Source organism: Oikopleura dioica, chromosome 1 (assembly GCF_907165135.1).
Source record: "Oikopleura dioica chromosome 1, OKI2018_I68_1.0, whole genome shotgun sequence".
Classification (NCBI taxonomy): Eukaryota; Metazoa; Chordata; class Appendicularia; order Copelata; family Oikopleuridae; genus Oikopleura; species Oikopleura dioica.
This window is the reverse complement of record NC_137291.1, coordinates 13,691,177-13,926,248: the sequence shown is the minus strand read 5'-3', so window position 1 is coordinate 13,926,248 and position 235,072 is coordinate 13,691,177. Positions and strand designations below refer to the sequence as shown.

The window sequence follows — 235,072 nt, the reverse complement described above, 5'->3', positions numbered from 1 at the left end:
AAATTCTTATTCAACCAGAATGAAAATGAATCCATTGTATAAATAATTTTCTCCTTCCGGGGCTCTTGAGATTCCACCACGATTTTACAGTAATACTGTAATACAATCATTTCTTCGTCAATATAAAATATCTTCCTGAACGAATGATTAACCCTTTCCAGGCCTGAGCGCCCCTTTTTTGATGAAAATCAGAATGTTGCATCAAAGAAAGATTTAGGCAACCTCTTCAATGAACCCTGAAATGCATTTTTCTAACCCCTTCCCGTCCTGATTAATCTCCACGGCGGCATAATCAAACTCCCCGGCGCTTTGCTTTCCCGTTTTAACCTCTTTCCGCATCTGTGGCTCCTTTTTTGTAGAACACTTACGAAAACTGCGAACAGTTCACTCTTCTTGTTGTTTGTGCGAGAAGTGAGCATTATCGCACGCGAGAAGGATCGGACGACGATGGGTTAAAATTTTAAGTCCCCCTCGTCGAGTAGCACCTGTGAGGTTTACTTACGCAACCACGGAAATTGGTGGGTGCCGATTCGCGTGAACCCCTTTAGAATCATAGAATTTCTGCAGCTCAGACTTTGCTCAGAGCCAGCTCAGGAGAAAACCGCCCGATTCTGGAGAACCAAGCGGTTTTTAACCCAAAGAGAAGTGTTGTTTTATTCAACGATGCGTATTTCCTTCATCATCATTTAGTCGATTTTTCGGAGCCATTGATGCAAATCCTCCTTTTTTTAGAACATCCGGACATCATTAAAATAGTGGGGTTTTTACGAAGTGTCAGACTTACGAACCGGAAGTCAAGTTTTCATTTAGCGCATCTCGGACTGACAAGGGTTTACTGTTATCCGCCCTTTGAAATTGATTACGACGATAAATCTTGATTCCCATCGTAAAAGTGTACTAAGGGCAAATTGACATTCACATTTGTTTTTCGCTCGGGGATCAAAAGGGATCATAATTTAGGGCCACAATAAAAAAGCGAAAATAGGAAGCTTTTCGACTCGAAAATTAAAAAAAAATAGTTGCGCAAAGTTCCTTTTTAACCGCATGGGACAGAAGGTGTATTCCACTGCACTTAAGGACTTTTCAGCTAAATAACTTCCGAACGGATTGTCAAAATTAGATAAAAATTAAAATGGTTGTTCCTTCATATAATTGGAGCAGGTCTGATAAGTTTCAAGGAATTATCGGTTACCAACCGCCCTCTGCACCGGATTATATGCGGCCTAATTGCCCTCCCGCTGAGTGTTTGCACATTGAAACCGAACCAATATCAAGAATTTTGTCTACTAAAAGGGGTTTTATATGTTTTCCATATCGCTGATTTCAAATATTGAATTTACTTTTTCGAGAAATCTAAATAAGAGATAATTTTTGAAACCCCCCTGAGATAAATGGCATTTTTATTGCAATAAGGAAAAGCGCTATGCAAATTTTGATAGCGGATTTGAAATCTACACCCCAAAATTAGTATTGGGTATAATTTTCAAGTTTATCCGACCAGTAGTTTTCTTAAGTGCAGTGGAATACACCTTCTGTCCGAGCGCCTCTATCCCCCGATCTGTCCCATGCGGTTAAACTTGGCGCCAAAAACTAAAATTGATCAGAAAAGGATGAAAATAAAAGGAACCTACTGGAACAAATATGGTAGGACTCGGTATTGCTGATCAGATTGTCTCTTTTTTTTTTCGCCAGTGCGCCTAACACTCGCTCCAAATATTATGCATGCAAGGGTTAAACAGTTTGCGATTAAAATTTTCTCTCGCCGCGTTGCTTGGGCGTTATCGCCCTGTTTGTATCTTCATCCCATTTTCTACGAGCCTGGCCGTCTCTCAGCAGAATCGCCGCTTCTCGAAAAAACGATTCGAGATAACTTTTTGCTGAGCGTTTGTGGACAAAAGTTAACATGGTGATAAAATACTGAAGAAAAAGGTTGAAGCCGACTTTTGTATTTTTTCCATTTTCTGCTGATTCTAGCGCTGAAAAAACAAGCTGGCGAAATTTTTCTAAAAGAAACATTTAAACAGAAAAGCTCAAAATTAACCAATTATATTTCTTTATTTTGGGCGCCAAGTTCAAAAATGAAATTTGCGCAACTCAATTTTAAAATGATTTTCGACTCGAAAACAAGCTCCAACATCAAAAATTCTGGCAAAAGATTTGAAAGCATTTTTGGCATTCGATTTAGCCAGCGTCTAAAGTGGCCAGGTGACCCTTAAGTTGGCATCTGTTCCGTTCAGCTTCTAACACTATCTCTCAATTTTTGTCTAAACTGTGTAAGTATCCCCGTGTCCGTTCTCTGCTCGCTTTGTTTTGCTTTCCCCTTCCTTATCGAAAGGAGTTTTAGAGCTGCAAGCTGTGGCGAGTAAGGGGCCGAACCAGCACACCACTCATTAGCCACTTTCTAAGCCAAGCTCACATTTAATTTTCGCTCACTTGGACGAATTTCAATAAGAGTTTTTCGGCCAAAAAAATGGCCCCCCTTTTTATGTGCTCATATGAAAGAGCGTAAAAAGTTATGCTAGAAAAAAATATTTTTTTTTGCCCGAGGGCATAAATTATGACTCATAGGTCAGTTTGAAAAATTTTCAGTAGATTCAAGCATTTTGATAAACATTTTCAGCATTTTGTGGATACTAAGAGCGTGAATAACTCTGAACCGCTTTGAACCGGGCGGTTACCTTAGTGGTTCGGTTCAAATATCTGTTTTAAAGACTCCTATTGAGTAGAAAAGCATTCTGATATACATATGTCCACATTTTGTGATTATTCAGAGCGTGAATCGCTTTGAACCGCTGTTAACCGGGCGGTTAGCCAAGTGGTTCATTTTCAGTTTTGAAATATTTTTAGTTCATAAGATTACTCAGTTTTCAAAGTTTTGCAGGTTTGAAAATTATTCAGCTTTGAAAAATTTTCAGTTTTGAAAGCAATTTTTGAAAAAATATTCATCAGCAATCCCGAACCGGGCGGTTGACCATGCGGTCATGTGTTTTCATGCTCAAAAATGAATCCAGCATCAAAAAAGAAGTCGATTGATATGTATATTGGTATGAGTACTATGCCTAAGGAAATGAACCGCGGTGAACCACGCGGTTAACCGGGCGGTTGACCATGCGGTCATGTGTTTTCATGCTCAAAAATTAATCCAGCATCAAAAAGAAGTCGATTGATATGTATATTGGTATGTGTACTATGACTAAGGAAATGAACCGCGGTGAACCACGCGGTTAACCGGGCGGTTTACCGCGGTTGAGGGGTCTACCAAAAGCTTATGTCCTGAGGATTCTAGTGACGTCAAAAATCCCGAAAAATAAGTGCCCGGAGGCTATTTAGGGGAGTTTGAAAATTTTTCAAACTGACCTATGAGTCATAATTTATGCCCTCGGGCAAAAAAATATTTTTTCTAGCATAACTTTTACGCTCTTTCATATGAGCACATAAAAAGGGGGCCATTTTTGGCCGAAAAATTCTTATTGAAATTCGTCTTGAGCACAACTGTCATAAGACAGCTAATCGTAAGGGTAGAGAGTTCAAGATAACCAACCGCCAATTCGAAATAAGCGGAAACTATATGTTTCTTGGCAACACTAAGTTTAAGGGCCTCCTTCTCGATAACTTTAAGTCTAGATTTTTGAGCCAGAAATCGTCATTTGAGGCCATTTTTGGGTCAAAATTGATTCTCAAATTTATCGAGAGGTAGATCCTTAAATTTTTGAGCTATTTTCTTAAGGGGGTCAATCATGAAACTTTGTTTTCGAGATTTCGTCGTTGACACCCTTAATAGAATGGGTCAAAAATTTAAGGGTCTCCCTAACGATAAGTTTGATGATCAATTTTGAGCCGAAAAAGCGCTAGAATCGAAGACTTTTGGCTCAAAAATCAAAGCAAAATTATCAACAGGGAGGTCCTTAAATTCAAATATACCGAAAGATCTAACGGAATTGAGGACGTTTCTATCCCAAAATTGGCTACTCCCTTAATCCTCTCCTACTTGCGTGGGTATAAGCATATGCTCCCAAAAGCCTTTCCTTCGTAAAAAGAAGCAGCTTCTTAAATCGTCAGTCATCTTTTTCGATTTCCGGGTCTGCGGCACTCTGCGGAAGCAAAAAATACCACCGCCTTTCAATTTTTTTTATTTTCCGCTTTATTTTCATTTCCATTTCTTGGCCCGTTAATTTGCGCCTTTCTTGCTCCTTTTTCGGGAAACAGCGCTTGGAATATACAAAAACGAGTCTGTAAAACTGTCAAGTTTCTAATTTTGGATCCAACATGTTATAAAATCATAATTCTAGCGCGCTCTCGACGCGTTTATTTGCGGTTCAAAGGGTTGTTCGAGATTTTTCAGTGTATTGAGAATAACCAATTTCTTTCTCTTATCGCTCCCTTAACGTTTTCGATTACTCGCCTTATCGAAAAATGTTCCACCGCCGTTATCTGGCACGCTAGAACTCGGATTTTAGGCGCTTCCTTAATTTTAATCGAGTCTTTTTCAATTTAACCCACTCGCGCGGGGAGTAGGTAAATTAACCTGTTTAGCCGTTTTACCAATTTTTTGGTCAAGTCTTTCGCCCAAGATTGATGCCAAAAAATTGGTCTAAAGAGTAAACAGGTTAATTTTCGTGCACGATTATTGCCCGCCCCGCGCGAATGGGTTAAAAATGGAGACTTCTTTTTTCTGTTGGAAATCTTTTATGTCATCATTTTTTTTGTTTTGTCTTACATGATCTAACGATAAACTTTAGGCTCAACATTGAGCTTCGGCGCGGAACCAGAAGCAGTACAAGCGATCATCGGCGAAAAAGTAACACTCCAATGCCGCGTCGATGGGAACGAGAAAGAAGATCGCTACATGGTTCAATGGCTCAAAGGTAACGATTAAGGATCCACAGCCGCAACAATGGCGAACATAAAACCCTCATTCAAACCGCAGCCCCAACCGGAACCGTCTTTTGTATTCACGAAACAAAATAACTAGCAAGTTCAAAAACGAATAAAAAACGATAGTTTTTTGAAGGGCGAATTAAAACGATTAGTTTTTTGGCGCCAAGCTCAAAAACACAATTTTCGCACTATTAAAAATTTCGAGTCAAAAAAGACTTTTTCGGCTCGAAAATGAACTGACTAGAAATGACTCAATTCTTTGTATTTTCGACTCAAAACCTCAAAAAATGCGTAAATTTATCTACAACAAGTTAACAAGTCTAACCCATTTCCGCACCAAAAGCCATTCTATTCATGTTTGATTGGGAAACCGTCAACTTGAAAATGAAAAATGAATTGAAAAATGATCAAGTTCCGGGCCAGATGACCTTGTAAATTCATCGGGAAAAAGAGAATGATTTGGAATTCATAACTTTCGACGCTCGCCGGATTCCACAGATCCCGAAAAATGTATCAATGCCAAGAAAGGCATCTATTGCGCCAAATTGGGCTTCTTCCGGTTTAGGGTTAAGACTCAACTTCTCCCACTCTTCTGGCAGGGCGACAAGATTTTTTTAACAGCACTAGTCAAAAAGATAGTGGACGGAATTAAGGAAGGACGCAAAGCCGGATGAACGTAAAATTATGTTTTTGGACTTGGCGCCATAAAAGCGTTAAAAAATCTTAAGGGTATCAACAGCAATACGATTTTGTTGAATTATGCGTCGGGATTGCTGTTGATACCCTTATGATCTTGATGAAGGGAATGATCTTGGTCTTAAGGGTATCAACAGCACTGCGATCTTGCTCAAAAAGCCTGTTGATACCCTTAAAAATCCTTTTGAAAAGGAATCATCTTCATATTAAGGGTATCAACAGGACAAATTAAGCTTTAGCGCTGAAAATTTAATTGCTGTTGATACCCTTAAAAATAATAATCTAGGATGGATTACCCGGATTTTCATTGTTTTCCTTCAAAATTTTTTTCTTTCCCTTTTCTAATTATTATTTCTAGCTGGATTGGGACTTGGATTTCCTCCCCTTCTGAAATCCCGCTACTCCGCAGCAATCGGCGCTTCTGACTACTCGTTGACCATCGATAACGTCCAGTTGTCCGACGAAGACCAGTTCGAGTGTCAGATTACTCCTGCCGGGCTACGCTCAAAGGTAAATTTCAAAATCGAACAGCGCTAGAATTCGGCTGCAGCTGCGCAATTAAATAAAACTCGATCATGAATTAATATACAGAAAAAAACGATAAGCGACAGAACTCAAAAACTTATCGTGAGCAGGGGCAGATAACTTTTTTAGAAGTTCAACTCGGGTCACCTTAATTTCCTCTCCCTTACCGCTCCATACACCCTTAAGTAAATCGCCCAAATTTTAACCCAAAAACGGTCAAAAACCAATTCTTTGGTCATATAAAATTTTTCATTCAAAAAGTGCAAAGTAGTCGCTATTAGAAGAGATACCCTTAATCCAGCAACATGAACAATCAGCAGATGGACCCTTAACGCTAACCCCTATCACGTGAAAGGTTTAATCTGAGCGCGGCAAAAAGCGATTAGCGAAAGAATCGAAAAATAAGCAAAATTATTGATCAGCAAAATTCACGTTCTGCAAAATTTCAAATTTACAGTCTCCGGTTTTTCGTAATGAATTCGTTTACTAAGTTTACGGGCATTGAATTTACAGCGACGTGAAATTTTGATGATCTCCGGGTTGAACGGAAAACTTTCTAATGAAGCTTTCCGGAATTTCAGGAAAATAAGGGCTCCATCAATAATAAGGCCTATTTTCGAGCAGCAATATCTTATGCATCCTCCTTAAAATTTTCTCTTTTTCCGATCAAAATGAAGCTGAAATATTGAACTAAAGAGCTATCAGACCAATTTTTGTCCGCCCCGCGCGAATGGGTTAAAAATTGCTTGTAAAAATAACGAAATTTCAGGTTGCAAAACTCTCCGTCCTCGTCCCACCAAAGACCGTCGACATCTCCCCGTCTCTGGCGAATTCGAAAGCATCAAAACCGGCAACGTCGAAATGATCAAAGTCGTCGAAGGTCGACCAACGAAAGTCCGCTGCATCGCCACTGATTCAAAGCCGCAAACGAACCTCCAATGGACTCTTGGAGGTAAGACCAGATTTTCTCCACTTTTAAATAAGTTTTAACTTTTGCTTTCGACCGCGGCAAAAAACCTCGGCCCCCCCAATTTGATTCCGGAAATCCAATTTTCTTAAAAATGACAATTTGCTAAATGGAACTCGATACCCTTAAATAATCAACTCAAATCAGGAATAAGATTTTCGCGAATTGTTTTATTTCAAACAATTTCTGTTGTTTCTCAAATTTAAGGGTGTACACCTGGGCCCGCGCCAAATCTAGCTGTCAAATCGTATTAAAAAAATGCGATTGTTTGAGCACTGTTTATTTTATTTTTTAATTAGGAGCTCTTAATCGACCATATTTTTCTTTTGATCTTAATTTTTTTGGCAAAAAACACAAGATTCTTCATTTCAGTTGAACGGTGAAAAAAGGCCTTTTGCGGTGCCTAATTGGCCACAAAAGTATTCGACAGGTGATCGAGCTCCCTGGCTCACCCCTCGGGGCCTCTCGGCCTCTCTATAAATATAAATTAATTAAAAGGGGTCGGGTGTCTAATTGAACTCTTGACTGATTGATGCATTATTCAAGCTAGATATACTCAGCTTCAATACAGTAAGAAATCATAATAGAAAAGCTGTTTGCTTTCCCCACTGGCCCTTGCTGGATGAAATCAGATTAAGGCCTTCTCTTCTCTAAAAACCCAATTTTCAGATGACGAAGTAGAATCAACAGCTTCCGTTTCCGGCGATTTGCTGCTCACCACCTTTTCCGAAGTGACCATCGTCCCGAGCAAGAGCGATAATGGCAAGCAATTGAGCTGTCTTGCTGAGAATCCGGCACTTGGCGCCACGCCTACTCGTGTTCTTGTTCAGCTTGATGTACAAAGTAAGTAGCAGCCCTCTCTCCAACCAAGTTGGAGCTCATTCTTTTAGAATATTCTTACGTGGTAGTACTAGAATATGTTAAATAAGGGTGTCACCGTCTTACTCGCTTTTAAATAGAACTTCTGAAAACCCCCTGTACCCCCTTAAAATGGAAGGTGTCTGGAACCGACAAAAAAATTTCGACAAATTTTACGTGGAAATTTTCAACCAATCAGAAGCCTGAATTCGGCAAACCAGCCGAGTAGCCGCCCATGCAAAATTTTTTGTCGAAATTTTTTTGTAGGTATCCCCTTAAAATTCCCCTTTTGGCGCATTCTTCATTTTGCTCCCAAGTCGTTTCTAAAGCACTAGAAATGCCCCTGTCTCCGGTCGTTTTTCGCACAGAGCTCCGAAAAGAGATTTGAAGCTCAATAAGCTGCTTCCCCCTAAGTCGAGGGCTCGCGAGTTATTTACGATATTCACGAGCGTGGCCCGTTAGTGGAACTGCTTTTGTGAGATAGTGTCTGCGATCTGTCAGTCCTCTGATTATCAAAAAGGTCGCACCTTGGAAATCATCAACAGATTTTTTTTTCGAAACTTCCAAACAGACATTTTCTCGCACGTTTTTTCCTAATCGCCGTGAATTGAATTTTTAGACGCGCGAAAAAGTCTAAAGTTTAACCTTTTCGACGCGAAATACAGTATTTTGGCTTTCTTTTGAGGATGAATTGGGGTACAAAATTGCGCAAGCTAAAAACCGCCGGTAGAAAGGTAAAAAGGCGGAAGTATATTAAAAAGGCGGAAGTATCGGATAACGCCGGTTTGGCCGAGAAATAAATTTTTATTCATAAGAAGAGAGTTAGAGGACCAGTTCTAACGATTATTGCTAAGACGGCGGTAGAATTAATGTATCAAATGATTGAGCAGAGTATTACCGTATCCCCTCACTTTTGAAACTAGGACATCATATGACTCACTTGAGTCATCATATGACTCATCAATATGACTCATCAAAATTTGACTCATTTATTTTTGACTCATCATATGACTCATTTTGAAAATATGACTTCATCAGTGATGAATCATCACTCCTAAAATGAGCCAAAAAACTAACCCTCTTTCTTTCCTAGCTCTGCCAGAGGTCACGGTCGTTCTTCCAGATGAGCCTGTACCTGAAGGATCTTCCCTCACCGTCCAATGCCTTAGCGAAAGCAACCCACCCGCCACATCATTTTCCTGGTCTCTAGATGGAGTCGTATTGGATTCCGACGACTCCGTGGCCAGTTTGACAATTCCAAATGTGGACTGGTCGTTTCACACGCGAAGAATTGAGTGCACAGCCAGAAATGCCATTGGATCTGGATCTACTGCTGCAAGCATCAGCGTTTTATGTAAGTACAGAAGCTAAAACAGCCACTTTTCGGGACAAACCAAGAAAAGGAAGTAATTTTTGAATAGCCAATAAGATTGCTGTATTTGGCCTACCGGCCAATCAAAACTCAGGTCCGGAAAATCACTTCCTTTTCTTGGTTCTGCCCCATTTTTCTTTCTATTTTGGGTTCTTTTTCTTTTAAACTTTTTTCTAAAAATGGTCATCTTAAAATATAAAAATAGAACTGCACCGTATTTTTCGTAATTTTTCTTTGAAAAAGGCGGCTTCTTTCTTTTAACCGTGGATTATTATGTATTCACTTTTTCCCAAAATTTGAGCTGATGTACTTATTGCCCCACGCACAGGTGTGTTTCCTGTCACGTTTCCGCCGACTTTCCACAGCTGGAAACATCTCAGGGAAACTCCCTTAACCCGTTCGACCGCAGAATTGGAAAATGTACATTTTCGAAACCGCGCGTGTGAAATTTGCCTTTTCGCACTCCAGAACACAAGTTTTCGGGTTAACTTTCTTCTTTGATCACATGGCTTAAGGGTGGCTCTCTCTAAACTAATAACAGTTACAGTAATTAAAATTGAGAGAAAGTCGTTCGTTTGGTTGAAAATTTGACATCGCATGTGCCATGGGAAGATGTTTTCCAATGTAATTTGTTGACGAATCAACGTTAATTTTAATCTGGCGCGGCGGAACTCTTTCAAGTGGCGCTAGAATTTTCCCTACGTCGAGGGAGGATGCGATTTGTAAATTATTGTAGAACATGAAGTTATTTTTCCTCGAAAAATAACTCGGTTTTTCGACCCCCACTCCCTTATTTCTTACAACAGAAAAGGTGTGACATTCTTTCCCAGAGATTAAGGTGCTACCCCACCCTCTTTTATGACCATAATTACATAAAAAGAGCCCTTTGTCGAGCTCTGCCCTTTGAAAACCTGGGCCGACAATAAAAGGGATGATCAGGTGATACAACAACAAAATATAGAATTCGTTGTTTGTAGTAAACAGCGCTTAGCTACGCTTGGCGCATTTTGTCAATCGTAGCGTTGTGTATTGAGGAGCTTAGACGAACAAGGGAGGATTACTCGGTCGCCGATTTGGGCGAATAATAGCACTTTTTGCTGTGAAAAGAGGGCTTTGATTTGCGATCACGGATTTAGCCTGAAATAACAAGATATTCCACTACTATCACCTGTTGTTTGAAAAAGACCCTTTCTTATGGATTTCTTAAGGGTATCCCCTCTCTTATATTGCATTTTCAGTCGCTCCCGTGATCGTCGGAGAACCCCTCCGGCGAACAATCGCTGATCAGCCCGGCCGTTCTGTCGAAATCGAATGTCCGATTTCCGCCAATCCGGAGCCCGAATACACCTGGATCAAGGATGACGTCACCGTGCACACAACCAGCTCTAGAATTCTCAGCATCGAGCGTGTCAACTCCAAGCACGCCGGCAACTACCGCTGCATCGCTGAAAGCCCCCTTGGAAACGCCGAAGCAACAGTTCAAGTTGCGATTAAGGGGCCACCGAGCATTCTTTCTGGAAAAGAGCAATTTGGCATGGAGCTTGAATGCGCGTTCGTTTCAGAGCCGAAGCCGAACCACGTCAGAATCGTTGACCTTGGCAAAGCGGAGGATGAAGGGATCATCCACGAACTCTTCGGAGACGCTGTTCAAAACGTGAAGATTAATGTCGGCATCGGCCAATTTGAGTGCTTGGTCGAGAACGAGCTTGGAACTTCCACCAGCATCATCAGACTCCAGCCTGAAGGTAACCCCGGTCCCCCATTTTAGATTGAGCTTTTAAAATAACTTTCTGACCCTAACTCTTCCTCTAATAACTTTTGGCTCGAAAAAAATGGTCTGGCCGTCACGTGGCTGTAGGATTTTTGCGGAAGCTCTGCGGTTTCCCGCAGTGCCCATTTAAGCACATTTCAGAATACTCAAAATGGTTAAATTCAACCGCTCTATCGACCCCTAATTTAACAGATTCTTATCCAGGTTTTTACAGATAGAGCTCAATTTAAGACCACCCCAATAAAGATCAGCGAGTTTCGACTCAAAAGTAGATTGATCATTTTTGTGTCGAATAGTCGCCTGGTTCAAGAGGTGAATTTTCGACTCAAAACTTCCTTCTTTATTTTTAATTTTTGAGTCGAAAATTCGTTTTGCTCATTTTTGGGGTGGTCTTAAAATGAGCCCTTTCTGTAACACGTGGATAAGTAACACAAAAAAAGTTCGTAAACTATGAGACAAGAGCTCTTTTGTCGGAGATTCCAGCCCATCGGCAGTGGAATGGCCAATTCAGAGCCGCATTTTTGACCAAGTGCTTGTCCAAATAAAGCTTCTTTCTTGGAAACTTTTTAGAGGGAGGACTACCCTTATCGTTCTTTAGAGCGTTTTCGGGTTTCAGAAAAAGTTCATCGTTTTTGTAATTGTAATGTAGGGTGTTTAGAGTTTTGTGAATTGCCACGAGGGAGATGGAAAATAGTGATAAGGGCACAGCGGGGGCTCGTTTGAGTACACGCGCTCTTGATTATGAAGAGCAGGGAGCTCTAACACAAAACCACGAGGATACCCTTAAAAAGGCATAATAGAAAGATACTCTTTTATTGCCCCTAGTTCATCAAAATTGAATTGTACAAGGTATACCCTTAAGATTTTCAATGAAATAGAGCGAAAGTTATTTTAACGAAGGGATACCCTTAAGATTTTTTGATGAATAAGGCGCTCTAAGAAGCGCTAGAATGATTTTTCTTCGATCAAAAGCTGTAAAAACAAGTTGAGCGCCAGTAAATCTCGTTAAAATTTACAGGGGATTACGTAAGCCCGATTATGACACTAGAAAAAATGATCCGACGGGATGAGGATAATTGCGAAAAATGGACGAATATTTTGACGCTGGGGGAAAAAGTTCTAAACCTTCCACGACGATCCAATTAGCGCTTGGCTCCTTTTTTCCTCGCTGGAGCGCCACATGAAAGGGAGAGCCTTAAGGTCACAGCGCTAGAAAAAACACGCAGAAAGAGTTAATTAAGACCAACGGAGTAGTTCCTTATCGCTCTAACTGTAATTCGATTAGGCGTTTTAGTTACTTTTACTTTAGTTTCGAGTCTAAAACCGTTCGAGTCAAAATACTGATTACAACTAAAATTTTTCGACGATAAAATTGAACTTTTTTGTTAATTATGATATTTAAGGTATTACCGCGCAGGCGAAATTTGGCATCGTCTTTGGCATTTTGGGATTCGGGCTGATTTTCTGCCTCGCTCTCTGCGTCAAACTCAGATGGTTCCCACGTGAGCAGCAGCTCAAGATCAACCTCAACGTAAGTTTCACTTTTTGATGATTCATTTGGCTTATGACTCATTAGCTCATAACTGATGAGTCATAACTTATGACTCATAAGTAATGTTTCTATGAGTCATATGAGTCATACAAGATGACTCATATGATGTGACTCATACTATCCGATTTTTAAAATGAGTCATATTTTATGACTCATAATTATTCATTGATCCAATTAAATAAGTCATATAAATTATATGATATAATATGACTCTTCTTTCTTTCCAAACCCTAACCCAAACTCCCAGGACAACGATTTCGACTCCCGCTCCGAGCGCCAGTTCAACTACGACCCCGTCCGCGGCTACAACCCATCATTGAGTTCCGCTCAAGTCCGCTCCGCTCAGAACCCGCTCAAAATCCACTCGAGCTCGGACGAAGTTTTCTTGGCCGACGAAACTCAATCCTCCCGCCACGGTAAGATTTCAGAAAAATCAGAAAAACAGGAAAACCATTTTTTGGCTTTTTCTGACTTTACATAACTAAAAGTCGGATGAGCGAATTAGCCGCACCTGTTGCCGCGAGTCGCTCTCGCCTCAGCCCATTTAGACCATCTGCGCCACACGTTTTTGAACAGATTCACAAATCCAAAATTATAATATTTGGATTTGCACGTAACGCGCTTTTCTAAAAACGCCTTCAAGCCAACATCCAATAAGCAAATAATTCTAGTGCGACTTGGAAACAGCCTCGGAATAAACGCAGACACAGCTTCGACCGAAAGATCTCATCATGATGATGGCTATGGAACGGAATCTGGATCTAATCAAAAAGTTAATACTGTAAGTAAAAAAAAACTGATTTTCAAGGTCATGTGACCTCAAATGATCTTATTTTGAAAGGTCATTTGAGGTCACATTTCCAACACAAATGGAAGTTTGAGGTCAGGTGACCTCAAATGACCTGAATTCTTTGAATTTTTTGTTTCAAAAAGGTCATTTGGGGTCAAAATGCCCCGGAATTTAATATTCGAGGTCACGTGAGCTCAAATGACCCTGTTTGTCTTAACTCATTGTAGAGGTCATTTGAGGTCACGTGATTGCTTAAATTGTTTTTGAACTTCGAGGTCATATCCTCTAAAAATCGACCTCTCCGGTCATGTGACCTCAATTAACCAACATTTTTCTTCCCCTTGTAACCTCACTATTTCAGATGTCCGACGCGTCCGAGTCGAACTCCGACTACGAAGTCCACGTCGCCTCCCTCTCCAGCGCCGCCGGAGCAGTTCCCAACTCCGACAAGAGCTCGAAAATCTGCGTGATCTGGGACGACTCGACCGGTTCTTACAACCCGAGCCAAATCCGTGCTCATACGGCGGCTCTGCAAAGCAAAATGAACCGCGCCAGATCTGTTTCTCATGTCTAAATTGTTTCTTTCTTTTTTCAGCCACTGTAAAAAAAATTTCACTGTAAAAAAAAAGAATTATTTAAAACGAAATTTGAAAACAAAGAAGTCTTACGAAGAAGAAGATACCTCAATAAAGAGCTTCTGTAACTTACTGTACATTCAATTTTATTTTTAAAAAGTCGAGTTTGTTTAATTTTAAAAACTGCCGAAAGAAAAAATGAATAAATTTCGACTCAAAATTACAAAAAATAATCTTTGTCTTTCTCTTTTTCTTGTTTCCAGGAGTGCTAGAATTACAGTTAGGTTAATTAAGATGAGCAAAATCGTCCTAAGTCATGTTTTTCGGGCTTATTCGGTTGGCCAGTTTTCGTATTCTGGGTGAGACAGTACACATGTAGGTCAGGCTCGTTTCTCACCTTAGTTCGTGTTTTTCGGAATCACAAATTTTCAACTAGTGTTTCACATAATCAGATTTATTACTTCTTTCGTAACATTCGCAGAAAAGTATTCAACAAGGCGGAGTCATCTTTATCGATAGTAAAGGAAGAAGACGAATTGTCAATTTTATTCAAGAAAGTTAATAGACTAACCAGGGAAATGTTGAAGAAATGGTTAAACATACATGTTATTTAAAATTTCGCGTCATTTTATAAAATCAAAAAGTAAAATTTCTAATTTTCGTTTGTGTAGCAGTGCTTTTTAAGCTCTCGTTCCACCATACTATTATGATTCATTTTAGTTTCATAAAAGATGAAAAAGTTTCATTTCGAATGAACTGGAATTCTGGCTGTCAGCTCTCTTTATGTCCCCTCAAGCTGCTGTTTTTTATCGATAAGGCCGCCCTGGGAGGCGCCTTAGGTACCTTAGATTTGCCGTAAACCGAGATTTTACAGTTACGTTTTTCGCACAGTGCCTATCGGAAGAGCGCCCGGCTCTCGGCCCTAGTGTAATCAGTCTCGTTCAAATAATCATTACAGGTGAATTCGCTCAACGCGCAAAAATACCCTCCTTGAAAATTTCAACGTGAGTAGAAAGGATTTTTAAAAAATCGCGACTGAGCGATTTTCTTATCAAAGGAATTAGGGATTATTTGAAGTGGAATTGCTGAGATTCACGTTTCAAAAAATAATATCATAAAATAATAGATTCAAGACAAGAAGAAAATAATCGTTTGTTTTGAAAAGAATGGATTAATCTCAGAGCGAAGGTTCCATCTTTTGAAATTATCGACCGTCACGCTCTATTTTTTCGAGATGTTGATCGATAGATGGCGCTTTATGAATCCTTATAAAACGGAAAACGGCGATTTTTAAGTACCAAACTGAATCAAGATTATCTCGAATTTCTATGATTTCTTCTAGCAAAATAGAATCGATAGATTTTTGTTCAGTTTCTCAAATTATTCAGATGATTTGTAAAAATTTAGTGAGAATAAAATGAAACTTTCTGCTTTATATTTCTTGACTGTCTAAGACAATTTACACCTGAATAAATGCGAAATAAAAATATTGAAAAACTTCAATTGTTCCAATTTTTTAGATTTTTACGAAAAAAATATCGTTAATTAATCTCTCGTAAAATGTTCCGATTTCAGCCCAAATAAAAAAACGAACAAGTGTGTCAATCAACCGACTCAATCAATCTTAGGCAGGCTCTTATCTTTAAAAATTATCAACTTCCATATTTTCCAGCAAGGCGTTCCCCAGATGTGCTCGTCTAGATGGCGCATTTTTTCTTGATAAAAAGTCGAAATCCAGATTTCAAGCACACCAATAAAATGAACACAAGAGAACTGACATTGACTCCGGCAATAAGTGCGCTAAAATGAATCATTAGGTTTATTACTCCATTTTTCCATGCGCTGAAAAATACGAAGAAAAGTTACAAAATGAACGCATTTTCTGATGAGCTATATCGATATTGCATCAATCGCTGTTGTTTTTTATTTGAAATTTTAAAATGAATCAACCTGATTACTATGCCATAAGTACCTGAGCTTCTAATGCTCTTATAATAGAAAATATTTTAGAAATTTTTATGTTTTCCTGAAAAATAAACTGATTTTAATTTGTCTAGCTGGTGAAGAAAACCTGGGTCAGGACCTAGAAGATCTTTTCTGAACAGCGGATGGATCAATCTCTGAAAATTTTCAGAGATGGTAGTATGACCTCAAAATTCGGCCAAGTATAATTTGATTTTTATATTTTTCCTAACCCTACTCCAAACCTGGGGGCTTCGCCCCCGGGACCCCCCGTGGGTAAAAGTACGCAGTTCCTAACCCTAAGACCTAACCTAGGGGGCTCCCCCCCTTGGAACCCCCCTAACACTAACCTCAAATTAGGGTGGCCGAATTTTGAGACCATTCTACGTGAAAATTTAATCTTCTCAAGTCATCTACCGTCATGCTCCAGTTCTAGATCTAATCAGCAGATGGCGCCCATTTTCGGTTGTAAATACGGACTCTTCAAAATTTCAGCAAGTAAATAAAATGAAAACTGATTCATCTGAAAGAAGTGATGCAGCGCAAGCATTAATTTTTTCCAATTTTTAAAGTGAAGCAAAATGCCTGTTATGCAATGTCTCCAGCTTTTGATAGAAAAAAACGATAAGAAGATTCATCTGGCTATATTTTTGTATAAATTATTTTTTCTTTTATTTCATTTCTGAAATGCAGCAAAATTTTTAGGTTCTCAATGCATTTTCCCTTCAAGAATCCCTTGCAAAATAGAAAAATAAAAGAAATAAGAACTTTTAGCGAAAACTTCTGTCTTATTAAAAATCGTAAAAATGCAAAAACGATGGACACGTGGGTGACCAAGACGGCGGTCAGACGGTCCTCCTCGCGATCTGTGATTTCGTGATTTTGCATTCTTCACGTTTGTAACTCGAACTCCTCCCTTTCTCTTTTTCTGTCTTCGAAAATCGACAAAGCACCGCTACCTCGATTACAACTCGCCCGGCATTTGGAGAGATCTTGCGGTGGAATTTCTTTTTGTAAAAAATACCGAGCTTTTTCGACTCAAAAATTAGAACTTTGGGAAAAAAGAAAAGTTCTCAAAGTTCATTTTTGAGTCGAAAAATTGAAAATTTTGAGTCGAAAATGTATTTTTTGCAGAATCAAATTTTCGTTGAAAAAAGTTGAAGACGAATAAATTTGAATTTATTAGTCATTTTTACGTTTTCGAAAATTTTACGAAAAGGGTTGAATAAAGATGGGCGAAAACGTAAGCGGCCTTGCGGTTTAATAATGGACACTTGGGACGATAATGAAGGTACTCGGCCGCACGGGAATGGCTATTCATGGAACAGCTTCAGAAAAATTTCGATTCTAGGGATCGCCGAAATTCTGGCGCTTTTCGAGGTCTATCCCCTTAAATTTTGAATCGAAAAATTGAGTTTTATCAGGCTTTCAACTTCATTAGAAATCTGGGCAGTCTGCGAGACACTCGAAAAAGTAGCTCTCAGCGCTGAAGTCATTTTTTCCTGAAATCATTTTTTCGAGCCGAAGGGAGAGTATAAAAACTCGCTGCGTCGCCACGTGAAGCTCATTTTTCAAAAAATCACCAACCAGTGACGAGAAGACGAAGAAGGAAAAAATGGCTTCGAAGAAACAAAAGTCGGAGAAAGCTCAAGAATTTCGGGACAAAAGCGAAAGTCGGAGGAAGAGAAGGAGCGAGAGTTCGTCGCCGAAATGCGAAAAGAGGACGAGAAATTGCAGAAGAAGCTGGCTAAATTGAACGAATCCATGGTAAAACATCAATGTAAGTTTTAAACTTTAATTCAAAAAGGGATGTTTCGCGTTTTTTAGTGGAAAACAGCGAAACTGTCCAAGAATTGCTGGAAAGACAAGTCAAAGTTCTCCGAGAAGAAAATAAGGCTCGGCTCGAAAACCTGTGCCAAAACCTGAGTCAGGTGCCGGCCCTCCCCTGACTCAGGTTTTTAACGCAGCTTTTCGAGCCGAAAAACAAGGGGCTTCGACAAAGCAACAAGTCTCTTCGAAAAAATGTCGATTTCTTGGAGGAAAAGTTGAAGAAAGCCAAGCCCGGTAAGCGTTTTATAGTTTAGCGACCCAATTTTGAACCTCTTTTTCTAGTGCCAACAGCGCATTTCACGATCGACCCGGACTACTTCTCCGACGAAAACGTGGATACTCACCGACCCGAGAACCCGAAGCGCATCTTTCCCGAAAAGTGCTTCAATTGCTACCAAGACTTGCCCGATCTGGTAAGAAAGGGTTGACGAAAATGCTCAAAAGCTAAAAAAATACTTTCAGATCACCGATCGATCGTACGCGATCATCGCCGACCCGCACGGCTGGGACTTGAACACTCGACTTCGCAAGAACCAGATGGCACATTTGGCGAACACAGAATTTTAGGGAAAACTGTTTTTCTCGTACTGTAGTGACGGAAATAAAACTTATCGCTACACTGATCTTTTCCGACATATTTTAGCAGAAATTCGCATTTGGATGAAAAAAGCTTTCTTTTTGACAAAATAAGGTCGTTTTGCCTATTTAGTGGTCTTAGGGTGGTCTTAAAATGTATGAGATCTGTTAAACTCACGAAAAAATGGGAAAAAGCTTGCAACGTCCGGGAATCGAACCCGGGCCTCCCGCGTGGCAGGCGAGAATTCTACCACTGAACCAACGTTGCTTGATGAACGGCTCTAATTAGCCACTACAGATTAAATAAACCCTCATCCCCTGTCAGAAGGAATCAGTACTGCTTATTTGAGCACGCCCCTCAGGCAACGTTGGTTCAGTGGTAGAATTCTCGCCTGCCACGCGGGAGGCCCGGGTTCGATTCCCGGACGTTGCAATCTTTTACCGATTTTTGATGAGAATTCGGTATTTTAAGACCACCCTCTGGGACCTAAGTTTTCTAGCTATGACTCTGATACACTAATCCGCAGCGGCCATCAAAGCGTTCGTAAAAGAGCTTCTTTATTTTGGCAACTGATCCTTACAAGTCTTTCAACACCCACTGATCCATGTTTCTTGGGGTCAGCAGTTGGCTACTTCCCAACAAGCGCCTCCTCCACGCGGTTAATCGGCTAAACATGCGCCTAATTGGTGACACCCGCTACACCGCCAAAGTCAGCCCTTTTGAATCGCGCGCCAAAAATGACCGAAGCGCTAATTGACGCGCACGCCCCGGCGCGAATTGCATTTCCGCGATTTTTCTTTTAGATTTTCAGAAAAAAAATGTCCGGTAAATTAATAAAAATACCTAAAATTATTCAAAAACTGCGGGAAATTCAAAAATATTTTTTTGGCGCGAAATTCAAAAAAAAAAATAATTTAATTGATTTTAACAAAAAAATATCAAAAGTAAATTTCGTTTCATAAAAAAAAACGATTGTGTCATGCTCTTCACCCCGAGTCTGACCCACCTGTTATCAAAAAACATAAGCTGGGTGTACCATAAACGAAAAATATGAGAGATTTTGCCCGGCAATTTGATTTCTAAACAGCCTTTTTCTCAGCGCTCTGAAGATATATTTCTCAATTCATAAATACTGGACAAAGATTACATCACTAAAACTAAAACAGGGAGTGATAAGAAAGCCAAAAACAGGAGGTGATAAGATCTCGCTCCGAAAAGTCGGATGATCCTGAATCTTTTTGCACAAAAAGATGCTGAATTTGACCGAAAAGTGACGGTTTCTAGGGCTTTCAGAATAATGCAAATGCCGATCAAAGTATTCGTAACAAAAAACACGATGTTACAAGTCCAATTGTGCGCGTTTCTAGTTTATGCAAAGTCGAGAGTTTTTTCGTTCTTTTTTTGGATTTGTGAAACAACGCTTGTTCGCGTCAATAATGTTTCAGGTGCTTGATCCTGCCGAAATGAAAGTTATTTTCACAACACGAGGATGACGCGTGAAAACTTATCAAAAATTCACCCCTGTGAGTTGCGTTACTGTCCAAAGGATGCTTACGAGGGACTTTATTTATCGAAAATTTGAGCAGAAATTTGAAATTCATATGAGAAAATTTTTAAGGAGAGAAATGATTTTTTTCAGATGTTGAATTTCTTCATCTTCGCATAAGATCCTGTTCAGAGTTATCTTATAACGTAAAGAATGGTTCAAGAAAAGGTCTGACTCTGTGCCTGTTGATCCTTGGTGAGCGTAGCAGCGAACTCCTTGTTCTTTTCCTTGAGTTCCTGGAGCTTTGCTTTTTGTTCAGCACTGAGGGAGTCAATGAAGTCGCGAGGTAACTCATCGTATCCGTAAGCATATCCATCATTTTCGTCTTTCCAATGAAACGGATTGGTGATGCAGTCGTCTTGGTCGTTTTGTCCCATTTTAAAAATCAATTCTTTTTTTTCTCAGTCTGATGAAGAGATCTCTTGACGGCTGCTTTTAAGCGAACTAAAGTGGGAGTTAATTTCCGGTCTAAGCGCTTCTACCTTCAAAGCGAGATGAAAAAATAGACAGTAAGCGGACCACTCAAATTGTTGGGATAGAAATTTAGACCGGAAAGAAACTCCGCTTCTAGCTAGCAACCCTAACCCTAACCGTAATAGAGATTCGCTCAGCAAACTGAGAAAAAATATTCAATTTTAAAATGTGACAAAACGACCAAAACGATTGGTATGGCCACTGGCTTTCTTGGGATGAAAACGGGATGAACGAAAGCGCGACTTCATCGATTAAGAATGATGACATTCGAGGAACATCAACACGAATAAGCATCACAAAAAATCTTTTCTCTTTGAAATTTTTGCTCAAATTTACAAGAAATAAAGTCTGCCGTAATCATTTCTATTTTCAAAAAAAATGATCAGCCCGGAAAGAATGCAAAACCAAAAATCCTCTTTTCAAAATCGCCGATTTTTTCTTGGAAGATCTGTGTTTTCGATCAGATTCGTTGTCTCAGAAGTCCAGGACCGCAACAGTAACGCAACTCACCGGTAGACAAACAGAAGCTCCAGCCGCCAAAGGGAAATATTGACTCGGAAGTTGAAGACCTCAGCCGGACAACAGTTCAAAAAGATAGACTCGTCAGAAAGACAAAAAATGATCAAAACAGACTGCTTCAAAATAAGATACTTTTTATTGTTAATTTTGATTTGACGCGGGCGATTTCGAATTTTTCGCAAAGAAAATCTTTCGCGAGCGAAAATCACGTGGTCATGGAGCATCACACGTTTGTTAATGGTGGCATTTAGTCGCTGTTGAAACTCGCGAGAAAAATCTCCCAACTGCTCGTTAGAAACTGGCCTCCTTCCGCTAATGAGAGCGTCAGGCGATTCTCAGCTCTTTAAATTTAGAAAGTGATTCTCCCTCGCTTTTTTAAAAAGCCGGTAAGATTCTCATCGTTTTGTAATTTTTCGGCTTTGATGATGAAAAAAAGGGCTTCAAGAGATGATGTGAGCGTTTTTTTTAGATTGACCTTTTGGCTCATTAGAAAGCGGAATTGAAGCAGAATGAATGGAATATTTTGAAAAATACTTTCGTCGCTACTGGCACTCGATGCTCTCGGAAGATGCTCATCCCCTGAAAAACGCTCCAGGAATTTTTATCTTCCCGGATTTTTTCTTCCGAAATACCTTCTTTTTTTCTTTCCTTTTGACCTTTGATCTTTCAGTTGAGATTCTAGCGGGTTTTCCTGTTTTTAGATACAGTATTTTTGTTTGTAGATAACGTGAGAAAGTGGCTGATCAAAAGAGAGATTCGACCGGGCGTTTCATTTTACTAAATCAAGTAAACGACCGCGGCTTATTGGATTCTGACGCGTTTTTTGTATTAAACCCAAACTCTATATTTTCTCTTCTCACGTGTCTAATTTCCTCTTTTTTCAACTACAGTATCTAATAATTTTTTATAAAGAAAAGTTCGATTTTCCGCTGAGCGGCGCTGTTTTCGATTTTTCTTGCTTCTGATTGGCTAAAACGAAAGATCTCTATATTTTCCGCTAAGTGGCGCTGTTTCCGGATTTTCTGGCTTCTGATTGGCCAGAAAAGAGCTATCAGAGGAAGCTTTTTAAAACCACATGTTTGTTTTATTTGTCTCTTTACAGTTGTGTTTACAGTAGGAGGACACTTTTCTGAATCGGAAAAAAGGAAGGAATCAGCTGGGCGCACTTATCCTCCATTTACGTCAGGGGCACTTGGCGGGGCACGTGCCAATCCGGCTCATGTTGACCGATAATGTCTCAACTTCGATCAAACAAAGCTGATATCGGCTCCATTTGCGAATATTCATATCGCGAATGGAACGTGCGGCGCATCAAAGTAACCAGTTTCAATCAATTTGACAATTTTTTACTTAAAATTTTTTTTTCTGAAATAAAAATTTTCTACAGCGGCTTCTTTCGATAACGAATAATTTCATCCGACGGCGTAAAATCTTAAAATTTTTTTTTAATAAAAAAGGTCTAAAAATAATGATCAAAAGCGGAATTCAACGGAACTGGCGAAAAACACAAAAAAAGCGTGTCAACACATTTTCGAAAATAAACCAATTTCTGCTTTCAATTTTACAAGCAATCTAACAGAACCCCCGTTCAATTGAAACGCGCTTGAAGTGGCCATTTGTCTTGTCAATTCTAGCGAATCTCTTCTTTTGATCGACTTGCGAGCTCTCGCTGAACAGAAATAAGCCGCCGAGATAAGGGCTCATTTCGAAGATTAGTACTTTTGATTTCTAAAGCGCGAAAATCACTTGAATTGGCGCCGGAAAAGTAAGTGATTTTGTAACATTTTCAATACGAAATCTTCTCTTTGAAATTGTTCCGGCCAATCAGAACCGAGTTAATACAAACAGCGCCACTCAGCGGAAAAAAATCATTCACAGTTTAGCTATTATTAGTAATCATTTATCACTGAAAATGAAACTAGGGATATAAGCTTCTCAGCCAATCAGAATTGAGAAAATTCAAACAGCGCCTTCTAGCGAGTAAATTTTATTGAATTCATTATATATGATTCGCAATAAAAAAAATTTGATAAATCATTGGAAAATCAAGTGTATCAGCCAATCAGATTACCGAAAATAAAAACAGCCCCACTTAGCGACAGAAATATTTTTTTTTTCTTTCGAAAGCCAGATCATAAAGAAAAAAAATTACAAAAACGTGTTCTTCCCCGAATCAACTAAAAAAGAACGGAAGGGAGCCATCTCGCCCGGACAAAGTGAAACTGTTATTAGAGGATCCACTCTCAAGTGTGCCCTCAACTGGACGTAACTATAAATACTCGCGGCTTGTTTCTTCCCAGAACGCTTTTTATCAAAAGCTAAGGAATAGAAACTAGAGGATTTGATAAGAGTGACAGTTTTTGCGTCAGCGCTGGCTAGCATTTCATGGAAATTGGGCGGCCGGTTTCAAACAATCTTGAATTATCGGACGTGTGCGGTTCTCCATCTCTTCAATTGAGGTCGCCGCGATTTTGACGAACCGGAAACTGGACTGAATGACTTTCGGCGGAAATTAAAACTTGCTCATGCAGATTTTCGAGTTCTTTCCTTCAAGTTACGGCAATTAACAGTAAAGGCTTTTATTGTAAAGAAAGAGATGTTTTTCAATAATTTATGTTACTCTTTTCAGAAGAAGCTTTTGTCGTTCGATCTCCTTCCTACAGCTTGCGATCTCTTGTTCATAGTCTTTGACTTTGATTTTTAATCCACCAATTTGTTCATCGTTTTCTTTTATTTTTGCATTTAGTTGGACTTGAATCTGAGCGAGATCAACCACAATATCGTCTGTTTGTCTTTTCATTTCAAGCATCGTCACCATTTGAGTTTTCTTCCAATTTTCAAGGTACGATATTTTTTCTTCCATTCGCTTTCTACTACTCTGCGATTCTCTCAATTCTGTTTTCATTCTGTATAGATCGGTTCGATTTTCGAAAATTATATCATGTAATGGCCTTGTATGCTCCTCTATCATTGCTTTGACATCAGCAGGCGATAATGACTCTTGAATTAACTTTTATACTCATTCAATCGTTCGATATCTTACGTCCCGGTATTCGAGGAGTATTTTCGCGAGTATAATCAACGGGACTCTCAGACGCTTCAGTCAATGAAAGACTTCTGTAATCTCCTATATAGGACTCGCTATAACAATGCGAGTCGCTACTTGATCTACGCGATATTTCTCTTTTCAAATTAGAGCGAGAAAAAGGCAGCAAGCGGAATCTTTATAGAAAATTACTATTTGCCTATTTCGTATCGTTATTTGCATTTTGCAAAAGGAAAGATTTACTGCTTCTTATATTCAAAAATGGAACGTGTGTTCATTTACCGCATTGTTGCTCTTCCGAAATATCTGCCAGATGTTTGCCATGTTAGTTTTTGCAAACCCTTACTTGCGGATATCGATAAAATAAACGCAACGGGGGAAATCAACTGACAGTACTTAGAACAAGCTCTTTCTCTTCAAAACCGAAAAATACATTTTCAAAAATACACGTTTTCGGAAAAAGAAAAATACGCGAGGCTAAACACGGTCTTGTCAAAATGATCGAAGCTGCATAAAATCTGCAATTCAAAAACAAGAAACTTAGAAAACTGTTTTTACCTCATCTTCTCCGAAAAAGACTTGTCAAGCAGAAAAGAAAGAAAAAAAAGCACTTGATTAGGAACATAAAAGCACCGGAAGAAAAGGGTCGTTTCTTTTTGGAATAATTGAGAATCATTCTAGTTAATTGAATACTAGAATCTGCGCTAGAATTATTCAACCAAGAAATTGTCAAGAAAAACGCGAAAATTTCAACGAATCAGAAGCCTGGATTCGGCAAACCGGCCAATTAGCAGCCGATTAGCTGCCCACGCGAGATTTGTCGCTTTTGACCAATCAAAACAGGGAAATCTTGACTAAGCAATCTTGGGCCACACTTTCGAAGTATTCTTCACAATCTTGGACAAAAAAAATGCCGGTTTTTAGTCAGAGATGTCGGAGTAAATCACAATTTTGGAGAAGTAAGCTTTTTGATTGAAGCAGATTTGTATCTGGAAGGAAAACACACATTCTATTCTTTTCTGCGTTTTGCATAAAGCACTTTCCCTGGCAGGAGATGGATTGCGATAAGATGACAATTGCACTTTATATTCAAAGTAGCTGCGGCTTCGAGCTTTCTTGGGCGCTAGAAAAGCCGCCTTCTGAATATTCATCGGCGGAAAAATTCCAATTAACGACTTTAAAATCTTTTTAGAGAAAGCTATAAAAGGTGTAAAATGATAAGCTCATTAAAAACGACCTTCTCAAAAGGCGCGATAAAAGTACAGTAACACTCAAAAAGTGCCATTTCACGCCGTTGATATATTGGCTTGACTGGCACGGTTCATTAATTTTTAGACATAAGTAGAAATTTCTGACTCAGCCGGAGAGCTACTTTGGGTTTGTTTGGAAAAATCTCTTCCTTGATTTCAAATTCTAAACGATAAGAGTTAGGCTTACACTATAGAGTCAGTTATTTTGTTGATTTGTCGTGACTTCAGCTTATTTATTTTTTTGTGCAAGAGTTTAGGTACAGTAAAATTCATCGACAGGGAATATGATCGGGCGATAAAATTTGCTTGAGTGGTTGTTGACGACTTTCGCCGAGGATATTTTTTCTCCGTCCCATTCAAGTTTCTCCACAGCGAAACTAAGTTCAATATTTTTGATTGATTCTTTCGAATAACTTACGGTTCTTTTTTGCCGCTCACAAGATAAATCGTATTTCCAATTCGTGTTGCAGAAGAGTACCAATGCTAAAATTCAAGCTCATTTCGCCTTGTTCAATAAAGACCTTACATATTCATTGAGCCGGCCAACCACGGTCCATCTTGAGTTGCGAAGTAAATAAACATCTTTTATACTGTAATATTTATTATTTTCTTGGTATGAACCTCCCAGAAGAAGATATCCGTCGAAGACTCCAATGCAGGAGTGAACCAAAATTGCCCTTCAAATCATCAAATAATAAATATAAAATCGATTTACTTTGGAAAATCTTCCATTTCCGTCCAAGAAGCGCCATCGAATTTCTCCACTTTTTTGTAGCCGTCAGAAAGTTCGGAGCTGACTGCAACTGGTTGGTTTTTGTAGAGCGCCAAGCATGAATCTCTATGCGAGTATTTCGTCGCCGGTTTTATTGAAACAGCACTTCCATCAAATTCTTCGCATTTTTTGAAATTTTCATCATCCGGAAAGCAAATCAACGCTAAAATAAATAAACAACTGAAGCCTTTTCAATCGCAACAAAGTCTTTACCTGATTGTTGATCAGCCGCCGTAACTACAGAAGAGCCGAAGTAATAATTATTGTTTAATTTGACATCTAACTCCTTGATTCCACACCAACTTATCATTCTTATCTAAGTTAATAAGCTATGATTTAGTTTTAGTTGCGTTCTTACCCTCAGTCCATAGTCTATGTTACTTCCTTCACCAAAAATGTAGATTTTTCCACGAATCAAAGCAGAAATTGATGCGAAAAGGTAATGATCTCCATTTTTAGACGAAGGAATCTTGATTGTCCGAGGACTCTCGCTTCCGTCAGGTTTGAGAACGTAGCTGAGAAACTCTGTTTGAGACTTATAGCCAGAAAGAACCATCAACGAATTCTTCTCCCGTCCGAAGCACTTTTCGTTTTCGAACTTGAGTTTCTCCAAATCTCTTTCATTATTTGACATTCGCGTCTCTATTGCTTCTTTTTCATCTTCAGTTCGCTCGAGATCAATCGTCAAAGCCTTGTCATTTTAATAAAATAAGCATCAATTAAAAAACCATTAAAATACCTGAGTAGTCTGTAAGCATTGCTCTTTTTCTTCCTGAATTTCATTTCTACAATTTTCGATTTCGCTTTGAAGGTCAGAATTTCTAAGTATCGCAGTCTTTAAAAAAGCAAACAAGGATTTTTCGTTACTTGACTCTTTCAATGTCCAAATATTCTTGAATCTCGCTTTTTTCCATTTTTGTTTCATCCAAATCTTCCTTGATTTCAGCCAAGGCAGTCTGCACCTCCTCTGTATCTGTTTTTGATGTTTTTAGTTCTTCATTGGCAGCGATCAAATTTGCATTCTCAGTTTGAAGCCTGTTCATTTCCGCATCTAGATTTTATTACACCAGATGAAAGATTCTCTCCAAAATTACCTTTTTCTTGAAGTTTTCTCCACAAATTGTTATTTCTCGTTTTTAGTCTGAGTCAGAAATTCATCGTCAAAATTTTCACGAGTAAAATTACCGTTTTTCCTCGCTTGAAAGTCTCTCATTCTCAATTTCCATGCTTGATAGGTTTTCAGAGAGACTTTTTGACTTTTGATTGAGAATTTCAATTTCGTCTTTCAACTTCTGGTTTTCGCTTTCAAGGCCATTCGCATGCTCCTGTAGATCGTCGACCATGATACTTTTTTAAGTCAAGAAAAGCAATATTTAGCCATAACAAAACCATTTTTTCTGAACCTTTCCGATATTGCTCGAGATCAAGGACCGTTCTCTCCGTACAACGATTTCGAGACTCGTCGTTTTGCCAGCAGGGACATGTTTCCAGCTCACGCCGAAATTGATTCTGGCATTCATCGACGCAATCAACGAAGATGCATTCTCCTAGGCAGCGCTTGAATTCTTCCTCGGCCGCTTTTTTGCATTTCGCGGCCCTGTTTCTGGCAACTTTTGCCGGCCCTTTGCTGCTTTTGCAAAAAGCTGGGCATGAAAATTCGAGGCTGCATATCTTTTTTTAGGGTTTACGAATAAAAATGAGCGATCTAATATTGAAAAAAAGAAAAAAAGAAGAAACCCGCGCATTTGCCGCTGAAATCAGCTTCGTAAAGAGTAAAAGAAAATAGATCATTTCTCTTTTGTTAATACTCTGGCTCTCGCTGGTGACTCTATAAAAATAGTGAGTCACCTTCTGAGTAAATTTAATTGGAGTCTCAACTAGCGGGATTTCCCTGATAATGCACTATTTTTTTTAAAGTCCGCTTGAAAATTATCAAAAGGAGTTAAAGCGTTTATTATGATTTACAATTTCTCGGAGTACAGTAACAAATCGACGTCTTTCGCAAATCGATGTTTGAATTGGCGCAAATGCTGCGGGCGGGCTTAGGAGGAGATCAAATTCTCGCGCTTTTTGTTCTGATAGAACTTGAAGAGTTTGATTGATTTATTTTTGTTAAAACTTATGCACAGTAGAATTTATCGACAGGAAAAATAATCGGCCGATAAAATTCGCTCGAGTGATCGCTGATGACTTTTGCCGATGATATTTTTTCTCCATCCCATTCAAGTTTTTCAACAGCAAAACTAAGTTCAATAATTAATGAATGACTTATAGTTATTGGGTTTACATACGGTTTGCTGCTGCCGCTTACAAGATAAATCGTATTTCCAATCTTCGTTGCAGAGGAGTAAGTGTGCTAAAAATGAAGGCGAAAAGCATAGCTTTATACAAAAGAGGCCTACCCCTTTTTTTAGTTGGCCAACCACTGTCCATTCGGATTTGCGAAGTAAATAAACATCTTTTGGGTGGTAATATTCACCTTGGTCTTCATATTGACCCCCGAAGAGAAGATATCCATGGTGGACTCCGATACAGGAGTGGAGATAAATTGCCCTTCAAAAAGTCAAAAATATGAATAAATGGATTTACTTTGGAAAATCTCCTCTCTGTGCCCAAGAAACGCCATTGAAATTTTCCACCTTTTTGGGGCCGTCATATTCCCAGGAGCTGACAACAATGACTTCGTCGTTCAAGAAAGCCAAACAGGAAGCTTTGTGCGAGTATTTCGTGGCCGGTTTCATTGAAATAGAGGTTCCGTCGAATTCTTCGCATTTTTTCCATTCTTCGTCGTTTGGAAAGCAGAGCAAAGCTAGAAATCATACTTAGCATTTATAAATTCTTTACCATGAATAGATCCCACCAAAGCTTCAAATTAACCTGATTGTTGATTCGCTGCCGTTAATGCTGCAGAGTTCCAGTCATAATTAAAATTGAGTTTATTTTCTAGCTCTTGGATCTCACAGCCAGATATAACCGCAATCTAAATGAATAAGCAATTATTGATTTTCTTAGCGCAACTTACCCGGAACTTATATTCTGACCATCCACCAAAGATATAGACATTTCCGTAAATCAGAGCAGAAATCGATGCGTAAAGGTAGTGATGTGCATTACTAGAAGAAGGCATGTTTATTGCCCGAGGAATCTGATATCCGTTTGGTTTGAGAAAATAGCTGAGATACTCAGTTTTTGATTCATAGCCAGAAAGCACCATCAGTGAGCGATGTATTTTGAGTTCTGCATTTTCCGTCAAGACAACTGATAATTGTTTTTGAAGTTTTTCTTTTTCTTCTTTGTCTTTTTCAAGACGATTTTCCAATCGCTAGTGAAATATTATAATTATTAGTTGCACTGATTTTATCAACCTGAATTTTCTTTTCAAACTCTTCAATGACACCCTGTTGATGCTCGTTTTTCATTTGCATAGTCTCATTTTTTTCTTCAATTTGAAAAAAAACTTGAAAAGTTAAAACTTCGAATGAGAAATAAATCCTTACCATCATTAGTTGTGGCTTTAGTTGGCGAAGCCCTTTGAGTCGTTTCTGATGAAATCGTTGTTGATTGCACTTTGACTGGAACGACCGTAGAACTGACCAAGGCAGCCGAATGAGTACTCGTTTTTGAAAGGACTATCGGGGTCACAATTCCTCCGATTGTAAAGATAGCAACCAAAATCTTCAAAATAATCGAAACGCCTTTTAGTTTCTCAATCCAAGTTTTTTCCGGCAATTTTTCTTCTGGACTGCTGGCATTAACTGTATTTGGCATGTTGTTGACGTTGATTGAAAAATATACAGGGGTCGATGGAGAAGCTTGATTTGGTCCAGAAGATACTGTAGATTCTTCATTTTTCTCAGTTTTATCATCGCTTTAAAAAAAAACTCACAAAAAAATCAATAAGACTTTCAGAATCTCACTTGTTAATTTGCGAATACTCGTCTAGATTAAGCTCTTCCGGGCGGTCCCGTTTTCTTATACTTAGAATTCTCTTCATTAAAAAAGCTGTTTTATACAAGCGAGAGGCTTAGTCTGCGACCGACCGGCGGATTCTCCTGATAACGCGCTTTTGTGTGTAAGGCTCTCAGGCTCCCTGACTCATTTGATACTTTTTACTATAAATTTTTAATTTTGTCATGGACATGTAAAGTGATTTTCGGGCTTTATTTACTCAAATGCTTTTATAAAAATTTATGTACAGTAAAACTCATCAACTGGAAATACTATCGGCCGAATAAATTCTTTTGAGTGATTTTTGATGACTTTTGCCGAGGATATTTTCTCTCCGTCCCATTCTAGTTTTTCCACAGCGTAACTTAGTTTAATTATAATTGTTTTGTTTTTAAAATAACATACATATGAGACCGTTGATTTCTGCCGCTCACAAGATAAATCGTATTTCCGATTCGCGTTGCAGTAGAGTAAGAATGCTAAAATTTTATGGATCTATCAAACAAAGAAAGCCTTACAAATTCATTGAGTTTGCCAACCACGGTCCATTTTGAGTCACGGAGTAGATAAACATCCTTTGAATTGCCATATTTACCATTGTTTTTGTATTTCGCTCCGAAGAGAAGATATCCGTCGAAGACTCCAATGCAGGAGTGAAAGTAGATTGCACTTCAAATAATCAAAAAATAAATCATAAAATCGATTTACCTCGGAAAATCTTCGAGTTCTATCCAAGAAACTCCATCGAATTTCTCCACTTTTTTGTAGCCGTCGCTTAGACTGGAGCTGACTGTAACTGGTTTGTTATTGTAAAGCGCCAAGCATGAACCCTTGTGCGAGTATTTTGTCGCCGGCTTTATTGAAACATCGGTTCCGTCGAACTCTTCGCAACTTCTCCATTCGTCATCACGGGGAAAGCAAATCATGGCTAAAAATATAATTTCTAAATAATTCAAGGTAACACCAAGCTCATTACGAAAGGAAATTTACCTGATTGTTGATCCGCTGCCGTCACTGCAGCAGAGTTATATGTAAAATGGGAATTTAGTTTGCTTTCTAGCTCTTTGATTTCACAGCCACTTATCATCGCAATCTGAATTTCAATGTAAATAAACGATTGATTATTTTCTTTTTTTTTACCGCGACTTACTCTGAGCTCATATCCTTTATAATATCCTCCAAAAATGTAGACTTTTCCACGAATCAAAGCATAAATCGAACTGTTAAGGTAGTGGTATTTATGACCGGAAAAAGGCATTTTGATTTCCACAGAATTCTGGCTGCCGTCTGGTTTGAGAACGTAGCTGAGAAGCTCAGTCTTGTTTTCAAAACCAGAAAGAATCATCAGTGAATTCTTCTCCCGTCCGAAGCAATTTTCGCTTTCTGCTTTGAGTTCGTCGATCTCTGTTAGTCTATATGATAATTGTTTATTGAGGTTTTCTTTTTCTTTATGCTCTTCTTTAAGGCTTTCTTTCATCAATGAATTATTTTTTCGAAGCTCGTCGTTTTCTTGTTGAAGCCGGAGAATGTCTACGTTTTCAGAAGCAGTTCCTGGCCAACAAATTGTATTCAGTTTTTCTGATTTTTAGCAACGTTACCTGAAGCTGCAGCTGTGGAATTGTCTTGCGAATCCGAATGAGGACTCATTTTCGAAATAATTAAAGGCGTAACGATTCCATGGATTGTCAAAAGAGCCACTACGATCTTCAAAACCAGCGACAGACCTTTTAGTTTATTCATGCGCGACTTTTTATCCTTCTTCTCCTTCTTTTCTGCTTGGCTGCTCATTTGCTGATTGACGTTGACGACGACATTCAACGGAAAAGATGAAGGATCTTCTGAACTCTCTTGCTTTTTAAAACTTTTTTCTTTCATTTCAAGAATTTTTACGAGTATATTTTCTTCTGACCGGAGATTACGGTGACTCGGCGATGAGATTCTCAATTTGCGATTACAGTGAATATCATATTTACAGAATGAGCAGTTTCTTTGTATTTGCATTTGGAATTTCGCGGAACGGGCTTATTCGACTGCTCTCCGATGAGCTTACCGCAGAGAAATAATCTAATCTTTTGCTACTTGTAGAATTTTTGAAAAATGTCTTCCTTGATTTCACTTTGAGAAGAAGCTTGAAACTTTTCACTAGTAAGTAAGAGGCTTATCCTGCGACCAACCGATGGATTCCCCTGAGTTCGCGCTTTTCTGAGTCTCACTCTCAGGCTGCCTGAGTCTGGCATCATTTTAAAGTCCGCTCGAAGCGTTTATTATGATTTACAATTTCTCGGAGTACAGTAACAAATCGACGTCTTTACTGCTTAACATGTTTGAACTGGCGGAGGAGCTGCGGGCGGGCTTAGGAGGAGATCAGATTCTCGCGCTTTTTGTTTTGATAGAACTTGAAGAGCATGGCGATGCCGGCGGATAACGCGCCACACGATGATAACATAATCGTCCACATGGCAGTTGATCCCGCAATCGTACCATCTTCCACTTCCACAACCACTTTTCTAAAAACAAAGCTCAAAATCAAGCTCTCGAAAAAATCCGCGAAATCATCAAATTAAGGCTCTCCCAGGCCATTATTTCGACCCAAAAACGGATCATCTTTCGCAGGAGAAGTCCTTAAGAAAACATACTTGATATCTTCGACGATAACTTCCACCGTTTCCTTCACTTTTTCCTCGATGATTTCGAGCTCTTCCGTCTCTAGAATTTCCTCGATTGGCATTTCTGTCGTCGCAATTTCATCCTCTTCTGGCATTTCTGTCACAAAATCGGCCTCAGGAACAGCTGTTGTTTGTACCTCCCTTGGCCATTCTAGCGGTCCAAAGACCAGTTTTGTTTCGACAAGATCTACGTAGATCATCGACAAAAGAAAAACGCTAGAAAAAATACCTTCGAAAGTCTCTTTCTTTTCTTCCCAGTTCTCTTCAATCTCCATGGCAGCTGTCGTTTCCAATGGAATGTAGGGCGCCTGCGTCGTGAGGTCATCCCCCTCAGGTGTGCGGCGAATTCTTGACTTGCCCTTGCCACACTTGACTTCGCATTCGTCGCCTAAACAATACAGTCAAAGGCTCTTTCGTTGAGTTTACCTTTGTCGCAGAGGATTACGCTGCATCTGACGTCAACTGTCCATTCTGGAACAGCGAGAGAAAAACGCGCGGCGGGAGAATCCCCATTCGTGTAAACGTAAGAAGTCTCCTCTTCCGAATTACATCCGAAATCTGACAGTAAAGACACGCCTTTGGCAGTTTCGCATGATTTCACCAGCACGCGGATTGAACGGTCTTTTTCAAGGATTCAAGAAAAAAAAGGACCTAGATTAAAGTTTTCTAGAGAATTCGTTCTATTATCATTTTCTGTCCTAGACTGTCGATAAACTTGAGATTTTGAGCCGTTAATTGTCGACTTTCGAATCAAAATTTCACAATCGACAATCTAGGGCTTATTTTTGCGGAGGCGTCAGGAACCGACAAAAATTTTCGACAAATTTTGCGTGAAAATTTTCAACCAATCAGAAGCCTGGATTCGGAAAACCGGCCAATTAGTAGCCGAGTTGCCGCCAACACAAAATTTGTCGAAATTTTTGTCGGTTCCTTAAGCCACTTCCTAATTTTTCATCGTTTTATGGGCAATCTTTCGACTAAAAAAATTGGTCGAAATTTTCGAAATTTTAATTTTTGTGCTTCATAAATCCTTTCCTATCTCATCAGGCGCCAATGCTGCGAGATGGAGTATTTCGCCGCGGGAGAGCTCCAAGGCCTAAGCACACGTTTAAAAACCTGCGATAAGAGAATAAAATAAGCACTCACGTTACGCGACTGCTCCTGGAAGCTGTTGCTATCGTATCGCACGAGGCCGACGGGGACGATCTTTTGCTGGAAAATCACGTCTTGTTCTTTCACCGGCTCGACGTATTCTACAGCCGTGACGTCGATTGGATACTGGCATTGGAAATCCGCGGTGAAGACTGTTTTCGACGATCGAGAATTTGAAAGAAAAACGATAAATGAAAACCATAAAATAGGAAAAACGCTTTCTCGTGAGAAATTTTTTCTCTATTATATAAAAATTAATATGCGTAAATCTTCCTGATTATTTTATAAGTATCAAATTTTTATCAACCCCAAAAAGGGGTCCATAAAGGCAATTTTTCGTTTATTTTTGATTTTTACAAGGTGACACCCTTATTTTTTTCTGACCAAAAGAACGAAGAACTTCTCTATAAAAATATATATTTCAAAGATATTAAAAAAAAACCATAATATTTTAAGAGAAGTTGATGGATAAAGATTTTTTTTGCCCCAAGAAATTAATGTGATAAATAATAACGAGAAAGAATTTTTCCCGCCCTCTTTTGTGGGCAATTTCCATTCAAAATTTGACGATCGTTTCCTGTACCGTCGTTTGCATAGTTCAAGACAGTGTTGCTGACAGTCCTGTCTGTTTCGCTGATGGTGACTTTGCTTCCGCACGCGTCGAGGGGGGCGATGGTGAACGTGGTGAAGTCGCTGCTGGTGAAATTGGCGCAATGCTCTAATACGGAAAGGCGGGATACCTCAAAACCGAGTTTGGAATTTTTATTCAAATTGGCTTTGAAACTTTCGAAGAGAAATTCTTCAGATTTTTTGGGAAAAGGTTTTGGGCACTGATTGGTCATGACGTTTAATGTTAGGGTTTTGATTGGGTGAAAGGTTTAATTCAGGCTTCTTATTGGTCGATTCATTAAATTTGCGCGTCTGTAGGGTTATTGGTTTGAAAATTGCTTCTGATTGGTCGAAAAATTGCGTATGGATGTCTGATTGGTCCATTTGCAAAATCAAACGTTTTGATTGGCTAAGAATTAAATTTCATCTTTTAGCTTTTTGAAAGCGAAAATGTTCGATTGATCTTGGAAAAAAGTAAAAAAAAAACTCGTTCCTTGAATTTCTCGTGTAATCCAATCGTCTCTAAGTGCAAGTGGGAAACTGAGACGGTGATTGAGTCCAAGCCGCAATCAACGGAAAGCAAATCGTTGCAGACCGACTCGTAGTCGCGCGTGTGCACTGGCCGAGTGATAAGAAGCTCGGCGGGGGACCACTAAAATGCGTTATCAATTTCTTTTTCTTTCTTAACTTTTGTATTTACCGATTGAGCGTTTGATAATTGTTTGACTGGGGCGCCGCAAGCAGTCGCGCTTTCGACCGGATTTTCGGAGTTTGAAATTCGGAACTTTTGAATTTTGCCTTGAAATCCAGAAGCAAAGCCGAAATTTACATTGACGGAAGAAAACTGCGAAGTTGGGAAAGAAAAGGGCTGGACCTCGCTGTCTTTCCCGTCGAGGTAGACTGTGCAGGTGCTGGTGGTACAATCGGTGCAGATTTGGTGCCAGCGGAAATCGCGAAGGTCGATTTGAGAGAAGGAGAAATCGACGCTGGAGAGTTTGTTGGATAGAAGAACGCTGTTGTCTTTTTTTTGAGGATTACGTAATGCTTTTAACCCGTTTCGATGTGTCGACCAATTTTTTGGTACGACAATTTTAATGCAGCGTTTTCGAATCAAAAATAAACTCATTTGTTTTGGACCAAAATAATGAGTGAAAAAAATTTAACCCTTTTTAGTTCAATTGCCAATTTGTTGATAAATGGCTTCGACAATAAGAAACTCAAGCGAGTCGAAATCGGGTTAACTAAAGATAAGCCGCAGGCGGCTTTATCGAAGCGAAATTGATGAAGGTCAAAATGATGAACACCAAAATAATGGTCAATTTGCGCAAGGTGGTTAATTGAACAAATTTAATTACTTGGCAATTTTCTTTCTAAGAGGAAAAGAAAAGCTAAGCCCGAAATTTCTTTCTTTCCAAAAATTCGCTAATCCGTTGTCACGGGAATCGTAATCCTTTCCTCTCACGGAAACGGAAAGGTTGAGTTCGCCACTCTCCGTGTCGCTCAGTCTCAGCACTTCTCCTCCATCCGGAAACGTCGACTTCACCCACAAACAAGTAGCGAGATTCTGGCTTGGCTGGGGAAAGGAAAATGAGGTTTCGGCTCCATCAAAGGCTCCGGCTCGATCCGGCGGAAGATATAATTGGAAATCTATAAATATATTTATTTAACAGAAACGCGGAAATTGTTTTCTTGGGCCACTACAAATGTTAGCTGTTCTCGATGGCTAATCCTGGAACTACGGTGAAGTACGGAATCTTGACTCAGAAACCTAGGTAGAAAACCTGAGCCATGCCCTTGAAGAGCTGAAATGAAAAGCCGCGTAGCGGCTTTTTTAAAAACAAAGCCGCGAAGCGGCTTCGCAAATAAACCAAATTTATTTTCTTTCAACTCCTAGCGAAGACGCTTCGCGGCTTCGTTTTTAAAAAAGCCGCTGCGCGGCTTTTCATTTTAGCTCTTCCAGGAGCTGAGGTTTTCTATTCATGTTGCCGAGCCCAGTACGGAATATTCTTAATTTTACGGATAAAGGTTATTTTCTTCGGAGAAGACTAGCTGACTCAAGGATTAAAGATTTCTAGCTACTGTACTTGGAGATATTGGGGGATTGGATTTTACGTTACGGGCATTTTGGTAAACAGTTTCGCGGTTTTGGGGGTTTAACTTTTCGAGGGAGGGATTATTTTTAATTACTAAATTGAAGAGATGGGGCGAAGAAGGCAAGAATTTATTCTCTTTTATAAAATAAATGTCGTCAATACATGAGATCAAAACTAGGCTGCGAAACTTGCGTAAAAACCTGAGTCTGGGTCGTGGAAAAGATTTTGTCATCTTATAAGAGCGAAAATTAGCACTAAAATCAATTAATTAACCTGAATTTTGCGCAGCTGCGAGTCCAGCAAGCATAAAAGTCTTCATTTTTCTTCTTAAAATTATCTCTTTTTATCGTTTTTTTTCTTTTAATTTTTCTTTGTGTGTTATTTTTTGTAATAAACTTTCTGAGCCTTCTTTTTTTCTTGTATTTTTGTCTCGATGTTGAATTTAAAAATTTTTCGTTTACTCCCGCCTCGTCATTTCGATAACAAAGCAACAATCATCGGTTTTGGAGAAGTAATGCTGCGGTACTTAGCGCACTAGTAGCACTAGCGAAAGTAAAAAGCGCGTGGGTTACAGCTCTGGAACTCCAATGCCACAGGGTAACGTACACGGAGCAGCACCACCAACGAGCACCGCGCGCGCGCCACCATCCATTTTTTACGTTTCTTTGTTTCTTTCTCGGGAATTAGCGATTGTCCCAAAACCCAGACCACGTAATGCAATCTCGTTCTTTCGCAACTGTTGTTTGCATTCCAAGCGGTTGCTAATTAATAACCACGTAATAATTACCGATGTTTTTATCGATAAATATGCTTTTCAAGAAAAAAGTCGCGATAAAAAAATGAAGAGTTATGAAGCAAAAAATGTCTGTTTGAAATTCTGATAGCATGCTATTAAAATTCCTTTTACCGCAGCTGCGTTATTCAGTAATTACTGTGTCAAAAGAAGAAAAAGACAGAAAGGCGCCGCGAATCCGAGGTCACTGTATATTTATGTTTTTAGTTAAAGTTTTAGTTCTCCTCCCTGTTCGCTTTTTCGGCCTGTTTTTACTTCATCAATCCTTTTTTTTTTCTAAAACTTTTTCTCTGCAAATTTTACAGGGAAATGCGTAAGTGTCTGCTCCTGGAGGATTTATTCATGAGTGGCGAGCAGACTCTTTTCGTAAAACTCTATAATTGCACCTCGAAAGTGCAGCTCTTGAATAAGCTCTTCTTATCAGATAAGTCTAAGCGGGATATGTGTGCGCAAATGATGCATATCTTAGATTTTAAATTCTGTACAGTTGTTTTTATTCTGATAATAAATAAGTTAGATAGCGAGAGATGTACAAATAAGGCTCTTTCTTCGATATTTCATCTCAAGCGAATTCGACCAGCAGCTTGTTGAGCTTGGCAGATCGACTGGAAGGAGCGGGTTTATTGAACTTCGGCGATTCCTGTGGGGTATCAGCGGTGACGCTACAACTTTACAGTCAGCAGTACTGTCACGTGATTTTTTTGACTATTGAAAGACGCGATATGTGGCGAATGAAAATTCCAAGATTTCCAAGATTGTCTTTGAAACCCCCAGAATCGGGCCCAAGATTGTCGATTTTCGGGTATTTGACGGATTTTCGACCAATCAGAGCGCGGCGCGCCACTTTTGAATGACAATCTTGAGCGCAAAATTCGATTTCTAGTCGAAAATCTTGGATAGGGCCCCTTTTTTTAGTCAAAAAGTCGCAACATATCATTTATGATTTCTTATCATTTTCAAAATGATAACAAAAAATGGGGATCAGCTAAAGATGGTTCAAATTCAAGACCTCGGGCTGGTCTTATATTCATTCCATTCTGTAGCCCTGAACAACAACAAGTGGATATAAGGATTTGCGAATCTGGAATATTCGCAATTAAATATTCACCAAATTTCCGTGAGTGGAGGAGTAGTTTAGTTTGACATTTAAAAAAAATATTCCAGACGCGAGCGACGATTTCACCTTATATCGGGAGCGCCATGCGAGTCTTGCGAGTCCGAACTGGCTTTCATTAATTTCGAAACCATCATTATACCCTTTGCTTTCTTTTTAAACTTTTGCCTAGAAAAGGGCGGGTTAGTAGGGAGACTGCTTTCTCCGAGAGTCGAAATCAAGGAGGAAAATCAGCTCAAATCTAATAATTCATACGGAGAAGAGCTTAATGAAGCTGGACGAGGAGTTTTTTCGGACATCTTGCTCAACTGCGTAAACTGGGCTTTTGAGGGATGAAATTTTTTGTTCAAAAAATGGGAGATCCTGTCGGTTTTTCGTCGATTTTTGCGATTTTATGGCGAGAAAAAAAGAGGAATTTAAAAATATAAATTGTGATTTTTATCCGATTTTTGGTCAAAAATGGCTTTGATTGGTCTTTTTCTTAGATTTTAGACCAACAAACTTACCAATTTTGACCAAAAATGTTGAAAAATCGCTATTTCTGGCCAAAATGGAGCAATATTTGGTCAAGAATAACGAAAAATTGATGATTTCTGCTTCGAAATCCGCGAAAAACCAGTCAATTTTGACCAAATGCTGTTGAATACTCGTAGAAAAGCTACATGTCTCCTTTTATTTCTAACCCTATTGATGTAAATTTCATCCCTTGCTGAACATGTAGGCATATTAACTTCGTAGGTTTTGTTGAACATCGAATAGTCTAAATGGCAATCAACTACCATCTCCATCAAATAAAGTCCTGTTTGGAGAAAAAAGATCCGGTTAAATAATTGCCGATCCTGTTGAATACTCATTAGTCGCGCCGCCGAGACTTAAAATCGGGTTGAACCTAAAAAACAAAGGCTCAGAAGATAAATGGCCGTGAATAATGCAGATGCAGAGCGCCGGATCAATTTCCAAGCGATGAAATTAAATTTCAAGCAAAGTCGCTGCTTTACCGGTGTCCCCAGAGGATTTCGTTGTTCAAGTAGCTCGTGCGCGCTTGAGAGCTTTGTCCCGTAGATTCGACCACGCCTTCAAGTAGCACGATGATTTCAAACTGCTCGGCCATCATGTCGGTGCAGCTTTTCGTGGGTAAAAAAATTCAAGTGCAAATTGATCTTTTACAAGCCAATTTTGTTCAGCTAGTCAGTTTCTTATCAAAAATTCTTGTGGACGAATCAAAATGCTCAAAAAAGGTCGTCGACCAATCAGAACACCGGATTTTTCAACTATAAAAAATCCTCAAAAGTTATGGAAAATTCGGTGTTTTGATTGGTCGGCGACCTTTTTTGAGCAATTTGATTCGTCGACAAGAATTTTTGTTGTGAGTCATAAGTGTTGAGCTTTCTCCGAATTTCCGGAAAAATATCGCTCATTTGGGCACTCTTCCTTGATTTCAAAACCCATTCCTCATCTCCCAAAACGGGCTCTTCTCGTTAATTTCATGTTTGATAATCATCGGCGTCACTAGAAACAGCTTATCAGCCCCTGTAGCTGTTCCTACATCCATATCCCGCTGGTCCAACGGCAAAAACTCCCCCTTAAAAGGATTGAAAACGTTTTTTTTTCTTAAAAAATTGAGTACCTCGATGGTTTGTTTGGACTTGATAAACTTGACCTTGCAGATGCATTTGACAAAAGGGAATTTCGGAGGTTTCCGATTCGAAACATGAAGTTGTATTTTCCATCACGAATGGCGATGACCGCATTGTCGGAGAAAATAAGGGTGTCGTTTTTGTTCTTTTCGAGCCTTTCTTTTCAACTCAAATCGATTGCATTTGGCTATAACGATATTTTTCGATTTATTTTTTTGTATTCAGTAAAAAATATCAATAAAATTATAAATTCATGCTAAAAATATGATAAAAATGGTTTCCGCGGAATTTTTTCTTAAGATCTTTCCAAAGATGCGTATCAATTTTTCGCCATAAAAGGTGCCTTTTTCGCCGCTTGCCCGGGCGCGTCTGTAGCTCCGGCTGCAGCGCGTTCCACCCCCCTCGGCCCGCGCTGATCACGCAGGTTCGAATCCCGAAGCGTCCAAATCCATTATCGTGGTTAGACGAAATTCCAGATTCAGATTACGAACGAACTCAAACGCACTCAGATTCAATCAGCAGCACGATCAGGCAAACATGCAGATTGCTCCGAATTGGGAACGCTCCTGAACTCACAGAACTTGACGAACTATATCAGAGTAATGGATGTCTTCGAAAAAAGGTCTCCGGACCTTTCCTGGTTGGGCCCGCCAGGTTTTTGTCAAAAAAAATGATTTCAAAATAGAAAACAAGTAAAGTAATAAATTTTGATGAATCACGCTTCCAATCTTGTAAAAATAATTCGATAAAAATCAGTTTTTAAAATATAAATATTCATGAGTTTTAGGTCACTTATGGGTTGCATTTGATTCTAGAGCTTTTGAAAAACTTTCCTGAGGCTTGGAAATTTTGATAAAGATACATCCGACCATGAAAGCATCCACCATCGTTCCGGCCAAACACTAAAGAATCATCGATCTTATTCAAATGAGTCCAAAATCACCTGTATAATGAGCAGCAGAATCGCTTCAGGACAATTTGCTTTTCAAATTGATCGGAAAAGCATCCCCCTTACCCGGAGCCAACAAAAACAGCCACGTGTTTTCGCGGTGTAAAGTGTCTTTTCCTCTGTTCCGGACACGCGATTTTAAAAATTCACAAAGGGAATAATGCCCAAGGACGAGGAGTCCAACGATCAAAACCACTTCTGCCAGAAATTGGTTGTCCTCGCTTTCAAACTTGTTCGTTTTTAAAATTGATGGCCGAAACCAGACTCGGCGGAATATAGAATAACAGCAGTTAGAACTTCTAAATACTGTCACTCCAGAAACATACTAGAACAAGTCTTTTACTCGAAGAAAACAAGCTTGAATCAACTAAAGACGAGTGTCTCTTTTGTAAACTTGATTTTACAACGATTGTATATTCGAAAAGTTGAAAATATGTGCCTCTTTTAGAGCGATTTTCTGTTGAAATACAGTCAGAATCGTATTCTGGCAATTCATTGGTTGGCATCTTGGAAACTGGCAATTCTGTGCCGGCAAAAAATCTTCAAAATTGCCGTTTTTTGACTCAAAAACCTACGAAATTGGGACTAAACCAAAGATTGGAAGTGAATTTTTGAACTACCAATAAGATTGCTGCATTTGGCCTAGCGGCCAATCAAAACCATGATCCAGAAAATCACTGCCATATTTTTGGTTCTTTCCCTTTTTCGCCATTTTTCATAGAAAAATCACTCAAATTTTCAATCCTAACTGTAATTGATTTGACATTAGAATAATTTCTTGATCAACCTTCCTGTAATAGTCCTCTTCCCATAGCCAACCGTCGTTTCCGTCTCAACAAAAAACAAAAACGCGGTTTGAAAAGAGTTGACATTCTCAAAACAGACCGGTCGCTCATAAGTGTCGTTGACGAGCCAGTAATACTGTCGATCGTAGCTCTGGTCCAGGTTTCTAAATTTCAAGAGTTTGTTTTTGATTTCTGCTGATTGAACTATTCAGCACTCACCTTAAATAAAACACGTCGTTTTCGTCCAAGTGGCGGCTGCTGTCTGATGTTGCGTTGATCGAAAAATTAATGAGTTCTTCTTTTAATAGGTTCTAAAACTTGATAATCCTTAACTTTGATGCTTGAAATCTTTTTATGATAGCAGCAATCAGTAATTCTTATAATTATAAATCTAGGAAATGTCCCTAAAAAAATTGTAAAAAGAAACTTTTCAAAAGAGATTTATGGTCTTTTGAGAACCTGTTTCTTGAGAAAAATGCCGGATTTGATTGACCATGGTCTTGTTTTCCCAATACGACTTTGTCAATACATCCAGTTTCTCTCTTGCTTGATAGTAGTCAATGTCTCCACGAGCTTTGGCATCGACATAATATACAGATGAAAATATTATCCAGCTTTTTTTGTTTCAAAAACGGCCTTTTCTGGCTCAAAATTTCCACAGAAAGGACTCTATTATTCAACTCTTTTTCTGATTTTTGATTGGCTCACATGAAAAATGCCCAATTCTTATTGGCTAAAGATTTTTTATCGTCCAAAATATCGAAATCAGGCTGTAACTACCTGTACTTTTGAAACTCGCCTGAAGACATAAAAAGAAACATAAGAAAGCATAAAAATGCTGAAAGGAAGATCAATCATCGTCGTAAAGAAATCCGAAATGAATCGTTCAAATTTCTCTTTCGAATCCTAAAATGTTCCTTTTCCCCAAATTCTCCTCCATTTTAACATACTTGCCGGATATTACACTCGCCGGTTTTCTTCATAAATCTCGGAACCTGTGGCTTCTTTCCGGCGCCTTTTGCATTCGGGCTTTTTCCAAACTGATCCGGCTCGTCAAACAGCTTCAAGCCCATTTTTCGTTTCTCTGCTAAGGGAGATTTCTTCATCTCTTCGCCCCAAGTTAACAACGGTTATTACTAACTCAATTTGGATTGTGTTCAATAAGCCCCCCTATCTCTGCGCATGTTTTAATCATCCCTTCCCTTCCCTTCTTTTTCTAATCTGCAGTAGTCTCTCAATCAAAAAAGCAGCAACAAAACTGATTAAAAATCAAGTCTCTCTTCGGAAGCCGCGAAGATCAAGGAGGATTTAGTAGTTGAAAAAAGTCAGAAACAAGCACCTAATTTCGACCGTTGTTCAGTCTAGCGGGCCACCTAGCCACTTGCTGTCCGCTTGCATATTCAATCACCCGCCAATTAAAAAGTCAGTGCACAAGTTACCGCGCTTTATATAGATCTCTTTCAATTGCTCTTTCCAATGCATAAATGATGAGCATTTTTTATTGTCAGTAATTGCCGCCAGCTCGGTTCACTGATTTCTACTGTAATAAAAGATTTACTCTCCGCACTTGGGCTCGTAATGAATTTAACAACAACGGTACTTTTTGCTTGAGATGGCCATTGATCAAGGTTGCCGACGAGTAAAGATATTTTTCAGAAATCATATTTCGTAGTTTTTACAGAATATCAATATTATATCTTACAGTACCACATTCATCATTTTCGTTGAACCTTACAAAATGCCTCTGACCATCGCTTTTGCTATAAAGCTCGTACCGTGTGCACCCCCTTGTGTGCTGGATTTCTTCAGCTACAGCTTTGAACCGAACGCCTCCGTCTAAAATTACCCTTTGAATCTATATTTAGGGCTTTATTTACTTTCATTGCTTAGCCAAAGATAAATTGGTTCACCAATTTTAGTTTCTTTGTACTGCAGCCTCCATCCAGCCGATTCGACATCCCACTGATCGGAGTACCCAAACTTCTCGGAGTTTTATTTTCAAAATCCTGAGCTTCATCAGAAAAAAAACCCTTTCCTTGAAATTTACTTTTTTCGCACCGATTGAGAGCAATTTGAGCACTTTTTGGATTTCTTCTTCATTCATCCTGCCTCTCACAGACGAGTCGTCTTTTCCAAAATAATGCCCATATCCTCCAAGTGGCCCATTGTCCACTACATTCTGAAGCTTCTTCGCAATAGCACTAATATTCTTATAATGCGATTCTTGTTGAGTTGTAAGATTTGTAGCAATTTCTTGTATTTGTTTTTTTATCGCCTCAACTTCAACTCCAAAGGTTTCATTTTTGACCATTTCTTCGTTGATTTGATTGGTGATTTTTGAGAGTTCAGACGCAAATATTTCATTTTCACTTATAAGAGCCTCTACTTTACTTTCAAGGCTCTTTATTTTCTCTTCGTTGATATCATTTTCAATTCTTCTATTCTCATCTGTGTTTTGCAATTCTAGTTTTTTAATCTTGAGGTTCATCTCTTTCATAAGGTTTTCCAAGATGATGATTTTTTGACTTTGACAAGTTCATAAAGAAAAATAGAACCATATTTAGGTGGTTTTGTTAAACTTAAACTTGATTCTTTCAGTTCAAAAAATGTCTCCGAAGTCCAGTTAAAATTATTTTGAAGCCAATTTTTAGAGCAGGGGCATTTTTCTAGTTCATTGTTCAGATCTTTTCTGCAGAGCTCAACACAATCGGCATCCAAACAAGACTCTGTGCAAGTGCTAAAAGTAGCCTGAGCGGCTTCTTTGCATCTTGTGGCAGCTCTTTGGATCGAAGTAGATTTCTCGTTGGTGCAAAAGGAATCACAGGAGAAATCGACGCTGCAGACCTTTTTGAGCATTAAAAAATTGAAGGCGGTGTTTCTTGATTTTTATTATTTCTGCTCTTTCCTTGGTTGCATAAGATAAAGACGGGCGACCCGGACTATGTCGTCGAATGTCGTCGAATGTCGTCAATGAAAAAAATCGAGAAAAAAAATAAAAATATCTCATTCTAGAAACTGGACGAGATTCCCCGTAATTAATTATTTCTACTTTAAAATAGTGTAATTATGCTTCAAAATCGATATTTTTACATTCTTTTGATAAGTTAATGATAAGGAATGGAAGGTGCCCGCTCCGCGGGTTTGGTGGTAGGAAACTCATTGATGGGGCAGGTTACACTTCTATTTACCCGCCTTCATTGTTCCGCCAAATTTAGCATATTTTCATTCCCTAGAACAGATTTGTTTTCAAAATTTAGATTTTTTTTCCATTTTTGAAGAAAAATCTGACGACATTCGACGACATTGACGACATTCGACGACATTGACGACATTCGACGACATAGTCCGGGCCCCCCGATAAAGACAAATGAAAAATGAAAATTATCATCGTCTCTTTTCAAATCTTGTGGTTCTTCTCAATTCTAAATCAACTCTATTTGCTCTTACAAATGTGACTGAGGCATTGAACTTGTTTATCAAGAAGAATGAAAGAGATTTATTCAAACAAGAGCATCAAGATCAACAAAGAAATTATCACCAATCTCGGCCGCAGAATTGATCGTCGCGCTGGCGGTTTCGCCATTTGTATTTTCAATCTCGATCGTGAATGGGAAGGACGAAACAATTCCGTCAGCGATGTAGTAGTAGTTCTCTCCAACAGCGCCGGTGACACCACCATTTGGAAGGTCAACGCCGTTGATGCTCATTTTCACGATGCCGAATTTGTGATTCGAGGGTTGAATAGCCATCCAGAATTGAGAGCTGCCAGTTTTGAAGCGAATCTGAAGGAGTTCTAGTGGCTCATAGAAGGGGGACCGGTACCTGAGAAACGGGGTGAGGAACGAATCCGGCTGGGCACTCGACAAACTCCCAGCTTCCATCATAAATCGAAGGCGCTTCATTTCCGCTTACCGAGTTCCAGACCCAGGTAGAACTATCCACATGACCCTGATGGCATCCTAAAACACTCTCCTTATTTCTTATCCCCAATTTCCATAATCAAACCTGCATCGGGGCAGTTATCCGCGACAATAGCAATGGTCTCCTGTCCAGCAGCGCAGGCTCCTGGAAACTGGCTCTGAGTGCATTCGCACTTCATTTTGATGCATCGGCCGCAGTTTCTGTTCGAGTCGTAGTCGGTATCTTGATCCAAAGCGACGAACATGGTTGTTCCAAGATTGCTACCGCTCCACATCAAGCCGCAAGCGCCGTTTTCAATGTCGTTGTCGCGGAGATCGTAGTGGGTGAAGCTGCCGAGGGTGTTGAAAGGAGTGCAGGGAGCTACGGTTGTGGTCGGCGCCGGAGATTGGGTCGTTGTTGGGCCTGGAGCTTGAGTAGTGGTCGGTCCGGGCGACTGAGTCGTTGTTGTTGGACCAGGAGCCTGGGTTGTTGTAGTTGGACCTGGAGCTTGGGTCGTAGTTGCTCCACCGCCAGGAGAAGCAGTTGTTGTTCCTACAGATGTATTAGTACAGGGACAAGATTTGATCTCCTCGAAAACAGCCGAATTCGACATCGTCACTGTCTGCAGCGCCATCAAATTCGCATCAAACATCATTCCCGATTCAAAATTTGCTCCAGCAGCAAAATTAATTCGCCAAGTCAAGCCAGAATCAAGAGCTTGGACATTGTCAATTGGATGCGAGAAGGTGCTCCAAGTGACGGGGATTTTGAACTTGATCGTGACGAAATCAGTGTCTTGCCAAGTAGCGGGAAGTTGATAGTGCGCGTTGATTCTGAAGCAGTTTCGGCAGGACCACTCGTTTTCCAGGCCAATTTCTGCGGTGGTAAGGGAAGTGCAGGTGGAAGGCTTGGAAGCGTCGCAGCCAGAAGTAGGAGGATTGGTTGGGTTTTGAGTGGCTCCTTGAGTCGATGTTGTTGTAGCTAGAATTGTGAAATTTTTTAAGAACAGAACAATTGATGATAACCTGGAGCCTGAGTCGTTGTTGTCGGCACAGTGGGATTTGGACAGGTCCAGCCAGCGATGCTCGCTGAATCAACGACGCCAACCTTTCTCGACTTCCAGCGACAAATGCGATCTGGTCTGGGGCAACCGCAAACCGCAGAAAACTGCAGAAAATCACCAGCAGCAGTTGAAATTTCGCTTCCATTGTCGCATTTGTAAAGGCATTTCTTTTTGCGAATAGCGTTGATTCCTAAATGAAGAGTTTCTAGATTTTAGTAACCATAAACGGCAAAGAAATTGTACTTTTTGGTATTTTTCTTGGACAGAAGAGCTATCAATTCTTAGTGATTGATTTCCTTGGTGAAGGAGATGTGAGTTAAAGAATTTATTCTCGGAAGGTCAATACTTCAATAATTTTTCTGCTAGCCCCGAAGGGGGCCGTATTCTCAAAATTCCTCAAATCTAGCGCGCGATACTTCCATGTTTCCGCTTTTCTAGAACTATAAGTACATAAAAAACAGTACTTTTCTATACTTTCAATGACCATATGCTGGTCAGTAAACCTCGATGGAGGGAAACTGAATGCTTAATCTGCACCAGCCAATTATTTTTGTACGCCCAGATACGGGCCCGTTTCTGAAACCATCCTACTGAGCTTAGACAGTTTGAAAAGTTAGGTTTTCTAGATTTGAGAGACCATAACTGTACAAAAAACTGTACTTGTTTGACCTTTTTATTCGACGTAATTAATCAGTACCTTGGTGAAGGTTTGTTGATCATAGCATACTTGACCATAATTATGACAAATAGAAGAATATTTTTTTCGCCCTAGCAGCAGGGCCGTTTCCCAAAAACTTACCACAGTCAGCAGTTATGCCAGCTGGAGGACTTGGCAAATCTGTGCAAGTGTCGCAATCCGAGAGCGTCCTTTTCCAGAAAAATTGCTTGGTACTGTTCCATCTGCACTTTGTCCTTCGCCTGCCCATTGGAATGAATCCATCGTCGCAGACAAGGGCGCAAGTCGACTGGTCGCAGACGATTTGGCCGTTTTGAGGAGGAGTCATTGCAGGGCACAAGCTCCAAAGAGCCGCGACTTTGTCAACAGGGTGGCCCCAGCCGGCAGATTTCTCTCCAGAAACGACTCTCTGCAAAAACGCATCGTATTTTGGCTGCTCGTAGCTCGCCGCGACAGTCGAAAAAACCGCGGGAAAAATCTTCATCTCGGTGTTCTATTTAGACCTGATTCAGATTTTTGAAATGGATGAATTGAATTCTTGAATTTTTTGAGTCTCAAATTGGGGCGCCGCAATTCAAGATTTAAAAGGTTAATGCATCGAAAAATCCAGGTTCCGTTTAATTCTAACCTTTAATGTCACTTGCATTACCGTTCATTTTATTTTGAAAAGGGTTGAATTTATTTACAGATGATGGAAAAACGAGGATTTTTCATTGTTTCAGAACAGAGAAGAGTTGTTTTTGGTGATTTGGCTTCTTACAGTGAGGCTTTGTCCTTCTGAAATACAAAATTAAGGGTGTCACCATCTTAAATCTGGTTGAACTTCGAGAGATCAAAATATTGATGACTACTTTTTTAATTGAATTAATACGGACGTGCCCGTAAATACCGGAAATGAGCATCAGGTTCTTAGCAATTTAGTATTTTCCTATTTCTACAGTAACATTTAGTCTCTGGCCACGAGCGTGGCTGAAAGACCTTTCCCCGAGTTTCACAAAAACGGCGGTTTTTGCAATTTTGCGGCGGTGGTCGACCGCTACAAAACGGGAGCGCCGCTAATTTGGACACTAATTCTCTCAACAAAACAATAATCACTTGCTCGGAATTTTAGACTCCCCCTTTAATTTGCTCCTGTATCTTACCAAGACTGTAACTGCGTTGGTAGAAAAACTGGTCTGGGAGGCTGAGGCTAAGTGCTCGCGAGTGATGACTCTGTTGATTTTGATGACTCGGATGGGAGCTGGTTTTTCGGACTTAAAGGCGGATTTGTCCGATTTTTTATCGTCGGACTTCTTTTTGCTCTTTTTCTTGCGCTTTTCGCCGTTTTCGGAGTCGGATTTGGTCTTTGTCTTCTTTTTCTAATACAAAAAATTACTCCATCCTGATCTTAAGGGTCTCACCTTCTTAATTTTAGTATCCTCGCCGCTGGAAGTTCCTTGACCAGAATCTTCTTTTTCATCCGATTTCAAGGAAATCTTCTTCTTCTTTTTCTTCTTTTCTCCCGATGAGCTGGAAGAGCTCTTTTTTGATGATAAACTGGAAGATTTGATGATAGAAGAACCGCCATTGCGAGCTTTTTCGATGACTTCTTTTGCTCGAATGCGACGCTCTTCTTTTTCGATCTTTTCTTGGTCTTGGATTTTGAGATATTTGAGGCCGATGTTCTGTAGATTGTGGAGAAGAAAGCGGAGAACGGCGCATGTGTTTGTGAATGAAGCTCCAACACCTAGGTGGCTCATCCACCAGCGAAGCGAGATGATCTGAAAGACGTTTATAGCTGCGAAAATTAAACACGTCTGCAAATTTTTATTCTGAAAGAGATTCAGACCAGAAATCCCGTTTAAAAATGAGTTCGCAGCTTTCTGTAGATGCTAAAAAGATCATGGATCTTGAGAAACGATTGTATCAGTTAGAAAAATCGAATGAAGCACTATCACAGAGGTTCATATAAAATAATTTGATCGGTTATTAAACATAATCTCAGACAATGCTTACTTACTCACGAAGAACGAAAGAAAATGATACTCGATAGAATGCTATCAGAAGAAAAATGCTGGAATATCGCAGGCCGTTTTTATACAGAAGAAAGGGGTTATTTATTTCTTCAAGCTTTGCGAGCTGGAGAGAGGGTCGTGAATATAAGCCGTAATTGGCAATATGAGGAATTTAAAGATGAAGATGGTATCTTTAAGCAAAGGCGAGTTGAAGATTTGGAGGAGCGAATCGGTGGACAAGGATGGAGCATATATACGGAATTAAGCCAAATCCATGCGGATATAGAAATAATTTTCCCAAAAGATGTTAACTTTGATTATCGAGTCTCAGCATGCGTTAGTGCTGATGGCACCGCCGAAAATGCAGGGAAAATACTCTGGACAAATTCAGGAGCATTACAAACACTGAATAACTCCAATGGACCAGGAGACGTTAGTTTGAGATTCACCAAAAATATTGAATTGGAGAACACAGCTCAAGAAAATAGAAAAATGCTGAATATAAGATTTGGTGATCACATCAAGTTCAAAAACGATGAATACACCTATGTAGAGTTCCACTTTATTCAAGTTGTTTGGAATTTTATAAAAATTGATCAATAAAATTGCTTACCTTCAAACTCGTAACAAACATATCAGCATCCGTCTCCACCTCTGCCTTTCTAACCAAATCCTCTAATCCCTCTTTTGTGTAGTTGATCTTTCCCATGGCCCCGAGAAAGTCACGTTCACGGTCCTTAATTTTTCGCAGCGCATCTTCCTGCGCTCCCAGTTGTTTTCTGTAAAATCGCACTTCATCTAACATCATTTCCAATTCCGCCTTAAATCCATTATTCATCAATAAACCAAGAAAAAAGTACCTTTGACTCTGATTTTGGCACTTTCTGACCATTCGCAGCGGAGGAACAGGCAATGACCCAAATTCTAGAGCTCAGAATTTCGTATTTTTTGTGAATCACAGCCGGATTGACAGGAATCATGCTGAGCGTAAACGCTTCTCGTTTTTCTGGCTTGAGTCGATCGACCAAAGCAGTGATGAAGTCGCCGAAATCGTACAAAAGCGGCTTTTTGCTGCCGATCATATAGAAACTCTCGGTTTTGATGGATTTTTCCGAGAGGGAAGTCATCGCCGTTTTGCGGATTCTGGCGAGGCAGCGCTCGAGACTGTGGGTGTGTGGGTAGGTTTTACGGTCTTTTTGAGGTTCTTTCATTTTCTTTTGGTACTCTTCCTTGATTTCAGAAAGCAATTCGTAAATAAAACGAATTCGAGTCGATTTTCAGACATTTCATCGACTATTTTGAATTTTGAAAACCTTACTAAGGACTTTTTTGTGATTGCATAATAAGCCGCGCCGCGGCTAATTTAAATTGAAGCCGCAAAATTTCGAAAAATAGAGCGACCTTGTAATTTGGCGCGGCTTTTCTTTAAATCACTTTCAGGCCCTGACTCAGGTTTTGCACACAGGTTTTCGAAGTCTGCTTTTTGTATCTTTTATTGAAAGAACCTTTCCTTGATCGACGCTTTCATCGACTTTAGTCCTAGCGAAAATAACTGGCGTTTTTAATTCCTCGAATTGCTTGGCTAGCCAGCAATCCGAAGTCATAGCGAAGCGATTGCAGGATAAAATGATGACGAGATCGAAGCGGGAAGCGTTTATTTCTTTTAAGTACTTATCCTTTTTGTAGCGGCCCTCGCGCGCGATCGGCGGGAGCTCCCAAAATTGGATATTCGAATTAAAGGGATACACGTAGGGCATTGGAGACGTGCAGGAGCTCGACACTGTATAAGCCGAATTCGTGCCTCTAAAAATTTCGTAAGAGGTTGAACTTTTTCTAGAGCCTTAATTTTAACCCAAAAAACTTGATTTTTGAACAGAATTTTTTTGAATATGGGCAAAAATGATACTTTTTTGAGCCAAAATCGCCCGTTTTTTGTTTCTCTTATCCGATTTTGGGTCAAAAAATCTACGTTTTTGACTCAAAAATACCAAAAATTGATCACAAACCGGCAAAAAATCTTGGCTTCGAGCTTAACTCAGGCAATAAAGCCTATTTTCTTGATTCTAGCGCCCAAAACAGCTCCATTTTTTACCTCAAAGTGTTGATCAATTGGCTTTTTCCATTATCCTTATCTCCGTAGACCGCAATCGAGACTTTTTGGCTCCTCCAATCGTCCAAAAACTTCTTGATGTAGCGACTAACCGCTGCTGTTTCGTGTTTTTCAAGCATCTTCGTCACTTCTTTTGCCGCATGTTTTTCGATGATGATGTCTCCAGGTTGGCAAGAGACTTTGGAAATGATCTGTTCTTTCAGGGAGATCTCATCGATCGATTCATCTGAAAATTGAAGTTTGTGAAAATGATTGAAAAATGAAGATTTGAATAAAAAAATCTTGATAAAAAGCTCTAGAATTTTTAGAATTTCGGTATTAAAGGTTCAAGAAAAAGCTTAAGGGGGTAGAACTAGATTTTTGGAAAAACCGTGATTTTCGGAGGGCACTTTAAATAAGAAAAACCTGTTTTTACTTGTGATTACGCAATTTCCTCAAAAATGTTGCTAGATAAATGGTTAAACTATCTTAATATGAGATTTAAAAAATTTGGCTGGTCACGTGACTCGATAAATTTGAGGACGCGAATACGCTAAAATTGCGATTTTCGAAGAGGTGGGTTGACGTTTCGCTCTCTAGCGCCAAAATGTGTTGACGAAAAAAAATTTTAAGAAAAATGTTGTTAGATCTAAGTTTGTTCTTTCTTCAACCGAAGAGAGAATTTGAAAATCTAAGCTCTCCTCGCTTTGAGCGCCGGTCTAGAATCGGCTATTTTCGAAAAACCTAGTTCTACCCCCTTAAGGCTGTCTTTTTGCGAAATAAAATAAGGGTATCACTATGTTAAATCTCAGACAAAAGTCCGTTCGAAAATCAGGTTTTTCTATTGCTACATCCTTACTTTTTGACAAATTGTTATGATTCTTTTTCGAGTCAAAAAGCTCCTATCCAAGTTCATCTCGACTTAAGGGTGTCAACATGGATTTCAACACGTCTTTTTGACTCGTTTTTCCAACGTGATTTCCGCCACTCCTTATCGCCAATTCCCCCTTTTCAGATGCCCCATTAGGTCATTAAATTCTGCGATAAACGGATCTAACTCGAAGCTATTTGGCGACTTATACACGATAATAAACCAGCTGAGCTAGAATTGACAAGCGCCACGTTTGCGAGCTGGCTCGTTGGGTGTGATTGTTGAAACATGTCACACGCTCGCTGACATTTTCTGAAAATTTCTTTAAAAAGGACGCGAAATTTTTAATTTAAAAAATCACACTGCTTCATTTTCAAAATATTAGACCGGCGCTATTAAGATTAGACATATTTCCGGACACTTACAGCAATCAATTTAAATTCTGATCAACAGAATTAGGAATAGAATTAAGGGTGGGGGCGCGAAACGTTTAACTCAAAAATGATGCCAGAAAAACCGTTATTCATGCCGTGGATCCTTATTTTTATAGGGTAAGGGTTTGAATAAAGGCCCGTCTAAGGAGCAAAGAAAAAAATTAAAAATAAGGGGGTCACTCAGTTAACTCCTGCCTTAAATTTTCTATGATAAATTTTTTAAACATTGCCTTGATTTTTAGAACTTTCAGACTATCTTCATAAAATAAGAAAAAGGAAGAAAATAGAGAAAAATTTTGGCAGCTCAAAATTTTAACCTGTCGATATAACTGGGGCACTGCATTACTCCCTTATCAGAAATTAACTTTTTCGCGCCTCCAGGAGTCCTGTACTTATCTTTCTCGCCAAAAGACCCTAATCCCTAAAATCCCAATCTAAAGAAGCGGCGCAATCCAGTCGCTCCATTACAAGCGAGTTACGGGCGCCGGAAGTATTCTAGAGGGAATTAGGGGTCTCGCCAGAAAAATTCTTCAAACATGGGAGCGCCCTTCTAAATCGAGCCTGCGACCTTCGCGACTGTCTTCTTCTCCGAACGCTCAAAAACGCTAATTAGCGCTAAACACCACAATCGCAGCGCTTGGAGAAGAAAAGAAGTAAAAGTTCGTGTCAGCCAAATCCGATGTCAAAAACCAAAAAAGCTTTCATCAAGAAAAGGGTTCGAAAACCTGTTTAAAAAACCTGAGTCAGGTTTTGAAGCGCTCAAACAAAAAGCCGCATAGCGGCTTCGCCAAAATTACAAAAAGTCTTTTTTGTAAATATTGGCGAAGCCGCTTTGCGACTTCGTTTTTGAGAAAGCCGCTGCGCGGCTTAATATTTCAACGGTTCAAAGCCTGACTCAGGAATTTCATCACTTGTGTGCTCATTATTTTGCAGTGCAAGAAAAATAAGCAAAAACAAACGCCAATTAGGAAAAAATAAAATTTCCCCTTTCTCATGTTTCCTAATTGCTTGATGAACAGCCGATTAAATATTTAAAATTGGGATCGAGTGATGCAGTAAGAAATTAAATTAACAAACGTCGCGTGTGTGGCGCATAATTCTAGCGCGGGAACTATTCGCACCTGAAGCATACACTCTGACAGAGCAGCGTCGGGGAAAACAGAAATCTGATTAGTTGGGAGAACAAAAAAGAAGGTCACAGAAAGTTGGAAAAATAAATCTCCGATTTGATTTGAAGAAAAAAAAAGTTCATTTTTTACAAGGATTGGCTTTTTAGTGTTCAAAGAAGAATTTATGAAAAAAAAGCTAGATTTTTCTAAGAGAGCCAATCAAAAAGCGTGAGATGTTTTTTCAGCCAATCAAAATTTCGAGCCTCCGAATCTTTAAAAAAATGAAATTTTGTTCATTAAAGAAATTCTAAAACCATAAATCGACTAATTATAAGCTCTACATATATTTTGAAAATTAAATTTAGTTGATTTTATTGAATAAAATATCTTAAACGCCAAATGAACGATTAAACATCAGGTTTTTCAACAATTTTTAAAAATACTTAATGATAATTTTACCTGAACTGGAAGTAGCAGTCATGATTCAATTGCAAGTTGATTTCTCTTTTTATTCGAAAGAATTAATGAAGATCGCCTTTTGCAAATATGTATTATATTTAGGCTTTTGGCGAGCGCGAAACTTTAGTTTACTGTCCGATGAAAAATTGCGAGTCGTTTCCGAGTTGGCGGTGGAGCGCGCGCTCCGTGGCGCACCATTCCCATTTTTCAGCGGCGACGCTGATGTGATGCTCCGAAACAATCACACCACGTGATGCAAGTTCTATAAACCGACCGCGCTATTTATCCTTCGTGGCTGACAAAAAGAAAAAAAAACTAAGACCGGGTAAATTCAAAAACAATCTTTTTTATTTTTTCATTTTCGAAATCAGAAATCTCTTTCGCTCTTCCACTGACAATTCATTCCATCGTCCATTATACTTCTTCTGTTTATCCTCATTATAAGTATCAAAGGATTCTTGCTCCAGAAGCTCGTCTTTTCCGCTTGGTTCGGAAACCTGTGTGGAAAACCTGAGTCAGGATTTGAAAGACCCGCTTTTCCAAAATAAGCCGCTATTCAAACCCTGACTCAGGTTTTCCACAAAGGTTTTCGAGCCGAGCTTTTGGTTGGTCGATAAAATACATTCCCGCAGTAACGATTTCTTTATTGTCAAATCGCTGGACTTTTTCGTCCAATCTTGTATACAACTCTGGCTAAAAATAAGGTTCACCCCTCGAGAAAGAAAAATAGAACCCACATGAGCTTCAAATTCATCAACAGCTGCCATCATCTTCTCTGGAATCTCCCACAGTTCTCCATTTACCTGGCCTCGGCAACCTGTGTAGAAAGCCTGAGTCAAGGTTTGGAAGAACTGAAATGAAAAGCCGCGCAGGCAATATTACCAATACAATCTAACAGAAATTTTGGCGAAGCCGCTTCGCGGCTTCGTTTTTAAAAAAGCCGCTGCGCGGCTTTTCATTTCAGTTCTTCCAAACCTTGACTCAGGCTTTCTACGCAGGTTGCCGAGGCCAGCCAGTAACTCTACTCCCCTTGAAATGACCAGGGAGATTCAGGAGCGCTGGAATTCCGCATTCAGTGGCAACAACTGAAGCCATCAATTTTGAAGTGAAAAGTTCAAAAGTTACCGAGCGGAAATTCGCGGACCGTTTGAGCTTCGCTTATGAAAGTTCCCTCTAATTTCTCCATCTCGTGGTAGTTTGAAAATCCTCTCTTCAGCGTTCCATATACAAAAAGAAGCATTTTCGGTGCAGATTTTGGGTAAAAATGAATTTTTTTAGAAATGAATTTTGCGAAATTTTGACTCTTTGAAAAGTAAATATGGAACGTGCCAAAGGAACGCCCCATTTTCAAAACAAGAGTCATTCATTTCAATAAATATATTTTTTTTTCAAAAAAAAAATTTTTTTCTCGTTAAATTTTTTAACAGCGAAACTTTGTGACCGTAAAAATCAGCCAACCGCGTGTTCGTCTTTTTTCACGTTTTTCCGTCAACAGCTAAATCTCGGCTAAAATCGCACAGGTTAGACAGGAGCCAGCTACCAGCTTTGCTTAGCGTTACTTAGGGTTTCGTAATCCGCTTGTCTAAGCCGCTTTTTCATGAACTAACGAAATCGCTCTTCAGAATACTCTCACGTAACTTCCTTCTTTTCCAAAGAATCGCTGAGTGGACAGAAACATGAAAAATGAAACATGGCAATCCAACACCAGATCCAATAATACTGTATTATCCAGGCTGCTGGCCTTGAGTTTCAATAAAAAGCACGAGCCCCGAAAAGAAGTAAAAGAGCGTAATAAAATAAAATAAAAAAACGAAAAAAAAACGATGAGTTTTATAAGCTGCCTGGCCTGGAGACTGCTGATTTATCTCAGGTTAATTTTCTCCAATTTCTGATTTAAAGACGATTCTGAAGGAATTTTAGCAAGTGACACCCTAATTTTTACTTTTCGATTCTGAAAGAATTTTGAGCTAAAATAAGGGTGTCACTTTATTAACAAAAAATAAGCTTGACATCGACTTCCATGGCCACATTTTTTATGGGTTGTATACCCTTAAATTACCATTTTTTCAGCACTCTATTTTTGCTCTACATTCTCGTCCGGCTTCTTTTTATCAAGTGACACCCTTATTTTTATCTTACGATTCTAAAAGAATCGATTTGTTATTACTGAATCAAAATAAGGGTGTCACTTTATTAACAAAAAACCAAGCTTTTGATCGACTTTTATGACCCAAATTTTTATGGGCCGTATACCCTTAAATTATTTTCAGCACTCCGTTTTTGCTCTACATTCTTGTCCGACTTCACGTGACTAAAAAAGCCTTCTGGAACTCCAATTGTTATGAATTTCTTGCCTGCTTTTTCTGTATCAAACCCAATCAGAGCACTTCTGTATGAATAAATGTACAAAAACGTCCTGATTTTCTAGAGCCTAGAACTCCGCCGCCATGATTCTTCACCTCCTCAAAGAGAGAGACCCAAAAAAGCGTTGGTAAGATAATTAAGTCAGTGACTTTGTCGTAAAAATCGAGAAAAACGAGCAAATTAATATATTGTCATAAAGAGGGGCGAGGTACACACTCCTCGAAGTACTACCACTCGCTCTCCCGCTCTTCCTATCTTTTCCGAGAAATCTTCAGCAGAAAAACAACCTCTCTTGATAAAAAAAGATGAGCAGCAGTGACAACAATAGCAATACTAATAACTTGCAGCAGAGTAACATTCAACAAGTACAGATGAATCTACTGAGACAACTAGCCATTATTAATGCTGCTGTTGCTTCCAACAATCCCTCAGTTACAGAGAATACAGTAAGTTCAACCCTTTTTCCCTTCCTTTCACCCCGTTTTCAGCCCCCAGCTCCTCAAAATCCTCCACAACAATCAGTAATCCAGCGACTTCTAGTAATGGAATGGTAAGTAATTTCCTTTTCCCGACCTTACTGAGCCACTCTTACTGTAGCCTCCAGCGACAAGCACAAGCTCAACATCTACTGGAAGCGCTGGCATCCCTCAACGCTCAGAATTCTAGAGCTGGAGAAGGAAGAGGAGCCTCTGAAGCGTCCGAGTCTGAGAGCCAATCGATCGCTTCTAGTGACATTTCCGCGCTACCATCTCCTTCAATTCTGTCACTAGAAGATTCAGCCCACAGTTCTGCAAGTATAGAAAGCTCTATTCAAGGTACAGTAGTGAAGATATAAGCTTTGAAATCAAGGAGGAGGGCGGTTGATTTTCTGACCAACAATCCGTTATCCCCAAGAATTCACCAAGCTAGTCCTTGGCAATAGCTCTTGGGTGTATTATTACGATCGTTAATGAAATGAAGGGACTCCTTATTACCCCGTTCATAACCCCCTCCGCGGCGTAATTTATCTCTCCGGACTGCCATAATTGACCGCCTTGTCCTTGGTCAATAAAAATTCTTGTTTTTATGTTCCTCCTCGAGTACTCCTGATGTCTCTTTTTAGGGCACAACTACAGACTTGCTCTGACGGATAGAACATTGCTCAGGGCTCAATTGCCGCTGAGAGATGACCAAAGAAGACTTGAAAATTTGATTCAACGAGCGATTGGGCCGGAATGCCTCAGATTTACATTTGAACAGGCGAAGCTTCTCGTCGATGCGGGACTAGTCAGGCCTCATGGAAGCAAAGATACAGCAGGTAACCCGCTCTTGAATCCCTTTGCCCCATTTTCAGACAATTTGCGATACAAGTGCGTCTTTTGCAATGTCCTCCAAGTGCCGATCCGGTCGTTTAGGCGGACAGAACAGCTGCAGCGCCACTACCACAACCACCTAGACATACGTCTCTACAAATGCTCCGTCTGCGACAAACGATTCAAGCGCACAGACCACCTCAGAAGACATTTCAAAACGCAACATCCTAATCAGTACAAAATTATTTATGAATAAAAGACGTTATTTATTACAATTTAAAGATGTTATCATCCATGATATTATGATACATAACAGAAATATGGTTTTTGATTTGATCCTGGAGCGTAGTAGTAGCATTTATTTGAAAAATTTAGGAGTGATAAGAAACATCTTCTTATGGCTCTTTTTTACGGAATATTTTTTATGCAAAAGCTACATTTTTAGATGTCATATGAAAAATGGGAAAATTTGTTGGTTTAAATGTGAAGAAACAGCTGTTCGCAAATTTCACAGCGAGGAAGGGGATGAGCGAATTCGCCCAGCGAATCAAGACCCCTGAGTAAATTTGAATCTGTGCGATCTTGCGGAGAGATTTTCCACTTATTTTCTTGAAAGCGCGATTGTTTTTCAATTTTCAAGTTTAAAATTGTCCAAGATTTTCGGCATTTTGGCTACTCCTAACAAAAAAATTCTCTTAAAAAAAGCTCTTGTCAACAAGAATAAAATCAAATACAATTGAACATAAAATTGCCCTGTTTTGATAACAAGAGGATTCCTTACAAGAAGAAAATCGCATAACTGGTCATTTAATCAAAAAGAGCAGAACAATAAAAATAAAAAGCATGCAAAGTCGAATCTTGAGCGGCAGCTGCCAGATGACGTCCAATCCTCGCATCACTTCAAAATACGGCTGGTAGTTCAAATTGTCCGATTCCGTCTCCTCTGAACAATTTTTTGTCACAACCAGTTTTTCCCTCTTACCATCGCAGTTTTCCTCGACAATGTGGCTCAATTTGTTCTTCCTCTTCATTCGTTCAATCTCGTCGTTTTTGATGTATTCCATAATTCCAGACCAGCCGCCGCGCGCTTGAATCCAACTTATCGCATTTGCTTTCATTCCTTCTTTCACCACAGTTTTTGGGATAGTATTGATCAATTCCGAATGACCATTTTTCGCCAAGTCAGATGCTACCGAGGCAGCAAAGCAAATAAGACTTTATGGGCTCAAAAATAAGGATTTGAACGGCCTTGAACCTTTGGCCCGCATTTTTTTTTGATTTGTTAGCTAAGTGATACCCTTATTTTTTAACAGGAATTAAGGGGATGGCCTCCTAAAGAACAGAAAAGGTCGATTCATATTTTCAAAAAGGAAAATTTTCGAGCGAAAAAAAAAATAAAATCGCGAATGTTTTTGAAGAAAGTGAATTAGAAGCCGTTACCCCCTTAATTTTCCTATGAAACTCTGAAGAAAAGGCTCTCCTCGTTGATTTCAGAGCCGGTCCTTATAATCACAAACCAGTTAATTTTCTTTGCTGCAAAGAGGTTTTCGCTAAAATCCTGAATCACCAGCGTAATTGTCTTGTGATCAGCCAAATCAACGCTAGAATCATCCATTGAAATCATAAACGAGTCGTCCAACAAACCGTAATTGCTTGGAAATATCCGCGAAAAGGGAGGGGTAGCAGTTTTCGAATTCAATGCCCATTTTGACAATTTCGCTGGTATATTCTTGGCAAACAGAAAGTCGCCTGTAATCGAAGCCGCCAGTTTTTGAGTGATAGAGTCTTTTTCTTTCAACAAATTTTCAAAGCGAAAAATCACGGTTTTCGAAAGAAAAAATTCCTGTGATGAATGTACTGATGAATAATTTCCGCCATGTCGCTCATGATCGTTTCCACAGATTCCTTCGCCCGATCGATGGATTCTTGCTTCGCCAGCGCTTCTTCTTGCTTCTTTTCAACTCGAGTTTGGAGCGCCTTTTTGCCGATCACGATAATTTCGTGACAATAATGGAATAACGAAAAGATGGTTTTTAAAAGTTAAAATGCCTTCAAAATGTCACGAAAGTCAGAAACGTCACGATGTCACGAAAATAATTTATTTTTTATACTTTAAGTATATTTAGTGAAAAAAATGTCGAAAAATCAACGATTTTCGTGACTTTCGTAACAATCGTGACTTTTCTAATATTTTTTACGCGTCTGTTTGTCACATGAGCACAAATTGTCGGAATTGTCAATAAGTTTTCTTGACTGGAATATCTCGAAATTATCTTGTTTTCGTCATTTTCGTGACAGTCGTGACATTTTCAGTAACGACCAAATTATGTTTTCTTTTTGAATCGGTCCTTTAACTGGGTTTGGAAGTCATCTGTGTCTGCTTTAAAATAATCACTTGTTTACCAAAAAAAATTCCAGCAACTAACTCTAACTAAACATTGAACAAACATGCTCTCATAAACAAAGAACAGTAAACAACAGAAACATGAATTATTTCTACCATTGACCAAAGTCGTCGTTCTTCTTGCAAATCTGTTTCTTCTCTCCCTCATGCCTCTCTCCATTTTTCGAGTTTTTTTCCCTCTCTGCCAAAAAATCCAAAAATCACAAAAATTAATCAGCCGAAGATTAAAAAGAAAAAACGCGCCAAATTCATGAAAAACTGGAATCTTCCGTTTTGCTCTGTTTCTAGTAAGGGCTCGAACAGTTGCTTCCGATGAAAGGCCATTTGTGCGTTTTAATGGCAGATTTTCTAAAGGGCCCCTTTTCAGCAAAAGCTGCTGCGCTATTTACAACAGATTTTGCCTCGCCAAAAGAATTCGTCCAAAACTGGAGAAAATTTCAATTTCCTGATAAAAATTATTTTAAAATTAATCTTTGCTTCAAAAAGAATATCTTCGAATGAATCAGTTAGCTTATGAAATTATTTAAATTTATTATTTTCAATTTTTTCACTCGAATTCCTGTTTTTGTCGCGTCTCTCGAAAACTCAATCAACCGCAAAATAAACTCGGCTGATCAATTTTATACCGATCGATTTGATTTTCATAATTTTATTCTCCCCTCCTTTTATGGACCCGTTTATGGGATTTCTTACATCATCGAAGCTGATTCTTATTTATGTACTGAATACGGGAAATAGTTGTTTTAATTTAATGATGAATGAGAGGGTGTATTTATAATTGACTGATTTATTGAAGAAAATTGATGATGATTTCTTCAAAACGTCAAAATAACCAGCTTCGTTCGCGGATTTCCCCGCGAAAAAGAGACCACCATAGAAAACTGCAATGGAAAGCACAGCGAATGTTTCTCCAAGCAGAAGTTTGAACTTCATCTCTGAAAAAAATCTCAAACTTATACCGAGAGCGACAAACTTCACGACGGAGTCTGTGAGGCCGGCCGGGGATTTTGACTGTTTTGCGCGCATTCTAGTATTTTCCCATGCCTGATGGAGGACCCTTATCTGGTGGAAGACCCAATTGATGGAAGATAGGTCTAACAAAGACTATTTTAGATTACTTGATCTATAAATTATAAACAGATAATCATTTCGAAAAATCTTAATCATGTGACTCTTGGAGGACCCTTGGAGGACTTTTTCAGGTGGAAGACCGGCCTTCCTGGAAAACCAGAGATTGGAAGATGTTGTTCGGGCCGTCTCAGCCCCGTTCCATGATTTTTAAATTTAAGGGGCTTGACGGCCCTTCGGGCCGTCTCAGCCCCGTTCCATGATTTTTAAATTTAAGGGCTTGACGGCCCTTCGGGCCGTCTCAGCCCCGTTCCATGATTTTTAAATTTAAGGGCTTGACGGCCCTTCGGGCCGTCTCAGCCCCGTTCCATGATTTTTAAATTTAAGGGCTTGACGGCCCTTCGGGCCGTCTCAGCCCCGTTCCATGATTTTTAAATTTAAGGGGCTTGACGGCCCTTCGGGCCGTCTCAGCCCCGTTCCATGATTTTTAAATTTAAGGGCTTGACGGCCCTTCGGGCCGTCTCAGCCCCGTTCCATGATTTTTAAATTTAAGGGGCTTGACGGCCCTTCGGGCCGTCTCAGCCCCGTTCCATGATTTTTAAATTTAAGGGGCTTGACGGCCCTTCGGGCCGTCTCAGCCCCGTTCCATGATTTTTAAATTTAAGGGCTTGACGGCCCTTCGGGCCGTCTCAGCCCCGTTCCATGATTTTTAAATTTAAGGGCTTGACGGCCCTTCGGGCCGTCTCAGCCCCGTTCCATGATTTTTAAATTTAAGGGGCTTGACGGCCCTTCGGGCCGTCTCAGCCCCGTTCCATGATTTTTAAATTTAAGGGCTTGACGGCCCTTCGGGCCGTCTCAGCCCCGTTCCATGATTTTTAAATTTAAGGGGCTTGACGGCCCTTCGGGCCGTCTCAGCCCCGTTCCATGATTTTTAAATTTAAGGGGCTTGACGGCCCTTCGGGCCGTCTCAGCCCCGTTCCATGATTTTTAAATTTAAGGGGCTTGACGGCCCTTCGGGCCGTCTCAGCCCCGTTCCATGATTTTTAAATTTAAGGGCTTGACGGCCCTTCGGGCCGTCTCAGCCCCGTTCCATGATTTTTAAATTTAAGGGCTTGACGGCCCTTCGGGCCGTCTCAGCCCCGTTCCATGATTTTTAAATTTAAGGGGCTTGACGGCCCTTCGGGCCGTCTCAGCCCCGTTCCATGATTTTTAAATTTAAGGGCTTGACGGCCCTTCGGGCCGTCTCAGCCCCGTTCCATGATTTTTAAATTTAAGGGGCTTGACGGCCCTTCGGGCCGTCTCAGCCCCGTTCCATGATTTTTAAATTTAAGGGGCTTGACGGCCCTTCGGGCCGTCTCAGCCCCGTTCCATGATTTTTAAATTTAAGGGGCTTGACGGCCCTTCGGGCCGTCTCAGCCCCGTTCCATGATTTTTAAATTTAAGGGGCTTGATAATGGCTGGGAACTCCGAGGTGATCAATCTCAGTTACGTCCCCAACCCCACCCACACCCATTGTTTATTAAATTGAAATTGACAATTTTTACAACCATATTATGGTTTTGATTACAAGTTTTGAATATATATTTTTTTAATTTTAAGATTTCCTATTATTATTATTAGCATATTATTATTATTTACTTTATTAATTTTATTAAAATAAATCAAAAGTGAGAAGAATTAAATAAAGAAAAAGTTTCCTCGGTGAATTCTTGAGAGAGGTGAATTGTGGAAAATGTTTCTAGACGGGGGGTTGTTGTTGTTCTTCGCGGAGGACCCATTCCCACGCGGCGCAATTCGCGCGCCAAAAGAGCAAAAGATCGGGGCAAGAAAAGCACGCGCAAATGCCCCAATGTATTACGCGCTCCGTCGTGAAATTTGTCGCTCTCGGTAATTTCTTCTTTGTCAATTACCAGCAGAATCATTGACTCTTGGATAAGGACAATCAGGGACTGGCTTGCCAAGAAAATCGCAAATCGGTTTCCAGCCTTCTTTTGCATTGTGAATCAGCAGTTTTTCTTTTGGTACTGTAGCGATGACATGTTCGATCCAGTCATTGTAGCACTTTTCCAGCCCAGCTCTTGAATAATCGACTGGAGCGCCGCGGAACATTCGCTCGATCGCATTTTGCATTCGATCAAAGTCCGAAAACGGGAGCCAGAAAACCGGTCGTAGAACAATTTTATGGAGATCAAAAGGGAAGAGCATTTTCAAAAGGCTTTTCGACCGCCCGTGTATTCTGAAAAAATCGTCTCGTCGACTGATTTTGACCAAGCTGCGGCGGAATCGCGCACTTTTCAAAGCTCAACTTTTTCCTGCGAAATTGGTCTTTTCACTATTTTTGAGCTTGTTTCTGAAAGGATAATTTTCGCGTCTGGGCTCATTCGCATCAAGTCCTCGAAAAAACAGCGCCGGGGAAATCGACAATGGCCTTGTAGCCCTTATCAGTGAGAACTTCTTTGAGAGCTTGTTCTCGCTCTTCAATCGTTGAAGCTTCATTCGCCCGGAACCAAAATCGCTTGTGGTTGAATTTCAGATTTTCAAACATGTGATAACACGGACTGCGGAAAAATTGATTTGATGAAATCAAGGAAGAGAACTTACGAAGTCCCGTCTAGCATGTTCAAAGCGGTATAAAGACTTAACATCCCGGTTCTCCCAAAACCAGCTCCGATCACTTCTAGTCCCGACATTTTTCTTTTTCTCTAGAATTTTTGTCAAAGACTTCGTGTTTTTTCAAAAGTAAATCTACGAAATGTAAATATTTTTCGCGAACACTGAGTCAGAGTTTAGATTTGCTCGCCGGTTAAATTAAAAATTTTTTAGTTTGAAAAATTTTTTGGAAATCAAAGTTCAAGTTGATTTTATTCGAATTTTTCTTCGCCGCAAATTACAATTTTAGCAAGCCAATTTTCTCTGCGCTAAAAGTCCACGGGAACGCGCAAGATACTAAATCTCGGATAAGAAAATCAACGAGCAAATAAAGTTTTACGTAACCTTGCAATTTGAAATTTTGCGATTTTTGTCAGACAATTTGAGCTTGAATCTGTCTATCAAAGATTCAGAATCCTAGAAATGCAGTCTTTGATATTTTCGCTTTTCGGGATGGTTAGAAGGTTCTTCCTTTTGTTTCGTAACCAAGCGGTTTTTTCATTGCAAACCGCTTTGTTGGGAGAAACAATATGTTTTGAGCATAATGAGCATTTTTCCCTGTTTTGAGGAAAATACAATTATTGATGATGAAATATCAAAAGAAAGTATAGAATAACTGTATTTTCGGCTTGAAAATGGGCTTTTATTATCAAATATTAAGGGTGTCACTACTTTATCTTCCGAAAAATTTCTTTTGACACCTGAATTCGAATAATTAAGGAGGTAGACATCCGTATTTCTTAATTTTTCAGAGATTTTTTTTAGCATTGTGGCACCCTTATTTTTATTCAAAGCTGAAAATATTAAGGGTGTCCATACATTATTTTCAAAATAATAGGATTAAAAGCTAGTTTTGATCTTTCCCCTTTTTGCGAAATTTCGCAAAAAAATGGTATTTCTTACATTGTTTGATTATCTGATGCAATACTGAATTTCCAACACAAATTCAGCTACCTAAAATTACGCGACGAGCGGGAGCTCAATCATGTTCAAAATCCGGTTTGCGGAAACTCCCTTACTGTAGCTTTTTCGATTGTCAAAACCCAGCTCTTCCGGAATTTATAAACAGCCAAATTTCGCTTGAAAAATTCGCAAGGTCGCTTTTTCCGGCTTGATTCGTCTTTTTCAATAATTTTTGATTTCTTGGGAATCAAATGAAACGAAAAGTATCAATAAATTAAAAAAGTCTCCATTTTCGACTATTTTGGCAACACATTTTCTTTGTCTTACAACGAGTGTTCTTTGTCTTCTATATTTTGATAGAGTGGGAATAATATTTTTGCTGGGGCCGAGGCGAGTTCCACCGAGTTACCGCACTTCTTTGCGCGAAGCGACAAGTTCTAAAAGGTCACGTGACCTAACTTCCGTGCCGATCTCTTTTCAAGGTCAAAATCTGAGTCCAAGCGACCTTCAAGCTCTTTTTAGACACCTGCACTCGAATAATTAAGGCGGTAGACATCCCTTTTTCAAGATTCCCAAGAAAAGTCTATTTTGGGTCTAAGCATCGTCACACCCTTAATTTTATTCAAAAATTATTAAAGTTTGAATGAAAAAGCGACTTTTCGTGAAATAAGGGTGTCTCTTTCTTAATTATAATAATTATAGAGGAATTTCTTCATTATTAGGCCTTTATAAATTATAATTTTTTGTGAAATAAAATAAGGGTATACTTCTAATTTATTTACAATTTTTCATAAAAAATTATTCTTCTGAGTCTTCTTTTTCAGTGTTGAGAATCTCTCTTCGGCTTCCTACAGACAAGCAACAGTACAAGAGACATCAGCAAAAGCGCCACCACTGGAAATCCTATTGCAATCAAAAGAACAAATTTCTCAGTTGCGATTTTCTCCATCTTAAATTTTCCTACTTAGCTTCTTAAGCCTCCCTTGGCGCAATCCTACTAATTGGCATCACTTTTTATTTTGATAAATGAGCAGTGGTTGTTATTCGAGCGTTTTTATTGTGACCTCTTCCTTATAAACATCCTTATTTTTCGTCCATTTAGCAAAATTTTCTTTTGTAAAAATGGCTTCGGAACAAATCTACCGTTTATTTTCCAACCGTTGTCTTTTCAAACCGCAAAAATTGTTTCCACCTTTCCTAGCCCTGTTTCTTTCCCAAATATTTTCATCTCCATTTTTTTCTTTTCGCCGATTATTCAAAAGCTGGAGCGATTAGTAGTAGCATTTATTGTAATCAAAAACGGGAGGAAGAAATTTTTCGTGAACGTCATGTTTATTTCGTAGCATTTTTGAAACAATTTCAATATGCGGGTTTGGCTTCAGAAGATCGTCAGTGGAATTTGACAGAAATTCCGACTGTCGTTATTACGTTCCACTTCAAAATGCCTTTTTCTGTATAATTTTCGGCTAAAATCAATCTTGCGCTCATTTTTTTCTTGAGTTTTCATTGTGACACCCTTATTTTATCATTTTAGCCGAAAAATAAGGGCGTCACTTTGCTATCTTTCGAAAAAATGAGAGTTGAAATCTGTCTAGTGTTGTCTAGTAGGTCGTAACGACCTTAATTTCAGAAAAATGCTCTTTGATGCAGAAATCAGGAAAGAGAACTGTCTAAAAAGGAAGTCTATCTGTCCGTGAATTTGATATTTTCGCTCGGCTTCTTTTGCTATTTTGAAACACGTGATCCGTCGTTGCCATTTTCACGACAAGAAGTAAACGCTTCATCTTGCCTTTCTGCCCGCTCGGTTGGAGATTAGAGCTAAAATGAAATGTGGTCTAGTAATTACGCAAATTCGCGACACTTGATAAAGAAAATGAGCTGTTCAATTAGAGAATAGAACTTTTGAATCTGAACTTTTGCGGGATCGATAAGATGCTCAACGAGAGTCCTTACTTATTCTAGTGTTCTTAGCAAATTATGACGCTTGTTTGCTTTTTAGATCATCGGAGAGGGCGATCAAATAAATTTGGGGTAATTTGAGGTTGTTCCTTAATTTACACTAAGATTTTTTTCACGAACCAATAAGAAATGAGTCCTTTCATGAATCAGCCAATCAAAAGAGAGAAAATTGTATGAAATCATTTAAAACCAATAAAATCGCGGCATTCGACATTTGAACCAATCAAAAAGAGTAGAAAAAACAAAAACCAATTTTTTGGCAAAAGAGCTTCGATGGGTTAATCGCCATTTTTTGAATGAGGGGAAGAAGAAGACAGTTGTTGTTGATTTTGATTTTTTGAAAGTTTATTGAATAAGTTGTATGAAACAGTAAAAATGAACATTGGAAGCAGTAAGAACTTAGGGCGTTTGTGTCAGAGTCTTCACAAATGACCAAGGAACAGCTGGCATCTGCTGTGATTGGCTGAGCCCTTACCAGAACCTACTTCTTGAATTCAGACCTTTCATTGCTTCCTTAGAGAGCTCAGCGAGGCAAGTTCACAGCAGATGGCAGCATTTCTATACATCTATGAATAATTACAGTAACGGGATCAAAGACCACCTAAGGTGCGTCCTTTTGTGTACTCAAAAGCTTATTTTTTGAATTTTGAACAGAAAATTTTCAACAGCGCCACCAGCGATTTTTGATTCTTGGCTTCTTCGGAGGCCAATTTTTTCGGAAAACTACTGTATCAGGAGCCAATCACGTGAAGGGCAGTTGAAATGCTGTTGTTTTTGTAACGATTTTGTTGTTTTTTAGCGGGAAGTATAAAAGAGAGTCAGCCTGTACAAATTCACACGTCGCAGGGTCTAAAAGTGAGGGTTAGTTGAGTCCGCTTTCATTGAAAAAGTGATTGGGCCGGCTTTAGAGTCTAAATTGAATGGAAATTCTAGCGCTCGTTTAATTCTGGCACTTTGGACAGCTTCGTGAGCCAATTTGAAGCTTGAGCGCAGAGTACGAAAAAATTGGATGAGCCTTTCCACCAGATTTCTAGAGACCGTGTTTTTCAGGTGCTTTTAAGGGTATCCACAGCGATATTTCAATTGAAGAAATCACTGTGGATACCCTTAAAAAGGCCTGAAAATTTGGAAGAATAAATTGTTGAAAAATTAAGGGTATCAACAGACTATTTTTTGAAAGAAAAAAATTTGATGTTGATACCCTTAATTTTAAGATTTTCAAAGATTGCTTACCGAAAAATGGCCCCTTGATAATATTTTTAAGAAAAAAGAAGCATAAAATTTTCGCAATGCTTCTTCTTTCTTTCTTCTTAGACCAGGGCCAATTTGTTGGTAATCATGTCGACCGGCTTGTCCTCCGGAATCTTGCAGCAAGAAGAGCCAGATTCGGAAATGGGGGAGCCGGCGCGCGCGTCGGAATAGTCGGATTCGGAGCTGGACACGGCGGAGACATCGGACGAGGAAATTTGACTGGAGCTTTGGGACCAGTAGGCTTGATCGATTCGCGCTGGATTGGCGGTCACCAATCGCTAGAATTTGGGTTAGAAAAAGGGCAAGAAAGAAATGAAAAGAATGGTCGCTCGGTGGCGCCTTTTGTTTAAAAGAAGAGATCTGATTGGCTGTTACCTTTATGACTCTCTTGTAAGGCTTGTTTGTCTCGACTTCTGAAGAATCGGAAGAAGTGTCGGAAATGACCGTCTTTGTAACGATGTACTGTTGGGTAAGATTCGAGCTGGGCTGATGAACAATTTCGCCATATGTTTTCTTTTGGAAGTTAAGTTCTTCTCCAAGCCCAGGTTTGATCAATCCAACGCTAGAACAAATGTTAGAGGGGCTGTTTTGAGGGATGAAAGAAGATTCTAGAGCTCGGGCATTTGGTTCGATAAAATACTTGAAAGTAAGCTGTCCAAGACGCTTGCGAAGGACGCCAACGACGAATTTGGCGGTGCGGGCTGTCAGGAATTCCACGATGGCGGAGTGAGTCTTGGGCACCAACTGCTTGACATCACACCACTTGCGCACATTCTCGGGGATTTCGTCGTTTACGCCGATCACTTGGATCTGCGCTACTTCTCCGTAAGGATGGAAAAACGCTGAAAAAAGATGTTATTCAACGCTTCTTTATTTGCAGTTGTATTTTTGCAAAAATAAAAACACCCGCCACGTTCTTGCAAAAACACGCAAGAATGTCAAAAGTGGTGATTTCGTAAAAAGGCTCAATTTTCGTGACGATGTGGGTGATTGTCACCTTGAGCAGAAAGATGATCAGAAACGTCTTGAAATCCGTAATTAGAGCATTTTTTGCGGAGACGACTAGAGCGGATATTAACAGTTCTGGGGAAGCGACTAATGGCGCCGAAAATGGACCTTTTGACGACAACGGGTTAATTTTTTCTTACCAGCAAGACCGCCAATATTTCGCATGTGAGGAGGAAGATTTGTAAGGAAGAGCTCGCAGTGTGGTTTGATGATTTCTTTAGGCTCTTTCTTTTCACGTTTGTGTTGCTCTTTCTTGGTCCAGTTTCGGAAGTTCGAGTTGGATCTGTCCTCTGCTCGGTCGTCGTGCTGTCGCCACTTGTTACGATAGTTCGAGTTGGAGTTGGATTTCTGAAGCGGATTTTAGGATTTGATATGGATATACTATCTAATTGTGGGATAAGGAAATGTAATTACTGATAAGAGGACTCTTATCAGTAGTTCTAGGATGTCATTAAGGCTTTAAAGGTAGCCCAAGAAAAAATGACTGTATCTCCTTAATTTTCTTAAGGGTATCACTTGATAATTAGATCATAGAAAGCGAAAGGAACAAAAAGTGCCACTGTTGCTCTAAGGGGTTAAATTTTACCTTGTTGAATGGTTTTCTGTTGTTGTTATCCTTCTGATTCGTCTTTTCAACTTTTTTGTTATTATTATTGTTGTTGTTGTTATTTTTTGATGCATTTCTCATGTGCGGTGGGACGTAGGCTCCTTTGATACCGTTTTTAGCAGCGTCTCGGGTCGAGTACGTAGCTCGGTGTCCAGGGAGCTTTTGCTTGTTCCCCCCAGCGCTGGACTGAGGGTTAAACGTAGCAGTCTTTTTTGGAAGGTTCTGTTGGTTCTGTGCATTATTGACAATGATCGGTGACGACATGATTTGAAGAAGTTATCCCTTTGTGAGTCTGAAAAGAATGGAGATTTAGAGTTTTTTATGATTTTTGTAGATTTTCAGGAATTTTGAAGGGCAAAAGGGTTGAAAAAATGATAAAAACAAACAGGAAAAGGAAGAGAGGTTAGGCATTTTACAGAAAGATAAGTTTAGCACGACTTATTTGCGACAAAACATTGCGAGATTTGTTTTTTAATCACTCATGTTATAGAAACACACGAGCATATTGCTTTAAATATGCAGAAAAACACGGATATGGTGATAATTTTTGGTCCTCGAAATGATGTGAAATAGTATAGTCGACACTGACGTAAAATAAGTTTGTTTCCCTACAACTTTCATTACGGCCTCAGGCGATGCGCCCAAGTTTTTGGAGTAATTACGTTGCAGCTTCAATTCCCGCTGGGGGCGCTCACGCGTGAGTAGCGCCACCAAGCGTGGGGGAAATGCCGCTTTTGGATTGGGCGCCCATGCCGAAATGCCAAAAACTCTGGTTGGGCACAACCCTGGGTCGTAATATCTACGTTACAGAAATCCAGAAGTGGATACAGTTGTTTGTTGTTTCATGGTTGTTGTTGTTGTTTGTTTTGTTTTGTTTTGTTTATGTAAACCAATTAGGAAGAAGATGGTTATTGTCTCGATAAAATATTATTAACCTTTCGGTCTTACTTTATACAATTTCAAAGGCACTTTTTATATGTTGAAAAAATATTGAAGAGGGGCACCTTAACGGCTTAAAAATACGATATTAGGTACGGTTGTTGTAAGCAAAGAGAAAAGAGGGGGCATCTATTATGCGCCCCTGGACGGCGGGGGGTTAACCTGTCGGCGCACACCCGGCCAGCGAGTAGAATAAGCGGTTAAAAATGGTCAGTCAATAGGACGGGCATATCATCCCCGCCTACTTTACTGGAAGCCGGGTGGGCTTCGGGTCACTTTGATGCCGTTTTTCAAGGCAAGGGTCAGGAGGTCATAATCTTCATCGTCGTCGGTCGATGAAATGAGCCGATGAAGGCGATCGGAGTCGGAGTCAAGGCCAGAGGCGGAGGAAGAGGCGCCAGTGTCGATACCGGAGGAGGTGTTGGACCAGGTGTTGGAGAAGATCGCGCGCTAGAATAATTGAGTTGAGAAAAGATGATGCAATTTCAGGCTTATAGGATGTTACACCCTTAAAATAAACAAGTGTTTTAAGGATGTAAGGGGGCTTAAAAGAGCTTTGTGTTCAAAATTGACCTCTGCGCGCACTTGGGTTAAAGAGAGCTTACGCCAGAGGGTTAAGACTTCAGAATTGTCAATGTAAAACATTGATATTGTTAATGTTTCGAAAAAGTCGGCGCGCCCGCTTTTTGATTGTAAAAATGTTATGTTTACGGCCCGCTAACATTGCAGGCAGGAAAATGTAAAGCATTTTAGAAAAACTACGCTCGCTCGAGGAGGTGTATTTTGGGCGAAAATAAGCGGATGGTTGATAGGGTCAACATGACGGTCCAAATCGTTTTTTTGATTTGACCCAAAACGCAACGGGCACTATCTAACCCGCAACGAGCTGCCGGTGAGCGCCCTTAGTGATGACATAACCTGATAATGAGTTTAAATCGAGCTGATAAGGACGTGTAGAAAAAGTACGTGGAGGAGGAATCTACAAATCTGAAGATTAGGACCAGAATCCAGCTCGACTTTGAAAAAACACTGGGCGGTAAAGAATACGAAGTAATCAGCCTTGAATACGAGAACTGGCGAAATTCAAGCGTACACGAAAATTTTTCACGCGCGAGAGGATTTTCGCTGCTCCCATTTAGCATAAGTACTGTGATTTCATTACAGAATTACGTCATTTTTCGCTTCTAAGGCTTCTTGAATTCTTGGTTAAATTTAAGGGTATCAGCAAGATAATAATACCCATAAAATGCTTTTTATTAAGAAAAGTAAATATTTTAATCTTTATCTAATTTTCGAAAATATAAATTAAAAAATAGAACTATCTGTACATAACCCGCTTTATGGTGATTTTTAAGGGTATCGACAACGATATGATAAAATATTCAATAAGAGTCATTTCTATCCGGAAAGGTCTATTCTTTACGAATTATTATTGATTGAGAATAAGTTCGAAATATTTGACTCGTAAAAATTCGACGGTAAAGCTTGTCTCCTAAAATTAAGGGTATCCTCACCTTGTGTCGAATATTGCTGTCCTGATCGGACAGCTCTTCCGACGAGCAGGCAAGAATCGGCGCATTGAGGAATCCATCCTGCGTCTTGTTGATCTGGAAGCTCGGTCGATGGAGCGAGTCCTTCAATCGCATGCTCTGGTGAGCCATCTCCTCGGCCAAACCTGGCTTGAGAAGACCAACTCGGAAGTTGAGCGCTTCAATTCGCTTTCGAAGGACTCCAACGACGAACTTGGCGACGCGCGCGGTCAGGAACTCGACAATGGCGCAGAAGCTGCCTTTGTACTCGGCGGTATCGATGAACTTGTGGCACTCTTCGGGGAAGCTCTGGCCGACGGGGATGATCTGGATGTTGGAGATTTCGCCATAGGGGTGGAAAAAGCCTGAAAAGAGTAAATTAGTTGCTGAAATCTCCAGTAGTTGTTCTTGTCAAAGGAGCTTATTGTTCCCGTTATCAGCGGTAGTTTATTAGATTACGAGCGTGCGGAGCGGATTTTTGACGAATCAGTGATTCAGGCAACCGCGAAAGGTTATCGCGAAAAATGAAAACAACGCCACTTAGCGGTGATTTGCGGTTAATTTCAAGAAGTTCAAAATCTTTGAAAATTTAACTTACCAGCTAAGGTGGTAACAGATCGCATTGGCGCAGGAAGATCGGCCAGGAAAAGCTCGCAATGGGGCTTGACCTTTGGCTCCTCGACCTTGGGCGCTTCGACGACGACTGGCTTCGGCTTGGTGACCTTCTTGGTGAAGTTGCGTCGCTTGGGCTCGCAGCCGGGGGCCCGGGCGGGCACGGCTTCGAGGCCAGCTGGTCGTTGGCGCATGTGGGGTGGGACGTACTTTCCGGCGACGAATTGCATCTTGAGTTGGGAGTTTTTGGTTGCTTGAGTCTGGAAAGAAGGGTTAAAAAGGAACAATTGAGAAAGAAAGAGATAAAGAACTTGACATCGACGATTTTTTCAATTCCAAATTTCAAATTTGCGGCTTGGAAGAGACATGCTTTCATGACAACTCTCAGAAAGCTGTCATCCTTGCGGAGGTGCTAAATTCTAGCCTAATCATATTTTAAGGGTTGGGCGCAGATTTATGAGGAGCAAAAAAGCTGATTTAGCGGTTAATTTCTTAGCTGCTTTCAGAAGAAATTTCTTATTTTGAAGGCGTTTTTTGATCTGGCTTTGGCGGGTTTAATTTAACACGGGTTCTTGCTTAGTCGGTACTTTTCTTGAGATCTTCTAGAAGCTGAGTTTTTAACCCGCTTCCGCGCGTTTGGGAAGAACAAATCCGCGCGTGACGTGGATTGAACTGAGCGCGCGCGGGAGGGTTAAGCTTTTTTGATGGATTGAACATGTGTCAATATATTCAATAGATTCAAAAAGAAGGAGGGAAAATATTAACTCGGAAAGGACTGATCCCGGAGCTCGACTGCCGCGATAAAAACATCAATAGATGAGTGGCATTTCGAGTTAAACCCTAGCAAGCACACACACGGGCCTGTTTTTTGCCATTCTAAATAATTTGTGGTGGTTGCTAGAATGTCACAACTCGCCACAATAGATTGAGGATAGCAAACGATTGTGAGATGTTTCCCTTTGGATTAGCCACAAGAATTTATAGGAAAATGTAGAGAAGATAAAGAGGAATGTCTTTGGTTGTTTTGGGCCACGTTTTTCGAAGTTTATGTCGAAAGAGGCATTTTTTGGGCATTTAGAAGGAAATGGGTTAAAATTAAAAAAAAAAATTTGATAAAAAATGGTCCTTTTTTGATCAAATAAGGGCCATTTCAGGCCCGTTGTCCATCATAGGGCCATTTTTGACAGTCTTTGCGCCAAGGGGTTAAGACGAAAAGCATTATTCTTTTTTCAGAGAAAGCAAACTTCGTTAGAACTCATTTATCTTCTTTTCTTCGTTGGAAGAAGAGAAGCAATAAATACCGGAACGGTTAGGTTTATCCGCCCGGACACTTTAGTGAGCCTTTCGCCTTCCGTTACTCCTGCTGCCGAGGGTTAAATTACCCCGGAACGTATCCGTCCCGGATTACTCGGGAGCGGCTCAGAACAAACATGAATGGCACCGTTTTTTATTTCCAAGCGTTTCAGAAGGTAGTAAGCCTCAAATCCACGAGCATTAGCGAAGAAAAATTTCGACAACGGTTTTCTCCAAGAAATCGACGTGTTAATTCTCGGCTTAACCCTCCGCCGCGGTGGAGGGGCTTTTTCTTATCGGGACTCATGCTGCTTTCCTGCGTTTCTAGTGCTCGTGGGTGTGATAAGAGCTCTCGATCTCCCGCTGTGCAATTTTACGAAATTCTGATTTCATAAAAAATAATCTGTTCCAAAAAAATTCTCGCAATTTTACAAAAACGTGATGGTGTTTCAACCACTGTAGCTGCTCAATTTTCTAGAGCAGCAGCTGCACCGCGTGCCCAGAAAATTGACATTCGGATCAGCGCGGGTTAAAACGTACGGGCGAGAATGTCAAGAATTAAGGTGACCAACGGCTCTTTAGATGGTTCAAAATCAAGGAGCGTTTTTAACCCGTTTTAGCCGATTGCCAATTTATTGGTATGAATTCTTGAATTCATTAGTTGACGCCCTTATTTTGAGTCCAAAAAATCTCAAAATTATAACCCGTTTAGGTCTCTTACCAAATTTTTGGATAAAAAATTTTTGGCTCAAAAAAGAGCGCCTTATTTTAGAAATAATTTTATTCACGTTTTTCTCCATGTTTTCCGAAATGTCAAAAACCGCTTGTTCGCTCTTTTTTTCTGTTAGAAGGAACATTTTTCAATGTTCCGAGCAGTGGATAACACCAGCTACCGATAAAAGAAGCGCTGTTGCTTGAGGTTTTTTTCGCTGGTGATAAGGAGGTTAGCGATTATCATTGTTGAGCAATTCAGTCAACGATTTCTAATGAAAATTTTACGGTGGCTGGGTTATTTTGATAGTAAGCGGGGATTTTTTGAGAAGATGATTAAGGTGCTCCAGCTTGATAAACAAATATATTCAGAGGATATAAATGGACGGTATACCCTTAAATTGGGCTTGATCTTTCTTTTAGGAACTAAAAATAAGGGTGTCACTATGCTAAATCTATAGGAAAAGCCAGCAGAAAAACCATGGTTTTCGATCCTTACACCCTTAATTCGACCAGTTTTTAAAAGATCAAAATGTGGGTTGATCCGTAAAAAGAAGCTCCAAAAGGACAGATTGTTTGGTTCGCAATGTAAACATTCTGCCTAAACATTATGACACAAGACGCCTGCTTCTCCTTTCAGGAAAAGGGAGGGTACATCCTTAGGAGCTTGTCTTATCAGCGTTTTTATCTGTGAAATCTGGCGAGATCGGCTTAAGAAGGCTGAGACGTGAGAGGCTTTTAAGCCTGCTCTACCCCATCCGATCTTGAATTTGATCCGCTTCTTTTTTTGCTACCTTGATACCCTTAGTTCAAAATCAAGCTGGATCTCAAGCTCTATCAAGCCCTTAATTGCATTTTGTTTCTAGAGCCCTCCACTCCAGATTGAAAAGAAGCAATTAAGTGGATCGCCACTTGTTGAACAAAGGAGGTTTTGCGATAAACAAGTTTCATTAAAAGAAAATTGATATCAGCTTTCAGCTCCTTATCATGGTCTCCCGCTGCGCCAGGTTTTTCCATGCTCTAACGAGTGAATTTTCAAACCGCGAACGAGTTATCTTTACTGAACAAACGTGTAAGAAGAAAACTGATAAGGAACTCTCTTTTCTACTTTAGAAAAAAGGCAAAATCCTTTCAAGTGTTGAAAATACTTGAGTTACACCCTTAAGTTTTCGCTTTTTTCTAAAAAGCTGGACAGCAGCCTTTTGGATAGCATATTCCTTCAAAGAAAAACATGTAAAACGATCCAAAAGCTCTTGAGAAAGAATCTGGCTAGAACGGTCTTAAGGGTGTAACCTCGAGAAAGAGGAAGATTTTGCGGCACGGTTTGCACGTGTGAAGTGCGCGGGGACGTAAGTTGAACCGCACTTATTTGAGATTTTGAGTACTGTGGAACTCAAGAAATAAATTGAGGCGAATCAGAAGAGCGGCTCTTAAGGGTATCCCCTCCATTTTCAAGTTTCGGATCGTCTCAGATTTCAAAATTGATGATTCATCGTTTTTCTGGTTTTTATCGAGCGCTATCACCTTAATCTGCCGATTCCCTTATCACATCAAAGAATCCCAAGAACGAATATAATTAATCCGCCCTGTCCCCTTATCCTTCCGAGTGTCAGGTTCTTTTTTATGCAACGAGAAAAATACGGGAAAAATAAGCAGCTGAAAGGAAATCGCGCCTGGCAAGTGTTGAGTTCCAGACGGCTTAGATTTCTGTTTTTAGCGCTCCTTGTTCTGCGGATTTGGATTTACACGAAACGATGACCACACCCAGAAATCGGAGAAAGCTGTTCAGCCGCGTGAAAGTAACTGATTATCGCAATCGCGGGATTTAGCGGGTTAGCCCTTAACATGTTAGAACAGCTTCCGAATTTCCGATGAAAATATTGAAGAAACACCCTTAAACTGCCTGAAAGATGACGAAAATGCACAAAAAGGCCATGTTTTCCGACCAGGTTAAAATTGGTTTCAACCCTAACGATGAGAAACGGGAGGTTACCCCCTTAAAATCATTGAAAACGAATAGAAATGCACAAAATGAGCAGATTTGTCCCAATAGGTTAAAAGATGTTTTCAAAGTTTTGAAGCCATTATGGAATGAGCCCCCTTAAGCCGCAGCTGGAATGAATTCAAGTGGTTAAATCCACTTTTCTGCTCCCCACTTGTATTATCACAAGCATGAGGTTAACCAAAGCAACCTGCGACCTTGACCGCAGCCCCGAAAAATATACAGTCATGCTTATCCGAGAAGAGAATAATCAAAAACGCGCAACGTTTGGAAAGAGATTTCCACTAATTTCCGTGATTCGTGGAGAAAAAACCGCTAGAGCAGAAACGATCGAAATTCGTGGTAAACCATGTGGTGAAGTAAACTCTCCGACGGACAAATTTACCCGCGGCTATAATTGGCGATGCGCCAACCGGGAGCCAGAGGCCCGTTTTTCCAAGAGAATTGCATAAGTTTCCAGGGAAGAAATACGCTTTTCTCTGGGAAAAGAAAGAAAATGGCCTTTTTGCGCCGATGGGTTAAATATTCAAAAACAGGTTAACTAAAATTTTAGCTACGAAAATGGAAAATACACTGAAAATTAGGAAAAAAGCTCCAAAAAAGCACGAAAAAGGCCATTTTGTTCAAACAGGTTAAAAAACAAAATCGGCTCAAAATGTGCCAAAATCATTTGGAATTGAAAAAGTCGAGTTGAAACCCTTATTTTTGATGTTTTTCTTACCTCGAAATTCAAAAAACCGTTATCGGTTTTGCTTGATTTTGTACTTTCTCTATCGAAGTTTTTCGGCTTGGAAGAAGGCTTGCTTCAAATTTTCTCGGGACGATATTTTCTTAGGACTTGGATTGGATAATTACCACGTGGATTTGATTAAAAGGAGGATTGGAGGAAATTGAGCTTGGAGATGACAGAATCGACTGACTTGTGGCCTCTGGTACAGGCTGTCGCGACGAACTGTATCGTACGTGGGACGGGTTAAAAAAGGGACTAAAAAGTGAACCCTGAAATCGGGATCTTCGAGATACTTGGTTTGGTTTGGAGGAGCAAAATTCGCGATGCATTTCGCCGTCCGGGGTGGCGCAGCGCCCGGCAGGAGGCGATAAAGAGCCGCTCCACCGCCACCAGCAGCTAGCACTCATCGGGTTTTTGATCAGCGCCGCAGGAGATTTGCGCGAATCGGATCAAGCATCTAATGTTGTGATAAGCAAAGTAGTTGGTTATGCAATTTCGAAAAAAGTAAACCCAGCGCCCAGCTTTATTAACATCTCCAGACTCAAAGCTTTAATTAGATTTAGACCGGAATAAAAACATTAGAAGTAATTCAATAAATTTTGGTAGTGACTCATTTCGAGGACTTACTCAAAATCAGCACAGTAATCATGAATGAGCAAGACATTCAGAGACATCCAAAGACATTTCGGAATATTTTGATAGCAAATGTCGTCATTTAATGACATCTGAGGAGGATATTTGCTCAAAGTAAGGACATTTTGATGCTTTTTTGAATGTCTGAATGTCTCTGAATATGTCAAATATCTTTAAATGACATAAGATGTCCACATTTGATGTTCAAAGTAATTCAGAATGTCCCTTGAGGTTCCTGAATGTCTCAAATATCATTGATGACTACATTTTGTGTTAAAAATATTCCAAAATGTCCCTGAATGTCATGAAGATAAGAGACATTTCGAAACATTTATAGACATTTGAAGATTTCATGACATTTGAACGATGATGTCACAAATTGGAACGAACAAACTATGCGTCTTGCTAAAGAAAAGATTTAAAATAAATGATTATATGAAAAGTGAGGATAAGGGCTCGAATTCATTGACTTTTCGCGGTCTAAAAATCCAAATTGTTTACCCTTGTTTGCTCACTTGCATACAATTGCTGTTTGAAGAAGGGTAAACACCCGGCGCAATCAACATCGATAATTTCGCAGGAAATGTTATAACCAGCCTAAATATTTTGATCCAGCATTCAAAAATTTAATTTCAAAATAATCATCAAAATGATTATCAAAATCTTATTTTTACTTTATCAAAAAATTTAACCCATTGAAGACAATTGACCAAAAAACAGCTGTTAGGCTTTTAGAGTCAAAAAAAAACTCGCTCTTACGACTAAAAACCGTATTTTTACCTAAGCAGAAAAAGATATTTTGATAAAAACGCGATCTTTCCCATTAGAACCGTTTGCAATAAAAAACAATGTTCTTTGATTGAAGTGAATACAAACTCAAATGCAATAAAATTAACCACCATTTAGCAAAATTGTTCAAATCTGGTCGAAAAGGTTAAAACTATTTCTTTCAGAAATCAGTTTTGGGAACCCTTCCTGTCGAATTGAAACCCAAAATATATTCTTTTTGGACTTTTTTCGTCAAAATTTTGGTCAAATTTTCTTGACTAAAAGACTGGACTCGGAAACCTGTGTAGAAAACCTGAGTCAGGGTCCTGAAAGAGCTTTATTTTAGCGGCTTTCGCGAATTCAAGCTCTTTCAGAACCCTGACTCAGGTTTTCTAGACAGGGTGACGAGCCTTGTCTTTTAGTTGAAAAAATTTGACCAAAAAATTCCAAAAAGAATCTCTTCTGGGTTAAAAGTTGACCGGAATGATTCCCGGTTTTTCGAGCCGAGTTCCGACCCAGTCCGTTAAAGGCTGACCTCATCCTTGGAATCTGAAATTCGAGCTATTTTTACTCAACATAAGAAAACCCAATATCTGTTTCGTGTTTCGTGGCTCCTCGCTTTTGCTGTCAATTTATCATAATAACAATGATCAGCAAAAAAGCGCAAGAGACACCCTTCAGCTGCGCAAGTAAGAAAAAGTGTCTAATAGATTGTTCAACAAACAGCGTTCGTCAAAACACACTTTCAAGTGGTGGTCCTTACAGAGCTTCGAAACAACAAAGCAGAATTACGGATTATTTCATCGAATATTTTCAACATTCAAATTTTCAAAACCGCGGAAAAGCAACTGTTATGACTGCAGCTTCCGTTTTCTTTGCTCTTTGTAAAAAGCGCCCCAATCCGCTCGGTAAAAATATAACGCTCATTCGAAAAAGCGAAATTGCTACTTGAAAGCTTCAATTTTCATGAACAACATTTTAAACATGGAACTAGCGGATGTTCATTTTTTAGAAGCCAGTGCTTTTTTAGAGCTTTTCTAGCTTTTTAAGGGGGTAGATATTAAGAATGGGATTTTCCGTCAGTGTTTTCTCAAATTTTTAACATAGTGACCCCCCTTATTTTTTCTGCTCAAAATATATATTTTATGCAATTAATTTTGAGCAGAAAAATAAGGGGAGGTGTCTGGAACCGACAAAAAATTTTGTATGGAAATTTTCAACCAATCAGAAGCCTGGATTCGGCAAACTGGCCAATTAGCAGCCGAGTAGCCGCCTACGCAAAATTTGTCGAAATTTTTGTCGGTTCCAGCCCAAAAATAAGGGGGTCACTATGTTAAAAATCTAAGAAAACACTGACAGGAAACCCATTCTTGATATCTACCCCTTAACTGTTCTATTACATTTTCGATGATTTGGCAAATTTCGCTTGTCATAAATCCGGGCTCATCGTTTATATTCAGCTGCCAGTTTATGATTTCACGAGTCTGGGACGAGCATCAACTTCGCCGAAATGCGACTGTTTCTGTCGATTTTCGTGAACTCACAATTGGCGCTCGATCCAATTTTGCTCATGTTGACCCAAAGCGATAAGAAAAAAACGACATGGTTTTAATTTTAATGTTCTCCACGCATCTGCGAGATTTTTCCATTTATCAGACGTGTCTCCCGATCCATCTAAACAAGAGAGAATTTACCTTACCGCCAAGCATAAATGTTTTTATCAGCGCAAAAGGGGATTGAACCGCTTTCCCCCCATTCGAGTAAATCTCGTAATCTTGTCTTTTTCAATATTACGAGGGAAAAATTCAACAGCGAGGATGCTACAAAGAGGTTCATTCTAGGGCACTTGTATTGGAACTGTCATTGTTTCGGGGGTTCTTAGAAGCAATTTTGATTGAATTAAGGGTGTCAACATCAATTATTTTTAGACTTTATTTTTGTTTAAGAGGATAACTTAAGAGGATAAATCTTTAATAAAGAGGATATTTAAGGATCCCCCTGTCGACCTAGGCGATTTTTCAAAAATTTTTTTCAGCCTGTAAACTTAAGGGTATCACCAAGTTAAGTATTTCTTGCCCTAAAGCTTTTTCTAAGCTTCATTTTGATACCAAAATATGAAAGAATTCTAAGGGTATACGGAGAGAAAACTACGTTTGAAAATTCCAGCAATATCGACGGGGGTGTCCTTAAGAAAAATGAATAAAGATTGAAAAAAATAAAAAATATTAAATTATTGCTGAAATTAAATATCAATAACTATTTCGCAATTATTTTCGACTCAAAAATATTGAGACGAAAAAACCGGTAGTTATTAATAATAATAACTTATTATTTACCATGGGCTTATTACAGAACTCAAAGTAGCTCAATTATGAAAACAAATATTTATCCTCTTATTGGAATAAATGAATTCTAAACCAATAAATTAATTATTGACAATAATAAATTCAAAATTGATGATAAAAACAAAGATTTTGGCAACGGTAATCTTCCGGAGAAATGACAAATTCGCTCACAATGCAGAATTGATAAAGAAAAATTGGACTTGGAGGTTGAAATTCTGTCGTTATTTTATCTTCAACTACGTCCGGAGATTAGGCGCAGCGTATCCATTACGGTCCTTGAACAAAAATTTTCCGCGAAGATATCACTACTTACTAGAACTGTCTCTCCTCCAATTCTGGTTGGAGCAATTAAAAACGGGCAAAAATCAAGTTTATTTCGACGAACAATGAAAATCAATGCCGGATGAGCGGGGAGCAAGGAAAATTAGACCGCAATGAAAAAGAAAAACAAACGAAATTTCGAGCCACGAAATTTCCTGCTTTTCAAAATGATTTTTAAAAGCAGAAATGATTGTGTGGCAAATTCTGAGTGGCAGCATTTTGAGCTAAAATGTCACCACCAAGTTAACACTCTCTCTTTTGGCAAAACTGAACTTGTCATTTGCTATTTTCACTCTCCACGGATCTTAGTTTTCAGTAACACCGTTTCTCCTTGATTGTAAATTGGCCACTCTACCGATTGATGTTTTCGTAATCTTTCGAAAGGCGATTTTTTCAAAACTCTGATTTTTTGTGCGAAGAAGAAAAAGTGCTTCTGTCAGGGTTTTATGGTGCGTCGAAAGCGGTTCTTAACTGACCTCAGAAAATGTGCGGCGGATTCTGTAGCTCCCACGTTACTTGCTCTAGCGGAACTTGAGAAAGCAGGGATACACTGCGTAGAATTAGAGGATGCTTGAGTCAGGATTAATTGAACCAGCAGTTTTTCGCCGAAAAGAAATATTGAAATCGGAACTTTTTTAATCCGATCTTTGGCTCGAAACCTGCGTAGAAACCTGAGTCAGGGTCCTGAGAGCATATGAAGGCTTTTGGACCCTGAGTCAGGTTTCTACACAGTTTTTCCGGGAGGTGTCTAGAGTCGACAAGAAAATTTTGACAAATTTTGCGTGGAAATTTTCGACCAATTAGAAGCCTGGATTCGGCAAACCGTTCAATCAGCAGCCGAGTAGCCGCCCACCCAAAATTTGTCGAAATTTTTGTCGGTTCCAGACACCACCCCGTTTTTCGTCTCGAAAATTTCGAGTGAAATATTAGATTCAATTGTAAATAAAATTGAGAGAAATTCTGAGTCTCAATAATTTAATATCATAACATGTTTCTTCCTAATTTTTGAGTGCAACTAAAAGCCCATATTCTGATCAATCTATGGTCTGTGGTCTAAAAATAAACTTTATTGTTGCTGCAAACACGCAATTGAATAACCCCATCCAAGAACTGCAGAGCGGAAAGAGCCGGTTTTTTCCACGTCTCCGGATCAGCGTTTTGACTCGCCGGATGCAGCGTGAGTGGCCAAGTTCGTCGAAAAAATTCAGTAACGTTACTGAAATCTTATTCGCGCTTGGAAATCCGGCTGATCCGGGGGTGAGCTCGAGTGTTCAAGGTATTCACTAAACTGTTGTAAATGCTACTTGAGCTAGCCGCCGTGACCCTACCTTGGAAATGGCCGTGTCGATTACAAACTCCAAGTCTATTCCACTTTTTGCACTTGGTAAAAAATGAAAAATAAATTTATCGTATTTTTAGATGCTGCAACGAATTGTGGTATTCTTGGATGGGGTTACTCAATATCGTGTTTTTAGCAACAATAAAGTTGTATTTTTAGACCACAGATTATAAGATCCGTTTTCCAACAGCACTCGAAAATAAGAAAAAAAAAGAAACATGTTGTGAAATTAAATTATCGAGACTAGGAATCGCCCATATCAACAAATTTCTCATAACAGCTTTAGCAAAAGTGTTTATAAGAGTTTTATTGAAGTTAATCAAAAGTCGACAGTTTAGGAATTTCGGACAAGGAAAATCGACATTTTAGGGATTTTATTATCAAAATTTACTAGTAACCTATACTTTATAGGCTACTAACCCTAACTTTATAGGTAACTAGTAAATTTTGATAATAAATGCCCTAAAATGTCGATTTTCATTGTCCAAAGTTCCTAAATTGACGACTTTTGATTAGCTTCAATAAAGGCTAAACTTTAGTTCTTCAGTAAAAAGGGTGAACCACGGACATAATTTTTTACGTCACGAACTAACCAACCGATCAGGGCAGCGTTCACATTAAGGTGACTACAGGTGATAAATTTGCAAAATCTGCGTTCATTAAAATTTGCGGTTAACAAAATTTTCGATCATTTCATAATCTCACATTCCGTTTTTCTCCTCTTCTTTTGGAATTCAAAAGCTTTTAGAAATCGGGAAGGTTCAATGCCGAGGATAAATTCACCAGGTGCCAGATTGCACAAAAATCGTATTCCAACATTCATTTACCAAATATGCTCGATTCTCCGTGTCGAGTTATTTCTGGCTGAAGCTATATTGGTCAATTAATCCGGTAATGCTTTATTTATAGAAGCCCGGAGATGAATCTCTTTCAAGAAAAACGTTGCCAAAGAAAATCCCGCGAAGCAGAATCCAAATTTTAAAAAAAGCATAAACCTAATCAAACTCCGCTTAACCAACGAACTACTCGACGAGAAATATACGTGAAAGGTCCATCCAAATTTTTTTCAAGTTCAAAAACTTTTTTCGAAGCAAAGTTTCTTCAGAAAAATCGAATTGATAAGCATTTTGGTCAAAAAAGCTTATTTCTGAAGAAAAAATGAAAAAATCGAACATTTTAGGGACGAAAATGATGATTTATCCACAATGAAGGGGCTATTTTTAGATTCTTATCGATGATTGGTCGAAATAAAAAAAAGTCCCTAAATTGTCGATAAATTGTCAGAATCGTCCCTAAATTTTTCAATCATAGATTTTCGGGCCGATTTTTTTGTGGAGGTGTGAAGAACCAACAAAAAATCCCGACAAATTTTTCGTGGAAATTTTCGACCAATCAGAAGACTGGATTCGGCCAACCAGCCAATCAGAAGCCGAATATCCGCCCAGGCAAAATTTGTCGAGATTTTTCTGTCGATTCGTGACACCAGCCCGATATTTGTCTCAAAATATACAAGAAAATAATTGTCTTCACAAAATCAACAATTTAGGAAAAGGTTCGATGATTTATCCACAATTTAGGGAATTTTCCTCTTTTCTTATTTTTTTTTCGTTGAAGAATCATCAACGTTCTTCAAAAAGAAAATTAGAGCGTGTAGTGTTTTGTCTAATTTTAGGCGTGAGGCTGCAGCTGCTCTTATTGAAATTTAAGTATAGACACAGCTACTCAGACTTTCAGCCATTTTTTAAACCTTTTAGATCGATCGCTGTGGCCTACATATAGAAAGGCTGTGTTATTGAGAAACATGCTGTAGCGCTGGAATAATCGCTTGTCTCGATCGAAAACAATGAAGTTCTCGAGAGTCAAGCTCATTTCTAAAACTCAAGAAGAAGAATTAAGGGTGTCTCTGTTTTTTGTTAATTTCAATAATTTGTGTTGAACAAATTTGAATGCCCTGGAATTGGATGCCATGTAGGAGCGGTGTCTCGTGATATCGCCTCCTGTTATCAGTCAAAATGAACGGTCTGAGAACAATCTCTGGAATTATTTTGAATCGAGTTATCAAGAATAAGTATATTAAATTTATTCAAATCCCGCCAGCCAGATCTTATTGACAATTTTGACACACGGTAATTTTGATTGCAGCGCAAGAAGCGTGATTACAGCGGAAACAAAAAGAGATTTGATTAGAATGAGAAAGTCACGACAAAAAACCTTTTATCTCAAGTTTATGGAAAGCTGGGCTCTGGAACCTGTATAGAAAACCTGAGTTGAAATTTCGCTAGAATTTGTAAAATTTATTGGAAAGGGAATTTCTCCTCTTAAAAATTTTAAAGAATAATAGTCTTTTTACAGGAAAATGGTTTGATCTTAAAATCAAGAATTATACCGCGAAGATAAAAAAAAACAGATCTAATACATGTAGCAGACGGCTAATTGGAAACTTGATTGTCCAGCTGTGCAGGAGGAAATATAGGGAGAAATTTTTCGAGGCAATGCTCATTGATAAAATGAAGCATCTATAAAAATGAAGAAACAGTAAAAACATGGAAATGTTCTTTATTGCTTTTTGTTATTTATCGACAGATTAGTATTCCCTTTTCCAGTCCATTCCCCATTCTTAACATTTAAAGTAATATTCGACGAATAAATGCCAATAATTAAGGACCCCCCCCCGTCAAGATTTTAAAATGTCGAAATTTAAAATTTCGACCTCGAATTCTGATTCCTCGTGCCGAAAAACCATTTTTTCGCTTCATTTTTTATCCGCCTATCTCCACTCTAACACCCTTAAAAATTGAGTCAAAGTTTTTGAATTTGTAAAGGCGGAGCGCATAGAACGACGCGGTTTGTACTGGGCGGAAGCAACTTTTTCATGAAAAACATAAAAATCACTTATTTTTATGAATTTTATAAAGGGAAAATATTTTTTTTGGAAAAAAATGCTAAAATAGTTATTCATAGTGCATAATTAAAGAAATTTTTGCGGTTTTAATCAATTTTACGTTAAAAAGGAAAAATCATTTTCAAGTGAACCCCTTTACATATCTTAATTTTTTTCTTCTGGTGCCCTCGACATCAATCTAAGCTTTATTTTGAGTTTTTAAAAATTTTTGATTCTTAAGGTCATCTCAGAGATATCGATGTTTGAAACTTGAAAGTATTGTTGCGACACCCTTAAGAAGTGCACGAGCGTGCTTTTACTTCTGGTGCCCTAGACCAACTATCGGGCTACCCAAAGAGCAAAAAAGTTTTCGGAAATCTTAAGGGGGTCACCTCGAAATCACTGTTTGAAAAAGTTATTCCCACATGACGGAGGGGTCCTTAATTACTTTTTTTTCAGAAAATATTAATAACGGAAAATAAAGTCCTTCGATTTTCATCACAAATCCTTCATCTCAAATTTCCTTAAAACCAAATCCGCCGAATCAATGTCTAATAGTAGAACGCGCTTTAAATATTGGTTTACCAAGGGTTTTAACCTAGGATCGCCATGCCAGATTAAATAACTCCGATTTCACGCGGCAAATGTTCAAGAAAGCGCCTTAGTTAAATAAAGAAAACCGTTCTATAAGAATATTACGCCATTATGGCCGATTCTAGCGCCAGCTCAGCCAAATCCCAAAATTATGCCAAATCAAGTGCGCGAAAAATTGAACAACAGAGTCTCTGAGAGGGGCAATTTGGCGACGTTTTTTTTCAAAAACAATTCTTTCTCGGCCTATATTTTCAACCGGAAATCGATTGAGCTTCAAAAATCATGACTCAACATATTTCCTCTTTCCTCCCTCTTTCCCAATCGTTTCCCAAGTTACACACAAACGAAAAAAAAAGAGGAAAATGTGCCCAAGTGATTTTTACGACTCCCTAACACCCGAGCAAAAAGACCAGCTTGAAAAAATGCGCCAACAACAACGAGACTTTCTCGATCGCCTCACTGCCTATCAACAGGCTCTTCTGGACAAAACTGCTCCTGAAGACAAACCCGATCGATGGGGCTATCGAATGTGGTGATTGGCGACGAACAGAAGCGAAATTTTGGGGTGGCGTCAGGAACCGACAAAAAAATTTCGACAAATTTTGCGTGGAAATTTTCAACCAATCAGAAGCCCGGATTCGGCTCACCGGCCAATCAGCAGCCGAGTAGCCGCCCACGCAAAATTTCTCAAAATTTTTCATCGGTTCCTGACGCCAACCCAAAATTTTCAACCCCAAAATTTTCAGGGTTAGAAAATTTTCAAAAATTTTATACTGAAAATACAGAAAATATATCAGAAAATAAAAAGTTCTTTTTTCGGAATTCAAATTTTTGGCTTATCTTATGCAACGTGGTTCGCAAACTAAGCCGGATTTTTGGTCATTTTGGAACTTATCCAGTCTGGCAGTCTGGTCTTCATCAATTCGCTTTTTCGCCGACCAAGAGTTCTTGAAACAACCTTTTGCACGAGTTGTTAAGCCAGTTCACGTTGTAGCTCTCGTTTTTCTTTCTCCTTCGTCACATTCCAAAGCGCATCTTTCCGCTCTGTCTCCGCCGCCGTTCTCGCCTTTCGCACCTTTCGCATCTTTTTTGTCAATTATGGAACGTGGCAATAAACTTACTTTGATTATTTGAAATCTTGTAGAAAATAATGAATAAAATAAAATGAGACCAATATCAAAGACTCGGCTCAGCAACCTGTTTGAAAAGCCTGAGTCAGGGTGAGAAAGATCAAAAATGAAAAGCCGCAATGCGGCTTTTTAACAATCGAAGCCGCGAAGCGGCTTTGTAAATGAAACCATCTCGATCTATTATTGATTTCTGGCGGCTTTCCTTGCGGCTTCTTGGGCTCGGCAACCTGAGTAAAAAACCTGAGTCAGGGTATAAAAAATCAAAAATGAGAAGCCGCGTAGCGGCTTTTTTAAAAACGAAGCCGCGAAGCGGCTTCGCAATATTATTCTTCAATCTTATCTTTAACTTCTGGCGAAGCCGCTCCGCGGCTTCGTTTTTGAAAAAGCCGCTACGCGGCTTTTCATTTTTGATCTTTTATACCCTGACTCAGGTTTTTTAGTCAGGTTGCCGAGCCCAGGCGGCTTCGTTTATAAGAAAAAGCCGCTACGCGGCTTTCCAATTTAGCTCTTCTGACCCTGACTCAGGTTCTCGGCACAGGTTGTCGACCCAGGCATAGACAAGACTTCCAAATTTATTTTATTGATGAAAAAAGCAGGTCAAATTTCATGGAACAACCGTTTTCGATAAGATGCGGCCACAGATGTTGCATAAATGCGTTTTGTGATATTTGCGCTGATTCGTTGAACCCAAATTCGCTCGTGACATTTTCGCGACGCCTTGGTCCATCTTGCTTTAAAATTTGACGCAACGTTTGGTGACGCCACTTCGCGGAATTTCTCCCTTTTCAAATGTTCGATCTTGCGAAAATCGAGCGCCTTGAAAAATCGCAAAATCGCAAAAAGGAAAAATTCAATGTAGAGACAGGACACATCCGCCGAGCATCAAACTTGGGGAAGATTGAATTTCAAGTGAAAATTTTATAATCCATCATCGTAAGAGTTTCTTCCTCCTTTTTTTGATATTAATCCCTATCTAGGCTCGGCAACCTGTGTAAAAAGCCTGACTCAGGCTACCTGAATCAAGGTCTGAAATGACTGTAATGAAAAGCCGCGCAGCGGCTTTTTTAAACACGAAGCCGCGATGCGGCTTCGCCAGTAATTAAAAGTCGACTCGAAAGATAATTTCGCGAAGCCGCCCTGCGGCTTCGTATTTAAAAAAGCCGCTGCGCGGCTTTTCATTAGAGATCTTAAAAATCCTGACTCAGGCTTTTTACACATGTCAGTTCAACAATTTTCATGAATCTTGCATTTGAAGCTGAAATCACTTGTTTTCGTTATGCAACAAAACTCTGGTCACCGTAACTCAAGTCGTGGTCGAAATCCGGGACCTTCCCGCTTGACCAACGTGCAAAGCGAGTTAGAGAAAGACTTAGAACATTGCCTTTTCTGTAAATTCGAGGAAGCGTGTTTAAATTGCTGAAATTCGAGATTGGCGGCGCTTAGCCCGCTTGTCCGGCCGATCCACCGTGACTGTCATTGTGAAATCGGCGGTCCTGTTCACGGAGCAGCAGCATTCCTAATTTGCGCCCGGAAAGCTTAATTACCGCCCGTAGTCCGGATTAATGCTTTTTAGACGGACAAAGAACCCAATTTCAAACCTGTTTCTTCAGCGAAATTTGACGGGCTAGAGCTGGGAGAGGCTCGGCAACCTGTGTACAAAACCTTAGTCAGCGTCTGAAGAGTTAAACTGAAAAGCCGCAAAGCGGCTTTTTTAAAGACGAAGCCGCAGAGCGGCTTCGCGAAATATTCTTTCAAGGTATTTTTAAATTAACGGCGAAGCCGCTTCGCGGCTTCGTGTTTTAAAAAGCCGCTGCGCGGCTTTCCATTCGAGATCTTCCAAACCCTGACTCAGGATTTTTTGGTGTAAGTGGTCAAAAAGTTCAATCTAAATGAAGTTCACTGAAGTTGTAATCCTTGATGATGATGCTCTTTTCGTGTGGAATTGATTCCCTGGCGCAGGTGCTCAAGAACATTTTGAATTGGCTTTGACTCGGGCCAGACGCTCAGACGCGTTTTCGATTTTCACGCTAATGTCACCAGCCGACTTTACTTTTACAGAAAGGGGCTTCTAATTTGAGAAAACTTCTCTTTAGAAATATTAAATAGGGGACTTGAATACATCTTTCTCAGGCGCGCTTCGTTCAATTTTCACTACAGTACCCTTCAGTCAAGAAAAAACGATCATTTTCAAGGTCGAAAATTTGAAGATCTGATTTCGTTTTTTGGTATTTGATCAACGTGGAACCTTCAGTGGATTATTTTTCCAACAATGATGAAATTCCCGCCCAACAAAGAAGGAATTGAACAGCGAAGCGAATTTGGAAGTTTGACAGGTGGAATTTCAGAGCATGCCACGTAATCTTTCTTACCAATACTGATTGCTTGATTCTCGATTAAATGAAAAGCGCTGAATATGATTTTTGAGTGAGAAACAAGTGTGGGAACCGGCCGCTCAAAGTGATAAGAAAGCCGGTCTCCATCGATCTATTCATTCACACTAATTTCTTCAAGAAAATATAGATTTTTGTAAATCAGTTGAGTCAAAATGGCAGAAGCTTCATCTGACAAAACTTCGACCAAAGAAGAAGATCTTGAAGAGAGAATCGATCAAGCTATTCAAAACAAAAAAGAAAAGCTACTTGAACAATTGAAGAGGGGTCGAAAAGAAGTCGAAGAGATTGACCGGTCCATAGAGAGATGGGAAGGCATAATTTCACTTTTCGAAAAAATGACCGATAATGTTAAAAAAGAAATAAGTCTTAATTGGGCAAGAAGATGCTATCTGAGGAACAATCCTTTATTATTTTCACTTGTTACTAATAACGATGATGAATTTGATCCAAACTCGGCAAGAATGATTTTTGATGAGTATGCTGCTTCGAAGTTCAAATTTACATATATTTTGTCCGATAGCGATTGCGATGAAGAGGAAGAATATTTCCGATGGGAAAAGCGTTTTCCAATAAAAGTGGCTTTTCTAACGAAAGAAAAGCTAAAATTGATTGAGAAAAAAGCTGAGATGGAGGCGAAAATCAAAGCGGAAATTGAAGAAGAGCTCGATATTCTTGAAAACAACGATGATTCCTTCCCGACTTGCGACATTTGCCTCTGTAAATATGACCAAAAAGATCACTGGCAATCCTGCATCATCGTCTGTGGCCATATGTTTGGACAATCTTGCATCGAAAAACACTTGGAAAATAACGAAAGATGTCCGAAATGCGACCGAAGATTTCAGAAAGCTGATATTCGAACTCTTTTCTGACTAATTCCTTCATTTTTCTGACCGAGTTTTAATTGTTCAATAAATGATTTTCTTTTTTATAATTTTGCCTTAGGGGTGTTAGGTTGTTGATGTTTGGGCACACGCCCGGGGGCCGCGTGGCCTAATGGATATGGCGTCTGACTTCGAATCAGGAAGTTGTGGGTTCGAGTCCCATCGTGGTCAAAACTCCCTCTTTTTCCTTCTTTCGCTGCTTATCATTCTTCCCCAGTTGAGCTCGCCAGGTTCCTGAAAATGCAGCAGTCTGACTCTGACCTCTTTGGAAAATTTCCTGAGACACTCGAACACACTTGGCTCCCTTAATCGGCGGAAGGGGAGGCTCTTCACCACGTCGCAACAGAGTCCAAGAAACGAGGAATTTCGATGATGTAATGTCGAATTTCTTAATTTTCGAAATCTGGAGCTTCAAAAGAGCGTTTCTTTTGAAAAAAAACACAGTATAAATGACAATTTTCAATTTTCAAGTTTCGAAGATGATGATAATGAACGGCCTCGTCGCACCTTGCCGCAGCTGGCAAAACGAAAGAAACGCGGCAACGTCTAAGCTTGGAAGGCATGAAATCTTTTTGGCTCTTTAGAATTCGCGCCCCAGAATACTTTTTGACGTGAAGGCCAAAAAGAGGCCTGAAATTGACGCGGTTCCCTTTTTTTTCCATTCACACTTCATTTTGAGAAAAGTTTCTAGAACGAAATTGTTTTGATAAAAAAATTTTAAAAAATTTTCTTTTTTAATTCCCAACCCGGGATAATAAAAAAAGAAAAGCAAAAATTAATTAAAAAAAAAACAAAATTGTTCTCGAAAATTTTCGAACAATGCTCAAAAAAAAATGATTTTTAACCCTCTTTTACGGCTGGGCACAAAAAGTGCCCATTACGCCTTATTTATCAATGTCTAATTTCTCCATCAGTTAATCTGTTTTCTGTTGACAAACAAAAAAACAGAAGACGCAGGAAAAAACCATAAATTCGCTTTTTAGAGCGCCGAGGAGCCACAGTAATTCGCAACAGTGGATTTACGAATATTTCGCTGATTCGGCCACGAGATGACAGATCTGTGGCAGGTTAAGCCACCGCGCGGGCGAGATATCCCAAATTGACGGTCAACGCTTCCGCCGCCAAAGTTTTCGATAAAGAAAAAGAGAGATTTTGAGAGTTTATTAGAAAGAAAATGTGGTATTTTTGGGATCTTGAGACTTCTGGACTGCTCGTTAATTTTTGAAAATTAAGGGTATCACCACTGAAATTTTGAATTTTCGATTGAAGTTCATTCCGACTCATCAAACTTAAGGATATCGACTTCGAAATGGAGCATTTCCTCTAAATCCTCATTTCCGCGATTTCGACTCGAGTTATTTCAGAAGTCAGCGCTAAGCCGCATCAGGGCGTCGTGAACGAGCAGAAAGGGTTGTAAGGGCGTGATCCCGCGCTACTTGTGTTGATCTTATGCTCCAACACACAAACAAATTCAACTTACGAAAACGAACAATTTTTCAAATTCAAAATTGCAAAGCCGTTTTTCGGAATAAATTCACTTGGCCACGCCATTCAACCAAAAACATAAATTCTTCGACCATTTTCTCAAGCTCAAAAGCAATATTTTTTGTTCTTTGTGTGCCTAATTCCGTTAATTTTTCGAGAACATAGTTAAGTTTCCCTCGGGGCAAGGATACTTCTATACAGATATCGCGCCATTTTTGTTATTAAATTTCAAAATGGAAGAAAAAAGCAAAAAGCCAGAGAAAAAACCGTTTATTTCAGAGAAAGAGAAACGAGGAATCGATTTTTTATGGGAAAAACTGCCGCATATTTCGCTTTATCAAATGCGAATTACAGGAATGGCCAGTTATGCCGGGATTCTTGGCGGGTTCATGGCGATTTATCCGGTTTTTGCGCAGTATACACCTCCTTATCGATGCCAGTCGGTTTTTGACAACAACGAGGAGTTCGAATGGTTGAATTGGAAACAGATTGAGAGTTTGACAACTGATACACCTTACTGCAGGACAGGGAGGAGATTGAACAATCGTTGATAAGCGAAAAAGAGAGAAATAATTCTAGCGCTCCGATATCCTTAAGGGATCCCCCCCCTGTTTTTTCAAGTCTTTCATAGGGGGTTATATCTGGCATATTTAGATTCCTCGTGATCTGAGGATCATTTTGATGTAAATACATATAATTATATGACCCCTTTACGAACATCTCGTGGTATGTTTGCCTTGAGCAAAAAATTTCTCTGTACTAGAGAATAGCGGATAGCACCTCAGCTTTACGTAGAGCTATTGTACGCCCCAATACATAAGCGCAAATCGGCTGAATTTCCAGTCAAAGATGGCAAAACGGGGGGGGGGGATCCCTTAAATCGCTCGATCGTCAATCTTTTCAAAGCGGTTTTGATTCTAGCGACCATTCATCTGGCTGTGGCCATTGCGTTTTCAACCCGATGTCAATCAATTCCTGCGACCATCAACAAAGCTTCGAAGCCCTCAAAAGCTGTCTCGGCAAACCCGCTCAAGAAATCGCCAGCTGGACAAGTTGCAATGACGATTTCGTCTTCGACCGCTCTCTCCGAAACTCGACCAATTTTATCTTCAATGCCGGCCAATCTTGGGAAACAGCTGTGACTCAGTTCAAGCTCATCTGCGGCGACGAGTGGTTTGACTCACTTTCAACTGCTCTTGGATTGCTGTCGCTCATGATTGGCGCGTATATTGCCGGAATTTATGTGGACAGATTTGGGAGAAAAAATGCGATCATGGTTTGGACTCAGATAAATGGAATATTGCTCACGATTCATGCCTTCATGCTACGGGCTCCAAGTTTTTGGCAAGAATGCAGAAATGGGTTAAAATAAAGAACTCGCAACTCGGAGCCCATTCAAGCCAAATCAATATGGTTTTCTAGCGATGCGAGTTCTCGGCAATGGCTTTGGCCACGTATCCTATCTCTCTCAAAAAACTTATTCGATGGAGCTTCTTGGTCCTTCCCGCCGAGCCATTTCCGGAGCTCTGGCGAGTGGGTACTTTTCAATTGGATACATTAGCTCTGGTCTTGTCGCGTATTTTGTCCCGGATTGGAGGGAGTTTACCTTGGCAAACGCAACTATTGCCTTTGCTACCTTACTGACTTATCCTTTCTATCCGGAGTCGCCGCTGTTTTTGTATTCTAGAGGGAGGAGAGAAGAAGCAAGGGAGATTTTCAAAGAGCTTGGGAAACAAACAAACAGGGAAATAGATGACTCTCTTTTGGACAAAGTCGAAGCTGATATTTTAGCAAAAAATGACAAGGAATCAGAGGAATATACGATTCTGGACATGTTCCGGCACAAAAACATGGCTAGTGTTTCGGCAAATGTCGGTTTTGCTTTCTTTGTGAACACGATGGTCTACTACGGGCTATCTTTCAACGTCGCTTCTTTTGCTGGAAGCATTTATGTGAACAACACGATCAATGGACTTGTAGAGCTGCTTGGATATGTGCTTGTTGCTTTTACGCTGGATAGGTTTGGGAGAAGATGGATCAATGGAGGCTTTATGATCTTTGGCGGAATTGCTTGTTTAGTTTGCATGGCGCTAGAATTCGCGGCGGGAGAAGCTGATGATCCTCGGGCTTTTCTTGAAGCGCAAAGATGGATGGCTTTTGCGGGGAAATTCTTTATTTCTGGCTCGTTTGGCGCGATTTATGTTTATGCTGCAGAACTGTTCCCTACGCCATTGAGAAGTACAGGAATCGGATTCGGTTCGATGTGTGGAAGAGTTGGAGGGTTTCTAGCTCCATTTATTCTTCAGATGAAAAATGGATGCATTGTTTACTTGGTAAGCAGACATTCCCTTGCTTTTTTTTTTGAATTTTTAGTTATTCGGATCTTTTGGATTGCTTGGTGGAGCTCTTATCTTTCTTCTACCAGAAACTTCGGTATGATATTTGCTGATTTTTTGATTGATTGAATGAATTTTTCAGGGACTTCCGATTTGTCAGACGCTTGAAGAGTCTCTCAACTTTTATGCGAAATCGAAAGCAAAAGGAGAGCATTTCTCCTTGAAAAATATTCAGTCTGACGAAAAGAAAAACGGTTCATCAAATTTTTAAAAATAAAGATAAAAAGTCATCGATAAAAAAATCGTTTACTTGGTAAAAGTCTAAAAAAAGGTCGAAATGACGAGATTTGACCTTTTTTTCTGCCAACTCGCGTCAGAGACTCGACTTATCTTGTCAACGAAAAAGACACTTTTTATTCAACTAGAGAGCTAGAAAGATGGATCTTGAGGAAAAACCAGAAAATACTAATTTCGATAAATTAAGCCAAATACAAATACAGGTAAATCACAATTTCGGTAAAAATCAGGGGCAACAGAATTAATAAGTGCCTTGATTGCAAATGTTTCGGGACTTTGCGAAAAATCGGCGACCAAGTCGTTCTTTTCACGGAAGAAGTGCTTTCTACGCGCAGCATTAATACGCAAGAGATTGATTTGTTGAAGAAGAAAACCTGGAAGAAAAGGGTCGCCGACAGTGTGAGCTTAGTTGGACATGGAAATGCCACGAATAAGCAAAAGTCTTATTACGTTTTCCTCGGCTCGATTTTTTGGATAACAATCATGATAATTGGTAAATAAGATGAAAGGTATGAATTTCTAACATCAAGACAGCAAATTTCGCTTCTTTGGAAAAATCGAAGATTCAAACGACTTTTTTGACGTCAACTTGCCATCGAAGCTACAAAAGATGTGTCCAAATAGAGTCAATGGACCTTTGCGGCCATCTGATGAAGCAATGCTATGCAACTAAAGAATTCATCCTTCCAAAGCCGGTTTCCCTAATCAAGCCTGAAGAACGCGAAATCATCAAATTCTCAGAAGAAGAAAATCAAGTAAATCTACGTCGCTGCAAAAAGAAAAAGTTTCTCGACCAAAAAGTATGCCGTCATCTTTGCGCCAAGACACTCATTTTGAAATCAACGAGGACTCATTCGATCACGCCTTGCGAATCCATTTGCTTTGAACTGACGAGATCCTCTGTTTCTGCGGGAGCAGTTTGCCCAACTGAAAAATATTGCAAAAACGGCTGCCCATGTCCCTTTTATAAATGCGAAAAAACGGAGAACGATCAAAAATTCGTTCCCGCTTTTGACTTGAAAAACGGTGATTACAGTCGGAACGATAATGCAATGAAACAAGCTAATGCCAAAAAAGCCGCTTTAGTCTTGTTTGATTTTTCAGGAGTTCAAACTGCTAAAAATACTAGCATCGAGGTTCCCGACGGCAAATCCTTTGATTATTATGAATGTTTTTAATTTTTCTATGCCACAAAATGATTTGAGATCTAAAACAAAAAAAAGGCTATCGGTGCTACATTTCTCAATGGAGAACACTATTTAGTCGATCAGAGAGGAAGTTTGATGCGCGTTCGTGAAAATGGCACCGTTTCTGTGTTTATTGAAAATCGAATTTTCGACAGGTACATTCGAAGAAATAATCTGATAGAGAAACTGTTTTAAAGGTCTCCTTATTTTTCATTTCATTTTGCATCGTCTATTGGAACCCACGAAATTACAATCAGAAACGAGGAAAAAGGGAAAACTATTTTTCCGGTCGTTGTGATCTGAAACAGGTTCAAAATAAGTAGACAAGTTTTGTGTTTCTTTAACTTTCATGAAGTTAAAATAATTTTTGACCGATAAAAGCTCTCCCGAGCTCCGGCGAGATAAATGCTACTATTACGCGCCTGATTATAATTTAAACAGATTTGAAACGGCTCAAGGTTACATCGCCAGCAATCATTTCAACGCCAGAATGTCCTCCATCAGCTTTGGTGGCAGCTTCTTTTTAATGAGTTTACGACTCGGCACAGCGTGGATCACTGTTTCGAAAACAGTCGCGCTCAACTCGATTCGACCAAATGAGGAGCTCGAAAAAGGCTGGCGAAAGGACGAAATCGCGGTTCCAGCAATGCTGAGGGACTTTGACCCGGTTCATGTTATACCTCTGGACTGGAATCGCCAAAAATGTTTTATTTTTAATATCTTTTTTTTGCGATTCCATAAAAAGATCGATCTTGGTCAGTTGATGCTCATTGTTGTTACTAGAAGCATTGTTCTATCAAACATGCAGTATTCACTATTGCTCGAGAAAGAAGGGAGATTCTTGCCGCTAGGAAGCGAATGGATCGGCTCCTTGGTCAAGTACGAGCAAGAGTCGAAGTGTTTTTCCGGTATGTACGCACCAAATGATCTCGCGTATTCGAATCAATTCGGAACCAACAACGACGAGTGCGAATATTTCATCAACGCCTTTTTGAACAAGGATCGCATTTACCTCCAAAACGTTGTTTTTGACTCGACTTTCGAGATCTTTTTCAACTTCGGAATGGATAAACAACGCTCATGTTTAATAAGCATATTTTTTATCTGAGTATCCTCAAAAGATCAGATCGAGCTTGATTTTCAGCATCAGAAAGCGGAGCGAAAAATGCATGTGGTTAGCAATCCCTTTTTCGCTTTTCATGATGATGTTTTTCCCAATTTCGCCAAGAATGCTGTCGGCAAAATTGATTCTTTTCCACAATCAGCCAAGGCTCTGAAAGATAATTTTTTTTGGACTTTGATGGCCACAGTAACTTACTGTCAGTAAGAGCCTAAAATGAAGCAAGTAGTCTCTCTCCGCCGTATCCTTTGGCGATTATTCCAAATCATCCGTTCACATCTTTCCAGGAGCAATTATTCCATATTTCGTCATTTGAGATTGGCTTCAATGAAACGAGAAAATTAAATTTAGAAATGAAGGAAAGATTCAAAGTTGAAATTAACAAGACAATATTTAAGTAATCTTATGAAACTGATAAGAAAAAATCGAGCCTGAAAGGGCCAATGAAGCTCCTGGAGTTTCGATCATACAACGAAAAAACAATCTTTGAAATCGAAGTTTTTAAAAACAGCTCAGCGGGGATAACATCTGATTTTTTCAAAGAAACTATTGTGTTTGACGAATTTTTGAGCACAGATTGGAGGTCGAATGAAATTCTTTTCAAGAAGCAAGAAGACTCCTCTTTCTTTGTTCTCAAGAAAAACAACACGGAAATTGCGAGAAGAAAGATGAACAATCTTCAAAAGATAAAAGACGGAAGAATAAGAGTCTTCAAATTCGACGACAAAACTCAAATCAAAAATGTTTTCTTTTATCAAAATCAACCAAGCCAGATTTATGTTATTCTTTCCGAACCGAATGCGCCACCAAAACAATATGCCCTGTTTGGGGATGGCTCGACAAACCAAAAAAGAAAATTATTAATTCCGGAAGATCTGTCTGAATTTGTCGATGGATCTAAACATGCTCTTGTGAATGGGCAACTTCACTTGTTTGGCGGCAAAAAAGATGAACAAATTGTAAAGTTTGACGAATATTATGTTCTTAACCATGTTTTTTAGATTCTCAAGGTTGACGAATGCAGCTTTACGCGTCTTCAAAACCGCCTGCACAGAAAGTTTACTGGTGAAAGCGCAGCTGTCTCCATTTCAAAGGGAACGAAAGGTACCGTACGATTGTTGATTGTTTGAAGGAGTTTTAGCTCTTATTTGTTTCGACTCTGTTGGCTACAAGAGCTGCGACACGTTCAATGGAACAGTTGTTGAAAAGCAAGTTTTCGAAGCAAAAGCGGGCATTGGATGGGCGAGATGGGCCTTTATCATGGAGGGCCCACAGCAGTCGGTGGTCAAGATTATCCTTATCCAAACAGAGGATTTACTGAAATATTGACTGAAAATGGCTGGGAAGAACTTGCATTTCATCCAAGGTTATTTCATTAGATTTCATTCATATCAATCATCATGTATGTTAAGATGTATCGAACGACATGTCGTTGTCGGATTGCCATCTGAATCAATAGCTACGTTAGGAGGTAATGATGCATGTACGCGAGAACATCTGAAGGAAACTTGGTTTCTTTCAAAACCATCCGAAGGAATCGAGTCTAAATGGATAAAAATGAAAAATTTACTAAAGGTGAGAATTCTTATTTAAATTTTTAAACTGTTAACTTTCTTTTTCAAGTCAGTGAATAACGGATCAGGAATTGTCGCGGACAACACTGTTTATATCTTTCCCGGAAACAGCCATAGTGTTCGTGGCATTCAACGTATTCAGATAGGAACAGTTGAGAAGTACTACTATGGACCAGAGTTCCGAATAACTTCACTTCAACTTCACGAAAGTTACCTTTGAAGTTAAAGTGAAGATTTTTTTAAAAAAGTAACTTCACTTCACTTTACTTCAAAATAGAATATAGTGATTTTTTAACTTCACTTCACTTCACTTCAGATATTGAAGTCTTAAATTTAACTTCACTTCACTTCACTCTAATTTTCCGGGATCAAAAAATCACTTCACTTCACTTTGATAATTGCTGAAGTTGTGCAAAATAACTTCACTTCACTTCACTTCAATTTTAAAGAAAAAAAATCACTTCACTCTACTTCAAAATTGTCATGAAGCGATTTTTCCATAGCAACTTTTCTTCAAAGTTAAAGTGAAGTGATTCGGAACTCTGCTATGGACAGTTAATGAAAAATGTCGTCAACTGATCAAAAAGACGAAGATGAAACGATTGTTTCCGTGGACATAGTCGGCTTTCACGAAAACTCTTATTATCGACCGATTCTGTTCCTCACACCTATCAACTATTGCGACGCGTAAAATATTCATTTCTCCCTTCTTCTGCAAAATCAAATAAAAAAGCTCCTTAGTTCAACTTCAATTCACGATAATTTCAAAAACATTTATCAAAATTTCTCAATAAAAGCAAGAGTGCTCCATTTTTTTTAAGATAAAAGTCATGGATGCGAAAAAGATTATTTTGAAAATTCGACAAAAACTGACGAAAAGAAGGACTGTTCCACTATTTTTTGAGAATCAAAAAGTCATGGATGAGAATAAAGCTTACTTTTGAGACTCGAAGAACACGACGAACTGCCAAAACGTCGTAACTACGAGATTTGACCTTTTTCTAACTCCACTCGCGTCTAAGAATGAACTTTCCTTGTCAACTCAAAAGACAGTTTTGAAGTAGAGAGACAACACCGAAAATGGATATTTTTGAGGAAGAAACAGACAACAATTTTAATACGTTTAGCAATCTCGAAATACAGGTAAAATCGCGTAGTTAACGTCTATTCAAAAAAAAAATCAAAGTGCCTGGACTGCAAATGTTTCGGAACTTTGCGAAAAGTCGGCGACCAAGTCATTCTTTTCACCGAAGAAGTGCTCTCTACCCGGAGCATTAATACGCAAGAAGCTGGTTTGAAGAAAAAGAGAACATGGAAGAAAAAGATCAACAAAAATATCAGTCTTTCGCAGCATGGATTCGCCACAAATAAGCAAAAATATACTTATACCTTACTTGGCGGAATTTTTTGGATGACGATCGTGCTCATTGGTAAATACAATCAGTTCCCGGTCATGAATTTAATACAATGATTTAGCGAATTTCGCCTCTTTGGAACAATCAAAGCTTCAAACGACTTTCCTGACTTCAACTTGTCATCGAAGCTACAAACGATGCATCCAAATCGAATCGATGGACCTTTGCGGCCATCTGATGAAGCAGTGCCACGCAACTGAAGAATTCATCCTTCCAAAGCCCGTTTCCATAATCGAACAGGCAAAAGCTACTCCGCTCAAGTTCTCAGAAGAAGATAATCAAGTAAATCTGCGCCGCTGCAAAAAGAAAAGGTTTCTCGACCAAAAAGTATGCCGCCATCTTTGCGCCAACACACTCATTTTGAAATCAACAAGGACTCACTCGATCACGCCCTGCGAGTCCATTTGCTTCGAGTTGACAAGGTCCTTCAAATCGTCGGGAGCAGTTTGTCCCACAGAGAAATATTGCAAGAACGGATGTCCTTGTCCCTTTTATAAATGCGAAAAGACTGAAAACGATCAAAAATTAGTCCCCGCTTTTGACTTGAAAAATGGTGATTATCGTCGGGTTGTAAAATCTCGGAATGGAATGAAACAAGCCAAGGCGAAGAAACAAGCTGTAGTATTGTTTGATTTTTCAGGAATTCAAACCACAAAGAGCAATAGTAGCATCGAGGTTCTCTTCGACCATTATGAACGTTTTTGATATCTTTACGCATGAATTTTATGCTTCAAAATCATCAATTATTCAAAACGATAAAAGTCAATCGGCGCTACATTTCTCAATGGCGAACACTACTTGGTCGATCAGCGAGGAAGTTTGATGCGCGTTCGAGAAAATGGAACCACTTCTTTGTTTATTGAAAATCGTATTTTCGACAGGTACATTGAATGGAAAAAGCTCATGCAGTAACTCTTATCTAGGTCTCCTGATTTTGCGTTTCATTTCGGATCGTCTATTGGAACCCACGAAATAACCATCCGAAACGAGGAAAAAGAGACGACTGTTTTTCCGGTCGTTGTCATTTGAAAATGGTCTGAAACAAACAAACACCTTTCTATTAAATTTTATTAATACGATGATTATTTTGACCGATAACAGCTCTCCCAACCTACGGCGTGATAAATGCTACTATTATGCGCCGGATTATAATTTAAACAGATTTGAAACGGCTCAAGGTTACATCGCTAGCAACCATTTCAACGCTAGAATGTCCTCCATCAGCTTTGGTGGCACCTTTTTCCTGATGAGCATAGAACTCGGCAAAGCTTGGATCACTGTTTCAAAGACAGTCGCACTCAACGCGATTCGACAAAATGAAGAGCTTGAAAAAGGCTGGCGCAAGGACGAAATCGCGGTTCCAGCAATGCTGAGAGACTTTGACCCCGTTCATGTAATACCTCTGGAACGGGATCGCCAAATTTGTTTTCAAAAATATTTTTTAATCTTTCCGCGATTCCATAAAAAGATTGATGTTGGTCAATTGATGCTTATAATCGTTACTAGAAGCATTGTTCTTTCAAACATGCAGTACTCCTTGATGCTCGAAAAAGAAGGAAAATTCTTGCCGCTAGGAAGCGAATGGATTGGCTCCTTGGTAAAATACGATCAGGACTCAAAATGTCACTCTGGCCTCTACGCTCCTTACGATCTCGCGTATTCGAATCAATTCGGAACCAACAACGATGAGTGTGAATATTTCATCAACGCCTTTTTGAACAATGATCGGATTTACCTCCAAAATTTGGTTTTCGATTCAACATTTGAGATCTTTTTCAATTTCGGAATGGATATACTGTATATCATATACAGTTCTTCGAATATTAGAATGTTTACCATCTGAGTATCCTAAAAAGATCAAATCGAGCTCGATTTTCTTCAACAGAAAGCTGAGCAAAAAATGCATGTTGCGAGCAACCCGTTTTTCGCTTTTCATGACGATGTTTTTCCCAATTTCGCTAAAAATGCTGTCGGCAAAATTGCTCCGTTTCCACAATCAGCAAGTAGTCTCTCTCCGCCGTATCCTTTGGCGATTCTCCCTAACCATCCCTTCACATCTTTCCAGGAAGAATTATTCCATATTTCTTCATTTGAGATTGGCTTCAACCAAACGCGAAAATTGAAATTAGAAATTAAGGAAAGATTCATAAGTTAAAATATACAAATAGACAACATAAAAATTATCTTCTTATGAAACTTAAAAGAAACAATCGAGTATAAAAGGACCAACGAAGCTCCTCGAGTTCCGATCATACAACGAAAAATCCATCTTTCATATTGAAGTTTTTAAAAACAGGTCGACGGGGATAACATCTGATTTTTTCGAAGAAACCATTGTCCTTGACGATTTCTTGAGCAAAGACTGGAGGTCGATTGAAATAGTTTTCGAAAAGAATGAAACCACCTCCCTCTTCTTTGTTCTCAAGAAAAACGAAGAGAAAATCGCAGAAAGAAAGATGAAGAACGACCTTCAAACGATGAAAGACAAGAGAATAAGAGTCTTCAAATTCGACGACCAAACTCAAATAAAAAATATCTTCTTTTATCAAAATCAACCAAGCCAAATTCACGCTATTCTAACTGAACTGAATGAGCCATCTGAGCAATATGCACTCTTTGGGGATGGTTCAACAAATAAAAATGCGAAAATTATTATTCCGGAAAATCTACTTTATAACATCGAGGAGTCTAAACATGCGCTTGTGAATGGGCAATTGTATTTATTTGGTGGCAAGAAGGATGGACAAATGGTAGTTTGCCGGATATTTTGTTATTTTACCATTTTGTAGATTCTCAAGGTTGAAAAATGCACATTCATTGAACTTCGAGTGCGACTTCAAAGAAAATTTTCTATCGGAAGTGCAGCTCTCTCGATTGAAAAAGGAGCAAAAGGTACCGTAAAAATATTAATTATTTTAACCCGTTTCCGAGCAGTAGGCATAAATTTGCCTTCTACGCCAGAGTTGCAAATTTGGCTTTATTTTTGCTGAGCTGAGCTGAGCTGCCCTGAGTGAGAAATTCTCTGAGCTGAGCTGAGCTGAGCTAGCCTATTTCGGAGCTGAGTGATTATTGTCTGAGCTGAGCTGAGCTGAGCAGATAAATTCATTTTCGAAAATCAGTGAGCTGAGCTGAGCGACTGCTCAGCTCACTCAGCCAGCTCAGCTCACTCAGCTCAGCAAATTTGCAACTCTGTTCTACGCCAATAAGAACGCCGTATTTCGAGCCTCGGGGCGTGTCGTACCAGCGAAACTGCGACGCGCTCGGCAACGGGTTAAAGAGCTTTTAGCTCTTGTCTGTTTCGACTCAGAAAGCAACAAGAACTGCGACACATTCAACGGTACTGCTGTTGAAAAGCTACCGTTTGAAGCAAAACAAGGTCATTGGAATGGCGCACTTGGTCTTAATCATGGCCAACCCACAACAATCGGTGGTCAAAACTATCCTCGCACGAACAAAGGATATACTGAAACACTGGCTGAAAATGTCTGGGAAAAACTAACCGCTCATCCAAGGTAATTTTATTGAGTGAGGGCTCCCTTCGCGGAAATGATCTTTGAGATGTATTGAACGACATTCCGCTGTGGAATTACCATCTGGCTCAATAGCTACGTTAGGAGGCTTTGATCAATGTAAGCGAGAACAGCTAAAGGAAGTTTGGTTTCTAAACGAGTCTGAATGGGCTAAAATGAGAGATTTACTACAGGTCAGAGTCTTACTAAAAACGATAAAATTCTTCATTTCTAGGCAATAAATTGTGGATCAGGGATCGTCGCGGACAACACTATATATCTTTTTCCAGGGAACACCTACGGTGTCCGGATCATTCAACGCTTGCAGATAGGAACAGTTATGTAATATCAGTGATATTATATCACTTATGTTAATAATATTGAAAAACTTACTTCTAAGAACATTGGTTGATATAACTTATATCATATTAGTTTGTTAACTGATATTAAAGAGGACGATAAAATCAGATCTGTTGATATTATTGGATCCCACGAACGGGCTTACCCTCGACCGATTGTATTTTTCACAACAATCAATTATTGTAGCGCATAGATTGTTCATTTTCTGTAAAGTCGAATAAACACGCATTACTTCAAATTCAGTAAACGACTGATCGAGTTTAATGAGTTCTTTTTACGATCAATTAAATATCAGAGCTACATCTAATGCGCGTTTAACATTTATCAAGCAATTTCTTTTCTTACCCTGAAGCATCATTACAGCACTATATTTTCAATTTGAAATGAGATTCTTGAGCAGTTGCATATTTTTGGAAGGATTTCTCTGCGCGGACTCAAACTTCAGAGCTCGGCCTTCATGGGAAGATCCCGACGAAAACGAGACTTTTCTCGAGAGACCAGTTTTCAATGCATCGGATGAGGAATTTCATCCAGAGAATCATGCTCCTGAAATCAAGGAAGAAGAATGCCCGTAAGTAAAGAAATAACTTCGTAGGTTTAATCAATCTTAATTTTCTCTTTTTGTTTTCTATGTAAATTGGTATCTCTTCTAAGTTATCGTTTAAGCGATATTGATCTTTATGAAGAATGTACGGCTCTTTGCAGACTGGATTATCTCCAATGCAGAAGCCAATGCGACAACGCTTTGTGCGAAAACTCATGTCTTGGCGAATTCTACGGTATTTTAAAAGGATGTTATTTTCTTTAACTATCACTAGATTAGATCATATGATTTTGTATCGAACGTTTTCGTTTATTGGATAAACTTCATCAGGATACTAAACTTAAGATGAACGAAAAAGAAACAGAGGAAAAAGAATACTTTTATGTTGAGAGAGCAGTGTGAAATTGCTAACTGAGGAAAACAAAAAAACAAAATCAAAATATGGCTGTTTTTAGTCGAGCGCCAAGGTGGCCCAAAACAGTGCTCGACTAAAATTAAAAAGTTTTGAACTGTTTGAAATCAGATTGTTCATTTAGGGAGGGTCGATGCAGTAAAATAAGAAATTGTTCAACGCTTCTCCTTTGACTCTCGTTTGTTAGATTAGTTTGCAGAACATCAAAGTATTTTAAAGCATAGTCATTTTTTGAAAATTTGTATCGAATTTTCGGAGGATTTTTTGAGTGAAAGGACTCAAGAGCAAGTTTCGATTGGGCGATTTTAGTCTTGTATTGACTGGTGAGATTTTTTGTGCTTGGCTCACTTATGTAAGTTTCATAGCTTTTTTGAAAAGTTTGACAAGTGGAAATATGTTTGAAGATGGAAGAAGAAGCATTTTTATTCTGGTTGTTAGAATTAACATGTTCAGTCCAACGAATACCAGCTCTTCGTTTGGACTGACCAATGTATTGCGCTTTACAGTCACATTTCCAGGAATAAACGAGATCACACAAATCGTATTTTTCAGGGACTCTTTTGAGAAATTTGCCTAAGGCTCTTTCGAGTCGTATGGTTTTCCAACTAACGACTAGGCAAAAGGAAGGTGTTACTTTTCGGAAGAGTTTTTGAAGACTAAGTCCAATTGAGTAGCATCTTTCACTAGTAAAATCTAGGCACAAGTTGAATTTTTTCACAATTTTAGAATCATCTCGTTTCAGTGGCTCGAAATTATTGTTTTTAATTTCTTTGATTTTACGTTTAATGAGGTGAAACGGGTATGAATTCTTAAGAAAGCGATCAGTCAATTGTTCAAGAGCAATATTCAATGCATACGGACATGATGTTGTATTATTTCTGCGATAGATTTCGCCAGTAAGCGTTGATATTTTCTGATTAAGGGGAGCGATTCCAGTACGAAAATTTTGAAGGATATCACTTTTGTTAGCTTTCTCGTAAAAGAATAAGTGATATTGATTGTCATGAAGTTTAATGCATGTATCAAGATAAGGAAGACAGTTGTCTTTCATATCTTCACAGGTCATTTTAATGGACGGATCAAACTTATTTAGACAGTTGAAAATTCGTTTTTTGGCACTAGTTTTGGTAACAAGACAGTAGTCGTCTACGTAACGCCTACAAAAAAGTATATTACCCTTTTTAATTTCAGTTGTAAGAAATTCAGTTTCCAGGCTAGAGATGTAAATATTAGCTACAAGAGGGGCAAGTCGGGAGCCCATTGAGCACCCGAATTTCTGTTTATAGTAGCCTTCTTGTGTGGAAAAAGAAGTAAACTTTTGTAAGACTGAAACAAGAATAGATCGAAAAACATCTTTAGGGGGAAAATAACTAATAGTGCCATCTGGAAGATCTTCAGGGCTAAAATATCGAAGAGGATTTTTATAAAGAATATCAATAATCACGTCAATAGCTTTAGAATTGTCAATTGATGGATACATTGACACGACATCTGCACTCCAAATAGAATGTTCTGATGTTATTTGAGGTGAGATTTTAGTAAATGCACTTTTAAATTCTTTAGTAGAAGAACAAGAGAATTTAAGCTCAGGAACAATTTTGGATAGAATGGAGTAGATGTATTTTTCAATATTCGCAGTAATGCTACCAGGTGCACCAATAATTGGACGTACTGGATGTGGAGCTGGTTTATGGACTTTTAATAAGCCGAAGCTCGATTTTACTTTATGATTACATTGAATAGATTTGAAAGTAGAACAAGAGAGATAGGGGTTTTTGGATTTTAATGCTTTCATTAAAATCTGCGATATCTTTTGAGGTAGGGTCACTTTCAATTTTGACGAACTTTGATCGTGGAAATTCTTTGTTCATTTTATCATAATAATCAGACGCATTAACAAAAGCAAGGTTTTTACTTTTATCAATTTTGATAAGTCGTTTGGGCCACCTTGGCGCTCGACTAAAAACAGCCATATTTTGATTTTGTTTTTCTGTTTTCCTCAGTTAGCAATTTCACACTGCTCTCTCAACATAAAAGTATTCTTTTTCCTCTGTTTCTTTTTCGTTCATCTTAAGTTTAGTATCCTGATGAAGTTTATCCAATAAACGAAAACGTTCGATACAAAATCATATGATCTATTAACGAAGTCAACCTGAAAAGATATATCACTAGATTGTTCTTCATTTTGTCCATGCGGAACAAATTGCCCAAACGGTTGTGATGGGTGCAAGAATGAAATTTGTAAGGTAAATGTTTGCGAGGTTAATTTTCATATTTTGGGCTTATTGCATCTCATAAATATATATTATAATAATATAATATATATATATATACATAATAATCTATTTAGCATATTTTGGTTATGGGCCATAGCTTGAGCGGAGCCTTCTCAATTTCCTTCGATGGATCGACAAAAAGCGCGGCTAGGATAACTGCACCTTCTGATTTCTTCGTCTATGCCGCTCCTCACGCACTTATTAAGGGGGAGCTTTACGCTTTCGGTGGAGGAGCTTATTACGAAGATAACTTTCAAAAAGTAATGAAAATTTATACTTCTATAATATCTATATAGATTGCTAAACTAAACGGCTGCCGATGGGAAGAACAAACGTCACGATTGATTTTCAGAGCTTTTGATCCTTCTTCGGCTTTATCAATTGAAAATGGGAATAAAGCATTAATTTGCTTCGGCGAAGCCAAAAATTGCGAAATTTATGACAGTGTTACATCTGGCTTGACATATTCAACCGCAGAAGGGCATTTAGGTGGCGGACTTGGAATGTACAACGGACAACCAACAACTGTAGGAGATTATAGGCACGAGAATTATCCGGTTAACGTAGAAACTCTGAGCTCTTCTGGATGGACATTTTTGACCGAATTCCCACAGTATTTTACCAAATAATCTTATTTCTAAAATTTTTAAGAGCAACTGCTTATCATTATTTGATGGGACTACCGAGTGGAAGTCTCTTGCTTGCTGGAGGAATCGATTACCAGTTTGTAAGCAAGAAGAAAATTTGGCTTCTTCAAAATAACATCTGGAATGAAATTGGAAATCTTCTAAACGTAAGTACAAAATAATTTAAAAATGAGATTGATTTCAATATAGGCTGACTCTGGTGGATCGACAATAATGATCAACAATTCAATTTTCATCGTCTCAGGCATCGAAAGTCCAAACGAGATCGTGCGCCTCGATTTCGAAGAAGATCAATTGATAAATCAAAAGGTTATAGGCAATAATTTTCCTGTTCTTTGTGAAGAATGCTTCGATGTGAATCCAGTTCTTTTACAAGTATCTGCCGATTATTGTGTGCAAAAATAAGACTTCTATTTTAATTGTCGTCAATTTTTTCTCTTTGATTTGAATCGAACTGTCAAAATCGAAAAAGTTTCTTTCGATATTTAAGAATAGAAAATTTAGATAACCATAATTTTCGGGTAGGCTTCATTTCTCCAAGAGCTTCATTTCCCCAGAGCTTCATTTTCCCAAGAGCTCCATCTCCCCAACCTGGGGAAACGATGCTTACCCATAATTTGTATGATCAACGAAATCGAATCGTTATATTTTCACAACAGAACAAAAGAGATTTATTAAAATTTTTCGATATTTTCAAAAATATCCGCCGCGGTACATCGCTCCAGCCATTCCTCGCTTCGGTCGATTCATCACAGCTGCCAAGTATTGCTGAAAAGCTGGGCCGAGGTTTGAAAACTCATCAAACTCTATAATTTTCTTCAGAAAATTTAATAAAATGAACCATTTACCTGCAGCTTGCTGTGCACCCAAAGCAAGAACTGGCTCGGCCGTCAGGGCAAATGCAGCAAAAATTGTTTGGAATCGCATTTTTTCGTCTCTAAATATTGAAAATGGTATCGGAAGAATATGAAATTCGTGTCCGAACTAGCTTCGATGCATTTTTGATGATGTTCAAAATAACTATTGCTCTTTCTGTCGAACTCTCACCTCTCTGTTTTTTTTTATCGAGTGACAGTAACGTCCGTTTTTATACAGTCTGATGAGGTCACAAAATAGTGCAACGAAAAAAGCTATTTGCATGCAAACTTCTAATTAATCAAAAAATACCTGTTTTGACCCTTTTTTTCTCTTTCTTTTTACTTTACCTCTTGTCTTTATTCAATACTGGAATGGGGGAAATAAACTTTTCTCGATCGAGAGGTGTTTTTAAATATGGATTTTGCTTGAGCATAAAGTGGGATGAGGAGGGATGATCAGGTGGTTGGAGCTCGCAGACAATTTGCTCAATGTTTTTTGATGAAAATGGTAAATGAACTAGATGCTAATGCGTGAACAATATACATAGAGCGACGATTAATGCCAGCTGAGGTCGATTCAGGGGATGAATCTGACAGAGGTGCCTCTTATGGTTAAAAGCCAACAAAAAATTATCGAAGCGACACCCTTATTTCAAAAAAAAAAAGATCTGAACCCCTGAAATCTTAATTTTTACTCATGAAATTGACTGTAAAAGCTCTGATAATCTGTAAAAACGTTCTAGCCCCAAAATGTCAGGACGTATAACGTAATTCCGTGAGAAAACGCTCTGACTTTTACGCTCGGATTTTTATCGCTCTTGGAAAACAGCACTCGCGAGGTCTTTGCTGAAACTAGATTAGAATTACTTTACGATATAGAAGAGACGGGGTGCATCTGTTCTGATCCGGCCAAATAAAAAAAATCAGACTACACCCAAGTTGATTTATCTCAGGAAGAATAATTCGAAAAATGGCGAATTCTGATGAAATTTTCGGTATAAAAAGGGTTGAATAAAAAAGGAAAAGACGAATTTTTAGAGAATGATTCTGACAGAGAAAGTTTCGTGGCAGAAATTGAGGTTTTGCAGAAATCGGGAAGGGCTTTTTCAAGGTAAAACCCGGATCGATTAATACATGGGTAATCCTAATTTGGGCCCCAGAAAACAGCTGGTAAATGCGGCTTAGGGAGTCCATTTCGGTAAAACACATTGTAAGTGGTTTTTAAGGTCATACGCTCGACGAAATACACTTCTGGCAGGTGACCTTATTGATGAAATAAACTGGCGAAAGAGCACTTCCTTGATCGGAAGATGCGGTTTTCCCCCGCCCAAGAAACAGCAAACCTGGCAGACCAAGCTTCTCAATCGACTCTTTGGTGATATCAAGGAAGAGTTCTCTAATCCGTTTTTACGCCCACTTGCGTCGTAGTGTCGCGGGAGGGTCAAATTTGGCCGATCAAAAATTATCCTCCCGCGGCTGTTAATCTTTTTATAGAGCTTTTTTACAATGTAAAATTTACGATTTTGGAACTCGAAAAAAAGGCCGCGAATCATATTTTAATCGCCATTGCTAGTACTATTACAGTAATTTTATCAGTCATCAACATCATTTTCTTTCTCCATGAAAACCAGGCGTACAAGGATTTTGTCTTGCCGTGGATTTGCGGATTGGATTTGGCATCGCTTTTGGGTTTTCTTGCGCTTTTTGGTGGATACTTTCAATTAGGAAAGGAATCATGCTCATTTTAGCTAAAAATCGAGCTAGAAATGAGCATGAAAAAAAGGTCGAAAACGAACGATATTTCTCCTTCTTACAACTCAACTTGGATTTATCTGCGTTTTATTTTGCCTCGGCCTGGCTTATTACAATATTTGCGCGATTTTCAAAGAAGTTGACGAAAAAATGATAGTTTTGACGGTGCTAGAAATTTTCAATGCTTTTGGATTTCTGTTATTCGTAAGTCTTTTATCAGCTCTTTTTCCCTAGGGTGGGCAAAATGTAGGGTCAGGGGGTTCAAAGGGGAGGGGCGTTTAGTCCGCTTCTGATTGGCTTACGCAGAAAATGCTCGCTTCTGATTTGCTACCGCAGAAAATGCTTGCTTCTGATTGGCTTACGCATTAAATACTTGCTTTTGATTGGCTTACGCAGAAAATACTTGCTTCTGATTGGCTTAAGCAGAAAATACTCGCTTCTGATTGGCTTACGCAGAAAAAACTTGCTTTTCATTGGCTAAGAGCGGGGTCTTCCCCCGCTAGGTGGCTAAGGGTTTTAAAAATTTCGCCCACCCTAGCTTTCTCTATCAAATAATTTTAGTCGTACATTGCCTATCAAATCCAATTCGTCATCCGTCGAGTTCTATACGACGAAGAAGTCTACGGAATTTCCACCTCCAGAAGACCAACGATGATTGAACAGCTGATTCTGAATGTCGACAATGCTGTCACTTCTTCTGTACTGATTCCTTCTCAACAAGGATTTTCAAAATGACGATTTTCTTCCTTGATTTCTTGAAGTGAATTTTGTAATTAATTTATTTGAATAAACCTTTTTGAATAGTAATAAGATACTGTATGATTGATAGTGTAAAAATGAGAAAGAGAAAGAATGAAGGTAGAAACAGCACTTGAACATTTAAAAAAACAAGGAGAGCTACAGGCAGAGATTGTTGTCATGAGCCAACGGCAGGAAAGTCAGTGACGGAACTGGACAATTTGGACTGGTTTCGACTTGACACTTGGCTTTCTGATGCTTCTGGAATATCGCTCAGTCGTGGAACAGCTAAAAAGGTTGAAAAGGGAGGAAAGGATGAAGGGTTGAACCTGGCATTGATTGACGACGCTTCTCGGCGTAGATCATTTTGTGGCGGTCGAGATGGAATTTCGCGACCTAGAAAATGGTGTTTTCAAAGATCTACAGAGGGTTTCTTCGATAACGAATATTTTCATCAGGCGTTCTGATTGGTCAAAGGCCATTTTCTCACCTGTGATCTTGAAACATGCCCTGGCAAAAGTCCTGAGAAACGAGTATCCCTAATTCAAGCTCAAAAACTACAAGAAATGGAAAATTCTTTCGGTGATTCTGAGCTCCGGTCCTTTCATCAGACATTATGTACAAACAGCAGGTGAGACTGAGCCTAAGCAGCACCAAGAGTAACGACACCACGAACGCCATCAAATACAGTATCCTCACAATGTCTGTCTGACTTTCGGTTGAACCTCGATCCAGGTTTGTTTCTGTCGAGTTTAAAGGGACCGACTCGTCTAACGAGAATTTGGCGAAATCGCTGAAACTGATGTTTCTTTTGAAAAAAAAGTTTTTTCTTTTGATTTTTTTTTCGTTAATTTTTTGAGTAACTTTGTTAGTGTCAATGGAAAATTCCAACATCGAAGCTTTTTTTCTAAAACGAGGAATTTTTCAGTGCTCAATTTTGAAAATAAAGTAAAAAGAGAAGCTGTTTTGTGCTTCAATTTTTCTGGTGCCACATTGAAAAGGTTGTTATTTACGGGAGTTTGTAGGTTTAACCTTTGCTCGTAAGACGATTTGATTCCGGCAGTGACGGCGATGATGATGGAGGCAACGGCGAGGCAGTTGTGGAATCGCATCATGATGAATTTTCCCGGTTTTGAGAGGAGGCCGCACAAGCATTTTGGCTTTTGAGGGTTTTTAAGGGTCTAGAGCGTTAAATTTCTTAAGGGTATCTCTTTATTAAGGGGGTGGTGGTCGAGACTAAGACTTTTTTCAACCTAAAAAACTTTAATTTTTTCAAAAAAATTTTTTTTTCTATTATTGAAAATAAGTTGAAAAGGGTTCAATTTATGTGGGCGGCTATGTTTGAAAAAAATACTTTTTCGAAAAAATGGTAAAAAATTCCTTCAAAGTAGACCCATCTCTTGACCTAAAAAACTCTATCCCCTTATCATTTTTTTCAAAATAAAACTTACCGTGGGGAAAGTTTGAACCCTTTAGCGTGTGGGCGTCTTAGTTTAACAAAGTTCACCTTGTTAGAAAAGAAACTAGTAATTGAATGAAAACATGTTGTTTTCTGAAAAATCGTCATTTTCACTCATTTTTTCAATGAAATTTCGGAAAACATCACAATAATCGTAATTTTTTAAATTTTAATAATTAAAATATGTTTAATTAACATTATTTAGCAATAAAATATCAATTTTGAGTTTGTTTAAGTGCGAAAAACGCGTTATATAATTCCCAAAAATGGCGATTTTATAGCATAAAATCGAAAATTTTCTTAAAGAAAGTTGGTCCAATCAAAAAAAGCTAGGGACCAAAAATGGTCGTTTTTTATCAGGGAATCTAAAAATAATATCAAAATTTTAAAAAATCGAAAAAAATTTTCTTGACCACCACCCCCTTAAAGTTTCACTAGAAAGCTCGGAGAATTCCGCATCGATTAAGGGTATCATCATCGAAATTAGAAGGTTTATTAAGGGTCCTAAGAGCATTTAAAGAGCAAATGTCCCAAAAAGGGACAGAACTCATAAATGGGTTAAATTATAATATCAATCTAAAATAGACCCATTTTTAAAATGCCACGCACGTCAATTGAGATCGCCACGTATGGCACTAAGGACATCATCCCGATTTGCCCATGTTTCCAAATGCCACTACATGATTAAATTATCGATCTCTCTCGTTGTAAGTTTGTTGAAAAAAAAAACCCTGCCGGAGTGATGGGAACGATTCGAAAAGCAAAGGTCTTTGCCGGAACAAGTGAGCCAGTGATCCAGGTTGATAGGCAAAGAAAACACCAGACGAGGAAGAGCCACCACGTGACCGGGCGGGCATTTGGCTCCTGAATAACTTACTTGAATTTCTTCCAAAAAGAAATGGTTGATTTTGAGGGAATTTTTATTGAGAAAAGAAATTACTGTAATTTTTGGCAACCTGCGATGCGTACAAACCTGACTCAGGTTCTGAAGAGCTAAAATTAAAAGCCGCGTAGCGGCTTTTTAATAAACGAAGCCGCTAAGCGGCTTCGCCAATATTTCCAAATAGATAAATATGGTTGTTTTCCGAAGCCGCTCTGCGGCTTCGTTCTTAAAACAGCCGCTACTTTTAATTTTTAGCTCTTCAGAACCTGAGTCAGGTTTTGTACAAAGGTTGCCGAGCTCAGAAAAGAATACTGGAGGAAAAGACAAAAGCTCGTATCAAAGTGCGATTCTCCGTGCCCTCGGGTTCAGGTTATGACCTGGTTAACCCTCCGCCTCCATTAATTTCTAATAAACTTGATCAGAAGCTAATCCGCTGCGTCCAAAAGTCGTTTATCCGCCTAACGTTGATTGATTCCCTGTGTGACATGTACCTGAATAGAAAGGACGATCAGAGCCGCGATGACAAGGGCACTCAGCAGTCCCCATCCATGAATAATGCAATTGCTCGCTTATCAAGCCAATTCAACAAAAATCAAGACAGGAGCGCTCCATTAATATTTATTCGCGCAAATGGGGGAGAATGTCATAAAACGCGCTAGATCAGTTTTGACCGCGATGATCCAAAAAAGAAGTTATTAACCTTCGAAGAGAAGGATCAACCCCCCGCGCTATTTTAATTATACATCTTTCTACCAACTAGACTAATATACAGGGGGAGAAATGGAACACAGTAATTTAACACTGTTACGTAATTTGTTCAGGTCTACTTATTTTTTATGCAAAAATATCTATAAGAAACCCTTATTTTCGGGGAGTTGTCAGGAGCCGACAAATTTCGACAAATTTTGCGTGAAAATTTTCAACCAATCAGGAGCCTGGATTTGGCTTACCGGCAAATCAGTAGCTGAGTACCCACCCACGCAAAATTTGTCGAATTTTTTCTCGGCTCCTGAAACCACCCCTTTTTTCTTGCTCGAAAAAATAAGGGGGTCAGCATGATAAAATTTCTCAAAAAGAATCCTCATTTTTCCAAAACCCTAACCCTTAATCTAACCCTAACCCTATGGAGGAAAAATATAGACAAAGAATAAACTGGAAGATTCTTTTTAATTTTAAAACCGAGTTAGGTAAGAAAATAGAATAAACTAATAACGACTCTCAGAAGAACCAAGCCTCGGCTGCGTTAAATTGGCCTGTTTCCAGACTACAAATCAAAATTTACAACGTGCGAGTGGACCCAGCTCCGAGATGAATTTTTTGATAGCTTGGCTTTGAATCTTTCTTTTTTAGTTCAGAGTTAAAAATACGTTTTCAAATTGATTTACTGTATCAAATCACGTGATCTTTTACCTAATCAAAAGTAACAAAAAAAGGGCTCATCAAAAAGTCTTTTGTCCAAAAATGGCCCTTCTCGCGCCAATGGGTTAAAAATTATTAAAAATTTTCAAAAGAAAAAAGTTGAATCGGTTCCTATTATAGATATTTCTGGCATTTTCTTCTTATCCTCTTTTTCATGATCTTCTTTTCCCTCGAATTTTACTTCCTTTATCTTCTATGTCTTCAAACCTCTCTGTTTCTTCTTTTTTCCGGTATCTTTATTCTAGCTTCTTTCTTTTTTTTTGCTCTTTTTTTCTTCTTTGTTTCTCGTTTTCAGAGTTTTTCTCCTTTGTGCGGGAAATAGAGAAAGAGAGAGAGGATCCTCTGAGATTGGCTCTGGCGCTAGTTGTAATTGGCCACCTCGGTTAGGTAGTCTTCTTTGCTCGCTCTCTTTTACCACACTCTCCTTTTCTTTCTCGGCCGCTACCGCCTTGGAGATTATCTTCTCAGCTTTTCTCAGCGGATGATAAAAAATTATTAATTTTTCAACGCCCCGTGTCAATACCAAATCAACGTCACTGTCATCTTTTTCAGAAGATGTAGAATTGAAACAGGTGCTTTTTTCGAGTGCTTTTTCGTTGATTTTTGTCAGAAGAAGAATGGATTTATTGACAGAAGATTCATTTTTGAGCGTTTTGAGAATATAGAATTGTCGATTTTTGAGGTTTTCAGCTTGATCTTTTGAGTCACAAAGGATCAGTATAAAACTTAATTTGAAGTACCGGGTCGCGAGAAGGAAACAAATTTAACGAGTTTTACTAAATCATCCCTCAGGTGTCAAGGTTAGAAAATTACTGCATCTTTTACTGAAGTCTTTTATGGTTCAAGTGAGAATAATCATGGCAAAACTGAAAAAAAAGAACATTCTAAGAAAAAAAACTAATTCTATGACCTTGATTGATAATTTCATTCATAGAAATGATCAAAGTTCATAATCAAAGTCAAAACAAACCGGGACAAAAAATTTATTTGCGGGAGCTCATCGGAAAGACTCTAGTCCGTCTCTCTCTGCTGTTCTTTCAGAGAGAGAAAGACTCATTGAGAATTGATCGCAATGAAAGATTTTACTTCCCGGTTGTTGCTAATTCTTTCCGTTGCGGCAGCTCAAGTCTCCTTCATGGCTTGCTTGAGCAAGAGTTTCGTCGAGCGCGACGATGCGATTCTCTTCGACGATATTGTGACCAACCAGAACGACGAGCAAGCCGATGAGCCAGCATACAATCCAACCACAGGCAGATTCATCGCTCCGGCCAATGGAACTTATGTTTTCCATGTCAATGTTTTGTTACGGTTTTATCAACGTTATTCAAGCAAATATCAATATTAAAAATTATCTTTTGAAAAAATCGAAAAAAAGCGGGTTGAAAACTCTGGACCTCTTTTTGTCCACTTGATGAGAAATGAAGACATCGTCGCTTCTGGGACCAACCACGATGATAAGTTTGAAACAACATCTTGCAACGCCGTTTTGATTCTCAAGAAAGGCGAAATCATCTGGGTCAGGCTGAAACATGGCATTGTTTTCGGCGGCTCTCCAAGGAAAATGTTTGGAAAAAAAGCTTTGAGAAAAAAAGTTGAGACTTTTTTGTTTAGTCTTTTATGTCTCCAAATTCTTTTTCAAACAAATGAAAGTCATTACTCGGCATTTTCTGGGTTCATGCTTGCTCCGACCAGTTAAATTCATGCAACAAAAAATGAGAAAGAATAAATTTGAATAATCACCAATTTTATTATAAATTTCAAATTTTTACAGCCAATTGAATCGTTCAAATTGCGGATAACAGTTTTCCTTGTCCGCGCCTCTTTTCGTCGCTTCTTCTCGCGCATCAATGTGATTTAACCAGTCGATCAAGTACTGGTCCAAGTACGATTGGAATTTGGCAAAACTCTCTTCTCCGTAATAATTGTGCGTTTCTTCGGGATCCCATTCTGTGTTGAAAAGTTCTTTCGATCCGGGATTGTATTTCATGTTTCCTTTTCGAATAGCAGCATTTTTCTTTTCAGACTCGTTTCCTTGACTGAAAGCGTGGGTCATGATCGGTTTCTTCTTTATCTCCTCGCTTGCTTCGCCAGTTTCGAGATACGACAAAAAGCTTCGGCTGTCTGGCGCTTCGTTGCAGCCCAAGTCGTAGTCGATCAACTCGGCCAGGGTGGCGTAGATGTCGACCGTGGAAACTTGGACTTTGGGCTCGTAGATGATTCGGGGCGCGAATTTTCGAGGATAGCGCCATAAAAACGGAGCTCGGTGACTTGCTTCGCCCATGCCATTTTTATATCCCTTCAGCTCAACAGTTCTTGCTGGTCCAACACGTGATTCTGGCAGATCAAGAAGCCATTGGTTATGTCCCCACTCCGACTTTATTTTATGGCCAATCGTCGTCGGTCCATTATCGCACATGAAAATCACGAGGGTGTCATCAGCAATGTCGTGTTCTTCAAGTTTATCGAGAATTCTTCCAACAAGCTCGTCTGCCTCCAAAATCACTTCGCCAAAGAGCCCGACTTCCGTCTCATTTCGAAAACGAAGTGGCGTGTTGAACGGCGCATGGCCATTATTCATCCCATAATAGGCGAAAAAGGGCGATTCATGGTTGTCTTCGATGAATTTTTCGAGCTTTGAGGTGTTTTCTTGCTCGACTTCGCGACTGTCAAAGGTTTTTCCTGCGATGGTTTGTCGCGCCCAGCCGCAATAATTCGTGATTTCGTATGGATCTGTCATGTTTTCCATGTGACCTTCTGGGCCGAAATAGCCGGTGTATGGGAAGTTGTGGCCATTGGGGTTGTAGTTTTCCTCTTGAGCTGTTTCGGGATAGGGTTGGAGCTTGACCCAAGTTTCGGCAGGCTCTGTGCTTCTTCCGTTTTCGAAGTGCAAGCCTGGAGCGCAACAGAGACCGCGCTGAGTGAAGGAATAATCGTAGTCCAGCAGCTGTGGTGGTTCCGTCTGGACGTAATAGCCGAACTTCTGGTTGACGGTCAATGTGTTTGGGAACTTACCAACTTCCATTTTGTACTTCAAAGCTTCTTTGTTACGCCCCCAGATTGCTTCTTTATCCTCGTTTGTTGCATTTTCGGGGAGAATTCCATTCGGAATGGGTTGTTGTTTGCCGAAGATTCCCGTTTTGTAGCCGGCTTTTTTGAACATTTCCCCTAGATGCGGCTCGCCTGATCAAAGACTTCAAAATTTATATTCTTTTTTTTACAACTCCATTTTGAAAAAAAAATTTCGAAGTCTGCCTTGATTGATAATTCTGGCCTCAATATCCTCCATCGAGTACCTTCCCGTCATGAGCATGTATCTACTCGGAGAACAACGACTAGAAGCCGAACTAGCGCCGAGAAATTTCACTCCTTCATTGCCGATTCTGTCGATATTCGGCGTTGGAACTTTCGCTTCTCTATTGTAAATTGTAAAGTCGCCGATTCCGAAGTCATCAGTGTTAAGCAAAATTACATTTGGTTTTCTGGCTTCTATCTGGAGAGAAAAAAGGGCGAAGCTCGAAAAAAGCTTCATTTTTTTATGACGAAGATTAAACTATGTTTTCGTCATTTCTGATTTTGGCGCTAGCAAGCAACATGAGCGTACATGATTATGATAAAAATAGAAACTCGTTGTTCGAAAATTATGATTACGTTTTTGCAACGTTCTTTATTTAATTTGTCTCAAAACAACATGTACTCGTTTTCAATAATTGACGAGTTGTCAGTTCGACTTCATAATGTCTGATCGTAAGAATCTTATTTATTTGCCCTAGAAATCTCGCAGACCTTATTTAAAAAAACTTTGCAAAAAATACATTTTATGGTTATAGACTATTATTAATAGTCTTCATGGAAGACGACTCACTAAAGCCATTAAAGCTCAAACCAGAACTTTTTCGATCGACTAATTATTTTCATACTTTTGATTTTATTTTCTAGAAGCAATCAACAGCTAGTGAATTTATGAGCAGGTGAGACGAAAATAATCGGATACCAGCATTGTTGTCCCTGCTCTGCGATAATTTTAGTTTCAATAATATTCTCTTCTGTGTCTTTTTTGGGGGATTGGACATTTCCCTTGCACTCTTTTGGGGGCGAGCTAGTATGACGCGCTACTAGCCCACTGATGGGGGCGCAACGGAGCGCGCGCTGAACTCAAAATTCTCAAGAGTGAAAAATTCAAAGACTTTTCTACAAATGATTCTGACTTCAATCAAGTATTTTTCTTCCTAAATAGAATTGATAAGCATTCTAGTATTTGCTAAAATTAAGGATAGGGTTAGGGGCACTGGGCAAAATGACAGAACAAACTTACCCGAGGGGGATAGGCTATGGTTAGTTAGGGTTACCGAAGGTAACCCTAAGTAACCCTAGACTAGACCCCGGCATTTTAGGACCTAAGGGGCGAAGCCCCGTGGTAAGGGTCACTTAGATTTGATATGAGAACGATAATCTGTACAATACAGTAGTAGTACGCGCGAAAATAGAAGTGTAACATACTTGATCAACGAGTTCTCCTTACACTCTTCCTTATCATTTTTTCTCAATAGAAAGTAAAATTATTAGTTAAAATATGTACTTGATTATTAATCAATGATTAATTTTTTTAGAACAACGAAAAGATTTCCATGCTTTTTGCAGATGCTTTTGAAATCAGCGCGCGCTCCGTTGCGCCCCCATATGATGGCTAGTAGCGCGGTGTAGTATCTCGCCTCGAAACGAGTGCAAGGGAAATGTCCAACCGTCCTCTTTTTTCAATGTTTGAAACTTATTACGTGTTTTACTTCGCTTATAATTGATAAGTAGAAACAAGAGTGATGAACATTCACCTAGTTTTATAATGTGAATCGGAGATTCATATTCTATGTAAGGCCAGCCAGGGATAATAAAAATGTTGCTGTCCAATAAGACGGCTGATGACGAGCTCACAACCTTAAGTAAAGAAAGTTCATGAAACGAGCATGTTGTGAATCAAAAAATAATTTACTTTTGAGAGTGAGCCAACTAAAGACCATTTGCCATTTTTTAATTCCCAGATTTCAGCAAACTCCTCAAATGCCTTGTAATTTTCTCCTCCAATAGTCAAAAGCCCTCCAGAAGGTAGTCCGATTGCAGAAAATTTTTGAATGAATCTTAATTTTTTATTCAAAAGATCTTTGATTATTTCTACCTCGGATGGACCATAGTTTTTGAAACTATCCATCTATTTTTTATCAGTTCCTCTACTGCTCCTTTTGCAGCAAAACCCCCAATTGCAATTGGGCGACCATTGTATAGGCCCAATTCTCCATAAAGGTGTCTTTCTTCTGTAGAACGAATTGGTTTTACTTCTATCCCATCGAATATCTCACATCTGCTATCTGTATGACCATCAAAACAAATAAGCGCTAAAAATGATTGAGTGCGTAATAAACTTCACTATGGGGACTTTTTGACCGGACGTATCTAAAAAAATTTCAAAATAGAATTCTTTTTTATTGTGTTTTCTTTTAGTTCAGACCCTTATCTAACAAAGCGTATCAGGATTTCAACAGTTTTCAAATGATGCTTAAAATTTCCCTCAAATTTTGTCATTTCAAATTTTTTTAAACAGAGATGGAAATTCATCAAGATGCTGATGAGAGAAATAAAATTTACGAATCTACTCTAAAACATCAACACAGAACCTTTGCTTCCTTCTTCGATAGATAAAGCAGAATGACCAGTTTCGTATACATAATTTAATTCGTTAAAAAGTTTTCTGAATTTGCACCCATCTAGTCGCGCAATCTATTATAAGATATTAATTCGTGTTTGCCTTCTTTGAGTACTTTAAAGAAACCCCATTTTCCAAATTCTCCTCCAAAGATATGAAGACGACCATGGACAAGCGCGTGTCGTGATAAGGAAGAATATTTAGCAATGCTGACTTCGTCGACGAATGGACTTTTGATATTCATGTTGTTGACTCTCGACCCATCAGGCAGCAATGCATAAGGTTCTGGATCCTCTCCAATATGAATTGAAGAGAATAGTATCACATTTATCCGAGAGCTAAAATTAGACGTCAAAACAAAATTTTTAATTTCCGTGGGACGGTCCAACTTGAAAATACGAATCTTTTTGTTTACAATATTTTCAAGTCCTGTTATATTTGTTTCAGAAAGATGTTCATTGAGATTCTTTTAACGTTTAGACAGGAACAAATTTTTTTAGATTGAAAATAAACTAGACGCTTCCTTAGAAACTTCAAAAGACGATGAATTAACAGATCCATCATCAGAAAAATTAAAATTTATATTGAATGCCAAATGCATCGATTCTGATTCATTATACTGGAAAATCACGCTTTTATCAAAATAATCAGACTCAATCCAAAACGACCCATTTTGAAAACTTCCAAAAAGAAAGAAAGTTGTTCCATCAAAGAAATTGCTTTCAAGAACTTCAAACTTTTCACCAAAACTTGAATTTATCTTCATATCGAACTCAAATTTATCAGTTCCATCAAGTTTCATTTCGACAGTTGAAATGTGTTTGAACTCTTCGAGGGAAGTAAATGAGTAATCGGGTATAATTGTTTTGTGGTGAAATGACCCCGGAAAAGGTGACTGATTTTCAGCATTTTTCGCAAAAGCAGGGAAGATGTCATCGTGGAAGCCAAAAAAGGGATTGCTTGTCACGTGCATTTTCTTGATAGCTTTTTGCTGAACGAATTCGACGTCGATCGTGTCTTTTGTGGATTTAAATCATTTTGGTGAGAATTTTCAGCTCGTTATGAATTTCACAGTCAAATAACTATGATTACAATAGTTGCTTTAGAAAAAACCCTTTCCGAAATTATAACTTATTTCAAAAATCAAGTCAAAAACATTGTTTTGAAGAAAAATCCTCTCGTCGTTGAGTATTCCATTTACAAAGTACTCGCATTCGTCATTGTTAAATGCACCCCGATCAGTATAATTGAGATCCATTGAAGCAAATAATTTCGAATAGCAGATAGATTCTTCTTCATACTCAACAAGAGAGCCAATCCACTCGCTTCCCAGAGTCAGAAACTTCCCGTCCGCTTCCAACAATAGCGAATACAAAGTATTTGAAAGATTGATACTTCTGGTAACTAAAATAAGAAGAAGTCTTCCCAAATCATTCTTTCATAAGTTCGACAATAGAATCACTTTTGAACATGAAAATAAATCAATTTGAACTCTTGTCATAGGAAAAACATGAACAGGATCCAAGTCTCTGAATTCTGAAGGTAGATGGATCTCATTCTTTCTCCACCCTTTTTCAAGTTCTTCATCTTTTCTTATTCTGTTCAAAGCCACAGTGGTTGATAATTTGATAAAATTTTCGCTCATTCGGACGCTCATCAGATAGAAAACTCCCTTGAAGCTTGTTGAAGAGACTTTTGCATTGAAGTGGTTACTGGCGATGTAACCTTGGGCCTCTTCGAAACGGTTTAAATTATAATCTGGAGCGTAGAAGTAGCATTTGTCCTCTCTTCCAGTTGGAGAACTTTTATGTGGTTCAAACATTCATGATGAAAAGAGATCGCCGATCTCAGATCGGGTTCACCCGTTGCCGAGCGCGTAGCAGTTTTGCTGATACAACACGCCCCGAGGCTCGAAATACGGGAAACTTATTGGCGTAGAAGGCGTTTCTACGCCAACCGGTCGGCAACGGGTTAAGCATATTTGGACCTTTTTCAGATGACCACAACAGGAAAGATCCTCTTACCCTTCTCTCTAAAACGAATCTCGATATGATGTTTTGCGATCGACGAGCCGAAATGAAAAACAAAAAATCCTCTAAAAACAAGGAAATATGCAATAAAAAATATGCAAATTTTTACACTCGTTTAAGACGATTTGGAATGAATATCGGAGCTATGCCAGTTTCCCTCACTTTCATTAGATTTCCAACCGCATCAACCAGGTAGTGTTCTCCATTGAGATACGTTGCACCAGTTGACTTGTGCGTTTTTGTTGACTCCGTTTTTAAAAGAAAAGGAGACTCATAAGAAATCAAGAAAAACGTTCATAAAGAAAAAAACTATCATAAACATCAATGTCTTTCACATTTCCGTCAAAATCGGAGAGCACAATTTTTCGAAATTTTAAGATCTTTCGTTTTCCATATTCTCGGTAGTCCAAACGAGCAGTTATCTGTTCGACGTTGCCGTTTGACTTTCTTATGGCATCTTTTACTGCACCCGAAACTGAGTTAATTGAATTCGACTTTAAATCAAACGCAGGAATCATTTTTTGTCGTGAGTCAAATTTTTCACAATCGTAGAATGGACAAGGGCATCCGCTTTTGCAGTACTTCTGAGTTGGACAGACTTCTCCAGCGGCATCAGAAGATTTGGTTAGTTCGAAGCAAATCGACTCGCAGGGGGAGATTGGGTTCGTCCTCGTTGATTTCAAAACAAGTGTGGTCGAGCAGAGATGGCGGCAGATATTCTGGTCGTAAAATTGTTTCTTCTGACAGCGGCGGAAATTTACTTCGTTCTCTTCTTCAGTGAAGATAAGAGGCGCTGCTTTGGCGTGTTCAATTTTAGAAACTGGTTCAGGAAGAATAAACTCTTCTGTCTCGTGACATTGCTTCATCAAATGCCCGCAGAGATCCATTGTCACGTTTTGGACGCATTTTTTGTAGTTTCGGTGACAAGTTGACGTCAGAAAAGTCGTTACGCCGCGAGATTTCTCCAAAGACGCCAAATTCGCTAGGTTCAAAGTATTTTTGGAAGAAAATTATAGTCTATTATTTATAGAGAAGGTACCTATGAGCATGACAGTGACCCAAAAAATAGTGCCAAGTGTCAGATAACTGTACTGCTGGGGATCGGTGGCGTTTCCGTGCTCTGCCAAGGCCATTTTCGAGTTTATTTTCTTCCAAGTCTTTTTTTTCTTTGACTTTTTGATATCATATTCTTGAGTATGAATGCTACGAGTTGTCAAGACTTCGATGGGTAGCAGATAAACTTTCTTTCCCTTCAATCTCAGAACGCCCTTGCAGTCGCAATCAATACACTTTTCGAGAGAGTTTATGAAGCGAATTAAATAAAAATTACCCGGACTCTAGTCTGGAAAATCGCCTTCTTTATTTTTTCATTTTCTTCTTCAATAACCATGTTGAGAGGTCTCTGGTAGAAAAAAAATCAATGAAGATAAAAACGGTAAAAAATGGAATGTTGGAATAGTCTTCACGACTGCTTGTCTGACACTTTGACATCTGAGTCTTCGCTCTTCTTCCTTTCTTAATGTCAGTACTTCTCATTCATCTTTCCAAACCCGATGTAAGGCTCGGTTAGCACAGAAAACCAAGAACATATTTGCAAAGAAAGGGACCTCGATGATTTTTTTTTATTTTATTTTGATCTGAAATTGCAAAACTGAAGGCAAGATCAAACGTACGAATCAGCGCAGATAAGTTAACAAATACAGTTTAACATATGCAATGTGAATTCAATAAATAGATACAGGTAGATAACTTACAGATAATTTAGCACACCTTAGAAATGTCTGTCAGTTAAAAGTTGTATTTTTTCACTGAAGAACTTGTCAAATTTCCATTCTAAATCGGAATATCGTCCCAACTCGCGCCTTCCAACAGGTCTTATTTTGGTTTTTTATTGACTCAAAAACGAGCGCTAGAATTCACAGATATTTAAACCATTTCCTAGTACACGCTGCGGCGGCCGTTCATTTTTGTAATGCGTCGCTTTCATATGCCTGTTTCTCAAATCTTTTCTAGCAAAAGTGTTTCCACAGACGATGCATGCGAATGGCTGCTCTCCTGTGTGCCTCAGCATGTGAACCCTAGAATTGTTAGTTGATGCTTTTTTCGATGTTTCTTACCGCAAATGATCGGAGCGAAGAAATCTCTGGTCGCATTTTTCGCATTGAAATGATCGAACATCCACGTGGACTCGAAGGTGGCGGACGAGCGAGTCGCGCCGATTGAAGAACTTGGGGCACTCTAGAAAGGAGAAAAAGGGGTGAAAATGATGTGATATTTACCTTGCCATGGGCAGAAGAAATAGTCGCATTCTTGATCCCTTCTGACTTCACAAGCAATTTGAAGAAGGTCGGTCACTTGTTGTTCTGTATGTTTTGGAATTGACCGCGATATTCCGAGTTTTAGCGCTAGAATTCACCAGTTTTATCAGTAATTTCAAGAAAGTTGTAAACAAAAAGCTCCATTTACTCTGAAATACCTAAATTATTGAAGGCAACTTTGATATTCATCGGATGATCTGGGCGGATCATCTGCGACATAGAATCGCGCATTCGATAGCTGGACAAGTACGCCGGCATACTTTGGACGCTATCGGCACGCTGGGCGGGCATTTGCTGCTGGTGCTGGCTGTAGAGCGAGTTTTGCTGCTGCATCAGTTGCATAGCTTGATTGAAGTTTGGGTGCCCCATTCTGAAGCGAGGTTTTGGGGGTATTTTGTAGGGACGAGTACCTGTGCCCGTGGGGAAAATGAGGAAGCATAGGCGTTCGTTGGAACTCCTGAGGTGGTTCTACTTTGAACTGTGGCCTTGGAAGAGGCTGAACTTGCTGGTTTTGATGATTTCGTTGCATAGCAGCTTGTTGATTTTGGTCCAAATGAGCACTTGGCCGAGGTAAAATTTCTTTTCCAGCGTGGTTTTGCTGATCTCTCTGGCGATTCTGGTGATTTTGATGATTTTGATGGTTGTGATGGTGGTGCTGGTGCTGGTGGTGATGGTTTTGATGAGATGATGAAGGAGGATTCTTGCTAATATAACTTTGTGAAGAGGGGACAGGAGTTGTGAAGGAAGAAACAGAGAGAGCAGATCTTAAATTTGAAATCAACGAAGAGAACAAGATTTTAGATTTGCCACGATTGGTTAATGACTAGGAAAAAGAAGGATGTCGGTTAGTAAAACTACCTTGAACCAGTGTTGAATCCAGTGTCGCCCTCGTTGGTCGATCTCGGCTTGGACATAATGACGGATACTCGTTTTGCACATGTTTCGGAGTTGTCGTGGTTGCAGCGTTTTCTTGAAGAAGTGGAGGTTGCAGCTCTGGAGTTACTGTTAGCAGGAGTATTAGTGTTCTGATTCTCTTGATTTTTATGGTCGGTTCCATTTTCGACTTTTATTTCTTTGTCTTCTTCGAGCACTGGGGTCGGGTCCTTGACCAGTCCATCGTAGTTCTTTTTCTTGTGCTCTTCTTCGTGACTACAGCGGCAGGGAGATCTCAAGGCTCGCATGAGTGTGTGCTCGTTTTTCTTTGTCCGGTGGTGTCGAACTTGGTCCCGCTCGCAGAAGACACACTCATTGCAAATGTCCGACTCGAGGTCGTCATCGTTGATGTCATCGTTACACTCGAGCACGGGCACCTCGATCGCCCGCGCCATTGGCGAGGAGAATTTGTAGCCGACCACGAGAAAACGCGCAAGCGTCTCATCTTTCACCACCGGACTTGTTCAGGGGGCGCGAACCGGATTATCTCGATATTCTATAGCCGCCGACTTATCCGATTCTAATTGTCTGGTGAATTGGGGCGATATTTTTTCCGTAATGGCCGGTATTTTGGCTTTTATTACGTCGAAAATAATATCGCTTCCTTTTAATATTTCGTGGGCACTAAAGTGCACAGCATTAACCCATCGAAAAACTACTTCGGACTAAAAATAAGGAGGTCGCAGTTGAAATATACTAAGCTAGGCTTAGCTTGGCTAGGCTTAGCTTGGCTAGGCTTAGCTTGGCTAGGCTAAGTCTGGCTAGGCTAAGCTTGGCTAGGCTAAACTTGGCTAGGGTAGGCTAATCAAGGCTAAGCTAGGCTAAACTAAGCTAAGCTATGCTTAGCTAAGCTGCACTCTTAAATCTTCTACGGCTAAGTTAGCCTAGCTGAATTCCTTTTTCATACAAAATTTTAGCTTTGCTAAGCTTAGCTAGTAGCTTAGCCAAATTTTGCTCAACTAAGCTGAGCCTTTATTGGCTTTATAAAAGGACAAATCAGGTAGCTCAGCTAAGTTTAGCTTAGTCTAAATAAACTCAAAAGACAATTTGTCTAATTTATTTTTCAAGTCAGCTAAGCTAGCCTAGCCTAGTCAATAATTTGCGACCATGATTGGTTTATTCAGAAAAATGGATATTCCTCAAGCTAAGAATTTCAGCTTTGAAATGTTGAAAATTATTAGATGTCAAAGAATCCATTTTTCATTCTTTGACATCTAAAACCTTCATCATTCCAAGCTCGTAGCCACTCGAAATCGCAACACAAAATGCGAACTATATTTGACTCCTGCCCTGGATCCCCGTAAAATTAAGCAACCACCATGACAAATCGTTTTAAGAGTTCGTGGTTCTACTTTTGTTTTTAATGAACTTTGCCGATCCTGGCGCTGATAAAACTACTCAAGCTGGGCGAGAGCTTGTTGGGGCTCTTTTTATGTTGGAGTTTTTATAACAATGCATATCTTGTTCGATAGCGCACAGCTAATTTGCTGATAAGAAAATTAAACTGGGCTTGCATGCTTCCAAGGCGTGTTTTAGCCAAGTTTTCATGAGAAAAAAGGGTTGGCGATGGACCAATCAGATAAGCGAACATGTACGATTTTCGTTGATCTGATTGGCTGATGAAAAACAGCGCCATTTAGCGGAAAAATGAATCGGAAAAATCGTTTTCGGTCCGAAAAGATAGCTTTTTTTCATAATTTTATCGGTCTTGTTGACATATTCTTCTTTTGATAAAAACGGCGGAAAATTTGATGAATCATCAATTCTAGCCCCTTTCCTTAGAAGCGTTGTAAATCGACTGACAGCTTCATTAATTTCTGAAAGATAAGGGTTCCACGTTGATGCTTCTTAAATCGACGCTTATTTTGACAAAAATAACAAAAAATCTTGCGTCCAATTATCTTTTAGGCTTGATAAGGAATTATTAAGGGTTTTAAACTAGGGATTCGATGAATGTTGGAACCTTTCCTTCAGAAGTCGACGGAGCAGCAACATCTCCAACATCACGCTTGGCGAGTTTTCGAACAGGAGTGCGCGGCCGAAGGCGGAAATTTTTTCCACGAGATGTCTGTCTTGGGATTTTTGGGAAAAAGAAATTAAGGGTGTCACTCGAGGTCATACGTGGTCAATCTTCGGGGTAGGGATCCCGAAGAATAGACGATTTTAAATACGCTCAATCTTCGGGGTAAAATCCCGAAGAGCTACCGATAAAAATGCGGTCAATCTTCGGGGTCTCGAAAATCCGGAGACGAAGAATAACCGATCAACATTGTGGTGAATCTTCGGGGTCAAAAAAAGTTTGAAGATGAATACTTATAAACGATCAGCATATTTAATTATTATATAGTTATTCCTGCTATGAAAAACTATCAAACAAATAGAAATCCGATGTTATTAATTTCAGTAAATTGATGAATGAATAATAATGAATAATAATTTGGCCGATATTTCCGACCTAAATTGAGGGATTTTCGAATAAAAAATTCGTCCTAAAGATTGAAAGCCAATTAACAACTCTCTTATTGAAAGTTTTTAACAGTAAAGTATAGTAAACTATTTCAACAGTAGAAAATTATCAAATCTGAATGTCCTTTACCTCGGGGCTCCGCCCCTCGGTCCTAAGATGCCGGGGTCTAGTCTAGGGTTACTTAGGGTTACCTTCGGTAACCCTAACTAACCCTAGCCTATCCCCCTCGGGTAATTTGTTCCGTCATTTTTGAAGGTGCCCCCTAACCCTAACCTTATTTTAGCAAATACTATGATTTTAATTTTTTTATGGGAAAAAAGTCTTTGAAAAAGAAATTTGAAGGATACTTTAAGATACTTTTAAGCTGAGAACATTCGTAGATTATCGACTTGGAAAGAGCGTTCTACTGGTGAAAGAGAATCTCTCTGTCGCCTTCAGTTATGATAATTGAAGGATAATCCATATTATTACGGACCATTTCCTTGATTTCAATAAAAATTTTTTTCTTCTTTTTTTTCGGTTTTTTGATTAGAAATCGTGCTGATAGCAACATTCATAAGGCGGGCGGATGATAGGAATTTCGATAACGCGGCAGCGAAATTAAGCACTCGACGATCTCGAAAACACTCATTTTACCCCGAAGAATCACCGCATTGTGCATCGGTTATTCTTCGTCTCTGGATTTTCAAGACCCCGAAGATTGACCGCACTTTATATTGGTAGCTCTTCGGGATTTTACCCCGAAGATTGAGCGTATTTAAAATCGTCTATTCTTCGGGATCCCTACCCCGAAGATTGACCGCATATGTCGTCACTCGACTAATTCCATAAAAAAAATTTTCAGTTTTATTTCCTGATTTATTTTTTTTCTGCCCCTTTTTTTGCTTTGAATTTGATCAAATGGCTCTTTATTTAAATTACTGTAAAAGTTCGATTTGTTACTGTCTGCGAAAGTTAATGAACCCGTCCGCGGGTGGTGCATGCGCGACGTTACAGGCCTTCCAATCCCAGGCCTTGAAATAGTTCACCTCCTCGGCGGCGGTGTTTGGGTTTGCGCACGTTCTAGCCTGCAGCAGCCCGAGCATACCGCCACAGTTTGCACTGAGGACCAGCTTTTCGAGGTCATCTACAATTACACTCGTCAGGTTAACTCAATCACGCCGCAGTCGGTTAGACAGAGCCGGCTGAATTTCAGCTTTCTTTACCTTGTTTTTCGTTGTCTTTCTTTTCCGTGATTCCAGCTACTTCTTCGTCCTCGACTTATTCAAAGGGATCCAAGTTGAATCAAAAGCGGGAAATGGGAATTGACAAGGATGCAGGGATTCAAAGGTGACTGAATTTTGAAAGATGAAATTTCACGGTGAATTTTAGCATATTCTATAGACAAAGAGTTAAAGTTGGATTCAGATAATGAGTCATTGAAATGTTCCAGATTGATTTTGACACCCTTAAGTTTCCTCAAAAACCCCTTTCTTAGGAGCGATAATGAAGAGGATACCCTTCACCATCTTTTACCAAATTTTTATTCATCTAGAAAGTAGGAAAACCAGATGATTTCTTCATTCAAAATCTGCGTTTGATTGAAAAAATTCCGTTTTTGGAAAAATAGCTTCCTTTTTGCCACGTTTTCATCCCCTAAAGCTCCCTAATCTTAAAAACAACAAGCTCCCTTTTCCTATTTCTTGTGATATTTCGCTAAATTCGCTCATTCTTCTTGTCCCTTCTTTCTTTCTCTCTCTCTCTCTCTTTTTCTACAATCTCAATCGGGGTTATGACATGATGATGATGATGATGGGGATGAGGATGGTTGTTTTGTTTAAGAGTCTCTGTGACTGGGCGATGGAATGATCTGCTGTATCTCCACCAAGGCCCTTGGTGCCGCGGGTGGTGTCAATCCTCTGACACGAAAGCGGAGCGGAGCTCAGCCTAAAGAGCCTCGGCGGTCTAGGGCGTTTTCAAGAAAAGAAATTAGCGCCTCCCAGTTGCGGTCCCGGGCTGCTCTGCTTGATAAGCACCCAGTTTTCTCAATCAAAATCAATGTGTGCACTGCGCACGGTAGAAACATGAAACTTCGCTACAAATTACAAGCTGGCAGAAATATGCAACGTCACGACCTAGAACCTAGGCGGGAAGTACAAGCACGCACTAATTCGTACTTTTCTCAGCAAAAAAGCAAGACTTTCGAACCAAAATTCTTGCAAGAAGAAAAAATTGGGGAAAATTAATTTGCTGAATAAAATATTGTTTTGTTGTCTTTTGATCTAAGAAAAGGACAATCTAGGGCCTAGATTTTTGAGTTTTATTGACAATCTTGAACCCAAAAGATCGGCATTTATTCTACATTGTAGAATCTACAATCCTTGTCAAAAAACAAAAATGACGAGAAATGAAGTCAAACTTTCTGTCATAAAAATCCGCACGCCAATTTTCTTTTTGCGATTTGGAATTCAAGAGCAGTAAGTGGGTAACATCGTTTCGTGACTCTCGTCTTCTTTTCCAGACTGGAAATTGGAAGTCGCTGAATTGATAAAGATTTTAAGAGCTCAGGGCGGTTTCTGTGCTCCGAAACTTTTGCTGACGACGCCCACTTTCTTTTCCGCCGTAAATTGCGATAAGAGCTCTGGTATCCCACAGCGATGCGATAAACCAAAAAAAGCAATGACGAGAATGTTTTTGAAGCAATGAAAAATTGCACAAACAAAATTGTCCCAGGAAAGACACTTCAAACATGATGATTGGAAACGCTCTAAACAAACAATAACAAGTCAAAGTTTCGAACGCATCAATCTTCTTTTTTTTCGGTTTTTTTCGGCAAAATTGGTGGCCAGTTGAACTGTGGGTTTTGCCGTGAAATCAGCACAGACATTAGGAGGTTCGAAAAGCTAGGAGTTAGGAGTATGGGAAATTCAAATTTTGACCTCATTTCCAACGCGAAAAAAGCTCATTTTGTAAATCACCTTTATTAAATTTTACAGTTTTCAAACTAGAAAAACCGGAGCTTCGGGCGATCCCGCTAAAAACTTAGTTGCTCGGACCATGCGCCTGGCTGCCTGCCAATATTTAAACTCGAGATATTGCTTAAATTAATTTGCTGAAGACTTAAAATTCTGCATTCAATAATGAATCATCCTGACACCCGGAAATCTGTTTCTTCGGTCTATCAATACTGATCCTTATCAACCAGGACTGATTCCGATCTGCGTTTGATATTGACACTGCTTCAGCTGGACACAAATGAATTCCCGGAAGAACAATCGGAATTGCGACCAGCTGATCGACCGCCTGCTGCTTTTTTCTTGTAAATCATCTGGATCCTAGATGGCGCAAGATCTCGTTATTCCATCACATAAATACAAGACCGGAAGAAGCAACCATCATCAAACTATCAAAAAACAACAACACTCAAAAAACATGAAATTCCAGCGAAACAAAGGAACTCGACGATCCATCGGCGTCTCCAATCCCGCAAAATTCGTCCGAAAAGAAGTTGATCGACGCATTTCCCGACTCTCCATGCTCGCCATTCCCGAAGACCTCTCCGTCCATCCGCCAAAACCATCCGCGACTCCAAAGGTCTCCAAAACCAAGCAGCTTCGAAAATCCGCCTCAGCCAACTTTCTCAAGAAGAAATTTCAACTCAAGAAGATCAAGTCAAAGATCCAGAACAAGTTCGCCAAAGTCGAAGTCGAAGAAATCTTCTGCCCAGCGGTTTGCCCTAACGACAAGTTTGAATGGACACGAATTCGGTCAAGCTCAGAATTGAACGATTTTGCCGATGAAGATTTCGTTGCTTGGGAAGAGGATGTTTCAAAGGTTAAGTTTTTCGGCTTTCTGTAAATTTTCCATTCCCCCTTTTTGTAAAAAAATGTTCAAATAAAAATAACTTTTCATCAAATTCTTCTTCAAATCATTCTTTATTGCAGTTTTCTTATTTCTAATTTTCGTGAAGTATAAAATGCTCAAAAGCAAGTTGACTAGTCGCCAGTTGAAAGTTCGCCAGTTCAAGGATATTCGCAGTTCTGTAGTTTCCATCTGTATCTGACATTCCCCAAAGTCTCCTGAAAAGAATTTTTTCAACAAGATTAAGTAGAATGATCATACTTGTATTGTCCGCGATTAGCGTTGACCCAGGCTTCCATTTCGGGATTGATATGAAGTCGAGTTTTTCCAGCTTCCCAGGCGGCTCCGAGCTCTTTCGGGCTCAAGAAATTGTCTTGATTCAAGTCGTGGACCAAGTAAATCGTGTAAACTCCGGCTAGGACTGACATGCCTTCTGTATGCTTGTACTGTTCGTACGTTTGACTTCTGTCAGCATTATAGTATCCTCCCTGAACAAGCTCAAATCCAAAGGATCTTGTGTTTTTCTTACATAAAACTTGCGAATTTCCGCGTCCGACATCATCTGCTGCATTATCTCTCCGAGTGAATCTTGGAAGCCATATGCTTCTGCTACTCTTCGGACACAAGATTGGTTCTCTTGGAAGTCGAGGATCTCATCCCCATTCGTATTACACGTGTTCCAGCGAGTCAGGAAAGCAGCGTCATCAAGTCGTGAAATCAAGGAGGAAAACTGGTCTTTTGCGGATGTTAATAAAGTAGAAAAATGAACTTCTCACGTGCGAGTATATTTCTTGCTCTGATCATTTCCATGGAATATTTCCATCCGCGCCTGGGTGTTGGTTTACGTATTTAGTCGCGTGCCTGTACCCTTCCACGTGCTCATCTACATCGAAAGCTTTCACGTGAGAAGCGCCCAATAGAGCAGCAAATAACCTCATCCTCAGTATTTCTCTCTTTCACTTCTAAAAGGGGACGAAAGTTGGAACCTTCCCCGGCCTCCGTGATAGCCACTTGTTTGTTTGCTTTTCAGTTAGTCTTGTACCTGGTATTGACCTGCTTGCCCTGAGAAAGTCCTTCAAGAGCGTCTTTTTCGATCAAATTTTGATGATTGAAAATGCTGAATTTTGAACATGTGAATTTCCTTTTATTTCGCAGTGAAAATGGAACAAGTTGTGGCTAAAAATAATTTTTTCTAATTCCGGTATTGGTATTTTATCGACGACCGGGGCGACCAAAAGCTCTGGAAATACGCCATGCATTTGGCTCTTCGAATTTGTTGTGCAGCGGCTCGAGCTTTTGCTGCTTCTTTTGCATCGAGAGTTTGGTTGAATCGCCCGCCTTGAAGAATCGCGGGGCGAGTTCGACCAGCCACTTGGGGTCGATTGCTGTCACTTCTCGCATGTACTCTTTCGAGGTCAGGACGAGCTCGTGATAAACGCACCAGTCCGGTTGGCGGTTGAACATGGCGGAAGAGGGATGGATGAAGACCTGTTGCTGGTCTACCAAAGTACGGTAGCCGTCTGAAAGGATGGGTTTCATTTACGTTTTTCTACGTTAGTACCTTGTGGATCTCGTTTAGCAGCGTGACGGAAGTATCCCGAGCAAATAGCTTTCTGAACTTTGGCAGTGTTTCTTCCGGCTGAGACGCATTCCAGCTTATGTCTGTCCATAATCCCCAGCATTTGCTTCCGCACATCTTGAGATCGACGCAGTGTTCGGGCTGAAAAAATCCTTATACCGGATTTATATAACACAATTATTCCGGATCTTTTTTTACGGAAAGCTCATGTAAGCAGTCTCAAAAAAGATGAAGATATTTTCCAGATTCATAATTGACGTAAAAATTGAGAAAGTCAAAAACATACCTTGAATGAAGTTTTCAAAACACCACGCGTTCGAGAATTTGTTATTCTTCCAAGCGTTATAAACGGTCAGCTGAAAGATCACACTTTGAGTCAGTTATCGAGTAGATAAATAGTCAATTACCAGGGTAAGGTGATCGCCCTCCGCTTGATGGAATTTAGACTTGCGCTGATCGGCGACCTGTTGCTTTTCTTTCGGACGGTAGAAGACGTTTTGAACGTTCAACATCGAAACAATCGTTAAAATCTCATCGGAGCAGCCCTAAATCATCTTTCAATCACCCTCAGACCCGCTGATCCCTCACCAATTGAACGGACATAATCAGCATTTTACAAAGCATTGGGTCGAGGGGAAACTCGGCCATTCTCCTCCCAAGACGCGTGAGCAAGCCTTCATCGTCCAGCGCCCCGAGTTGATACAGCGATTCCATGGCTGTGATTAATGTTTCCATCGGAGGGGGATCCATGAAGTCGAACGCTAGTAAATCATTGATGCCCATGGCTTTGAGGGAAAGGACGGTCGTAGCCATGTTGGTTCGTTGAATTTCTGGAACGTTTGTTTGCAACATTTCATCTCTGAAATTAGGGTTGTTTCGGGAACTCTTATCAGCTGTGAGGTGATCTTTTATTTGGATTACCTGTAAGCTCGCTCAGTATAAAGCCTGTAAGCCTTGCCAGGACCAGTTCTTCCGGCTCGACCTGCTCTTTGTTTCGCTTGTGCCTATGAATGACAGTAAAGACAATACTGTATTTAACCAGCTCACCTGTGAAATGGGCGTCACCAAAAGCTGATCAATGCCAGTCTTAGAATTGTAGACTTTTTGTTTAACAAATCCAGGATCAACGACATAATAGATTCCATCAATTGTCAGTGACGTTTCAGCAATATTGGTAGCGATGACGATCTTTCTTGACCCCGGCGGGGCCGGTTCAAAGATCCTAGTCTGCATCTCTGACGGCAGGGCGGAATAGACAGGAAGGATGATGAGTTCTGGAACGTCAGGGCCGAGCTGTTTCATTCGTTCGAAGAGGATTTCGCAGCTCGTGTCGATTTCTTCCTGACCAGTGAGGAAGAGAAGAATGTCTCCGGGAGGCTCCGATAAGTGGATTTGCATGACGGTGATTAGCGAGGCATCGAGGTAGTCAGTTTCTGGTTCCTGAATATTCCAATTTCAACACTGTTTTGAAATAAAAACACTTGATTTTGAGGTTCAAATTAAGAAATCAACGAACACCCTGAAACTTGGCTATTTCGGCTATTTTGAAGTTCTCAATTTACCTTTGTATACATGATCTCGACGGGGAAGGTGCGACCAGGAATAGTGAAAATTGGAGCTTCGAAGAAGTATGACGAAAACTTGACGGCGTCGAGTGTCGCCGAGGTCACGATCAGTTTCAGATTTTTGCGTCTTTTGATGACTTTCTTGAGCAATCCGAACATGACGTCTGTGTGGATGGTCCGTTCGTGCGCCTCGTCCAACATAATCACGGAGTAGCGCGACAAGTCTGTGTCTACAAGACACTCTCGGAGCATCATACCGTCTGTCATGTACTTGACCTTCGTCTCTGGACTCGTGCAATCTTCGAATCGAATGCTGTACCCGACTTCTTGGCCCAACTGGACCCCACACTCTTCCGCCACTCGTTTTGCCACAGACATCGCAGCTACTCTTCTCGGCTGAGTACAACCAATAACTCCAGTAGTTGAGAATCCTTCTTCCGCGAGGTATTGCGTAATCTGCGTTGTCTTTCCGGAGCCAGTTTCGCCAATAACGATCAAAATCTGATTGTCCTCGACGGCCTGGAGGAGCTGTTTTCGAAGCTTGAATATAGGCAGTCCTTCCCGCTGCTCTTTGATCGTCAAATTCGTTCTCTTTCCGAAGCCCTTTCCGCCGCCGCCCATGGTCTTTTTCTTCCACTCGGGCATGTCTTGATTTCTTGGTCCCCCGGAGCCCCTGTCGAAGGACTGTCCCTTCTTCATCGGGTCATTCCACTGGCGCGAATCGCTCGCTTCTTCGTTATTTTCGTTCTTCTTCCGGTCCATTTTCATCTCTCTTCGTTCCTTGCTTAGCGCAGTCTGCATCATGGCCGCTTGAGAGAGCGAGCCGTCGGGGTTCTTGACGATTCTAACTGGCGACAGCTCTACTGATTGCTTCGTATGGCCGGCTAAGAACGGCGGTTCATCCTCGACCAGATCGATTTGCACATCCTCGTCTTCCTCCGCATCTGGATCGTAGATCAAGCCCGTATCCTCGTCCCACTCTGGAAGTTCGGAAGCGTCGATCGCTCCCGCTTGAATCAGCTGTTTTATTTCCCAGCGATCCATGTCCGACAATTTCGCGACCGTTTTATTCCTCCCAGGAGCGGTTCCATCGTCTGTGCTTTTGGTGTTACGATCGAGGAGAGGATTATCCGGATTTCGAATCAGCAAATCGCCGGATGATGAGTTCGCGGTTTGCGGGATTTCCGGACGAGCAAGAAGTCGACCCGATCGATCTGGATTCAGATCTTCGCCGGTTGCTTGATCCACGTCCTTCATCGACAGCGAAGTACGCGTTCCAGAAAAGCTCAGGACTTTGACCTTGACCTGCTGGAAGCGGGCAACAACATCTGATACTTCATTCACTCGCTCGTTATTTCGGAGCTCTGAAATATGGCACAAGCCCTCGACCGGTTTTATCAACCCCTCGAGCGTGATGAAGCAGCCGAAATGCTTTAGAGAAGTGACTTTTCCGCTATAGATTTTTCCAACTTGCGGTTCTTTATCGAGTTGCTCTCGCTCTCGGTTTCTTCCGCTGCGATTTCGCTCCCTCGAACGTGATCTACTAGATCTTCTTCTTCGTGAGTCCCTGGAGCGAGATCTACGCCTCCTTTTAGTTCGATCTTCTCGTGATCTTGACCGCGATCTGGAACGCCGCCTTCTTTCTCGTGAGCGAGAGCGGCTTCGTCTCCGAGACGATGACTTTGAAGATGGCTCGTCCGGAAGTTGCGCAATCTCTTCCTCTTCTTGCTGCGGCGGCGCTGCCAACCCTTCTAGAGCGGCCATCATATCATCGACATCAGCTTCTGGTTCCGCCGCAGCTTCAGTTTCCGTTTGCAAAAGCTTCTTCGAAAAGCTCGGATCGTCCGGAATCGCCAAGCCGCTGAACTTGGAGCGCTTCTCCGCCATTTTTGGATCGACTGTCTTCACGACATCCTCGATCATTTTAGCATCGCCGGATTTGGCGATCTGTTTCATACGATAAACCAGGTCGAATATCGAACGCATCAGGACGCCGGAAAAGTCGGCGCCGTTTTCGATGAGTTTTTGGCGATACAACTCGAATTTCGGGTGCTCATGGGCGAGCTCGATCACGAACTTTGATGATTTCAAGATAGGTCGACGAAATCATCGTTCAAATGATCAACAAGGAGCAAATTATCCCTCTCTTTTTCATTAAAAATCTTGAAACCTTCCTTTGCTAAGTCCTTATCATCCATCTGCAGATGGTTGTCCAGCTCGGTACAGACCTTGGAGACCAAGGATAGGTACTCGAGCTTTCCAAGCTCTTTTTTAAGCTTGACCATTTTTGATATGGCTTTTTGGGCTTGTTAAATTATCTGATTCCCATTCTGAAGAAGAATGGGAAGGTAAACAAACTTTTTTAATTAATTTTAATAAGAGTCGATTCAAATTGATTCCTATGATGTTTTTTTTTCCTGCGAGTCAGAGAGAAAGAAGGGCTGAAAGATGCAAGTTCGAAAGCCAACGACAACAAGGGAAGAAATAATAAATTAAAGCTGGTATATCTTTTTCAGAGACACGTGATAGTTCAGTCAGTTACTCATGAACAGCTGTTTTTTCTTCTTAATTCTAGAGGCAGGATGTATTTCAGTTAATTATTTCACAGTTGGTGTAAAATTGAATCTATTCGCTCGTTCTTTAGCTCTGCAAGTTCAGCAAGAGACCAGGGGAATTCTGGCCCGATGGAAGGTAGGTGACGCGCTGGTTTCGGGACAAGTTCGTCGAGATCTCTTCTGCGGCTTCGAGCTTTCGCATTTCGATCAAGCCTTCGCCCGATTTTTGCATCGCCTAAAATGATTAATTCAACGGACGGAAGCGCCTATTTCAGCTTACATCAGAAACCAACTTGGCAGCTTCAGCATCACCTTCCGCTCGAATAATGGCGGCCAATTTTCGCTGTTCAGCTTCTTCGACTCTGTATCGAGCCATTTCAGCTTTCTGTTGAGCGATCTGTTTCTGTTCGACGGCGGAGGTGAACTCGTTCGAGAAAGTCAGGTGGGTAAGAGCAACATCGTCAAGGATAATACTAAATTTTAAAAGAGGTTGAAAAAAGCGTTATTTTGTGATAAAAATGATTCGACAAATCAAGAAGCCACTTCCGGCTTCGAGCGTCAAATAAACGAGCAGCGTTTATTACTATCTTACCCGAATTGATCAGCTCGTTCAGTCAGGAGTTTGGTAATAGCTTCAGTGACAGTATAACGTTTAGTAATCAGCTCTTCCGCATTATATCGAGCAATAACAGCCTAAAACAACATCAATCGTGCCCCGGGGCGCGTGTTTTTCTCGTACCTTTAAAACTTCATTAGTAATAGAAGGCAAAACTCGCTCATCGTAGTCCAAACCAAGCTCGGAATAGATTTGAGGCAATTTGGCCGGCTCCGGTCGGTAAAGAATTCGAAGAGAAACGTTGACTGTCTGCAAATCGTTGGAACCGGTGGCGGTTCGGATCATTTTTGGGTTCGTTTTCACGTCGTAGATGTGTGGAGTTTGGATGAAGGGAATCAGCAAATGAGTGCCTAGAAAAGGATTGTTTCAATAGATGGACCCTGAGGGAGAAACTGAGTCAGGTTGTCGAGCCCGAAAGTACAGGCATTAATTTGATAGAGTTAGTCTCAATGAGAGACTGTCTCATGATAATTGGTACAAAAATGAAGTCCTAAAATGCCTCAAATTTAGCCACTTTTCTCATCGAAATTGTTCTTCGATAAGATGGATGTTTCATAAAATATTACATCATATATAACATCAAATATCAGCGATTTCGATCAGAAAAATGATCAAATTTAAGGTATTTTAGGAGTTTGTTTCAGTACTAGCTTTCAATGGAAGTAACTCTATCTCATTTATGCCTGAATTAACACCAGTTACTGTACATATCATCATCTCCGAAATGCCCTTCAATTCTATCTTTCTCACCTTCTTGCTTGACATCCTGAAGCACTCCTCTAAATCGATCGAAGATAACACCTCTACATCCAGCATCAACATTGTAAATGCAGCTATTAACTGCAACACCGACAAAACCAGCTGTGGCGGCCAATTTTCCAACGCCCTGAAGAATCGCAGCCATTTTCCTTCTTTTCTTTCTCTTTTTTCTTTCTGAAAATAGAAAAATCAAAACTCAAGAATGCAAAAAATGACGAAATATTGACGCAAGAAAACAAAAACGCAGAAAGGGAGAAAAATAGAAAGTTCAAGAAAACGCTAGAATTGAATCTTTTCGAACTAAACCTTGTTCATCAAAATTTGACACAGTAAAACGCAACTGACAGTAATTCTCTATGAAAAGGCGAAAATGAAGAAAAAGACGATATTAAAATAAGAGCGACGAGAGCAAATTAAATCAATACGCGCCAAATTCAAAAAAACGAATTCTTCAATTTCGCGAAAATTCGATGAAAATTGCGAGAAGAACCTTAATTACTGTCAACTACGCGGAAAAAAATGAAATAAAAGAAAGGGAAATTGTAAAATCAACTTGGAAAATGAGCATCACCTTGGTTTAGCTTCAATATTATCTAAAACTAAAACGTAAAAACAGATAAAGAAAACGATTCCATAAGAAACAACCATACAGTATGGTCCATACTGTCATATGAAAAATGCACAAACAAAAGAATAAAATGATGGGTTCTATGGGGATTTTCAGCCAATCAGAGGGCGGTATTCTTACTCTAGAGTCTAGACCTAACCTCATAAGCTGGGCTCGATAACCTGTGTAGAAAGCGTGAGTCAGGGCATGAAAATCAACCAGATGCTTCACAGGCCCTGACTCAGGTTTTCCAAACAGGTTTCGGAGCCCAGATGATGCGTTCCATTGCGGTTTTCAGCCAATCAGGCAGTGGTATTCTCACCAAGGAGCTTACCCCATAAGAAACCCATAAAACCCCATAGAATGTAAGAAACTAATTAAAATCCTGCAGTAGAAATTCCTGGCCCTTGGAATCTCTATTTTCTAAAAGGCAAACAAACACACGGAAGAATTGAGAATTGACTGGGAGTTCAATCATTGTTTATCTTGGAATAATAATATGTACAGTTTTGTTTCACTTCTTTCGTAAATAATAAACTTTAACAAGTTGTAAAGCAGAAGATTTTCTTTTCTTTGAACTTTTGAACGGGCCTATTCACAAAAGTTTCGTAAGTCACTTATTTTTTTGTTTTGGTTTGCTGTTGTGGTTGTTGTTTTAAAAGTAGTTGTTTGGTTTCAAGAAAAAGGAAGAGTATTTTTTTTTTGAAAAATCTCAAAATTCAATTTGCGCTGTTATTTGGGCAGGAAACGACGACCTTTGGAGTTGGGTAGACTTTGTTTTAAAAACTAGGGAGTTGAAAAATGCCAAAGTTAGAAAGAGTCAGGAAATTTGGGCAAAAAGGGTCGGATAGAATTAAAATTAGAATTTGAAAGGGATGAGAAGACACAATTTGAAAACTTTTCAAGAGCAAAAAAAAACAAATTTTTTTTATAAATATTTCAGGCTAGAAGAGTACACCTACTTTGTGTTAACAACTTTTTTTTTAGTTTTGTTTTTAACTGTGCGAGGATTGAGCTGGGAACGGTGGTTTTGTTTTTTTTTTCTCGAATATTGAATATTGAATTGAAAAATCATGGAGGACTTCTGATCTTACTGAATTTCAAAAGAGAGTCAGACAGAAATTAACCCACTGGGATATGTTGAACAATTTATTGGTAAAGCTCAAATCTATCAAAAAATCTATCGTCAGCAACCCATACAGACATATTTCATTATAAGGTCACCCCCAAAACCAAGCTTTTTAGGGATTGGTTTTGGGGCTGATCTTATAATAAGACTTGTCTGTAGCGGTTTTGATGATGGGTTTTTGATTGGTTTGAGCTTTGCCAATAAATTGGTAGATATGGTGGAAGGGGTTAAGAAAGCGGGTCATCAAAACTTGAAGACTCATTTTTAGTCTATGATTTTGGAAAAGATAAATTAAGAAAAAAAAACGCAAACATGAATAAACTCGCCAATAAAATTAAAATTAGGTAATAAATGCATAAAAGTCTACACCTCAAGAATACTTGTGTCGGTGAACGGAGGCAGTTTGCATGAAGAACTCGCGATCACGTTAATTATAAATTAAAAATAGAACTTTCAGTTTTTCGTTTTTTTCGTTTCAGTGCTGCTCTTCTTCATTTGGCACTCCGTTGATGTCCAGATCGCAGCGGTTCCAGAACTCGTTTACTTCGCGCAACTGGCTCATTACGATCATCACTAGAATCGACTTTTTGAGGCCGCCTTCGCCGACTTCTGCGAACTGTTCTTCGATTTGTGCGACCACTTCGTTTGAAGATCTGAAAATCAAAGATTAGAATGAGTTTCATTCGATTGGCTAAAATTGGCATCATTTAATTTTGGCAGAAGTTCGTGAACTAGACTTCTTTTCAACCCCACTTTTCCCCAGGCCATTTCGAAGCGTACTTTCATGCCGACTAAACAAGTTTAAAAAACTGCACCGACCGCAAAACTATGCTCAAACAAGCCGCACTCTGAAGCTTCGAAATGGCACGATTTTTGTTTAGTTTCTTGAACAAAAAGCGACTTTGAACAATTCCCAGCTACTCTCTTTCACCGAGTTCGTTCCGAGTTCAACGGGGTTCGCAAATTCAAAGCCGGTATTTGCTCTTTTGGCTAATCAAATACGCAAATTAAACAGATTCAGCACAGGCAATTTTGTTTCTTTTTGCTTTGCCAAGCAGAAAATTCTTTTTTTTTTATAAAACATCGATTTCAATTAAAACACCAGAATCTGATGTGCTCAAATTTGAATTGCCTTTCAATTCAACTAAAGAAGAATCTCTTTTGACAAGCCATAAGCCGCTAGCATCTTCGGCCAATAAAATGTCAAAAAGCCGCGCTACGAGCGGCTTATGTTTTATGTTGCTCGAAGCCGCAAGCGGCTTATGGCTGGTCAAAAGAGATTCTTCTTTAGTATGAGATTGATTTTCAGGTTGGAAATTCCAACTTGGAATAGTCAGTCAGATAGAAGTTCTATCAGTTCATTTAATTTTCCCAAGACTGTCGAACTTACTCTTCGATTAGTTTGACGTCTCTGATGGCGTTTATCTTGCCCAGACGATCCCTGCTGAGCACCGATAGCAGCATGATGAGCTTAACGTCCTCCCACGTCTTGATGTCGCACTTGTCCAGCGAGTTGATGAGTTGCTTCATCATGTTATTCGAATTCTCTGCGGTCTTCTTGATGGTCATCTTGTTCTGGTAATAGGAATAGACCTAAACAAGCGTAAATATTTTGAATTAGGAATTAAATAAATGAACGTTCGCGAGACCTATCGCATCTGCTCATAGAGCCGTATTTTTAACCACAACAACAAATATTAGAATCAGCCGGTCAAATTTGACCACTCAGAACAGGAGTCTCCTATTAGGAGCTGATACGGTTCCTAGCAAATCTAGAGTTCAATGGGTTCTCTTAGCCAATCAGAAGCCATAATTTTATGTCTGAGCCAATCAGAAAGCAATATTTTTTGACTTAGACATTTAGCCAACCAGAAGTCAGAATTGCCTCATTTATCCAATTAAAAGCTACCATATACTGTTCTAGCCGGAGCACACTCAAATGCTCGGCGCGCTCATTTGCTCGGGCGCTCAAATGCTCAAACACTCTTTTGCACGCACACGAGCGAAAGAGTGTCCAAAGCAAATGAGCGTTTGATTCAATTGGTCGAAAATATGAGCAAGAATATTTCTCCGAAAATAAAATGGGGTGACCATTCGGGCATTACGCAGAAAATTTGACTCATTTGATTGGCTGAGAGAGGAAATAACGGCCTGTGATTGGATACGGCTTGCTAGAACTTCTAGCAAATCAAAAGCCTCCAAAGCCCATCATAAAACCCGACTTCCTGAACTTACAATGAGCAATTCGTAGCGCGCCTTCTCAAACAGCTGATTTTGATCGTTTTCATCCAATCTGCTGAAGCAGGGACAACTTTGACAGAGTTCCTTGCAGGCCATGCTCGTTTCGTAGCTGTTCTTGAAGACAATTTTGGTAACTTCGTCGGCGGTTTCGCGCTCCCGAATTTCTGTTTTGACATCTAAAAAATATTTATTATTTAAAATTGATAAAAAGAATTTTGTTCGATTGCTGGATCGCTAATTGAAAAGCTCGTTAAAAATGAGTTATTTCCTGTTTTTATTCACAAAGAAAACACTCGTGATCGATCCTTCATTCTTTAGGGCTCTTTAGAGAGATGTGGAGTTCAAATACTGAACTTTGCCTCCCTCTCGCTCAACGCATCGGATAATCAAGTCGCTGGATCTTATCGATCCGCAGCTTTTGCCAGGCTAATTCTTCCCTGGACAAAGTTGAACGGGCATACGTATGAATTATGTAGTTGCATTCAAAGATAATGACTTGCTGAAACCTTGAAGGGTAAAACTAATGACGATGTCGGTTTGGAACGCCCTGTCAGACGAGTAATTATTGATGCAGAGAACAATGACGCTACAGTAAAATAATGGCTGTCGTTCCAACTCGGCCTCGTATTAATTTTAAACTCACAGTGCATAAAAATCTAATCAAAAAACGCGTCATTGAATCATAAATTACAGCACTGATGATTTACGAGTTACATGATTAGATAAAAGCTATACCTGCCATGCGCTGTGGCTGGTTCCAAGAGGAGAGCCAGCACTTTCTGGGCGGTAGCGAAGCTGGCGGTCGGTGCGCCCCGCGATTGAGGCCAAGATCGGAAGCGTGGTGCACGCGCTCGAGGATTTCTGAGCTCGTTTCGGTGTCGATGATCCAGATGCGCCCGTTGTGCTCTTTCCTGATGACGGAAGGGCGCGTCGAAGCTGTACCTGTCGAGGAGGCTCCAGTCTGAAAGGTAGGTTAGTCCCAGTTTACGAGCGCAAACTCGAATAGATGGGAAAGTTTATTGGGAAAAGTTCAAAATCAAGGTGGGTTTTCAGGTCGTTAACCAATTTTCGGGCTCAGCAGCCCCTGTAGAAACCTGAGTCAGGGACCTCGGCGTCCAGAAAAGCTTTCCCTCATAGTGATAATTAGCCATCGTAATATATACTGTATATATAATATACAATGAAGAAAAACGTAACGGCGCCTGATTGACCGGAACAATAACCTTGGCGTCGCTCTTAAGGTTATAGCCAGTTGTTAAAGTCGATCAGAAGACTCGTTACGCAGTTATTAATAGTAGTAGTTGTGCGATGGTTATTATACCGTAAAGTTAGCGCGGCGATGATGGTTATTTTCGAGCTTGTTTTTCTTGAGGTAGACTAATTAAACTTCACTTTTTATGACGGGCTTATGGCCTGTCAGAAGCTTTTGTCGGGCAGACAGAGGCTTATTATTTTATCGCTTGAAAGTAAGGTTTTTCGTTTTACCTTTTGACTGACAGCACTGTAGGAGCGTTTTGAAGGGGAAGAAATGGTCGATTCGTAGCTAGTTTCAACTTCGTTGGACGGACTGGGCGATTGGGTTCGGTTGTTTCTTGCGAGCAGCAGATCTGTGTGACGCGCGCTACAGAACTCAATTATCGAATGGAATCGAATAAATGAACTTACGAGCTGCCGAAACCAGCGGCAGGGTCGAAGGAAAGGCGCGGCACTGGATTCAGCGTCACAGTGGCTGGATTCGGCGTCGGATTCGAAGCTGGCGTCTTTTCGTTTCGCGGCTTCTTTCGAGTGGGGTTATTCTGTTCGAGAGGGTCAAAAGGGGTTCATTCCTTTGAGCAATTCAAGAGGACCCGGATCACTATTAATTTTTAAAAAATAAAGGATCGATAACGCTAATAATTGACGCTAATCAAGGGCGCTTTCTTTCTAGCGAAATTTTGAGAGAAAAGTCTACTAAAACGCGTCATTCTTTACGTAGAATCCTGAGTCAGGGTCCGAAAGATCTTGAATGAAAAGCCGCGATGCTGATTGACACTGTCGCTTTGACCTTTCGACCGCCTTTCCTTTTTAATTTGCGCTGGATTCATCCCTGCTTGTAAGCATCGATCCATGCGGCATTTCTGGCAACATTTGCGTTTCTTTATTCCGTACACGTCGCAACTAAAACCATCGGGCTTAGCTCCTGCTGGCTACCCGCCACCGTGAACTACTTACTTATTGTTGTAAAAGCAAATGAAGCGGGCGTTCTTTTGAATATTGCGCCGGAAGAAGCCCTTGCATCCTTCGCATGCGAGCACTCCGAAATGGCGACCAGTCGCTTGATCCGAGCAGATTTGGCACTAGAATTAGTTTTAATTTCTTTGCAAGAGGTTTTTGTCTAGCAAATCAACAATTTAAGGGACTTCTTCGTAGGTTTCTCGACATTCTATGAATAAAATAAGGAAGATCTCTTCCATTTGTTTTTCAATAGCGAACTTGATTAAGGGTGTACCCTTCTTTATACATCTATCAGTACTGAAGATCATCAACTTTATTTCGGCCTTGTTTTACGTTATGAAATAATTAAGGGTGTCGACACAATATGGCTTTTATAAATAAGAAAGCGCGATCTTTCTTTCGAAGATCTTATCTTTGAATCCGTGTTGGCACCCTTAATAATATAAATGTCAAAACTCTACCGGGATAGAGATAAAATTATATGTCGCATCTCCCATAAGCGGATGAATATGATAACAGTACAATTCTGCCTCTAAATCGGTCAAAAAACGGGGCGAGACGCGTATTGTATCTCCTGGTATTGACCTGGAATGGCAGGACTAGGCGCCAAGATCCCCTATTTATATATTAATAGCTTTTGCATATTATATATGCAAGGACGCGCTTCTGACTCAAGGAGACTTGAGTTTGAAGTTTGATGAGTTTTTGACGACCCGCCGGGGAGGCAAATTAGAACCAAAAAAGGAACCTAATGACATTCTTTTTCAAATATCATTTCTATGCGAGTAACCCTAGAATTGAAAACCGCAGAGCAGATTGCCAACACTAGAATCTGGGCTTGACAACCTGTGAAGAAAGCCTGAGTCAGATCCTGAAAAAGCTAAAATTCAGCTTTTCCAGAGCCTGAGTCAGGTTTTCTACACAGGTTTCCGAGCCCAGATCTACATATTCCGAGATTGTCGGTAAAACTTCGGAAAGATAGTCCAAGATTGTCGATTTCCCGCTTTCTGATTGGTCAAACGCTGGCTTTTTGAAAAAATGAAAGATTTACCTGACGAAAATTGCTCTGATTCTCCCGAGACGGTGCTGAATTGGAGGAGAAGTTCACCAAAGCAGAAGAAGTTGGCGGAAAGTTCCTTGGGTCCCCAAGATTTGGGATAAGAGCCGACGATTCCATTCTATAAAATCATCTCTTTAGTTTTTCGTTTTCTTCAAGGCGCGTTTTTGAAAGGAGAGAAAGTGAACATAAAAAATAGTTAAATAAACGTTTTTATAATGGCCCTTCAGCAAGCCTGTTACGGCAAGTTTTATCGAAATCAATTAAACCGGCGTCTTTAGGGCGGCGCTTTCACACATCAAGAGTTGATGAACTTTCAAGATTTTTTATTTTTAATAAAAAGTGGTTGAAGTCAAACCAGTTTCAGGTTGATTTCAATCACTTTTTTTTAATAAAATCTTTCTTTTATGAAAAAAAAAGAGAACAAAAGTGAAAATTCTAGATTTTTTGTCAAAAAAAAAATGGTTAAAATCGACCCTTTTTTATTGAAAAAAAAGCTAGAATTTTTGCTGTTGTCTTCTTTTTCTCCTCGATTGGCTAGTTTTTAAATTCTCTCTGGAGAAAAAGCCAAAAAAGCGTGGGCGTTCTCTGAATTTCTGAATTTCCGGGCCCTACCCGTAGGCAAGAGGTAAACTTTCTCGAGGGGGGTTACGTCTGACTGGCTCATTTTTGCCGGGTTCGAGAAAGAATAGCCACGCACTCAAGGCCCCCCAGACACGATTGTCGACTGATAAAAAGAATAAAATTTATTTTTTTCTATCTCTCAATGAAAATCCTCTTTTAGTTCAAAATCTCAATTATTTTCGCAAAAAAAGGACTGCTGCTCTTTTTCTTTCTAAAAAGGGTCCTCTCTTTCTTCATTCAGTGAGCCAGCTCAGAAAACAGAAAAAATAAAAGGCGAGGGCCAATTTGAAAAGCGAGAAAGCGAGAGACTAAACAAAAAAGTTCAAGAGAGAGGGAAAAGTTCATCCAGGCGCGGAGACTCACCCGCTCTCCTTCTCTCTCTCTTTCTCTTGAGCTCCAGCAAGTGGCTCTCGCAAGTTTCTCTCTATTTTCCCTACTGCAGATTAACATTTATGCAGTTAGCTGAGTCAGTGGCTCACTGAATCAAGAAAAACTACTCTCAAAAAGAGTGAACTTGAAAAAACAGCTTGAACTTTAGTTTTTCTTCTCTTTTTTTTTTGCTGAAAAATTATTTGAAGTAAAATAAAAATGTGTAAATAAAGCTCAGGCCGGCTGGGATTGAGAAGGGATGAGGCGATATTTCTTCGCAGAATTGGTTTGTTCGGCCCGAAGGCACAGAAAATCCTCAACTCAAAAACACCATCGCGAAGGGCGAAGCGCTAGAAAATGAAGGAGTTCGAAAAAGTGGTTTCAAAAAGTTCAACCCTCACTTTTTTTCTTTTTCTTCTTTCCTAGTCCCGTTAGCTATGAAGAAAGAAGGGAAAAAAGGTTAACCGGGTGCGCCCCTTATTTTCCCCCCTCGTGATCTTTTGGGACTTTGGGTCGTTTTGGTCGGTTTTTGGGTCGGTTTTTCGGTCGATTTTCGGGTCGGTTTGTGGGTCGGTTTTGGGCCTTTTTTCGGGCTTTTTTGGGAGTTTCTAGGAAGCTTGCTTTCACCTCTATGTTTTCAGTCTTTTTCTTTGGCGATTCTTTTTTTCCTTTCGTTGTTTAACGCTCTCTTTTTCTTTCTTTCTTTGGTCTGAATCTGGATCTATCTTCTCTTATTCTTTTTCTGAGGTGACCTCTCTTAGGTGGTGGCTAGTAGGGCGCTCGTTAATTATTCTCGACGGAGAGCAGAGCTGTTACTCTCTCTTCGAAAAAGTGAGGCTCCTAGAAAAGGATCGCCAAAGCATCCGGCAAAAAGTTCATGGGGACAAGTAGCATGGGCCGGAGGTTTTGTCGGGTGTCGTTATCTCTAACAAGGCTCCTATTTTTGTGACAGTTTACCGACTGCGGGTAGCTCAACCGCCCTCGGGGCCAGTTCAGCTCTTGTTGTGCTCTTCGACGTTCTTTATTCCCTCTAATAGAAAGCCAGTCACACGGATGAGCCTGGCTCTCTGGCGACGTCAGGTGACAAATGACACGCGCGAATAGCTCCACGCTGAACTACTCAATTGGCAATTCTGAGTTTCCAGCTTTCAAAGGTCAAAATTACTGGAACTCAAAATAAAGAACTGTCTATAACCTACTAGACCACCATTTTGATGGTAGACAGAAATATTCAAAACGAATTTAATTTAATTATCGCGACACTCTTAAAACAGCCCTGTTTTGACTCTCAGACTCTTTTTTTATGTATTCTTACGTCAATATTACTCAATGTCTAAGAAAGCAATCAATAATTTCAAGTTGAAATTTTCAACTTTGTTGGTTAAATATTGACAGTAGAGGCGAATTTTTAAATTAACGAAGCGACACCCTTAATTTAGCAGCGTCGAACTCTTAAAGCTCTGGCTACCTGATGGCGCGATATGAAAATCGTCCGATCGTTATTTAAAAATCTTATTCATCAGAAATCATTCGAAATTCACGATGAAAAAATTAACTCGACCGGAAGTAAAAATTGAAGAAAAAATGCTAGCTTCAACTCAGTACCACACTACTGGGGAGTTCTTTTTGTTATTACAGGAAGTGGGTTGGGAGGAAATACCTTTCTTTCTATGCTGATTTTTCTCTTATTGAAAAGTTCCTTTCTTTCAGATCTTTTTGAAAAAAGTGAGTTCAAGCTTGTTGATCTCTGAATGATGAAGGGTGGCGCTTGAAAGCTCGACGGGTGGTCCCAAGAACTAAAGCTCGAAAACATGGGGCGCCTTGACAATGATTCCATCCCAAAAATACGTCACTCCAGATCTTTCCTTCCAAAACATGAACTTTGCTAACGAGATAATTGGCTAATGAGCCACTTACACGGCTAAAATTAATGAGAACAGGCGAACTCGCCCGAGGGCATGTCAATTTTGCCCTTGCTTTTTAACCCCTTCGCGCAAAAATGGCCTACTCGTTGACAAACGCGTTCGAAAGTTAAGGGTAATAAAAAAGGGTTAAGAAAAAATGAGAAAAACACGCGCTTGAGGGCTAATTCGTCCTGCCCTCCGGGCTTTTATCAGTTATTCTATACGTGGGTGATAATATACAAATAAAAAACGCATAGGAAATATTCTCACTCCGGCAAAATTCAACGAAAAAGGCCAAAAAAAAGCCAGACAGCAAGTAAATAGCCCATTTACCCCAAGCAAAAACATGTTTTCTTATAAACATTTGTGGTGTCTAGATTTTACGCAGAGTTCAGGCTTCAAGTAGTAAATGAGTGCATCAAAAATAACGCAAACATTGTTTTTGTAAAAATAAGCTTACATCATTTTTTTCTTCTCCACAAGGTTTTTCTAGTTCAATTCACAAATCATTCAGTTCATCATTATGTTCACTACAATTTTTTCCTTTTTACAGTAATTTTGTGAAAATTCGTTCAAGCTTTTTTTTCATTTCAAATCCTCCTTTTTTCAAAATGACCTTAGATAGCAGCAATCCCAGCTCTCCGGGCAAAATAATTCGGGCAAAATAATTCGAATTCTCGGACCGACCCAACAATTCAATAATTGAAAGGCAATAGTAAAAAAAGCTTGTTAGTAGCGGTTACCTCAAATCTCTTGGAATCGGGAGGCATCCGTAAAGATGAAAATATGACATGATGATTCTCTAAAAAAATCTTCTAACTTGAACTGTTCAACTAGTACGGTCATTTTTTCAATAACAATAGTATGTTTCTAGAGATATCTATTATTTCTAGCTTTTTCTGATGTGCAAAAAGTTGTTACCTTTCTCTTCAGGAAACAGGTTCTGAAGCTTTGAAAAGGTGCTTGGCCTTATGATATTTTTTTAAAAAGAGGAAACGCCTACGAAGTTGGTACTCTTGGCGCTTCAGTTAGGATATTTTTACAGTTGAGCGATTTTTACATTCTCTACTTTTTATGTAGACTCCTCATGCATCAGTCGTTTTTCCCTTATAAATAAGAAATGAGGTACCTTCTCTTTTATCGCAAAAAATGATGGATTGATGCTTTCTGGTTTTGGGCGTTCCAGATCAAACCCGGTGCCCGGACCGGAGATTCAGATAAAAATTAGCCGTCATGGCTCCTCTTTCTCTCTTCTCTCTTTTCTCTCTTTCGCTATGAACTCTCAGCCCGGGCGTGTTAAACTCTCGAAGAGAGAGAGAGTCCCAATTTGGGACGCTACAAAAAGAAGAGAAACGGGCGTGAAACAAACACTTCTCCAAATATGGCCTAAATATGGGCCGATTATTTCGTTCAAAGAAAGTGGAAAAGTTCACCGAAGAACGTGTCTATTTTTCGACGAACTCGGGTTCGGCGGTCCGGCAAAAAATCGGAGCGCCACCAAAAGATGATTTTTTGAAATGGGCGAAATTTGAAGAAAAAACGACAAAATCCATTCAAACCATGACTTATTCATCAGAAGTTTTGTGACCGTAAATATCAGCCTTAATCAAAGGACGAATTTGTGAAAGGGGCGAAATTGGAAGAAAGAAAAACAAAAGATTTTTTTCAAAATTCATTGAAATCATAATTTATTCGTGGGAGGTTTTGTGACTGTAAATATCAGCCTTTCCCGTGATTGCTTATTCAGTTTCGAAGCTTCTTTTGACCAAGTTACAGTAGTTCATTTTTTGGTGATTGAAAAGGGACGATCAACAATCTTGGACTCTACTTTCGAATTGCAATTGACAATTTAGGACCTTTAATTTTGACAATTTTTGTTGAATTCTCTAAATTTTTAAATAAAAAGCGAGCAATAAGCCTTGAACTTTTTGTTTAAGAAACTTTCTAACTCCTTTTCAAACAAAAGAAAATCGCCCCATCCCTTCTGGCCCCGGTCCAAAAACAAAAAAAATCGTGGTGAATATAAACTTTTAAGCCGCCGTTTTTGAACTTTCTGACCGTTCTCTCTCTCTCTTTCTTGGAGACTCGGCGGGGGGACGAGCTTAGATCTGAAAAAGCTGATAAAGAAAGGAGCGCTAAGCTGAGCGAGGGCTTTTAGACAGTTCGTAAAAACACTCACGAGTTGGTTGTCTAAAGCTCAGTGGAAAATCAGGGTAATTTTTCCGTGATTTTTGGCTCGTGAAAAGAAGGGGCTTAGCTTGTTGACACCCTTATTTGCCATTTTTGGCCAAAATTCTAGCGCGAAAGACGAATTTCAAGAGAATTTTTGGCTGAAATTTTGGTACAAATTTTCATCTATTAGAAAGTACAGTATTCTGATTTGTCTGAATCTGAGACGGCAAGAAATCAGTCACGTGACAAATTTCAATGAGGTTTAGTTAGAATTTTTCTCTCTATTTCGTTTTTTCCGACTTTTTTTTTTGATGAAAAAGATCAGTGGAAAATCATCTTCTTTTGAACAAAAGTCTAAGTCTGTGGTCAGAAAGGTGCAAAGCATTCTGCCCCAAGGAGGTACTTTCGGTCCTGGGCGGAGATAATCCGAGTTATTTGATCTGGGGTCAGCTTCGAAAACAGCTCGCTCAACTTCCTGTGTAAATATTTTCAACTTGAATCGCAAATAAAAAGCGACTTGGAAGGCTCTATGAAAGTCAATAATACGCGACCTCGAAAAAAATGATGAAAATTTTTGTCGAAAAAACGCGCCATTTTCCGTGGGTAGGCCCTTATTTTCTTTCTCTTTTTTTCTTGAAAACGCGCGATTTTCGTTGGATTTGCACCTCTTTCGAGGTTCAAATGCTCGTTGAACGAGCACTGGCGATTCCCTCGAGAGTTCAATCTCACTTTATTCTGACACTAATTAGTCGAAATGCGTCGACCTCTTCTCCTGACCTTCATCCATCCACAATTTGCTCTATTGCTTCTTTTGCGGCGCTTTTTGGCGGCTCCGCTCTCTATTTTTTTTGAATTATTGACTCTTTTCCTCGAGGTGGGAGACTAACCATCCCAATCTGTAGACAGGGAGAGCTCACTTCTTGTTATGCTAGCTGACTGAATGGATACTTAACACTTTGACCGGTCCGACCTCGCACTCAAAGTTCAGACGCAAGATGTTTCAAAGTTCATGAATGATGACTACAGTTACAATAACAGTTGTTTTTCACTTTTGACACAGACAATTTGGGCCGCTTGAACTTTGATCTACTATTTTTGAGGCTCTAGAATTTTACGAAATTGAAAATTCTGGCCTCTCTAGGAAGATAAATATTTAACTTTTTATTCTGTGAAATTTACTAAGGGTGTCACTATGCTTATTCTCAGCGGTAAAACAAGGCATGCAAAAGGTGTATTTTAAGAGTTCAATGAAATTGGCCGCCTCTGTCCAATCCGGCCATTAAGAATTGAGATCGATGAGCTCAAGTCCACTACATCAGAGTCTGAGAATGATTCCAAAGCTCATCACTTGACACCACTTAATTTTATAGCGAATTAATTACTTCTCTGACTGTCAGTCTTCTTTCCTTCTCTTTTTACTGAAAAGAACAAAAATTGCGAAGAAGGCGCTCATCAAATAATCGCTCATGAAAAAACGTACGGCTTTATGTATCTTCCGAACTGCTTTATTTGAGAAACAAGCTTTGTCGACTTAGAACAGAGGGTGAAGTTTTTCATTGCTCAGTTCACTCTCGATGAAAAACTAAAAGGAAAAACATGGTACTCTTCCTTGATTTCACCTCAAAAAAATTACTTTCATCTACTCTTATTGACCAAATGTTGTGGAGGATCTTGTTCTGCTTCCAAAGAAAATTCAATGTCCTCTTTAATCAGAACATTGTGATGCCATGCAAATCGCTTAATATTTCTGAAAAGGTTGTACGTGATTTGACATTTTATGCAATATAAAGCGGCCGCCAGGTCCTGGATTCCAGTCCTTCCCTCGCGCCATGAAGCTCTTCGCGGCGTTTTCCGTCTTTTTAGGTTTTTGATTTTCACAAATTATAAAAGAGATAGTAAAGAGAATAATCTTTAGGTGCGAATGCCCAAAGAGATTCGTCTCTGAGGCCAACAGACGGGATCTCACAACAGGGCGCAATCACGGAAGGTCTGGAAGATGGAGACTTCATCCCTTCTTTCGCCAATTTGACGTAAATAGATAATTCATAGAATCTAGCCACGTCTTGTCTAAAGCCTAACCAACTCACTAGCGATTGGCTCGATGTACCTGACTTTCCGAGCGACCAAAATCCAATGGACACGATTTCCGCCGCTCATAGAATCGTTCGTCGGGCTAGCCTCGATAGCAACGCTAGAAACAGTCTGTTGCAGACCGAGCAGTTTGTTGAAGGATTCTTGAGACAGATGACCCAAGATGAAATTGATAATCCATTTGGAAGCGCAAGGTCTGATTTTGAGATTTTTCAGGCTGCTGCTACTGCCAAGGACTGGTTGAATCTGCACTTTACTTTGATATCAACGATGAGCGTTAATTTTCAACCACCAACAGAGCTTCATCAATGCCCCATCTACCCGAACAGAAGGACTTTGCGACGAGAGAATCTACTCCCTCGATGGAAGCTGCAACCACCCCGAGAACTTCGGAAAAGTCCTCGACAGTTACGTCCGCTTGACTCCGGCAAACTACTGTAACAATCGAGATTCGACTCGTTGTTTTGACAATGGTCAGCCGCTTCCCCAGCCGCGAAAGATCTCCCTTTTGATGCAAGAACAAGGCGGAGAGAGACGAGTCATCCCGAATCCCGAGCGAAGCCGATTGATGGTCGATTTTGGTCAGTTCGTCACTCACGGAAGCATTCAAACTCCCGATGTCGCCGGATCGGGACCTGATCCTTGCGACTGTCGACGAACTGACGTTTGTGACAACATCTCCCACAGTCGCAACGATCTTGGCCGAACCGACCCTGTCATTCAGATGTTTGCCTGTTCCTTCATCGTCAAGTCCGTTGGAACACTCGAGGCAAGGTAAAGTTGATTAATCGCGTGTTGCCCTGTCTATTTTGTTTCTGTTTTCTTCAGAGGTAACCCGCCGCAATTGACAAAGGAACAAATTAATCAACTCTCGAGCTTCTTGGATTTGACACAAGTGTACGGCAACAGCGAGCAAATGCTGAACATGCTGCGGGATCCTGTTGACAGGACGAAGATATTGCTCAAGGATCACGGCACTCGAGGGGATACAATGCCCACTCTTACTGATAGTGAGATCACTCCCTTCAGGAAAGAGTCTTTCAAATACTGAAATCAAGGAAGACTTCGATATTTCAGTCATTTTAATCTAGACTACGAGGTCTCTTATTGGCTTCAGCACGAAATACTTGCTTCTTATTGGCTGAAAATATTGACTGAAAGTTCAGCTTCTCTATTTTGAAAGATTCTGCCAAGCTCCATCACAGAAGACTTCAAGCTTCCATTCTTCCTCAACGAAAAAAGTCATCCTGCTCCCGTCGCTGGCGACACTCGATGTGCGGAAAACATCGTTCTCTCCTCCTGGCACACAGCTTTTGCTCGATTCCACAACAAGATTGCTGACGAGTTGAAATCCCAAATGGAGGATAAGACTGACGAGGAAATCTTCCTCGAAGCCCGGCAGATCAATATCGGAATCTACCAGAATATCGTTTACAACGAATGGATTCCTAGTGTTTTTGGGGAAGAAAATGCTGCGGCTATCCCAGAATTGCAGATTTCCTCGTCTGGGAGGAAGCGAAGACGAGCTGATGAGGCATTTGGTCGACGGGAAACTCCAGGTTTAGTCTCTTTCGAAGCCATTTTTTTAAATTTCGCTTGTTAGGAGAGCATGAAGCACCAGCTGAAAATGACCCGCGAATTCGCAATGAATTTGGCGCCGCCCTTTTCCGATGGGGTCACTCCATGCAGGCCACTCATATCATCGCTAGAAACTCCCTCTTCGAGCTCCAAGACACCCGAATGATGAGATCCGGCTGGTTCGACCCGGACATGTTGATGCACAACAGCGTTGGATCCGTCATCCGCGGAGGAATGATGATCAATTCTAACAAGATGGGGCCGAATTGGGTCACTGACACTGTTCATATGTTCTTCATGCCAGCTGGTTTTCCTCATGGCGTAGATCTGAGATCTATCAATATCATGCGAGGAAGGGATCACGGTCTAGCAGGTATGAGCGTCGTCATCACAACAGATAGCGTAGCGTTATTATTATTTTATCAATGTTCAAAGAAGAAAATTGCTCTCATTAACTCGTGATAAAGTAAATATATTCTCTGACGTTTTGGAATTGCCTTGTCACTAATTCTGTCTTAGGATATGGTCGGATGGTCGACTTCTGTCGCACTCATGCTAAATGGGGACAATTTTATCCGAACGGAGAGCGCCCAACCATGATCGGAGGATGGAACCAGGTTTTACAGGAATTTGGAAATGACATCAATGCTGTCGATTTGTACATTGGAATGCAGATGGAGGAGCACTTCCCAGGTTGGAAATTATCAATTATTTTTCTTTTTCAACAATCTTTTCAGGATCTCAACTTACTCCAACAACAATGTGCGCTATGTCCGAGCAATTTACCGCCCTCAAGTCTGGCGATAGAAAGTTCTTTGACGTAGAAGGCCAATTTACGGAAACTCAAAGAGCGGAAATTCAAAGCATGACGCTGGCTAAACTCTTCTGTTTGTCGATGGATTCTGAGGACTTCCCTTCGACAAACAGATGGCCTTTCATGGGAGCGGGAACTGCCTTCAAGGGACAGAATAATGATCGGGTTTCCTGCTCGGAGACTTTTGCTGACTTCGACTTTGTACTTTGGCATAAGGATGCGCCAGCTGAGTTTACAACCACCACAACTACGACCACAACGACTTCAACCACTACTACAACTACAACTTCGACAACCACGACAACGACAACTACTACAACGACGACTACTACTACTACAACGTCAACCACGACAACAACAACCACGACAACGACCACGACTACGACTACGACTACGACAACCACCACTACGACAACCACTACTACTACAACCACTACTACAACTACAACTTCAACGACAACGACGACTACTACTACTACTACTACTACTACAACGTCGACAACGACAACAACTACCACCACTACCACAACTACGACTACAACAACTTCCACAACTACGACTACAACAACTACTACGACTACGACTACAACTACCAGGACAACAACGACCTCGACAACAACAACAACAACAACTACTACTACGACTACAACGACTACAACTACAACGACCACTACAACAACAACTACCACAACTACCACTACTACTACAAGTACTACAACAACGACTTCCACCACTACCCCTCCATCAAAACTCGCGGAAGCTAAAGCCATCGCCGAGGGAATGAATTGCCCTCTTTTCACAAAACTCGATGTCGATCCGGAAACCGTCGATGCAATCTGCAACAAAAACGGTGGCAGATTCATTTGCAATTTCCAATGCGTTGAAAGCTCTCACGCTCTAAACGGCGTCAACAAGGGTCAGTGCAAGGGCAAAAAGTCCTCAATCAAACAGAAGAAGACTGTCAGTTGCGCGGCTAAACCTCCAAGCTCCTTCCTCCGCGGGTGTGGCGACTTGGCAACTCGGGCAACGACTTCAGTTTCGAATGCTGATTTTGATTGCAATCGGAAATTCTGCAGGGTCAAATGCAATCCAGGCTTTACTTTCGACACTCTCAGTCAATCTTGGGAGACTCAAAAGATCTTCTGCCGACGAGGCAATCCTAAGCCACTCATTATTCAAGCTAACTGTATTGCTGATGAGGCGAATCGAGATTCTGAAACAGCTGACGCTAGAACTCAGGAATGGATCTTACTTTTCTAGTAACAAAAAATCTTCAGTTCATTTATGATCCTTAAAAGTGCTCAAATACGCTCTTCCAAGAATATTCTGCCTCTTCCGATGATATCGAGATCGATGGGTGCGTCAAGAATGTCTGCAAAGTTTCCTGCAAAAACGGGGCTGATGTGAGATACCAGTGGCCTGATGGCACGGTTGTTTTCAAGTCCGCCTTCCGATGTTTGAAAAAGACCGTTTGGAAGCCAAACGGTGGAACTATTCTTTGCTAGAATGAAACTCTGAGTCTTATCTGATTTCAGTTCATCCTCTGTTATTTTTCATAAATAAACTTATGTTTTACTCCAAGAAATGCGTTCCTCAAGTTAAATCAGTTTATTCTCGATAAAAATCTTTCCCGCAAAAAGTGCGCTTCAATCTCGATACATTTTTTCGCTATAAATTTATTTGAGAGAGTATGAAAAAAATTTCTGCTGGAGTTTTTGTGCGTGATGATTTAGTCGTTGATTATGGGTCTATTGGAAAGTGTGACTTATGCGAAAAGTTTGCTGGACTAAGTTATTAAAATTTTATGGCACCTTTTAAGGGCACATGGATCAACCACTGATTTATTTGGAGAACGGTACTGCACAATATGTGCATACAAACAGTATCCAGAAAATAAAACAGCTGTATTCGTTAAAACGGATGCAAAATTCAAATGTCCTGCTGGCTGCGGTGCAAACAATCTGAGCTATGAAGAACTACAAATTGGATCATGCTGCACGAAGGCGGCTAATAAAACGTATTCAACATGTAAGAATTAAAATTATTTAATTCCAAACCGATGGTTTTAATTAGTTCGTTATGAATCTGTTGCAATCGTCAATGGGATTTATGAAGAAGCTCGAGAAGAAGAGGAAGCAGCGGAGAAAAATGCTGCGACCTCCAATGAAGAGGTGGAACTAGCCAAGAAAGCCCTTGCAAAGGCGGAAGAAAAAGCGAAAAATGCGGAAGACGAGCTTGGCAAGAAGAAAGCATGGCGCAAGAAAGTTCAAAAGAGGTCTGTGGTGCTTACTAAGCATGCGATGAAAGAAGATAACAGCGATTTAGGTAATGTTCCCGGAACATTGTTCCGATAATTTGTTTTCGAAATATTTAGTCAACTCAGAAGACGACAACAATGAGTCCAAAGAAAAGCCGAAATGCAAGGTCTGCTTCGAAAACTACAGCGAAGATCGTCCAGAGGCTGCTATCTTTCCTTGCGGACACAAAGCTTGCTTCATTTGCTTATCATCTCTTCCTCAGAAAACTTGCCCAACCTGCCGAGCTGCTTTTACTGCTGACAAAATCCTCAAGCTTTACGAGTGATATCCTCTTTCTCCCACCCTTTTTGTCAATTTTTACAGATTATTTTATTTACAGAATAAAAAAGATTCATCAATTTACAGTCATGCGCCTATTTCCCTTCAATATCAGAAAACCAACAACCATTAAAATAATTCCAATCCAATTTTCAAAGCTTCTACTTCTCAAATCCACCAGCGGCGAATAAACTTTATTAGCAATTCCACCTTCAAACCTTCTATTAATAAATTGGCCAGTGAAATTCTCTACCTGCAAGAATTAAGGATGTTGCAAAAAGAACCCTGTTAGTCTCTGATATCGAAAAGGTCATTCAAACTTTGATATTTTCTCTTTTGCCGCGATGCCGTATCGATCCTCTAGCGCAGCAATCTCCCTCGATGATTACTTATTCACGCGCTAGGATAAAGGTTCCTCTCAAGTTTCATCATTTGCTCTGATGACATCATTTGATTGCAGAATCGCAAATTTTGCTTTATATTTGCTGAGCTGAGCTGAGCTATCCTGAGTCAGAATTTCTCTGAGCTGAGCTTAGCCGAGCGGAGCTGGCCTTTTTCAGAGGTTACTGAGCTGAGCTGAGCAGAGCTGAGCTGAGCTGGTTGAGCTGTGCTGAGCTGTTTTTAGTAGTAAAATTATGTTTAAATAATTGAGCTGAGCTGAGCTGAGTGGGAATTGTCGGAGCTGAGCTGAGCAGATCAGATCATTTTCAAAAATCACTGAGCTGAGCTGAGCTGAGCGACTGCCCAGCTCATTCAGCCAGCTCAGCTCAGCAAATTTGCAACTCTGTTTGATTGAGGATTGATTCTTGTCATTATTCTAGTCATTAGACGTCAGAACCGATAGTCGCTTAAAATAATGATGGATTACGATGCTATCAGCTTCGGGATATCTTGATAAGATGTAAAATTAAAATTAAATGGTGATATAATGTTGTGACGTTCTGGTATCTCTCGATAAAGGATGCTCAAAATAGCTCTAATAGCATATAAATATAACAATCATGGCAATTACTGCGCCATAAAAAGAAAAAAGAGACAAAGGAATAATTGTTATCGCCATCACCATGTTCTATTCCTCGAGAATCGAAGCGTAATTACGCCTGGTGACGTTCGTTTCTGCCATTGATGCCAAGCGCGTCATGGTTTTATTTTGCGCCTCTGAAATTATCCACAGCTCATTGACCATTAATTCGGCTCAGATAAAAATAAGTAAGAACTCATTTTTAATTAGTATGATGCGACCAGATCGATGATCATCATTGATGCGCCTGAAACTGTAATTGAAATTTGGCAGAATCGCAAATAATTTTGGAACAAATTAGCGCGTCAATTTTCAAGCAAGCAGGTTGAGATGTAATTGATTATCGGAGAAAAATGAATGATTTTTTGCACGCTCCAGTTACAGTACTAGTCCTCGCTAGAATTGTCCATCAATAGATAAAAAAATAAACGTCTCATCCCTTCTGCAGTAAGAAAGTATGAGGATAAAAGACTTGAAAAAGTCCCTAGTAGAAAGTCTCCTACTAGAAGACCTGTATTGATAGGTCTTCTTGCCCGAATATGAAGTTGTACTTTATCTGGATCCGATAAAACTGGACTCCTTTTCAAGCTACCCAAAGATAAATTTCTATCAAATATAGGTCGAGACTTTCATTTTTATCCTTTGTTCTTGATTATTCAAGGCTCTCAGCCTCTTTTCTCTTGTCTCAAAGATCGAGTCCTTAATCAGAGTTAGTTTTGATCGCTCAGAGCTCAGCTCAATTTGAGCCAGCTCAGCTCAAAATGAAGAATGAGCGAAAATGTCATCAATAAATTGAAAATACTCTCGATATAAACATCTTCGCGCTCATAGAAATCTCAGTCTCAATCAGTCTGAATCCATATCCGAATACATAATTATCCGCTCTTCTAGCGCGTAATCCCTTTCTGGGAAGCGCGTTTTTCTCCGCCCGTTTCCCTTCTGAGCGCAAATCCCTTTTACCGACAAGTGCAATAAACATCCGCTTCTATTTCTCATTTTGTCAATTTTTAAATCAACTTTTTTGCGCTTGACTGGAACGGGCTCATAAGTGGCCAAGTCCGGAAGTGTTCGATACATTTTAATCCTCTGATGTTAAAATAGCGAAGAACTACTCGAGTAGTCGATGAGAAAAAGAAGAATGAGCAACAAACAATTTCCGACAACAAGCAAAATTCCTCTTCACGGCGAAATTCGTCGCTTCCGCTCTAGAAAACGGCCATTTCAAAAATTTGCATATTTTGATTTGATTACACGAGGTGAACATTCCGAGACACAGTGCGCAACAGAAAGGAACTAGAACAACGCTCATCAACCGCTATTTTCTTTCTTTCCAAAACAAAATACTTTCACCGGAAAAATAAAATCAAGGATCATTTCGATTGTTTGGCTGCGAGACTTCGGCTGTTCTCTTCCAGGAAAATTTTTATCTCGAGAACATGACATTATCTCATTGAAGAGAGCTTCAGTTTTCGGCAATCTAAGATAGTCAAGAAATAATTCTCATTTTTAAACGCCCGAGAAAATATGCAGAAAGCCGACGAACTCCCTGTTCCTTATGCATCCTTTGTAACTTCTTATGGGACTTATGGAAAATGCGATGAGTGTGAACAGTTCGGTTCAGCCAATATATGGCTGTTTTTATATATCGTTTTAAATATTTAACTCTATAAATTATACCTTTATTCTTATTCTAGTGAAAAATTTCTTCTTTAGTGCTGTTGATTCAACCGCGGAAATCCGGGGTAAGCGTTATTGCAGTGTCTGCAAGGAAAAGAAATTTCCGAAGTCAACGGCGAAATTTCAAGACACTGACGCAGCATTCAAATGTCCTGCAAAGAACTGCGAAGCGGATAAACTTTCTTATCATCAATTTTATGTGGGATCTTGCTGCGACGTCGCTTTGAATAGAGAGATATCAGACGGTAAGCCCTTGTTGTTGGCGAAAGTTACAGTATTGGCAATACTGTATTGCAACTATTTTAAGAGGAAGAGGAAGAATGCTTGCTTATTCAAAAGATTTATCAGCAGTCGAAACGCGACGAAGAGTCTTCTGTCAGAAACTCCTGGGATGCCCGAGATTCTTTCGACGACGCGAGGCGAAAAGTCCGAAATATCAAACATGAACTGTGCGTTGCTGAACAGCAAGCAGGCTTTGCGAAAAAAAAGTGTGATGCTGCAGAAAGGAAGGAAAAAACGAGCAGAGAATGGCACAACAAAGTGAAGAAACGTCTTTTTGTCGCCGCAAAAGCAGTTCAAGATAGCAGCAGCAGTAGCAGCGATAGTAGTGATTCCGGTAAGATTCGATGAATTCAATTCAATAATTATTTGATTCGTTAAGACGATGATGTTATTTTTGTTACAAAAAAGAAGGCGAAGCAAGATGAAGTGATTGAAAAGCTCCAATGCAAGGTCTGTTTCAACCCCTTCGACGACAACCGCCCAGAAGCCATCATCATTCCCTGCGCGCACAAGTTCTGCTTCAACTGCATCTCAGCCCTTCCGGAGAAAAAATGCCCCAACTGCCGCACCGACTTTACTGACAACAATGTCTACAAGACTCACTAAGTCATCTGTGCCTTTTTGGCTCACTCTTGAAATCACTTAGCTTCGATCTTTTATCACCATGAAAATAATAAAAAAAATACGAAAAAATCAATATCAAAATTTCGTTTTTACTTAGAGATAAGCATTCAACCATCAGTTTTTTGTGACTTTCAATGTCGCTCAACTTCGGTTCTGTCTTTCTCGTCGCCAAAAGTCGAAAAGAAGCATTGCCGCATTCATCATCAAGCCTAAAAAAGTAATATTCAACGCAATCCAAGCAACTTACAGAGTTTGGTAGGAACTGGAAGTTGCGGAGAGACAGAAATTGTCGCTGAGTGATTCCACGGTAAAACACCAGGTTGTCCTTGAGATCGAGTATCGAGAGTCGCAACTAGATTTGGTCCTTCGGTGATGAGTGTTTGAGTTCTAATATCGCTCTCGTTTTCCTTGAGGCTCTTGGCGTCAAACACATTCGACGTCGTTTTACAGTATTTGAGGTAAAAATTTCCATCTGCATCCAGCAATTCGGTCGGAGTAAAAACGTTCACATACATGTGACCCGACTGGACCCGACTCGGGTATCTAAAAAAAAATATGGGTATTTTTTTAAAGAATAAATAATTTATCTGTTTACCTGAAGCTTCCAAGATGCTCTTGTCCAGCAAAAATGCCAAAATCGACACTAGTCTTCAACATGGTAATAACTCGATCGAAAAAATATTGTTACTGGACAACAAATGCAGCATTTCTCGACTTTGACTCGATGTGTTTGAATAACATCTCCAAGCTCGTGATGATGAGCAATATAACGAGGTTCAGCATCACAGGTTCCGAGGAATTCAAATTTGTGCGTGACGGTGAGGAGGACTTGATTTTGGCTGTTCAAAAATGTGACACTTCCAGCATGTTGTAGAACGGCTTTGAATTGAGTCTCTTAAAAAATGCTAAAAATGGATCAAGCAAAGTAAGAAAACCATTTTGCAAGAATTGAAACTGTGCGCTCATTTGTACACAGCTTTGAACTGCAAATTTTCGGTGCTAGAACACTATGAAAACTTTTTATCTAGAAACTGATATAAGGTTTATTATGAGAAGATAGTAATCAAAAGTAGGTCAGAATTTCAGCCGCTGTGTCGGTTTCGATCAGCTTGTCGCATGTCGAAAAGTACAATTGCCAAATTGATCATCAAGCCTGAAAATCAACACTCTGGAAATCGGTGATTCTAATAGCACTTACAGAGTTTGACAGGAACTGGAAGTTGGGGAGAGACAGACATCGTCGCTGACATTTCACCTTGAAAAACACCAAGCTGATAGTGAGTATCGAGCGTCGCCACGTGATTTCCGCCCTGGCTGATCATGGTTTGAGTCGTTTGATCGGAGTGCGCCATTTGGGCCATGAAGCCTGTCCCAGTCGACGTCGACTGATGGTAGTTCAGGAAAACGTTTCCAGATGGATCCAGCATTTCTGTTGGAGTGTGGACGTACCCTTGACTCATACTTGGATATCTAAAAACAGAATCAAACACTGACCCTACGAAGTCTGCTTGCCTCAAGCTTCCAAGATGTTCTTGTCCTGCAAAAACGCCATAGTCAGCTTCTTTCTGAACTCGATGTTAAAAATTTTGCTTTCTGATTAAAAAAATACAACTTAAATATTAAATCTAACCATGCAGCAAAAACAGCACTTCTCCGATTTGATGATGCTCGTTCGAATGACTTCTCCAAGAGCGTGGTGCGTTGCAACGTACTGAGGACCTTTTCCATCACAGCATTGATGTTCAACCGTTACAGTGACGAGAGCTTGATTTTGGCTGTTGTAAATTGTGACAGTTCCATAGCCAAAGCTTATTATTTCGTTACTGATGACACCTTTGAATTGGGTCTCTAAAAATATCTTAGCACAAAATAATGAGCGTAAAAGCTACCATGTTCCAAAAACTGAAACTGGGCGCTCATTTTCACACAGCTTCAAACTGAGCATTTTCGCCATAAAAACAGTTGGAAAAGCTCGCTTCTAGAAATCATGGAAATGCTCTTCGTAATTATGAAAATTTGAATTTTTACTAATTTACAGTGGCCACCAAGTCATAAGATTTGCCATGGATTTGAGCTCTAAGGGGAGATCGAGAATCTGAGCTACTGAAAAATGCACTGACTTTTTCAGAAGCTCATTCTGGGCGCGCCTAAATTGGGGGAGAAGCCGCGGAAGCCCTTGTCGGCTCTCATCATCCCTTGTGCGCACATGTTCTGCTTCAACTGCATCTCATCCCCTCCAGATAAAAAATGTCCCAACTGCCGCGCCGAGTTCACTGACAACAATGTCTACAAAACCCACTAAGTCATCCCTGCCGTTTTAGTTCCGATCTTCTATCGTGGAGCCCCAATAAGAAAAAAAAATGATTGAAAACTGAGCCGAAGGTCTTCCATCGCGTTTATCAACTATTGTTTCCCTTATGTTCCAGTGAGCAAATTTTGCTGATAGGTTATCAATTCTTCTGACTCACCAAAGCTCTCCGGGGCAGGCTCTGAGTGGTCAACTTTAAAGAGGTCTTGTTAGAGCGAGAAGGTTGTATTTTCTGAAGATGCATGTGATTCTTGACAAATTTGTGAGCTCGTATGGTGAACTTGGGCAATGTAGTGAATGTGAAAGGTGATTTTCTATAATTATCGTAAGCATTTAAAATAAACGTAGCGCATGCGAGTCAACATGTTTAATCAGAGGAAAGAGATTCTGCAAGGAGTGCAAGGATGAAAAGTATCCGAAAAAGGTGGTGGAATTTCAAGACTCGGACGCAACTTTCAAGTGCCGTGCCGAAAGCTGCGGAGCGGATAAACTCTCTTACCGTGAAGTCCTTGTTGGGTCTTGCTGCGAGGCTGCTATAAGAAAAACCCCTTCTAGTCTTTGGGGTAATTTTTTTTATGAAAAATAAGCTTGAAACAAATGCTGTTGAGAATAGAAGCAAGAAATGAGCGCAATTTGATGAGCAATATGTACATGAAAATTAAAAAAGAGCGTTATTCTTCCAATTCGAAATTTTACGAAGCTCAAGATGCATTTTACTCTGCAGTTGGAAAGGTGCGCGCAGCGGAAGAAGCATTGAAAAAGGCAAAAGAGAACGTAAAAACCGCTGAAAAGAAGGTTCAATTGGCGAGGAACAATCAAAAGTTTTTGCGACAATTGGAGGATAAAAGCGAAAAGCGAGTGCTCATTATTACAAAAGCTGCTTTTAGAGATCATGGTATGATGATGATCTTACTCTTAGACTTGTAATTTTCAAGACCTGCATGCGGATTTTTTAGATGAGCCCCTAGCTAAGAAGGTGAAGCTAAATGAAAGCGGTAATGAAAATAATGAGTGCAGGGTCTGCCTCCGTCCCTACAACGACGACCGTCCAGAAGCGATCATCATCCCTTGCGCGCACAAATTCTGCTTCTACTGCATCTCGTCTCTTTTACAGAAAAAATGCCCAAACTGCCGCGCCGAATTCACTGATAACAATGTCTACAAGACTCACTAAACCTTCGAGGGTGAATAAAAATAGCTGAAACCCATTTTTTTATTCGAATTCAAGCAAGAGGTAGATATTGTATAAAGCAGCTTATCTATCCAAAAAACACAGCTTCCGAGATTCGAATCCTGTTTATCTAAACAGAGAAACAAACCCCTTTTTCATCCCTCTTTTTGCGCGCGTCAAACTCAATTCCTCGTGCGACCGGAAGGAGAGGACCATAAAACTCGTGGATCGGAAACGGATTTCCGTGATTTGTAACATTCCTCGGTCACGTTGGAGGTTGAGCGCCGCGCACTTCAGTAAACATGAAAGTAGCTGAAGGTGACACGGGCGATTTAGCCGGTTACAAGCGCCCGGATCAAAACCGAGGCATGTTCATTCATGTTTTTTAGCACTGCATCCGTTTACCAGTCATTTTGGACTATTTAACCGGCTTCCGTTCACACAGCAAATTTCCTAACCAAAGGCTTCGTTCCGATATTTATCCATAACAGCGACTTTTTTGGCCCAAATTGTCGATAAACCTTTTGAAAAGGGGCCCAAAATTGTCGATTTTTAGATCAAAAAATGACCATCAAATTTTTCGACTCGAAAATCGACAATTTAGGGCCCCTTTTCAATAATCTAATCGACAATTTTGGGCAAAGAAAGTCGACTTTTTTTTTGACCAAAATTTTGACTAAAAACTTCTGTAGAAAATTTCGCCCTTGAGAAAATTGAAGAACACGATATTCAGTTGTTGACACAAGGAGCCTAAGCAGGGCGCTTTCATGGTAAAAGCACCCGCCGTTTGAAATTTACGCTGTTTGCATTTCAGATTTGTTGCAATCAGACTTTGCAAATGTGCTTGACACTGACTCGTATCACGCGGGAGTAAATCCAAAATATACGTTTTTTCAGCTACCAACAAGCAGATGACCTTGATTTGGGGGAAAATTAGGCTCGTAAATCATCAGATTTTTCCAAAAAAAACGGGTTTATTCACGGCGAAATCGGTAAAAAAAGACAGTAAAGGGGGCAATTATAATAGGAATGGAATAATTTTGTCTAATCTAAAATGTTTTATTATCGGCAAAGATAATAAATTTGAGTTCAGGCGATCAGATAATTGTAGTGCTAAATTAAGAAATAATAACATTTAATTTGAACCTTTAACAACTCAGTTTTATTATTCCAATCACAATTAAGGACCCCCGTCAACAATTTTCGAAAAATCTATTTTCGGAAATTCAGAATTCTGACCCCGGAAATCGATTCTACAGGTCAAAAAACGATTTTGAGGCTACATTTTTTGGGGGTCTATCTCAACTCTAAGGCCCTCAAAATCGCGTTTGAAAATAGGACTTTTTGACGAAAAATGACGATAAAGTCCCAATTTTGCTAGAATTTCAGATTTTTATTGGTCAAAAAGTGATCCGAACAAGTTTTAAAGATAAATTTAACTTTCAGGCACGCTAAGAAGCCAAAATATGGCTTTTTTGAAATTTTCGATTTTTCGAGGAAAATTGTTGACGGGGGGGGGGTCCTTAAAGTAATCAAAGTTTGACTGCTCAGAACTGTACTATTTGGCAATAAATCTGGCACGTGACAGTAACGAGCAGTGACAGTAGAAGAAGGTCACGAGTTCTTGTTTTGATCATTGCGGCCGTTAAGGGAGTGGAGCGTTATTTACAAGCTTGTAAGACCTAATTTACCTTCCATAATGCGCCCCATAAACCCAAAATGACAAGAATCCCCCTTGCCTCATCTTCTATTTGCCTCCCGGGCGTAATGTATTAGGGCACCAGGGCAAGACGAAAGCGGGGAGATGACCGATCGCAAATAAAATAAAAAACCCTAAGGCGCGTTTTTTACCAAATTTACGCGGCGAGGAACAAAAATGGGAAGGAAACAGAAGTTCTTCAGTAGAATGCAAATTTGAATGGCTAAAAAGCAGCTTGATCACAAATGAACCTCCAACCCGGACGAGATGAATTAAGAAGGATAATTTTAATTTACTTCAATTAAAATAATTACAATTTTTAATTGCCAAGATGCGGCACGAAATCAATCAAAAGAACATGTGTTTTTCGAGGATGAAAAGAATAAATCTTATATAAAAAACGATAATCAACTAGTAGTCAATCCATCAAGAATGGCTTATTTTTAACAAAGAGACACCCTTATTTTAACTTTTTACAGACGAAAATATAGCTAAAGCTTTGCTCTGTCGAGATAAAATAAGGGCGTCACTGTGTTAAATCAACTAAGAAAAACTTATATTTAACAAAGAGACACCCTTATTTTAACTTTTTAGCGATATCTCTCAAAGAAAATAAGGGTGTCACAATGTTAAATCTTTGCAAAAATAAGCCCGTTTTTTGACTTACTGAAAGAATTTTCCGAAGAAAAGAGCTCCAGGACATTTTATTCGCACTTAGTGAATCCCCTTATTTCCGGAATGCGGATTGAAGTGATCTTTTGTCTGAAAAAAAAAGCATCTCAATAATGCATCATCTACAACTGATTTTCCCCACTTCCTCGAAGCATTTAGTCTTAATTCCTCTTTGATGTGCCCAACGCAATATGTCGCCGCAGGACATGACATTCTGGGCGAGACGGATGCCTGTTGGATCAAACAGTACCCGCAACGCGGCCCGTTGATCGAGCGACCTAGTGAATAGATCATGCAAGATTGATGCATCTAAGCTCACCAGGAAATCGCCTCTGATAATTCTCTAGTAAAAAAAATTCCAGAACAAAGGATTCAAAAACAATAAATATATTTTAATAAATTTTCGACTTATAAAATATTTTTTTAACAAAAAGTGATATTAACAAATCAAAATTTTCCTGCGCTGAATGTAAGCTGTCAATAAGCTTCGAATTTCCCTTTAGTAAAAAAATAAGGGTGTCACTGTGATATTATTTTCTCTGAAAAGCAAACTGAATACCGTATATTTTCAAAACTATGTCTGTAAATTTTTCGCTTAATGTTATGACGCGAATTATGGGCTAAAAATTAAGGGGTACCCCTAAGGGACTAACCCATCATTCGTAAAATAAGATACAGGCAGCAAGTAGTCAATAATCTATCAATTTAGTCTACCTGGAATACAATTTTATCACCCATCTGCTCCCCCCAATCGCCCCTCAATACATACCCATCTGCCAATTAATGATCCTAAATTAATGACGTGCTAGATTTGATTAGAGCCCAGCTCCCCTTATAGGCTATAAGTTATAGCTTTATGGCCCAGAGTCCCGGGCTGATGCTAAGTTTCCGGCCGTGGCCATATAAACGCGCAACGTAAACAACTCCCGTTTTTTTACACCCATCATCAATTTCAGAAATTTGTATCCGGAGCTATAATCCGCAAGAATTCGGCAGCTGCGCGAGCTTTTTCGTACCTAAAAATTCCCTGTTTATAATAAAGCGTATGAGTCCGTGACGGGCAATTTTGAATCCAGGCCGTCTGCAAGGAGACAAATTCGTAATTTTTTAATAACCCGGAACGGATTATGGAGAGGGTCACGTGATAACATCGAAAAAAAGGGTTGAACGTATATTAGGGATTAGTACTAATTGGCAGATGAGCTGATAAGATTGCAATTTCTAGAGCAGGCTCAGACCTCAATTTTATATTATATACAGTTAGGGCTTACTGTAAGGCTTGAGCTCCTATTGGCTAATTTTTTAGGTTTTGAGAGGATTCAGGGTGGTCTTAAAATGATCATTTTCTGTAAGAGTTTTTTTCTACAGAAAATGCTTATTTTAAGATCATCCCTTAATTCTTTCTCTCGCTAGAAAATGAGCCAATAGGAGCGCAGACCTTTTACAGTAAGCTAATCCTGTAGATTATCACATGTTTAGTCTAGCTGGTCTTATAATAAGTACCTTGTGTAATTTGTAGGTACCTAAATTGAGGAAATATTGTGACATGTCAAGGGTCCTAATACAGGTCAATTTAGATGTGTTTATGACCCAGAAAACTTATTATAATCCTCTTAGCCACTTCCGCAGCCTATTTAGCAAGCTCTTCCCAAAGATTGAAACAAAATGTATCTTGAGCAGAAACAGCTTATCCAAAGATAATCTTTCTTGAGACATAAAAGAAGCTCAGAAAGATAGGATAATTATTTCTTGAACTAAATTGCTTGACTTTCTTTTTTATATATTTTTCTATCTCGCTTTTGATAAATCGGTTATCAATTCCGTTGTTTTTCTCACTAAAATGGGTTTATTAGCGACTCGCTAATTTTACACTAGAATTGAAAGAATTTTGAGCTCTTCATTGATGATTATCCCTTTTTTAGCTTTTCGACTCAAAATTCGCCCTTTTCGAGCCGAAATTTTGCGATTCAGAATTCCGCTGTTTTCGACTCAAAATAAGCTCTTTTCTAGCCGAAAATCGACGAGTCAGAATTCCGCTCCTTTCGGCTCAAAAACGGAAACAGCCTCTGGAATTGCTCCTTCAGCTAAAAATGCACGAATGCACCTTTCAAAATATCAATATTTCCAAAATTGCCCCTCTCAATTAAATCCACTTTCTGCATTTCCAATTTCGCGGCCTATCAATTTACCAGTTTCTGCCACCGGATGGGCCACTTTCGAGCGCTAATTCAAATGTCCGTTTTTGGCAAGTGTTGAACAGTTTTGCTTGTAAGTGCCGTAAGTGCCGAATTTTCGCGCTCGATTAGTTTTTCATCTGTTTGGCTAATTGATTTTTGGCTGACATGTAACATATTATAATTTCTAAGTAAATTGACAAATTGAATCGTTGATCGATCACTGCTATATCATCATATATTAATCACGTGACTTGGCAGGTCGATACTAAGGCAAATCCTTAACTATCCAATTAAATTAAAACATATTCGGTTTTTTTTACTAATTAGGCCGTTTGGATATCTTGATCCGAGAAGACAGCTGGCTCCAATCTGAAAATCACTCCCCATTAGCACTTAAATTTAATTAATCACCATCTTGATAAGCATCTCGCCTGCGCGCGGCCAGCCGGACACGAGCGCTAGTCCTCGGTCCTACTAGTCCTCTCCGCGGCGCACTAGGTCCCTCTGCTCCAGCCTCGATCGGTGGCGCTGTTCCCGCCCCATATAAAATGCCCCCAGCAGCGGAGAATCCCATATCAACCAAATCACAAATCACAAAAATTTTTCTTATCAAAACTCAGATAACCAAAAAAGAAAAAAAAGAAAAAGATGGAAAACCTCCTCGCCAACTACACCCAATTCATCCAGTACCAGCAGCTTTACGCCAAGAGCATTCTCCACCAGAAGCTCCAGCAAAAATCAGAGATTCACGAAGAGCAGAAGCCATCCCTCTCTCCTCCACCAATCACCGTCGGAATCAAAACTGAAGCTTCTGAGACGATCACCCCACCGCAGAAGAAAAAGACCGGCTTTTCGATGGCTGACATTTTGACTCCAGACGAAAAGCCTTCTCCTCCAGCAACTCCTCCTTCTGCTGGCTCAATTTCTCCAGTCCACAACATCCCAAAGATCCAGATCCCCCTCGCTCCCGTCCATCAGATGGCTCCTCAACTCCCAGTCGCTCCCTACTACGCTCCAAACCTCCATGCTCTCTACGCCCAACAAGCTCTCCTCGCCCAGCACCACCACCACGCCGCTCTTCAGCAAGAAACATCTCCTCCACTTGACACTCGACCAAAGCGCGTCCGAACAATCTTCACTCAAAGCCAAATCGACCGGCTGGAAGTTGAATTCAGCAAGAGCCAGTACATGGTCGGCTCCGACCGCGTCGAACTCGCCAAAGACCTCGACCTCTCCGAAACGCAAGTGAAAGTCTGGTTCCAAAACCGCCGCATCAAGAGCCGAAAGCAAAAGAAAATCCAAAACGAGAGCACCGAGGAGCGATCCGAATCGTCCGACACCGAATCCGACACCACCGCCCACTGATAATCAAAATTCTTGCAATTTCTTCCATCCTGACTTTTAAGAGCCTGTTTAAAAAAAATCCCTTTGTATATATTTGACCATTCCAAAAAGTGAAAAATGTTAGAAAAGTCAAAAAACGCTTTTACCACCTGCCAAAAATAAATTATTCAAAAAGAAAAAACCTCAATCAGCCTCATTTTTTCGCAAGAAATCAAGGAAGAGAGCAACAAAAAATTTTATCAATAATTTTTTTTTTTCAAAAATTTTTTGGTTCGAAAAAGCCGCTAGCGGCTTTTCAACGAGCATAAGTTCCATTTGAGCACTAAAATTGCTCCTGCGGCCGAATAGGTTAATTTCGATGGAACGTTTGGCGAGCAAAGGTTGTGTCAATTTGCGGATTAGATGGAAATAATTGCTTCTCCTTTCATCCCTTTTGTTTATTGCATTATTAGTTGTGTAATTGGTATCATTCCCAGTGGCGGGCGGCCGCTTTTTGAAGCAAAATGGGCTGGCCAAGCATTATAAACCAGTTAAACACAGATTAATCAATTGCTGGACACTTTGGCCCGCTTCGAGTGGCTCCGGGAAAGGATCAAAAAGCGGTGCAGAGGGAGTCTCTCTCTCTTTGAAAACCTGTTTTTCGAGAATATAGATATTTATTCCAAATATAAAACCATAAGAATCTCGCCTAATCTTCAGTTTTCACTTACTAAAGAAGGCTCTAAAAAGTCTCAAAATTCGAACTTTCGAACAAAGTTGACCTTGGATTTAAAAGTAAGTGACCTTCTCTAGAACGGTGAACTCAAGAAAGGTTGTTTAATACAGTCATTTGTCAGTTTATTCCAAGAATAGATGAAGCCAGACGAATCTATATGTGAAGTTTCAAGAAATTCGAGTCGAAATTCAAGTCGCATCAATCAAGTTTCAGAAGAAGATAGCAAAACTGCCAGTGAAAAGTGGAAGACTAAAAGGAACATCATCTTATTCGGTCTAATTTTGAAGGGAATCAGCTTTTTTTTACATGGTTCTAGGGCTTATAGGGACAATTTTCGCAGTTTCCGGTTACCGAAGAGTCAAGTTCAACCATCAAATTCAATGTCCGATGGAGAATGTTCTTATGAGAAGGCGAATTCTTCCTCTTGATGAGTCCAGCGAGGATGATCTTCTTTATGAATTTTCAATGGACGCAATTCACCTTCCTCAGAAAAGCAATCAGGGTTGGTGCAAGTTCTCACTCTGGGGCTTTTCGGCGGGAAAAACGATCATTTCTGCCGAAGCGGTCGACCTTGATACTGAAAAAACATGGGCGAGAATCGATGTTACAGGTAGACTGATGAAGGAAACATTAGGAAAGGGAATTTCTAGAGCAAGTTTCAAGCGCGACGACAAAATCTTTCAACCTCAAAGAACCTTTCCACTACGAAACGACACTATCCGGATATACCGAAGTGGTGATTGGAATCAAGGAAGACTACAGTCACAATCACAATGTCGACTTCAACTTCATCTTCAGATCTAACAAAGAGCGACCTGACTTCGTCCGCGCCACTGGCCCCACTTACATCGGTGGGTTAAAAATTCTATCATGCTTTGATGCTCTTTTTCTAGTCTGGTTCTGGCTGCCATTAACAATGACCTTCGTCGTCTGTGCCTGTTTGTTCGCCATGCACAAGCTGGAAAACTACGGAATCGAGCAAAAGAAGAAGCGATACGATTTCCGGGTCGAAAGTGGGCTCAAATACGGCGACCCAGGGGACTTTTCAAGAGATCAGCTGAGGAAGTTCAAGTCAAGATTAGCCGCTAGTAAGTCATTTTTTTCCATAGGTAGTCATTGATTGAAGACATTCTAAAGTAACTTTCATTCACTTGAATTTTCTCGAAGAAAACATGTGTTGAAAGGAATGTAACGAAATGGTATGTTAACACAAAAGAAAACTCTGTTACGAGATGTTAACTAAGTAAAAATGTCTACCGACAAAGAAGAACAAAGAAATAAAATTGTTTGTTACAGTTTTCAATTTTTTTCAGTCTCGATTTCAACTCCACAATCACCGAGAAGATCGAGAGCCATGTACAACATTTCTGTTTGACTACTGGTAACTGTAGTCAAGAGTTTTCAAAAGCGTCGAATAAATTATATAATTAACAGTAAATCCAGTTGTCTCAACTTTGCTTCATTTATTTTGTTTTTAAGAAGACATTCAGTTTGATATGAGAATAGAAGAGAATAGAACGCTCAGGGTTACGATTTTTATTTTTTGGAAAAGTAGGGTCGAACATCTCATAGGAGTAAAATAGCTTTTAGGGATAATGACTAAAATATACAGTTAAACATTCAATAAAACAAAAGTACAAAAAGAGAGATGGGAGAAACAAAGGGGAAAGAATTAATCGGGATGCTGAAGGAAAGTAGAATACATATTTTCAATGAGCTTTTAGCGCATTTTATAGAATAGACTCGCGGTTTGGCGATTGAAGATTATTTTCTCATCGTTTTATCTTTTTGAAATTAGTAAAAGAAAATTTTGCTTTGTAGCGTTTTTGTGTGTTATTGAAGAACAGATATTGCAGAGATTTTAACCCATCAGCGCATTGTGACCAATATTTTGGCAAATCAAGCTTTTGGCTCAAAAATGATGGTTTTTGAATCAGAAAAATGCTATCTGCTCAATTTTTTTGCAAAATTTGATTCGCCAAAATATTGGCGATTATGCATGAATGGGTTAAGGGGAGTTGATTGCTGAAGGAGATGATTGTAAATGAGTTTGAATTGTAAATGGCACCGGTTTTTTGCTTCAAGAAGTTTTGATTTTTACCATTTTTGAACCTTTTTAGAAGTTTTTGAGTAGAAGATGATGGAGTTCTAGGGACATATCTGGAGAGATTGGACGTCGGATAAATAGTTTTCGGAGAAGGGAAAATCGACAATGAAGGGCGACATGTGCTGGAGATCAGCGGTGCTGGGAGGACTTGCGGGAGAATCTCTCCCGGAGGAAATAGGGCTGATCTCGCCGGGCTGCATTTCTAAAGATAAACAGGTTGGGAGACAGTTAAAAGCACCACACAAAGCCTGAAGTTTTGAAACACTTGCAACTGGGGCAGCTTACTTATGCGACAAAAATGATGAGCAGTACTATACCTGGAAAGTTGACGCCGCCGGGCCTGTTTTCCTTATTGATTGCTTGGCAATTGCAAGTTGCTTTTCCCTTGTTTTTCTTTGGTGGAGCATCAGAGTATGGAATCGAGTTGCCGTTGACGCTAGAAAAAAGGGAGTTAGAGAGGGTTGAAGGTGGTGGTCTTACCAGATTTCAGGAAGCTCGCGGTCTGGTGGAGGAATTTCTTTTTTCTTCTTTTGCGAGTTTTGCGCTAGAATTGAGAGTTATATTGATGATGATGGAGGGTGATTAATTCTACCTTTCGTTGCAGTGCTGATTATGTTGTTGAGCATATGGTACTTGCGAAGCACGACGCTTTCGTCTGTTCTGATCGATGCATCCGACTGAAAAAAGGGATGAATAGAAAAAGGGGTGAAATGAGAAATGTACCTCTGACACGACTTGAGCGATGTTTTCCAAGTTCTTGTCCTGAGAATAGATGAAATTCGGCGCCACTTTGATCTGGCTACTTTGCGATTCTCGCCGCTGCAATGACTGGGTCGGCAAAACTGTTCCGGAAGCGAAGTTGTTGTTGAAATTGGGTCGGATATCTGTATACATAGCTATTGTTACAAGCATTGATAGAGGCACACCAAAAACACCGAGGACTTACCTTGCTGGTTGCACATTGGCTCGTCGGGGACGTAAACCCAGAGGCTGCTTTCTCCTGGCTGTGTGTTCGTTCGTTTTTGGAAGCATTTGTGGAGCGATAAATTATGCCTTTGATAGGATAAATGATAGGAAGAGGTTTTTCTGAAGAAAAGTGTACCTGATGGAATTTTTCCAGGAGTTCATTGCCGGTCCTGTCGTACTGTTTGGCTGGAACTCCCGAACATTTCTAGAGCAAAATAAGAGGAAGAAGATGGGTGAGGGACTTACTCAAGCATCCATTGATAAATCCCGGCAAGGGTCAAGCAGCGATTCGGACTTTGAGTGATGGCGATTACGATGAGTTCTTGGTAAGTATGATGCACTCCGTTGATTGTCCCAGGCGAGGCATTTCCACCTGAAGAATGTTCAAAAACAAAATCATCTTTCCGAGCTAGACTCACATCAAGCTTCAGATTCTCAAGCGCAAGAGTCTATCGGACAAATTGGACTAACCTTTTCGTTCGCGTCTTCCATTTCTCGGAATGTAAGGTAGGTATCTGTGACGCTGTCTATTTTCGGTATTTGAATGATTGTCATTTTCGTGAAGGGTTGGCAAAGGGCCATCAGGAGCAGAGGATGAAGAAGCCATGCGAATAGGATTTCTGCCAGTCTGATGCTGCGGTATCGTCTGGCTAAAGACCCGGATGATTTTGGGTTTAATCTCTTTATTCATTTTTCAAACGAAAAATGAGGAAAAACAAACGCGTACCATGAAGGGACGGTGTACCTGCGCGAGCGTAGCCGAGGATTCTCCTCCAAAGTCGTGAAACTATCGTCAAGCATTGTCGAAGTTGGCTGCTCGACTTCCGCGGACTGGACCCGGACCGGTCTGCTTTGACCAAAGACCACAAACGGGTCCGGGTTCGAAAAGTCGAACAAATCAGTTGGTGCTTCATGGAGGACTTTTTTGATGGGTCAGAAGACGGGAAATTAATTACTATTGCTAGTAAAATAATTCGAACGCTATAATCATCATAAAGCTATTTCTTTGGAAAAAAATTTCATAAATTTATTCATTACGAAAAAAATTCAAAAACTGAACTCCAAAGATTGCTTAATTTACAATTGAAATTGAGCGTTTTGCTTAAAAATACCGCGCTATGCCTGGCTAGCTTTTTTAACTATTACGTAAGCTATCGTTTTTCTTGAATATCTCCATAACCGATTCCTATATCGTCCTGGTCGGACATGAATTCAATGTTGTGATTGGGAACATCGCCGATATCCATGCTCGATTCGTGTAAATTACAGTCAGTCGATGGTAATTAGCTAAAATGTCTGTCAGAAGGTGGCCTCACATCCTGTCTGGGCGACGAGAAACTGTCTACATCAGCGGTTTCAAAGTCACAATTCCCGACTCTTTTTCTCATTTTTCGACAACTCACCAAAATAACCGCGCTTCTGGTGGTTGGTCCCCGCCGCGGCTTAGTTGAGCTGCTTTTTCAAATGTCTGGAGCTCGTTCTCTCGCTGGAAATGTCTGAAACGGAGCTGCTCTCGATCTGGTTCTGTTTTGGCGATGGTTCTACGATGAAAACGGAGGACGATTGTGTCCGCCCTCATATTTGCGAGTTCGATGGGACGACCTTCGCAGAGACAAGCCAATCAGGAAGGGGAATGCCTGACAGACCGAGAGTCAAGACGGACGATAAGACGCAAGACACAACAAAATGTCGCCCGATGCTAGTGGCATTACCATGCCAGATGTAGTTGACCCTCTTTGCCTGACCGCAGCGACCTCAGATGACCCTACAAACAACCCTTTTTGAAGCTCTAAAGTAGGGCTGTCTGAGAGACGGAGTGATACGCTTGAGGAGATAGGACTCAGAGACAGAGCTTTCCAGTTGGAAAATTGTGGAAAATCCCATGATGGAGGGTGAATATGAATATTCCCGAGCATAAAATGAGCTAAAAAGTGAAGCGAGAGAAGACCATCGTCTGAGAGACTGAGAGGACTAGCAGAATTGGGACATGCTGACTGTCTTTCAGAGCAGCTTGAGAGCATGGAAGATCACTCACTCTGCCTCCCGGTCAAGTTTAATAACAACGGAATGAAATCATTGTTTTCAAGATCGGAGCATGAACAGCACTAGAAGAATGCGTGATGTACGGTAGATTCTCACGAAAATATCTCATGGTGTTTTTGAAGCTCAGAATCGTCGACGAACTCGTCTGGCATCTCCCAGAATGGGAGTTTAAAGCACTGTACCTTCGATTTTATGAATGAGAAAAATCTGTATCTTGAAAATATTTTCGTCCTTGGGAACCAATTCGATTCTTCAAGCTCGAAAATATGAGTTGGCTTCGAGGGCCAGAGCTTTGTATTTCATTTTCAGTCCAAATATAATTAGCAATTAATTAAAAAAACGCGTCAATCAGAATCGTCGAAAGTAATTTTCTTTCCCTCGAACTTCTGGATTACTGTCTGTTCTTTCGCTCGCTTACTGGCTGCCCAACTTCCGTGGAGTTCGGCAGGTTGGTTTTTCTTTTCTTCCTTCAATTTGCGCTTTTCGGCTTTTCGCTCTTTCTTCGCAGCGAGCTTCTGTTTTTGCTGCGCTTGTTTTTCCATTTCTGAAAGAAAAGTTTTAACCCCTTTCCAGAAGTTCGACAATTTAGAGCCCGAATTGTAAAGTATGGAATGAACCTTCCAATTCTTTTAATGAAAGACAAATTATCTGATAATTAAAAGAGAAATTAAATACAGCTGAATACAATTATGGCAATTTCCAAGTGTTTTATGATCTCCAATAAAGCATCGATTCAAATTTCTTTACCTATTAGATTCTGGCCATAAACAGCTTTGGCATGCCTTTTTCGTTCCCTTTGCCCGTCGCGATTGTCTTTGGCGAACCGCTTGACTTCCTTCTTTGACGTCTTTGCCACCTTGACTGGCTTGTGATCGGCAGTCATAAAGAACCCATTCGTCGCCGACGTTTCTTTCTCTTCATCTCCTTTAAAAATATCAATTACCCAATTTTCGTTTCATTTAAAACAGACCTTCGTCGTCACTTGATTCATTCTCGTCATCGCTTTCTGCCCCTTCATCATCTGATGATTCCGAATCAGCATCAAAGTCGTCTGTTTTGACGTCGATTTCTGGCTTTACTTCTGCTTTTGCGTCAGTAGTTTTGTTTTGGAAACTCTTTGGGAGGGCGAATTCGATCTCGAACGGCTCATCTTCCTGAAAACTCAACGATTATAAACGACTTCTACAGGTACATAGCATTCAAAATTTAAGATTTTGAGTACCTTTAGGGCTTCCTTGACGTGCTCCTCCTCCTCTTCTTCACTTTCTTCCGATTCCTCATCACTCGAATACTCCTTGAAGTCGTCTTCGTCTTCCTCCTCTTCCTCTGCTTCCTTCTCCTCTTCGTCTTTCGTCGTGGCATCAGCTTTCTGCACGAGTTTTCCGAGCTTGTTGAAATCGAAGCGCGCCGCATCTGCATTTGAAATTTCCTCTGGCATGTCATCTTCGTCCACCTCGCTCCCATCCGTGTCGTTGTCCGATTCTGGCTCGATCTTCCTCTGAATCTAAAAGACACAAAATGGAATAAATGCAGAAAAAGAAGGCTGGAGAACCTGCTTCTTTGAACTGGGTTGCGAATCTGGGTTTTCTGATGATTCTTTTTTGATTGAAGCTTTTGAAACTTCAGAAGAGACTTTTTCTTTTGATGTTTGTTTTTCAGATTCTTCGAGGACAGTTTTTGCCAAAGCAGCAGCCTTACTTGCGCCTTCCAGGCTCCGGGAAGAGTCGAAGAGCTTCAATTCTGAATGTTTTGATGAGAGGTAGTAATTACTATTATTTAATGATAATCGATATTTTGAGCTTCAAGCCACATTTATTCAGAAAACCAGCGTACTATGAGTCTAGATTCAATTTAAAAATCAGACTGATGAAGAGATCGAGATAATTTGGATCCTCCTCCAGAAAAAATCATTATGGTCTTTCATTTCTATTGTAGAGAAACTCTGCTACAGGGAAGTCTTTTTTTGGAACTCACCTTTATTGAGCTTTTCCCAAACCGGCAGGACCAGTTTGTACTGTCTTATCCTCTCTCTCGCTCTTAAATCCAAGTTCCCCGTGTCGTGAGCAATTTGACAAGCATCGGCGAATGGGACGGGTTCGTTTTTGAGCAACATTTCGAAAACGTCGTTTGCTTTCCAGCTCTTGATCAGGTACATTTCTTTGAGCAGCGATTCTTCTGCGTTCTTACATCGAAGGAGCTTTTTTTGGATGTTCTTCTTCTTTTGCTCGGATAGACTAGCTATGTCGACTTCTGTCGTTAATTTTTCGCGGGAATATCGATATTCTAAAGAAGATTTCTTAACAAACAGGAGTAGTTACCGGAAAATCAAAGTTTTGAACCCGAAATTCTGGCCTTTTTCATCAATGTACTACCTTTTTAGCACATTTTGGTCAAGGAAACAGCTAAAACCTGTTTAAAATAGCATAAAAATAGCTAAAGTGCCCTTTATTTCCCTAGAAAACTGGAGAATTTCGAGTTCTATCAGATTTTTTGCCTATTTGAGCCGTAAAAACCTTATTCTGCGGCCATAATCGGCTCTAAAAGGGCAATAATTCATCAAAATAGGCTTAAATCTTTCGCAGAAATCCTCAATTGCAGAGTTGGGAGACTTACTTTTCAATTTGTTGACAAAATTATTGACTAGATGAACTTTAGTCTGCCTGTAAGTGTTTCTGAACCAAATTTTTTCGTTGTTGAGGTTAAATTTTCGCTCGGGTTCTGGAATTCCGTTTTCTTCTCGCCATTTTGCCGCTCTTTCCTGAAGAGAAACGAGTTACAATTAGTTTTTCTTCCAAAGAATACCTTTTTCTTTTGCCTGGTGAGTTTAATCCACTCTTCTCTTGAAATTCTACCCTTTTTAAAAAGAGTATTTGGATTTGTTGAAGTTGGGGGCATTCTATTCGTTCCTCTTTTCTTCTTTTCAACATTTTCTTCTTCTCCTGCTTTCTCTGCTTCTTTCTTTACCGGTTGGTCAGCGACTTGCTCTATTTCTACCGACATTTCTGGGCTTTGAGTTTTTCAGAAAATCGGGCCACTGGCGGAGGGCAACTTTCGCGAGCGCGGCCAATCAGGGCGCGCGGGAGATTCCTCCGCTTTCCGAGCAGGTGTGGAGAATCTGATTCGGCAGCCTTTGGAAAAAACCTGAGTCAGGGTTCTACAGAATTTTTAATAGATTAAAATGGTTGTTTTTGCGGCTTAAATCATAAAAAAAACGCATATGCGGCTTTTGTCAGGCTCTTTCACAACCTGACTCAGGTTTTCTACACAGGTTTCCGAACCTAGATCTGTACCTCTCTGTCTACGCTTTCTCATGTACCTAGACAGTATCCAGTTGAACTATAATTTGGAAACGACTCCATTTGCTCCCACATTTAACGACTTTGTTTTATGACACTCGGAGTGTTCCTCGGATTGCCGGTATCTGACAGCACAAGTTCAAAAATGACAGAGACAGTTTGGAAAGTAAATAAATTCGGTAAAAATCTCATCATCTTGAATTTGATCGTTGTCTTCATCGTCGCCTTGGCTTTTATAGAGAAATCCGAGCCTGAAGAAACCGATTTTAGTTTCACTGAATTCAATCAAACAACGACATTTACTACGACATCGACAACAACTACGACAACCACGACAACTACGATAACTACGACGAAATCGTTAACAACAACAGCTCCAAGAACAACGGTAATTGAAAGAAGCCAGCTAATTTTTACCCAAATTCATCAAATTTTCATTGACTTTCAAAAATTTCTTTAGCATCTTTTGGTAATGTATAGCTCTGGACAAATCGGACCCGATGGTAATATCGACTTTATAACTATTTCTCTTGCTAGTTCAAAAATCGAACGAGCGAAAATGAAAGAAAGGTTCCGACTTTTCGTAACTGTCATAAATGATCAAAAATCAGAACCTCGAGTTGAAGCTCCTAAAAGAAATTTCCTGAGAGACGCGCAAAATGCTCTTTTAAGAGACGAACTCTTCATTTTCGGCGGATACACGGACAATCGAAAAGTAAGGAAAATCGAAGATTTCAAAATGCATTTTGTTCATTTTTCAGATCGGTAAACTTGACGGCTGCGAATGGAAAAAACTGTCTCCTCGGCTAATCAACCAGATTATATCAGCTGCCGCAGCACTTTCGATCGAAAATAGCGAAAAGGCATTACTTTGCTCTGCAAGCCAAAAATGCGAAATCTTCAACGGAACAGCTTCCACTCCATCGTTTGCCCCGAACTTTCGTCACTGGGCTGGCAACCTTGCCTTTTACGAAGGAAGACCAATGACGGTGGGAAGTAACTTCAATCCTGGCGGAAATAAAGTCGAAAGCCTCACTTCTTCTGGCTGGGAGATTTTGACTGATTTCCCGAGGTTTCCAATTACCGAAATTATCTTTATTAAAATAAGTTCATAGTCAGATAGCGTATCATTTTCTGGTCGGCCTACCGAGTGGAAATCTTCTTCTCGCTGGAGGAGCAACAAATAAAATTCCGCAAAAAGCAATTTGGCTCTTTAAAAATGACAAATGGAGGAAAATCGGGGATCTGAAAAATGCAAGTGAAAAAAATTCCAAATAAGAGCTTCACTTCAATTAAGGTTGACATGTGTGGATCGGCTATTTTGATCAACAATTCAGTCTTTATCGTCTCTGGTACAAAAAGCCCGCATGCAATTGAACGACTGGATTTTGAAGGAGATCAATTGATCGATCAAGAAGTTATTGGCAATATGGTTGAAAATCGTCTTCCTGTTCTTTTGGGAGTTTCTGCTGGCTTTTGCAGCGGAAAAGAAAAATAAACCGTCATCGTATATTTTCTGTTTTTTTTTCTGAAAAAAAGTCTCAAGTAGGATCATCTTAAGCCGAGTTGGTATCTCAACCGAAAATTGATGTATGAAGAGATTACTTTTGACATTTTGTTGGAGTAATGAGTGCATCAGAGCATTCAAAGTAAAACTCAAGAATTTGTGACTCAAGATGCAACTGAAACAAAAAGAAGAATGAAGTCTGGAATCAAGGAAGAAAATCATGGAGCTCAGTTTATTATGTAAAATGCGGGTTTACGGTAGTAAGTGGTACTGTAACAGTAAGGATTTGTCATTTTTACAATGAACCTAGACACTCGTTTAGTGTGTCGGCTCGTTTTGCTGCTCATGCAGGCGTAGTTGTCAAGCCACGTGTACAGGCCAGCTTTGATGATTTTCGTCTGAGAGCAGTGGTCTTCGAATCGGACAGCCCCCTTGTTCCAGACGGCGAAGTCGTTCTCGCCGACTCGCTCAGCATCGTGGGGAGCAGTGCAGTTGACTTCGTGGCAGAGAAGCATGTTTTGAAGAAGTTTGTCAGCCCGGTTTCCAAATTTGCCTCCACGACGGTGATCGGCAAGGACTTCGGAGGTAATGTTGATCCATTCTCGAATGGTGTCCATGGATTCGTCGAAAGACATTGGCAAGCAGATGCATTCGTAGGAGCCCGGCAGATTCTCGCATCGTTCTTTTGTTGCGTGGCACGTGTCGATTTCTCGGGCGCACTCGTCGATATCGACGCAGACTCCAGCTTCGTTACGTTCGTATCCAGTTGAGCATGAACAAGTGAATGAACCAACGGTGTTTTCGCAGGTTTCAGCAAGGACGGCACAGGTAGTCCTATGAACACATTCATCTACATCAACACATACTTGAACATTGTTGAATATCAATATATTTGAGTCTGGGGCGTAGCCTTCGGCGCAGGTGCAGAAGAAGGAGCCTATAGTGTCGTTGCAAACTTCTGTGACTCGGTCGCATGTATCAGTGCCTCGTTCGCACTCATCGATGTTGACGCAAACTCCCGTATCATCTCGCTCGTATCCGGTTGAGCAAGGGCAGTCAAAAGATCCGATATTGTTGACGCAAGTTTCGACGATGTCAGCGCAAGTGTCCGTGCCTCGGGCACACTCGTCGATATCAACGCAAACTCCCCCATCATCTCTCTCGTATCCAATGGAGCAAGGGCAGGTGAAAGATCCGACATTGTTGACGCAAGTTTCGATGGTGTCAGCGCAACTATCTGTACCTCGGGCGCACTCGTCGATATCAACGCAAACTCCGCCACCGTTTTGCTCATATCCAGTTGAGCACGGGCAGGTGAAAGATCCGGCATTGTTGACACAAGTTTCGACGGTGTCAGCGCAAGTGTCCGTACCTCTGGCACATTCGTCGATATCAACGCAAACTCCGGCACCGTTTTGCTCGTATCCACTTGAGCAAGGGCAGGTGAAAGAACCTGCAGTGTTGACGCAAGTTTCGACGGTGGCAGCGCAAGTGTGGGTTCCACCAGCGCACTCGTCTATGTCTACACAATTTGGCTCATTTCCGCTAAATCCAGCTGGGCACGGGATGGCAACTGTGTTGCAGGTGTGCGATCCAGACGTGTTTACGCATTGTTGAGTGACGGTATTGCAACTGTGAGAGCCGTTGGCACACTCGTCGATGTCGGAACAGCCGCTGCCGTCAAAAGAAAAGCCGCTATGGCAACTTGTCGTGCCTGTTTGCTCAAAGCAGGAGCCAAGTTGAGCGGCGCAGAATCCCTCGTCGTAGTCTGAGCAACAGTCGTTGTAGTTGCAGCAGACCGCGTCGCACCAGCATATTCCTGTGTTGCATTCACCGATGTTGCCTTCTTCGCAGCAAAATTGAGGAACAGCGAAATTCTTGCAACTGCTACCACTGTTTTTATTACTCACGACGTTCCCGGCCAAAAGGGGGTTAAAAGGTCGTGTAGGTGGTGCATCGGCGTTTCTTCCCAGATTGCGTTTTGCGAGACTCACTGTCAAAAAATAAAATATTTTCATTTTGAAGATCACTATGTTTTCATTTTTTTGGGTCAGAGCGATTTTAACATGAACTTTCATGAGTTCTCGCTACGAGCAGGCGAGAGCGCCGGGGCGCGAGAGGCATAACATTTTAACCTCATCAGAAAAACAGGAGGAACTTGACTGGGGTTTTGCTTGACGGAAATTTTAATTGGCTTATTGGCAATTATATTTTTGGTCATTTAGGAATGTGAATCGCGATCTATCTATAATGCATCGGTATAACAGCTAGTTAAGTTTTTTTCTAACCCCCGTCAACTTTTCTCCACCCCGGAAATCGATTCTACAAGTCATAAAACGATTTCGAGGCTTCATTTTAGGGATCTACAAAGGGCAATTGTTTTACTTACATACTGGCATCATAATGACAAAAGTGTTTATGTCATCACAAATCCTAATCCTAAAATCTGCCACTTTAACTTCACGAGTGTGAATAATAATAATAAGTTATTCAGAATAACTGTCGACTCAATAACAAAATATAAACAGAACGTCTTGTTAGCCCACAAATCACTGATTTGCATTGTAGATTTCAATGAGTTCCAACGCTCGTTCAAATTGATAAGCCGGGTTCAGCTTGGCATTTTCTTCTTGGCCTAAATTTCCCTCCAGCGAGCAGGGAGCAAATTAAACAGCAGTAAACAAAAGACCCTCTTTAATAACAAAAAAATCTCGACCAAATAAAGTCCAATATCGGCAAACATACGATTCCAATTTCAGGCCGGATTCTCGAAATTTTGGTGCCAAAATGGCGGCATTAAATCAGGAACCCTATCCCTGTCCTACGTATCTGCTGATGTTCGCGGTTGAAAAATCTCCCTCTAATAAAGCAAAAACTGCGATTATATTTGGTCAGTTTGTTTGAGAAAAAAAAATAATCAATCAAAGAAACAAGATGCGTTTGTTAGGAACCGCTCAAAACAAGGGGTGTTAGAAACCGCATGGTCGGAAAGAAACAAGTTTTATTTCGAGTTTGTTGTGAACATGCGGAAGTTGATTTCGTTTATTTTGTTTAAGCTTTCGGACTTGGTTTGTCCGTCTTCAGAAACAGTGAGTGGCAGAGATATCAATTTTGCACACTGTCGTCGGGGACTCGCAGTACCCAAGCCATTTATGGTACTAGGAGTACCAATTCCGGCTTTCCGAGTGATATTATAACGAAATATTTCAGTCGGAACAATAGAAGACAGGTGAATAGAAGTGCAGCCTGTCCGAATCAGTAAGTTTCTTACCACAAAACCCGCGGAGCGGGCGTTCCTGGCTGACTAAAATTTTGCCTTGCCAAAATTGGTACTGGGAGTCCCCGGTAGCCCTTAAACAAAATAAACGAAATTAATTCAAGGTGTCATCTTCAAGAGAATTAATAACATGCGGAAAGCTCATTTTTGGCGTTTTTGGTTGTCGAAATTGTTCCTTACGATCATTTTTGTTCCTTGAAGGTGTGAGGGAGTTAAATGAAGAAAAAAGTTGGACGACGCAATCGCATGGCTAGAAAAGTCAGATAATAAATGACAGTAAATGAAGGTTTTCGTACCTATAGAGTGCTCAAGAATATATCTGACTTAATCCTGTTCCTCGATTGAGGTCGTTGATGGCGTCGTGTTTTCGGCAGTGGCGGTATTGGCAGCCGTCTCCTTTTTCATCTGGCCCGGGAACCCGCTTTTTATGCATTTGTCGAGAAGCTCTGACGCGACTTTGGGATCTGTCTCCGAGACCACTTTCTGGGTTTGAGTTTTTGCGGTATTTATCGAAGAAATGTCGGAAACAGCCTCTTGGGTCGATTCTTGAATTGAATAAAAAGAAGTGAAATCAACGAGGAGGATCTTACTTCGGCTAATCAACCTGATAACGTCCGCTACCGCGGCACTTTCGATCGAGAATAGCGAAAAGGCATAAATTTGCTCTAGCAACCAGAAATGCGTCAAATATCAATTGATTGGTCAAGAAGTTATTGGGGTATTGATGAAAATCGCCTTCCTGTTTGGAGTTTCTGCTGGCTTTTGCAGCTGAAAAGAAAATGAATTGCTTGAACATGATAATTGATGGTTGATGTGATTATTTTTAGAAAAAAAGGAAAGAATATGATTAAAGATCGAAGTCTGTTTATTTTGCAAAATAAGAGTTTCACTGACATAAAATTGCAAAATCCAAGTTTTAACAGTAAGGGTTGGTCATTTTTCCAATGAACTTGGTCACTCGTTTCGTTTGTCGACTCGTTTTCTTGCTCATGCAGGCGTAGTTGTCAACCCAGGCGTACAGGCCAGCTTTGATGGTTTCAGTCTGAGTGCAGTGGTCTTCAGATCGGACAGCTTGTTTTTCCCAGATGGCGAAGTCGTTCTTCCCGATACGCTCAGCGTCGTAGGGAGCAGTGCAGTTGACTTCGTAGCTGCGAAGCGCGTTTCGAAGAAGTTTGTCAGTTCGGATTTGGAATTTTCCGGCTCGACCATGATCGGCGACGACTTCGTAGGTAATGTCGATCCATTCTTGAATGGTGCCAATTGCTTTGTCGTAAGACATTGGCAAGCAGATGCATTCGTAGGAGCCGGCCAAATTGTCGCATCGTTCTTTTGTTGGGTGGCACGTGTCAATTTCTCGGGCGCACTCGTCGATATCGGCGCATACACCATCATCTCCTCGCTCGTATCCGCTAGAGCATGGGCAGTCGTATGATCCAATAGTGTTTACGCAGGTTTCAACAATGGCGGCACAGGTATCCGTCCCATCAGCGCATTCATCTACATCAACGCATGTTCCAGTAGAGTCTGCGGCGTAGCCTGTGGCGCAGGTGCAGAAGAAGGAGCCTACAGAATCGTTGCAAACTTCTGTGACATCATCGCATGTATCAGTGCCTCGAGCGCACTCATCAATGTTGACACAAACTCCGGCACCGTCTCGTTCGTATCCAGTTGAGCAGGGGCAGTCGAAAGATCCGACATTGTTGACGCAAGTTTCGACGGTGTCAGCGCAACTGTCCGTACCCCGGGTGCACTCGTCGATATCAACGCAAACTCCCGCACCATCTCGTTCGTATCCAGTTGAGCATGGACAAGTGAAGGAACCAAAGTTGTTAACGCAGGTTTCAACAATGGCAGCACAGGTATCCGTCCCATCAGCGCATTCATCTACATCAACGCATGTTCCAGAAGAGTCTGCGGCGAAGCCTTTGGCGCAGGTGCAGAAGAAGGAGCCGGCAGTGTCGTTGCAATCTTCTGTGACTGCGTTGCATGTATCAGTGCCTCGAGCGCACTCATCAATGTTGACGCAGACTCCGGCACCGTTTTCTTCGTATCCACTGGAGCATGGGCAGGTGAAAGAACCCACATTGTTGACACAAGTTTCGACGGTGTCAGCGCAACTGTCCGTACCTCGGGCGCACTCGTCGATATCAACGCAAACTCCGGCATCGTTTTGCTCGTATCCGCTTGAGCAAATGCAGTTAAAAGATCCAGCAGTGTTGACGCAACTTTCGACGGTGGCAGCGCAAGTGTGGGTTCCAGCAGCGCACTCGTTTATGTCTGCACAATTGGGCTCATTTCCGGTGAATCCCGCTGGGCACGGGATGGCAACTGTGTTGCAGGTGTGCGACCCAGACGTGTTTACGCATTGTTGAGTGACGGTATTGCAACTGTGAGTCCCAGTGGCGCACTCGTCGATGTCGGAACAGCCGCTGCCGTCAAAGAAGAAGCCGCTCTTGCAACTTGTCGTGCCAGTTTGCTCAAAGCAGGAGCCAAGTTGAGCGGCGCAGAATCCATCGTCGTAGTCTGAACAACAGTCGCCGTAGTGGCAGCAGACCACGTCGCACCAGCATGATCCTGTTTTGCAGTGATCGATTTCGCCTTCTTCGCAGCAATATTGAGGAACAGCGAAATTCTTGCAACTGCCACCATGGCTCTTTCCGCCCTCAACGTACCCGGCCAAGGGGTTATTAGGTCGTGTTAGTGGTGCATCAGCCTCTCCTCCTCGATTGCGTTTACCGCGCTTTGCGAGACACACTGTCAAAAGAGAATATACTAATTTCATTTCGAAAAGATTATTTCTTGGTTGCTTTTTTGTCAGGGCGAGTTTATAATGAGTTTTCGTGACTTCTCACTACGAGCAGGCGAGAGCGCGATGGCGCACGAGGCTTAAACTTTTAACTCTAAACCTTTCAGGAGAAACTATGACGGTCATGACCGTATTCATTGGTAAAACTAAATCAAGAAAAGAACAAGAGTAATAAGAATTTTTCCCGTAAGAAAAAAAAAGATGTTTTGCTGAGCTGAGCTGCCTGAGCAGTCGTTTTCGGAGGAAGACCAGCGCAACTCAATTAGCAAAATTTCGACTCAGAATCAAATAAAAAAAAGCTTAATTCGCGACTGCAACTATCAGAGGCTCTCATATATAGCACTGTACGTGTTTCTCAATGTACATAACTTATGTAACATAAGTTTGGTTTGAAAATGTAGTTTATTGTTATCACGAGCAGGATAAAAATAGTGAACGTTGTTTTGTAAAAAGTGAGCAGTTTTACATTGTGAGCTGATTTCCAAGTGAGTGTCGAGTGATTATTGAGTTGCGAAGCAGAGCGACTTATATACTATTTCTGTGCGAAATTTTCTGTGCGTACGGACGGAGCTTTGTCCGTACGGAAGTATGACAGCTGCGTAAGAAGAAAGAGTGTTCCGTAGGGAGAATGAATAATCACGTTTGTAAAGAAGTTTGTGCACAGGGAGAAAGGGCTATACGTAGGGAGCAAGCGTTCTTTGTTGCGGGCGTAGATAGTTTCGTCCGCGCGCAGAGAAGTCTGTCCGTGCGCAGGGAAGTCTGTCCGGGCGGAGGAGTTTGTTTGCGCAGGAGTTACTCCGTACGCAGCGCGTATTGCACATTGAGATCCACTATAGCACTGCTATGATAGCAGCAAATTGATTTTCAGAAGTGTTTGAACCTACAGTAGGGTCGGACTCCTTTTCTTACGGAGGACAAACCTTTCCTTTATCAGGTCTCAGGTAAATGCTTAATACTTTCCTAAGTCCTTTTTTTGAATGTAATTACAATTCTTTCTACTTTTCTTTCTTTCTACTACCGAAAATTGACGAGTTTGCCATTATTTTTACAAAAATATTGATTTTTCTTGGTCAAAAACTCCTCTTATCAAGTTTTTGAAGCAAGTGATGGTACTTTTTAAATTACCATTTTTCGAAGAAAAAAGCTGACGGAGGGGTTCTTAACTTAAGAACTTTTTAAGTTTTGACTTCAACTGTCCGAGTCGGAAAGTCCGAGTCACTGATTCAGAGCAGCAAATTGATTTTTTCCTTTTGATAAACGCAAAAGTGTCTCAAAGAACTCCTACGGGCCAAAGTTTTCCTTATGTTTTGAACCCACTTGTAATGAGCGCAGTTTAAGTTTCGAATAGAGACATGTGTACAACATGTCTATTGTTTTTCAAAACGTTGAACCTGCATCGATTTTAAAGCGAAAGTCAACAAGCGTTGTCAATGCCACGCGTCTGTGAAACGTGAAAGTCAGAGGGTCCTTATGCTGATAACGAGCAGTTCCCGTTTGTTTCTGCCATCGTCGATCATGATCCATGATTATGATGGGCCATCGATCGATGATGAATGATCGGCCAACGACCACGTTCAAGAATGTTTTGTTGTAGGCATGTTTTTATTCGACTTAGGTACTTTACAAACAAAGACTGAGGCAGCATTGATGCCCTTGTTGCCCTTGCTGATATTTTTAGGTTTTACCCGAAATAAAGAGTCTTTTAGAGAAATGTTTGGAGTAACCATGGTCAGTCGGGGCAAAATATGTGGCATTCTTACCTTTCATATGCTCAAGAATAAACGCGACGTTTTGATCTATCCCCTGACTTAATAACACTTATCCATCAAGCTCTGAAACGGAAAGCCAACAATCAGGACTCAAATGCGTTTCCAAAAAACCGCATTTTGATAAAAGGTGGGAACGAATCAAGTTTTATTTCAAGTTTTTGTGAACATGCGGAAAGCTCATTTTTGGCGTTTTTGGTTGTCGAAATTGTTCCTAACGATCATTTTTGTTCCTTGAAGGTGTGAGGGAGTTAAATGAAGAAGTAAGTTGGTCGACGCAATCGCATGGCTAGAAAAGTCAGATGATAAATAGTAAATGAAGGTTTTCGTACCTATAATGTATTCAAGAATAAAGCTAGCTTAATCCTGTTCCTCTATTGAGGTCGTTGATGGCTTAGTGTTTTCGGCAGCGGCGGCACTGGCAGGCGATTCATCTCCTTTTTCATCTGGCCCGGGAACCCAGAGACCGCTCTTTATGCATTTGTCGAGAAGCTCTGACGCGACTTTGGGATCTGTCTCCGAGACCACTTTCTAGAGCAGAAGTTAAGCTATCATCTAAAACAAACGGCGTACTTGCAGCATGGGAATGTCTTGCGTTTCAAAGCACTTTTGCCAGGCTTCTGGGAGCGACTCAAAGACTTCCTGAGGATCAACTCCTCCAGGAGATGCTTCAATTCGTTTTTGCCTTTCTGATTCTTCTTCTTGCTTCTGCTCTTCCAAATACGCGTCGATTCTAGCTTGAGCGCGGCCTTTTACTCGTTCGCGGAAGGCGGCAAGTTCGTCGTCGAATGCTTTCTGTAATTGAGATGAGTTACAGTCTGGTAAAAAAAAGGGGAAACGAACCTGGTATTCTGGATTTTCATTTTTGCGGTATTTGTCGAAGAATTGTCGGAAACAGCCTCTTGGGTCGATTCTTGAATTGAATAGAAAGAACTGAAATCAAGGAGGAGGATCTTACTTGTGGGTTTTGGCGAGCTCTAGAATGAATTGAAGAATGACTGCTTGATGCGAAACTTGGTTCATCAAACTCATCTTTTCTTCGACGCACAGGTCGATACAGTAAATACAGAGAAAGGAAGCTGTATGCTCGTTGACCAGGTAGGTGTTTTCGCTAAAAGAATTGAGGAAGGAATGAGAAGGAAGATGGAGGAATACCTGAGATATTGCTGGGAGTCCTCGAGTCTTTTGAACATTCCAAACTTCTTGATTTCCGCCTCCCATTTCTTTGTGAATCTTTGATAATCGCTCATCAGCTCTTCCTCCGATTTGATTTCTAGCTCTGTTTTGGCTTTGTTGATTCTTGAGCTGGACTGAGCGACAGTTCCAATAGTATCCACATTCAGGGGTTGCGACTTTTCCTTCTTTTCGAACTCGCGTTCTTTGATTTTCCACTCTTCGACTTGTTTCTCTAGCTCAGCGTCTGTCAACCCTTTTTTCTTCGCTTCGGCGAGCGCTCGCTCCGCGTCTTTTTTCGATTCTGAAATTTGTTCTTTTTCTTTGGCCATTTCTTCCATTCGCTGGACTCGCGCTTCATGCCGCCACTGAGAGAAAAGTTGATTGAAATCAAGGAAGAAAAAGCTACCTTGAAAAGTGAGGGAGTGTGAATGTTTGGATGCGTGTCATCTTCGTCATCCGAAATTTCAATTTTGTTCCATTTACTGTAATCGATGGGCATTCTGAAGAAAAGAAAAAATAATTTCCAGTGAATTAGCTTTCCGTCTCTTATAAACGCTCTAGCTCAAACTCGATCTTAGATCGACGATCTAGCTTTGGTGGACTTTATTCTCGAAGATGCTGGACCTTTCTATAATCGATTTTATGACCACTTCAAATATTTGACTGAGCACTGGGCTAGGAGTAATACTCTTAGTACTTCGATTTTCGATTGAACCGTGTGCTTTTAGTGTTTTTTCTTTATTTTTGGAACAAGAGTGGAAGAACAATTGATTGGAAGGAGGGGAGAATCAGGACTTTTTCAATCGCTTCAGAAGTTTTCCGATTTTTTTCCTTCAAAAGAGGTCTCGGTCGAGCTTTTTTCTTTTGATATCATTCGCTCGTACTCATTTCGTCCGCTTTTGAAAAAGGGAAGTGGGGGCAAATCATGAAAGAATAGGGAGAAGACATTTATTCCATCGCTTTCTGAATAGCGTTGAAGATCTTCTCAACCTTTGCATCGCTGTCGACATGACCATCTCCATCCTTTTTGGAATGAACAACGGCTCCGTTGACAGTGACCTTGAAAGTACCACGCTTTGGGTCGTCGGGGTTGTCTTTCTTGGACACTTCCTCGCCAGAAACGGTGACTTTTTCGACACCGAATTCGTCCAAAATTTGAGTCTACGAACGATTGAGTCTTTTTCGATCGATGAAAAGTACCTGGAGATGCTCAAATTTTGGACGATGGTTTCATATACCACAGAATTCAATATGAACTAGTACTCCCATTCTGAAAGTCGAAAATTGACGATCGTTCTCTTCGTTGATTTCAACGATATTCGAGTAAATATTTTCGTGTAATAAATAGAAGCAGAATAAGTACAGTCATCCTTTAAATTTCTGAAATCTTCAGCTTCATGCAGCTATAAAAAGCTTTTGATCCATTCAGCGTCATTCGCTCAGAAACAAGAAAAAGAAGTGACCGCTCATTCAAGAGCATCATCGATGGCTTGGAAGATTCTGTTCAGTTTTGTATCGTTGTCCACGTGACCATCTCCAGCGAGTTTTTCATGAACCAACTGGTCGTTTACGAGGACGTTGAAAATGCCGGAATGGTTCATGTGAGCTTTGCCGGAAACGGAGACTTTTTCGGACCCGAATTCGTCCAAAATTTGAGACTAGAACTCTTTGAAGAAATAACGAGTGAGGAAGGTACCTGAACAAGCTCAAATTTTGGACGGTGGTCTCAAACGCCACAGTAGATAATATTGACTCTTACGCTCGCAAATCTACGAGTTACTCTCCACATCTCTTGGCCTTAAAAAAACTCTTGAAGAAATTTGCCGAGAAAAAGTTTTGATAAGAAACGGTCTTTTTCGGAATCAGGAAATGAGCGAGTTGAAAAGCTGAAATGAGAAATTTTCTTTGTCATGAGCGAGAATATTTGCACAGGTAGGCGTGTGGTCTGTTACTGCAACGGGGATAATCGGAGAATCAATTTACAGAAGTAAGAAATTTAAATCATTTTTTGCGAATCGCAAGGTTGAACCAAATAATTATAGAGTCAGATTATTTCCAAAATGAGCTTTTTTACAGTGGAGGGAATTTTATTCTTCCATTTTGTCCAGCAAACTTTTTGCTTCTTCTTTTGACAACTCCCCACTGACTACGGATTCAGCGAGTTTGCGAGAAGAGTTCTGAAGTTTTTCGTATTTTTCTTCCAGTTGACGGATTCGCTCGGTGATGTCATCCGTTTTATCCTTCTTCGTCTCCGTCGGTGTCTCCTAAAAATCATTCAAATCAACGAAGAGAGGGTCGGTTTGTACCTGTTCATCTGTTGGTCGTTTTTGTCCCGCAAATTGAGACGTTGCCATTTGTTGAGTAAGTGCTGCGGCAGTGAGTTGAGCTAGAAAAGAGATGAAAAAGAGGGAGAGAATCGAGGGCTTACCATGGCTAAGCCCGGCTAAATTCGCTGGGTTCTGGTAGGCGGACAACAGTTGCGGAAGAAGAGGATAAAACGGCGGCAGTCCAAGTTGACTCAGTTGTGAAACTTGAGCACTGGCGAGTTGGGAAAGAACATCTGGCGAGAAACCATCTAGGGAGACAGGGTAAGAGGAAGACTGTTGAGTGTTCTTACGAAGGGGATGGCCCCAGCTGGAAGTAGGATTGGTGATGGAAGTGATGGGCGTTTGAACTGAAGAAGTGACAGGTGGAATACTGGTGACCATTGGTTGTGGGCTTTCGCGGCTCTGGCCGGCTTTTTCACATGTTTTGCAAATGATTGTCTAGGAATAAGAACAAGATCTTGAGCAAGAAACTTACCATGTCTTCATAAGTAATCGCATTATCCCGCAAACTACTTCCCGAAATCGACGCTTCGACCGTGTTCGCCGAGGGAACCGTGGAACCACACTGGCCACAGCTGATTTCTTGAACATTATACGGTCTTAGCCATCGATTCAGATTCGGCAGTCGTCCTTGCTCGTATTGCTGCCATTGGTGCTTCAGATTTTTGTCACAGATCTTGCAAACGAACGCGGCTCCTCCTGAGGAATGCTGGTTTAGTTGTTGGGTTCTAGTGGCAGGAATGATGTTGGCAATGGCGGGGAAGAACGGTTGGTTTTCATCGCTCGGCACTAGAATTATGATAAGGCTCGGTTAGAACTGTTTTTGAACAAACATGGGTGGGTATTGACTTTGAACTTTTCCACCAACTCCCTGGCGCAAATATAGCATTCCATAAATTTATCTGTTTCCATTGACTTCACCACGTGACTTGCCAAAGAATCATTGGTAACAACCATCGATGGACGATCAAGATCCTCAGTCGTATCTGTCGATTCAAAAAGACTTTCAATCTGCTTTTCATATTTTCTCTTCGACTGCGGAAGTCGTTCTCGTTCATAAACGCACCATTGCTTGTAAAGCTCATCGTGGCAGTTTTGGCAGGAATAGGTGTACCCGTAAACGCTCGGTTTCATCAGGTCTTTCGCGTCTAAAAATGGTCATAAAAAGCTGAAATCAAGGAAGAGAACTTACCAAAATTCGAAAGCGTTGATAGAAACGGATAAAATGGTTCGCCCTTGTGAACTTGTTTCGCGTAAAGAACTTTAGGTGCCATTTGAATTGAGCATTTGCAAAGATAGCATTTGAAACTTGTCTTTCTCTGCGCAACTTTCGCCATTTCATCAACTTCTTGAATCTGCTCCTCTGGCGGGTATTTGCGGCAAAGATCCGTGAAGCAATTTTGGCAGACATGTGTTGTGTGCGGAATGTCCATGACAGCTCCTTTGGGAGGTTTTCGACGGGATAAGACGGAGAAAACAGGAGTTTCGGGAATGGTTTTCATCGTTTCGGAGTTTTTCTCGAGCGCGATTCGCTGCATGTGGCTTTTTTGAGTTGGAATCGAGCAGAGAAAACAGACAGTTTCTCGGGGGGATGGATCGGGAGCGGGGGGAGAAACGGACTTTTCTCGACGAGCAGGGGCTGGGCTCGGAGTTGGTTCTTCGTCGGAACCTGAGTGGAAGTCATCTTCGCGAGCTGAATGATAGTTGAGAGGTGTTGTGAACTGGCGATGTTATTTTTTAGAAAAGTACAGGAAGGATTTAGACCGACTCTTATCGATGTTCATCTTTGAACTGATTATTTACTGGAGCATTATTTGGTTCGATTGAATGCTCCAATTACGGTTGACATCTGATGATTTCATCATCCGATAAGCCGTATAAAATGAACGAGGCAACTGAAAAATTACCAAATAAAATGTTTTCACGAGGATCACAAAAATCTACCATCGTTCTTGGAAGATTGTGCTAAAAGGAAGAAGCTGAACTTATTGAGGAATTACAAAATGAAACGGCAATCGTAACAACTTCCCCATGCCTAGGTAAATAAATCCTTCCGTCAATAAAATCCTATCTTGAAACCATAAATTTTGGAAAGAACAGACCATAACTACTTTTTTCCGACTTAATCTTGATCGATGACCCGCCAAGGCCCATCATCGCAATCACCAGCAATAATGGTTAACAAGCGGGACATTCAGAAAATTCACCGGCTTTTTATTTCGTCGACCTCCCTCTTTTAAATGGACAAGACCTGCACGAGCTCGGTACAAATTTATCTTTTACCTTGTTCTGAAAGAATTTCTTCAAGCTCAATAATATTGACCGGTTGTCGGATCTCACATCCTGGCGGTCGTTTCAGCCAGTAAAGACGCTTGTTGACGGCGGTTCTTGTTTTGTTGAAATGAAGCCATTGTTGTTGAAGAAAACTGAAACAAACGATGCATCCCTGAATCGATCCATCATCGGCCATCGGCTCCGCTCCTGGAGCTGGGTCGTGTACTTCGAGAAATGGGTAGTAGGGACTGTCGTCTTTTCGCTTTCTTGAGTAGAGAACTAGGTTTACATCTGGCTGCGTTTTCCCTCCACAGATGAAGCACAGAACAACATCATCGCCGTAAATAGCCATTTCTGTGGCCCGGATTCTGAATGGTTTAAAATTGAAGAGCTAGAATTTTAGGTGTTGGCAGCATTCGGTGGATATTTATAACTTTAAAATGGGTGGAGAAGAAAATAAACGCGCACACTAATTTTGAAAATAAAAGACATGAAGCAGTGTTGCTATTTTTCTGTTGCTCAGAGGGAAATTTTCTGGAGATTGACTTTTGCGCCCTGCGCGATCTTTTTGCTTCGTTTTGCGTCCATTTGTCGCTGGAATTCAAGAGTTATTTAGGAAGAAATAGAGTTAAGTGTACCTTGAGCTGTCGATCTAGACGATCCTCAGCGGCAGATTTCTTGTGTGGCACATTTCTTCGCTTTTTCTTTGGACGAGGGTTGTCATCGTCGCCCGAATCGTCATCGTCGACATTCCACTACAAATTGTTTTGACGAATTGAAAAAGCGGAAAAGCTGTAAAAACCAAGCTAAAAGGGCTTACCTTGGGTCTAACGACGTATTCTTGATTACTCGGCGCTGGAACTCGAGCTCGATTGATAAAACCTTTTCTTCCTGGTTTCAGGGCTTCCTCCTAATAAAAACGGTAGAAAGAAGCTTGAAAGAGTGCTCTTACATCGGCAGCTTCTTCCATCTGACTCTCATCTTTGCCCTCGGTCGATTCCTTCAGCCGCTTCTTTTTGGTTTTTGGCAAAAGTTCAAAATCCCGCTGTTCTCGAGCTTCGCGCGATATCGATGTAAAGTTGTCGTTGAGGCCGAAAATCGGGCGCGACCATTTTGCAACCAGCTCTCGGCAGATTTGCTGAACAATCTTTAACACGTCTTTTTCAACCCTATTTTACCTTGTTTTCTCGGAGCTCTTTTGGATGCTTGTAAAGCAGCATGATCGCCTTACCGATTCCAGACAATTTGAGAGTCTCGGCGGAAACATGTAAGAAGTTCCTCTTGAGGACTTTGAGAAGCTCGGTTCGAATCGTCAACGATGGCAGTGACTTGTCAGGAAGCGGAGAGATCCAGTCAGCAAGGGCACTCATGATTCCGTGTTCGATGAGAACCTCGTTCAAGTCGCTTTTTGAGATGTTTTTGACCACTTCTTTCAGCATCTTCATTTTGCGGAATCCTGGGCGGCGGTTGATATTTGCCTCTAAAATTCCAATCAACATTCCCTTTTCTTTTTCTCGTTACCTTTATCAGCATCAGCAGCTTCTTTCATTCGATTCATCATCGAGTTGATCGAGTCATCAACATCCGAAATAAACGCGCCCTCGTTCTTCTTGTTTTTCATTCGCTTCATGCGATTTTCCTCTTTTCTCTTTTGCATCATCAGATCGAAGTCAGAAACGACGGGGCCAGAATCAACCGGGCCGATATCGTCATCTGAAGAATCAGCAGCTGGAGCTGGGGGAGCTTTCTCTGGCGCTGGTGTTCTATCGACTGGACCTTCGTCGTCTGAGTCCGATTCTAGCCCTAGAATGAAGGATTTAGAATTGCAAGCTTTAAAAAAATGGTACCGGTAGGTGCTGGCTTCGAGGTTTCGCCCTCATCTTCTTCATCCGACGATTCTAGACCAGTCTTTCCGTATTGCCGCTCTGGAGCTTCTTCATCATCTGATGCGATGGTTTCTTTTGGCCCCTCGTCGTTGTCAGAGTCTATCAGACAGATTTTGATCGTGAAAGGATTTGTGAGTGCTTTACCTGAATCCGAATCGGTTACTTTGTTTAGCTTGTTGTCATCATCCGCCTGATCGTCGTCGGAATCAGAGTCGTCCGCGTTGTCGACAGGAACGCTCGTTGTTGATTCCATCACATCGTTTTCAAGATTGATCTGGTCGGCGGAATTAGCGTCCTGAGAGTTCGAATCCTCAGCTTCAGCATTCTCGACGGTCTCTTCGTTAACGACTTCTTCGTAGCCGCCCTCGACGATTTGGTCTGCTGCGTCGTCCATCGGCTCTGGAATAGCTGAAAAAAGGGTAAACGAGATGAAAAATGAAAAGAGCAGGGTACGTAGGATGGGTTCCCCTCGTGGCCAATTCGAGAAATGTTCCTCTCGTGGCCATGCACCTCTCGTAGCCATGTTCCCCGAGTGGCCATCAATTGACGCCAGATATGATTCAGAGGAATTCTGATATCAAGTAGGGTCTGCCAATCTGCCCTCTACTATTTCTTCTTACTCCATTTAAAATATAAAATGGCAAGTATTTCTGCATTTTCCACTCTGTATAATATAATCGGCATAAGTTCGGCATGATTGATAGTAAAATTTCGAGCATTTTTATAGCTATTTTCGCTTCAGAAGAGTGAAGAGTGGAGTTTTTGAAAAGATGCTTCGTTAAATTTATTTTTTTTATTATAATAACTGATCATATGAATCGTTTATAGCTTTAAACATAAATTTATCATTATTTTGAATTTTCTAAGAGAAAGATCGACCCTTCTTGATACCAGAATTCCGACAGTACTGAAAATGTAACGAATGTCACATTTCTAGTGGAGTTTTTCAAATGGAGTTAGAAGAAATAGTAGAGGGTGGATTGGCAGACCCTATTTGATATCAGAATTCCTCTGAATCATATCTGGCGTCAATTGATGGCCACTCGGGGAACATGGCTACGAGAGGTGCATGGCCACGAGAGGAACATTTCTCGAATTGGCCACGAAAGGAACCCATCCGGGTACGTACCATCATTGGAATCTTCAACAACTTCTTCGTGGACGGTCTCTTCAACAGTTTCCTCCACGGTTTCCTCGTTTGTCATTGCTTCCTCCGCTTCCACTGTTTCCTCGTGAACAGTCTCCTCCACCGTTTCCTCAACGGTTTCTTCGACGGTTTCTTCGACTGTTTCCTCTACCGTTTCTTCCACGGTCTCTTCCGCAGCAGCCGAAGTTTCCTCCACCGTTTCTTGGACGATTTCTTCCGCAGTATCCATTTTTTCCGGCTCTTGCTCAGTTCTCGCCTGCTCAACTACTGTTTCTTCGACTACAGTCTCCTCGACAACTTGCTCTGATACTTCCTGACTGAAAAGCACCACTCAAGCAAACGGATCTTTCATTTTCATTGCTTACCTAGATTCGTCATTGTTTTCACCCTCCATTTCTCGATCTTTCTCGATTTACCGCTTTTTTCGAAAGTCTGAAAGAAGCTCATTTTTATTTCCCCTTTCTCTCTCTTTTGCTTGCGAAGTCAAAAAAGTGTTGTAGCACGTGCGGCGCGAAGAGCACTCGCGCGGAGCATCATGCTCCCGCATCTGGCGACATCTGGACTGTCCGAAAGCCGTCCCGAAGCCGCCAAATGCTCTTTTTATCTTTTTGGCCAAAAATGACTAAGAACGGCAGAAAACTTGACTTACAGTGTTAAATTTTTATGTATAATCATCACATTTGCACAAAACACGATCCAACAAGAAGCGGTACAGTAATATTACAGAGAGAAGCAATAAATTAAATCGTCTTTCAATTTTTCACGGCTCGCTGGATGACATCTGTTTGCTGTTTCCAAACATTCCAATGAGCACTTGTCTAGTAAAACAAGTAATTCTCCACTGAAGGCATATTTTTCACTCAAACCTTTTTGAATAAATCCACACTCTCAAAGATTCCTTCATGTTTTCGTCAAGTAAAAAGCTGAAGACTTTGCTATCCAAAAATCCATTTTCGCATTGAAAATGTTTGTAGCTTAAAGTACCAGCGTGAAGAACTCGATAAATGTACGGCAAGTGATCGTAAATTCCAGATGCTGGGTGAATTAAACAGCTCTCCGCGGCCTGGCGTTTTTCTTCGGGCAAAGAATCGATCCAAGCGATGGAATAAGGGTCGATAGAAGTTGCAGAAGCAAGAGCTCTAGAATTTTCTTTATAAAAATCGATCAAAAAACCCCTTACGCGAAAACGATCAGATAAAGCTGGAGCAAAACAACTGGTGATTTCTTGGGTGCTCTTGAAAGCAACTGCACTCCCCAAATTTTCAAACAAAGTCGAGGAAAGATACAATTCAACCCAGGAAAAAGGAAAATTAAATAAGCAAGATGAGACGTTCCAAATTTGAAATAAGCCGCTCGTAAAGCAATTTCTTCCGATTTTGATAGGTTTTCTTCGAGTTCTTCGAACAGGAAGGTTTTGTACAAGCAATAACCGACGGAGGAGGAAATGAGGAGAGAGACTGTGCCAAGAAGCTTGCGCATTCCACCTGTGTCGGCAAAAAGTTGTTCATGTTTCTTGAGTGCGACGAATTCTGTGATGGGTTTGGCACTTCATTGAATCAATATTGTAATTGAAATAAACGATAATGAAAGCAACTTCCAACTCTTCCAGCGGCCTACTTTAGTACGTAAGTATCACCAAATAAACCATTTCTTACAAAACTCTAAGCCCAATCATTTGTGAACCAAACCAGACCTTATCTCCTTCACCGGATCATCCTTCTTCCTAAACCTCGCAGGCAGGTTCCGATCTCGAAAGATATTTTTCGGAACAAGCGAGAACTTCTCGCTCTTTCTCCGAATCAGCAGTTTTATCATTCTAAACCACCTCTTTCAATATATCAAAAATTTCTTTTCATTTGAAAAGCTTTAGCTTGAGCGTTTATTTTTCATTTGATAATCAGACAATTTTATTCATTCTAATTGAAGTTGCATCATTTTTGGACAGTAGTAACTTTAACTTGCAAGATAAATGGATTCAATAAATATCAGCCTATTCCTCCGCCGCTGCTGCTTCCTCTTCCTTCTTTTCTTCTGCCTTTTCCTCTTCTTTTTCTCCTTCTTTTGGCTCCTCCAAGCCCGGGATCTCTCCTGCATCTGTCGTCGTCTCCATTTTGTCCTCCTCTTTATCTTCTTCTGCCATGGAATCTCTGATGACAAACGAGTTTTCATCTGGAACGGGTTCTTCGGAAGGCCGCTGTTTCTTTGGCTGCGGGCTTTCTTTCTTTGCTTCTTGAAGAGTGGCAGTATTCGCGGCTGTGCGCTTTTGGGCTGGCTAAAAGTGGGCGTAAATCGAAAAGAAGCGATGTTGTCTTCCCTACCTTGTTTCGTTTTTGCCCGCCAAAGACATTCGTAAACTTCTCGAGTCCAACCACACTCATTTCGCCCAACCCACTCGCGATCTTTTTGTAAACCTCGATGTCAAAGTCTGAAATGTCCAAATTCTCCGCCGCGGTCGGCAGAGCTTCGAGGATCGGGTCGATTTCAAGATAGGCGGCGAGGACGGCGACGTTTTTTATCGCCATCGGAGAGACATTAAAGTGACCGTGGAAGACGTACTGGAAGATTATTCGCAGCGCGGTTTCGGCAGAAGACGTATTTTCCTAAATTTTTAGTGAGAAGGGAAATCCGAGTAGCTTGTACCTGTCGAAAATCGGGGAGTTGTAGATCAATAGAAGTGTTCAAAAAGCCAGTTTCGAGCATTCTCTTCTTCGCCTTGTGAAATTCCTGGTTGAGCTTCGGAATTCTGATAGAAAGCGCGGAAATGCAACAGGGAAATCGAACTCGTTTCTCGCTGGAAATGCAGACTAGCGAGCCGTTGTTGAAGACTTTCTGATCTTTTGTGCTGCTGAAGTTTTCGAAGAAAGTTTCTGGGTAGTTCTAAGAAGGGTTGAATAATGAAGATAAGGAAGGAGCAAGAGGTACCTCAAAGTCGTATTCAAGGTCGATTTCGGTGGACTGATCCGCAGTAGGGTTCAAATCAACGGTGTTTTCTTCGGTTTTTGGAACAGCTTCGGTTTCCGCCATTGTTAATCTCTAAACAGAAGGGTGTGAGAGTCTCTTATCGACAAAAAAATGAGGATGTATTTAGTACATAAGTGAATGAATAGAATAGTCCTAGAACATTAGTTGGAAATTGTTTCCCGAAAAGTAAAATTCTCAAGTTATCTAGAGAAAAAATCACGAAAAACCGGGGGAACTAGAGAAAATGGCTTGACTCACTTGAGTTGGTTTCACCGACCGCGATTTTTCTTGAGCTTTCCATCTTTTGATCTAAGGATAATTCAATATTCAATCTTAATAATTTTCTTTGTTGAATTTGTTACATTATCAATATATTTTTACCAGTGATTCTTTTATAGAAAATAAGCCATATTTTGAACAGAAAGAAACTTTAAAATTTCAATTTTGACATGTTTTTTTCTACGAAAAGTTACTACAGAAAGGATAGCTTGAATGTTAGACTCTTTGAAGATTTCGAACGACGATTGTACAGGCAGCGGAGTCATAAATCGCTCTTCTCATTTTGTTGAAGAGCGGCGTCATGTGGCCTGGAACCATGAGCAGAGCGGAGAGATTCTTGAATAAGGAGCGGCAGAAAGCGCCTTTCAATCCGACTTTTTGGCACTCGAGGATTTTCACGTGACGGTTGTCTGCTTCCCATTGAAGGTGGCTGTGTGACTTGACGTGGACGATTTTCATGCCGCAGATCAGTTTTCCTGAAAATGATGATGAGCTTGAGTCAGATGTAATTATACTGTGACTCCGCAAGAAAGAGCCTGGGGCGAGAAAAATGCATATGATGTTGAATCAACAAATGACTAAGATTTCCGTATTTATTCGTTGGTGTTGCTGGCTTGAGTTTACAATCAGAAACCGAGCTTGATCAATACCAGAGTTGCGAAAGTGGCAGCGTCAAGGCGCTCTTTAAAATAATCAGAAATGTGTGATCATAGAAAAATCCCTTTCGAATTTGCCGTGGACATTGCTGATGGAGATTTAGGACCCTCTTTTATAAGGACTCCTACTCTCGGATTTTGCCACTATTGCAGGTAAAATTACTTATAAAACAAATTAAAATTTTCAAAGAGAGTTTCCGGCGGATGTGTACAAAAACTCCTGTGACCAAACCAAGGCTGATCTTTTACAGTGCTTTGGCTGTCTCATGACACGAAATAATATCGAAAGTCATGGACGATATTGCGCTTGTAAGGTCCCAAAGAGGAATGAATATCTTTGGCGACTTTTGTTCAAGTGCATGGACAAGCAATGCCAAGGTCTTTCCTTCGACCATTTCTTTGAACACATCTGCCCTCAGCCTGCGGATCGCCACTGGTTTTTCAAAGGCGTTATGCAAACTTTGAATGTTCTCGGGCACGAGGCGAGAAAAGCTAGATTCAGTAAAGACTCAGAACTTTGCCAGACTTGCATCAGTGCCAAAGAACGAAAAGAAGCTGACGACTACCGGGAGATTAATGAAAACTTGCGAATTATTGACAACTTACTAAAGAATTGATCAACATAATAAACTCTTGATACCCTCCAAAATCTTCGGCGTCTTACCTAAAGTGGCTTCCCATTGATAAGTACAGTACGTCTCGTAGAAAATCACCATCACTTTGAAGTTGAGAAGCGTCAGCCAAGACTAAAACCATTATCAACCCCTTTTCTCAAGAATCAGTTGACTTACAGTAAGCAGATCGTCGCCCATTCCGTTTGAAAAGTCCATTTGTGCGATATCATCGTAGTAAACTTCGTCGATAAAAGTCGTTTGGAGGAGAAAAGTTGAGGTCAAATCGGCGATGACGTTTTCGAGCACTTCTTGGGAAGGGGAAAATATCGTGGCGAAGGAATCGGAGTAGATGATCAGCAGGAAAATTATCTTTGCAAGCATGATGAAACAGGAGTCTGAGGAGAGAGTTTTAGGGTAGGAATATACCGAGACGGTCGAAAAAAGGGGTTTTCTGGCAAGATATTGGAGTTTCTTGCCTAAAAGACTGAATGATTTGCTTCGCTTTCAGGCAAGATGAATGTCACACCTTGCTTGGCTTATATAAGAAGACACATTTTCATTATTTCAGAACTCAGAAAAATGAAACTTTTTACTGGTTTAGGAAGTAACTCACTACGATAGGTGCAATTTATATGGTTTAAAAAATGAGTCTCAAGATAAAAGATTGCTGATAATGTTTACGAATGACTTTTAAAATCGAAAAATGAGATAAATAAGAAATAAAGAATATAAGAAAGACTTGCCTATGAGTTCTGCTAGAATTCTTCGAAAAACTGCAGGAATTGTGACTCGAGCGGTGAAAACGTCTGGAAGGTTATTTTGAGCTCTTCGCGCATTTTGAAGCAAATTGTTGACTGCTGTTGTTGTTCTCGCTTGCTGTTGCTGGCGAAGAGTGGTGGTGATCAGTTGGGTCACCAGTGCGTTGTTCATTCGGTTCTCTGGAACAAAAGTTGGAGAAAAAGGGAAAATTAAGAAAACTGACCTTGAGTTTTAAAATATTTATCGCTCCATTTTTCAAAGTGCTGTTGATGAACCCAAGCATCCAGCGATTCCATTTTTCTTGATCTTCTGGGCTTTCTCTAAGGATTCGAAAAACTAGCAGGAATTTCCAGCGCGGGAGAAGGGGAATCTCGACGCGCGCGCCGATTGGTCGAGGCGGAAAAGGCGCTTGGAGAGAAAAAGGGAATTTTCAAGAGAAACACAATTATGATTCTTGTTCTACCAAACAGAGAAAATGTTCTTCATCAATTTATATTTGAATTTTGACTAAAAAAATTAATCAATGAAGTCGTAAAAATCGTGAAAACCGTTTCTTTTCTCATTTTCATAACATTATAAATTTAACCCCTTTCCTCCTTTCAGAATGTTCACTCCAAAAGGGAGTAGTTCAAAACGCTCCCGCCTCCGACTCGGCAACTCGCCCCGGGCGTCTCCCTCCGCTTCTCGCCTCGGGGGCGGTTCTAGCGTTCCCGTACACATCGCCGAGCTGCTAAAAGACCAGTCCGTTTCCAGCGCTGCGATTTTGAACGATGGCTGGGCTTGCGTCGCCGCGGGCGAGAGCCTCCACTGCTGGAAAATGAACCAAAAGACGACGAGTTTCAGAGTGCAGACGCCGGTCAATTCGAATGTTTCGGCGAAGAACTTTGCGATTGTCGAGCAATCTGCTTGTTTTATTTCTATTTCTGGATCTGGCCGGTTTTGGCCGAAGTATTCTGATGAAACGAGGTGGATTGATTTTAGAGTGCCTGTTGAAGGAAATGGATGAACGAAAGCTTGATTTTTTTTCAATCACAATTGAAATTTATTTCATTTGAAACATAGAAAATGTGAATCGCACACGCGAGGACAGCCGTAATTGATGATTCGGGACTTCAGGTCCTAAACTTGAAATTCATCAAAAAAAATTTTCGATAATTTAATTTCGAATTCAAGAAACTAAATTACAGAAATTTCTTTTCAATTTTTGCTTCATTTTCAAATTTTTTGGTGAGTACAAATTTTCGCTTTCGCTTTTATGCGAAAAAAGATCAGATTTATAGCATCAATATAAAGCAAAATCGACTTTTTTAATCTTTCAGCGCCTGTTTCTTCTTATCAGAAAAGATAAGATTGATATCATCATTTTTAAACAATCTTTATCTACAGATAAGATCATTATTTTGTTTGACTTTTACACAATTTTATTTTCCCGGTAAGATAAGTGACACAGTCAATTTTTTGTTCTGAGATGTAAATCAAGATTCGTAGTGGTACATTTTTCTTCGAGATCCTTTCATTATTTGCTTCATTTTATCTGTTCATGCAAAAGAACCCCTGATTTGCGCTTTTATGTTGAACACTCAGATTTATAGCTTCGATTTATTGCAATCGCACAGATTTGTCAATATTTTCCTGACCCGAATTTGGACCCCCTTTTTCATCCAATTAAAGCCGGCGAAATCGTCCAACAACTCCACTCTTCAAAAAACCGCATCGTCGCCGTCACCTCCAAAGCCGGTCTCGTCGGCCTTTCCATCTCCAACTCCTCCGTCAGTGCTAGAATCCACCGAAATCAGAAGCAAACCGGCTTCTTGAGCAGAACAATCAGTTCGCTTTGGGCGAGCAGCGAGACTTTTGAGCACCCGCCGCTGTCGACGATGGTCGACGAATTAGTTTTGATTTTTCAAAAAGACGAAATTCAACTTTGGGATGTTTTGGGCGACCAGGCGCAGTTGCGAACGTCCATGGAGAAGGAACACGTGATTGATGATGATTCTGATTCTTTGCTGAGCATTTACGGGAACTCCAAGTACATTGGCTTTCTTTCTTCTTTTGGCGAAAAGATGAAATTGAAGATTATCAGGTTAGGGAGGGAAAATGCCGTTGGCGAATCAAAACGCTCAAAAACAGGCTTTGACCAATAAGAAAGCGGGATTTTTTGGTTGAAAAGAAGGCCTCATTTTCCTCCCTCTTTTAGCCTTTCTGAAATGCTAAACGAAAGCTACGAATTCGACTCGAAAATCATCAGCCTCCCTCAAAACCACCAAGCCTCCGTAATCCTCCCTTACATGACTGAATCAGCGGTTGTTTCAGCCAGTCGACTTTGGTTGGGCGAAGATTGCGACGTCGAAAAACTCGATGAAATTTTGTCGGTCGGCGCTTTTGACGGAAAAGTGGTGGTTTTGACGAAAAGAGGGTTGGTGATGAAAAATACGATGCAAAAGTTGAACACGGAGACGCTCTCGGAAACGATGATCGGAAGATCGAAAAGCTACACGGAAGAGATCTCGTCGATGGGATCGATCGAGTCGATGGAGCAAATGGCCGGATCTGACAATCCAAAGTTGCGACTTCAGGCGGCGATTTTGCAGTTTGCACGGGGAAATAAAAATGAAGCGAAAGGACTGCTCGCTACTGTGGGGGATGTGAACTCGACTGCGATTCAATTGAGCCACGATTTTATCAATGAAATTCCAACTCATGATCCGAGATGGTCGGAGACTGGTCGCGCCGCTGCGGCGCCTCAAGGAAAGGCTTTACTAATGATATTCTGAAAAGATAATACTCATTGGTTTTATGAAAGATTTTATTTGATGGTCTCAATAGTTCTAAAAATATTTTCCTTTTTGCTGTTGATTAAAACTTCGTTTTTAGGAATAAAAATAATTTTCGATAATTTATCCACAAGAGAAATTATCGAAATTTCGTTTTAATTTTTGCTTCATTTTCAAATTTGTGGTGAAAGATTCTTTTCTCAGCGCTTTTTATTTTAAAAACAATCAGATTTATAGCTACATTTTATCACAATCAAACCATCTATCGACCTGATCTATCTAAAACTTTTTTATTTTTACAATTATTGACACTTGAATCTTTTACTAGCTAAAGTTTTTTATTTGTAGAAAAGTAATACAGGAAAATGACACGCAAAAATGCCTGGAAGAGCTTTTGTTTCATTGATTATCGGTTTTGGTAAAACCTGAAAATATCAACAAGGGCAACAAGGGCAGCAAGGGCAGCAAGGGCAACAAGGGCAACAATGTTGCCCTTGTTGATATTTTCAGGTTTTGAGAGGTTGCGCTGTTTTTGAGTTGGCTTCTGTTATTGTTTTTGAGCGCGCGTCTCTAGAATTGTTGATTTAATGCATTTTCTGCGTTTTAGAAATTTTGCATAACTTATGCAGCATAAGTATGAAAGTAAGTTCTTGGATCAATATCTTCCTCAAAAGTGAACAGACGAAAAACGAAAGTCCTTTTATTTTCATATTGAAATTTTTTTTCCAACGCCTTTGATTCCAAGCCAAAGTGCATGAATCGACCTATTTTATCGTTAAGATTCGTCATTGCAACTATCTATTTTTATGAAAAAACAAAAAAAAACTTAACAGCATCTAGAATAACCGGGCGTTACGAAGATCAATCAAAGAGAGTATGCGCTCCGCGCCTGTCTTCTAGGAAACTCCTCATCTTTCGCGCGAACATCTCTAGCATTGTTGTTTTTGTTGCCCTTGCTGCCCTTGTTGCCCTTGTTGATATTTTCAGGTTTTTCGTCGGTTTTCAATATGAAAAATAGTTATCTTGAAGTTTTAAAAAATAAAACATTAAGATATTTCGTCTTCATTGTTGCTTCATTTTATTTGATGAAAATTTCTTTTCTTGCAGCTATTTATATCTGCACGAAAATACAAACAGCTGGAAATAATTTAATCAGCCCATTTCCGAATATTTCATCTTTCCTAAAGAACAAAAAAGTTTAATCACGAGCAGCTGCTAATTATCAAAGACAAAGCCTTCCTCAAAGCTGGAAAACCACTTCTGATCCAAAAGCAACTCGCTGAAAAGATCGCTACCCACGGAGTATTCCGTTCCTTCGTCGCCTCTTCCGTCGACGGAGAAGCCCTCGGCATCATCGCTCAGGACGCTGAAAAACTCGCCGTCGCCGCTGCTCTTCGTTCCAGCCCTGCGAATTTGCAAACAGTCATCGGTCACGCGATTCAAAGCGTCTTGACCACAATCGGGTCGCGAGTTCCTCAGCGACTCACGCCACAGGACGTTTTTTATGCAAAAGTTACGGAAGTTGGAGACATCGTCAATGCGCTTTCTGAATTCTGCGAAAATATTGTCAACCAGACTCAGCAACGAACGCCGACAGTTCAAGAGCTCGATTTGATTCATCACTCGAATCAGACGATTTGCTCGATTTTGGGCGCAATCAGTAAGTAACGGAGATGACCTTTCTATCTTGAAATCAAGGAAGAGAACTTTCTTAACGTCCATTTTCAGCCTCTTTCCGCCAAGACAACGCCGATTTGTACCAAGAAACCTCTCGCCTCTGGACCCAACTTTGGTTGAAAACCCTCCTCTCGACAATCAACGTTTCTTGCATGAAAAAATTCGAGCAACAGCGTGCCACAGTCATCGAGCAACTCTTCATCATGTCGAAATTTCTTCTTTCGGACAGATTGGTTCACGTCAAAGCAGGAAACTCAAACTCAGAATCGCAGAAAGAGTTTGTCAGCATTCGCGAAAAATGCGTAGCGATTTTTACGGAGCGAAAACGATGGAATGAAGCGGGATTGCTGGCCGAGCAATTTCAGGATTTTGGTGGGCTTTTGGAGGTTTACCAAGGTAATTGTTGGTTTTATGGGGTTTGGGTTTCTTTATATACAAGTTTTTCATTATTTTTCCAATCAAAAACCCTTATTCTTTCATCGACCCAATCAGAAACGAGTATTTCATACTCTAGCAAATCAAAAGCAACCTCTTATCAAACCTAAACTCCCAGCATATTCTTTCTTTCTAGCGACGAAGAATGAAAAGGATTTCGCTCGCTACCTCCTTATTCCAGAATTTCCAGAGTTCATCAAAAGCAAATTCGTTGGGAAAGAACTTGTCGACATTGCTGTCCAATTCGGCGGCAGAATCGCCGAGCTCGTCAGAGAAGACAGCGATCACGGCTGGATGCTGATGATCCGCGAGAACAACTTTGACCAAGCGGGAGAGCGACTGGTCGAGCAAGCAAAGGACGATTCGAATGCGTATGGAAGACGAACACTCATCAGCCTCGCTAAACTTGCCTCCATCGCGGGAGGGGCTCCTCCTCCGGATGAGACTCAAGCGATCAAGGAAGAAAAACTTCTGGATTTCCAAGACACAATTCCGGATCCACAGTTGCGCGTTTCCAACACCTCTTCAGCTCTCGACGTGTATGACATCATCGACGCTCTTACCAATCAAAATATTCGACAAATAACTATCGGTAAGTCCATTTTCCTCCTTGATTGCAACTGCATCTCTTCAGATGATGTTGAAAACGCGATGCAAGTGTACGACCTAGCCGAACCCAGGGAACGAAACGAGTTAAACACGCTGATCTGGGCTCGCCTCATAAGCTCCGAAATAGAGCATCCTTCTTGGAAGGTATAGAAACAAGCCCTCTTATCCCTTTTGATTCTCTTTAGCGAGCGCTGGAAAACGCGCATCAACCATTGGAAGCGATAGAAGATACACTAGTCGACCAGTTGCTCCGATTCTGCACAAATTCCGAGCAACTTCCAATCGCGAACGAGGTCATATCTCACCCGGAGTTATGTAATTACGCCGATCAGGTAACCTCTTCGTCCCTCTTTCCTCGTGTCAAAACGCCCTTCAGCCTGTGCTCTCGTATATCCTCAGCGCAGCAATCGAGTTTCACGCCGAACGACTCGACGGAATGGAAAGTTAGACCGAGGCTACTGCTGGGCATTCCTGACTTGATACTTGATAGTTCAACAGAAAAAGATTTTTAGCTTCAATTCTACACTCAACAAAGCATTATTTTTAAATCTCCTTCCCACAGTTCGCACTACACTGCCCTGAAACAGCACAACATGGAGATAGAAATGAATAAACTTGAATCTAGGAAAAAAGCCTTCCATTGATGATGATAGTCAAATTAGGATTGAGACTTTCGTTAGGTTAGCTACAGTTTCTCGTCCTGTAAGACGCAGTTTCACTGTAGAATCCCTCGAAAAAAGAGTAGAGGAAGTTGGTGGCTGTTAGCGTTTTGCGATTATCTCAAAACTTCGAACTTTTGCGATGAAAAAGAGCTCTCGCGCGCCGGAGAACCCCCCTATTTTATATGTCGTGGAGTCCTCCCTCTGCCTCTCCCACTGCTGGATGAACTCGAGCATTCCTGAGCGCTTTAAAATGGCCTCCTGCATCGTTGAATTGAGCGTGTTTCAATTGAAAGTGGCCCAGGGGCCGTTTTATTAGCGAAATTGAAGACGAAATTTAGGTTTTAGCAGGAAATTGGATTAAGAACGTGAAATGAATTTTGAAAGGCAATTTTAGCTGGAATTGAGCAGGAAAGAGACGAGGCCTTAGTTGAGTTGATTTTGAGAGCCTGGGCTCTTGTCAGGTAATCTTCGTGGCGTTCGAAGCCGTTTGACAGTTGCCTGTCTAGTAAGTGTGGTGGAGTAGGGCGCGCGCGGATCATCCAGCGTAGTCACATGTTTACTCAAGATCAATTCGATCGCTCAGAAATTTAATCTTCTGAATGTTTTCACGCGAAATTTTGATTTCCAAAGCAATTCATTTACGAAAAATGGATGATTTCCACACTTTCAAACTGTCCTTACAGATTTGACTGTAAGAACAAGGCGGTAATGAGGGCAATTAATGACAATTTGATCTGATTGTCGCCATTTTCTTACAGTGAAAGCTGTAAAAACGGATTGAAAGTACGGAAAACATTAATTTTTCGCAAGGAAGGTCTTCTGAAATCAAAATTTCGCGTGGAAACAAGCAGAAAATAAATTTCTGAGCGTTTTCGCCGCTTTTCCGGTGAAATAACCCGACCTAAAAGCTCAAGGACTTCTTGCAGAAAATTTTCTTTTTGAAAATTTTCAAGAATCCTTGGCTTCCGGCCGGTTATTTGAACGTTGAACCCCGGGGAAATGAATTACCGCGGGAAACCCTTGGCGCACCCTAGTTCCCCCTGGGTATTCATTTCCCCTTGTCCAATGAGCGACGCCGCTGAGCTCGTGCGCCGTTGCAGCGTGCGACCAATCAGGATCGAGGGTTGGCGCGCTGCCTGAACCTGCCGCTGAATCGCCCCTCTCCATCGAGAGCGAGGGCTACAAATTTTTGTCTTCTTCCGTGCTTCCCTTGACGGAGCGGAGCTAAGAGTAGTGAGCGTAAGGGGCGCGAGCCCAGAGCGCGAGACGATACCGAGAGAGAGACGAAGGCGAGACTGGAGAGAATGAGGCTATCTCAACTCATCCGAGGAAGAACATAGCGCGCCGCCGCGTAAAAATGCAAAAAAATTAACGAAAAAACTTGATTTACTAGCGCAAAGAATCGAACTAGCAGTAGAAGTTATAGTTTAAAAGAAAACTTAGGGCGGAAGAAAAATAGTTTAAAATCCCAAGTTTAGGGTTAAGGCTATCAGATGGAAGAATACTGTTCTTTTTTTGATTTACAGTCATTTATCAGTAGAAAAACTTAGTTTCTTTATCCAAAGTTCTGTTTTGTTAATTTGACCCTATTACTGATTAATCTTGTTTTTGATGATTCATAATTATACTGAATTATGTTAACTTATGTACTAGTCCATTTAGGGTACTGTAGTTGCTTGTAGGATGAGTTGTTCTTACAGGAAGTACCCTCGAACTCATTTCAACTCTCACTCCCTTATTTATGCGATGTTCGCAATTTGATCCCCTGTGAACTACAGTAACTAACAGAACTTTGAAGATTAAGACTGACGAAATCGGTAATGATTTGAACAAAACTCAAACAAAAACGCAAAAATTAAAAAATTCAACCCTTGGAGATTCAATCTTCTTTCGACCGAGCATCAACAAAAAACATCAACAACTGGAGTGGCAGTTACTGCAAGGATGGATCGGACAGAGTTCGCAAGAAGCCTAGATGCGTACTATCGTGATCGGGGGAAGATGCCGCCGCCGAGGGACCCGAATTTGGCGGGAAAGCCCGTGAGCCTGTACTTGTTGTTTGAAAGAGTCACCAAATTAGGAAAAGGGTTAAAATAGTGGAGCGCGCTGCGTTCGGAGTTGAACTTTCTGACACCCAGATAAAAAAAGTTCAAACGCGCGCTGAAAAATATAGGACAGCAGTAAGGCTACTTTCGGTCAAGAAAAATTAAGCGCTTATACTTTATTCATCAAATTGATTATATATTGGCCTAACATGTAATTCACAAAAGATAACACTGATAAGTTGTTCTGTTCCCTTAATTTTTTCAAAAATAATTTATAAGACTTTTTTATTTTAATTGTCTTTTGGTTTTCAATTCTGTATCTAGAATTTTTCTCCCCAATTTTTAACCCGAAACAGGTGGTAGTCACACGCTCAGCCAAGAAGATAAGTGGCAAGATATTCTTCAAGGTAAAAACAACCATTCCTTCATTCCTTTTTCTATTTTTGAATCATTTAATTTTGTATTTATGCTTTCCATTTTTAGCATTTAATCTGACTCCACCATCCGCAACGCTTGCTTATGGCCTCAGAAAAATCTACAAGCAATATTTGGAGGTAAAACAAATTCACTTTCATCTAATGCGCAATTTACATTTTATTCAATTACGAATTTACATTTACATACCCGCCGGTCGCAAATTCGATTTTACAATCATGTTAATCACATTTTTGATCAGGATTGATAAAAGGTTTTATATAACGAGCATTTTTAGTCATTCGAACGACTGCAACTTTACGGAGAAGATCCAGCAGATGATGACGAAGAAGAGCAGAATCCGAATAGAGGAGCGCTTGATTTTCTTTCCGAACCGAGGAAGGTCAGGGAAGACTCGTACTCGCAGTCTTACGATCGTCACGTGAGGAGGAGGATGTTCCAAGAGCAGGCTTCGTCTTTCGACCCGAATTTTCAGTCCTTGGTAAGCGTATCTTCTACGCCCCCTTTTGAGCCTCCTTTTCAGTACAAACCTGACCCGCCAGAATGGAAAATCATCAATTCCCTCCACTCTTGCTTACCCAACGAAGTCAACTTCATCCTCAACACTCTTCTGCTCTACTGCTCCGATCACAGACAAAAACGACTGCGTCTTGAGCGCTGCCCACACCTTCTCGATGCTCTGATGCTTCATGTAGGAGTCCCAGAAGATCACGATTGCGAGTTGAGCCAACGATGGCAGGCCAATTCCAAACTATTGTGAGTAATAGATGTTTTTCAGTCATTTATTGAGGAAAAATTTGATGAAATATCAGCATAATTTTTAAAATTGTAGCTTGACGCATTACTGGGACGAAGTTTTGAGCGAAAACGACGACCTAAAACCCCTCCTCGGCATCTACTCCGACTTTATTCCCCCTCATCTGAAATCAGAGGAGCCCTTCCTTCTCGGAGAAAAGGACCGCGAAGGCCAGCGAATCCGACAAGTCCTGGTCATCCTCAGAAACATCGTCCAGGATCGCCTCGACACGCATATTATCCGACGAAACGAGCGAGTTTTCTGCTTTCTTCTTCGCTGTGCCCTGAGTTCGGAGAATACTGGATTGATTGAGCAAGCTCTCGAGACGCTGTCGATGCTGCTGGAGAGCGATAAGACTGATAAGAACGTCCAACTCCCAGGTAAAAAGCAGCTTCTCATAGGATAGTTTCTCAATTTTCTTCTTCAGTTTGGATCGACGAACCATACATGTCCCTAATCCTCGAAATGCTCGTCCGATTGATGCGTCGCTCCGATAAAGTCATTCAAATCCGCGTGTTGGAAATCTACTCCTCTCTTCTCGAGCAAACAGTCTACGACAACGGCAAAGAATACGAAGAAACCCCCGATCCGGCAGAGGAAGAAACGCAAACGCTCGAGACTCTTCAGAAAAAAGCCGAACTTTTGCTGGAGTACTTGCCAGATATGTCGGAAATGATCATTCCGAACTTGACACTTCCTGACTGCGATTTGCTGGTGGCGACGCTAGAGGCATTAGTCGCTATTGCCAGGAGTCCAATGGCCAGATCGATGGTCAAAGCAGAGAACATCGCTGTCCTCGTCGATTTGCTCTCCTTTTCAAGTCGAAATTGCGACTTCAGGTAGCTCAGTTTCCCTCTCATCGAGCCCCATTTCTTTTTTCAGCAAGTTAAAATTCTTCGGCCCTCGGCACGGCGAAGTAACTCACTATCCTTTGATCGTGACTCCTCGTCTGCCGCGTCTTCTTCGCGCCACCTCCGCGCCGCTCCAAGGAGCCAACTCCTCCGCTCCGAATTCTCAAAAACCTCAAGCTCAAACTCCCCATCCCGCAACTCCTCACAACTCTGTTCACTCCTCTCCTGCCAAGCAAGCCGCTCTCCGTCCCCAACAACAAGAAGTTCACAGTAATGCTACCAAGTCCCAAACTCCTCAAAAACTGCGACCTGTAGGACAAGGTAGCTTTTCCCACTTCATTTTCCCAATTCTATTTCTACCTTTTCTAGTCGCAAATGGCCTGAAAGAAGACCAATCCCAAATCCAAGCCGCATCTGCCAATTTCGCCCGTGCTTTCATCAGAAAACGCATCGAACTCGGCGACGAAAACGAGCTGCTCTCCCGCTCGGGCGTCTTCACTGAATACACAACCAAAGCCACGCAAGAATTGAAAATTGCAGGCGTGAATGGAACCCCCGTTCTCGACGTTTCCGGCTTTACCCGACTCGTGAGGGAGATTTTTCCTACTACCCAGGTGCTAAACGACAGCCACAATCGACAGAGCTTCGTCGGCATTCGCATGAAAAAAGGGGATTTCAAGGATGAACCGATTGTCCCCCCAATTTCCAATGGCCATGCTACAAGCCCCAGTCCCTCTTCGAACGGCAATTCGACCCCCTCCAATGGCGTGGCCTCTCCAATCTCCAACGGAGTGGCAAATGGCATCTCGGAAGTCGACGAAGGTAATTTTTCTAGCGAGGATGTCCCGTGTAGATCACTTATTATAGACTCAACTTCAGACTCAAACCACAGCTTAGACTCGGTTGGTGGCGGCGTCGGGAAAGTGAAACCAAAAATGGAGCCAAAACTCGAGCCCATTCCCGAAAAAACCGTCAACGGAACGTCCTCTCAGGAAAAAGAAGCATCAGCAGTTTTACAGTCGAAATCACAGTCAGAAGCAGAGAAAGCTCTGCCCGTGGAAAACGGATCCGAAAGCCACTCGGACAAAGAAAATGACGAGAGTCAGAAAAAGGTACTCTTCCTTGATTTCAGCCACGGAAAAACTCGTTTTTTTAGGAATCTTTGCAGAAAAATGGAACTCCTGTCAACGGAAAACTCTTGCCTCAGAAACGCACGACTGAAGAAGGTAAAATAACGCTCAATCTTTCAGCCTTTTCATGAGTCCTAGGAGCTGCAAAGACCGAGCCAAACCAGCCCGTCGCTAAGCGAGTGATGATCGCTGCCGGTCCTCCCCAGCCTCCTGCAGGTCTCCGAGTTCTCCTCCAAAACGCCGGTCACTTCCTCTTCGACGATTTCACCGACGATCGGGAGGACTGCCTCACCCGCGCCGTCCGAATCAACGCCGCAACGATCCTCCTCTGCCTGACAGAACAATCCGTTTCCCACGGCGAAAAAGACATCGTCCCAATGATCAGCCGCTTCGAAGATCGGCTTTCGTTAATGGCCGCCTCTCGTCAGGATGCGTCGCCAGTGCTCGCACGCTTACTCGCATTCATTCCATAACGCTTTTTATTCTCATTTCATTTTTTATCAGACTTCATCATTGAAATATTTCAAAATGCGTAATACATGAACCTAAAAATATGAATCCTAGCCTACCTTTATTTGCTAATAAGAGGGTAAACATCAAGGTTCAGATTCTAGTGCAGCATTTTCTTCAAGACTTTACAAAGTGACACCCTTAAATTTTACTCTCTGGGTTTTTCCTTGTTAATTCTTGGAGAAAAATCTGCTCAAGAACCTGCTTTCTTGATGTTTACGAACATACAGTCAGCTAGTAAAACTCACTGTATCCACAGCTCCACAGGAAGTCGGATTAACCAAAAAACAAGTCGATAAAACGCAGTTGATATTAAAATATAAACAGTAGCTAATTTCAAAAACGAAACTACAGGTAGCCCAAAACAAGAAATACTGTAACTCTCCCTCCAAACCTTTCCTCTTTTCATTTAATTTTTATCCAATTTATTATCTCTACAAAGATTAAATAAGAAACATGCCCAACTGTAACTGCCACATTGTAACTTTTTCGTGTACCAAGAAAAAATATTTGCGAAAAAAAAACTATTCCACGAACTTCCTGTATATAAAGAAGAAAAAATGAATGAAACTCATTTCAGTAAAGATAAATAATAAACATTTCAGAAGAGAACCTTCGTTTTCGTTTTTCTTGCAGTAAATTACAGTAAAGCAGGGCGTTCCTTCGACAGTCAGAGCATCAATGGGTCGTCTGGTAATTTTATGCCCGATCAAGCTTGTGAGAAGCATTTTATTTTGACAATAAAAATGAAAAAGGAATTAATAAAAGATCTAGCTCGTTAAAACGCTGATTGTCCGTAAAATTGAGACTCTAGCGATCCATCCATTCCAATTTACAACCAGTCCCAACTTTTGTTGTCTAGTCAATGAAAAGGCATTTATCAGGAGGCAGGGTTCTGCCTCAACCGCCCTTTGACGCGGTTCCGTCGCCCTGACTACGACGGGTTAAGCTAACACATCGAAGAACTGACTGTACTCGCCTCTCTCGTTTTCTGTCTAGTGAGATTGATCGGGTTTTTATCTCACTATCAGACTCTGCAAATTCCATTTGCATACCGCTCCATCCGGGAGCGCTTCCACCGGCGGAGGAAATTCCATCTTCTCATCTCTCAGTGGGTGGCCCCACTTCCCCTTCTACAGAAAAAAAAACCGCCCAAGGCGAGTGAAGCACGCTTTCTGCGTCGAGTGCACCTGAGGGCGAAGCAGGTAATTTCCGTTTTGCTTAGGATGGGCATTTTTATAATTATCGATTTGCGAGTTGGAAGCTCGAATCGGCCCCTAAGCAATCCGTGGTTTACCTAGTCCGGCTCTAGAATCGTAATTCGTAGATACCTCAGGTGATGGAGAAAGGTGAAGGAAGAAAAGCGTGCTTCCCCCTCTTTTCCCAAGGTGGGAATTTGAGTTGAAAAAAAGGTGGATAAAAAAAAACGAAAGTTTTTACGATCGATAATATCGACTAGGAGAGACACCCTTAGTCGCCGGCCAGCGAGATAAACGGCCCGCTCTCTCTCTATCTCGCTTTCTTCTCTGGCCATTTTTCGTTCTTTATTCGGGACAAACCACTTATGGGGACAATGCTCGCTGCCCCCTATTGTCATTGTTCGGCGGAAACGGGTGCGCTCGGGCTCTTGGTTTGGGAGTCCCTTATTTTCGAAATCAAACAAAGGCCGTAAATCGAGTGATGATTCTTTTGAGCTTCAAATTTATCGTCGAGTTGACGACGCTTTTGAAACAGAAATCAGAAGGGGCTCTCGCCTCGGGCGCTCACGATCACACAGCTAGAACCACTTCTTTGGATTTCTGTTCACAAAGCGCCGAAAAGAAAATGGAAAAACATGCGTTAGTTTCGCTACTACGCGCCTTGGGCCGATGCTGCTGTCTGGGCCTGCGGCGGGTGAGTCGGTTAGAAAATGGCGTGGGTGGCGATTGGTGAAATTGTGAAGCGAGCTGGCCCCGAGGGAAAAAGTGCCTCCAAATAGATTGACAACGAGGCGTAGTACTACTCTTAGATAGTGGGAAAAATGTCTCTCTTTTTTGATTTCTCTCGAAGTTGATACCCTTATTTTCCAGTTCGTTTTCGTCGTTCGAGTCAACAGGCGGTGTGAAGAAACCAAGCGGATGTTAAGGTCTTTGGATGATTAAAAAGTGTGCCCAAACACCCGTCTAGGCTTTCTTCCCTCCGCCAGTGACAGTAAGAAAGTCCATCTCTTTCTGTAAATAGCGCTTTACATGCGCAATTTTCTTCTTAGTTGTACTGGCAAGGTGCCTTTGTGGACAGGATTTGGCAACTGACCTCACCTGGTGGCCGCGATTGTCTCCTCTCGACCCTTAGCTAAGCTCTCATGCCTCAGGGCATGCCTCTCTCTCCCCGCGGCGAGTGAAGAATGTTTGGCGAAAGTCTCTTCAAAAAAAATGGGAAAAATTCTGAGCGGGGGGCAGGAGCAGCGAAGAAGTGAGTTGCTGAGATGATAGAGGGAGGGGGTAGAGTAGCACAGGGCCAGTTAGCCAAATAGGGCCCTTCTCTCTCTTTACACGCCCGTTGTTTGCGTATAACAAAGAGCTTTCATTATGGGGAGTTCTAAAGAAACTCAACGGAAATCATCTCAAATTTAAAATTCTCAAAATCGAAAATCGACAAAACCGAAAAAGTCGAACTGAACTGAATCCTCTCTTGGATCCAACTCAACGACAACAATTCTAGAAAAAAATTTCCAAAAAGGAAATTCATCTAGAACTGTTTTACCCTGATTTCCGGCGATCTTTAGTTACTTCAATCCTTGGATTTCCGGGATTTCGGCAAATAAAGATCGCCGGAAAATGGGTTTTATTGAAGTTAAATCTGTCCGCTTTTCTTAAATCCGGGAGTTTTTACGGTCATTTTGACAAAAACCTGCCCCTTTTCGACTGAAAGTCCATGGCTTATCATAAAAGCTATCAATTTTAAACTATTTTTTCATTAAAAAAGGCCGTTTTTATGGAAAAAATACCGAAAAAAGGTCGAAAAGGGTCGGTTTTAATGAAAAATGACCGTAAAATGCTCCTCAAATGTAGGAAATAGTAAAATATAATTCGTTAATTATCGAGTTCTTTGTTAAAAATGGGTTTTTCTATGAATAAATCTCTCTTCTTTAGGAATAAACGCTCTCTCTAAGGGCACTGGTGCGAGTCCAAATCGAGTCTGCTACGATTCGTAAACTGTCGACTCGTAAAAATGGGGCAACTAATGAATGAAGTTACTATTGAGTTATTATAAACGGTTAAATTTACAAATGGGCGAATCAGCGTCTCTCTCTCAGCCGCGCGCAATCGCCCAGGAATGTGGAGATCCAAGATTTTTGAAAAAATCATCAAAAATACGAAAAAGCTGTTGCCTGGGGCGAGTGCGCCGGTCCAGTTAGTAGCGAGTGCTCAAATATTTACACGGAAAAAGTATAGAGAGAGAGAGAGAGCCGTGTGCCCAAATTTCGACCCAGAAAAAAATCTCTCTTTTGAATTGATGATTTCTCGTTCTATCAATTATCATTCTCTCGCGCCGCGGGGCAGAACCCGTCCGCCCCCGGGCGATCTGCCGACGCTGCCCAGTTTTTTCTTCAAAAAACGCGCACTCGTAAAATAGTGAAAAGCGGAAGTGACCCGTCACGTTTATTTCTCGAAATAAAGTCACGTGAGCGCGCCTTTTTTGTGATAAACGCCCACGCTTTTCATTTTAATCGCATTTCCTCACAAAAAATTGGATTTTAAAATTTATTAATTTAGTCGAGTACTTTCAAGAATCAATAAACGAAGTGAAAAAACAAAAAGCAAATTAAGAATTCAAGAATTTTGTTCTTTTCGACCTCGTTAATCAATTTTTACAAGATAAAGACTTCAATAGCAAAACCCTTTCTTACTTTTACGACTTCCGGTAATCTTCAGATAAATCTTCTTATTTTCCATCTCTCTCTTTCTTAAAAAATGAAATTGACAAATCTGCTTTTTTCATTTTTTTCGAAATGATTTGATTCGTCTGGAAGAAATTGGCTATTTCGAGAATCTAGAAAAATGATCGTTTTATTCACACACATGTACAGGTCGTTTTTTGAAGAATTAAAATTGAACTAGACTAGAAATGAGAGAGCTCCGAAGCGCTAGAAATTGGTTTCTTGACTCCCGGATTTCTCAGCTTCCGAAATTTTCGGCGGAATTTCTACGACTTGGAAATCCTCTTCGTTGATTTCAGCTTTGGTCTTTTCATTCCCTTGTCGCTTGGCGAAAGAGATGAAAACGTCGTCAAGGGTGGTTTGGGAGATTCTGTAGTCGGTCAAAAGGTCTTGTTTTTTCATCTCTTGGAGGGATGAGAACAGGGTTTTCAGGCTGTTCATTTCTACCAGTTGAAGCTGAAGTGGGAGGTTGGAGAATCGGCTTTGGGGATGGATTTGTGGGATGGTGTCTGGAACCGACAAAAAAATTTCGACAAAATTTGCGTGGGCGGCTACTCGGCTGGGGATTGGCCAGTTTTCCGAATCTAGGCTTCTGATTGGTTGAAAATTTCCACGCAAAATTTGTCGAAATTTTTTTGTCGGTTCCAGACACCTCCCGGGATTGGTACCTGAAGGTTGTTGGATCTTTGTTCAGTTACTTTCACATCAGCGAAATGCTCGCTCAGGCCGTTGATGATACTGTCATGCTTGCTTCTTTCTCCTTGTATGGCAACAATGTATCCTTCCCCGTATTTGGCTTTCAAGTGCTGAGAGGAGCTTGATTTACCGAATGAACAACTACTGGTAGTTAGTCAGAAAATCAGGGAATTTCACTAATGTTACTCATCCTTCAGAAAAGAAAGATCCACTTGACACTCCTCACGAGTTGGATCGAGTGAGATTAACCGTGGCTAAGTGTGTTCATTTCGGACCCTTGGCCGAGGCACTCGAAGCTCCCATTCACCATGATCGCCAATCGCCCGCAGAGGATCTCGCATTCTTCCATGCTAAAAAATTGGGTTAAGGGTCTCTCTCTCTATTTGTTCCGAAAGCACCAATAAATCTTTTTTTTGGACAGTACCTGTGTGAAGTGAGTACAATTGCATGGCCCTTTTGAACCTAAAAAAAGGAACGAAGAGTAATCATCATATTTTGAAAGCAAATTTTACCATGCGCTTTATCACGTCCCATAAAAATCGCCGTGCTTTTGGATCCACACCAGCTGTTGGCTCATCCAACAAAATCACCTCCGGAGCTCCAGTGAAGGCAATGGCAGTGGAGAGTTTTCGCTTGTTCCCGCCGGAATATTCTCCTGCTGGAATGTTCCGATATTCCGTCAGATTCAGCTCGTGGAGAGCCCATTCGACCATGTCCTTCAGCTCGTTTTTCTTGATGCCGCGGATCTTGGCGTAGTAGCGAATGTGTTCGGCGGAGGTGAGGACGGAATTGAGGCCGTCGAATTGGGGGCAGTAGCCGATGAAGCGACGGGTTTTGTCGGGACTTTGGACGAGGGATAAGTCGTTGATGAAGGCATCGCCGGAGGAGGGGGCCAAGTCGGTGGTGAGCATTTTGAAAGTGGTGGTCTTCAAAAAGGATCAAAGATTTTCGATGAAAGATGAAGTTTGAGCCGTGGTAATTCGAAGTTGTCAAAACTAGTCGCCAAAGCTGTCAAACTTTCCACCATCTCAAGCTTCTCGTTCATTCATATCTATCTTTGTCCCTTATCTTTCCCGCTCCATTAACTCCCAAAAGGCCGAAGCACTCGCCCTTCGGTACGGACAAAGAAATCCCATCAACAGCCGTGAAAGTCCCGCTTCCTCCCTTTTGTTGGAAAAGCTTTGTCAGCTTTTTAATCCTGAGTAAGTCTTTGTTGTTTTCATCGTGCGCGCGGGCGGTCTCTGCTGCCACGTCCGATTCTTCCAGTTTTCCACTGCTATGGGTGACTATTTTTGATGTTGATTTCGCCGTAGAACGATGTTGAATAAAGAGCACCAAAGAGAAGAAAACGATAGTTTGGATCGCCATGGCCAGGCAGCAGCGACCGTTGTACTCAAATGCTGATTTTGGCTTTCGTTAAATTGTCACTTTATTGACCTTTTCAATATCTTCTCTAAATGATGTTTCCATAATTACTTCAAATACTATGAAGCTTTCCGAGTAGTTATGAAAATTTTGAAAACTGTGTTACAATTAATTTGATTCTGTGAATTAGTCTACTTTTCATCAATTTTATGCATTACTTTTGTTTAAAATGACACAAAATTTGACTTAAGAATTAGTCCGCTGTTAGTCTTTTTGAATTCAAATAAATAATATGGCCCATGGGCCGTGGATATTCATCTTGGTACAGTACCAGAACAGTCTGTTTAAGTGTTTTTTGAATCATATAATAAAATTTTCTTGCCAAAAATGAAGTAAGTTGGCATTAAATAAAGCCAGACCGTCTAAAGCAGAAGAAGCTGTTTTTTGTGGGTTACCCTTAACGGAAGCAAGACCCTTTTCAACTGTAAAATAAATCTATTAGACATTCAGGAATAAACCATTTAGAAAGCCTCTTACATCCTTTTCTTACATATTTATACTCAATTATTCAAGTTTTCTGCTTCTTTCTTGAGCATTAGGTAATAGAAAAAACCGTGTTGAAAAAGGATTACCCTTTTCGGAAGTGAGTGGCTCAATTAAAAATTATGGTCTGGGCCGAGTTTCGACGAATGCATTTTGGAAAGCCAATCGTGCCTAAAATCGGCTCCTTTCGTTCTTGTTCAAACCCGAGTTCGGCGTACGCGTCCAGGTAAGCCTGTTGTATGGCCATTTCCATCAAGCCCCGGCCGAGGCAGAAATGCGGAAATATCAAAAACACGTTGTCGAGAATTATGTAGATATCTTCCAAATCCGGATCACTGAAAAAACGCCAAAAATAAAATGAGATGCAAAATAAACTTCGATGCACTAATGGGGCAGGTACTGACCTTTCAGCGATGCTCATCATGACGGAAACCGCAATCGTTGTGTTGATTCCGATAAACAGGTTGAACGCGGTTAGGGCGACGTATGCAGTAGCAGGCTTATAGTAAGTGTTCCGAAATTTCGAATTTAGGTCAAGCGTGTAACTGAGTTAGTGAAAAAAGTGATGATGGTTTTCAAAATAAATAATTTCAATTATTTTGTAATGCGAAATATTCAGCACTTGAATTCTGATCACAAAAACAGCAGAATTAAGTGCCATACATATACAAAATTAAGGTCATCCCCAAGATTGTTGGCTAAACATTGCGATTCTTTCTCGAGCTTATCGAATTCTAGCTCTAGATAGTCGATTTTCTGCACGAAATTGTCCAATTAGAACGCGAAAATTCAAAATTTGACAATCTTGGGCACGATGAACGAAGTTTTTTCTACAATCTTGGGCCTACCCTTGTCCATTTTTCGTCGAAAATCTAAGGAGAACCCTCAGCTTAGTATATTTACGCAGCGATATGAATAAGAATCTCCTATCTCCCGCTCCATCAACTTATCCCTAAATATTTTCCTCGAATGAACATAACTAAAAACGCTTCAAGAAACATGTTCGATAAGAACTTGCCGATAAGAACACCCTCCTTATCAAACAGATACGTAGCTGGGTACATCAGCGGGGTCGCAGCCAGGCCAAAAAGGATAAACAAAAGAACCAAGCTTCCAATATTATCTTTGCCTGTATAAGCATTGCTCTGGAACAGGGCGAAGATCGCGATTGAGAGGGCAGTTGGGAAGAGAAAGATAAGGATGTCCCAGCAGTAGTTGGCGATCCAGTAGATATTCGGGTTCATTCCGCTCAAAAACTAAAGTTCTGGGCTCGAAAACCTGTGTAAAAAGCCTCAATCAGGCTCTGAACCAACAGAAATGAAAAGCCGCTTGCGGTTTTTTTCAACAAAGCCGCGGAGCGGCTTCATAATTATTTCAAAACAAATTGAAATAGTGATTCTTCGAAGCCGCTTCGCGGCTTCGTTTGTTAAAAAGCCGCTACGCGGCTTTCCGTTCATTCTCTTTTAGAGCCTGACTCAGGTTTTACACACAAGTTGCCGAGTCCAACTGAAGGTGCTTCGCTCCAGATGCTCGTTCTTCAATGAGAAAAACCACAAAAGACGCAGGAATAAAACTGAGTGCGAACACCACGCAAATTGCAATAATAACATCCGTAGACGCTTGTTGAAAAGCAGCAGCGTCAATGTTATTCAGATCGAAGTCGAGTGGATAATTCACCACATCAATCCCAAGTTCCTCCGGGTTCCTATCCGGCATGGAGGAGCGGAGGAGAGAGTTGGCGAAAATATTGTAATAAGCAACAGAGGCGTGGTAGCCAACATTATTGAACCATATTTTTGAATTCCGGTGGCGAATGAATGGATCCAAACGGTCCTCCAATCCGGGTTGCAAGTTCAATAAACTTTCATTCAAAGCATTGGCTCCAATGCTAAAGCCTCCGTATCGTTGGAAGACGAAGGTATCCTTTCAAGAGTTTCAAATTTTTATGTTGTTAAAAAATTTATTTAGCGAGTTGTTTATAAAAGGAAATTGATATTTTTTGCGTACCATGGTCTTCGAAAATTTCGTTATAAAATGAATATTCTTTTTATGAAGAAGAAAAATCGGGTATTTGAAAATCCCAAACGAGAGAGAAATGTAAAGAAAACATAAAATGAACATCAAAATGTATTGAAAGACTTTGAAATTCAGATATAAAAATTGATTACTTGTTAATAAAAATCTATTATATTATTTGAAAATTAAATGTTATGTTTCTGTATTGATGGAAATTTAAACTCTGATCCTTGTCGACAGTTTTCTGAACCCAGTCAGTGATATTTCTCCCGTTCATATTATAATTATGCATTCCACTGTAAAGCTCGAAAATCGGCGTATTTTCTCCTCCAGCAAACTTTTTCTGACCAGGGTAGTTTGGATGGTCGTTTGGATATCTTCCGCAGTCCATGAGTGGATTAATATAGTCCCCTTAATATTTTTTTAATTGAAAAAGCTGCTCAGGATGTTTTTAACTGCTCACCGTATGTACAGGCGCAAGCGTCGTTAGTCTCACTTCCCACCGGGCGGGATAAACTCCATGAAGCGTTTGGCAATAAGTACTCTTCCGGATCAACATTAGCGTCCGAACAATATCGATCAGATAAGTCGAAGCCTTTTTCCTTCGCGTAGTCGATCGTCCACTTGCGTTTTTCGGCGCTGGAAGTAGTGTTTAGGCACCAAGTACCGAAACCCGGCTTTGACAGGAGCTTTTTTGGTTTCAAGAAGGAGGGCCAATCAGGTTTGTTCAAGGGTCTTTTTAACCAATACGAAGGAAGCTTTTCAATATCGAAAATTAGGGTTAGAGTTTGGGTTAAGAAAGTGATTCTTATTGGCTGAAATCGATTTTTAGAGATCGACCAATCAAATTACGCAAAATCTACGTTTCCCCAATCAGATTTGTTGGTTATTCAACAAGAAAATTTTGCATTATCTTATTGGTTTATTTCAGCCAATAAGAAATTTTTGAATAAAAAATTGATTTGAACTTTTTTTGAAACCAAATTCGCGAATTATACAGCTTCGAATAAACTGGGTCTGCGTCAATGTCCAGCGACGTGAAAGTGTTAACACCATAAGCCCGAGCTTCGGATTTATTCTGATCGAGGATCAACGCTCGGCTCCTCTTTTTTTATCGGGCCGCACGTGGCGTCTTGCCTTTCTAGCTTTACTGATTAGAGGCTAAGGTGACCCCCGCCCTCGTACATCATCGCTTCCATCTCCAAAGGGGTTGACTCAGATACGTCCGGAACTTGGATAAAAGTTCTAAAGAGTTTATCCTCCAACAAGGAAGAGAAGCTGCTTGAGCCTCTTTTGTTATGAAACATCCAATTCTTTAAACTCTGCCTAGTAAAGTCATCGCTAAAGCCAGCGCGATAAAAAGTGGAGGGACGACGATTGAGGCGAAGAATGACTGTAATAAGGGTGTTGTTTTTGGCGACGGAAAGGGAAATTTTCTTTTTGGTTCTTTCGATATGCGACAGGATAAATTGTTGAATTAAATATGGAAAAAGAGATAAAATATATTTGAAAATGAAATCGTTATAAGCGGAAACTTGATCGTCATTCTCCTCCATGAACAAAAGAAGATATCAAAAATATAATACCGTAGCTGTTTGAATTTTAAAATGTTAACCTAAACCGTCGTGATAATACTTAAAAATTCAGGTCGTAATAAACCATTACTGTATGAAACTGCGTTGTTGTTATTTTTTAGAAAGGAAAAGGGAAATTTCGTATTTGGTTTTCAAGATGATCGAAAAGCGAAAAAAATCAGTTGTGAAAAAGAAAAAAATGAAGTTATGCAGAGAATAAAATGCCCTTACAACTCTTGTTTGAACCCGTGTTTGGCTCGACGTCTTTACGCTGAAGAAAAACCTGAAAAGTATCAGTTGAAAAATATTTCTCTGTGTTAAAAAAATAATGAAATGTCCTTCAAATACTAATAGTAGTATTTCCTGTCAGAAAATTTTATTCGACATATACCATTAAATAAAAATGTAAAGCAAAGCTATTTTCAATCAAAAAAATTTCTTCTATGAAAAAATGCACCCAATCTTGATACTCCTGGAAACCGTAATTGCTCGTTTCTCAAAAATCGCCCCAAACTGCTGCCTCCTGAGCGCGCCGCCGACCAACGTGCCCTGCACATTCCTTCCTTTGTCGATTAATTCTGGGTGGATTTTATTCCCGGTCCCTTCAATAGTACTACTAGAAAGCGACAGGCTCTTCCTTCCTTCCGGCTCCTCCTCTTCCGAATTTTTGCCTTTTTCTTTTTCATCCTTTTTAAAAGGCTTTTTGGCGCTGTGTATATTTAGGGTCAGCGGGAAGTTTATCTCACGTGGTTTTCTGTTGAATTTAGAGCTCCTTAGAAAGAGAAAATGCCTTTTCCTGGCTGGCGATTTTGATGAAGATTTCTTCGAGGCTGGAGTCGCGGATGCCGTAAGAGTGGATGCCATTAAGCTCTTTGGATTCGAGCTTGTCGAGGATTTTTGACATCAAGTCCTTTTTTTGGCTCGGAAATCCAAGATTGTCGGCTTAATATCGACTTTGAGGGCCCAAGTTTGTCAAAAATACATCGGAAAGGGAGGAGAAATTCTCAATTTTATGAAAAAATATCGAAAAATCAGCCAATAGAAGCAAGAAAAACTCATTTTCAACCTGATAATCGACCATCTTTGGCCCTAAAGACAATGTTTTATTAACAATTTTAGCCGTCAAGCACGAAATTATCAATTTAGGGGAGATTTTTTTGTATTTGAAGCGCTGATATTTGATTAAGTTAGAAAGTTTGATAACCGAGCCTGCTCGACAAAATGATAAGGTACCCGAAACGAGATACTATTGAGCTTTGTCTCGACCACATCTAAGTGTTCGTTTCCGCAGGAGTTGATAGCATCGCGCGTTTCATCGTGAAAACGCGTATTTACTGTCAGATAGTACCCTTCGCCGTAATTACTCTTCAGCCAAAGCGAGCTGCCGACACATTTTAGCCGCCCTAGAGATTTTTTATAAGTCAAAAATTTTGAAAAATGAGCTTCACGAAAATAGAAAGTAGCATACCTGCCGCGATGATAGCGATGCGGTCACCCAACACGTCCGCTTCGTCCATGTGGTGGGTCGATAAGAGGATCGTCCGGCCCGTTTTGAATCCTGTGAGCAAGTCCCAAATTCCACGCCTGGCGTAAGGGTCTACCCCCGCTGTGGGCTTACGGCGGAGATTAGACAACTGACTACAAGTAGGTTTTTGAGCTTAATTACTGTTTTCTTGCTCTTTCTACTCAAAAAAGACGGAAAACGCTGGTGATTATCGACCCCTATCTCCTTAATTTTACTGTAGCGATGCGTTTTTATGGAAACAAGGTTCCTCTGTAGCTTCAGTTAAGTATCAAATCGAGAAGCCGCTTGCGGCTTCGAGCTGAAACATGAGAAAAGCCGCGCAAAGCGCGGCTTTCAGAGTATGTTCTCGAAGCCGCAAGCGGCTTCTCGATTTAAAACTTAACTAAAGCTTCAAAGAACCCCTGTTTCATTGAAAACGCATGGTTACAGTAAGATTAAGGAGATAGGGGTCGATAATCACCAGCTTTCTACGTCTCTTTTTGAGCATGCGCATAAGTAAATTTTTTGGTTGAATAAATCACCAGCTCCAGAAAAAGTCATCAAAGGCTTGTAACAATGTCGTTGAATGTCGTTGAATTTCCCTAATCTAGTGTCTACGTATAAAATTATGTAATCTTTTGGAACGCAATTTAGAACCATTCGAGGCGCGTAATCGCGGTTCGGAAGGTCCTATTTAGGCCACGGGATAAGCAATTTAAACGGGTGGCCACGTACCGAAGTTTTGGATACAAATCACGACTGGGAATATTTTTTCCATCTCCGTTCCTCGTCCAAGAGGACAATTTTCGATCCGCCGCAAAAAGCCAAAGCTACAGACAACTTGCGTTTCATTCCACCAGAAAGAGTCGGAACTTTCAGGTGCTTTTTGGCCATCAATCCGCATTTTTCCAAAAGCTCGTCGATTTCCACCTTCGTTTTGGTTTTGTTTTGACCTTTGAGAGAGCAGAAGAATTCGATATGCTCTGCGCAAGTGAGATCTTCAAAAAGTACGTTGTGCTGTGGACAAAAGCCGAGCACCGTCCGGACCTGATCCATCTGAGTCCAGATATCGTATCCGTCAATAAGCGCCGTTCCACCGCTCGGTGTGTAGATTCCAGTTAGCATACTGGACCACGGGTTCTATTTTTTATCAGCGTTTTCGATCAACTTCGAGCTTATCAATTCCATAAAAATTTTAACCCATCGACGCATAACCGTTCTTTTTAGACTCTGAGACTGTTTAACAGCCTCTGACACCCTTAAAAACGATGAAAATTGAAAGAAAAAATAGAACCCAAATCTCATCGTTGTTGTTTTACCAGCGCCATTATGACCCAGAAACGAAGTAATCTGATTTGAGTAAAGCTTGAGCGATAAATCATCCACAGCTAGTTTATCTTCGCCAGACCGACAGCCGGAAGCTATTTAAAATTCAATAATAGACAAAAAGATAGAAGATTGCGTGGCTAATTTCGCCTAAAATGGCGACTCGTGGATATATTTATCCTAGCCTAAAACGGTTCTAGAGGCCGCAGATCTCATTGATTTTCAAGAGCGTCTTTTAGTAGCTTCTAGTTGAATCTTTACTTTATAAATTTTTGTGAGTCCTTGCAATTCCACTCCAGTATTCAATTCTTCAGAGACGGCCTCTTGTTTCACCGTTTTGTCTGATTCTACTGATCCTTTGCTAATTTCCTCGCTCGTATTTCGCTTTGATTTTCCTGTCCAAAACGAAGGCTGTTAGAAAGGGAATGATTCGCGACAAACTTTTGAAATCGCGGAAAATGATTTTGACAAAGTGGCGTACAAGAAGAAATTTTCGATTCCCAACGTGCCTGAATGAAAAAGTACCATTTTCGCGGAACGCCGAATTCGCCTGGGAAAACGTTGTCGATGTACCAAGCGAGGAAGTAGTAGAAAACGCCGTCAAAGTACAACATTAGCGTGCATTCGGCAATGTTCATGTAGCGCTTTATTTGAGGATATTCGTTTTTGAGCAGTCATTTTGGGAAAAGAATTGGGCGTGGAAGGGGCTTTATCCGATCCTGATTAATTCCAAATTCCGTGTTGAGATTACCCCACTGTGCACCGGTTCCTTCTTTTTCCAGATCTGAGAATTGCCACGACCCGTATCCAAGGGGAACTGCAATGGAACTATCGTAAAAATAAAATTAAATATCACTTTCCACCGATCATATTTGATCAGAGCGATTTATTTCTTGGTTCTCTACGAGAATTCAAAAAAAAAAAATGAATGATGATGCTACATCTACCAGTCGAACCTTTTTTTCCGAGAGCTCACTTGGTAGTTATAGGAACATGATACTCGATAGTCAGAAAAATGTGGCAAATGAGCAGCTCAAACCGATCATCGAAAGAATACAAAAACTGGAAGAAGAAAATTTGCGTCTTAGTAAATGTTAAATTTTGATCTGGAAGTACAAAACGATAATTAAGAATCGAATTATGAGAAGCTAAGATTAAAAAATGAGACGTTGGAGGAGAAGGTCTCTGATCTTGAAGTATATCATGAAAATATGCTGCTTGCAAATCGAGAACAAGATGGAGAAATTGAAGACATAAGAGGAAGAACAGAAAATTTTCTAGCGGTTCTTGATAAATGTGATACTGGAATTGATATTTTAAATGAGCGGTCAGCTGATCTCAAGACAATTGAACGTTCATTAAAATCAGTTTACGAACTGACATCGCTCGATTTTAAACTGCTTACTGAGTCGAAAATGATCAATGCAAGTAAGATTTCGATTCTTAAAAAATTTAACTGTTATAGCTGAAAATGACCTTTTATCAAGAGACTTCAAGGACTACCATGATAACGAAGATATACGGCGATTTCTTAAAGCTATAAGCTGTGGTATTTACCATATTAATCTTGCTTTTATATTTGATTGTAGGAAGGGCCTCATAAATTATGAGTCATAATTATATTCTAATTTTATAAATAAGATGACAGCTATAATTTTGAGACAATGTCAAGACCAGGAAAAACAACGCAAAAAAAGTCAGTCAGCTTTCGAAACTGTTACCTTGAAGTGACCATTGAGAAAGAACGTACTCCTTTCAATAAGACAGAATTCTATTTATCTATGGTTCTCTGTATAACACATAACGAAGAGCTTACATATGACTGCGATGTTTCATATATATCTTTATACCGAAAGAGTGATGCTACTAACCAAAGTTCTGAATATGCTTATGATCCGGAAAATTCGGTCAATACTGAAAATGGCACGAATGGCACGAATGGCACGAATGGCACGAATTCACTGAAAATGGCACGAAAACAGAGACACATTTTTTTGCGAATTAACCTTGAGGGAAATCTCGAATTAAAATGAGAAATTAACGGATTAAGTAGAAACGATAGTTATTTAACAACTTGAAAAGTTCATTAATTATGATAAAAAACAAAAAAAAAATAATTTGAAACTTTTTTAAATTGACCACGAATTCAGGCCTAAAAAAGATTTTTTTTGAGTGAAATTCCTCAATTTTGCCATTGTTATTGATTAAAAATCGAAATAATAGTGATTTAAGCATAAATGAGCAATTTTTCATTGAATATTCATGTTATAAATGCCCGCTCCGCGGGTTTAGTGGTAGGAAATTCAAGGGTTGAAAAACAATAACAAAAAAGTCTCTAGAATTTTACTGAAAATGGCACGATGAAAAGACATGTTTTCGTGCCATTCGTGCCGTTCGTGCCATTCGTGCCATTTTCAGTACTGTCGGAAAATTCTCCCGCTTCGGAAGGACATGTCAAAATTCTTAGACACCTTCCTTCTGTCGAGGCTCAATGGGAAAAGGTCGATGAAAAAACAACGCAATACAAGTTGCGAACTAAATTGCCTCATGGAGAATTCTTAAAAAATGTCATTCTATGCTTTCTGAGAATTTGATTTTTTCCTCTGATTAGGAAAATGATTAGTTCCAATCCTGTAGGTATCAAACTAGCAATAAACTTCAACCATCTCGGAATTTTGAACTCCCAAATCGCGCACATATTATACGGCAGGTACAAGAAGAAGTAAATTATCCCACCGCAGGCGGCTAATTCAAAGTTCAAAAATCAGTCCTTCCAAATTCGATAAGAGCAGGAAATTCCACAAAATTCTAGCTAATTAGAGGTTCAAAGACCGAATCTCCACGGAACACGGATTTTTTTAGAAAATTGGCCTGATAGATTCGCGCTAGAGAAAAAGGTCGAAATCAGGAAAGCAATTGAAGCTTGTTTTTGGCTCTTTTTGGTCGAAAAATTTGTTGTTTAGGGAATTCTAGAGCCGTTCCTGAGGCAAAAGCGTAGCCAAAGAGGAATAAAAACGTGATGAATCCATCCGAGTGGTGGAATATATCTCCATATTTAATAATGATAGTCAATCTTTTTCAAGAGGTTTATCTGATTCCCCCCTCTTCTAGTCCACGTTCTGTCAATTTGCAATTTGGTTATAAAAATTAGGTGCTCTAAAGTTTCTAAAGAGGTGAATATTCAAGGAGCTCTTGGAAGATGTCGGCTCGGTGAATTTTAATGTCGGATAAACCTCCCCAGTGCACGATAGGATCATCATAGACATTGTGTCCAGCCACCACGAGCCCCACAACGTGCCGCCTAAAATTTTTTTTGTTATAAAAGATTTTTGAATTTTAACCCCCTGGCGCATGACTGGCAAAAAATTGGCCATAATTACCACAAAAATTGAGTTTTTTAATTAAAAACCCGATTTTTAACGCTCAAAAAAAAAACTCGAAAAAAAAATTAGTGTCCAAAAATATGCCAGCCATGCGCCAGTGGGTTAAAATTCCAATCTTCTTTTTAACCTGATAGACCCATCATCTTCATCAGTTCCTTCTGCCTCGACTCCTTTTCCCAGACAATGTTTTTGACAGTAATTGCGACGGTAAAAACCCAACTCAAACTCAGCAGAATCGGCATCATTCCAGAAATCACATCTGAACAAATACAGTAGCGCGTCCGTTCCACGAGGCGGAGCAAAGTGGACGAAGAAAAAATGGCATACCGAGGAAGGAATCGGAAGTGTAGCACTGGTAGGAAAACATCTGTAGGTAAGCGCCCATGGGAACTTTGTCTGAAGCTGGAATTTTCTACCTTTCTAGCGCTGCTTTAGCGAAGAAAAATTCCAGCCCGTTTCAAGATTCGATTTTGTCAAAATTATCCCGTTGTCGATCATGTTTTGGATGTAGATAAAGCCGCCGGAGAAATATTTCATTCGGCTGAAACAAAAATCATAAATATCTCAAAATAGAAATCTCAAAACGAGTTATCAAACTCGTTGAAATCATTAAAATCTTGTATCGCCAAAAACAGCACCTGCCGCCGTTTTTAGACCCGGACGTCCACCACAGCGGAGCCGTAGAAAGGGTTGAGGTGACGGTGTCGCGGGTGATGCGAATTGTGTATTTGATGATGTCGAGATCTAGGAGATCAGGGGAGACTGGAGCGCCATCTTGGGTTTGGAACTCGACATAGCCCTGAAGAATGAATTTTGAGCAGAAATGAGAGGTTTATTGCCAATTAATTAATTTATTTAAATTAATCGTTGGGCAAATGAAAGATACGAATAAGTGATGTTTCGGTTAGATCTTCGGGCCCCCAAGAATTGAAAAAAAAATTATTTATATTGGTCAATTTAAAAATTCTGGTTTCCTTTGTTTATTTAAAATGGTTCTAGAAAATTTCTAGAACATATTTGTTTATTTTTACTAATTTATAAAATTCCTTTTTTTTATTATCCCGGGTTGGGAATTTAAAAGAATTAAAAAATATTTTTTTAAGAAAAAACAAATTTGTTCTAGAAATTTTTCGATTGAAAAAAATTCTCAACCCTTTTTCCTCCAATAATGCCTGTATTACTAGGTCGATCAGATAAAAATATAAAAACCGCGCGGTCGCGTGCTATGAACAACAAACTCCACTTCTGGCATAATTATTCTAGTGCTGCTTGGGTAAGAGATGTGACCCTCGACGTGTGGTGTCAGATAGTTGAGATAGCTTCAGTTCAAGCACCGCGGCCTTTGCGATATCATCCCCCGCGAGATGAAAATTTGAATGATCGGAATCTCCCAGTCATAACTTTCCAAGCCACCGTATTTTGATTGCCGCGTAATTACGAATTTCGGAATTTCGGGGGTACTATTCAAAATTTAAATGAAGCGGCGAAGAGTCACGTGAGCGCGTATTTTAGAACGTGACAAAAACAAAATAGAATAACCAACTGTTTGGTAAACTCGACTAATTGCCGGGCTTTTCGCACAATAATTTACACGACAGCGAGGTTATTTTTAGGAAGGACTTGCCCAGAGTGAGGGGGTGCAGTTCTTGTCGTTGACCAAATCTGGTGTACTGCACATTAACTCGTCCAGTTCCGATTCTTAGATGATGATGAAAATTGATGATTTTCAAGAAAAATAAGGGTGTCGAAACGCTAAGCGCAATTAAAGAATCGTGTTAATATCCTATAAGATGAATTAAGGGGGTAGCACCTTAATTTCAGTTAAATCATTTCAATTAAAATAAGGGGATAAACGTCATTAAATTGATTTTTCAAGATGCTCATTTCTGATAATAGGCGATGATAAGGGTCTCCATATTCTATTCGAAAGAAAAATTAAGGGGGTAGATCCCGTTTTATCACATTTTTCATGCTTCATTTATACCTATGAATAAAGTCGGAATACCCTTATCGTCGCCTGTTTTCAACAATGATCATCTTTAAAATTCGGTTTATCGACGCAAACCCCCTTATTTTAATTGAAAATTATCGAGAAAAAGATTCTCTTTCTTCTTATTTTCATCATTTCCTAGAGCTTCTTTATCCTCAAACCCTCGAATTTTGTCCAATTTGAAGCATCCTTTCAACTCTGGGTCAGCGTGTATTTGCTTGTATGTTTATGAAATTTATGAAAACGCAGAAGGGATGCCTTCTAAAATGGATGATCCCTTCCGGCTCGAAAATCGAAAATGGTGACCCGTGGCTACGATGCGGCCCAAGTTCTCGCCCAAGTCCGCCAGATTTGCGGCGCCAAGGACACTTTATTCAGGGTTCAA

The 235,072-nt window shown here is 40.3% G+C and overlaps 43 protein-coding genes, 4 long non-coding RNA genes and 3 other non-coding genes across 57 annotated transcripts; 15 read left to right on the top strand and 35 right to left on the bottom strand.

Moving 5' to 3' along the window:
• Positions 1-5,943: 5,943 nt before the first annotated feature.
• LOC145706923 (kin of IRRE-like protein 1) lies at positions 5,944-14,202 on the top strand. Its single transcript, XM_081784382.1, has 9 exons — positions 5,944-6,084; positions 6,869-7,051; positions 7,736-7,909; positions 9,018-9,278; positions 10,535-11,041; positions 12,471-12,598; positions 12,867-13,035; positions 13,291-13,400; positions 13,771-14,202. The coding sequence occupies exons 2-9, from the start codon at positions 6,961-6,963 to the stop codon at positions 13,981-13,983; spliced, it is 1,653 nt and encodes a 550-aa protein (XP_081640508.1). The 5' UTR covers positions 5,944-6,084; positions 6,869-6,960; the 3' UTR covers positions 13,984-14,202.
• Positions 14,203-15,763: 1,561 nt separating this feature from the next.
• On the top strand, positions 15,764-18,374 carry LOC145708675 (uncharacterized). The gene is made up of 4 exons (XR_014134847.1): positions 15,764-17,726; positions 17,774-18,010; positions 18,059-18,189; positions 18,239-18,374. It is a non-coding gene; the product is annotated as an uncharacterized LOC145708675 (long non-coding RNA).
• Positions 18,375-18,549: 175 nt separating this feature from the next.
• On the bottom strand, positions 18,550-18,620 carry TRNAG-GCC (transfer RNA glycine (anticodon GCC)). The gene has a single exon. It is a non-coding gene; the product is annotated as a tRNA-Gly (tRNA).
• A 94-nt stretch (positions 18,621-18,714) lies between these two features.
• On the top strand, positions 18,715-18,785 carry TRNAG-GCC (transfer RNA glycine (anticodon GCC)). Its single transcript has one exon. It is a non-coding gene; the product is annotated as a tRNA-Gly (tRNA).
• Positions 18,786-19,909: 1,124 nt separating this feature from the next.
• On the bottom strand, positions 19,910-20,349 carry LOC145711353 (uncharacterized). Its single transcript, XR_014135159.1, has 2 exons — positions 20,082-20,349; positions 19,910-20,023 (listed from the first exon to the last, which is right to left on the bottom strand). It is a non-coding gene; the product is annotated as an uncharacterized LOC145711353 (long non-coding RNA).
• Positions 20,350-25,538: 5,189 nt separating this feature from the next.
• Positions 25,539-27,285, bottom strand: LOC145711131 (uncharacterized). Its single transcript, XM_081788861.1, has 8 exons — positions 27,146-27,285; positions 27,055-27,101; positions 26,700-27,011; positions 26,319-26,651; positions 26,174-26,276; positions 25,904-26,123; positions 25,715-25,865; positions 25,539-25,671 (listed from the first exon to the last, which is right to left on the bottom strand). The coding sequence occupies exons 3-8, from the start codon at positions 26,883-26,885 to the stop codon at positions 25,603-25,605; spliced, it is 1,062 nt and encodes a 353-aa protein (XP_081644987.1). The 5' UTR covers positions 26,886-27,011; positions 27,055-27,101; positions 27,146-27,285; the 3' UTR covers positions 25,539-25,602.
• Positions 27,286-32,169: 4,884 nt separating this feature from the next.
• Positions 32,170-35,485, bottom strand: LOC145712291 (uncharacterized). Its single transcript, XM_081789977.1, has 9 exons — positions 35,036-35,485; positions 34,823-34,987; positions 34,310-34,466; positions 33,721-33,878; positions 33,612-33,670; positions 33,001-33,197; positions 32,804-32,962; positions 32,545-32,761; positions 32,170-32,415 (listed from the first exon to the last, which is right to left on the bottom strand). The coding sequence occupies exons 1-9, from the start codon at positions 35,459-35,461 to the stop codon at positions 32,262-32,264; spliced, it is 1,692 nt and encodes a 563-aa protein (XP_081646103.1). The 5' UTR covers positions 35,462-35,485; the 3' UTR covers positions 32,170-32,261.
• Positions 35,486-35,790: 305 nt separating this feature from the next.
• On the bottom strand, positions 35,791-36,986 carry LOC145711216 (uncharacterized). The gene is made up of 2 exons (XR_014135133.1): positions 36,702-36,986; positions 35,791-35,982 (listed from the first exon to the last, which is right to left on the bottom strand). It is a non-coding gene; the product is annotated as an uncharacterized LOC145711216 (long non-coding RNA).
• A 1,584-nt stretch (positions 36,987-38,570) lies between these two features.
• On the bottom strand, positions 38,571-42,779 carry LOC145712290 (G protein-activated inward rectifier potassium channel 4-like). The gene is given in 10 exon segments (XM_081789976.1): positions 38,571-38,576; positions 39,019-39,140; positions 39,202-39,224; positions 39,334-39,459; positions 39,781-39,917; positions 39,963-39,994; positions 39,997-40,131; positions 40,802-40,874; positions 40,916-40,953; positions 42,671-42,779. Coding segments are annotated over 10 exon segments (801 nt in total).
• A 2,427-nt stretch (positions 42,780-45,206) lies between these two features.
• On the bottom strand, positions 45,207-47,858 carry LOC145699998 (uncharacterized). Its single transcript, XM_081777264.1, has 5 exons — positions 47,469-47,858; positions 46,632-46,859; positions 45,712-46,587; positions 45,529-45,665; positions 45,207-45,488 (listed from the first exon to the last, which is right to left on the bottom strand). The coding sequence occupies exons 1-5, from the start codon at positions 47,827-47,829 to the stop codon at positions 45,207-45,209; spliced, it is 1,884 nt and encodes a 627-aa protein (XP_081633390.1). The 5' UTR covers positions 47,830-47,858.
• A 124-nt stretch (positions 47,859-47,982) lies between these two features.
• LOC145712289 (interferon-inducible GTPase 5-like) lies at positions 47,983-54,434 on the bottom strand. The gene is made up of 8 exons (XM_081789975.1): positions 54,302-54,434; positions 51,432-51,675; positions 50,845-51,142; positions 50,200-50,568; positions 49,953-50,159; positions 48,746-49,105; positions 48,488-48,703; positions 47,983-48,122 (listed from the first exon to the last, which is right to left on the bottom strand). Exons 1-8 carry the CDS (start codon positions 54,321-54,323, stop codon positions 48,102-48,104), a joined length of 1,737 nt encoding a protein of 578 aa, XP_081646101.1. The 5' UTR covers positions 54,324-54,434; the 3' UTR covers positions 47,983-48,101.
• Positions 54,435-54,688: 254 nt separating this feature from the next.
• LOC145711347 (gamma-glutamylaminecyclotransferase A-like) lies at positions 54,689-55,600 on the bottom strand. The gene is made up of 4 exons (XM_081789067.1): positions 55,427-55,600; positions 55,322-55,386; positions 55,039-55,104; positions 54,689-54,994 (listed from the first exon to the last, which is right to left on the bottom strand). The coding sequence occupies exons 1-4, from the start codon at positions 55,539-55,541 to the stop codon at positions 54,854-54,856; spliced, it is 387 nt and encodes a 128-aa protein (XP_081645193.1). The 5' UTR covers positions 55,542-55,600; the 3' UTR covers positions 54,689-54,853.
• A 3,160-nt stretch (positions 55,601-58,760) lies between these two features.
• LOC145712287 (uncharacterized) lies at positions 58,761-59,135 on the bottom strand. Its single transcript, XR_014135209.1, has 2 exons — positions 58,940-59,135; positions 58,761-58,900 (listed from the first exon to the last, which is right to left on the bottom strand). It is a non-coding gene; the product is annotated as an uncharacterized LOC145712287 (long non-coding RNA).
• Positions 59,136-61,075: 1,940 nt separating this feature from the next.
• LOC145712286 (uncharacterized) lies at positions 61,076-63,715 on the bottom strand. The gene is made up of 2 exons (XM_081789974.1): positions 63,340-63,715; positions 61,076-61,296 (listed from the first exon to the last, which is right to left on the bottom strand). The coding sequence occupies exons 1-2, from the start codon at positions 63,632-63,634 to the stop codon at positions 61,076-61,078; spliced, it is 516 nt and encodes a 171-aa protein (XP_081646100.1). The 5' UTR covers positions 63,635-63,715.
• A 3,552-nt stretch (positions 63,716-67,267) lies between these two features.
• On the bottom strand, positions 67,268-70,119 carry LOC145695832 (uncharacterized). The gene is made up of 6 exons (XM_081772863.1): positions 69,786-70,119; positions 69,340-69,547; positions 68,832-69,033; positions 68,567-68,753; positions 68,174-68,469; positions 67,268-67,789 (listed from the first exon to the last, which is right to left on the bottom strand). Exons 1-5 carry the CDS (start codon positions 70,068-70,070, stop codon positions 68,251-68,253), a joined length of 1,101 nt encoding a protein of 366 aa, XP_081628989.1. The 5' UTR covers positions 70,071-70,119; the 3' UTR covers positions 67,268-67,789; positions 68,174-68,250.
• A 5-nt stretch (positions 70,120-70,124) lies between these two features.
• LOC145695833 (uncharacterized) lies at positions 70,125-77,919 on the bottom strand. The gene is made up of 4 exons (XM_081772864.1): positions 77,614-77,919; positions 72,873-73,146; positions 72,260-72,639; positions 70,125-71,195 (listed from the first exon to the last, which is right to left on the bottom strand). Exons 2-4 carry the CDS (start codon positions 73,114-73,116, stop codon positions 70,992-70,994), a joined length of 828 nt encoding a protein of 275 aa, XP_081628990.1. The 5' UTR covers positions 73,117-73,146; positions 77,614-77,919; the 3' UTR covers positions 70,125-70,991.
• A 13,089-nt stretch (positions 77,920-91,008) lies between these two features.
• On the top strand, positions 91,009-91,081 carry TRNAR-UCG (transfer RNA arginine (anticodon UCG)). Its single transcript has one exon. It is a non-coding gene; the product is annotated as a tRNA-Arg (tRNA).
• A 1,547-nt stretch (positions 91,082-92,628) lies between these two features.
• On the top strand, positions 92,629-94,834 carry LOC145712285 (organic cation transporter protein-like). The gene is made up of 4 exons (XM_081789973.1): positions 92,629-92,867; positions 93,317-93,671; positions 93,796-94,728; positions 94,769-94,834. Exons 1-4 carry the CDS (start codon positions 92,629-92,631, stop codon positions 94,832-94,834), a joined length of 1,593 nt encoding a protein of 530 aa, XP_081646099.1.
• Positions 94,835-98,336: 3,502 nt separating this feature from the next.
• Positions 98,337-99,129, top strand: LOC145712284 (uncharacterized). Its single transcript, XM_081789972.1, has 4 exons — positions 98,337-98,439; positions 98,477-98,701; positions 98,748-98,910; positions 98,959-99,129. The coding sequence occupies exons 2-4, from the start codon at positions 98,574-98,576 to the stop codon at positions 99,127-99,129; spliced, it is 462 nt and encodes a 153-aa protein (XP_081646098.1). The 5' UTR covers positions 98,337-98,439; positions 98,477-98,573.
• Positions 99,130-104,576: 5,447 nt separating this feature from the next.
• LOC145712283 (uncharacterized) lies at positions 104,577-108,477 on the top strand. Its single transcript, XM_081789971.1, has 7 exons — positions 104,577-104,764; positions 104,860-104,972; positions 107,322-107,395; positions 107,500-107,685; positions 107,722-108,038; positions 108,077-108,218; positions 108,262-108,477. The coding sequence occupies exons 1-7, from the start codon at positions 104,577-104,579 to the stop codon at positions 108,475-108,477; spliced, it is 1,236 nt and encodes a 411-aa protein (XP_081646097.1).
• Positions 108,478-111,442: 2,965 nt separating this feature from the next.
• Positions 111,443-112,574, bottom strand: LOC145710071 (uncharacterized). The gene is made up of 5 exons (XM_081787763.1): positions 112,452-112,574; positions 112,023-112,212; positions 111,910-111,960; positions 111,749-111,815; positions 111,443-111,707 (listed from the first exon to the last, which is right to left on the bottom strand). Exons 1-5 carry the CDS (start codon positions 112,532-112,534, stop codon positions 111,598-111,600), a joined length of 501 nt encoding a protein of 166 aa, XP_081643889.1. The 5' UTR covers positions 112,535-112,574; the 3' UTR covers positions 111,443-111,597.
• A 3,678-nt stretch (positions 112,575-116,252) lies between these two features.
• On the top strand, positions 116,253-116,876 carry LOC145712282 (complement C1q tumor necrosis factor-related protein 3-like). The gene is made up of 3 exons (XM_081789970.1): positions 116,253-116,477; positions 116,556-116,743; positions 116,792-116,876. The coding sequence occupies exons 1-3, from the start codon at positions 116,253-116,255 to the stop codon at positions 116,874-116,876; spliced, it is 498 nt and encodes a 165-aa protein (XP_081646096.1).
• Positions 116,877-116,923: 47 nt separating this feature from the next.
• Positions 116,924-118,708, bottom strand: LOC145701812 (N-acetylgalactosamine-6-O-sulfatase-like). Its single transcript, XM_081779032.1, has 2 exons — positions 118,433-118,708; positions 116,924-118,360 (listed from the first exon to the last, which is right to left on the bottom strand). The coding sequence occupies exons 1-2, from the start codon at positions 118,488-118,490 to the stop codon at positions 116,946-116,948; spliced, it is 1,473 nt and encodes a 490-aa protein (XP_081635158.1). The 5' UTR covers positions 118,491-118,708; the 3' UTR covers positions 116,924-116,945.
• A 399-nt stretch (positions 118,709-119,107) lies between these two features.
• LOC145695235 (uncharacterized) lies at positions 119,108-121,273 on the bottom strand. Its single transcript, XM_081772237.1, has 6 exons — positions 120,988-121,273; positions 120,844-120,946; positions 120,348-120,564; positions 120,165-120,309; positions 120,007-120,109; positions 119,108-119,229 (listed from the first exon to the last, which is right to left on the bottom strand). The coding sequence occupies exons 1-6, from the start codon at positions 121,114-121,116 to the stop codon at positions 119,123-119,125; spliced, it is 804 nt and encodes a 267-aa protein (XP_081628363.1). The 5' UTR covers positions 121,117-121,273; the 3' UTR covers positions 119,108-119,122.
• Positions 121,274-124,811: 3,538 nt separating this feature from the next.
• LOC145712281 (uncharacterized) lies at positions 124,812-126,634 on the bottom strand. The gene is made up of 6 exons (XM_081789969.1): positions 126,079-126,634; positions 125,631-125,984; positions 125,379-125,590; positions 125,182-125,307; positions 125,020-125,140; positions 124,812-124,980 (listed from the first exon to the last, which is right to left on the bottom strand). The coding sequence occupies exons 1-6, from the start codon at positions 126,546-126,548 to the stop codon at positions 124,812-124,814; spliced, it is 1,452 nt and encodes a 483-aa protein (XP_081646095.1). The 5' UTR covers positions 126,549-126,634.
• Positions 126,635-132,537: 5,903 nt separating this feature from the next.
• Positions 132,538-133,412, bottom strand: LOC145708613 (uncharacterized). The gene is made up of 4 exons (XM_081786306.1): positions 133,290-133,412; positions 132,990-133,195; positions 132,722-132,948; positions 132,538-132,678 (listed from the first exon to the last, which is right to left on the bottom strand). Exons 1-4 carry the CDS (start codon positions 133,396-133,398, stop codon positions 132,555-132,557), a joined length of 666 nt encoding a protein of 221 aa, XP_081642432.1. The 5' UTR covers positions 133,399-133,412; the 3' UTR covers positions 132,538-132,554.
• A 170-nt stretch (positions 133,413-133,582) lies between these two features.
• Positions 133,583-137,679, bottom strand: LOC145710899 (ATP-dependent RNA helicase DHX8-like). The gene is made up of 8 exons (XM_081788609.1): positions 135,602-137,679; positions 135,087-135,479; positions 134,961-135,043; positions 134,628-134,898; positions 134,447-134,584; positions 134,326-134,395; positions 134,022-134,180; positions 133,583-133,980 (listed from the first exon to the last, which is right to left on the bottom strand). Exons 1-8 carry the CDS (start codon positions 137,588-137,590, stop codon positions 133,673-133,675), a joined length of 3,411 nt encoding a protein of 1,136 aa, XP_081644735.1. The 5' UTR covers positions 137,591-137,679; the 3' UTR covers positions 133,583-133,672.
• A 317-nt stretch (positions 137,680-137,996) lies between these two features.
• Positions 137,997-139,724, bottom strand: LOC145710903 (prohibitin 1-like). The gene is made up of 5 exons (XM_081788615.1): positions 139,526-139,724; positions 138,899-139,125; positions 138,752-138,852; positions 138,440-138,632; positions 137,997-138,394 (listed from the first exon to the last, which is right to left on the bottom strand). Exons 1-5 carry the CDS (start codon positions 139,677-139,679, stop codon positions 138,245-138,247), a joined length of 825 nt encoding a protein of 274 aa, XP_081644741.1. The 5' UTR covers positions 139,680-139,724; the 3' UTR covers positions 137,997-138,244.
• Positions 139,725-139,735: 11 nt separating this feature from the next.
• On the bottom strand, positions 139,736-148,421 carry LOC145710902 (uncharacterized). The gene is made up of 10 exons (XM_081788614.1): positions 148,403-148,421; positions 146,777-146,903; positions 145,723-145,847; positions 145,574-145,668; positions 145,177-145,309; positions 144,997-145,132; positions 144,247-144,472; positions 143,506-143,687; positions 142,661-142,863; positions 139,736-141,923 (listed from the first exon to the last, which is right to left on the bottom strand). The coding sequence occupies exons 2-10, from the start codon at positions 146,900-146,902 to the stop codon at positions 141,746-141,748; spliced, it is 1,404 nt and encodes a 467-aa protein (XP_081644740.1). The 5' UTR covers position 146,903; positions 148,403-148,421; the 3' UTR covers positions 139,736-141,745.
• Positions 148,422-153,678: 5,257 nt separating this feature from the next.
• Positions 153,679-157,609, top strand: LOC145712280 (eosinophil peroxidase-like). The gene is made up of 9 exons (XM_081789967.1): positions 153,679-153,714; positions 153,767-153,881; positions 153,942-154,181; positions 154,243-154,716; positions 154,771-154,977; positions 155,137-155,501; positions 155,546-155,893; positions 156,040-156,213; positions 156,258-157,609. The coding sequence occupies exons 1-9, from the start codon at positions 153,681-153,683 to the stop codon at positions 157,592-157,594; spliced, it is 3,294 nt and encodes a 1,097-aa protein (XP_081646093.1). The 5' UTR covers positions 153,679-153,680; the 3' UTR covers positions 157,595-157,609.
• Positions 157,610-163,534: 5,925 nt separating this feature from the next.
• LOC145711238 (uncharacterized) lies at positions 163,535-164,446 on the bottom strand. Its single transcript, XM_081788968.1, has 5 exons — positions 164,404-164,446; positions 164,145-164,362; positions 164,027-164,079; positions 163,713-163,984; positions 163,535-163,667 (listed from the first exon to the last, which is right to left on the bottom strand). Exons 1-5 carry the CDS (start codon positions 164,432-164,434, stop codon positions 163,597-163,599), a joined length of 645 nt encoding a protein of 214 aa, XP_081645094.1. The 5' UTR covers positions 164,435-164,446; the 3' UTR covers positions 163,535-163,596.
• Positions 164,447-171,132: 6,686 nt separating this feature from the next.
• On the top strand, positions 171,133-172,041 carry LOC145711355 (brain-specific homeobox protein homolog). Its single transcript, XM_081789098.1, has one exon. The coding sequence runs from the start codon at positions 171,190-171,192 to the stop codon at positions 171,904-171,906; it is 717 nt and encodes a 238-aa protein (XP_081645224.1). The 5' UTR covers positions 171,133-171,189; the 3' UTR covers positions 171,907-172,041.
• Positions 172,042-172,649: 608 nt separating this feature from the next.
• LOC145697900 (uncharacterized) lies at positions 172,650-174,030 on the top strand. The gene is made up of 5 exons (XM_081775111.1): positions 172,650-172,873; positions 172,917-173,210; positions 173,251-173,451; positions 173,494-173,688; positions 173,914-174,030. Exons 1-5 carry the CDS (start codon positions 172,738-172,740, stop codon positions 173,973-173,975), a joined length of 888 nt encoding a protein of 295 aa, XP_081631237.1. The 5' UTR covers positions 172,650-172,737; the 3' UTR covers positions 173,976-174,030.
• A 19-nt stretch (positions 174,031-174,049) lies between these two features.
• Positions 174,050-177,711, bottom strand: LOC145697869 (uncharacterized). Of its 4 annotated transcripts, none has more exons than XM_081775100.1 (12): positions 177,077-177,711; positions 176,862-176,960; positions 176,401-176,595; positions 176,145-176,323; positions 175,920-176,046; positions 175,810-175,878; positions 175,654-175,760; positions 175,431-175,603; positions 175,300-175,384; positions 175,188-175,251; positions 175,025-175,143; positions 174,050-174,901 (listed from the first exon to the last, which is right to left on the bottom strand). In XM_081775100.1, exons 2-12 carry the CDS (start codon positions 176,918-176,920, stop codon positions 174,837-174,839), a joined length of 1,242 nt encoding a protein of 413 aa, XP_081631226.1. In that variant the 5' UTR covers positions 176,921-176,960; positions 177,077-177,711; the 3' UTR covers positions 174,050-174,836. The 4 variants fall into 4 exon arrangements, with proteins under 4 accessions (XP_081631226.1, XP_081631218.1, XP_081631204.1 ...); XM_081775092.1 differs by having other exon boundaries at positions 174,050-174,909; positions 176,419-176,595; positions 177,077-177,534; XM_081775078.1 differs by having other exon boundaries at positions 174,050-174,909; positions 177,077-177,531.
• A 270-nt stretch (positions 177,712-177,981) lies between these two features.
• LOC145697858 (uncharacterized) lies at positions 177,982-180,770 on the bottom strand. The gene is made up of 8 exons (XM_081775067.1): positions 180,519-180,770; positions 180,330-180,474; positions 179,691-179,999; positions 179,269-179,456; positions 178,939-179,220; positions 178,687-178,870; positions 178,464-178,640; positions 177,982-178,260 (listed from the first exon to the last, which is right to left on the bottom strand). The coding sequence occupies exons 1-8, from the start codon at positions 180,714-180,716 to the stop codon at positions 178,061-178,063; spliced, it is 1,683 nt and encodes a 560-aa protein (XP_081631193.1). The 5' UTR covers positions 180,717-180,770; the 3' UTR covers positions 177,982-178,060.
• Positions 180,771-182,746: 1,976 nt separating this feature from the next.
• On the bottom strand, positions 182,747-184,542 carry LOC145712279 (uncharacterized). The gene has a single exon (XM_081789966.1). The coding sequence runs from the start codon at positions 184,535-184,537 to the stop codon at positions 182,747-182,749; it is 1,791 nt and encodes a 596-aa protein (XP_081646092.1). The 5' UTR covers positions 184,538-184,542.
• A 2,115-nt stretch (positions 184,543-186,657) lies between these two features.
• LOC145703116 (uncharacterized) lies at positions 186,658-188,580 on the bottom strand. The gene has a single exon (XM_081780432.1). The coding sequence runs from the start codon at positions 188,576-188,578 to the stop codon at positions 186,713-186,715; it is 1,866 nt and encodes a 621-aa protein (XP_081636558.1). The 5' UTR covers positions 188,579-188,580; the 3' UTR covers positions 186,658-186,712.
• A 1,925-nt stretch (positions 188,581-190,505) lies between these two features.
• Positions 190,506-192,063, bottom strand: LOC145695608 (hsp90 co-chaperone Cdc37-like). Its single transcript, XM_081772598.1, has 7 exons — positions 191,951-192,063; positions 191,524-191,909; positions 191,327-191,479; positions 191,212-191,281; positions 190,942-191,163; positions 190,701-190,899; positions 190,506-190,657 (listed from the first exon to the last, which is right to left on the bottom strand). The coding sequence occupies exons 1-6, from the start codon at positions 192,041-192,043 to the stop codon at positions 190,729-190,731; spliced, it is 1,095 nt and encodes a 364-aa protein (XP_081628724.1). The 5' UTR covers positions 192,044-192,063; the 3' UTR covers positions 190,506-190,657; positions 190,701-190,728.
• A 190-nt stretch (positions 192,064-192,253) lies between these two features.
• LOC145695605 (uncharacterized) lies at positions 192,254-196,510 on the bottom strand. The gene is made up of 10 exons (XM_081772596.1): positions 196,155-196,510; positions 195,064-195,564; positions 194,705-195,019; positions 194,347-194,660; positions 194,162-194,309; positions 193,973-194,119; positions 193,851-193,930; positions 193,241-193,808; positions 192,745-193,202; positions 192,254-192,705 (listed from the first exon to the last, which is right to left on the bottom strand). The coding sequence occupies exons 1-8, from the start codon at positions 196,495-196,497 to the stop codon at positions 193,632-193,634; spliced, it is 2,025 nt and encodes a 674-aa protein (XP_081628722.1). The 5' UTR covers positions 196,498-196,510; the 3' UTR covers positions 192,254-192,705; positions 192,745-193,202; positions 193,241-193,631.
• A 38-nt stretch (positions 196,511-196,548) lies between these two features.
• LOC145695607 (uncharacterized) lies at positions 196,549-199,640 on the bottom strand. Its single transcript, XM_081772597.1, has 10 exons — positions 199,544-199,640; positions 199,161-199,495; positions 198,176-198,439; positions 197,993-198,130; positions 197,667-197,948; positions 197,324-197,625; positions 197,098-197,283; positions 196,966-197,055; positions 196,784-196,900; positions 196,549-196,739 (listed from the first exon to the last, which is right to left on the bottom strand). The coding sequence occupies exons 1-10, from the start codon at positions 199,570-199,572 to the stop codon at positions 196,665-196,667; spliced, it is 1,818 nt and encodes a 605-aa protein (XP_081628723.1). The 5' UTR covers positions 199,573-199,640; the 3' UTR covers positions 196,549-196,664.
• A 178-nt stretch (positions 199,641-199,818) lies between these two features.
• On the bottom strand, positions 199,819-201,016 carry LOC145707078 (uncharacterized). 2 transcript variants are annotated; one of them, XM_081784559.1, is made up of 4 exons: positions 200,867-201,016; positions 200,359-200,707; positions 200,045-200,317; positions 199,819-199,996 (listed from the first exon to the last, which is right to left on the bottom strand). In XM_081784559.1, exons 1-4 carry the CDS (start codon positions 200,991-200,993, stop codon positions 199,939-199,941), a joined length of 807 nt encoding a protein of 268 aa, XP_081640685.1. In that variant the 5' UTR covers positions 200,994-201,016; the 3' UTR covers positions 199,819-199,938. The 2 variants fall into 2 exon arrangements, with proteins under 2 accessions (XP_081640685.1, XP_081640693.1); XM_081784567.1 differs by having other exon boundaries at positions 200,872-201,016.
• A 26-nt stretch (positions 201,017-201,042) lies between these two features.
• LOC145707047 (uncharacterized) lies at positions 201,043-202,472 on the bottom strand. Its single transcript, XM_081784527.1, has 5 exons — positions 202,398-202,472; positions 202,101-202,211; positions 201,819-202,055; positions 201,497-201,778; positions 201,043-201,450 (listed from the first exon to the last, which is right to left on the bottom strand). Exons 2-5 carry the CDS (start codon positions 202,200-202,202, stop codon positions 201,169-201,171), a joined length of 903 nt encoding a protein of 300 aa, XP_081640653.1. The 5' UTR covers positions 202,203-202,211; positions 202,398-202,472; the 3' UTR covers positions 201,043-201,168.
• A 21-nt stretch (positions 202,473-202,493) lies between these two features.
• On the bottom strand, positions 202,494-204,830 carry LOC145707058 (uncharacterized). The gene is made up of 5 exons (XM_081784538.1): positions 204,671-204,830; positions 204,432-204,626; positions 203,866-204,083; positions 203,739-203,820; positions 202,494-202,894 (listed from the first exon to the last, which is right to left on the bottom strand). Exons 1-5 carry the CDS (start codon positions 204,741-204,743, stop codon positions 202,635-202,637), a joined length of 828 nt encoding a protein of 275 aa, XP_081640664.1. The 5' UTR covers positions 204,744-204,830; the 3' UTR covers positions 202,494-202,634.
• Positions 203,052-203,709, top strand: LOC145707068 (uncharacterized). Its single transcript, XM_081784548.1, has 2 exons — positions 203,052-203,227; positions 203,265-203,709. The coding sequence occupies exons 1-2, from the start codon at positions 203,118-203,120 to the stop codon at positions 203,689-203,691; spliced, it is 537 nt and encodes a 178-aa protein (XP_081640674.1). The 5' UTR covers positions 203,052-203,117; the 3' UTR covers positions 203,692-203,709.
• A 221-nt stretch (positions 204,831-205,051) lies between the features above and the next one.
• On the top strand, positions 205,052-207,236 carry LOC145712278 (uncharacterized). The gene is made up of 3 exons (XM_081789965.1): positions 205,052-205,355; positions 206,119-206,530; positions 206,645-207,236. Exons 1-3 carry the CDS (start codon positions 205,052-205,054, stop codon positions 207,219-207,221), a joined length of 1,293 nt encoding a protein of 430 aa, XP_081646091.1. The 3' UTR covers positions 207,222-207,236.
• Positions 207,237-207,857: 621 nt separating this feature from the next.
• Positions 207,858-210,574, top strand: LOC145712276 (nuclear pore complex protein Nup133-like). Its single transcript, XM_081789964.1, has 7 exons — positions 207,858-207,863; positions 208,419-208,881; positions 208,950-209,294; positions 209,470-209,925; positions 209,968-210,086; positions 210,128-210,274; positions 210,319-210,574. The coding sequence occupies exons 1-7, from the start codon at positions 207,858-207,860 to the stop codon at positions 210,388-210,390; spliced, it is 1,608 nt and encodes a 535-aa protein (XP_081646090.1). The 3' UTR covers positions 210,391-210,574.
• Positions 210,575-212,402: 1,828 nt separating this feature from the next.
• LOC145710900 (uncharacterized) lies at positions 212,403-216,976 on the top strand. 4 transcript variants are annotated; one of them, XM_081788613.1, is made up of 12 exons: positions 212,403-212,685; positions 213,007-213,056; positions 213,133-213,203; positions 213,362-213,565; positions 213,608-213,840; positions 213,917-214,260; positions 214,308-214,719; positions 214,763-215,052; positions 215,101-215,553; positions 215,629-215,843; positions 215,888-215,957; positions 216,000-216,976. In XM_081788613.1, the coding sequence occupies exons 1-12, from the start codon at positions 212,549-212,551 to the stop codon at positions 216,332-216,334; spliced, it is 2,814 nt and encodes a 937-aa protein (XP_081644739.1). In that variant the 5' UTR covers positions 212,403-212,548; the 3' UTR covers positions 216,335-216,976. The 4 variants fall into 4 exon arrangements, with proteins under 4 accessions (XP_081644739.1, XP_081644738.1, XP_081644736.1 ...); XM_081788612.1 differs by having other exon boundaries at positions 215,611-215,843; XM_081788610.1 differs by having other exon boundaries at positions 215,599-215,843.
• A 3,447-nt stretch (positions 216,977-220,423) lies between these two features.
• On the bottom strand, positions 220,424-221,909 carry LOC145697721 (uncharacterized). Its single transcript, XM_081774938.1, has 4 exons — positions 221,499-221,909; positions 221,411-221,448; positions 220,959-221,336; positions 220,424-220,746 (listed from the first exon to the last, which is right to left on the bottom strand). The coding sequence occupies exons 1-3, from the start codon at positions 221,895-221,897 to the stop codon at positions 221,231-221,233; spliced, it is 543 nt and encodes a 180-aa protein (XP_081631064.1). The 5' UTR covers positions 221,898-221,909; the 3' UTR covers positions 220,424-220,746; positions 220,959-221,230.
• A 3,170-nt stretch (positions 221,910-225,079) lies between these two features.
• Positions 225,080-227,388, bottom strand: LOC145712275 (uncharacterized). The gene is made up of 3 exons (XM_081789963.1): positions 227,275-227,388; positions 225,374-225,599; positions 225,080-225,321 (listed from the first exon to the last, which is right to left on the bottom strand). The coding sequence occupies exons 1-3, from the start codon at positions 227,386-227,388 to the stop codon at positions 225,080-225,082; spliced, it is 582 nt and encodes a 193-aa protein (XP_081646089.1).
• A 5,082-nt stretch (positions 227,389-232,470) lies between these two features.
• LOC145712274 (phospholipid-transporting ATPase ABCA1-like) lies at positions 232,471-233,104 on the bottom strand. Its single transcript, XM_081789962.1, has 4 exons — positions 233,025-233,104; positions 232,825-232,956; positions 232,548-232,615; positions 232,471-232,479 (listed from the first exon to the last, which is right to left on the bottom strand). The coding sequence occupies exons 1-4, from the start codon at positions 233,080-233,082 to the stop codon at positions 232,471-232,473; spliced, it is 267 nt and encodes an 88-aa protein (XP_081646088.1). The 5' UTR covers positions 233,083-233,104.
• Between the last annotated feature and the right edge of the window lie 1,968 nt (positions 233,105-235,072).

Bases quoted from the DNA above. Each gene is read 5' to 3' on its own strand.
- LOC145706923 (XM_081784382.1), top strand. From the start codon at position 6,961: ATGATCAAAGTCGTCGAAGGTCGACCAACGAAAGTCCGCTGCATCGCC. The intron at 11,042-12,470 runs GTAACCCCGGTC...ATGATATTTAAG, and splicing joins CATCAGACTCCAGCCTGAAG to GTATTACCGCGCAGGCGAAA. The intron at 12,599-12,866 runs GTAAGTTTCACT...CCAAACTCCCAG, and splicing joins AGCTCAAGATCAACCTCAAC to GACAACGATTTCGACTCCCG.
- LOC145711131 (XM_081788861.1), bottom strand. From the start codon at position 26,885: ATGAAACAAAAATGGAAAAAAGCGAGATTCAAGAATATTTGGACATTG. The intron at 26,277-26,318 runs GTAAGAACGCAA...TTATTAACTTAG, and splicing joins ACATAGACTATGGACTGAGG to ATAAGAATGATAAGTTGGTG. The intron at 26,124-26,173 runs GTAAAGACTTTG...TATTTATTTTAG, and splicing joins GGCGGCTGATCAACAATCAG to CGTTGATTTGCTTTCCGGAT.
- LOC145712291 (XM_081789977.1), bottom strand. From the start codon at position 35,461: ATGAGTTTATTTTTGATTCGAAAACGCTGCATTAAAATTGTCGTACCA. The intron at 33,671-33,720 runs GTGAGTGCTTAT...ACGTGTGCTTAG, and splicing joins TCCAGGAGCAGTCGCGTAAC to GCCTTGGAGCTCTCCCGCGG. The intron at 32,416-32,544 runs GTATGTTTTCTT...CTTTGTTTTTAG, and splicing joins GTTATCGTCGAAGATATCAA to AAAAGTGGTTGTGGAAGTGG.
- LOC145699998 (XM_081777264.1), bottom strand. From the start codon at position 47,829: ATGAAGATTTTTCCCGCGGTTTTTTCGACTGTCGCGGCGAGCTACGAG. The intron at 46,588-46,631 runs GTTATCATCAAT...TCACAATTCTAG, and splicing joins AACAACGACTCAGGCTCCAG to CTACAACAACATCGACTCAA. The intron at 45,666-45,711 runs GTTTGATTATGG...AGAGTGTTTTAG, and splicing joins GGATAACTGCCCCGATGCAG to GATGCCATCAGGGTCATGTG.
- LOC145712289 (XM_081789975.1), bottom strand. From the start codon at position 54,323: ATGACTGCTACTTCCAGTTCAG. The intron at 51,676-54,301 runs GTAAAATTATCA...TTCAATTTTCAG, and splicing joins GACTGCTACTTCCAGTTCAG to ATGAATCGATCGATGAGATC. The intron at 48,704-48,745 runs GTGAGACCCTTA...TTTTTGTATTAG, and splicing joins AGGATACTAAAATTAAGAAG to AAAAAGAAGACAAAGACCAA.
- LOC145711347 (XM_081789067.1), bottom strand. From the start codon at position 55,541: ATGCTTCTTTTTGTATATGGAACGCTGAAGAGAGGATTTTCAAACTAC. The intron at 55,387-55,426 runs GTAACTTTTGAA...TGATGGCTTCAG, and splicing joins GGTCCGCGAATTTCCGCTCG to TTGTTGCCACTGAATGCGGA. The intron at 55,105-55,321 runs GTTACTGGCTGG...TGCCGAGGCCAG, and splicing joins GTCATTTCAAGGGGAGTAGA to GTAAATGGAGAACTGTGGGA.
- LOC145712286 (XM_081789974.1), bottom strand. From the start codon at position 63,634: ATGCTCTTCCCTTTTGATCTCCATAAAATTGTTCTACGACCGGTTTTC. The intron at 61,297-63,339 runs GTAATTGACAAA...GATTTTTTTCAG, and splicing joins AAGAGTCAATGATTCTGCTG to AGATGAAGTTCAAACTTCTG.
- LOC145695832 (XM_081772863.1), bottom strand. From the start codon at position 70,070: ATGTCGTCACCGATCATTGTCAATAATGCACAGAACCAACAGAACCTT. The intron at 69,548-69,785 runs GTAAAATTTAAC...AATCCGCTTCAG, and splicing joins ACAGAAAACCATTCAACAAG to AAATCCAACTCCAACTCGAA. The intron at 68,754-68,831 runs GTATTTTATCGA...CATTTGTTCTAG, and splicing joins CTTGGACAGCTTACTTTCAA to CGTTGGATTGATCAAACCTG.
- LOC145695833 (XM_081772864.1), bottom strand. From the start codon at position 73,116: ATGCAATTCGTCGCCGGAAAGTACGTCCCACCCCACATGCGCCAACGA. The intron at 72,640-72,872 runs GTAAGTTAAATT...TACTCTTTTCAG, and splicing joins ATCTGTTACCACCTTAGCTG to GCTTTTTCCACCCCTATGGC. The intron at 71,196-72,259 runs GTGAGGATACCC...CAATTATTCTAG, and splicing joins ACAGCAATATTCGACACAAG to CGCGCGATCTTCTCCAACAC.
- LOC145712285 (XM_081789973.1), top strand. From the start codon at position 92,629: ATGGAAGAAAAAAGCAAAAAGCCAGAGAAAAAACCGTTTATTTCAGAG. The intron at 92,868-93,316 runs GTTGAATTGGAA...TTTTGATTCTAG, and splicing joins AACAACGAGGAGTTCGAATG to CGACCATTCATCTGGCTGTG. The intron at 93,672-93,795 runs GTTTGGACTCAG...AGCCCATTCAAG, and splicing joins GGAGAAAAAATGCGATCATG to CCAAATCAATATGGTTTTCT.
- LOC145712284 (XM_081789972.1), top strand. From the start codon at position 98,574: ATGGGCGAGATGGGCCTTTATCATGGAGGGCCCACAGCAGTCGGTGGT. The intron at 98,702-98,747 runs GTTATTTCATTA...ATGTATGTTAAG, and splicing joins GAACTTGCATTTCATCCAAG to ATGTATCGAACGACATGTCG. The intron at 98,911-98,958 runs GTGAGAATTCTT...TTCTTTTTCAAG, and splicing joins AAATGAAAAATTTACTAAAG to TCAGTGAATAACGGATCAGG.
- LOC145712283 (XM_081789971.1), top strand. From the start codon at position 104,577: ATGAGATTCTTGAGCAGTTGCATATTTTTGGAAGGATTTCTCTGCGCG. The intron at 104,765-104,859 runs GTAAGTAAAGAA...TTATCGTTTAAG, and splicing joins ATCAAGGAAGAAGAATGCCC to CGATATTGATCTTTATGAAG. The intron at 108,219-108,261 runs GTAAGTACAAAA...ATTTCAATATAG, and splicing joins AAATTGGAAATCTTCTAAAC to GCTGACTCTGGTGGATCGAC.
- LOC145710071 (XM_081787763.1), bottom strand. From the start codon at position 112,534: ATGATGCGATTCCACAACTGCCTCGCCGTTGCCTCCATCATCATCGCC. The intron at 111,961-112,022 runs AGGACCGGAGCT...TGAGCTTGAATT, and splicing joins TGTACATAATGTCTGATGAA to AGGGATACTCGTTTCTCAGG. The intron at 111,816-111,909 runs GTGAGAAAATGG...ACCATTTTCTAG, and splicing joins GGCATGTTTCAAGATCACAG to GTCGCGAAATTCCATCTCGA.
- LOC145712282 (XM_081789970.1), top strand. From the start codon at position 116,253: ATGAAAGATTTTACTTCCCGGTTGTTGCTAATTCTTTCCGTTGCGGCA. The intron at 116,478-116,555 runs GTTTTGTTACGG...ATCGAAAAAAAG, and splicing joins CTTATGTTTTCCATGTCAAT to CGGGTTGAAAACTCTGGACC. The intron at 116,744-116,791 runs GTTTGGAAAAAA...TTTTTTGTTTAG, and splicing joins GGCGGCTCTCCAAGGAAAAT to TCTTTTATGTCTCCAAATTC.
- LOC145701812 (XM_081779032.1), bottom strand. From the start codon at position 118,490: ATGCTCATGACGGGAAGGTACTCGATGGAGGATATTGAGGCCAGAATT. The intron at 118,361-118,432 runs GCAGACTTCGAA...GTCTTTGATCAG, and splicing joins GGCCAGAATTATCAATCAAG to GCGAGCCGCATCTAGGGGAA.
- LOC145695235 (XM_081772237.1), bottom strand. From the start codon at position 121,116: ATGAATATCAAAAGTCCATTCGTCGACGAAGTCAGCATTGCTAAATAT. The intron at 120,310-120,347 runs GTAGAAATAATC...TAAAAAATTAAG, and splicing joins AAAACTATGGTCCATCCGAG to ATTCATTCAAAAATTTTCTG. The intron at 119,230-120,006 runs GTGAATGTTCAT...CCCCCAAAAAAG, and splicing joins GATTCACATTATAAAACTAG to ACACAGAAGAGAATATTATT.
- LOC145712281 (XM_081789969.1), bottom strand. From the start codon at position 126,548: ATGGCGCGGGCGATCGAGGTGCCCGTGCTCGAGTGTAACGATGACATC. The intron at 125,591-125,630 runs GTACTCGTCCCT...ACCTCGCTTCAG, and splicing joins CATTTTCCCCACGGGCACAG to AATGGGGCACCCAAACTTCA. The intron at 125,141-125,181 runs GTAAATATCACA...TCTCCTTTCTAG, and splicing joins TTTCTTCTGCCCATGGCAAG to AGTGCCCCAAGTTCTTCAAT.
- LOC145708613 (XM_081786306.1), bottom strand. From the start codon at position 133,398: ATGAGGTTATTTGCTGCTCTATTGGGCGCTTCTCACGTGAAAGCTTTC. The intron at 133,196-133,289 runs GCGCGGATGGAA...CATCCGCAAAAG, and splicing joins ATACGTAAACCAACACCCAG to ACCAGTTTTCCTCCTTGATT. The intron at 132,949-132,989 runs GTAAGAAAAACA...GAGCTTGTTCAG, and splicing joins CGGAAATTCGCAAGTTTTAT to GGAGGATACTATAATGCTGA.
- LOC145710899 (XM_081788609.1), bottom strand. From the start codon at position 137,590: ATGCGTTCGATATTCGACCTGGTTTATCGTATGAAACAGATCGCCAAA. The intron at 135,044-135,086 runs GTGAGCTGGTTA...TGTCATTCATAG, and splicing joins TGGTGACGCCCATTTCACAG to GCACAAGCGAAACAAAGAGC. The intron at 134,181-134,325 runs GTATGTTTTTGA...GGATTTTTTCAG, and splicing joins TTTTGAAAACTTCATTCAAG to CCCGAACACTGCGTCGATCT.
- LOC145710903 (XM_081788615.1), bottom strand. From the start codon at position 139,679: ATGGCTGCGATTCTTCAGGGCGTTGGAAAATTGGCCGCCACAGCTGGT. The intron at 138,853-138,898 runs GTACGAGAAAAA...ATGTTGTTTTAG, and splicing joins TTACTAATGAAGTTTTAAAG to GCTGTTATTGCTCGATATAA. The intron at 138,633-138,751 runs GTAAGATAGTAA...TTTAAAATTTAG, and splicing joins GAACGAGCTGATCAATTCGG to TATTATCCTTGACGATGTTG.
- LOC145710902 (XM_081788614.1), bottom strand. From the start codon at position 146,902: ATGGAATCGTCGGCTCTTATCCCAAATCTTGGGGACCCAAGGAACTTT. The intron at 143,688-144,246 runs GTATAGCTTTTA...AATATTTTTTAG, and splicing joins CCAGCCACAGCGCATGGCAG to ATGTCAAAACAGAAATTCGG. The intron at 141,924-142,660 runs GTAAGTTCGACA...TTTGATTTTCAG, and splicing joins GACGTCAAACTAATCGAAGA to ATCTTCAAACGAAGTGGTCG.
- LOC145712280 (XM_081789967.1), top strand. From the start codon at position 153,681: ATGAAGCTCTTCGCGGCGTTTTCCGTCTTTTTAG. The intron at 153,882-153,941 runs GTAAATAGATAA...CCAACTCACTAG, and splicing joins CCTTCTTTCGCCAATTTGAC to CGATTGGCTCGATGTACCTG. The intron at 154,978-155,136 runs GTCTTTCAAATA...GATTCTGCCAAG, and splicing joins ATCACTCCCTTCAGGAAAGA to CTCCATCACAGAAGACTTCA.
- LOC145711238 (XM_081788968.1), bottom strand. From the start codon at position 164,434: ATGAGCGCCCAGTTTCAGTTTTTGGAACATG. The intron at 164,363-164,403 runs GTAGCTTTTACG...AGATATTTTTAG, and splicing joins GTTTCAGTTTTTGGAACATG to AGACCCAATTCAAAGGTGTC. The intron at 163,985-164,026 runs GCAAGCAGACTT...TTCTGTTTTTAG, and splicing joins GAACATCTTGGAAGCTTGAG to ATATCCAAGTATGAGTCAAG.
- LOC145711355 (XM_081789098.1), top strand. From the start codon at position 171,190: ATGGAAAACCTCCTCGCCAACTACACCCAATTCATCCAGTACCAGCAG.
- LOC145697900 (XM_081775111.1), top strand. From the start codon at position 172,738: ATGAAGCCAGACGAATCTATATGTGAAGTTTCAAGAAATTCGAGTCGA. The intron at 173,211-173,250 runs GTAGACTGATGA...GGGAATTTCTAG, and splicing joins GGCGAGAATCGATGTTACAG to AGCAAGTTTCAAGCGCGACG. The intron at 173,452-173,493 runs GTGGGTTAAAAA...CTCTTTTTCTAG, and splicing joins CACTGGCCCCACTTACATCG to TCTGGTTCTGGCTGCCATTA.
- LOC145697869 (XM_081775078.1), bottom strand. From the start codon at position 176,920: ATGGATATCGGCGATGTTCCCAATCACAACATTGAATTCATGTCCGAC. The intron at 175,604-175,653 runs GTAAGTCCTCGG...TTGTAACAATAG, and splicing joins GCCAATGTGCAACCAGCAAG to CTATGTATACAGATATCCGA. The intron at 175,144-175,187 runs GTAAGACCACCA...CCTTTTTTCTAG, and splicing joins CGCGAGCTTCCTGAAATCTG to CGTCAACGGCAACTCGATTC.
- LOC145697858 (XM_081775067.1), bottom strand. From the start codon at position 180,716: ATGTCGGTAGAAATAGAGCAAGTCGCTGACCAACCGGTAAAGAAAGAA. The intron at 179,457-179,690 runs GTGAGTTCCAAA...CAAAACATTCAG, and splicing joins TTGGGAAAAGCTCAATAAAG to AATTGAAGCTCTTCGACTCT. The intron at 178,261-178,463 runs GTAAAGAAATTT...CTTTTCTTTCAG, and splicing joins TTATGGCCAGAATCTAATAG to AAATGGAAAAACAAGCGCAG.
- LOC145712279 (XM_081789966.1), bottom strand. From the start codon at position 184,537: ATGAAAATATTTTATTTTTTGACAGTGAGTCTCGCAAAACGCAATCTG.
- LOC145703116 (XM_081780432.1), bottom strand. From the start codon at position 188,578: ATGAAATTAGTATATTCTCTTTTGACAGTGTGTCTCGCAAAGCGCGGT.
- LOC145695608 (XM_081772598.1), bottom strand. From the start codon at position 192,043: ATGCCCATCGATTACAGTAAATGGAACAAAATTGAAATTTCGGATGAC. The intron at 191,480-191,523 runs GTATTCCTCCAT...CAATTCTTTTAG, and splicing joins GACTCCCAGCAATATCTCAG to CGAAAACACCTACCTGGTCA. The intron at 191,282-191,326 runs GTAAGATCCTCC...ATTCAATTCAAG, and splicing joins GAGCTCGCCAAAACCCACAA to AATCGACCCAAGAGGCTGTT.
- LOC145695605 (XM_081772596.1), bottom strand. From the start codon at position 196,497: ATGGCTATTTACGGCGATGATGTTGTTCTGTGCTTCATCTGTGGAGGG. The intron at 194,120-194,161 runs GTAAGAACACTC...CTGTCTCCCTAG, and splicing joins CAGCTGGGGCCATCCCCTTC to ATGGTTTCTCGCCAGATGTT. The intron at 193,931-193,972 runs GTAAGCCCTCGA...TCTCTTTTCTAG, and splicing joins TTTAGCCGGGCTTAGCCATG to CTCAACTCACTGCCGCAGCA.
- LOC145695607 (XM_081772597.1), bottom strand. From the start codon at position 199,572: ATGGAGGGTGAAAACAATGACGAATCTAG. The intron at 198,131-198,175 runs GTAAAGCACTCA...TCTGTCTGATAG, and splicing joins AGTAACCGATTCGGATTCAG to ACTCTGACAACGACGAGGGG. The intron at 197,056-197,097 runs GTAAGAGCACTC...CGTTTTTATTAG, and splicing joins AGATGGAAGAAGCTGCCGAT to GAGGAAGCCCTGAAACCAGG.
- LOC145707078 (XM_081784559.1), bottom strand. From the start codon at position 200,993: ATGATAAAACTGCTGATTCGGAGAAAGAGCGAGAAGTTCTCGCTTGTT. The intron at 200,318-200,358 runs GTAAGGGGTTTT...AGAAAATTCTAG, and splicing joins CTTTATCTGATCGTTTTCGC to AGCTCTTGCTTCTGCAACTT. The intron at 199,997-200,044 runs GTTTGAGTGAAA...TTGTTTTACTAG, and splicing joins GTGTGGATTTATTCAAAAAG to ACAAGTGCTCATTGGAATGT.
- LOC145707047 (XM_081784527.1), bottom strand. From the start codon at position 202,202: ATGGCGGAAACCGAAGCTGTTCCAAAAACCGAAGAAAACACCGTTGAT. The intron at 201,779-201,818 runs GTACAAGCTACT...CTAAAAATTTAG, and splicing joins AACTCCCCGATTTTCGACAG to GAAAATACGTCTTCTGCCGA. The intron at 201,451-201,496 runs GTAGGGAAGACA...GCCCACTTTTAG, and splicing joins GCGGGCAAAAACGAAACAAG to CCAGCCCAAAAGCGCACAGC.
- LOC145707068 (XM_081784548.1), top strand. From the start codon at position 203,118: ATGTGTGATCATAGAAAAATCCCTTTCGAATTTGCCGTGGACATTGCT. The intron at 203,228-203,264 runs GTAAAATTACTT...AAATTTTCAAAG, and splicing joins GGATTTTGCCACTATTGCAG to AGAGTTTCCGGCGGATGTGT.
- LOC145707058 (XM_081784538.1), bottom strand. From the start codon at position 204,743: ATGGAATCGCTGGATGCTTGGGTTCATCAACAGCACTTTGAAAAATGG. The intron at 204,084-204,431 runs GCAAGTCTTTCT...CTCTCTCCTCAG, and splicing joins AATTCTAGCAGAACTCATAG to ACTCCTGTTTCATCATGCTT. The intron at 202,895-203,738 runs GTAAGACGCCGA...CATCATTTTCAG, and splicing joins TCAATGGGAAGCCACTTTAG to GAAAACTGATCTGCGGCATG.
- LOC145712278 (XM_081789965.1), top strand. From the start codon at position 205,052: ATGTTCACTCCAAAAGGGAGTAGTTCAAAACGCTCCCGCCTCCGACTC. The intron at 205,356-206,118 runs GTTTTATTTCTA...ATCCAATTAAAG, and splicing joins GATTGTCGAGCAATCTGCTT to CCGGCGAAATCGTCCAACAA. The intron at 206,531-206,644 runs GTTAGGGAGGGA...TCCCTCTTTTAG, and splicing joins ATGAAATTGAAGATTATCAG to CCTTTCTGAAATGCTAAACG.
- LOC145712276 (XM_081789964.1), top strand. The intron at 209,295-209,469 runs GTAATTGTTGGT...CTTTCTTTCTAG, and splicing joins GCTTTTGGAGGTTTACCAAG to CGACGAAGAATGAAAAGGAT. The intron at 210,275-210,318 runs GTAACCTCTTCG...AACGCCCTTCAG, and splicing joins TATGTAATTACGCCGATCAG to CCTGTGCTCTCGTATATCCT.
- LOC145710900 (XM_081788610.1), top strand. From the start codon at position 212,549: ATGGATCGGACAGAGTTCGCAAGAAGCCTAGATGCGTACTATCGTGAT. The intron at 212,686-213,006 runs AAAAGGGTTAAA...ACCCGAAACAGG, and splicing joins GAAAGAGTCACCAAATTAGG to TGGTAGTCACACGCTCAGCC. The intron at 215,958-215,999 runs GTAAAATAACGC...CATGAGTCCTAG, and splicing joins GAAACGCACGACTGAAGAAG to GAGCTGCAAAGACCGAGCCA.
- LOC145697721 (XM_081774938.1), bottom strand. From the start codon at position 221,897: ATGCTCACCACCGACTTGGCCCCCTCCTCCGGCGATGCCTTCATCAAC. The intron at 221,449-221,498 runs GTAAAATTTGCT...TCCTTTTTTTAG, and splicing joins GGGACGTGATAAAGCGCATG to GTTCAAAAGGGCCATGCAAT. The intron at 221,337-221,410 runs GTACTGTCCAAA...CCAATTTTTTAG, and splicing joins ATTGTACTCACTTCACACAG to CATGGAAGAATGCGAGATCC.
- LOC145712275 (XM_081789963.1), bottom strand. From the start codon at position 227,388: ATGTCAAAAATCCTCGACAAGCTCGAATCCAAAGAGCTTAATGGCATC. The intron at 225,600-227,274 runs GCATTTTCTCTT...AAACCAAAAAAG, and splicing joins AAATCGCCAGCCAGGAAAAG to CTCCTGTCAAAGCCGGGTTT. The intron at 225,322-225,373 runs GTGAGCAGTTAA...AAAAATATTAAG, and splicing joins CGCTTGCGCCTGTACATACG to GGGACTATATTAATCCACTC.
- LOC145712274 (XM_081789962.1), bottom strand. From the start codon at position 233,082: ATGGGCGCTTACCTACAGATGTTTTCCTACCAGTGCTACACTTCCGAT. The intron at 232,957-233,024 runs GTATGCCATTTT...GTATTTGTTCAG, and splicing joins CACTTCCGATTCCTTCCTCG to ATGTGATTTCTGGAATGATG. The intron at 232,616-232,824 runs GTTAAAAAGAAG...AAAAAATTTTAG, and splicing joins GAAGATGATGGGTCTATCAG to GCGGCACGTTGTGGGGCTCG.